This window comes from Mustela erminea, chromosome 1 (assembly GCF_009829155.1).
Source record: "Mustela erminea isolate mMusErm1 chromosome 1, mMusErm1.Pri, whole genome shotgun sequence".
NCBI lineage: Eukaryota > Metazoa > Chordata > Mammalia > Carnivora > Mustelidae > Mustela > Mustela erminea.
Window position 1 is genome coordinate 118,718,174 of NC_045614.1, and position 288,358 is coordinate 119,006,531.

General features: G+C 38.6%; 1 protein-coding gene across 2 annotated transcripts; it reads right to left on the reverse strand.

The window, feature by feature from the left end:
* Positions 1-2,098: 2,098 nt before the first annotated feature.
* KCNMB2 (potassium calcium-activated channel subfamily M regulatory beta subunit 2) lies at positions 2,099-235,497 on the reverse strand. 2 transcript variants are annotated; one of them, XM_032340410.1, is made up of 5 exons: positions 235,035-235,497; positions 36,738-36,860; positions 20,177-20,347; positions 17,568-17,763; positions 2,099-3,886 (listed from the first exon to the last, which is right to left on the reverse strand). In XM_032340410.1, the coding sequence occupies exons 2-5, from the start codon at positions 36,791-36,793 to the stop codon at positions 3,602-3,604; spliced, it is 708 nt and encodes a 235-aa protein (XP_032196301.1). In that variant the 5' UTR covers positions 36,794-36,860; positions 235,035-235,497; the 3' UTR covers positions 2,099-3,601. The 2 variants fall into 2 exon arrangements, with proteins under 2 accessions (XP_032196301.1, XP_032196307.1); XM_032340416.1 differs by lacking the exons at positions 20,177-20,347; positions 235,035-235,497 and adding an exon at positions 95,963-96,042.
* Positions 235,498-288,358: the final 52,861 nt, after the last annotated feature.

Genomic DNA, 288,358 nt, shown 5'->3' on the forward strand with positions numbered 1-288,358 from the left:
TATTTTTTTCTTCATGTGTGTTGTCTTGACCCATCTAGTGGATTGCAAACTCATTCTTAGGAGAGAAGGCAGTGTTGCATACTTCGTATTATTCCTTACAGTTGCTGCAAATATGGAAGGGCGGAACAGATGCAACTTAAAAGTTGTTTGCTCTGTTCTGCTGTGTGGGTCACCCTGACAGGTTTTTCAGAAGAGTCCTGAAAGTTTGTTTCTTGAGTCAAACTTCCCAAGTGGAACATACATTAGAATGGTTACTGTAGAACTCTGAGATTGTTCTTACTGAATGTTTTACAAAGGGAAAAGGAAAGAAGTAGAAGTTGGGAAGAGAAGGAACAGTGTCCACCCTTTAATCACCTCCTTTGCCCTACCAGGACAAAAATTCTCTTACTTTCTTGAACAGTTGTTCACTTCAGTCTTTTGTTAGGAGAGGGGAGGAAATTTAATTATGCTTGTGAATGACAAATCATTGCATTAAAATAATTGTTTTAACTCACTGGTATCAGTTGCTCATATTATTTTGCTGTCTTACACATCTCTCTGCTAATGTCAATGAAATGATTACAGTCTCGAGATGTTTTCGTCCACTGAAATTTGATAAGATGTTTATGGTTTGACATATTGAAAATAATATTTGTTATATAAATGCCATGCATAATCACTCTTTTGGTCATTTACAGCAATGAGAAAAGAGTAACATGCTGGAACCCTAAATGTCACATGGCCTACATCAGAGGTACTTTATGGTCGCCTACACCATCATTACAATCAGTCAGCTTTCTATAGAATCATATTTTTATTATGGCTATTTGCAAGCAATCATTGGTGTATTTACCATTTTCTGTGTTTTAATATAATTGTAACTCAGGGAATTTGGAATCAATAAAGTTTTAGATGGGATATGCTAATTGGATAATGAAAGTGATACTCTGTGAGGGATATCATCTTTGTTGCTTAATGTGAAGGCTCAGAGCTCTGCTTCAGGCAGGTGTAAATAAAGTTTTGGGCCCTAAAGGAGGGGCATGTGGCTTATGGGGAATATTAGCGGGGAGAGTGCTTTTTAATCCACAGACCAATACCAGTAGGTTTTATTTGAGGATCAGACCTGTGCAATGCAGGTTGGGGAATGATATTCATTCCTCCTTTCACATACCTATGATGAAATGTTAACATTCAAAGGGAACTCAGTTGTCAACTGGCCTCACAATCTAACCTTTTAGTCAAAGAAGTCAAGAGACTAATTAAGAAGCCTGAAGTTACCTAGTCACCATGTCTTGAATGACATCTTTGACTTCTAGTTCTTTCTTCTTTACCCTTCACCCCTATAATCCTTTCTAAAACTTATCATTCCTCAGTGTTCTTTAAAATACCCCAAATTTATGGAAATAGTTACTATAATGGAACAGCTACTAGATGGGTATTTTCTCAGCTCTCTGCCATCTTGGTTTCTGGGTAACTTTAGGGAAGTTACCTAACATCTCTAGGCTTCAACATTCTCTTCTATAGAATGGGAAGATAATAGTGCTCCCTCCAATAGGGTTAAAATCAAGATTAAATTAGTTAACATGTGCAATGTATTTAAAACATTATTATTAACCCACTTTATTCTCTTTTAATAATGAGCATTTAATTGTGCTCTTTTTAAATTTAAATTACTTAAAGGGGCTCTTGCTTTATTGGAATTCGGAAAGGCACTAGTTAATGTTGTTCTTGGTGTCATTATTTTGAGAGTTCTTTAATCTTATCTGAAACGTCAGTTGGGAATTTTTAATTATAAGTATGAAAAAAACCTTATCTTCAGATTACTTGCAGGGAGGCTCAAGGAACATTAAAAATGACAAATTTTCACCTCCATAATCACATTATGAAATCACATCAGAATTATGTTTTTAAATTAGAGTAGGAATCAAGTTTTCTGTCATATTTTCAAACAATATTAGAAATACTATTTGAAAGTTGTGTGTGTTTGGGTGTTAAAGGAACTTTCTTTATAATTTCTTTAAATACCTTTAAAGGTAGTGACTCAAAAGATTTTGGAATACCATGGGCTTGTCAGCTTAGACTGTAAGAGGCATTAAAACCATGCTGATGTAATGGATTTTGTTTTTTAAAATTTTAATAAAACATTTGAAGTCCCAATTACACCCTAAGATTTATGTGCTTATGGGAAGTCAAACTATGAATTACAATATTGCAGGAAACTTTCCACTTCATTGGATTAGTATCACCATGTACTCCACAAATATGTTTTGTAAAATTTCCCAATATCTAGAAAACCTTGCTGCTATGTTATAAAAGGGTACTTAAATGTAGATGAGAAAGATAGATGTTTGTCTTCTCCTTTTGATACTGATATTAATTAAAAGGTGGAGTGTTTTTGTTTAAAACCAGTCCCTGATTCTGCATCCACATCCACCACCCCCAACACCATAAGTAAAGGGAAATATGAACAAAGTCTTCCTTTACATCTGTTATTCATTTTAAGTGTGTGTTAGGAAAAAGGTCTACTCTGTATAAAATCTAGCAACAAAAAAGAGAATTGTAAATAGAAAAATAAAACATGTAGAGGAGACAAATAATTCTGTGCACACAGTTTTAAAATCCCAATGGGGAACACTTGTCAGAAAGAGAGACTACACACTTATTAATTTAAACATAAGTTCCCAAAGAGTAACATTCCAATATGTTAATTTGCCACAATAGATTTACGCATTGAAATCAGGCCACTGGTCTTGACCAGCAAGTATGATCTTCATGTTACCATCTAACAGTTCAACTGAAATAAAGATTTTCATATAAATATCTTAATAACATAGACTTTCCTGGGTGGCAATGGTACATTTACTCAACGTTCAGTCAATTCACAGGTAATGAAACTCTTTGTTAAGTGTTATCTCCTCACACAGTAGCAGGGTCTTAAATGGAAAAGGGCTCTGTTCATTTTCTATTTAAACCACAGGAAGAGATTATAGAATTGGTTAATGAAAACCTTATTTTTGGAAATCAGTTAAAAATTCTAAAGGTATGAATAGAAAATCATAAAAGAGAAATAACTGTCTGGATTTTCCTCCTTCTTTACAGTGATATGGTAGAAATATAAGGAAAATGCTTAACATCCTTTAATTATGAAATCTGGTCCCTTCACTTGCTACATGGCTCAGTTTTGAGTAAGAAAAGAAAAAATATTTTTGGCTGCAGCTTTAGTAAACAATGAATGATGAGAAATATTGCAGAAATGTCTTCAAGAAATCTGACAATTGAGAACACAAACTTTATCATGTTGATATCATCTACATTTCCTCCACAAAGCTTGGCAAATGAATAACTGAGCCCTGTTTTGGCAGAACGAGAGAAGGAAGTACTAGTTCCAGCATCAAAAGAAGATTATGAAAACAACTAACCAACACAAAACAGTTATTTCTTCTCCTGAATAATAAAGACACCATGTTTGCATATAGAACAGCTTTTGCATTATTGCTCTACGTATAAGAATATATTAAGGAACTCATAACAGGCTGCACATTACAAACTTAAGGTTCTTTGGTGAAGAATGAAAGAAAACAGTATTTGAGCTTTAAAGAAAATGATCTCATCCATTTTGCTTTTATCTATTGATCCGCTGGATCCTCTCACAGAGCAGGGAGAGGTACTGTGTGAGTTTCACCATGGCAACGATTACCACGCCCCCAGCCATCATACATGTTGGCCAGAACAGTGAATGGAACAGCACATTGGAACTGTAGAGTTTGGTTAGGATGACACTCTTCTGGTTTCCTTCTGGGTCAGAATAGCAGGAGAACTGTTGATACTTCCTGAAGTTTTCCATGACGACATTCACCAGGGACATGGATTCTTCAAAATTTTTTCCACACTTAGGTATATAGGAGCACTGTGGAAAATGAGATAAACTGTTACCAGAAGATACTTTCTCTGTGTATATCTGGTACTAGGAAAAGATGGGATATTGAGGTCAACTTAATGATCTGTAAAATAACCATGATATTTATTCTTTTCCTATTCAAACCAGTGTCTCCAGAAACCCTAAGACCTCACACAGTAAAAAAAAAAAAAAAAAACAAACAATGTTTGTAGATGTCTGACCCATATGTACCTAAACAGTTCTCCCATATATAGTTTAATTGTTGATTTGAATTTGATGACTCCAGTGGATTCTTTGGACCATAGCTAATAAGCTGGGTTTTAATTATTCCTTATTGAACATACTTTTAATTAGAGTGTCAATCTTTCAGTCTTGTCTATCCATAGTAGTCCATGTAATAGCAGAAGCTACCAGGTCTCTCAGAAAAAGTAGTTTATTCTTCTCTTTTTAGCTTGGCTTAATTTATTCAGCCAAGTCTACTTGGTCACATTGCTACTGTAGTCAAGGAAACAGCTATAATCTGTGGTGAGCTGCTGAAAAAGAATCCTGGAAATTGTACAGATATTGAATAGTTAAAGAGCTGTGATGAATTGACTGTGCCCAGTTAGCGTGACAAAATAACTTTTTCCATAAACCAAGGAAAGATGAAACAGAACCAAATAAGTTTACTCTTCAACCATCACTCATCGGAAAATTTACACTATCCTTCCTTTGATCTTTTCACCTCTCTGATCTTTCTCATTATATCTCTTCTAGATGACTCTCCTTTCTTCCTACATACTTAGGTACTTGAATTTCTTTCTTTGTATCTCTTTTCCTTCCCTGCCTTGCCCCGATTCCTCACCTCACTTTATATTTTCTCCTCTGCTCCCTCTTCCCTCTTCCTTTTCCCCTCCCCTGCCATCTCTTTTCTAGATACAAATGAAATGAAAGAACTTCGAGTTTTTATTATTTATTGCATACACTTTTGAATGCATTTTTTCCCTAATTGAAAAAGCAGTCTTTAAGGAGATGAAATCCTGTGATCCTTTTTCCTTGATCTGCAAATGGGCAGTGACAAAACTGATTTTTAAAAAAATTATTTTGGAAAAAAAAAACCCATTTCTTACTGCTGTTACCAATTTATAAATCATGCTTACAAATATTCTCATCTATGACTATTTATTTATTTATATATAATGTATTATTTGCCCCAGGGTTACAGGTCTATGAATCATCAAGCTTGCACATTTCACAGCACTCACCATAGCACATACCCTCCCCAATGTCCATCACCCAGCCACTCTTTCCCTCCCCCTCACCCCCAGCAACCCTCAGTTTGTTTTGTGGATTAAGAATCGCTTATGGTTTGTCTCCCTCCCAATCCCATCTTGTTTCATTTTTTCCCTCCCTACCCTCCATGACCCCCACCCTGCCTCTCAAATTCCTCATATCAGAGAGATAATGTGATAATTGTCTTTCTCTGATAGACTTATTTCTGTCAGCATAATACCCTCTAGTTCCATCCACGTCATTGCAAATGGCAAGATTTTTAAAATTTTTTTGGCATATCTATGACTTTTACCATGTGACTGGTACCCCAAAGGTTGTGCAGTACACAACTCTCAGAACTGTATGTGGAGACACAAATGAGGTGGGCTATTGTTGAACTTTGAGGTACATTGATGGAAGCTTTGGGGGTAGGATCCCAGAGACCTGTAGATTTCATGGGTAGAAAATATAAAAGAAATGGAATGAGTTCTGCTAATGGAGTGTGTTTGGCTTACTTTTTTCTCTGACTGTATTAGTGGGCACACAGGCACCTAGCTTTGTTTATAGTACTGTAATAATTGGATTCTTTGACTCTAAACAGCAGGAAGATTCTTACTTAGTTAAGAATGGGGATTGAGCATGCTTAAAATAATGTTCTCATAGCAGGGCTGGTTGACACCTTCAAATTTAATCAGCTAAGAATAAATGTGAGTATACTCATAAATACGAGTACAGAAGAGAGCTGGCGCTAACACAACATTAAGGGTCTGAAATTATCTCCAAAAAAAGCAGAATTTCTCAGTGAGTTACAACCTAGTATAAAATTAGCCTATGACTCCATGAAACAAATCTTCCACCAGTTGGATGTCTTTGGATCAAAAGGGTATAAGGCAGGATGGAGATATCTACCTTGATTATTTTTTTCCTTCAAACCTGCTTCATGTCTTTATAGTTTTAAAAAATGTTTTCTGAAGCAAATCATTACAAAAATCACAGACAAGCCATTTGTGGTTGAATTGAGACAGAACAAATTTAGATTACAAATGCATCAGCCTTCTGTATATTTTTGTGCCCAAACAGTTTATAGTAGTACTTTCTATGGCTAACAGTACTAAGTTATTGAAATGATCTCAATAAAAATAGAATTCCATTAAATATGGAGTTTTTTCTTTTCTTATGCTCTTGTGAATTGATCTGGCTTTTACATTTTTTTAAAGAAAGTTTATCAGTCAAATGACAATAATTCTGTCATCAGGTAAGATTCTTCCAAGTAAAATGAGATATAAAGTACTTTTGAGACTGTCTAGCAAGTCTACTATACAGGTTTAATACTGCTTATTAAAGTTTCAAGCCTTTGGGGTCTCAAATCTGGAATGACCAGATAAAGCACATTCTGTACATTATCAGACTGACTCTACCATATGTCATTCATTTACTTTTATTATTGGTTCTTCTTTTGTCATTATGGGTCCTTCTTTTGTCATTATGAATGCTTGAGGTAGTATAATAAGCCCAAGTTGTGTTCGGTAGATCTGGTTACTGTGTTTCTATAGGCAATTTACTTGGCTGCTCAGAGTCAACTTCTTTAACTATACAAACGGGTTAATAGAACCTTCCTGGCAGGGTTTGTGTGAAGATTAAATGATGAATATGCATAAAACCTATTTTCATTTACATATTTATTATTGGAGTATCACATTGTCCATATGATCTTCTTTTATTTTTATTTTTTTAAAGATTTTATTTATTCATTTGTCGTAGAGAGAGAAGCGAGAGCAAGCACAGGCAGACAGAGTGGCAGGCAGAGGGAGAAGCAGGCTCCCCGCCAAGCAAGGAGCCCGATGTGGGACTCGATCCCAGGACGCCGGGATCATGACCTGAGCCGAAGGCAGCTGCTTAACCAACTGAGCCACCCAGGCGTCCCGTCCATATGATCTTCTAAAGCCTTAACCAAGTGCCATATACTAAACTCTGAAACCTCTAAGTAGGGCAAAATTATTAGTTATGTGGTGTTCACAGTGACAGTCCTGTTCGATGACTCATGTTCCTAGCTTTTGTGTCTCAAGAGAGTTGACGTTTGACTGAATCCTACACTAGGATTGTAGGCTGCTTTTTCTATGGTTCCAACTACAGCCATGTGTATGTTCTTGAAGCTGGTATGAATTTGGGGTGAAGATTTAATGATACCATGATTTTATCACATGCTTGGTGGATGATTTTGTGATTGGTTTAGAACACACAGAATGCATTTCAACAAATGGAAACTTTACTATCAATGCTTACTTGGAAAATGTAATATAGACTGAAAAGAGAAAAGTCCCTGCATTTTAAATCGTATTTTTTTAGTGGGAGGTGTGGAATAAAAAAGATTTAACTTTTAGATTCTGTATAATAGATAACATAAGGGAACATATGAGTACTAATTTTATATATACAAGACACTTAAGTACTAATCAAAGTATATTTTATATGTAAAGTATAAATATATAATATTTTACATATATATTATATATACATATATATATATAATACGTATATATTTTACCATGACCTCGGGTCATTCTTCTCTTGGTGCTTTAACATATGGAAATAGAAACCTTGCAAACCTCTGAGGCAGCTATTCAATGAAAGATTTAGTTTCACATCTCTTTTCTTAATCTGGAGTTTTGTTAATACACCTTATTGCTCTCCCAAATCTCTTGAATTCTCCTTCATATTGAAAACCAGAGAGCTGGCCCATGGGTACGACCTTTCCTCTCCCAGCTGAAGAAACCCCACTTGTGGCAACTTTTCTTGTTCCCCTTCCATGGCAAGGACGGTGCAGCAATAGCATCTTTTCTACAATTCTTTGAAAAAGTGACTGCAACTTTTCTTAGCCTGACTTCCGGAATGTTACACGTAAATAGAGTTATTTTTATTCAAATGATGGACAAAGTTTTGAGAAACTACCTGTTGGGCTTTGCTTGGACATGCTTTGCTAGGCTTGTGTGAAGCAAATAGTGACAGGCCTTCAGCCTAAAAACAAAAGATGTGGGGAAAAGTGGAGGCAGGGGAATGGGGATGGTTTGGCTGAATAACCTCACAGGTCAGCCTCTTTTTTTAGTGATGGTAGGAAAGGAGCTATTAATTCTCAGCATCATCTCAAGGGAAGAATTTGTTCTTCATTTGTTCTTTTATAAAAAGAGAAGGGCTTTATATTCAGAGAGGGTTTAGAAATTTAATGAAATCCAATCAATGTTGAGTGTCTCTAATGTGCCAAGCAGCGCGCTAGACACAGCTATCAAAACCAGAAACAATACAAGACAGATCATTAGAAAGAGACAGGAAGGTATTACAAAACAATCATGGGGTGATACAATGGGACCAGGAGCGAAGCTAAAAAGGCTTAGAGTAAAGATATATCCTTTGCAGAGGTGGGCCACAAATTTGCTCTCAGCACTTGTTAGTAGCCTTGGGATCCTAAGCCCATCATGATCATGAGATAAAAACAAAAACATCGCTCATGTGAAACAGAGATATTCTTGTTCTAAAGTCAGATGGAACTCTTTTTAGCATCTTCAGACAATGAATGTTGTGCACATGTTTGGTAAGCCTGTCTGGTGTGTGATGTGTTAAGGTCTGTGCTCTGAGCTGGAGAAGAAGTTGGGATTCCCGTGTTCAGAGAGTGTAGAGATCAGCAGCTGGAAGCCTTGGGTGACGCTGGTTCGCAGGTGCATTTTGAACTTTCCAGTTTTTTGGGTAACCGTAATGGACAGAAGAGGTGAGAGTGCGAAATCAGATGTCCCTTTTTTTCCCTTTTGAGGCTTCTTGTTCCTCGTCATCACTTCTAAAAAAGTGAATCCCACAAAATTTGGTTTATATTTGTTAGTTTGAACTTCTAGTGTCTACTTGACTTTGGCAAGTGGGGCCTTTTGAAATGTTTAGGAGTGGAAAGGAAAACAATTTACACTCTGCTATGCACTAACATTTCTTTCAGTATGAGACACAGGTACCTCCCAAGAGACATGTTTTTTGTTTTTTTTCCCTGTATTTCCCAGAGCTTTCACCTTTGTTACAATATTTCTGCTTGATTTGGAACAGAGAAGAAGTTGAAAGGACCTAGGTAGTTTCAGCAAATGTCTAATAGATACCCTTCAACTTAGAGTGCTAATTATGGGGATTTCATATGTCACATTTCCAGGCATGTTTCCCCCCCATCCCCTTCTTTGAGGGTGTACTTCTGTCTGTTTAATATCTATTCTGTGTAAACTCATGCTTAATACACAACCCTGACTTCCTTATGGGTCACAGATAATTCTGTTCCATGTACAATGGCCTTTTGATCCTAAGCAGCTATTGGGATATGATGGAATGGGATGGATTTTTACCTGTTCACTAAAATATGCCATCTGAGGATAAATATTTCATAGAATTAGATTTTTCATCCTCTTAAGAGATGCTCTAATGTTTTTCTCTTTAAGAGATAGCAGGGTGAGCTGAAGAGACTTAGATTTTTATTCAGACCTAATTAGTTAGTGAATGTGTGACTTTGGGAAAATTATTTCATTTTCTGAGCTTAGTTACATTATTGCAAAAAGTGGAGATGATAATGATACCTAGTGTGTGGGGTTGCTGCTATAATTAAATAAGTTCATGTAAAATATTTAATACAATGCCTGGCAGGCTGTAAACTCTTGATGAAATTTGACTATAATTTTAGGAGTGTGGTTTTAGTCAGGATCAAATGAGATGATTTTTACGAAGTTCTTACCAGAGTTCTGAGGACACAGTATATAGCAGACACTTGATAAATGTTTGATCCTTTTATTTCTTATCTAGATTTTCAACTTCTCTTTCATTTCTTCCCTTTTATCCTTACCCTACCAATGCAATGCAGAGGAATTAAGTGCTTCCAAGATTTGCAGGATTTGGGAATCTCACAGCATCCAAACTCAAAGCTAAGTAAAATCTAAAGCAGTGGTTCTTTCACTGGCTACTGTCTGGAGACATTTTTAGTTGTCTCAGTTGAAGGGAGGACGATGCTGGACATTTAGTGGGTAGAGGCCAGGGATGCTGCTAGATATCCTACATTGTACAGGGCAGAACCCACCCTCATAGAACAAAGAATTATCTCACCCAAAATACTGGTAATGCTGAGGTTGAGAAAGCCTGGTCTAGGTATGTATATTTTCTGCATTTAGGCAACCCAGTAGGCTTCAGAATGGGTGATGAAAGGAATGGTGGCGAGTCTGAAGTTGCAAATAATTGGCTGGTTTATAGAACTTACTCTCTTCCAAAAATAGCTATCTTCCCCATGACAATTATCAATAAAATATAATATAATATGGCACTATCCCACATACCAAAGAATGGATGTGATATTTGTTCTTTGTGCCTATTTCTGGAACAGAGCACCTAAAACCCTTGAAATTTCCTAAGTGATAAGAGCTATAAAGATGTCTTTTGTTAGGTGAATAAGGTTACTTGGGACCACATTTAAGGATGGGGCTGGCTGCCAGGAGAACCACCCATGTGATTAGAGGGTTAGAACTTTCAGTCCTAATCCCTGACCTCCTGTTAGAAGGGCTGGAGATGGAATCAATTGCCAAAAGCTAATGGTTTAATCAATCACGCCTATATATGGTAACTTCCATAAAACCCCAAAGGACAGGGTTGGGAGAGTTGCCAGATTGGTGAATGCAGGGAAATTTGGGGAGAGTGGCATGCTTGAAGAGGGCTCTGTGCCCTTCCTTTTACTTAACCCTATACGGCTCTTCCATCTGTCTGAGTTCTGTCATTTTAAAGTAAGCTGGGACTCTAATAATCTAAACATGTCTCTGAGTTTGTGAGCTACTCTAGCAAATTAATAGAGCTTAAGTAGGGGGTTGTTGGAAGCTCTGATAAGCAGGGCTTGTGACTGGCCTCTGAACTCAGGTGGGGTAGTCTTGTGGGACAGAACTCTTAATTTATACAATCTAATGCTATCTTTGGGTAGATAGCATCAGATTTGAATAGAATTGTAGGACACCCAGCTGGTTTTGGAGAATTGCTTGATGGTGTGAGAAACACCCCCTCCTCCTGCCCCCCACACACTCTAATTGGGTTCAGAATCCCTTGAAAGGATATATTTTCTTGTTTTAGAAAACTCCATTCTCTTTTTTTTTTAACAATTAATTTAATTTTTTTCATGTTCCAAGATTCATTGTCTATGCACCACACCCAGTGCTCCATGCAATACGTGCCCTCCTTAATACCCACCACCAGGCTCACCCATCCCCCCAACTCCCTCCCCTCCATACTGGATAGTCATGTTTAGAGAATCCCTGGTAGGCAGAATAGGTTTTAAACTCCCAAAAGGAGATCAGCATTGAAGAATTTCACAACCATAGTGAATTAATAATAGCCACTGTTCATGATTCCTCTGATGGCCTTGTGGCCCTGAGAGGTAGGGGCCCTGGAGCCTACTTGCAGCTTCCTGGAACAGTCAGCCAATAGCTCTACAAGAGTATGCCAGCTAATCAGCTTAAGCAGCTCCAACTGTAATGTTGACAAGAAGGTGGGCACTGGGTTTAAAGGCTAAAAAAGAAAGTATACGAGAGAGTGTGAAAATTTAAAAATAAAATTCTTTTGGCTATTTTCTACAAAGATACATACAGCTTGACTGATATTCTTTGCATCCTGTTTTCTCAGGTCAAACAGGGTCAGTAAGCCTTATGTGTGTCAGTAAAATTCTGCCCATTTCTTGGTAACTTTGGGGAAGACTATTATTTTTAGTGAGCTAGGGAGAGGATAACAGGAAAGAAAAATCCACATAGAGATTGTTTTTATGTTTTCCCCAGGAATATTATAAATATTCCTCATATTGCATGAAAATTGTGGTTTAATAACCTTCAGATATAGAGGTAACTGAATTTTCAATATATATATTTCTTTTTTCTTTTTCTTTTTTTAAATTTAAATTCAGTTAGTCAACCTATAGCTATCACTAGTTTTAGATGTAGCGTTCAACAATCCGTTAGTTGTGAATAACACCCAATGCTCATTGCCTCTTGTGCCCTCCTTAATGGCCATCACCCAATTAGCCCACCCTCCCACCCACCTCCCCTCTGGGAACCCTCAGTTTGCTTCCTATAGTTAAGAGTCTCTCACGGTTTTTCTCCCTCTCTGATGACTTCACATTCAGTTTTTCCTCTCTTCCCCTAGGATCCTCGGCCCTGTTTCTTATGTTCTGCATATGAGTGAAACCATATGATTGTTGTCTTTCTCTGATTGACTACATATATTTCTGCTCAAAGGCAGAGGACAACTATGAGTGAAACCATATGATTGTTGTCTTTCTCTGATTGACTAATTACATATATTTCTGCTTAAAGGCAGAGGACAACTATCCAGGACAACTATGTGAAGAGCTTCAGGCCAGGAATGTGAGCCACTTTTGGTGTTACCTTTTCCTTGAGAGTATATGCTGATTCTAGAAGGGGGCTGAGAGTCTAGAATACTGAATGGCATTTTGGACAGCCTTGCAGAACTGGGTGCAGGACCCATCACTGAAGGCCTATTCGGTAGGGGGTCTGATGACCTTCCATTCACTTTGTGTTGGTACCCTAAGTACCGCATCCTAGGAAAAATGGCAACCTGAAGTAGACATATCCTCAAAGGGACTTGAGTTCAGACTTGTATATCTCAAGTTTATGAAGTGAGAATGAGGTGATCATGTATGGCCCATACACCCAGGAGCCTGGCAGAAGCAAATGGAAATATGTTTTGGAAAAGATGACATGATGATGTCACTCTAGGCTTAAAATTATTCTTATAAATGATTTTGCAAATATGATCCCTGATGAAAAATTACCAGATATTACAAGACATGAAAAAAAGCAGGAGAAGAAAATCAAATAGCATAGGCACATAGCAGCTCTGGATATTGAGGTCCTCAAGATAAACTTTAAAATAACTCTAATTTTATTTTTTATGTTGAAGGACTTAAAAGATAAAAATGAGGATATTTCAGAAAACCAGAAATGGCAAAGCAGACTGCAATGGATATTCTCAAAATGAACAACATAATAGGAGAAATTAAGACTGCAATGGGTGGGTTTAACAGTAGATTTGTCAGAGCTGAGGAATAAATTACAAATTAGAAGATAGGTCAGAATGCAGAATGAAGCACAGAGAGATTAAAAAGAGAGAAAGTAAGTACACAGGAGATACAAAGAGAAAGCTTAGCATATGGCCAGTTGGAGTGCCAAAAGGAGAAACAGAAGTGAATTGGGGCAGAGACATATTTGACGAAATATTGACTGAGAACTTTCCAAAACTGATGAAGAGTATCAAGAAACAGTGAAGGAAGCTCAGGGAATGCTAAGCAGACAAATAGGTAAAGGCATACTCTGCCATATAACAGCTAAACTGTGGAAAACCAAATCAACTCATCTTTTAAATAAACCAAGATTACCTTCAAAGAAGCAGCAATTAGACTGAGAGCCAATTTTTATTTTTCTTTAAAGATTTCATTTATCTATCTATCTATTTATTTATTTATCAGAGGGGTAGAGAACTCACAAGCAGACAGAGTGGCAGGCAGAGGTGGAGACAGAAGCAGGCTCTCTGCCAAGCAAGGAGCCCGATGCGGAACTCAATTCCAGGACCCTGGGATCATGACCTGAGCTGGATGCAGCAATTTAACTGATTGAGCCACCCAGGCATCCCCTGAGAGCCAATTTTTAAACAGTAGTAATGCTCACCAGAAAACAATGGAATATTTCTGAGGTGCAGGAACAAAATACCAGCCAAGTTAGAATTTTATGTCCAGTGGATGTATTCTTCAAGTAATAATGTCTGCATAAACTTAGCATGTCCATAGAATAAAATGGAAATATATGTAAGTTGGAACGATAATAAGTAGGAGTGAAGATGTCTTATTTAATGTCCTTAAGTAGTCAAGATTGCAAGTTGTAATATCTAGGCTAAACCCTACAAGAATAGTAACACAACTGATAACTTCCAAGAAAAAAAGGGAGATGATCGGATTATAAAAATAATCCACTGAGGAAAGTGTTGTCTTTTCATAAGTGGACTTGGGCAAATGGCTGTCCACATGAGAAAAAAAGAGAAACCCAGAAGCCAGACTCCTGTGTAAAAATCAATTCCACTCTAAATGTATTCTAAATGTGAAGAGATCGTATTCTAAATGTGGAAGGAGAAATAATAATGTTTCTAGAAGATAATTTAGGAGAGTGACTTTGTGAACTCAGGACAAGTAAAAACCTTTTAAACAGGACAACAAAATACCAGAAAACCAAACCAAACCAACCAAACAAACAAAAAGATAACCCCCCAAAAAACCAACAACAAAAACCCTTCCCAAAACCCAAACATCAAAACAACCACCACCACCTCCACAACAGCAAAAACAGATTGACAAAATTTGACGATATTGAAATTAGAAAGTTCTTTCTTTTGAAGACATCATTAAGGGAGTGAAAAGGCCATAGAATGAGAGAAAATATTTGCAACACATAAAACCAACAGAAGTTCATATCTAGATATAAAAATTCCTACAATGAATATGAAGAAGAAACAATCTGATAGAAAAATGAACAAGGGAATGGAACAGAGATTGTATAAAAGAGGATATCCAGGGGCTCCTGGGTGGCTCAGTGGGTTAAGCCTCTGCCTTCGGGCTCAAGTCATGATCTCAGGGTTCTGGGATCCAGCCCAGCATCTGGGCTCTCTGCTCAGCAGGGAGCCTGCTTCCCCCTCTCTCTGCCTACTGTTCTGCCTACTTGTGATTTTTCCCTCTGTCAAATAAATAAATAAAATCTTAAAAAAAAAAAAAAGAGGATATCCAGATGGCCAATAAATAAATGAAAAGGCAGTTGGCAACATTAGTCATCAGAATCCCAAGGAAATATCACTACATTAGCTAAAATTAAAATTACAGATGTTACCAAGTGTTGGTAAGGATCTGAAACAATAAAAACTCTCGTATCTTCAGGGTTGGTGGCAGTTTGGAGAAACATTTGGTGTTATCTGCCAAACTTTCAGATAGGTGTACCCTGTGATCTAGAGACTTCATTCCCAGGTTTTACCCAACAGAAGTGTGTGTGCTTTTGTGCCAAGAGCCTTTGTACAAGAGTATTCATGGCAGAATTATTTGAGAGTATTCATGGCAGAATTATTTGCAGAAGCCCCAAACTATACATGACTCAAAATCCATCAAAAGTAGCATGAATAAATAAACTGGCACATTCATATAATGGGATAAGATACAATAATGAAAATGAATGAGCTACTACCAAGTGGAATGGCTCTAACAACTGTGTTATGTGAAAGAAGCCAGACATGAAGGGAAATACTCTGTATAATTCTATTTACATAATGTTTAAAAACCAGGCAAAATTAAGTAATGTCTAAGGATATATGCTTAGGTGAAAACATTGCAAAGAAAAATACCAAAAAAAAAAAAAAAGTAATTGCTGTATAGTTGTTGTATTTGGCAGGATACAAAGCCTATAGTTATTTTAGGGGTAGGAGGGGTATTTTTGTGGTGCGGGAAATGTTTTATTTCTCTACTCTCATGGTGATCTCTGTAAAAAATGCTTGTACTGCACCCTCTTTCCTTTCTTGCATGTTTCTGTATGTGTGTTATAATTCACAGTAGAAACAAGATGGGATTGGGAGGGAGACAAACCATAAGTGACTCTTAATCTCACAAAACAAACTGAGGGTTGCTGGGGGGAGGGGGTTTGGGAGAAGGGGATGGGATTATGGACATTGGGGAGGGTATGTGCTTTGGTGAGTGCTGTGAAGTGTGTAAACCTGGTGATTCACAGACCTGTACCCCTGGGGATAAAAATATATGTTTATAAAAAATAAAAAATTAAAAAAAATAAAAATAAAAAAAATAATAAGGTCAGGGGGCAAATAAACCAAACAATGACCTAGTATCGTGCTGACAGCAAACAGATACTGGTCCTAAATTTTTAACTGAGCCTTTCTGTGGTAGGTTCACTCCCTGTTTATAGCCTAAATAATGCATTCACAGGGCTGTGTAATAAAATGTCAAAATGAGGAAATGGAAATTTGTTCTACTTTTGGATGCCTTTTCAACTTTGGTCAATTTCCAGTTCCAAGGAGATCTGAGAGTTTTATAGGCATTCACTATTACAGGTCAACTTTGATTTAAAGATCTGACTTGAGGGAAGATCTTGAAAAACAAACACTTGTGGGAGAGCTAAGCTTTATATATTTGCAGAACAGGGTTAGGATCGGTATTATATGTGGCTGTCACAAACGAAAGGAAATCAGAGCAGACATTTTCAAATGACAGTCTCTGAAATATTCATTAAGTTCAATCCTCAGAGATACCTTCAAGGATTCTTTTAAGTTATCGTAACCAAAAGGCAAGGTGGATTTTCTTATTTTGTGTCAATATATGACAAAGCAAATCTTATGCTCTATCATCTAATTTCCAAAGCATGGCATTTTCTCAATACATATAATATGTATCATTTAGGTGCTGATAATTGTGGTGAAAATTCATTTTTCCAAGAAAGAGTGGGGTTCATGAGAGTTGTATTTTAGTAATGAGAGCCAGTTGTCCTACTGGAGAGTAGCGTCAGGTTCTCTTGGCATATCTAAATTGCTACCATGAACTGAAAGCTCAATATATTTAACTTAAAACTGATAATGGCAGGTAGGTTCCGTTGGCACTTACTGGTGATCCCAGACCTTATAAATGCAAGTGTTATGTACAGCTTTCATACAATACACATTAGTTGAACATCTACCCAGTGGATTTGAATATATCAGTGCTGGAAAACTCAGTCTCTATGAATATAACTTATATAAAAAAAGAAACACAGACACACACACACTATGACCATAACCTGTGCCAGGCACTGTGGTCTGCTCCACACCTTACATACACAGTCCTGATCCTCAGAATGACCTTGCAAAGATGTTAGGAGAAAAGGAAGCTGAAGCTCAGAGAGATTAAGTTACATCCCCAAGACCACAGAACTAAGTGACAGTGACTATGGGAAAGGAAAATACAGTTTTACTCTGGTGCTCTCAGGTATACAATGAATATTTATTTTTTCTTTGTTTGCTTGTTTGTTTGTTTTTGGCTTATATGACTTGGGCTAAGCTGCACATTTGCTTTGAAAGACTCCGTCTATTTGTGTATGAATGATAGGGTGTTTACGCTTCTAGATGAAAGTAAAGGATAAATCTGCACTACCATGAAAGGAGGGAATGATTTGTCTGCAACAGGCACAGGAGATAAATGTCTCCCAGGCAAGAGTCAAATAGTTCTGTGAATGAGTGAAGCAGGGCCTGCTTTCTAATGGTATTTTCCTTTGAAATGCTGGCACAGGGGAAGTTCAGAGGGAGATGGGCTGAGTTTGGGTGCTCTGTGGGGGTGATTGAAATGCAGTGTGCTTATGCCACACCCTACCTTCTGATTGATTTTCATGGTCTCTTCTGTGTGGTAGAGAAGGAGTTTTTCACCAGAAGAAGTAAGGTTAACATACACCTGGAGGCAGGGGTACTGAGAGAGTTTCCAGCAGTCCGGACCACAGCTGAAGGAGCAATTAAAGGTTTCTGTGATGGACGCATTCACCAAGGTGCACTGAGACTCTTCCGTCCACACGCTGCAGAGAGAGCGGAGAGGAAACAGACCCAGTTACTAAGAACCAGGAAGGTGTCTATCAGAGGGGATCATCTGTTGGTTCCTTAACCTGAAAAATCTTTTCCAAATCTATCATACAATCTATTTGTGAGCGTTTATGCCTTAAATAGAACAGCTTTAGGCAAACTATAATATAAACATGGATAAACTTTGCCTGGTACCTGAAAAGTTTTCCAGTGACTTCTGTCAGACATACTTTAATGTCCAATGCTTGCTTTAAGGTAGATTTTTACTTCCTTCTCATATTTGCTGGTAGCATAAGGCATCTTTTATAGCACAGCCTATAGTCACCCTGAGTTCTACCTTGTCAGCAGCTTCCTGCCACATGCCAGGCCTCACTTGCAATGTCTGCCCCATTTGTAGGCAGTGAAGGTGTGAGGGAGAAGGGGAGGGAAGATGGTAGAGGGCTGGAGGGGCTTGACTTCTAACCTGATAGACAGAAGGACTGCGATTTATTTCTTCATAGTCTTTCTGATAAGGGAGAAAATATAACTCCATCCTTTTATTCTACCAAAAGCAATCACTTGTGGCATCTGTCTTTACCCTAATTGGTGCTTTATATACATTTGCAAAACTTTGTAAGTTGGTTTAATTTTTTTTTTTTTTTTTTTAAACATGAGGGTCAGAGAAATCAGGAAACATGTAAAGGCACACAGCTAGTAAGTGATGGAAATGGTGATTCTACCTACTCCTGGATGTCTCTAAGGCCTAAGCTCATTCCATGGTACTGTGTGACCTCCCTTTGCACACAGTGGCAAGGAGGCCCTTTTGTGGAGATAATGGGTTCACGTCAGTGCCCTGGGAGCCTCTATTAGAAAGATTAAAAAAAGAAAAAAAAAAAACAAACCTCCAGCTGCTCATTGGTTAGTTTTTCATTCCAAAATGCTTATAATTTTATAATCAAGGATAATATTTGTGATTAAGAAGTGACACATTATCAATCAAAGTTTTGCTTCTGGGTATAAACTGATTACTGTAATAATCAGAAAACAGCACATTTTCTTTGCAGATTAATACCCCTTCCTTTCGTGGACATGTGTTGACTTCCCTTTTCATGTCCAACTTCATGCCAGTGGCAGGATCCTAGCCCTTACCCCCTCTGGTGTAGCAAATTGTATTTTCCTAGGGCATGGATGGTCAGATTTTGCTTATACAAAGGGGAAAAAAGTCTTAGATGGTTCTTAGCAGATGTGAAGATCTGAAAGTGGTTTTGGAATCAGTGAACACTCAGGCCTGAGGCATCAGCGCTTTCATTGAGAAGGAGCACAGCTGAAGGCATCAGAGACACAGAGCGGAGCAGCCACAAATGAGAAAGATGATGCCTTAATTTTAGCAAATTACTGTATTTCTGCTAGATTTTGCTTCTAAAATGAAAGTATTAATTTAGGTGGAGAAATGAATGCTACAAAATGGTTTGATTCTCTTTGAGATCGAAATCTCAAATTTTCATTTGAAAGGGCCTCGTTTCCTTAAGCTGAACCACTGTGAGACTCTCCCCATTAGTTACAGCAATGCCAGGCTCCCCTGTGCTCAGAGTGTCCAATTTATGGGCAACAGTTAGCTAGAGAGGCTGTGGGGGATTTATCATGCGGCTTACTCAGGGGGAAATACACTTGCTCTTTCAGTATTTAATTGCCTCCCTATCTATTCAGTAAACCTAGAGCAAGTATTAAAATGAAAAGGGTTCAAACTTGTTATTGTTCAAAGTTGATGGATAGCAGTCTTTCTCAGGCTTGACAGCACATTAGGATCATGGGGTGGTGGGGGAGGGGGAACTTCGAAAGATGCTGGTAACTGGGTCCCACTACAGACCATTAAGTCTGACCTTCTGGGGTGATTGTGGCGGGTTCTGGGCATCGGTAATTTTAAAGTTTCCCAGAAAATGTAAATTTGTAGTTAAGAACCACCAATGTGTGGGGTGATGAAGAGGGGTGTGGGCTAGAAAAGGAAAACTGGTGGAGAACAAAGGTGTGAAGAGGCAAGAATAGGGACTCTGGAACGAGTGGGATGTGGGTTTCAATCTTATCTATGCCATATACTATTTTGTGTGATATCAAGCAAATTATAGCCATCTTGAGTCTCAGTTTGGCCATTTTTATAATGAGTATATTCATATCAAACTTCCATTATAAAGTATCCATGAGCATTAAGCAAGTCATGCATGGAAAGTCCCTGCACATAGTAGGCAGCCTATACACAGAACTATTTTTATCATTATTATTTGATAATGTTATTAAAAATATTATGTGCCAGGCACTGTACAACATACTTATTGGGAAAGAAGGTGAGGAAGAGGAGCTTAAGGCTGACAAGCTAGGGAGAGGAAGGAGAAGGAGAAGACCAATGACCGTGTCCCAACCACCCAAAGGCATTACCTCTGCATGTACGAGCGCAGGAGTGTGATTCCCAGCAGAAAGTACATCATGATGGAGCAGACCATCATGGCCAGTCCCAGGAGAATGGCCCGGTCCTCTCCTGCTTTCAGTGCTGTGACAGTTTTCCTTTTGTCCAGGAGGTCGTGGTCCCTGATTTTTTGGTAAATATTTCTGAGGTTGAAAATAATACAGTCTTACATGAAGTTCAATGTTAATCAGCACACCCCTAAAGAGTGGGTAAATCTCTGCTCATGCCTTCCTAAGGGCAGAGGGGCCTAGAGGAGCCCTCCAAACCTACCTGAATACAACCAGATCCCAGCATGTGACTGACAGTTGCCTCCCAACACACATGTGTACACAACAACCTTGAGCAGAAACAAGTCACTCTTTTTTACGTGGGGCCCATGTCTAATTGGAAATACTTTCTCCTTCTCTTAAATCTAAAGAAAGCACTCCCTTCGACTCTTAAAATACTGCTTTAGATTTGCCATTTAACCTCCAGCTGGTCATCATTGATCTTTTTATAATCTCTGAATACCTAATGGAGCATTAATTCAAATAAATGGCAGTAGACATCAGGAATCTATCAACTTAATACCTTATTTTCTTTCAGTAGTAATAGACAAGTTATTTTGGTTAACATTTTTCCTCAAGCTCAGGGTTGCTTAGGGCTCTGTTGACTTGAGATTTATAAGCAATGTGAAAATGCGGAGTGGTGACCCAGTCTTTTTTTTAATAGGTATAAACACTTGACTGATTTCTGAAAAATATCATTCAGGGCGAGACTCCATAACTTTGGACAGTTTTATTAGTATTTTTTTTTTTTTTCTGGAGCAGAAACATAGGGTAAGAAAAAACATGAGATTAGACCAAACTGGCTCCTGATTTTGAAACCCAATTTCCCCACTTACTACCTGTGTGACCAATGCAAACTCCTATCTTTCTGATTCCCAGTTTCCTGGGAATAATGATTAACTGAGACGTAAGTAAATTATCCAGGGGAATGACTGACATGAAGCATTTAACAAGTGCTGCCATTGGAAAATGGGGTGGGGGGCTACAGCTCTATGATAGGAACATCAAAATATCCCAAAATTGCTGCAATCTTCCAAAGAATTTCTAAACAACACAATGGCAGAAAAATGAATAGTGTAGAAAACTTGGGAGTGAAAGACTGGATCTGAAATAAGATCTGGAGAAGACAGAAAAGAAGTTGCTGGGGTCTGGATGCTTGGAGAGATAAGTGAGAACTGTTTTTTTTTTTTGTTGTTGTTTTGTTTTGTTTAAGAAGCATTGAGTATAATTAAATATAGTCCAGAGTTAGATACAATTTAATAATAGTCCAATTCCAAAACAAAAGTTGTCATAAGTGAGGCCATGAAATTTCCTAACACTTGATTTTAATACATTGCACTAAGTTTCTAAAACAACTCAGAGGAACCAATATTTACAGTAGATGGCATATTTATGAAAAATCTGGCATCAGGTATATATGTATGTGTGTGTGTGTGTGTGTGTGTGTGTATGTGTGTGTGTGTGTGTGTGTTGTGTATAGAACCCAAGATTATGTAAACTAGGAACAGATGTATATCTTAATAGCCATACTAGGTGTGCAAGGGTTAAGATCGGGATTTATAAATGCTTTTTAAAGCATGGGGTTTGGGGAAAAAAGCAGGCATCTTGTTCTCAAAACCTGAAGTTTTTCTCAGGACTGAAGTCAAAATTGTAACTGCCACAGAAATTTGGGATTTGGTAAAACAGATGACCAGGGAAGAGGCAGCTCAGAGTACTTTAGTTTCTACTTTGAGAAGGGAGCTTTGGATTACAGGGGTCCAGGAGTAGGGGAGTTGATGACCTTATTTAGGGTCTGGGAATAGAGAGGAAGATAATTAGAAAGGTGAAAATGGAGAAAGAATCTCTTGCACCCTTTTTTAAGCGTTAGGCAAGAAGCCAATATACACAAAGAATAACTTCAGATTTTCCTTTAAATTTTTATCACTAGTTATTCTTTATGCTTGGAAAAGAAACCAGAGTAAAATCCAGAATGGAAGTTTCAGGGTAAGGAAGAGATGCCTATTATTTGTACAATTGTGTGTATATTCAGGGCTTCTGTTTAGCTTTGTGCTCCGAGATGGCCTTCCTGATGCTTATGGTTTGCATGCCATTTGCATGCATGGCTAGTTCATTCTGGGCTGGTTGTTAGATATTTTGATTCCCTGTAGAAGTGTGAAACGTGTATGGATTTAATAGATTTCCAGAAGGTTTTAAGGTATTTATTAATTTAATTATTAGAGCATAAAATTAACCAATTAACTTATTATTATTTAAAGTTCTCTTCATGAGGTAGTGTATACAAATCTACTGTTTCCTTGAAGAGTGGACCCATTGTAGCAGGAGAATCATCGTGAAATAGAAGCCATCTTTCTCACTCCCTGCTGCTCATTATCTTCTTTGCCAGAAGTCCTGACAGCCCATATCTTCCATTATTCTCCAGCTGCCAAGCCCAGTTCCTCCAGACTAGCGGCTCTGCTCTGTTTTTGATTTCCATAGACTGGCCACCACCCACCCTCTAAATTTTTCTATTTGTTTCTTGAGATTTCCTTTGGAAAATGTAAGATTTATTTCAAACCCTTTTAAACTTGACTCCTTATTAGCTTCAACTAAAAAAAAAATCTGTGCCCATTAGCTACTAAAGCCAGTAGTAGGCAGGAAGAGATGGGCTCAGTCTTTTGAGTGACTTCAAAGAGCTGTTGTAAAGTGATGTTTCTAGGCTATTATTTATCAAAATGTATTTAATTGTGATGGCTGCCTCTGAGATTTGCATTTCCTGCAGATGGAAGCCAGCAAAGGAAAGCAGCAGTCTCACAGTTCCAGAGGATTAGGCTGTCACTAAACATCACTTATGTCAGTCCATACCCATGAAAGATGCAGTATAATCAGTCAGTTATGTCACCAGGACTAGAAGCATATAAAAAAGATTCAAATGAGCAATTTAAAAAATCACAATTTGAAAATGGTTAACAAATGTTCTTCCTATGCTCTGAAATTTGTAGAGAAGAAGGAGAATGATTGGTTTTCACACAGGACAAAAGGTATCTAGGAGATCAGGATACTACTCAGCAAAAAGAAAGTGGATGAGTGGGGTGGGCCGTACCCATGAAATTCATCAATAAGTTATTATTGAATTCATCGATAAATTAAGGAAGGAATGATATGGGAGAACAAAGAGCTCAGTTTAAGTCCACAAACTTATCTTGAGGGCTGACTGATAGCCTTTAATCACTGGGTTCTTGCCCAAGACACACATGAAAATAAGTATCAACATAAGGTAGTAAATTTAATGATGGAGCAATTCACAAAGTGAGTACAAAGAGGAGTGATTTTTCCCATAGCCTGAGAGAGCCGGACAGAAAGCAATAAGGCATTAAGGTTAGGGAAAGCTTCCTGGAGGTAATGCCTTAACCAGAATCTTCAAGATTACATCAGAGTTAACCAAATGGGACAGGGACTCAAGGGTATTTCACACAGAAGGAATCACATGAATGAAGGGATGAAGATCTGCAACTGTATGGTGGCTGTCAGAAACTACAAACATTTTTGCATTACTGGGATGAGTATGGGACCAGGGAAATGGGGCAGATGAGTTTGGGAAGGTGGTAGGTCATGAAAGTTTTGTAAGTCATTCTAAAGAGCTTGGCCTTTATCCTGTAGTTAAATGAAAGCTGTCAGTGACATCATCAGAACGGAGTTTCAGCATGATCACTCTGGCTGCAGTGTGGAGATTAGATGAGAAATGGAACAAGACAGATCAGAAAGAACCAGGGAATTTTTACTGTAGTGCTGGCAGAGGATGATGAGGCCTGGATGTAGGACTGAGGTGGGATAGACGGAGAGAAAGGGATGTATGGAGAAATACGTGGGGATAAAACTTTAGGGTTTGGTGATTGATAGAATGTAGAGGATGATGAGGAAGTCAGAGGGATGTAGTTTAGCTTTATGCCCAAGCACTTGGCTTGGATCACTTCAGAAATGGTAGAAAGTGTTAAAATAGGGATTCTTACGTCCTTACTCTTTCAGGGTTTCCAAGAGGGGAATTTTCTACTCTGGCCAAGAAGGGAGAGGCCTTTGGTGCCTTTATAGCTTCTCTCCCTCACAAGCATAGTGTCCTGAGCTCAGGTGGAGGAGTGACTAATTTGATTGGTGTAATGCGCTAGAACCTGACAGTCAAGGGGCCAGGTCTATCTTTTGGGTGAGTTTGAATATCATTGTTCATGTATGGCACAATTTTTAAAAAATCCTTTTGGGCTTGTCTTTGTTCAGGCCTGATATGCCTTGGCCTTCCTTTCTTCAGGTAGTAAGCCCCAGTAGGGGAAAGTGGTGTTCACAGCCTGAGACTAAGTGGTTAGTTCGCTGGGCCCTTTCATGCCAAGCTGTCTTCAGTGCTATATTTCAGGCTTTGTACTAGGAAAGCTTGTACTTTGGGAGTTACTGTGCCACTGCTAACAGAGCTTGCATTTCATCTCCCTTGGTTCTTTGCATTTATTCTCTATAAATCTACCTGAGAGGGGGTAGGGAGGAACATAAGGGAATGAAGGCCAGAATGGTTCAATGAAGTAGAGGTCTCAGGAGGAAAAGTTTGGGATATGGCTATAAATTCAGTTTTGAATAAGAGGTATGTCCAACAGTAGGTATAGAGCATGAATTTGGATTTATAAGTTTGATGCAGATCTAGCCTTGGTATGTTCCAGAAAAGCAGTATGTTTGAGCTCTGTTGAGGCAGTCTTGGTTTCATGGTGAACTATGAATCAATATGGTGGCTATAAGTCTATGTTTATAGATGGTGACAGCAACAAATAGTGGATATCTACAGTCTTTATTACATGTACAGAGAGCATTCTGTCCACATCTCATTGGTGAATGTGAGTTATTAATAAACATAGAAGCCAAATCCAAGTAAAACAAAGTTCTGATAATCTACAAGGCAAATCCAAGTATAACAAAATATCTTGCATAGAAAATGATTTTCAATTGTCCAATAAAACTTTTTTTCCCCAAGCAATAGTTGGCACAATATAATTTTATTTTGAACTCCATATTTGGATAATTTCTTCTTCTTCTTTTTTTTTTTTTTTAAAGATTTATTCATTTATTTGACAGAGATCACAAGTAGGCAGAGAGAGAGTGGGGGAAGCAGGCTCCCTGCTGAGCAGAGAGCCCAGTGCAGTGCTTGATCCCAGGACCCTGAGATCATGACCTGAGCTGAAAGCAGAGGCTTAACTCACTGAACTACCCAGGCACCCCTTGAGTATCTTGTTAAAGTTTTATATTAGGACTCAGCCTATAGTTCATAAACAAATTATTTATAAGATTATGTGATAACAAACATGACTATAAAGAGTAAAGTGTGTAAGATTTTTCTCCTTAGTCTTCCCTATTTAAATTCAGGTTCCGCTGATCATTAACCTGCTGGCGAAAAAATACTCAGGTTAAGGCAGGGTAAAGGTTATTAATTCAAGATTTCTCTGGTCGTTAGCCTGCTGGGGGAAAAAAATATTAAGTTAAGGCAGGGTAAATGTTACTTATTAATTCATTTGTTTATTTTTCAATATTTTAAAGTCCTCATAAGATGAAACACATGGTACTGAGTTCTGGGGATACAAAATGACTGAGACATCCTAAGGGGGCTGGGTGAGAAACCAATGCAACTAATTTGAGAGTAGAAAAGGGAAAGCAAGTCAGTGTTCTGGGGCCATTTGCCAAAAGATCAGTTACTAAATAGCTAATTCACTAAGAGCCAATTTGCTGAAGGATCACTTTGCTAAATGAATAGTTTGCCTACTTTATTACATTTACACACTTAACAGACATTTTTAGGAGTGTTGTCTTAAGTATAGTAAATGAATATGAATACCTTTTTATGGGTGTTGTTAGATCACATTCAAAAAATAAATTTTTCTCATGAATATATTCTCTTTAGCTGCATTGTAACATCTATTCAACTTTCTTTCCCAAAGCTAAGCTTCTTAGGGAGACTGAGTCTCTTTATAAATATATTCTTATGAATACATTCATAGATATATCTTTCTTAACTATGTCTGTGAATAGATACAGATATAATAAAATAGATATAGCTAGATATAGATAATAGATATAGCAAAAATTTAGTGTTTCATTTGGGAGAATCTCAGTTTATACTGATTTTTTTTTTTTCAAAACTTAGAGTCATTTGCTGTTTTCCTAATATTTTAACATCATCGAGATTCTTATGGCAAATTTCATACTGACTAATTTGATAGACTTGTCAACTTTATCATTTAAGCACTGTTTCTTTGAACAATTCATAAGGTTATGGTAATAAATTTGGGGCAAGAATTTTAACAGCTTTTTGAACATTCTGTGAAGTTTCATTTGAAACAGTTTTTTTATTTTTTATTTTTTTTGTCCTTGTAACATCATTTTATAAAATGTTTAATTCAGGGGTGCCTGGGTGGCTCAGTGGGTTAAGCCTCTGCCTTCAGCTCAGGTCATGATCTCAGGGTCCTGGGATCCAGCCCCGCATCAGGCTCTCTGCTCGGCAGGGAGCCAGCTTCCTCCTCTCTCTCTCTCTGTTTGCCTCTGCCTACTTCTGATCTCTCTCTGTCAAATAAATTAAAAACAAAAACAAAAACAAAAACAAAATGTTTAATTCGTCTCTGCTCCGTTTCTGCTATTGCAACAGGAGGGATCTGGGTAGGAATGGTGGGACTCTCTGGGAGAAAGCTGAAGTTGAACTATGCATAATGCACAATTTAGCAACCTGCTAACCCATAGAACTATGTAGGGTTACAATGATCATATTGAGTTTCTGGCACATAGCTAAATTTGAGAAATTCATGGAAATAATTGATGGGCAATTTCTATTTTTATTTTTTTATTTTATTTTTTGGTAGAGTAGCTTCAGGCAAATTGTCTATCACTGTATTGGGTATTCCTTGAACTGGGCATTCAGCAGACGAGTGATAGTAAACTGTCCCAGGGCTATGCTTTATAATCAGGACAGTGGTGTAGAAGTGTGCCAATGAAGGAAGGCTATAACTTGATTTCAGCAGTAATGATTAAAGGTCCTATAATAGACTGAAGTGAGGTTTTGATGAGCAAACAATTGAGAAAGAGAAGAGTATCCAGGCAGAATGTGAGAGATTAGGAGTAGTTGAGGTTGGTTGGATTCTAGGATCTGGTGGGTGGGGGAGGCAGGCCGCAAGCTGGTCAGATATGCAGGGGGCCGGAGATAAAAGGATCTTGTGTGTCTTCTAAGTTAGAAGAACCATTAAAAGAATTTAAGGAATGAAATGATATAATTACATTTGTATTTTAGAAAGATCACTCATGTTAATGTGTCTGGGAGTTTAAAATGTTTATGTCTGGAGGTAGAGGCTGATTCTGAAACTCTTCCTGTGTTTCAGGTGTTCGATAAGAGGAATGGAAAAAAAGGAGTGGCCGAGGAGATGAAAATTTAGATCTAAGCACCATTTGTGTCCAGAATAAGTAACACTGTGGGTTTTAATGAGACTCTTTCATCAGAGAGACAAAGACAGCAAAAGTGCTAGAACACAGGGAGGGAAGGAAGATAGGTCCAGAGCTGTGAGAGGGGTGAGAAGGCCTGGTGGGTGTGGAAAAGAGAAGTAGGGATGATGTGAATAAAAGTAAAGAATTCTGTATATCTGAAGTTACTTGGGGGAGACGCTTCAGAAACTCATACATAATACTTAACATATATTTCTGTCCTTTTGGCTTAATGAATACTGAGCAGATTAGGAGTTAGAGCCAGACCATATTCATCATTGTAGTCTCGTTCTCTTGCATATTTATTAGGGTCACAGACTATGTTCCTTTTATGTGGGCTAGAAATGGTTACAACATGCTTAGTTTGTGAGGTAGGAGGAGGTATAAGGAGGCTAAATGGCCGATTGAAACTAAATAAATCAGAGAGCCATGGCTAGAACAGGCTCCTGGCTTTTTTTCCTATCAGTGCTCATTGGATTCTACCACCAACAAATGTAATATTCTTTCCAGAAAAACTTCAAGCTTTCCAAGCGCTGTGAGCTCTCATTTCCAGACTTCAAGGAAAAGAATCTTCTGTTAGATCCTATGGGGGTGAGTGTGTGGGGCAGTGGATTCCTGATGCCATTTGAACTGAAATGAGCAGAGTTGCTATATATTTCTGCTCCAGGAGCACTAAACCAGCTATCTCACATGGCAGAACTGGGAGTGGCATTGATTAAAACAGCCATTGTTCTGCCTTTTGTCCACCAAAATCTTCCATGTTTTTAAGATGGCTTCTTCATATGTGTGTCTTTTTCTTTTTAATTCTAGGTTTCATGTTTTTCCCTTGAGCTAGGAGATGTATTTTTATGTAGTCCGTTTTGATTAATTGAATTATTATTCTGTTTCCAGTCTTTTAAAGTATACATTCCATTAGGGGAAATATGCTTTGAGTTTGGGAACAAATGACAGTCACACTTAATATAGTAATTAATATGATAGGTTTTGTCCATGAACCTAACGTTATTGTGAACTTACTAATCGACAGGACTTCCCAGGAAGTCTTATAAGATTATTTTATGAATAATAGACAAAAGATGAAAGCAAAATTATGGAAACAAAAGAAAGAGTTATTGCTTTTCAGTTCTGCCTCCAACTTATCAGGTCACACAATTTCCCAGTGATATCTTAATTTTTAATTCTTATTTATTTTTTACCTGATCTCTTAGCATATTTGAAGTCCTCAGTGAAAAATACAGATGGAAAGGGAAAATTGTGTGAATCATTAGGTAAGTTAGGATATCCTTATAACCTAAAGCACCTTTGAGAAGTATTGCCTTTATATTGACCACATTATTTGGCTCTAGTGCAATAATGTTATAAAAATAGGTAACAAAAGGGGTGCCTGGGTGGCTCAGTAAGTTAAAGCCTCTCTCTGCCTTCAGCTCAGGTCATGATCCCAGAGTCCTAGGATAGAGCCCCGCATCGGGCTCTTTGCTCAGCAGGGAGCCTGCTTTCTTCTCTCTCTCTCTGCCTGCCCCGCTGCCTACTTGTGATCTCTGTCTGCCAAATAAATAAATAAAAAATCTTTAAAAAAAAAATGGGTAACAAAAAATAACTAGAATAGCCTTATATATGGGAATAAAAATCAAGTTCCAAAGAACTCATGGGTCATAGACTAAAACATGATAAATTAGGATCTATTTAGAGCTAAATGATAATAAAAACACTATAGAATGACCAATGGGAGGTGACTAAATCAGTACCTAGTTAGACATGCATAATATTAAATGCTTACATTAGATAATAAAGAGGCCTGAAAGTTAATATGCTATGCATCTAACTTAGGGAGTTATAAAAAGATTCAGAGAATATATTAAAAGAAAACATAAGAGGGAAATAATAAATAATAGAAGATGAGTTATATTAAAGCAACAATGAACTCAAAATTAATTTTTTGAAATGACTAATGAAAAAATCTCTGACAAGACTGATCAAGAATATAATAGAGAAGGGCCAAACAGATATTAATAACTAAAAAAACAAATATATACAGCATGGATTAGAAAAATAATGGAAGATATTTAAAGCAACTTTATATCAAGATATTTGAAAACTCTGAAATACATAATTTATTGAAATATAGGGCAAATTCTTACAAATATATAACTTACTGAAACTGATTCAGAAATAAGTAGAAAATCTAAACAGTTCTAAAAATATTACAAAATAGAATAATAAATTTAAAATATCCTTGGTGGGAGGTTGGGGTACCAGGTGGTGGGTATTATAGAGGGCACGGATTGCATGGAGCACGGGGTGTGGTGCAAAAATAATGAATACTGTTATGCTGGAAATAAAAAAAAAAATTTAAAATATCCTTTTAATGGAAGTACCAGGTTCTGATTTTTTTTTTAAAGATTTTATTTATTTATTTGACAGAGAGAGACCACAAGCAGGCAAAGAGGCAGGCAGAGAAAGAGAGAGGAGGAACAGGCTCCCTGCCAAGCAGAGAGCCTGATGCGGGACTAGATCCCAGGACCCCAAGATCATGACCTGAGCCAAAAGCAGAGGCTTAACCCACTGAGCCATCAGCCCCAGGTTCTGATATTTTTATAGGTGAGTTCTACCCGTATTATACAAATCATTCTGGAGTATAGAAAAAGTTGGAATGCTATCCAACCTATTTATGAGGTTAGCAAATTTTGATGCCAAAAGCAAATCAGACAACACAAAAAGGAGAATTATGGACCAATTTCATTCATAAACATAAATGCAAAAATTTAAAAAACAAGTTGGCTTACTAAATCTAGCAATACATAAAAGTGAAAACACATCATGATCAATTTGGGACTATCCCAGGAATATAATTTTGGTCATCATTTGAGTATCTATTAATGTTATATATTATATAAATATATTGAAGGGTTACCATCCTATGAAGAGAAACATATTTGATAATACTTAATATCCATTCTTGATGAAAACTCTTAGTGAATTAAAAATAGATAGGAACATTCTTAATGTGATGTATATATAATATAGGGGAAATACCTACAGTAAACCTGATACTTAATGGTGAAATGTTTAAAGGACCCTCTTTATGAACAGGAACGAAGTAAAGATGTTACACTATTATCTGTTTTATTTAATATATGGCATAGCATAATATGGTAAGAAAAATAAATAAATGGTTTATTTACTGATAAAAAAGAAACAAAAATATATTATTCACTAATGATATGACTATGAAGAAAATACAAAAGAATATAGATAAATTGTTAAAATTAACTAGAAAATTAGCAGAGTTGAAATGAAAGTTGATTTATCATTTCCCTTTCCATGTGCCTATAAAAGTAGAAAATACAATTTGAACATTAACTTAGGAGTACTTAGGAATAAATCTAATGAAATATGTACAAATTCTTTTTAGAGAAATTATAAAACTTTATTGGGAGACACTGGGGAGGACAAATCAATGTAGAGATTAATTATATTCAGAGAAAGACTTGATACATAAAGATACAAATTTTCCATAAGATGATTAATAGATTTCATAAAATTCCAGTTAAATTTCAAGAAATTCAATAAAAATTTCAAGCATGGTAAGTATAACTTGACAAGGTGGCTCTAAGATTTATATGGAAGTACAAACATCTAAGGATAGCAAATACACTCCTGAATACAAATGACCAGGTGGGTGACTTATCCTATCAGGTAGCAAGGTTGTTACAATGATAAAGTTTGTAAACTCAAGTGTGGTGTCTGTCTGAGGTAGGCAAACTTGACCAGTGAAACAAAGTGGATATTCAGAAGCATATCCATGTATATGTGGAAACCTCATATATAACACCTGTGTGCTTTTGAGATGATCGGGGAAAGGATACCTCTTCTAATAAAAGGTGCTGGGCCAATTGGTTACCCACAGAGGGAAAAAAAATTGGATGCCCACTTCACAAAACTTAAAAGTCAACTTCAGGTGATTAAAGATCTAATTTTGAAAGGCAAAACTACAAAATGGTTTAAAGGGACTGTGAACTTGGAGTAGGAAGTGATTTCAAAATGTTCAAAAATTGTTAACTTAGAATACGTTAAAATAAGAACATATGTTTATGAAAAGGCGTCATAAAGAAAGTGAAAGCAAGTATCAAACCGGGAGAAGCTATTTGTGCACAATAAACAGACAAAGGTTCAATATAAATACAGTTTTACTAAGAATTCCTACAAATCAGTAAGAAAAAGCCAAAAATATCCAGTAGAAAAATTGACTACATATCTGAACAGACACTTCACAGAAAAGAAAGGAAATAGGCTGTCTTTTTAAAAAAAATAAATTAAATTAAAATTTTTTCAGTGTTCCAAAATCCATTGTTTATGCACCACACCCAGTGCTCCACACAATACGAGCCCTCCACAATACCCACCACCAGGCTCACCCAACCCCCCATCTATCTCCCCTTCAAAACCCTCAGTTTGTTTCCCAGAGTCCATAGTCTCTCATGGTTTTTCTCCTACTCTGATTTACCCCAACTCACTTCTCCTCATTTGAGAAATGGGAGTTGAAAGCACACTACCCCCTCAATGAACGAAAATTAAAAATCTGAAAAGATTATGCTGAGTGAAATAAGTCAAGCAGAGAGAGTCAATTATCATATGGTTTCACTTATTTGTGGAGCATAACAAATAGCATGGAGGACATGGGGACTTAGAGTGGAGAAGGGAGTTGGGGGAAATTGGAAGGGGAGGTGAACCATGAGAGACTATGGACTCTGAAAAACAATCTGAGGGTTTTGAAGGGACGGGGGGTGGGAGGTTGGGGTACCAGGTGGTGGGTATTATAGAGGGCACGGATTGCATGGAGCACGGGGTGTGGTGCAAAAATAATGAATACTGTTATGCTGGAAATAAAAAAAATAAATTAAAAAAAAAAATCTGAAAACCCCACGTGAGGTTGTAGAACTATGAAATCACATAACGGCTGCTTTGGGAAGCAATGGCATTAACTGGTAGAGTGGAAGCTATGCAGACTTTTGAATCAAATATTTCTAAATTATGTACATATCCTAAGAAATATTTGTACAAAGCATACAAGGAGAATCGGACAAGAGGGATTCTAGCAGCATTGTTGGTGCAAAAAGAACTAGAAATGATGCAAATGTCTATTAACAATACACTGGATGAATAAATGGCACTATAATTATATAATTGCATACTGCACAGCAGAGAAAAGGAGCTATAGCTACTCACATCAGTGCTGATAGATCATAGAAACACAATGTTTGCTGAAAAACGTCAAGAGCAGAATAATCCATAAGCCACGATTACATTTGTATAAACTGTCCAAACATTCAGAAATAAACAATATATTGCTTGAAGACTCAAATGTGATAAACACATGAAGAAAAAGCAAGAGAATGATAAATAGAGAATTCAGGAAGTTGGTTATCTCTGGATAGGGGCTGGGACAGGGAGAAGGTGCTGTTAGGGAAGTATCCTCAAGGGCTTAAAAAATTCTGATTGTTTTATTTTTTTAACTTTAATGAAGGGTACTCAGATGCTATTGTATCATCATCCTTTGTGTCTTAACATGATAAAAATTCCTTTATATCAGGTCACTATTAATAGAAACCATCCCAAGAATATTTGATAAAAACTCAGCAGTAATGTCCTTATTTTTATTTTGCCACCTGCAATTTAGGGGTTAAACTAAGCTCACCTTACCAGTTTTTTCAGAGATGAAAAAATATTCCTTCATACTGCTCATGTGTGGAATGGAGGATAAGGATAGAAATCAGTGTTTTGTGCATATACATAGCAGATGATCAGAACAAGTACTGCTGTTGAATTCAACGGATGAAAAAAATGAAAAATTGATTTCAACTTCCCTTGAGCCATAAGACATTTGGTTTCAGAATTTCTGGTGGACTTTTCCTTCCACATGTTTCTTCTGCCTGTCTGTAAGCTACTTCCTGATACTCTATCTTTCGAGAAATCCCAGGGAAGAGAATATCTTGACAAGTTTGGCTGTGGTCTCAAGAAGAGGTGGTGTGGAGGGAAGCTGGGGATTTTTGGCTGCCTGGACTCTGGGATTGCTGTAGGAGCACAGCTGAAAAAGTCAGATACACAAAAGTCAGGTTTGCAGACTAAGAAAGTGGAAAAATTACTAGCAGTTCTGGGCAGTGCTGCCAGAGAACCTAGTCAATTTATTTCCAAATAATTAACTTGAGGACCTTAATTATCTAGACTCATTATCAGGCATCATCACCTTCATTAACACCATGATTACTGCTGCTAAGAGCATCTTAATCACTTTCAAAATCCGAGTCCTGTCCTACAAGAGTCTATGAATTAGGCAGTGAAGATGAAGGTGCGGTCAAGGGAGAGGTATAGACGGATGAACCATCCAACTAAGGAACTGGCTTAGTGGCAGATTCAGTTGCTGTATTCATTGGCTGTTTTTCCATTTGTCTTGGACTTTCAAGCCTAACACCATGCAGATTGATTTCAAAGGCCTTAACATTTCTACTCTGTAAATAAAGCTTGCTGAAAATTATTTCTTATAGTCAATATTTTAATTATTTTAAGTCTCGTAGTTGTTGAAATCATATTTGAAAATAAAAAAATAGTAATTTAAGAGTTCATATAGGGGCGCCTGGGTGGCTCAGTGGGTTAAGCCGCTGCCTTTGGCTCAGGTCATGATCTCAGGGTCCTGGGATCGAGTCCCACATTGGGCTCTCTGCTCAGAGGGAGTCTGCTTCCCTCTCTCTCTCTCTCTGCCTGCCTCTCTGTTTACTTGTGATTTCTCTCTGTCAAATGGATAAATAAAATCTTAGGAAAAAAAAAGTTCATATAATATTAATGGTGTAGATTATGAAGCTAATTATTGGTTCTCTTTAACTCAACAAACATTGCCAATATATCATATCCACATGTTTACTATCTCTGTTGATATGCAATTTTCAGCTGTAATTTAACACAATCTCTCCCCTTCAGGCTTGACCCTTGACTGTTGCTCCAAGTATCTCATGTTTGAAAGAACCTATGGAAACTATAGGATGCAAGGGAGAGAATCGGATCTTGAGTTTGAATTCTGATTCCATCACTGGCTAGTTGCTGGACCCTGGAAAGTTATATAAAATCTCTGAGCCTCAGCTTCCAGATCTGTAAAATGGACACAATAATATCTACCTTATAAATTAAGAGAGTACTTTATGTAAAATATAATTGCTTCTTAGGAGTTAATCTTTTCGTAAAAGTTACATGTATCTCAAAATATACTTAATTAAATTATTCAGTGACAATAAATAGAAGGTGAAATAAATCACACTTCATCAGCTCTGATGAAGCCTTCAAAACCTCAGACAGGCTAACCATTCAAAGTCACAATATTGCTACAGGGCAGCAAAATCTCTGCCATTTTTCACTATAGCTGTCAGAGAGTTTTTTTTTTTAATTTGGGAAATGAGATTACATGCAAAATATGGAATTTTCAAATGACAATACCAAGTTTTAGTCTTATAGTAAGATCTTGCTGAAAGAGCATTCACTTACTTGGCTTGAAAGCAAATGAAAAATAACTTGATTAAGCCTTGAGTAAAACCATGTGGAAAACTTGGGATGAACAAAGATAGGGAATTTTCAGTTGATCTTCTTGTGTTGTGATGAGCATTAAGACTTTGTTCAAATGCTAATTGCTTTTTGGGCTGTAATTTTACTAAAATACCATATCATTATTTTTCCCATAATTAAGATAGTATAACACATTTACAAAGAATTTGGAAAATGGTGAAGTGATAAGCATGTTTTTCCTTCCAGGCTTTTTCATATATATCATATATATATATATATATATATTCAGATATATCATATATATACATATATGTGTGTGTATATATATGTGACTGCAATCATAGTTTGTACATAATTTTTCAACTTGATTTTTCAGTTACTTTTATGTCAAAGCATTTTTAAATGATATATTACATTCCATGATTTATTTAACAGATTTTCTATTATGAATACTAAAGTCACTTCTAAGCTTTTTGCTGTAATACATAGTTATTGTGGAGAATAATTTTGCTTTCAGAAATTTCAAAGGGCTTCCTCTATAGGGTAATATAGACTTTAAAAGGAAAAATAAAAGTACCAGTTCTGAAAACTGGTAAACCTCCCTCAGGTCCTTCCTTGTGTCCAGCACCATTTATTGAGCCTGGTTTCCATCTGATCTGCAGGCAGGGGAACCTTGCTTAAGTTGCAGTGTGCTGGTATAGACAGTGGTGTGTTAAACTTCACCAAATGCAAGTAAGAGTATAAGGACAATGAGAAAAGAGAGAAGCAGAATGAAACAAATGGAGAGGAAAATGAATATTTTAAAATGGCCAGAGAATTTTATGAATGCATTTATTCCCTCAACCCAGGTTGGGGGGGTGGGACTGTGTAATTGTCATTTTGTATTTTATGAACATTGGCCTTTGCCTTTCAATCTTTCTTCTCATTCCTCCATTCCTCCCTTACCCCAAGCTATTCTTCTAAGGACTTTGAGGGCTCCACGGACTCGTCTGTCTTCTTTTCATCCTTGCATAAGTTTGGCTTTCTTTCCCTGCTGTATGTCCTTGAAATGCAGTTTTCATCATTTTGGTTCAGTATTTACTAAGCATTTACTGTGTGCGGATACAGTGGTGGGGCTGGAAATTCAATGGAGATCTTGACCACAAAGTCTGTGCTGGTCAAGACAATGGTGGGAGGCTGTGATGGAATGGATATTTGAAAGCAGAGCTGGAGCTAGTCAAGTGATGAGTGGGTGTGGATGTGCATGAGTGAAGGGCATTTCTGACAAGGAACAGCCTTTGCAAAACTGCAGAGTGTGCTAGGTTCTGGGAAGGCCAAAGTGTCCAAAAGCCTACTCCCTCGGTGTACAGCCCACCCCACATTAACACTTGTAAAACATAAAGCTCCGTTGACTCAGGCTTTCATACTGGCATGCTGTCTGAGTAGTCAGGCTAAATGATTCTGAAAAGCCACCCAAACCCCTGTGGTTTACCTTTTCTCATCATGTCTGTAAGATGAAGAGCTCCGGCCACTGGTCCATATAAACATCTTAGAGGATGTTGGTCCAGGGGCTTCTTTCCTTATGGTGGAAGTCCTGGAGGAATGGCGGAAAGACCTAGAAAGGGAACACGCTGAGGTTAAACATATTACCTTAAGTTTGGGGACTTTCTATCAACAGCAACCAATAGCTTCAGTGGACTGACTCTTAAATCAGGTCAGGTTTCTGTTGTTCAACCCTGGGTGCACATTAAAATCAACTGGGAATCCTTTAAGAACATGGAAGCCCAGTCCCTTCCTCAGGAATGTGCATTCAATTTTTCAAAAGATTCCTCATTGTTTCTTTCTTTTTTCTTCTTCTTTTTAAATTTTTATTTATTTTTCAAATTTCTTTTCAGTGTTCCAGATGCATGGCTAGGGTTGAGACCCACCACAGTGGGGAGAAACGGCTTTCTCATTGATGTTTCGCATCGCATTCCTTCCCCACAAATCCAGTTTTGGAAGGCTTCACACTGTGGTACACAAAATTTTTCTAAAATTTTGGTTCAGATGTAGTTACTAAAATTCTAGTTCTCCTTTCCTATTCAAACTGTTTTCCTTATGCTGACAGGTCTATGCTCTGCTCTTGACAAAGCTGTGGATTTGTTCCATGGCGGCTGAGTCTCTGTGGAAGTCACAGAAGCAGAAGCAGATACTCTCTGGCTCCTGGAGCCTAGATTTTAGGGTCCAGAATCAGGCTGTTAGGGGAAAGTTGTGTTCTCTTGGTTAGGATTCAGCTTGTGGGTTAAGTTTTTTATCTCCAAGCCTGGCAGTAAAAGTAGTTAGATATTGTTATTGATTTTCAACATAATAATCATTTTCTAGAGATTTAGAAACATGAAACATAATATCATAGAAATCATACTCGCATCTGGAAGTTAAAATAGGATTGAGCTAATAGAACAAAGGAAGGAAGGAAAGTGATTTCTTCATGATGTGCAATCACTTGTGGCTTTCCTTTTGGTTGAACACTGTATTAATGGGAAGCATGAGACTGGAAATATTAACTTTTGTATTATATATTAGCTACTACATGTCAGGCATTTTGCATATATTATTTATGCATATATAATGAGATATATATGCATATATTTATGTTGTGCTTATATTATGAAAGCTGCAAGGTGGATGGTGCTATTATTTCCAGATTACAAATGATGTTTTCAGGAGATTGAGATATTTGCTCAGATTTAGAAAAATGAAGCCATGCTCCAAAACCAATGTCTGCCTGCCTCCAATTTTCATGCTCTCTGTAGGAAGACATATTATGGTCTTAGTCCAGTGATTCTCAAACTGTAATGTGCATATGAATTGCCTGGGGGAATCTTATAGCAATGTGGATTCTGATTCAGTGAGGTCTGGTACCTGAGTTTCTGCATTTCTAACAGCTCTCCGGTCATGCTGATGTTGAAGGCCTGCAGAAATCTCTGAACAGCAAGGGCTCAGGACAATGGACTTAGAGTTAGTGGTTGGCTAGAGACCTGATTTTGTCACTACCTAGCTGTGTGGCCTTAAGAAAGTCACTTAACTTTGCTAGAGCTTGGTTGCTTTTAATCGTAACACAGAAAGTTGGAAACAGGGAACCTTTATGATTGCTCTCAGCTCCAACATTTTGTGATTCAGTAATGGTAGAATGAATCTAGGCATATTCAAGGCATTGTGTACTGCCTTTCGGGACTAGATTTAGGAACAGATATCCTTCTGCAACCCTGAGGTCAGCATTGGTGATAGAAGGAACAGAGGCCATGGAGGTAGCAGGGGCTTGGTAACCCATGTATATGCAAGAATTCATCCTCCCATCTCCTGTTTCCTAGGACAAATGGTAGGAATTAAAGGATATACCTAAATGGATGCTCTTACCAGTTTTAGAAGGACTTAGAAGTCGAATCTGCTAGCTCTCTAAATGACTTGGATCTGAGATATTTTAAGTTAGTTATGTTCCTTTTTGAAGATTTTACAATGTAGCAAAGAAGATAAGAGATTAAATCCATTATTAAAGCCAGTTAGCCTTCAAGAAATAAGAATGACTTGAATCTAAGTTGAATGATCTACTTCATAAGAATGAGGATTGAACTTCCAGGAAGTCCTTTCAACACTGACACTGGTGGAATCTTCTGCTCACCTTGGTCACTCCTGAAGGACTAAGGTTGTGGAGTAGACAGAATAGTGACACACTCTTGAGTTAAAGTAAAGCAATAAATTACTGAGGTCCTGCCTTGCTACTGGTTATTAACCAGCATTTCATAGACACACCATACATATTATAAATGCTTTGAAATCATTCCAAGGGAAAGAAGCTGCAATGATTTTAATATACTTAGGATAATTTCACACAATGTGTCATTATTCTAGCATGGCACCTTTGCTCTGTTGTTTTCAGAGGATATGGAGAAGGGGAGCCGAAAGATGTATTCATTTTAATTAGCTGTCTAAAGCTTGTTGGAAAGGACTTAACGACTCTTCAGGTTGGTCCAATAAGTGGATTTGGAGTTTCCCCAGCCCAGTTTTCTTTCACAAAGATAAACTCTTATTTAAACCCTGCTAGGTTTGTTGTTAATTAAAATGAAAGGGAGTAGCTGCTTTAAGGACAACAGTATAAAGATTCTGTGGAAGTTGAAAAAATTTCTAGGCTTCAAAGAAACACCCAGGATATGTTAATGGAAGCTGTTTGGAGGTTTTCTTGGGCTCAAATGCAGTCCTCCTGAACTCTTAAATAATCACCTCAACTCCCCGCTCACTTTTTAAGACAAGAAACTTCTCATTTGAGTTGGGATTAGGAAAGTGATAAAGAGACAAAAAAAGCCCTTTCTGCTCTTTTGTAATTTGGAATGCTATCATCACCAGAGATCTGTGTCAGCCTTAGCACGGGCTGTCGGCAGCTGGAGGCAGCCTGGATCCAATCCCATCATGTAGTGACCTAGGACTCACAGGAAACCTAACAGAGCCATGACTATAAGGCTGCAGACGAATGTGTTCTGAAAACCAGCCACCCCCAAGAGACGCCATCTCAGCCTTGATGAAAGAGGTTGTCTGCGAGACTGTAACAATTTCTCTGTGTCAAGAACCTATTAAGGGCCTCTTTCCATAGCTCAAGTACACCCCTCGTGGGTCTTGACCTCCTTGACTTAGTTTTTGCTTAAATAATGGATTTAATAATGGATCTCTCTGCCTCCCTTTCGCACCTGGTGAATTAGAGCCTTTGTTTCCAGGGCCGACTCAGAGGTCACCTCTTCTATGAAGCCTTTCTTTGACTCAGGTTCTCAGCTTCCTCCTTTCTGCTCCCAGTATCCGACCAGTATCCTGCTCTTGGTATCCGACCCCTGTTAGAGCAAAGCAGGCTCCACTTTGCTTGTAGGCAAATCCACCTCCCCTGCAGGCTGTGAGCAATGCAGGGCAGGGCTGAACCTATGCACCTTGATGGCACAACGCACTTCCCACAATGCCCCCCTGGTTATGCTGGCTGACCCACCATCTAACTACCCATTTGAAATGTGATTGTTGATATGACTTTGGCCTCACTGTTGCTGGGTGCTGTTGTGGCTCCTTTCTGACACTTCCCTGAGCTCGGGATGTCCTTCCCTCTTCCCACTCCTACCTCCTCCTTCTCCTTATCCTCACTGTCCTGCTCCCTCTGTCTTTTTTCATTGACTTGGGCAGAAAGTTTCTATTGCTCTCTAAATTATCATCCAGTAAGCTTTCCTTTAGAAAGGCAGTGTGGTCCCAGGAAAGCCAGATAGGCCCATGCATTTGTTTGCATCCTGGCATCACGACCTACCAACTGTGTGACTTTGGACAATCAGTTGAACATCTCTGTGTCTTCTTTTCCTCAGCTGTAAAAATGGGAATGGTAACATTTGTTTTTCTGGGTTGCTTGGAGGACTGATGAAATAACAGATGCAAAATACCTAAAGTAGGATCAATGCACATAGTAGGAACATACTAAACATCAGTTTTTTTCTTTTTTTCCCCTTGGTTATTTTGAGAGCAAATAAACTGGATCTTATCCTTTTATTAAAAAGTCCAATTAAGTTGCTTTGTACTTGTACATCGAGACTATTGATTTCTTTTTTCCCCTGTGGGTCAGTGGCGCTCAATAGAGGAAAAATAGTTTTCTCAGATGCCGAGATAATCAAATCTGAAGTAGTTTTCTCAGATGCCGAGATAATCAAATCTGAAGTACTTCCTCATTCACATTAAGTTCTGATACCTATCCTGAGCAAGAAGAGCAGAAAGAGAGTGTCCCTGAACCTGGCCACATATTACAATCACTTGGGGGAACTTTCCAAATGTACTGGGTCTCCAGCCAAGCCAGCAGGACTTCTGGGGTGAGGCCCTGGCATTGGAATTTTGAAAAAAAGCTGTTCAGGGATTCTGCATCGCTGAGGCAGTCAAGGTGAGAAACACTTGTTACAAACTCTTAGGTTCTGATATCATTTCAGTTGAATTTGTTATGGGGACTCCTCCTGTCTCTAGAAGCTTAAGTGGGAGAGCGACAGTTCTGAGTACTACTCTGTGCAGTGGCTTCTCCACTGGTACCCGTGCTGAGGCCTTGAGGTGACAGTGCAAGGACGAGTGGCATATGAGGCAGGGAAAGAGCATGCAGATGCAGTTTTCTGGTGTCAGTGGCCTTGAGCTACGCATCTGGGATGCTCTTAATGCACTCTGCTTTATTAAACAGCAAGCAGGAGCCAGCAGAACTATTTAACACATAATTACATGCCTAATCTTGCGTAAAATTATAACACTAATGACATCACAGCAGCAACTTAAAAGGTCACTCTGAGCACAAAAATTTAGGAATGCTTCTTATTTGTGAGACTTTATCCTTGCAGAAGTCAAATTATATGTTCTCCGTAGGAACTGAGTTGTTTTGGCCTCAGGACCTTTGGAGGGAGAAGCCAAATGTATGTTAATAATTTTAGACCTAGTGATTGAATTTAGAAAACACTGGTCCATCTTAAAAGCAGTTTTAAATATCTTGCGGATGTTTCTTTTTCCCCCAAAATAAATGACTATGTCTTATTTTCATTCATTTGGGCATCCTTTTGATGGCATTTATTAAGTGTCCTGTAGGTGCCAGGCACTGTACTGGGTTCTGGTGGCACCAAACCACTGTATTTACTTCTAAGGAATGCACAGCCTATGGAGGAGTCAGAATAACAAATCAACATTTGCACTCTCAACTGCTCTTTCTAAGGGGTGCTGTGACTTCCCAGTGGGCATATCTAATAGTTACTTGTCTCTTCACATCTTATTTAAATTGCTCAGCTTACTGAATTTGATGCTAATCATTGTTTGTCATTTCCCACCTCTAAAAATGCTTTGTAACCTTGACTCACCAGAAAATGTTCTCTTGTTTCTCTTCCCCACTCTCTAAGTGCTTCTTCCATTTCATTTTTGGGTTCCTGTTTCTCTGTCTGCCCCCTAAATTTTAGTAGCATTTGGGGGACTACTGAGGACTCTTGAAAAATCTCCTGACAATGCCTTCTAACAGGAACGTGGAAGAGCTTTCTTCCCCAGTTTGAAGCCTGAAAGACTGAGGGAATGTCTCTGCTTGAGGCTCAGTGGCAGAGGTAAAGAAGTGTCCTGCCGAATGCTAATGGCCTCTGAGAAGAATCAAGTAAGAGAAAATGGGTTCTGTAAATTTTTATTGCAGACTATTTTTCAACAGCTGGGTTGACAATGTATGGACCCCTCTGGCTGCAGATGGGGGTTGGAGTTAGCTGAGACCTCGCTCACATATGCGGGCCAACTGTAATGTAATCAGGATGCGTTTGACTTCTGCTTCAGGAGGACGTAGCCCCAGTTAAATAATGGACCTGTCCTTCAGCCTGCTGCTGACTTGGCTCATTGAGCTTAGCAGTTCAGAGGCTCCAGGCTTCTAGTCTTTACTCTGTAGCTGAGTAATTGTATGAAAGAAGGCAAAAGACTCAGATTTTCCTCACTGTCGCTACCTGTGAAAGGATGACTGTGGAGATGAACTCTGTTCTTTTAGTTAATTTAGTATTCATTTCTCCATTAACAAAAACTTATTACTGGAGATGTAACATACAACAGGCACTGAGCTGGGTGTTAGGGATATGTTGGTGAACACAACATATATGCCCCTTCTTTTGTAGATGTTATGGTCAAGATGAGGGGATGGGCTGGTCAGACAGGTGTACATGGGGGCCTTTAATACAAGATTGTTGTGCATGTGTGTATTGAATTAAGTTTTGCATCACATCTACATCAGAAATGACTATCTCAGGGCTTGGTTGAAAAAGCTTTGAAATTCATTTCAGGTTGAAATCTCAGCTCTACAACGCAGTAATTATATAACCTAAATACATTGTTAGACTTCCCTGAACCTCATTTTCCTCATCAAGAAAATCAGAGTAATAACAGATATCATAAAGATTTGCCATGCAGATAATTTGAAATAATGTATGGCATTGAGTAGGCACTCGGTAAATGTTAGTGTTTTTCATTTGGAGGAAATAGTAGAAATTTTCCCCCCAAATTGCCGTACCAATACATCAAACCATTCTGCTTGAGTCATTTAAAAAGAGTCTTATGCAGAAATGGAATACACATCTCTACATGGGCTTAATTAGTCCAGTATTCCATAATTCATTTCTTAATGAGCTTTTCAAGCAGATAATCACAACTGATGTTCAGTTTGATTCCTTCTATGCTACATATTTAAAACCAGTTTAATTGTTAAACATTCACTCTGTTGGGCATCACACATACACAGCTGGTGTAAGAAAACCTGCTCATAACTCACGTGTGCCTCAGACTGGTACAAATGACATATTTATGCTGAAACCATCCATCTCTTCTTGGTGAATGTGGTTTAATTCTTCTATTTCAGTTGAAAATCAAGGATGCCAAACTGTAGTAAGAGGTTTTTTTTACAGAGACGTGCTAGAAATGCCAATAATAAACATAAAGATACGAGATTCTTCTCCAGACCTATATAAATAATGCACTTATATGCATTGTTTCACTTAATTCTGTAACCCATATGAGGGCTCTCAATATTTACCAAAAGAGGAAAGTTATATTCAGAGAAGTGAGTAAATAGGCTCAAGTCACAGAGTTATTAGTGATGTCTGATTTTCAGTCCAAGCCTGTCTAACCCCGAAACCTATGCTCTCTTAACCTCTTTTGAGGTTTTTGAGAGCCCCCTTGCCTCCCACCCTCCAATTCCTCATATATAACATGAGGGAATTGAAAGAGATGAGTCTAAGGTTCCTTTCATCTGAGAAATTTTATTTCATCTGGCTTTGGAAATGGCAGCCAAGTTCTGTTCTTATGGCTTGACTTCCAATTTGTCTTTGGTGAGACACAATTTCTTTTTATTTTACATTCTGTTAATTTCTTAAATGAAGTCTTCAGTAATACTCATGGGAAATCTAGTAAAGTGGAAGGAAGAGAGATTAAGTGCCTAGGAAGAAGACAAAAGGAAAGCCCCCCAGTGATCCTTGAAAAGGTTTTCTGTAGACCCAGGCATTTCTGTAGAGCTGGACATCTAGAGAAGAAATCTTGTTTTGATGTTAGGATTCCAACAGGCTCTTCTATATAATTTCTTCCATTTCCTAGGCTGCCTCCCTATATAGCCCTTTTCTAAACCAAGTGTTAAACCACCACTCTATCCCAAGGGGGAGCTATGATAGTTGAAATCTTAGATGCTGTAGCAGAGTGGTGAGAGAGATATTTTGGGGGGCAAAAATATGTGGTTCATAGGTCCAGCTGTGTTGGTCACTGGATGAACATAATTTGTCCATGGCCTCTCCCAGTAGGCTCTCTGAACTGACTACTGATAATACATGTAAAATTCTACTCTAGAGGAAACCAGCTGAACTTGCTGTTCTTAGCCCCAAATTGAGTAACCCAGCTCTTTCTTTTTGCCAACAGGACCATTCCTTTGATTTATCCTTGTCTTTAATTGCTAAATGGAATAGAAACCATGAGCTTTGAAAGCAGAGAAAACTTGAATTCAAGCTCCATTTCTGCCCTTTTGCTATCAGTAGTACATTGAATACAAGCTAGTTAACTTCTCTGAGCCTCAATTTCCTTATCTATGAAGCAGAAATGTGATGTAATCCTCAATTTCCTTATCTATGAAGCAGAAATGTGATGTAATCCCCACAACAGTGAGGATTAATTAAAATAATGAACCTGACATTACTGGCAGCTATTTATTTATGTGTATATAAATAAATGTTTATTTATATATCCTAATATGCCTAATATGCCAAATTAAGGCCATTATCCTAATGAAGGGATTTGAAGTAGAATTCTAAGATATCTTGAATATTAGCTGGAGGAGCTATCAGAAATATTCTAGGGCATATGCCGATACTGAGGCTTGGTCGTTTTAGGTTTACTTAGATAGTTAAACTTTTTAAGACTGTAGATAAAAGGCAAATGTGTTTAATTACAAAAGTAGTTTTTCACAATGCAAAGGCACTAAGCGGGCAAAGGAAAATATTTTTAAAATTCTAAATCCTACTTTGATCCAGTGGAAGGAACTGTACTTAAAGATACAAGGAAAAAAAAAAAACAGCAGCAGAAATAGCGAATCCTTTTTGATACCTACAAGTTGAAGAAAAACCCATTTAAAGTACTTGGATTTTATGGTGAATACTCTTGAGAAATATGAAATTAGATATAGAGTCCTTTTTAAAATCTGTGTTTTTACTATTGTCTGGAAAAATGCCATATGTGATAATTCAGTTGCTGAGGATATTATAATATAAATACCTTGGGATAGTTTGCTTAAAGAGCTCCAATCTCCTGCATTTTGTAGCCTATATAATTTTTGGGTTCCACTTTAGGGACTAAAAACCCAGGAGACTAAGAGAAACCACCTAAGAAGATGAGGGAGGGTCAGAAATTAGAATCCTGGGGCACCTGGATGGCTCAGTGGGTTAAAGCCTCTGCCTTCAGCTCAGTCATGATCCCAGAGTCCTGGGATAGAACCCCACATCAGGCTCTGCTCAGCAGGGAGCCTGCTTCCTCCTCTCTCTCTGCCTGCCTCTCTGCCTACTTCTGATCTCTGTCAAATAAATAAATAAAATCTTTAAAAAAAAAGAAAAAAGAAATTCGGATCCTAGTTATTCTTTAACCCATACATCTATCCCTTAATGACCATCCAAATTGGAAAGAGGCACATCCTTTACCTCTCACTTTCATTTCTTCCTTGCTCTGTGACATGGGATAAGTTAATTAACCTCTCTGAATCTCAATTTCCTTATCTGTAAAAATGAAGATTGTCATACCTCCAAAAATTGTTTCAGTATTAAGTGAGAAGACATGTCAAGGGTCTGGCACATGATAGGTACTAATCAGTGTAAATCTCTCCTCCAAAGGGAACTGATTTGGTTACCTTGTCCAACCAGAAGAGCTGTCTCTTCTCAAATAGAGAAAAACAGTCAATGGATATGGTTGGTTTCTTGAAAAAATCGACACCAATCCATTAAGAAGCATCGACTAAAAGTTGTTTCATATTAGAAGATGTTGAATATACAGGGATGAATGAAAGAATGATTTTCCTATCCCTCGTGCCTCATCCACTCAGTATCCAAATTTTTGTATATAATTTCTTACTATCTCTAGAGAACCACTCTCCAATGAAAGTATAATATGAACCACATATGTGATTTTAAGTTTTCTAACTATGAAAAGAATAAAAGGAAACAATAGAAATTAGGATAACAATTTTTTTAACCAAATATACCCCATATATTATCAACATGTAATAAGAATAAAAATTATTGATAGAATAATTTATACCTTTTTGAAAAAAAACGAAGACTTCAAGATTCAGTGCATATATTATACTTGTAACACATGGCAATGTAGACTAACCACATTTGAAATGCTCAATAGGTACCTGTGGCTAGTGGCTAGTGTTTTAAACTATTTTAAACCTGCCCTCTCTCACTACATCAATTTTTGCAACAATAATATATCATCAAGAACAATCATTATTTTCATTTATTGAGTACTTGCCCTGTGATAAATCCTGTGTTTTATATGCACCATATTGACAACTACCCTATTTTATGGAAGAGGAAGCTGAGGCATAGAGAGATTAAACAATCTGAAGTTCATACAACTTTTTAAATGGAAGATCTGGGATTCACATCCAGATCAATTTGATTCCAGTGTCCATCATGCTGTCTGGATTCTTCAAATAGCCTCCTACCTTGTTAGCTGCCTTACAGCAGGATATTTTGATATGGCTACTTCAAAATAGCTACTTCAGATTGTAATACCATTATTTTGTTATTATTACCATATTGTCACATATTACCAAATTACCATATTACCAAATTGTCACAGACATTTCTGACCTTCAGCCATCTTTGAGCCTAAACCTATCTGTCGTCCCCTTTATGAGGACCAGCCAGACCCTCATTTCCTTCTCAAGTCACTTAGAGCTATAGGGCTGAAGTGAGGTGCAGGGATGTAATTGGTGTTCAGAGTAGGCCAAGATTGCTGCTGAAAATGTCAGCCTTGTCCCTAAAAAAGGGATGAGGTTTCCTTAGCTAATTCCAGATCCAGGGCGGGTGCTACACAAGAGGAATCATACCAAGTAGCAACGTATCTGTCAAAGACTATCAGGACCATTTGAAAAAGATTTAGGAACTGATTTAAAGATGCAAAGAAAAACAATCTGACTATCAATCAAATAAAAATGAGATGGTTGGAAATATAACAAACATGTTTAATTTGTGATTTCACAGTATTATTAGAAAGAAACTGACTACCAAGAGAAGATGCTAGGAAACAAATTTATTAATTTGAAAATGGGTAAGTATAGGGAAAGAACCAATCATTTATCTTTCATTTTTAATATTAACTAAAGCACTGGAAAACCAAATAGTAGGTGAAGTAGTTTCCCTTTATAGAAGTATTTCACCTAATTAAAGAGGATGGGATATTAGAATTAAACTATCATACTTTCTCAACTCTTAAGAAGCGAAAGTTCCTAGACTTTGATCATCAGTGACTGTTATCATCAAAAAAGAGAGCCAGTCACAATATCAATTATGAATTAGTCTTGTCAAAAAATCCCAAACTTGAATCTGATCAAAACTTTGGAACTAATGAACAATTCGTGGAAAACAAGGAGGACAGAAGAACATGTTATAAAATATAGTGGAGATGGAATCGGTGAAATTGAGACTTTGAGGACAGTCAGCCTGGAGTCTTTAATAAATAATTGCTAAGATAGAATAGAGAAGGAACCTGTAGATTAAATGAGACTTTAAAAACATTATTTACCAATTACAACGTGTGAGTTTTATTTGGATTCTGATTTATAGATTGCGAAGGAAAAGGTCATGTTCTCTTCTTTTTTTAATCTTTATTACAGTCCAGTTCCTCTCAAAGTAGTTTTCCTAAGCATGCTTTTAGTCAGGTTACTCCCTTGCTTAACATCCCTCCATGGCTCTTTATTATCTGTAGGTAAACCCAAGGAACATTTCACAGGCTCTAAGTGCTCTCCTTTAAGGAGGGGAAGATGATACGTGTGAACTTTAGGGAAGGTTTCCTAGAAGGGGGGAATTGATAGGGTAAGAAGGGTAGAGTATTAGGCAGAATTTCTGGGAAGGGTGATCAAATAAGCTCATTGAGGTGACATAGTATGTGGGGGTTGGAACTTCTCGAAGTGGAGGGTTGATGTTGTGTAGCTGGAGAGGGGGAAGAGCTATGAAAACCAAGTCTGGGAGGAGTTGATACTTGTTGCAGTGGGATTCATCATTGCACTTTCCTTTTGCTCCCTAAGTATCACCTTTTATGACACACATTCCCATGCACTTTACTCCATGGGAGTAAACTCCAAGTTCTTCATGTCAGGCTGCAGCATAGGCCCTTAGTTATGAAACAGCTTTAATGCAGGGGACTTCATAACCAATCACAGTGCAGTGTCTCTTGGTATCCCAGTTGAATGCCAAGTGGTAGTGGTGGTAAGGTAGAGTCCAGCAACTGGTGGCAGGAGTTGGGGTCAAGAGTGCTAGAGCTACAGGGAGGAATGTTCTAACTGGCTAACAAAGTCAGCAGACAAATCCAAGTCAAAGAATGAAGTGCAAATACAAACACCAAGGATTATATTCAGATTCAAAGACTGGCCTTAATGTGTTCCCAGGAGAGAAAGGTGGTTCAGGGCCACGGAGAATGACACACTGGCCTCCAGTCCTTCCAAGAGTTGAGACAAGGTTGGCTCCAGGATGCTGGGTGTCAGCCTGGAACAAGTGGGGAGAAGGTCCTGGCACAAGTGAGACAGGTTTGGAGGCAAGTGCTTTCCATCTTTATAGGCGTGTGACTCTCTGCTTTCCGCTTTATTAACTCTGTGGCTTTGAGTTGGCAATTAAGCATACCATAGCTTGTTTCCTTATTTTTTTTTAAAGATTTTATTTATTTATTTGACAGACAGAGATCACAAGTAGGCAGAAAGGCAGGCAGAGAGAGAGCGAGGAAGCAGGCTCCCTTCTGAGCAGAGCCTGATGCGGGGTTCTGTCCCAGGACCCCGGGGTCATGACCTGAGCTGAAGGCAGAGGCTTTAACCCACTGAGCCACCCAGGCGCTCCTGTTTCCTTATTTTTAAAATGGAATTGTTACTGGCATATGGAAGGAACTCAATCAGGTAGATCTTTTTAATAGATTTATCTCAAAGCTTCAGTTATGTCAAGGTCAAAAGATGACCAGTTTCTTTTTCCCAACGATTCTCACTTTATATAAACTGATATATAAGATGAAAATAAAGCTCTTCTCAAACTCATGTTTGCCATATTGCTTTCAAAACACATCAAAGAATGAAAATAAACACTCCAAACAAATTATAGGGAAAAAGATGGTCATTGTTTCTTTCAAGGAATGGAATTCTGTAAGAAACAAAAAGAAATGCAGCTGCAGTAGCCAAGGATAGCTGCCACTTGAGTACATTTGGCTAGAATAGTCCATTATGAATTATTAGGCCAGAGAGATTGTTTCAGATGCTATGGTATATCATAGATCTAGACTTCACACGGCACTGGATAAACACGTTTGTCGAGGAAAACCAAATGACAAACCAACATAAACTAGTGTTAGTGACATAAATATTTATGCTTTATGAAATTTACCTAAAAGAATCAATTACTCTAAATACCTATTCACTGTTAACTGACATGGTAAGCCCTTCGTCATCTGAGACTCATAAGATCCTTACAGGTCATTCTTCTTCTTTGTGTGTGATGTTTCAATCCTTTGGAATGCTCTAAATGAGGAGAATGTTCTAAAAGACTCCAGTGGTGAGGAATCTTCTTTCTTTGGAGACAATCTCCCCCTCCCTCCCAACCCATTGTCAGACATTTATATTTACTGGAAAGTGTTTCTATAATTTGAGTTGGAATATGCCTTCCTAGAGTTCCACTATTGCTCTAGGTTCTACAGGCTGGATTACTTTCCAGATGTTTCATTCAACTGTAATATCCTAACAATACTTCATTATAAACTGAATGTTATACAACTGTTTTTCACATAACATGATCTCAATTTTTTTTTATTTTAGTCCCCTGCTCAGACCATACCCCACTGGTTAATGTCTTTCCTAAGTATCATGAGCAGAACGAAACTAAAATTTATTATTTAATAGTGCTATATATTTTTGAATTAATTTAGTTGCCACAGAACCTTTATAAGATAGGTACTTTTATTATTCTTCTCTTACTGATGAGGAAACAGAAGCATAGAGACTTTAAAGATTTTATTTATTTATTTGTCAGAGAGAGAGAGAGAGAGAGATCACAAGTAGGCAGAGAAATTGGCGGGGGAGGGGGCAAGCAGGCTCCCCACAGAGCAGAGAGCCCGATGCAGGGCTCCATCCCAGGACCCTGAGATCACAACCTAAGCTGAAGGCAGAGGCTTATCCCACTGAGCCACCCAGGCACCCCGAGGCACAGAGACTTTAAATAACCCGCCCAAAGTGACAGAGCTAGTAAGTAGAGGGCTATAAAATGAACTCTAGATGATTACATTCAAAATCTACACCATTAAACATGGCACAGTTGTATTTTTCTGAACATAGTACTTCTAATGTCATCTGATTACTGTTGAGAATGACAAAACTATCACCTCCTTCTATGTATGTATCTTGAGAGACCACATTCATACTTTTGGCTGCTATGATTGATTGTGATACATACAGGGGATTAAGTCCAGAATCAGATCCTGAAATTCCACACCTGCCTTGCAGAGGCCATGCAGAGGTCCTTATCTTGAAGGTGATGAAGTCCTACTTTGCATTTAAGATGATGGAATCCCATTTTGCATTTTTTATTTTGGTATCTCTCACATATATTTGAACAAAGGGGAAAGCCACATGATCATATTTACATATTTGAAACATTACTATAAAGCTAGTATTGAGGATCAATTAGAGCAGGATGAAATGATAATCAGGGAATTAGATGATAATGAGGACAATAACCCAGGCAAGATCCAGAGGAAGTGGAGATGGTAAAGGATGAAGAGATCCAGGCAGTTTTTGGAAGGTTATAAGGTGAGTGAGTGGATTAGAGGGAGACATTGTGATGGGAAGAAGATTTAAGAAGGATTTTCAGGCTTCCCTTGAGAACTGTGTAAATGGTGGCATCATTTATCACAGCGGGCAATGTAGTAAAAGGAGTGATGCTTTGGGGGCAGGGGTCAGGTGGATGGGGTTGGGTGGAGGGCAAGGGGTGATCAGGAAGGATAAAGAAAATGCCAGTCAAAACATCCAGGAGAGAGGGCTGCGGGCAGTGGATATGTGCAGGAAATCAGATGGGAGGCCCAGATGTAGTCAGTGTGCTACAGTTTGGCTTTTGTTCTTGGGAGCCCCAGAGGATGAAGTTTCATAGCTGCCCTTGATGTCTTCCTGTGTCAAAACTCAAGCAAAAGCTTTTCTTTGTTGCCTTGTCAGTTGTAAATGAATTTACTTTTACATAAAGAATGATGTTTGACAAGAGCCATATTCATCACTTCAAAATGTTCCCTGAATACTCTAGCTGGGTGACCATTTGGTATAAATGGCATGTCTGATGATTGTAAGTAGTTCTCTCTCAAGAAAATGAATTCTTATTGTCAGAATCTAATATTTTAGTATAAAAATACAGGAAATTTAGGTCTCAGGAAGATAAGAGTTAAGAGTCTGCTTTGTCTAGAATACAAATGTTAGGTCATTCTTCAATTTCCTCTAAAAAAAAGATTTTTTTTTATCTTTTAAACATTTTTTGTGAGCTTCTCATTTACTAATATATTCATTTATGAAATATTTGTTAGAAATGTTATACTAGGTCAGATACCATACAGGGTATGAGGGATTAATTCTCTGGTTTTGGCCATTATCAGAAATATGAGAATTCTTTTTTTTTTTTTAAGATTTTATTTATTTATTTGACAGAGATCACAAGTAGGCAGAGGGGCAGGCAGAGAGAGGAGGAAGCAGGCTCCCTGCTGAGCAGAGAGCCCAATGCGGGGCTCAATCCCAGGACCCTGAGATCATGACCTGAGCCGAAGGCAGCGACTTAACCCACTGAACCACCCAGGCGCCCCAGAAATATGAGAATTCTTAAAAAAAATCAAATGCTTAAGCACAACAGTGAACGTGGTAAACTCACAAAAAATATTAATTGAACTGCTAACCATTTTTAATAGCCCATTTAGAGACAAACCATAAGTGACTCTTAATCTCACAAAACAAACTGAGGGTTGCTGGGGGTGGGGGGTTGGGAGAAGGGGGGTGGGGTTATGGACATTGGGGAGGGTATGTGCTTTGGTGAGTGCTGTGAAGTGTGTAAACCTGGCAATTCACAGACCTGTACCCCTGGGGATAAAAATATATGTTTAGAAAAAATTAAAAATTAAAAAAAAATTTATTTATTTATTTGACATACAGAAATCACAAGTAGGCAGAGAGGCAGGCAGAGAGAGGGAGGGGGAAGCAGGCTCCCTGCTGAGCAGAGAGCCTGATACGGGTCTTGATCCCAGGACCTTGGGATCATGACCTGAGCCAAAGGCAGAGGCTTTAACCCACTGAGTCACCCAGGTGCCCCAGCCCATTTGTTCTTGTGGGAATCAAATATTAATTCTTGCTCCAAAGTATCGAGGATGAACTTTGATGCATTTTTTGGAATCAGGCTGCAAATATTACATGAAATAGAGAAAAGTGAGCCTGGATAAGAAAGCAATTCCATACCTGCATTTGTATGAAGATGGTTCTGGGAGGCCTATTAGCCTCTGGAAGTTGAAATCTTTTGCTACCTTACCGAAGAGCTTCTAGTCAAAATTAAGGTCAAAGAGACAAGGAGAATACTGAGGTGTTAGATAGAGAGAACACAATTTTAACCTTTAAAACTGCCCTAGGTTTTCAAATGACATCTAAAATGTTGGTAGAATTTTGAGTGGTTGTCCCTACTATCTGCTTTGAGAGTAGGGAAGAGAAAGATAGTAAAGCTGTTCTAAGTTTAAGTGGAGAAAAAGAAGTTCCTGTACTTCTATATGTAATTCTTGGCAAGTCTATTACATGTGTGTCCTTTCCAGTCCAGAGCTGGGTCCTCTCTGTGCATGCTTTCTCCAGTGTCTGTGACACAGTTCTGGCCCCATGTGCCAGCACTTATCCTTATCCATTAAGTCAGTACTTAATGATGACTCACAGAACTCCAAGTGTTTTATTGCTCAACCCCTTCAGATCTAACCAATTCCTCAAGACTGAGATGGAAGCAAAAGGATCTAGGGAACAGAGGGCCCTATGACACAGATGTTTGTAATTCCTAACCCCCAAGGTGATGATATTAGGAGGTGGGGACTTTGAAAGCTGATTAGTTCATAAGGTGGAGCCCTCATGAATGGGATTACTGCCCTTATAAAAGGGACTCCAAAGAGCTCCCTTGACCCTCTGCCCTGTGAGAATACAGTGATAAGATGACCCATCTATGAATAAGGAAGTGACTCTCCACCAGACATGGAACCTGCTGTCACCTGGTTCTTGGTCTTGCCAGGCTCCAGAACTGTGAGAAATCCATTTCTGTTGCTTATAAGCCATTCAATCTGTGGTATTCCGTTAGAGCTAGTGGGCTGCACAGACTAGAGAGAGGTAGTAAATGCTCTGTAGATCTCTTTCTTTTGTCTTGCTCATCCTTATTTCTTTTACCCTCTATCTTTCCAAGATCTAGTCTGAAGAAAGGTGAACACTGAAGACTTGGACTGTAACTGAAGCAGAAAACCCTGTCTTAAAAAACCCTGAGTTAATATTTTTGAAGAGGGGCACACCAAATATTTTCAGCTCTGTGGCTGAAATGAAATTATAATGACTTTTTGTTTATAAATGAGGACCAGCAAGTGGAGAACTCCTCACCTCATGCAATTTGGCAATCATTTCAGTAAGAGAAGATAAGGTGTCATAAACTTTCAGAGGAATGTGCCTGGTAAAGGAAGAGTCCCAAAGGGAAAAAAATTGGTCTGGAGTATGGGTTAGTGGGGAGGGTGAGGAGGAGAGGGTGATGAACACGCATATGTTGTCATTTCTAAAATGTGCACATTTTCCTCACTACATTTCAGTAAAGATAATGTTCTGAGTATAAGAGTGTCCAGTTGTGTTAAAAATACATTTGTCTGAACAAAGGGGTAAAACCTATTTGATTATTCTGGATTCGGATTTAAGAAGGGGAACAAGCTGGTTTGAGATTATTAAGCATTTACTGCTAAAAAGAAGTAATCGCTATGCAAATATATAAAGGTCATATTTTGATTAGTGAGAAAGCAGTAAAAGAGGAATAACTCGCCAGAGAATAATAAACAGAAAATAGAATGTGTTTAGCAAGGGTTAAGATTGGATACCAGGAATCTTTTAACCTTGAGCAAAGGAAGCAGAAAGGGGAGCCCTTTGGTTTTTTCTCCTTTTCCTGTTCCGAAATCGAAAGAGCAGTCATGGGGCACTTGGATGGCTCAGTGCGTTAAAGCCTCTGCCTTCGGCTCAGGTCATGATCCCAGGGTCCTGGGATCAAGACCCGCATCAGGCTCTCTGCTCAGCAGGGAGCCTGCTTCCTCCTCTCTCTCTGCCTGCCTCTCTGCCTACTTGTGATCTCTCTGTCAAATAAATAAATAAAAATCTTAAAAAAAAAAAAAAAGAGCAGTCATGACTGGATGATCTGGAAGCCTGCCTGGGCTGTGAGATGCCCTGGCCTATGCCAGGTTTCCCTTTGCAAGTACGGAAGTTGTAAGGGATATCAGCAGCAAAAGTAATGGATATTTTCTTCTTCTGAAACTGTCAACAGAGCTCAGAGCTTTCAAGTCTTGGAAGTGATGGAGGCAAGTAGTATGGTGCCACTGGCTTTGAGATCTGAAGAAACCACCAGGGGTTGTTGGGGTCAGGCTAAATATCTGAAAGGGTTCAGGAGATGGCGATGGAAGACCAAACTGAGCTAAGACAGCGAGTGATTGCTACCCGTTACGTAAGACACCCAACAGGCTCTAGTTCTTTAAAACTTGCCTCAAACAAGTCACTTTTTCAACATGTATTTATTGAGCACTGTTAGACTCAAGTCATTGTTACCTGCACAGGAAACTTAACAGAGGATAAAACCAATCCTCATAAAGCTACTAAATTAAACCATATAAAATTGTGGATATTTGGCCATTTTTGACCTGCTCAAATGGCAATTCCATATGGTTTCATCTAACATATTCAAATGGAGATAAAGAGATGAAAAATAAGGGGGACTGTACATTTATCATGTCAATTGGTGATGAGTGTCTTGGGGAATGTTACCCAGGGTAAGGAGGGTGATGCTGTGGAAGGAGGGGTTGATCATTTATATACAGCAGTCAGGGAAGCCTCACTGATAAACTCACATCTTGGTAAAGAAGTAAAGGATTGAGCCAGTGGTAGGTATGGAGGTAAGAAATTTCACATGCAAGGCAGGAAAATAGCAAGTGTAAAGATGCTGAGGTGACCATGTGCCTCTTGTTTTTGAGGAACAGCAAGAAGGCCACTGTGGTTGCAGCCGAGCAGTTGGGTGGCAATGGCCAGAGGTGACTTAGAGACTTAGGAGGAAGGTAGCCAGGTCTGCATAGGACTGGAGGCTAGGTCAGGGACTGTCTTTTGCCTAGAGAGACATGGGCAGTCCTTGCAGGACTTCGAGCATTGGAAGGGCATGATCACTGTAGATTTCCCTGAAGTCATTGTGCCTACTTGTTGAAGGCAAGGGTTGAAGCATGGAAGGAATCATTTTTTGAGGTTGTAGAACTAGTCAAGGCAGAAGAGGATGGTCTTGTGGAGTGCTGTGGTAGCAGTGGGGGTCCTGAATATATTGTGAAGGTAGAGCCTGACAGGATTTGCTAGAGTTGATGGTAGGATGTGTGAGAAAAAGGGGAGGTGAGGATGATTCTGAGATTAATATGCGATTTTGCTGTTGCCAGGTAAACACAGATAATTATCCACAAACATAATTATAATTTAATGAGCATGTATGTGTTTAAAATCTCTGACTAGATTTTGTGCAATTGTTTTTCCCAAGAGTAAATGTCTATTGGATTTACCTGATGTTTATAGGCATTTCTATTCATTCACTGGAGCAGTAATCCTGGAACCAACAATACATAAAAGCTAAGAGCCAAACAGAATTGGGTTCTGACTATGACACTTAACATAAGTATGAGGTATTTTTCCTGGAAGCCCCAGACACCTCTGTTAGATGAGGCAAATAAAACCTACCTGGAGTGGTGGTTGTGGTTAAATGAGATAATGCATGTAATTAATGTAAAAGATAATGCATGGCTTTGTAAAATAGCAATGACTATTTTATATAAGGTCAGTGATAATACAATGTGTATGGACAGTATTGGAATTCTTGGCAGGCTTCTGCATCATTTTTGCATGTTTTATCTTATTTTAACCTCTGGAGCTTTTATACCGAGAGCCATTTTTTATGACGGGTTTTGTTTTGTTTTGTTTTGTTTTTTATGTTGGTAAAAATAATGGTCATTCTATCTCAAAAACATCACTGAAATTTTGTGACACTTGTAAATTAATAAAAGTAATTAAGTGAAAACTGTGCTAGGCCCTGCCTGGCCCTGCCTGGCCTTGCCCAATGTCATACTTGGTCTCCACCTTCTGGCCATACTGACTTGAGGCAGTCCTTCTTGATCAGACTTGGGCATTCAGTGTCAAGATAATCCTGATGCTCCTGTCTCTTATATTTCTCAGTCATTAAAACTATATTCCTGCCTTGATTGCTATCCCTAAATTCCTATGGATATAACCTAAATATTATCCTCTGATTCTGTCTGAGAGTGGGGGACCTGCCTTCTTCTTGCTACCGCCTCTCTCCGAGCCTGGAGCTTGGTTCTTGAATACATATCTGCCTTGTGACCATGACCCTATTACCAGAGTCACCACAGAATTTAGTACCAAAACTGGAACACTTTGGAGAGGAAACACAGAGCTATTAACAATTATGTAAGGACAACCCTATTTATAGCTATATAACCATAGGTCTGGATTTGCATAGGACAGTCCAATTTTTGCCTGCTTTTTCAGCATCCCATTGGTACTTTTTTTACTCTTGAATTGTCTTGATTTGGACAATAAATGTATAACTCACCAACTGAGTTATAGAAACCTACTGGAACATATCTTTTTCTGTTAAAGGGTAACTTTATCAGAGACTGAATCCCTGTATAATACATTGATCTGTTTCTAAATTGTGCTCTGGTCCATTGATATAGTTTTCTTATTCTAGTTTCAATAAAATTTGATTACTATAGCTTCACAGTGCATTTTATTTAATTTTTTTTAAAGATTTTGTTTATTTATTTGACAGAGATCACAAGTACTCAGAGAGGCAGGTAGAGAGAAGTGGAGGAAGCAGGCTCCCTGCAGAGCAGAGAGCCTGATGTGGGGCTCAATCCCAGGACTCTGGGATCACGACCTGAGGTGAAGGCAGAGGCTTATCCCACTGAGCTACCCAGGTACCCCCACAGCGCATTTTAATACAGGAGAGAACTAGTCCATCATTTTTTCTTCTACCAAAAATTTCTTGGCTATTCTTTAGCATTAATTCTTCCAGATGAATTTTAGATATAGCCTGTCAAATTCTGTTTTAAAAATCTTAGGATTTGGATTGGAATTGCACTGATTTTTTGGGTGAATTTGGAAAGAATCAACATTTTTACCAAATCAAGGGTTTCTATACTTCCTGTCTTCCTGCTTGGACTTCTGAATATCATTGCTGACTGTGGATTTTCAATTCCTATCTCTGTTCACCCTTTGAGATAGCCCGCTGGTTGGATTTGTCTCTGTAGTTATTTATGCTGCATGGAGAGTCTAATGCCTTGCATTGACTGTACTATTTTTCAGGGGTCAGACTGGGTCAGACCCTATGTCTATCCCTCTCCAGCAAGAAGACACTGTTTCCCATTTCACCCTGACCTGGTGCAAGAACTGGCCATGAAAGGGCAAAACCACAAGACATGATAAAATGTACTTTCATTAAGCAATACAAGCATTCTGTACTCTTAGAGGACTTGAAAATGCATATACTTGTTATATACTGTAATGGGAATATAATGGTTAAAAAAATTGAATGGGTTCAGTGAATTCAAGGTAAATTAGAGACTGTACATATCAGGGATGAAAAGCTAAATCGAAGAGGTCAATTAAGGAAGGCGCATTTTGAAAACTGAAGGAGTCTGCATTGTGAGTGGCAGGTTACCTTTCAATATCGTCCTGCTGGGCTCTTTAATGTTCCCAGATCTGTAAACGTAATAATTTCTTCCCCGAGGAGGGGTTGGTGTTTTGGGGTTTGTTTTACTTTGAACATTAGACAGTCCCCCTGGGTAAGTTAGCAATTTGCTGTCACATTGCTGTTCAATGTTAGTACATCACTGGGCATCCTTCTCTTTCAGGCTTCACTTGTGCAAAAATAAGAGAAATGTGTGAAAATAAGAAACCCTGAATTGATGAGTCTGGTTTAGTTTTTTATTTGCTGTGTAAGCTAGAGATGGGGCTCTTTTATTATTCTCTTTGTTTATGTGAAAGGAATTACAACACAAGTCAGTGGGATAAATGAGGAGAAAATGCAGATCTGCAGTCTGAAAAGTAAATGCTCATTGACTGTCTCCCATAAAGGGAGGGCACCTTCAGAGAAGTGAAATGGCAAAGCAGGGATCCTGAGACCAATGCTTCCTGACCTTTTAAAATTCATGCCTCCCACAGTGCTTTTCATTCGGTTTTCTGACTAGTCTTGTGTGATATTGTGATTTGTAATAGGAGGTACATATTTGGTCTTCTTCCTATTTCTGGCACAGAGCTCCTAAAACCCTTGGAATTTCCCAAGGAAAGCAGCAGAGGTGTCTTTTGTTATGTTAAGGAGGTGACTTAAGGAAAGCACCTTTGGTTGGGGGCTCTTTGCCAGGAGAATAGACATGGGTTAGAGGGTTGGAACTTTTGCATCCCCAAACTCTGGGGAGGTTGGGAGAGGGTTGCAGCTTCCATCAATCACCAATGGCCAATCAACCCTGCCTATGGAATGCAGCCTTCCCCAAAGTCACACAAGGACGGGGTTAGGAGAGCTTTTGGGTTGGTGAACACACAGAGATTTGGGGAGGGTGGTATGCCTGGGGAGGGCACGGAAGCTCTGAGCATTTTTGCCCTATGCATCTCTTTCGTTTGGTGTTCCTAAGTTACATCCTTTTACAATAAATGGGTAAACTAGTGAGCAAAATGTTTCCCTGAGTTCTGTATTCTAGCCACTCTAGCAAATTAATTGAATCCAAGGGGGGCAGGCTTCAGAAACCTCTGATTTATAGCCAGTAGGCGAAAAACACAAGTAACAACCTGGAGCTTATGATTGACATGGTGGAGGCAGACAGCAATCTTGTAGGACTGAACCCTTAACCTCTGGAATCTGATGTTGTCTCCAGGTAGATAGTGTCAGAAATGAGTTGAGTTGTAGGATATCCTGCTAGTGTCTGAGAAATGATTGATATTGAGTGGGAATCATTCCATACCCTCTCCAACACACACACACACACACACACACACACACACACACACACACACACACTACACATACATGGAAATAGGGTCCAGGAAGTATAGGGTTAGGCAGAAAATCTCAAGCAAGACAGTACAGTGATTGGGAGAAACTGGCTTTTAAGAGAGAGACGGCTGCACTACTGGGGAGGAAAATGGTCCAGGCATCAAGGTCTGAGGTCCGAGGGAGAGCAGGTGCTTAATAAAGTGTTGCTGAAAGAATCTTTGAATAAACTGTTCTGGGAGGAGCTATACTTAAATTCCTATCTGCATGGAGTGGATAATGGAGGAAGATCATCTCTGGGAAAAAGAGACTTATTAGGAGCCAGTCAAATCGAACATGGACACAGCAGCCCCTAGTGGTGCAAATGATTAGATCAAAGGAGAATGGGTCTGGACAAAAGTCCTGTCTAATGGATTGGCCCAATGTAGACTCTGTGTGTGTGTGTGTAGATAAGGAGCTCTCTATCTCAGCACTAATGAGGCACAAACCTGTACACAACTTCAGGCATTGGGCTGTAGATGTCAGGTGGGTCTAGACTGAGATTTTGTGGGTTGAGGTGAGGGAGAGGGTGAATGGGGGAACAACAGTCATAACTGGCACCTCATCCTAAATCTGAAAATAAAACCTAATCCCTAGTTCTACTCACAAGGGTTATAGATGGATGAAGAGGATATCTTGAAGTACTGGTCCTACCTTTGGCATTTATTCAAGACTTATACATAAATAATTACTTTTTAAGATTTTGGTTTGTGTTTCTGTTTACAACACATGAAAAGACATGGTAGAAATAAGATAACAAAATATGAAAATAAAATAACAAAAATAAGAAAATATGAAAATAAAGCAACTCAAGATAATAGTGTAGTTGTCACAAGGTAGTGAAATTAATTACCAACTCACTTGCATAAAAGATATTTTTCATAGAAATCTGGAAGAGGGAGATACCTTTCTGGGGAGGAAAGGGAGGATTTTACATATGAGATGGGATTGGAAATGAATTTTTGTGGTTCACTGAAATTTGGAGAGGCAGAGAGGAATGGAGATGTATAGAAGTAAATGCGGAAAGGAAGAAAAACCACAGCTGTATTGCAGGGATGGTGTGTTGGAGAAAAAAGAAAGTCTTAGATCAAGAATAAAGGAGGGAGATGGGGTGCCTGGGTGGCTCAGTGGGTTAAAGCTTCTGCTTTCGGTTCAGGTCATGATCCCGGGGTCCTTGGATCGAGCCCTGCATCGGACTCTCTGCTCAGCGGGGAGCCTGCTTCCTCCCACCCGTCAGCCTGCCTCTCTGCCTACTTGTGATATCTGTCTGTCAAATAAGTAAATAAAAATCTTAAAAAAAAAAAAAAGAAGAAAGGAGGGAGAAGGTGACAGAGGAAGGCTGAGTATAGAATAGAATATTTGGAGTAGGAAAGACAGGATAGTTTTTGTTTTACAGTTGCCATCTTCTTAATAGAAGTAGGAAAAAGGGTATTTAATTAAATGTGAAGGGAGCAGAGATAAGCTCGAGGGTATGATAAATAAGGAGAAGGTCTAAAATACATTTTTTGAGGAGTTCTGGGGACTGGAGAGCAGACAAGGAGTTAATAAAAGCTTTGCTTTGTGCGAAAGCAGAAAGGATAGACTCCCCCCACCCCAAATGCACACACATACTCGCATATACACACACACACATAAACACACAGCCAAACAGATTCTAGCAGAACTGATCTAGAATCCTGACTGGCATGTGCTGAAGAGGAAGTAGGTGGGTGTTGGAAGAGGAGAATTGGTGACGGGTTGTGCAGGAGGCAAGCTAAGTCATGTTTACTAAAGAAAACGTTCTTTTCTTATCTCCTCTCATGCTCCCTTTAGAAAAATAAATAAAAGGTAGAATGAAAAGTCAACAAAAAATGGGAGGTGGTTTTATTTTATAAAACAGAAAATGAGCAAGGCTGTAACAAGTCTCCTCTCTCGTCCTCTCTTAAGGAGGGGCTAGAGTAGGTGGCAGGTGGCAGGCTTCTTTCTCTAGCACATGTGGGGTGTAGAAGCCATAACAGTGCACTTGAGGAAAGAAAGAGTGGACTCCAGGAGTCCATGTCTAGTCTCACACTCTGGGATGATTATTTCTTTGGCGCCTACTTTACAAGAAAGCATCACCACCATTTTTGTGAACAGGAGGATACAATTTTAGTTGGATGTACTCACACTGCCCGGATTGCTGTACTACATTATTCATTTCAGACATGAAGGAACAATATACTATTTCTTTTTCTTGCTCTTCTAAATTTAGTTCATTGTTCTCATTGATTGGTTTTCATAGGGTCTCACGAAGTATTATTGTTTACTTATACTGGTTCAGTTATTGCATGTCATTCTGGGTAATACAAACCCAGACAAACTCTCCTTATTCACAGCAGTCTTAGGATAGTCTGCATTGGCCATCAATGCTCAAAATAATTAGTTGTTCTGATTATCACTCTTTGACCCCAGGAGGTGATATGTTGTAATGGTAGGGTATTAAGGACGTCTGTTTTTGGGTAATAATTTATGAAAAATCAGTTTATTACTCAGTATACCACCATGCTTCTTGTTATAATGTGTTTATCTGCATAAAGATCAAAATATGCAAAAGCATTTGTTTTTAACAAATGGCAAATGGTATGACAGAAAGAACACTGGACTGTGAATCAAATCATGGGAGTTTAATTCTAGCGTCCTCATTTAATGTCTAACCTTGATCATTTGATTTCCCTGAGCCTTGGTTTCCTTTCCTATAAAATAATCCAAATCCACTTGCATTCTAAAGTGGTTTCCTAGTTTTAAATGTCACTCTGTTTAGAAGTGATAATAACTTTGTGAGTCTTGACTTAGATATTATCAGTCCCATTCTTCAGATGATGAAACTGAGGCACTAAGGTATTTTCAAAGTCATGCCACTGGAAAATGGTGGGAGTAGGACATGACCCACTGTTTTCTATTTCCAAATTTAAGATTTGTCCCACCACTCCACAGTGGCATTTTTGGCTTGATTCTTTTACAAGAAATAACACAATTCCTTTAGAAGAAAATGAGCTTTATAAGATCAAAAGATATCATCTAACCTTCTTCTCCACCTCAGACACTGATTCCCACAGTCGCACCCTAAATTTTATTGTCACCAGTAACTGTATCATCTCAGGAATCTTGATTTCAAACATCCTATTCTGTTTCAAAGTTTGTTTATTCCAAGATCCTCTCTGCTCCAAATTTTTATCTCATTGAGTCCCCCAACCCAATGCCACTGCTTCTTCTCATTATCCATTAACTTGTCACCTCCTCTTTTTACTTCTGTCATTACCTAAATTGATTTCATGGTTTTTCACTACATCCCTCCCTTGCAGACAATCTTAACTTCCTTGCCTCACTTTTCTGTCATTGTTTTTGTTGGACTAAACCTCAGCCTTGAGTAAAAACAACTATCCATCTTCACTGTTCCCATACAGTGGTAGCCACACTTTACTGAAGAAAATCACAAAGCCTGACTTACTGGTTTTACATTAAATAATGACTGTAAATTTCAAATGGCATTCAGCCATCACCTGCGGTTCCCTAGTGAGTTCTCTCTCTCTCTCTCTCTCTTTGAAACAATTAATTCATCTCTTCATCTTTCCTGTCAAATGTCCCACAGTTTCCTATTACCTAACTGATGACCTTGCCATTACCACCACAGATCTATATGATAGTCCCCCCTCTCTTCTGTGGGGGATATATCAGAGCACCCCGAGTGGATGCCTGAAACCATGGGTAGTACTGAACCCCAGATATACTAGGTTTTTTCTTATATAAGCATACTTCAGAAATATTGCAAGTCTGCTTCTAGGCCTCCACCATGAAATGAATACCACAATAAAGTGAGTCAAATGAATTTCCTGATTTCCCAGTGTACATAAAAGTTATGTTTATACTATACTGTATATAATGTCTATTAAGTGTGCAATAGTATTATGTTAAAAAAGTAAATACCTTACACTATACTGTATATTAAGTTATGTTTACACTATACAGTATATAATGTCTATTAAGTATGTAATCGTATTATGTTAAAAAAGTAAATACCTTAATTAAAAAATACTTTATTGCTGAAAAATGCTAATGATCATCCGAGCTCTCAGTGAGTCACAATCCCTGATCACAGAACACCATAAGAAATATGATAATAATGAAAAAAAATTGAAATATTGTGAGAATTACCAAAATGCAATGCAGAGAAACAAAGTGAGCAAATGCTGTTGGAAAAATGGTGCCAATACACTTGCTCAATGCAAGGTTGCCATGAACCTTCCATTTTTAAAAAGAAACAAAACAAAACAGTATTATGAAATGCAATAAAAAGAGGTATACCTGTACACTCATGCCTATGATAGAGTTTAACTTAGAAATTAGTCACAGTAAGAGATTATCAATGAAAACTAATAAAATGGAACAATTATAATAATTATAACAAAATACTGTAGTAAAAGTTATGTAAATGTGCTCTTTCTCTCTCAAAATATCTTCCTATACATCACTTTTCTTGTGATGATGTGAGATGGTAAAATGCATGTGAGTAGATGAAGGGAGGTGAATGACATTGGCATTGGGACATAGGTTTAGGCTACTGTTGACCTTCTGACAATATGTCAGGAGGAGGATCATCTACCTCTGGACTCTGGTGGACAATGAGTGACTGAAACGGCAGAAATAAAACTGTGAATGGGGAGAACTACTGCACATCTGCTAGTATCTGTTTTCACCTTTCCTGTTTTTCTTCATGGGATGCCCTCTCCATGTACCTATCCAAGATCTTTCCCATAGGATTCTCAACTTAGGATCCTGTACTCTTCTATTTCTGCACAGTTTTCTTCCCTTCAGTTGCACTCCTCTTTATTTTTCATTTTTTAAATTTTTTTAAGATTTTATTTATTTACTTGACAAAGATCACAAGTAGGCAGAGAGGCAGAGAAAGCGAGAGATAGAGAGAGAGAGGGAAGCAGGCTCACCGCCGAGCAGAGAGCCCGATGCGGGTCTCGATCCCAGGACCCTGAGATCATGACCTGAGCTGAAGGCAGAGGCTTAACCCACTGAGCCACCCAGGCGCCCCACACTCCTCTTTATTGATTTGGTGATTATGATCATCCAATTTGCAAGATTCTAGAATATTCCATATTAAAAAAATTTCCTTGATCTTACATTTCCCATTCATTACCTCCTTGTTTTTCTACTTATCTTTACAGTAAAATTTTTGAATACATTGGGTACACCTACTGTCTTCTCTTCCTCATTCTCTATTTAATCTTAATACATTCCAATAGAGTGTTAATCCCCATATCTCACTAAAACCTCTTGTCAAGGTCAATAATGATTTCTAAAGTGCCACAACCAGTGGACAGGCCTTTATTATAAATTTACCTGAACTCTTGTCAGCATTCACTATAGTCAACTACTTATTTCCTGAGCAACTCTCTCCTTTTGGGTAACATGCCAAAACATGACACTGTCTTGGTTTTTCCTTCCATCTTTCTAATTGTTTCTTCTCAGTCTCCTTGAGTGGTTTCTCGGTCTCTACCTGTTTTCCAAGTGTTGAAATTACTTTTCTTCTTTGTCTAGGCTTCCTAGATGGCTTCATCAAGTTCCATCACTTTAAATATCATCTATGGCTAAGTGACTCCCAAATTTGTACCTCCAGACTTACTTCCTGCACTCGACTCTAGTTTCTCAAGTCATCAATTTAAGAATAACTTGATTGCTTTCTCTACTTCACCATGATTTCCCACATCCAGATAATCTTCATACTTTGTTGTTTATATCTCCAATATATCTTTCAAATCAGTTTTCTTTCCTTTGTTACTACTATTACATCCCTGGTTTAAGCTCCCAACATTTCTCCTATCTGCACTTCAGTAGTAGCCTCATTTGTAATATCTCTACTTCCTTGATTTCTCCCTTATTGTTGACACCTTATAGCAGTTAGAGAGATATTTTAAAGGGGGAAATTAGAGTGAATCTTTCCTTGTTCTAAATCTGCTAATGGATTTCCTTTACTCTTGATATTTGAGCTCTTGGTGGGCCCTGTGTGCTCTCACTGACATTATTATGTCCTATTCTTCTATTAACCCACACTGGACATGGTAATTCTCCTTAGGGCCTTTGCACATACTGTTCTCTCTTCCTAGAATTCTTTGCTCCCAGCACTTGGCTTGGCCAAATCCTTCTGATCTTTTTGTGTTCAGCTCAAGATCATGTGTCTAGGGAGGTTTTGAATTATGATTCTAAGAGTCCCATCAGTTTTTCTTTTTTTTTTTTTTTCCTCCAGTTCCTTTCTACCATTCAAAGTTTTTCTTTATAATCATTCTCAGAACTGAAATTAGTTTGTGTATTTGTTTATTTGTTTACTATGTGTCTCTCTCAACCAGAAGGTCAATGCATGACATTATGAATCTTGTTTATAGTTTTTCAAATTTTCTCCAGTGTTTGGTATGTTTCCCATCACCTAGTAGGCTCTCACCAAGAATATTTGTTGAATGAATGTATATGCATAAGTGAAGTGAAACTGCTTGCTCATTGTGTTATACTGTGTAACACATTCTGTTTTTCACAAATGAGCAGGATGGCTTTAGAAGGTCACACAAGTGGTCTGTTTTGGGCACTAAAAGCTAAAAATCATAAGCTGTATTGGCTATATTTGCCATACAACAGCTCTCTTTCCCATATGAAGAGCTATCTTTTGTAGAATCAAAACTAGATTAATAGAATATGCATAGACTGTAAGGAAATGTTGACTCAGGTAAATAATACCTAGTAAGAAAAGTTTATGGGGAAATGGCATTGCACAAGATGAATATAATTTTATTTTTTCTATGTTTTGGAAAACAACATTGAGCTTCTATTGTTTATTCTGTATGAAGGTCTGAAAAGAATACACAGTAGTACTCAGGCACCACAGGAAACAGTCTTAAAACACTGACATTATAGAGGTAAGAGATGGGAATTCAAGAGTATCACTCACCATGATTCATTCCAAGCTTCTTTGTCCAAGCTTTAGGGTTTTCTTTAAAAGTAAGTTAAAGCTTATTCAGACTGAGAATTAATGCAGTCCTAGAGAAACTGCCCATATCTCAACTTTATCTCAGCTTCGTAATTAGAGGTATGCTACCTTGAAGATCTCATACCTTTCCATTTTCACTGAATTTAAGGAATCAAAGAAATTATCCAATATCTTTATGTCAAGGCTCTAAAACTCGGAATTTCAACTGGTATGCATCCTTATTAATAAGTCAAATTATTAGGTGATATGTTGATCCAAAAATGGTATAAGTAAGTAAATAAGTAAACCCTAAATATCTTTTTTATAAACATCCTTTTATTTCATGGCCCATATTTGCCTCTCATTCCAGTTGACACTTATCTCAGATGAATTGCTTGGATTATAAACATTTTTATTCAGAAATTATGTTTGTTATTTAAATCAGCATAACACAATAAGCCCATTTCAAATTCTTGCCTCCCTATAGCCAGCCTTGCTTAGTTCCTCTACACTTTTCCGCCAGTGTCTTTTTTTCTCTTTTCCCCTTAAGTTTATTTCATTCTTATAGAAGACAATTTAGCAAATGCTGATAGGTACAAAGAAAGGCAAAGGAATAAAGGAAAATTACCAGCCAGAATTAACTGCAGTTAAATTTTGAAATATGATACTTTAGGCATGAGGCTAATTTTGAGGAGTCCTTCCAGCTTTGACAATAGTGTTGGGTGAAAACTTGGAAGAAGGTTGTGTTGTAGATGTAAATTAATTGCTTTCTGAAATTGGGCAAATCCAAAAATAACACAGCAATAACATTGCCATTTTGCTTTACTTGCTTGATATAAAAAGGTGGCAGTAATCTAACTGGGGTTAAGATTTTTTATTTTTTATTTAATGACCTCAACTAAAAGACAGAATATTTCTAAGATACTGATATGCATTTTCCCCATTCCATATTAAGTTTTAAACAGAAATTCAAACACTGTAACTTTTAGAGTGTCCAAACCTGGAAAGATGATGGTATCTCCAACCCCTAATATGTAATGGAGGAGAAAAATAATGCTAAACTGCAAAATAAGTATGAGAGGGTTCACAGAATGACATTTGTCATAACGACTCTTTTGAAACTTTTTTATTATTTTAAATATCAGGTTCTTCCATGGAGCATTTATTGGTCACCCCTGCTTTGCAGGTGCCCAGGCATGCCTCTTGTCATTGCCACCCCAGATGGAGGAGTTGCTGACATTGCCTGCCATAGCAATGGTGCTCTCTGCTTCCCTTCCTTTCCTGCTGGTGTTAGCATCTCTGGGATGAAGGGGAGTCTAATGTGTGCCAGCCAGAATGGGGAAATGGTCCATCTGCTCTATACTGGGCTTTAATTTCATCACCAGTGATGACTGCAAAGCAGATGCCTGAATACAGAGTACACAATGACCATTTACTCAGAGGCCATGGTAGAGGAAGTTTAGTTAGTCTGTTTATAGCCCATAACTCAGAAAGAGAGCCAAACATGCTAAATAGGCTGTCCCTGAAGCTTGGGGGTATATGCAGTCTCAAATAGATTGAAGTGGATGGGAAGTTGGGCACGCATTATTTCTAATCTGGTGATGTTACTATGTAGTTATATGACCTTGGGCAAGTCCCTTCACTTTCATGCTTTGTCATAGCAACATGTCATCTGTAAACTACAGATTATAGAATATATTCTACATTTGCTCCCTGCCTGTTGTGAGGACGTAACATCAAATCTCTTTTATTCATCTGAGCACAGCACAAATGCCGCCTCCTTTGTAGTCACCGAAAGGATAATCATTCTTTTTGATTTCAATACACATCTTATTAGTGTCTCTCTTAAGACACATAATAAATACGTTAGGAAGCATTTATTAGATGTGCCACTTTATTCCAAGTGCTAGTCTAAATACTTCAGTGGTTATGGGTGATAGGGTAGAAGGGGGAGTAGTGGAATCAGGTACAAAGATAGCTATCTGAGTTCTTGAGGATTTATTTTCAAAACGATGCAAATTACCAATATTCCATCTGATTCTTTCCCCCCAAATTCTAAACTTTGATGATGGAACCCCTTGCCTATATAAAACCGTATCCATCAACACACCCTGTGGAAAGTAATGACCACATATTGGACACTTACTAATGCCAAATGTTTTTCCAAATGCTTTATACAAATAAACTCATTTAGTCATCACTAACATCAACACTAGTATCATACATTTTATAGATGTGTATGCATATACACATATAGATGTGCATACACATTTTATTTATAGATGAGATCAGAAAATGGCATAGAGCATATAAATAATGTAAGGTCGAATAAAGGGTATGTGGCAGAGCCTGACACAAACAGCCTAACCCCCTAGCACACACTCTTAATTATCATGGTTACTTATCATGGTAGTATGTGAATGAGTGAGGAAGGTAAGAATGTTTTAAAGACTGTAAACAGCATTTTTACTGTTATGTTTAAGTCATTAATACCGCTTTTGCTCTATATGGAACGATTACTATAGAATTATACTTGACATTGGACAGCATTTTGGGGGAAAGAAATCTCAACACTCTACTTTCGGTGTTGGAGCTCAAGTACAGATAGGGAGCACCTGACCACAGTGGGACAAACATAATATAAAAGAAATTCAGCTATAGAAGAACTAGAAAAAAATGTCCCTAATTTTTTTCCTTACCTTGAAGCCATGACATTTAGGCAATTCTGTTTGATTTCTGATTATAGGCTTAGTCCACAGTGATCTCTTCCCCAAAATACTCTACATGAGTTTATCTTTTATACCCCAAACTGATTCTTCACTGATATTATTTTTACCCCCAATATACCCTTCCTAGTACCTAAGCTAGATAATGTATCCTTATCTTCAGTTTGCCCTCTCTTTTAATTTGTGGTTATATTGTGTTTCTCAAAGATATCCCTTTCCCTTCTACTCTGACTGCTGTTAATGTCAGTATCTCAAATTATACTACTGTAAAATGTTCCCAAGTAGCAGCCCAGGATCTGATCTGTATTTTCTCTAGTATTTACTCTGGTTTATCAGTCTCTAATTTATGTTGATCAAAGTTATATCTGGTAATATCCCTCTCTGTTAAAAGGCATTGATGGCACCTGATTGTCTCTAAGATAGACTATAAGCTTCTTAGCATGATGGTCAAGGCATTCCTCAATTGGGTCCCAACCTGCTCTTTGGATATCATCTCTCACTGTGCTGCCTTATTTGTTTTTAAGTTTTTATTTATTTAAGTAATCTTCACATGCAACATGGGGCTTGAACTCATGACCTGAGTTCTAGAGTTCCATGCCCTTCAAACTGAGCCAGCTAGGTGTCCCCCCATCACACTTTCTTATTAATACAATACACTGTAGCTACACTGGACTCTTTACTGTTCTTGAAACGGATCCTATGCTCCCATGTCCCCAGGACATATATGCTACCTTCTTAAAAATTCCTTTCCTTCTCTAGCTCTTAAAATATTTGATCTTCTTCCAGGCAAGTTCAAGTGTTATTTCCTGATTACCCCAAGATAGAATTCATTGCTATTTCTAACAACTCTGTGTTTATAATTATCTTCAGACATTCTTTTTGTTACAGGTGGTTAATATGACTTTTCCATAATGGATTGGAAGATCCTTGAACTTAGAAAAAATTAAGTCATCTTTGTAGCTACACACCACTTTATAATTTTAGCTAAGCCTGTACACCTAGTCCTGTAATTTTAGCTTTCTGAGTGTATAGTGTTCTACTCCCCATATAAACTATATGCTTTTGGCAGGCAATGACCATTTACAATATGAGCCGGCTTCTGTAATTGGGGCTTTAGTTGACTTTACATTTGCTTTTATCAGTTAACATGCATGTGTAGAAGATCAAAAGGAAGCTCTTAACTCTGTTCCTACTTCCAGTGATTGCTGTGAGAGGGCTAAGAGATCTAACACCTGCAAAGCACTGGATGCATACTAGAAACTCAGTAGAAGTAGCAATCGGTCAGCTTTATGGTTGGACTCTTTGGCATGTCATTATATGTGATTGAGATCTGGCCTGAGCCCTCCATTCTCAGGACTGATTCTTTCCCATAATAAAACACATGTGCAGTTTAATTCTAGAATACTCTTCAAAAGAACATTTCTCTTCCCTTCTTCTCCATTGTACCTACAGGCACTTTTATGATGAAGCCAATTGTTCTAGAACAGATAATCTATTTAATACTACCTCATAAATGCTTTTAATTTTGAAGAGTTTTATTATCACTATTTTTTTTTTTTTGTTATCACTATTGTTACCCATTCATTTCTAAACTATTTCTTTGTATCCCCTTGCTTTGGTCTTTGTGCAATATAGAAGAAAGCCCCACTTTTGCAGATTACCATGCCTGAACATAGTAGGCAACAAATATTTGTTGACTCAATGAATGGATAATAAGTGAATGACTTTGCTGCTCCTTAGGCAAAAAGGACAAAATATTTATTTACATGAGTTATCCAGAGTAGTCATGCAAAACTCACTCAGGCTTTTAGGCAGCATATCTGGGAGCGATTTTCTACTCTGGGGCAGATGGATCTACTCTTCCTCAAATAACAAGCAGATCCATGGAAAGAGCACTGCCATGGTGGATGCAGGCAGAATTGTCAAAAACATGAGCATTAATTTGCTGGAGTTGGTGAGGAAGTTGCAATGGGGAATTAATGATTATTAATCCCTGTAGGATGTCTCCCTCTCTTGTTATCCAATGAGGCTCTATCAAGAAGGAAACCCATAAAATCTCATAGTCTGAAGAACAGTATGGAATCAGGGTTCTTACTGGAAAACCTCACTTTAAGATCTGTGTGGTTGTAGAAATCTGTCTAAGTCCTTCTGGGCAGTGTGTGCTGAATGATAAAGCAAACCTCCACAGTGATTCCTAAAATCCAAATGGGATTAGATGACTTCATGAGGACAATCTTTCATCTATCAGACCCTGGAATAAGGTGTTTGGTCTTCCTTTCAGATTGGAATGGCTGTGTGGCCACTCTATTGCCCTCATCAATTGAGAATGTTCAGAAGTTAAATTGATTGAGAAGTGGGTCTTCTGTAGATGGCTACCACAGACTGGAGTAATACCACAAGATTATAATATCAGCTACCTTATGTTCTTTTTTTTTAGAAAAAATAGTACTAAAACTTTATCTCTCCCCCCACCTCCTTTTCAAGATCCCTAAGTCTCCATGTTCTGTTTTTCCAAACCATTTTTTTGTCAAGGTCATTGACTAATAAGACCATGAGATCTTAGTGGCAGAGTGGATTATTTTAATTTTCATTTGACATCTCTTATAGGTGATTTCCTCAGCAATGAGTAAGTTCCCATATCTGTACTCTAAAAGTGGTTAATGGATGTCTCTCTCACTACCAGCTTAGTGCAGATTGTGGGTTCTTATTTTTCATAAGAAAATGTCTAATCTGTTATTTGTGTCCCCGCATCAACATTTGTTGACTGACTAATGTTTGAGAGTTTTAACAGCTAATATTTTTTTGGACACTTCTTTAAACACATGTCCTGGGCCTATCCAAGATCCATTGGCCCTCAAAGACACATATCATATTCATAGGGATCTCTGCTACAGTTCTACTGTGATTTTCACATCCATGACCTTGGGAAAGAGCCCATGTCTACAGTTCTACACAGTTACTCTGAAAGCCATCACCAGATTAAAGGCAGAACAAAATGCTGAGACAATAAATTTAATCAGCTCTCCCAGAGGTTAGAAACATTTCTCAGACACCTATGCCCTGACACATCTATATTCCAATCTGTTCAATTCGGCTGTCACAATTTCATCCCAATTTACCCATTGCAAACACTTGAAATGCTGCCTTTAATTAATTCTCTGCACTCAGAAATTTGAGCAATGCCAAGTGAGTTAATTACCCAAGTTTATGGCTTTAAGCATTTCCTAGATGCAAATGATGAGAATTCTTAGGGAGTGCCAGCACCCAATCTTCAAAGACTTCAGGCTTCTCCCTCCACAGTACTGCTCTGAGGAGTGAGAGGTGGGTGTGCTGGGTTCAAAATGACCAGATGGCACAGAACATTATCTAGATGAAATTTTCATGGTCAACTAGCAGATAGTTGTTCTTAGAAACACCCTCACTTACTTTATTGAAAAAGTGGGACATTTCAAAGGAAAGTTGTAATCTGCTTTTGAGTAAAATGGATTAGAATTGTTAAATGTATACATTTTCTTAGGATAAGTTACTTACTGCCCTGTGCTAGGTGTTACAATTTGAGGTCAGGTATTGATCATGGATGCCAAAGAGTCCTGTTTGGTGGAAATTTGTTTTATAAGGAGTTTCTCAGAAGGGAAGGAAGGAAAGAAATAATCTTAATTTTCTTCTCCTCTGCAGGCATTCTAACATATATGCATTCCTCATTAATACTTATTAAGGTATGAATAGCCCCATTGTTATAGATAAGGAAACTAAAGCTCAGAAAAAGAAACTAAATTAAAGATAGTTGAAGGATTTGAACTCAGGTTTGTCAGACTCTTGAGGCCACGATTTCTCCATTAGACCATTAGACCACACTGTCTCTGCGGGTAATCTGATAAACAGCATTCAACTGGTACGAAAGTCATTAAAAAAGTTTTTCTTGTTCCCCCTAAGATCACTGGGAACAATTTGTTTGTGAATTGAGATCCTGGTTCATTGCAATTACTACAACTTGTTAGTAAGAGATGGGCTTCTTCAGCTTCTTACATATAAGCACTTGTCTTGCCTCTCCTATTAGAGGACAAGTCTCTGTGAATATTTCCACATAATAGACATGGTATCACCAAGAGATAAGGCCTCAGGATGACTAAGAAATAGTTTTGTATTCCAAGGTAGCTTCAAAAGTAATACTCCACTCTTAATTTCCAAAGCTAGTTTCCATTTGTAGACATTAATCCAAAACTGTTAAAAGTGTAAAGCTCATAGTATTCCCTGTGGGCCTGGGAGAAGGGGCATGGATAAAAGCCCAAAGTCTTAAAGTAGAAGTAGTCAAGTAGGAATTAACTTTCTACTGAGCAGTAGAAAAAAGGATTTTATCCCATGCTGCCTAATTTTCTACACCTACTCATAAGTCATCATTTTTCTTTTCTAAACATTGAATTTTTACAGAGTATTCTGGGAGTCTTAGTTTCCCCCAAGCTCCCCTTCTCTCCCCAAAATGGCATCTGGCAACATTTGAACTGGTAAGAACTGTGCAGTGACATAACTGTGAAAGGTTTGTAACTCCTTAGTACATAAGCAAGAAATCTTGATATAGGAATCAAGAAGGAAAAAAAGTAAATGTTTGTGGAAGTGGATTTATTGTGTCAGGTGAGTAAAGTAGATTAAACTCCTTGGCATGGACATAGCTGAAATATTCCTCATTCTTTACTTTTTACTTGAAATTGTTGATTATATAGTTTTGGCAGTAGTTACTTGTGAATAGTGATGGCTTCACCTGGGCAGGATTTAGCCTTCAAATACACAGAAATATCCCAGAAGAAAAAAGAAAGTTTCTTGATCTCCAAGTCAAAAATCCCCAATGGGAGTCCTACCGCTGGCAACAATTAACAGAGTGAACTTCAGTTAGTCACCAGACTTATAAAAATTCAGTTGTTGGACATGAAGAATAAGTACATTAGGAATGTCAATCACATTTTTGCCATGCCTACAGCCCCTTTTATCTGGCCCTACTGTAAAGAAGTAAACTCTCACGGCCTACAGCTCCAGCAAACTGACCCTGGGTGGATGCTGACATAAGGAGGGCCAGCAAACTTTGAGGGGATTTGTCATGAAAAGATGAGCTGGGATTTGAAATAGAAGTGGGGACAAGGGAGGTCATGGTGAGTTGAAGTTAGTAGTACTTCAATCAAGCAACACTGAGAGCAAGACAAGATTTATAGGTTCAAGGACAAGACTAAGCCAGTTATTATGTCATCACAGTCATTAAGACCATAGGTTTTGGAGTTTGTGGACTCTTATCTGCTGTGTAATTATCAGCAATTTATTTAACTTCTCTAAGACTCTGGTTTCCTTTCAGTGAAATGAAGATAATAATAGTACTTTGATCACAGGATTGTTGTGAGTATTGCATGAATTAATACACAGAAAACCTTAGAACACTACTTGACACTTCACTAAATCCCATGTCAGTGCTGTGATAACTGTTATTGCCTGAGAGGCACCATGCCACATGCTGTGTGTTGATTCATATCAGTGAATCTTTCAACAACTTTGTGAGGTAGGTTCTATTCATAGCTCCATGTTAAAGATGTAGGAAATAAGGCACAGAGGGATTAACTGACATCTTCATGGTCACACAACTAGTAAGTAGTAGAGCTGGCATTTAAACATAAGTTCTTTGGCTCCAGGGCCTGCTTGTTGACCACGACTTTTGGGTGCTTCTCTGTAATTGATGTGTTCCCAAAAGAGGAAAGCAGAGCACAGTAGAGAGTGGCCAAGTCCTAGAGATGCCTGATAACTGGTTTAAAGAGGAGCGAAACCAGCCTGAGGAGACTTACAGCTGCCGTGGGTCCAATTACAACTCCAGGGGAGCCTGACCATGCATGTTTATGAACTTGGAGTCCCACAAGATCCTTGTATATCCTTCCAGAAGATATCCCTTTCCATGAGCGGGCTACTATGAGCCTCTAGGCATCACAACAACAACAGAGAGGAATTGATGAACTGAGCCAGTGGGTACCAACCCTTGCTCTACCTTGTTCTCTAGGTTGAATGAAAGGTATTATTGTTCTAATGAAACAGGGGTAGCTTTGTTTTGGTCTTCCCCATCTACTTGACATTTAGTGTAGCACATAGTAGCGGTTCCTGAAATACTCACTGAATGAAAGAGCAAACACCTGTGATGCATTAAACAAATGTTTCATTACTTCCATCTGATTGGTGTCACTATTCTCTTTCTTTCAAAGACTAATTCCTCATATACCAGGATACAGAGTTACAGAAAAGGACCTTCTGCTAGAAAACTGAGAATTCATATTATAGTCATAAAACTAAGCATTTCAGATTTCTTTTACTTGAAGGACTAAGAGAGCAAAAAGGCATTTCAGGTTATTATTCCATATTTATCATGTCAACAATTTATCAGGCATGCCTAACTATAAAAGGCCCATTATAGCTTCATTTAATGTGAAATACTGTGTTATTAACTTGCTATATTAAGTGTATTTCATCCTAATCATAGTAATTTCAGAGATCACAGTCTCTTTCCATCTCTGCTAGTAGTTAAAATAAGATTTAACTTCTATCACCACAGCACATCATATGCTAGTGAATATTGACCTTCCTGAGGGTCACATGTCTGTACACGCTAAATTAGAATCTGTTAATGATATCATGTCACGAATCCGCAGAAATAGATGTTTTACATTCTGACTAATGTTGCATTCTCTTCCAGCAATCCCCTTTTTTCTCTGGCTGAAAATTCACAGCAAGACCAGGGGTCAATGAATCTGAACACTTCTCCAGCTTCCCCTTGATCCTCCTGCATTAAATGCTTAAAATTTAATGCTGGAGCTTATAGCACCATGAGCTCCAGAGAGAGAAGTAAATGAAAAGCCAACCTTTGGGGCTATATGCCTGTGCAGGCTTTTGTGTTTATGTTCCCCCCTTCCTCCCATGGCTGCTGAAACAGTTTGCTGTCAGAACACTCTTCCGTCAGGACTTTGTGGCCGACAAGATGCAGAGATCGGAAAATGTCACTATTAAAGAATTACAGTAAGCGGGGCTCTTTCCGACCAAGTCCATTTGCCCCTGCAGAGTTTTGTCAACACAGGAGGGGCCTTGGGGTTTGTATCATTTGTAGTAGCACTTGAGAGTCTGTTTGCTTTTTCTCGGGAAAATTCAGAAGATGAGAAAGCTCAGCTGTTCTGAGAATTTCTCAGCCTCTGTAGCCTTTGAGGATGGAGTTATAAAGAGGAGACGGGGAGGAGGGTATTGGGATAGAGGTGAGGGGAGAATATAATCTTAATAATCTATATAATCTCTATGTCTAATAATAATCTATAATAATCTAATAATCTATATAATCTATAATGCTATCTGATGTAACTGAAACAAGTTACCACCATCACTTATCTTTTTGTTTTTGTCTTGATAAAAACTTAGAAATTAAATACATGTTTTTCATTTCTAGAGTTGATTTATTATTCTAACATTTTTATAAAGGTGTGGGTTTTTCTTTTAGATTTTAGTTATCTGAGGAAGAGAGTGAGAGAGAGAGAGAGAGAAAAGGAGGGAGACAGAGCATGAGCAGAGTGCAGAGTGAGGGGCAGAGGGAGAAGCAAACTCTTGGCTGAGCAGGAAGCTGGATGAGGGGCTTGATCCCGGGACTCTGGGCTCATGACATGAGTTGAGGGCAGTTGTTTAACTTACTGAGCTACCCAGGTGCCCCAATTCTAACATATTTAGAAACTTGTAAGTATAAATTCTTAAAAGGGGCTAAAACTTAGGGGAGGGGGTGTGTGCTGAGCAAAGAGAACATTGTGTCCAAATCCAGCCACCCCTGCCCCCAGATCCATCTCTGCCCATTGCTGTACTGCTGTGGAGAACACAGTGCTCCTATCTTAAGGCTTTTCTTCTCTTTATTCCCGCCAATCCCCCCACCCCTATCCCCCCCCCCCCCCAAGCAATCTCACTCACTTTGCAGACCAGGATTTGTCTTAATATTTCCTCAAGATCCCACACAAAAACATGTGGTTTCCTCTGCCTTGAACCCCACACAGGACCGTGAGACATGCCTGGACAGGGCTGGGTGCCTTCACCTCAACTACTCAGTCCCCATCTGGCAGGGCAGGAGGCTGGCTACTTTTTTGGCGAGCATATGCCAGAGCATAGTGATGGAAGATGGTGGTGCCCCACAGCCATATTGAAACAATACTGCAAAGTGTGTGAGGCCATCAGCTCAAAGCCCTTTCAGGGATTCCCCCATCCCCAGCCATATGCTTGGTACTGCAGGTATGTTTGTCTTCCCGTATACTTAGGGCATTTTTTTGACAGTTCCTCCATTATACTCTGATTTGCTCCCTCCACAAGGGCTTTCCATGAACGTCTTTGCTGGTCAGGGAGGCAGAGAGAAGAGCCTCAGGTTTTTACTGAGAAGATGTTAATTATGCTGGTGATTGAGTTGCCTTAATGGCGCTTTATTGGCATCTTTGTCCCAATCTCAGAAAATCTAAACCCAGCAGACATTTACAATTTTGCTTTTGTTTTTACCTTGACCTAAGAAAGACCATTATTCCTATGAGTTGAGTAATGAGGCATTGAAGCCAGACAGGAGTAAATTTTGAGGAGCATCCAATGTCATTAGAGTTATTTGCTTTGCCACAGTAGTGATTCCACAAGCATAGAATGAACATCAGATCAGAGAGATTTTACTGTAGCCTAGATCTGGGTGTGCAGGTGTAGAATCCATCTGACAAAGGCCTTATTGGAAGAGTGTGCTTTTCCATTGGAGGTTTTATGAATGTGAGTAGCATTTGAATCTTCCTAAATGAATGTACCTGATTTTCCTAATCATTTACTGCAGAGTGATTTTAATGGCTGAACCCCATGAAATATAATACTGACAGTGAAATTGCCTTTATAAGGTATTCTATGACTTTCAATGCTATGATTCCTTAGTGAAATGTATTTTTATGATGGATATTAACAGTTGGTTAGAGTCTCCTTATCAGCCCATTATACCTATAAATCAATGCATCTATAATATTTAAGGAAGATGGATTTATTAAAACTTAGGTTTATCCTTTCACATAATAATCTTTAGCACTTATTAATTACCCGGTAATGTTGAGTTCTCTATAGTCACTGGACAGCTCTAAATCTAGCCTATGAGCCTTGGTTAGATGTGGAGCTGAGATTTACAAGAGAGATATTTGAATCATTTGTAAGGCAAGTTCATTCATTCAGCAAGCATGTACTGATGGTCTGCTCTCAGCCTGACCCCAAGCTAGACTAGAGATCTGGCTAACAATAGGAGGATACAGGCTGGCTCTTGAAGGTCTTGCATTCTCTGAAATCAGAAACGGCATGCCTAGAGAATATAAACATCTTTCCTTTTCAACTCTAGCCCAGAAGCAAAGCATATAGTGAGAAGAGCCTTGATGGGAGAAACAGGAAATAAAGTCCTGCTTTTAGGGGTAAAACAAGTCAGTTAAGGAAGGAAAGGAAAGCAGGAAGAATGGATAGAGATAGATTTGATGAGGGGTAAGAGGCCTTTATAGAAAACTCATACTATCAGTGGGAAAAGAAAAATAAGGATTGTCTCCTCTTCCTCCCAAGAGGGCTGAGAAAGGAAGGAAGCATCTGTTGAGTTTTTTACTATGTGCTGTACACTGTGCTAGTTGTTGCACACATGCTGTTCCAATTATTTCTTAAAACAGCTCTCTAAGAAGATGTTATGTCCATTTTTTAGGGAAGGGCTAGAGGGTAGAAAGGTTAAATAACTAAATTCACATCCCAGTATACAGTGAAGATGATGTTCCAATATAGGTATATCTAACTCCTAATACATTCTCTTTCAGGCAACATATCCCAGAGCTTTGACGGCAAATTCACAGGCATGTTCATTCATCCATTCTGCAAATATTGAGACCTTACGATGTGTCAGAGAGTCAAGGTTATTTCTAATTCCTTTCTTTTGGGTTTTAATGCTACTCTTTCTCTTTGCCTTCTGCTTCCTACCCTTTTATGTTCCCATAAATTTATTACTTGTGAAGGATTGATGATTTTGCATCCCGGTCTACTGTTTGGGAAGTTAAATCATTTTGTTACATTGAGCCTCTGATTTTTTTCCTATAAAGTAGAGAATTGTAAGAATCCCTGCCTCATGATGGTGGGTAGTTTAAGTGAGGTAATACATCTAAGAACATCTGTTGGGCAGATGGTAGGTGCTGAGCGTATGCTCAGAAAAGATTCTTTCTGTGTAGTAGATGGTGATAGAGACATCTGTGGAGAACAACAGTCCTGCTGATGGTGATGAATAATGATGAAGAAAATCCTTAAATACAAAGGTCACAGGATGCCTGCCTAAATATGTGTTTTGTGTGGTACACTCATTGTTTAAAAAAAAGTAGTTGTCAATATTTAAAATGAGACAAGTTCATATTAAAAAATCACATTTTTTTTAAAAATTTTCTTGAAAAATGGGAAGACCTGTCAAGAGTAGATTGGAGCCAAGTAGTCACTGCATGTCCTGGTTTGCCTGGGATAGCCTGGTTTGTGCCTGTTTCCTTAGGATAATTCATGGTAGTGTAACTTTTCTTTTTGGTTTGGACAATATTTATGTGTTCTTCTCATCTCTAGTGTGCAGCGTTGACCACTCACCTTGACTGCCTATTAACACCTTTATGTGCCTGCCTACCCCTATAACTATTTGAATTTGTGACCTTTTTTGAAGGCAAGGTATTCCTCTTGACTTTGTTTCAGTAGCACACTGCTTTCCAAAGGATGCATCAGTCTGGAGGGCAGGAAGATTAAGCTTCTCCACCTTTAGAAACTATACTCACCAATCACTCTTGAATGCAAAGAAAGTGTAATGTCCTGTGAAGTGCACCCGCCCTTCACAGAGAGCTTCCACCAGACTTGGTAATTCACTGGAAAATTTGGTCAGACCTAGACTGTCCAACTAGATAATTCATTTAGCTCTGCAAGGAAAAAAATATTTAGAGTTGTCCCCCAAAGGCAAATTCACTGAAACATTTAAACAGTGGAAATAAGATATTATTTCCATGGCTATCCAATAATGGTCTATTACTTAAAAGAAAAAAAAAAGATTTTATTTATTTATTTGACACAGAGAATGGGAGAGAATGAGCAGGAGGAGGGCAGAGGGAGAGGGAGAACAGACTCCCCACCAAGCAGGGAGCCTGACATAGGGCTCAGTTGCGGGACCCCAGGATCATGACCTGAGCCAAAGGCAGATGCTTAACCAAAAGAGCTACCCAGGTGTCCCATGGCCTGCTACTTTTATAGAGCTCCTTTCCTTTGACATGAAAGTTTCTCCTGCAAGTTGTCACTTGAGATGGGCAGAAAAGTGTTCTTATTTCTTGCTTTGTAGATAAAGAAGCTGACTGAGAGGTTAAGCAACATAGCCTGAAGTCACATACCCCATAGGTTACAGAGGTGGGTCTGGCCTTCAGTTCTAATGAATCCTGTACTTCTGTATTCCGCCTGCTACAATATACATGAAAGTACATGTTCTTTTTCTGTTATCTAAGGACATTTCTCTAATCTAGAGACCTCCTTCACACACACACCATTTATCTTAAAACTTTTTCCTAATTACATATCAACTGATCACTGGAAATTGTATATTTTTATAAAAATATATGACCTTGCCATGGAGTTTCATTACCTTCTGCTTATTGAGAGATGGCATGGCTCAAGTAAATATTTATTGTAGGTACACCGTGGGCTAGATATGGTCCCTGATTTCATGACACTTATAGTCTGGCGAGGAGGGGAAACACATTAGTCAAATAATCACAAAGTATGTAAGCAGAAGTTGTAACTGGTAGAAATATGGATGGTCTCTGCCCTTAGAGGATTTTGCATCCCAGTGAAGGAAAAGGACTGGAACTGGTGAGAGGGCACAGTGGAGAAGATGGAATGAGGGGGTAGTAGGGTAGATCTACTACGGAGAGCTAGCGAAAACTTTTCTTAGTAAGTGAAATTTGACTCCAGGTCTAAAGTGGGTCTGGGGCTTGGGTAGGAGAGTGCCAGGCAGAGGAAAGAGGATGTGAAAAGGCCCTGAGGCAGGGGTAAGTTTGTCTTATTGGGTAAAAGGATGTTACAATCTGAAGCTGCCAGATCATGTGGGACTTTGGATTTATGTTGAGGATCCTGGACAGTATTTTGAAGCAATGGAGAATTAGTAATAGTTAAGCAAGGGAGCAGAAGGGTAAAATTTTTTAAAACATCAGTGTGGCTGATATTTTAAAGTAGAATAGATTGATGGAACAGGGCCAATTGTGGATGTGCACATTATAATGCTGGAGGGGCTGATGTGGGGACTAAAGAGGGAGTGAAGTTGGAGCGCAGACTTAGCATGATATTAGAGACAGAGTGTCAGGATTACTCCTAGGCTTCTGTCTTGGGTGGTGGTGGTGTCATTCTTTGAGGTAAGGGATGGAGGGAGGACCAGTTGTGGTGAAGGTGAGAGTAACACTAAAGAGTTGATATCAATGATTTGTCAATGGGCAAATATGCCCACTTTTCCTCACCAACAGACACCAATGTCTTCTGATCTCTTGGTGAATGCCACAAATGGCCAATTTGTGGCCATTCAGTAGATAAACATGTATTGGCACCTACTTGTTTTTACTAAATATCCGTATTATCAGCAAATGTGCTTACTTCATATTACACAGCTTTCTTCAAAGTGAGTATCTTGGGTTTCACTGGCAAAAGTCATGGCATTGGGGTCTACTTAAACCAGTTTTAATCTGAGTAATCTTGTCATGTCCGAGCTGTCTTTCCTGATACCATCCTCAGCTTACATTTTATGTTCAGCTCCCTTAAACCACGATGCAGAAATCTATAGTTTTTCTTTCATATTAAACTGTAATTGTTTTTTTCTTTCTATCACTACTTTGAATACTTCCTGAGGGCATGCATCATGCCATATTCACATTTGTTTTCTAGGTGTCCAGAATATGCCTGGCATATAGGATTTATGCTGCAAATGATTGAGTGAACGTTTATATCATAGACAAGTTCTAAATTTGTCATTCGTTTGTCTCCTTTTTGTCCCCACTGACAGTGTACTGCAAAGACTATAGGAAACACTTTCTAGGAAATAGTAAGGAGGAAGTTTGAGACCTAATCTGAAATCTTTCAGGCTATAGCTGATGAAGGTACAGAGAAAAGCTGTCTTAGTCCCTTGCATTTTGAAATATATATTCAGAACACTCAGCTGCCTGATTGGGGGAAAGAGATAATGCCCTGTAACAAGGTTTGGTTACAGAGCTTGGGAGGGGAATAAACTGGGCTCTGGTCTTACCTCAACTTCTACTGCTCTTTAATGAAGCTGATAGGTAGCCTTTATGTGATTATTCTACAGACTTCTTTTAAGTTACCTAGGTAGGGTCATTCATGCATCAGAGATCATTGTTTGGCGCCAGCACCTCAATTAATTATTTAAAAGATTAAACATTCTTGATTAGTTTTTTTTTTTAAATACTTTGTAAGTATTATTCCTCTCCCTGACTTTCCAACTTATTCTTTTTTTTTTTTTTTAAAGATTTTATTTATGTATTTGACAAGGAGACAGAGATACCACAAGTAGGCAGAGAAGCAGGCAGAGGGGGGTGGGGAAGCAGGCTCCCTGCTGAGCAGAGAGCCTGATGCGGGCCTCCATCCCAGGACCCTGAGATCATGACCTGAGCCGGAGGCAGAGGAAAAACCCACTAAGCCAGTCAGGTGCCCCTCCAACTTAATCTTTTTTTTTTTTTTTTTTTTTTGGAAAACAACTGGATACTTTCTTAAAAAGTTAAATTTACAGATAAAATATGACCCAGCCATTCAACCCCCTAAGTGTTTACCCAAAAAAATGAAAGTCTTGGTCCAGACAAAGACTTATATGTGTATGTTCATAGCAAGTTTTTATGTAGTAGCCAAAGCCTGGAAACAACCTGAATATCCACTACTAGGTGAATGGATAAACAAGCTGTGGCTTATTGCATGATGGAATGCTAAGATTCTCAATATAATTATTTCAAGATTCACCCATGTATTTGCACTTATCAGAGGTTCATTTCATTGCTAAGTAGTATTCCATCATGCAAGAAGCCACAGCTTGTTTATCTTCCAACTTATTCTTAATGATATTCTTGATGTAAGTCCACCAGGAACTTGCTGAGTCTGTATATCCAAGAGCCTCCTTTAGAAGCCCTTCTTCTGAAAGCTGACACATTATGAATGTCATCCAAAGACATCCATCAAACTTGTTACTGCATGGGCAGAGGTGAATGAGCCTCTGGTGCTGGGCCAGGTACTTCTATAGTTTGCGGGGCTTGGTCTTAAATATTAGTCTTTAGCTGCAGAACAGAAAGGTCCAGAAAGGAGAATACAGGCTGTTCTTTGACGAGAAAGACAAGAAAGCCTAAGTGGGCATGAACGAGGGAGTCTCAGTCTTGCAAAACCAGTGCAGAATTAGAAACAGCCCCTTTTAATATCTAAACATTTACCATGTCTCTGTGGCATTTTAAATGGTTGATTCCTTTAGATAAGTTATCTTTAAAGTAACATTGAGTTTTCTTATGTGGCATGAAATGGATATTTCTATTTAATTAAGTGTCTTTATTAATTGAAAGTTATCTTCCTTGCCGTACTTAAAAAAACGATGTTCAAGTTACTGAGCTATTCTGGAAGAGGCCTTTGTTTGGTGTCCAGAGAGATGTTGGGTTTGCAGCCAAGCTCTGTTATTCACTAGGTTTGCATCCTCAGTCAGGTACACCATGCATATTAAAAGAGGTATACGAAATGTGTCAAATATGTAGCAGATTTTATTTGTACTCATATGAGCATTTTATTGGTCATAATTGGATCATTTTTAATGGTGGATACACCAGTATTTTACATATATTTTCTTCCCCATATGAGTTATTAGAAACTCTTTCCTTACAGTTGTTGAAATCCAAAATTTTGATGTTTTCCTCCTCTCATATCCCATGCTCAATTGGTCAGGGCATCTTGAAAGCGCTACTTTCAAATATATCTAGAATCGATCACTTATCATTGCCTCTACTTCTGACCCCAGCTACCATCATTTCTTACTTGGACTACCACAGTGTTCTGGGTCTCTTTGCTTTCATTCCAGATTCCTTACATTAAAGTCTATACTCAAAAGAAGCTAGATGATCACTTAAAAATTGAAGTTGGGGGGCACCTGGGTGGCTCAGTGGGTTAAAGCCTCTGCCTTCAGCTCAGGTCATGATCCCAGGGTCCTGGGATCAAGCCCCAAATTGGGCTCTCTGCTCGGCAGGGAGCCTGCTCCCCCCTCTCTCTCTGCTGCCTCTCTGCCTACTTGTGATCTCTGTCTGTCAAATAAATAAATAAAATCTTTAAAAAAAAATTGAAGTTGGATCGTATCATCCCTCTTCTCAAAACCCTCCATTGACTCTCTATATAATCCAGAATCAAGGTCAAAGCACTTGTGAGGACTGATAAGGTCCAGTGTGGTTTGGCTTCTCATTACCTCTCTGCCATCCTCTCCTCTTGCTTATTGTACTCCAGTCAAACTGGTTTCCCTTCAAGTATCTTGAATATATAAGATATGCCTTGTCTCAGGGCCTTTGCACTGATTGTACCGTCTGCCTACATTGCTTTTGTTCCAGCTCTTTATATGACCAACTTTGTTATCTGTTTCTAAAATATCATCTTCTTGGCAAGACCTATCCTGACCATCTTAATTGAAATTGTAAATTCTGATACATACCTCCTCAAATCCTTATTTTACTCTTGTTCTATTTTTATAACTTTTTTGTTATAGAAAATTTCAAAAATACCCAAGAATAGAGTATAGTGAAGCCCCAAATATTGTCACCCAATTTCAACATTGATTAACTGTGGCCAATCTTGTTTCATCTACCCTCACCCACTATCTCTTACCCTAGATTATTTTGAAGCAAATCCCAAATCCTATAATTTCAATTTGTTATTCATTTTTTATACATTTGTTATATAAATATCATTTGTTATAGTCAATTGTAATGTTTTATTATTCAGAATTTTATTTATAAGCACCATATATATGGTGCTTAAAATATATACATATGTGTATATACATATATATATGCACATATAACATATTTTATGTACATGGATTAGGTGGATGTTTAAGGACAACATAAAGTGTCTATTAGAAAATCATTGAAGTGTAGAAATCCAAAAATCATATATTTACATTTGTTATACAGTCAGTTCTCATTAGATGTTGTAGTTACATTCCATAAAGTTGATATAAACATTGAATTAGCATGCACTGAACTATTGCTTCTAAGAGAAATATAGGATTAGGATTCTATGAGCACTTGGTCACATTTTTGTCAAGCAATCAGTGCATAACTTTGTTTATGTGTGTTTCTATTTAAAGACACCTCATTTAATTATGTTATTGATTCATTAACCTTAAACTCATAGTCTGCAGCACTATAACTCATGCCTGAATGAAACTTAATCTGGTACATGTATTTTCTCCACATGGTACATCGCACCCTTCTTGTGTTTAGGAACACTACACAGGACTTCAGCACTATGCTTGGGGGCCACTTTAAACTATAAAAATCTTTCACAAACAGTAGAAAAATGTGAAAAATGTGGCACTAAATAGATAAGGAGGAGGACACTTGTATATAATTATGAAAGCTGAAACAAGAAAGCAGATCATTGCCTTGTTTGACTTCAGCTGGCATGTCTATGAGTGATTGTGAAAACGTTATGAGTATTGATTTTGGGGTTCTAAATAAATTGTAGCAAGTAGGAGGAATTGCAAATACAGATTTGCAAATAATAAAAATTATGTTTTCATATTTACCTAACAGAAAGAGCTTCTTTTAAAACACATATCACATTATTATTTCACCAAAATTTTAATAATTAATACCACCAAATATCTAATCCTTATTACACTTCTCCAACTTTGGCTAAGTCTCTTGTAGTCTATAGATACCTTCTCTACTTCACTTTTTGCTTCTTTTTTTATCTTGCAATCTTTTGTTGAAGAACAGATTGTTTCCCATGGTCTGGATTTTGCTGATTGTCCTTCTAGTGCTGTTTAATATGGTCCTTTGTCCCCTGTACTTCCTGTGTATTGGTAGTTAGATGTATAGGCTTACATGGTTTCAGGTTTTGTTTGTTTTTCTTTTTTGGAGAGATTATTTTATGGGTTGTGCTTTGTTTCCTTCATCAGAGAGCATATAACGTCTGTTTCTCATTTTCTCATGAAAACAGCCATTGGTTCTCATTTCTTAGATCGGTGGTTCTTAAGCAGTGTTTCTTAAGTGATTTTTCCTCCCAGGGGATATTTGGCAAAGTCTAGAGACAATTACCACATCTGGTGGGTAGAGCTGGGGATGCTGCTAAATATTACATAATGTACAAGACAGACCCCCACAACAAAGAATTTTCCAGACCAAAAATTTAGGAAGTGGTGATACTCTAATTCTATCATATCTGCTTTGTTGATTAGCTGAAATACTTTTTTTTTTTTTTAGCTGAAATACTTTTAAGAGAGAAACTTATCCTCCAAGTTTAATCATGAACTTCAAATATGCTGTGATACAAATCTTATGGAAGATTTGGTAGGATTTAAACAGTGATGCTCAATATTTTCCCATTTTTGGCTATTAAGAGCTTACTCAAATAAGTTCCTGTTTTGCTCTGTTTTCTTTCTCTTTCTTCCTTCTTGCCTTCTGTTTTCTTTCTTATTAATATATTTATTACTTATTAATATATTTATTATTTATTATATATCTCCCCCTGTTGGAACAGGCATATTTATTTCTTTTGCTTGTGAGTATTTTTAAAATAGTCTCTGGTGGATAGTTGACACTTAAATATGTGTTAAATGAATAAAGAACATTGAGTGATAAGGGGGGGTACTATTTTAGATTTTGTGATCAAGGATAGTCTCTCTAGAGGGTGTGTTAATATAAGCTCTGAATGACAAGAGATGCCAGCCGTGTGAAGAATTAGGGGAGTGTTCCAGGCAAGGGAAAAGCTTAACTCAAATGTTCTGATGCATGCATTAGCTTGGCATATCTGAAGTTTGAAAAGAATACCATTATGGCTAGAACAGAGTGGGTAAGGAGAAATGGTGCCAGGCAAAGTTGAAGAGGTAGGCAGGATGAAGGTCTTTATAGGCCACGTTGAAGAGTTTGTATTTTATTGTTTGATGAGATAAAATTAGAAGATCTTAAGTAGGAGAAACCTTGATTTGATTTACCTTTTGAAAAGAAACGGTCTAGGTGCTATGCAAAGAAATGGCCTGAAGAGTGAAAACAAGACCAGTTAGGAAGCTGTTGAAGTTCTTGAGAACCAGATGAGCCGGAGTGGAGGGAGGAGTGTATATGTGTGCTGGCCAGGCGGGGGGTGGGGGGGGCAGTAGTATAGAGAGAAAGAAAGAGAGAAATGGTTCAAACATAAAAAACTGAAACATATAGATGGATTCTGACTTAATAAATGCAATTATCTAAAATGTCTAGTGGGTTGTTATAATAATAAGCAACTGCACAATGGGTAAAGTATGCAACTTGATAATTTGTGAATCAAATGACACATCAAAACACGTTTTCATAGGATCACATGATTGTCACTAGTGGTTTCAAACAATTTCAATCTCTAGTTCACTAAAAATGGTTTGATTTTACTTTCTCATTTCTTTGTGGTTGGTTTGCCAGTAAGTAGTGAATAGAAGTGATGTGTGTCACTGGGCTAGAGCATTTACGTATGTGTCAGTGTAAGACTGTCTAGAGAACTCTCTTCCACCAGGATGGCAAGATCATGGCTACTTTGTCAGCCTGTGTACCCCTCCCAGTGACTAGGGAGACCCCTCCTGCCAACAGGCAAAGAATATGTAGCATGAGTGAAGAATAAACCCCTGTTGCTTTAAACCGCTGAGATTTTATTTTGTTTTGTTTTAATTGCAGCATAAATTAGCCTCCTATGACGAATATATGGCATAAAAGGCGAAAGTCTTAAAGACAGAAAAACGAAAGCATCTTCCACGACGTGTCTGGGAAGGACCACTCTGTAAAGACAATCTCTATAGCCTGTTGAAATATATATAATAAACTGGGATAAAGAAAAGTATTAAATATATTTGGAAATGGGATCTAAAAAATGTAATATTCTGCTGAGTGGTCCTTTTACCAGTCCATTTAATAGGAAAAGAACTTTCTGAAAGAACATTTGACCTGGCTGAGTTCAGGCCAGCACTAGGCTAATTGAAAATCTTACCACATGAAATATAAAATCAGGATAACAGGAATCCGAAAGAAAATAACTTAAAGAGATAAGGGATTTCAAGATCATGGGTGGTGCTGGAGATTAAACAAACAAATACAAAGAAGAGGTGGAGAATTAATGAAATACCTGACTGGATTTTGGTCTGCTTGCAGCTACTGAATCTGACTCTGGAAGATACAATCATTTCAGCCATCTTCTGAATCAATACTGTGAGCTGGGGCCAAATTGATTGTACGGTACATGAAACACAGTCTAGGAGAAGCTGATGAGACCTAGACACCATGATATATTTGGCCTGACTCACTCACTAACTCTGTGCCACAGTTTGGTTAGTTTTGATAAAAATATAGTACTAAGGAATTTTCTTTTTTTCTCATCCTCATGTCCTAGTGTCTCCTTGGTTAACAAAGCTGACTAGAATGTGGGTTTTCTTTTTCTTTTCTTTTCTTTCTTTCTTTCTTTTTTTGCAATGCTGTTCAAGATTTGCTAGCCTAGCACCAACTAAGTAACTTCTTTGTCTATTTGTTTTTCCTACATTTCTGGGAAACAGTGTGGAAACAGAGGAACACACAAGCTGCTGTTCTAAAGAGTTAACCAGGCCTAAGTATGCACTTACATACCAACACTTGATGCCTAGATTTTCAGCCCCAAGGACAGGAGGTTAGGTAATCTTGCAGGAGATTGAGATAGGTGCAAATAATGAAATAGGAATTGCATGCCTGGGTGACTTTCCAGAAGTGGAGAAGGTCTCTGTGTAATAGAAGGTGAGATACCAAGTCTGAAGTACATTTACCATTTTTTTTTTTTTTTAAGGTAGAGTGTGTCCCTATAGAAAATGTCATTTCAAGGAGCATAATTGCAACTGGGGGTGGAGGCAGGCATCCTCTGTGGTAAAAGTACAGCAGATGCAGAGGGAGAACATGGATGAGAGAAAGCTGAACCTTCCCAGACCTGATGCTGACAGAGACGACTGGTAGATGCCTCTTGCAAAGAGCCGACAAGCACACAAATTCATCCCCAAGTTAATCTCATCTCTTTGGCTTCTTAAACAGACAGCACTAACATGATTCATAACTTGGCTTAGAAATAGTCATTCATCTGATGCTGTTGTGGGTAACATTGCTTGATGCCTTCTCCCTAACACTCTTTGTGTGAAAAATAAGCAATTGCATTTCCTTTCTGCAGTTTCTCCCCTTCTCCTTGGCCTATCACATTTCCCAAAATAACCTCACTGATTCACTGGAAAGATTTTGTGGATACAAATATGTCTTTAATGTCCTTTGACTGCCAGATCTAAAGATATGAATGCCGTTAGGGTCCACGTCCGGGTGAAGTCACCCGTCTTTATTACGCCTGGTTCTTGTTCCATTTCTTTAATGAAAAATAACAGGCAGGAGACCAATCAGAATAAAAGAGCAGTGTTAATATGCATTGTCATTATCAAAACCTGTCCCAGAGCCAGGTGTGAAGTGATGGCTCAATAATCATTTTGTGTGATGAATGAGTGAATTCACCAATAACCACATTCTCACATAAGAATCATACCTTTCAAGGCACTCACAGTCTATTGCAAGAAGCAGACAAGTAAGCAGATGGTATCATTGCTTTTGAGAAGTGTGATATACATATTGTTAGCACTATGTGTGGAATGTAACAAGAGCTTATAGAAGGGGCATTTAACACAAACCAGAGGGGGTTGTATTAGTCCCCATTGCTACTATAACATATTACCACTAACTTAGTGGCTTAAAACAATACAAATTTATTATCTTACAGGTAGGTTGGAAGTCTGACACAGGTGTCATTGAGACAAGTTTAAGGTGGGTCACTAGGGCTTTCTGGAAGCTCTAGGAGAGAACTGTTTGCCTTTTCCAGCTGTTAGAGGTTGTCCATATTTCTTGGTGCATGGTTCCCTTCTTCCATCTTCAGAGCCAGCAATAGTGCATTTCTCTGCCCCTCCTTCCTTAGTCACATGTCCCTCTGACCACAGCCAGGAAATGTTCTCTACTTTTTAAAAACTCGTGTGATTAGGTTGCGCCAACCTGAATAGATAATCTCCCCCCATCTCCCAGAGCTGCAAAGTTAGTTTTACCTTATGTAAGGTAACATATGTTCAGGTTCCAGGGATTAGAACATAGACATATTTGGAGAGCTACTATTCTTCCTATCACAGTGAAAAAAGAGAAAGTGAAAGAAAGCCTCCTAAAAGAGTTGATGTTTGATTTGGGTTCTTAAAGGCCAAACTGAAATTCTCAAGGTGAATATGATGGAGACAAGGCAGAGAAGGGAGGAGAGGAGAAGGTGGGAGAGGAAAGGAGACATGAGGAAAAGGATTCTAGGCTGGATGGGAACCTCAGCGTAGGTGAGGGAAACATGTCCTGGCCAGTACATGGATTCAAGGTATAATGAAAACTAGAATTGGTATCTCCTTGGTCTTTCAAAAAGGCATATGTCTATTTCCTATTACTTCAATAAATACCTAAACATTGAAGGATTTTGCTATTATTAGCTTACTAATTCTTGTTTAATTAGTAGACCAATGAGGGATGCAGATGCTAGATATTATTAATGAAGATTGTTTGGTTTTAACTTGTAAACCGGTGGTGTCTAGTCAGGGAAATGATGAAGGGGTCATCACAACAGGATGAGAAAATTAAACGAAAGGAGAACTTGAACTGTAATATGAGAGACTATATGCTTTTTCAGTTAATTGTGGGAGAAAGACCAATTATTAAAAATAGTGACAGGCTGTAATCTTTTGCTATGTTGGCTCAATTTCTCATATTATTTTGTCTGCCTTTTTTTAAAAGATTTTATTTATTTTTTTGACAGATAGAGAGAGTAGAGAGTAGACAGAGAGGCAGGCAGAGAGAGGAGGAAGCAGGCTCCCTGCTGAGCAGAGAGCCCGACGCGGGGCTTGATACCAGGACCCTGGGATCATGACCTGAGCTGAAGGCAGAGGCTTTAACTCACTGAGCCACCCAGGTGCCAATTTCTCATATTATTTTAAGTGTATATTTTATGTTTGCTATAGCAGTTTTTCTACCTGAGGGCAACTGTAGAAGTACAAACAAATAATATATTTCAAAGTCTGTTTCATAAGAAGACAAAATGGAACAGACTCTCATCAATTAAAATAATCTCAATATTCTTTGATTCAGTGTATATTAGAAAACATCTAAAGAAATATTTGAAGAAAAAAAATCTATGAGCCCAGAATTCTGTAGCCAGTGAAAATATACTTCAGGAATGAAGGTGAAATAAAAGAAGTTTCAGGCAAAGAAAAACCAGGAGAATAGGCCTGTTTCAAAAGAATCAGAAAAGGAAATTATTCAGAGAAAAAAGAAATTATACCAGAATGAAAGTTGGAACATCAGAAATGAGGAAAGAACAACAGAAATGGTAGAAATAGTAGACAAATGATAAAGGTAGGGTAAAAGTAAAAGAGTAGGAAATGATATACCATATAATTATTAATCAAAAGAAAACGGAGGTGGCTGTATTAATATCTGAAAATGTAGATCTTTGAGAAAAAGAAATTGCCAAGCATAAAAAGTAGCATATTACATCATAATAAGAGTCAATTCACTAAGAAGAAATAACAGTTCTAAAAGTTATATACTTAACAACAAAGTTCAAAATACATGAGGCAAAAACTGACATAATGAAAAGGAGAAATGGATAAATTCATAATTATCGTTAGATATTTCAAAATTTCTGTCTCAGTAATCCACAGAAAGAATAGACATGAAATCAATAAGGACATAAAAGATCTAAACAATATTATCAACGAACTCAATCCAATGGATGTTTATAGAACATTCCATCCAACAACAGCACATATAATGTTCTTTTTTAAGTTGATAGGGGAGATTCACCAAAATAGATCAAATTCTGTGTTAAAACAAACCTTAACAAACTGGAAGAAATTGAAATAATACAAAATATGTTATCCGACCATAATAAAATTAAACTAGGGGCTCCTGGGTGGCTCAGTTGTTAAGTATCTGTCTTCCGTTCAGGTCGAGATCTCAAGGTCTTGGGATCGAACCCCACATCCAGCTCCCTGCTCAGTGGAAAGCCTGCTTTTCCCTCTCCCACTCCCCTTGCTTGTGTTCCCTCTCTCACTGTCTCTTTCTCTCTTTCTCTGTCAAATAAATAAATAAATAAAATCTTTAAAAAAATAAAATTAAGCTAGAAATTAATATCAGAAAAATACCAGTATAATCTCCAAATACTTAGAAATTTTAATTTCTAAATTTTTAAATTCTCTAAATTTTCTCTTCTAAATAACACATACCTATTCTGTATGCTAAAAACAACAAAACACTGATGAAAGGAATCAAAGAAGATAGAAATAAATGGAGAGACATACTGAGAATATGAATTGGAAGAATCAATATAGCAAAGATATCAATTATCCCCAGATTGATCCAGAGATTTAGAGCAATTCCAGTCAAAATCTTGGCAGCGTATCTTAAAGATACAGGCAATCTGCCTCTAAGCTTACATGGAAGGGCAAAGGAATCAGAATAACCAGAACATTTTTGAAAATGAAAAACAAAGTCAGTTATCCTACTGATTTCGAGACTTACTATGAAACTATAGTAGTCAATCCAGTGTGGTATTAGCGTAGACATGTAGAAAGCATAAACACATAGATAATGGAACTAAATAGAGTCTAGAAATTGATCCACACAAATATAGTCACTGAATTTTTTTTTTTTAAACAAAAGTACAGACAACTTAATGGAGAAATTGCAGTCTTTTCAACCAAGGTGTTGAAACAATTAGAGATATATATATATGATTAAAAAAAAAAAAAACAACAACTTTGTGTGCCTGGGTGGCTCAGTGGGTTAAAGCCTCTGCCTTGGGCTCAGGTCATGATCCCATGGTCCTAGGATCAAGCCCCGCATCAGGCTCTGTGCTCAGCAGGAAGCCTGCTTACTCCTCTCTCTCTCCTTGCCTTTCTGCCTACTTGTGATCTCTGTCTGTCAAATAAATAAATAAAAAGTCTAAAAAAAAAAATTCACTTGAACCTCATACTACCTTATACAAAATTAACCAAAATGAATGATAACATGAACTCTCAGCGTTAAACTAATAAAACTTTAGGAAAACACAGGAATAAATCTTTGTTACCTAGAATTAAGCTAAAATTCATTAAAATTAATTATTTTTGCTTTTGCAAAATACTCTGTTACAAGAATGGAAAGACAAGCTATGGGGTGCCTGGGTGGTTCAATGGGTTAAAGCCTCTGCCTTCACCTCATGTCATGATCCCAGGGTCCTGGGATCGAACCCCACATCAGGCTTTCTGCTCAGCAGTGAGCCTGTTTCCCCCATCCTACCCCCGCCTGCCTTTTTGCCTACTTGTGATCTCTGTCTGTCAAATAAATTAAAAAAAAAAAAAAAAAAAAAGGAAATACAAGCTATAGACTAGGAAAAAATATTTGCAAAATATATATCTGAGGGTGCCTGGGTGGCTCCGTTGGTTGGGCAACTAACTGCCTTTGGCTCAGGTCATGATCCTGGAGTGCCAGGATCGAGTCCCACATCGGGCTCTCTGCTCGCCAGGGAGTCTGTTTCTCCCACTGACCTCTCTCCTCTCATGCTCTCTCTCTCTCTTTCTCTCTCAAATAAATAAATAAAATAAAATAAATTTATATCTGATGAAGGACTTGTATCCAGAATATATAAAGAACTTTCAAAAATTCAATAATAAGAAAATTAAAGAACTTATTTTTTTTAAATGAGCAAAAGACTTTGTATCTAACCAAAGTAGATCCAAAGAAGAAAAATTAACATGCTGCAAAGATATTCAACATCATTAGCCATTTGTGAAATTTGAGTTAACGGTAAGATAAGAGAGCATTACACATGTATAAAATGGTTAAAAGTGAAATACACTGACAATTCATACTCAGTGCTTAACAGGATCATACATTGTTGGTGGGAATGAAGAATGGTACAGCCACTCTTCCACCACATGACAGGTCCTTATTAAGTTAAATATACAAGTAGTATATGACGCAGTAATTATGTTCTAGGCCATTTATCTCGGAAAAATGAAAACTTAGGTTCCCACAAAATCCTATGCACAATGGGGCGCCTGGGTGGCTTAGTGGGTTAAAGCCTCTGTCTTCAGCTCAGGTCATGGTCTCAGGGTCCTGAGATTGAGCCCTGCATCAGGCTCTCTGCTCAGTGGGGAGCCTGCTTCCTCCTCTCTCCCGGCCTGCCTCTCTGCCTACTTGTGATCTCTGTCTGTCAAATAAATAAATAAAATCTTTAGGGAAAAAAAAAAAAACCCTATACACAAATGTGTATAGCAGATTGTGTATAAAACCCATAAATTGGAAACTACCCAAATATCTTCCAAGTGATGAATGGATGAACAACTATTATACGCCTAGACAATGGAACAGCACTCAGCAACAAAAAGGAACAGACCATGCATACAGCAACATGAACGAATCGCAAATGTATTGTGCTAATCGAAATAAGCCTGACTCAAAAGATGAGGACCACGTGGTTCCATTTATACATCATTCTGGAAAAGACAAATCTATAAAACAGTGGTTGCCAGGGGCCAGAAGTGGGGCAAGGATTTGAGACAAAGGTGCAGTAGGTTAAGGGAACACTGTTTTGATTGTGGTGGTGGTTACATGAATCTGTATGTTTGTTAAAATCCATAGAACCAAACACCAAACAGCTGTATTCACTGTATGATAATTTAAAGACATGAGAGAAAAAGAAATATTTGGACATCAAGATGGTAGAAGCTGACAAATCTGCTGCATGTCTCCAGTTTACAATTGTTTTATGATGTTGAACAGGAGAAAACATAAAAACTGTGAACTTGTTCCACTTGAAAATCATACGCATTCTCAAGCCACCAGAGGAAAACAGGCTTGGGAAGCTAAAGAAAAAAGAAAAAAGAAAAAGAAATCAAACTTTGAGAAGCAATACAATGAAGCCAAATGCTGTCAGCTGCCCTCTGAGACAGGGTTAATTGCTTCTGAAGTGGCTCAGAGGCCCAGAGCAGAGTTGCACCGGCTGTCACCTAGGAGTCATAAAGCAAGGCTTTCCCTACCTGTTCATGGGGATCAAGGTCAACGAGGCATCACCATAGCCTGTGGAGAAGATCTTGAAAGAGAGTTCACTGGAATGTTCATAGATCCTACCACTCCCCTGTGGTGAAAAGGCACCAGTAAGAGGAAAGCCCAGGACTCTGGCCTGCTCGGAGCAGTGCCAGCCTCCCTGTGCAGGATCCAGTCTGCTGAAAGGAGAGTATTGACACTCTATAATTACAAGGGAAAGAATAAAGCAAGTGCTGAAAATACAAGAAACTGGGCTAAAATGCACACACTGTGCCCCATAAACAACCCTAATGCAAAGAGCACTGATTAGGCCCTGCCTGGTACAGAATGCGCATGGGAATTTCACAAGGCTTGGCTGGAGGCTGTGAGAGCTATTAGGTGAGGGACCCATCCTACCTTTGGGGGTCCATAGCCTGAGTTGAACCCCATTTCACCACCACCTGGCTATCCCAGAAGGGACAGATCCCATACTCTCCACAGTCATCGGAAGCTGTCTTATTCATCTTTGCATAATAGTCTAAGATGGTGCCTGACATACAGTAGGTACTTAGTAAATGCTTGTTGAAGAAATGGATAATGCCAACATTGTAAACCTCAAGAGCCACATAAGTGTAAGCCTCAACTTTGTTGAGGAGATGCCTCCCTGAAGCTACCTTCTCTCCCAAGCATAGAAGCTGGTTATCAAGATTGATATGAGCAGAGGGGGATCTTACCTTCTACGATCCAATTCCCTCTAGAGGAGTTACTGGAAGCAAACCCATGGGGAGTGTAGATCCTATAGTCTGGAATTTGGGCAGGGTTCCTACACTGAGGTTGTACTAGTCTCTATTCGGAGGGTCTGGGAGTAGACTTCCTGCAGGCATAGCCAGGGCAAAAAACAATGTTAGCTTCTGAGAGAAATGATCAGGCAAAGGATGCAAAGTATGGGTTAGAAGGCCCAGGCTGGGCTAAGGAGCTTAGAAACAGGTGGAAACATGCTGTGCAAGGCAGCATGCAGGTGGATGGTTCCGGAAGACAGTGGTGTTAGAGGCCATGCTTTGGGAGCAGGGGCCTAGTCTAAAAACCCAAGCCATATTAGACACAAGAATAAAAAAGGTAATAGAAACACAGGTTTTCTTCCCTCCAGGTTTCCGTTTATATTTGGACACATCTTGCTGTTGACGTAGATATGTTTTAAGTTACACAGGTTAGAACTTGAATAGCTCATCTTTTCTCTTCATTAAATTGTTGAAATTAGCTCAAATGTAAAACCTCAACTTGAGCCTGACAAGATGATCATTTAAGTTACTCCCCAAACAGTAGTGTTTTATGTTTTGAAAAGCAATGCCTAAAGAGAAAGACTGACACTACTATTATCTCTGAGTATGAACTCCTCTTTTTTTTTTTTTTTTAAGATTTTATTTATTTATTTGTCAGAGAGAGAGCGAGCGAGAGTGAGCACAGGCAGACAGAGTGGCAGCAGAGTCAGAGGGAGAAGCAGGCTCCCTGCGGAGCAAGGAGCCCGATGTGGGACTCGATCCCAGGACGCTGGGATCATGACCTGAGCTGAAGGCGGCTGCTTAACCAACTGAGCCACCCAGGCGTCCCTGAGCTCCTCTTTTTAAGTGAGCCAGATCCTGGAGGGACAGGGGATGTGCCTGGGAGCTCTTCAGTCTCTGGCTAGGGGTCAAATATGACCTGGTCCACAGAGCACTGGGCCTCCTGTTGTAGGCAACAAGCCAGTGTTGGAGAACTCTGCCATAGGGATGAGGACCAAGGACTGGGATGAGGATTCCTAATTAAAAAATGTAAGTTCTAATTCTGGTTCTAGGTCTTACCTGCTCTGTGACCTCTAGTGAATTACCTAAGGGTAAGTTTTCTCACGATAATGTGGGGGAGTGATAGTATTTAGCTCATAGGATTATCATGAGGAAGATAAGTGAGAGAGCATATGGATGTTTAACATGTCTCTGAAATAATAAGTGCTCAATAAATATTTGATATTATTGTTATTATGTATATTACCTAGGCATTCAGAAATGCCAGAAATATCACATGCACAAGAGAAGCCAAGACTATGGCTGGAGTATAGGAGGTCAAACTGAAGAACTCTGCTCTCTCTCTTGGGGATGAGCAGTCCGAGGTTTAATTTGAGAGGACCATTGGGGGTTGGTGGAATTATAGACTTTGGTAAGAGGGAGTGTGCATTCAGTCGGGAACAAGTGATAGTAGGACAGACACCCCTCATGGGAAGAGGGCACTGACAGGGAAGGGTGGGACAGCATGGGAAAAGCTCAGGTAATTTCAACATCTCTACCCAAACCTCAAGCAGGGATGAGGGACCCCTGCAGACCTCTGGTTTGTTTCCTGAAAATTCAAGTTCTGTTCACCCAGGATCCTGGTCAGTTCTGTTTATTTTTCATCTTACTATGAAATGGAAATTCACTAAGCCAAGGGCCGTTTGCTAAATCATGTGATTAAAACTAGGGGTGGGTAGGAAACCAAACTCTATTGATTAAATACACAAGCATTTAAAAAATGTCAAGGGCACCGAGTGTCTCATAATCTCAAAATGAGTCAAAGGCAATTCCTTCTTAGGTATGGCAATAAATCCAACCACAGTAGCATGGTATGGTATCCAAACAAACTAGATTTATAGTAGGCCTCCAAAACCAGAAAGACAGTCCAGTGATATGGGTCCAGACAGGTCCAGACAGGTCACTCTTTGAAATAAATACTGCATCCTCGCTGAAAACCACATTAGCTCAGAGACACAGGCAGACCCTACATCAGATATCGGGAAGGTAGACTTCAGAGGAATAGCTCGCAGAAAACTTTCACCTGAGTCTATAGAAAGAACCTTTTGCTATTTGCCTCAAAGAACCACCAACTTTCTCAAACAAACAAGCACACAAAACTGCACCATTGCTCTTCGTCTCTCTTCTCCCCAAGTGAACTGAATATTCAGGAGTTAAATTCTCTTCTGTGGCTCTTGCAATCCCCCTAGAATAGAGCTCTAAAAGGAGATAGGCAGCAGTTTCAGAAAAGCATGAGGCAATAATCAGCCAACATTGCTTACCAAAGCACAAAGCTCTTGGGAACACAAGCCATTATTCAAATCAGCCCCAAACTCTCTTTTTAAAATCCTCCAACTGAAAAAAGTAGGCTGGAACCTTCAAAATCTCTCTGTAATTACCTCCAAAATAAACAAAGTGGTCAAATATTTTTTTTTTCTCTTTTTTCTTTTCAGTGCTATAGAAATGCCAGGGCAGACGTACGGAGTTTCAGGATCAGGGAAGAAGAACTTCAGAGAGGAGCAAATGTGTTATTTCTAGGTAGAAGTCTCTGGTTCAGCTGTGCTTTCTTTCCATGGTCAGTCTCTCCTCAGTCTCTCAGAGAGGGGCCCAGCCTCAAGTGCAAAAGCTTTATCTCATGCTGACAAACATTAGGTGTGACTAAAGGGGACCTTATCTGTTTGCTGTTGCTTCAAAGCCTCCACTGGAGCAAAACTGTCCACCTGCAGATTAATAGGCACAAACTCTTTCACCTGACCCAAAAGAACCTTCTCCATATCATTGCAAGCTACCTTGCCAAACGTGGTTCACTCACTCCTGCTCATCATTCCTCTTCGTCATTCATAAGCACCTCATGTTTTCTCCAGAGTCTCCACGCTTATGCACGCTATGCCAAGTGCCCTCCCTGTCTCCACTTGGCAAATTCCCAGTGGTCGCCCAAGACCTAGTTCAAAGTCACTTCCTCTGTGGTGCCTTCCTCGGTTCAGGAAGAGAAATCTGCACTTTTCCCTGCCCTCAGTACACTGTGGCTATCCTGTAGAGTGTAGGGGAACAGTTGTAATATACCTGTTTGAGGGTCTTTCTCTGCAGTGAACTCTTCCAGGCAACAACTGTAACTTATGTCTAGCATAGGACCAAATACTAGCAAGTCTGAAGGAACATTGTTGAATAATATTGAAATGAAATGTTTTGAGGTAAGTCTAGAAGAGCAAAGAAGGAAGGTCATATCTGATATTTTCTTGTGTGTGTTACTGAATAGAGAGTGCAATTTAACCATAATTAGGAAACTTTTCCTTGGAAAATTAATATCAAGTTTTTCTTTTTTTTAAAAATATTTTATTTATTTATTTGACAGAGAGAAATCACAAATAGATGGAGAGGCAGGCAGAGAGAGAGAGAGGGAAGCAGGCTCTCTGCTGAGGCAGAGAGCCCGATGCGGGAACTCGATCCCAGGACTCTGAGATCATGACCTGAGCCGAAGGCAGCGGCCTAACCCACTGAGCCACCCAGGCGCCCTAATATCAAGTTTTTGTTTTGTTTTGTTTTTGTTTTTTTTGGATAGTAGCTATTCTGAAGGGTTCCATTGCCTCATGGGTAATAGAAAAAAAAGTGTGGAGACCTTGAGAGCTAAACAAAATAATTATAAGACTTTCAGAGGTAAAGGGAATTTCTACATTCCTTTAAAAAAAGCAGACTAATACGACAATACAAATACTTCTACAAGGTTAGTGATCAGAGCTTTGTGCATCATGGAGGCTCTACTACTTGGGAACTTGCTCTAGGTTTGCTCTAGGGGGCTGAAATTTTTCTAATGGTGGCCAATCACAGACCATGTTGTTGGAGGAGGTCATGGAGAGGACCATGACCTCAGGTTGACCCACGGACCCCCATGGGCAGTTGGAAGCTCTTCATCTGCCCTGTTCTTGCCCACCATTTCTACAGCAGGAGCCATTTTAAGGAGGCTGCTTTGAGATAGTGATGTGTTGTTATTGAGACCAGCTGGCTGGTCTTCGTGAGTGAACTCCATTAAGACCTCTCTATAAGCTTTTAAGGGCGCTCTGGGTGGGTTGTAGAGAGCTATTTGTCTTGTGGCGGCTCAGGATGAGTCTTGACAGTTCCCTTGCTTGTGAAATCTGCCACCTACTGATCTGGAGTGGCTTTCTGCTTTCTTTGTCTCTACTTGCCCTCTATCTTTAGGGGCCAGTATGCAAACCAACACACACATTGAAAGCCTCCTTCTTTTAAACTGTACCTGGGGAGCCCACCTAAAGACAGGTTTGTATGAGGGTGGTCTCAGCATGGCTCCGCAGGCGGCTTCTAAGGGGATTCCTGAGAGCCTTAGGGAAATCATTCCCTGTGGCAGGGATCCTGTGCCTGAGGGTGGGGTGGAGAGTTGGGGGTAGGGTGAGGGGTGGGACGGTGGCACAGCAGGCGTCTGGTCCCCAGTATTTTGTTGTGAACAGGATGTGGAACTTTGCACAAGGCAACTCCTGTTTGTGGTTTGGTTTCTAGATTTGTTGCACCAGATTGCTAAAGTGATCTCTAAGGACTGTTTTTGCTCCAAGAGTAGGTGACTTCAGGAGCAGGTAAATCCTTTTCTTCATTTTTGGCCACAATATTATTTTTCTTATTTTGGATGCTTTTTAAATATTTATGTGGACTCGCTTTATAATAGGAGTTGATTTTGTATTGTAATTTTATAATTTGTAATTTTATCATCAATAGTGACTTGACTTCAGAAACTTTCTGGGAATGAGACACAGTTTTTCTTGAGTATTTGCCAATATCCAACAAGAAAGAATAATAATATAAGTTTATGACTCCAAGATGAAGAGGCTCTAACATTTGCAGAGTAATCGTTATATACTGATCACTATATATGCTTTATGTACATCTGTCCTTACAATGATCATCCTCAGGCTGTAATTTTACCCTGATTTTACAGTGAGGAGACTCGGCTTTGTCCAAGACCAATGGGCTCAATTCATATTTGAGTAACCGCTTCCTTCTTTTCCCAACAGAATGTATGTATGTATATATAGTAAAAGGAATACTAAGGACAAAAAATACAAAAAAATGAATTCTTGTGTCTACTCCGTCCTGGCTTACCTGGCTGCCTTTCTTTTCTGTTTGGTTTCAATTTCAAACATGGTGGTTTTTTTGTTTGTTTGTGTTTTTTAAAACCACCTGCTATTCCCAATTCATAGATGTGATGAAATGTGACCTTGAGTAAGTTACTTAACCTCTCTGTGCTTGAGATTCCCCTTCTGTAAAATGGAGAGAAGAGCAGCTAAGGCCTATGGAGTCTTAAGAAAATGACATATATGTAAATGCTTAACCTTGCAGCACCTCTCCTATAGTATTGCATGGTACAAAGGTCTGCTATCAGGATTTTCTCCCTAAGTCAAAATGCCATGAGAGCAATGTCTCTGCCTTTTCCATATAGCATCTTCCGCACCCAGACTAGTGGCTGGCACCTGAGAAACATTTAATAAGTATTTGTTGAGTCAATGTAACACCCACAGGCATTCACATTACCACAGCCTCCTCCTCCTAGACTGTACATGTTATTAATTAATACTCGACAATCTCTTGGGGTAGGTTTCCAAAATAACAGGTGAATTTTTAATCAGTCTCAAGTTCCATCCATTATACATAACATCTACATATTACAGCACCTGAGTGGTTAGGCCCCCTAATAAATATGCTAATCTTATTATTTCCTATTGGGGTCGAGTGGCCTGGAGCTAGCAGGTACACTATTAATCTCCTGGTTTGAAGAAGGATGCTAAGGTAGGACCACTTCCAAACTTAGCGGCACAATAAAAGAATTATGAATTATGCTCCCAACATCAAGGTGAAAAATAGATTATTTGGATACTTCCTGATCACAGTGACATCGGCAAGTGTCTTGTCTGATGGAGAGAGGGAGGAAGTGAGGGAACCACCACCTGTTGCAGGTCGCCGTAGGCCAGGAAATGCATCTTCGCTAATCCTCATAACGATACTGCATTTTACATGTTCCACTTTCCAGATGTGGAATTGGAGGTTCAGGGAAGTTACATAATTTGCCTAAGGAAATATAACGTGATTTGGAAAGAGGTCCTCTTATTCCAAAACCAGTGCTTTCTCTGTTGAATCAAGCCTGGCACATATAAAATTTTCAGTACATGGCAAATATTTAAAAAGTAACTTTATTTCTTCTGACTGGCCAGAGATGTTATTGGACATGATGCCAGGACTATTTTTAATTTTAAGTGGAACTTTCAACATTTTCTGAAGATTCAGTCTTCTCTGGCTTTTGGGGGTGAAACTGGTTTCCCTGGAAGAAAGGACTTTATAGGCTGCAAGATTTCTTGCAGCGCCCAGGGAAGCTAATTTTGTAGCTGGGCTGTATCTTTGATCTTCCCACAACTTGCACAAGGAGCCCGTGGAATGCCTGATGGAAACCTGGTATCCTGTCCCACCCCTTGCACCAGTTTACCGAAATAGAATCTTAAGGGCTTAGGTCTGGAGGTCTGCATTTAAAAAACCTGTAGGTAATTCTTTTTTTTTTTTTTTAATATTTTTATTTATTTATTTGATAGAGAGAGATCACAAGTAGGCAGAGAGGCAGGCAGAGAGAGAGGGAGAAGCAGGCTCCCCGCTGAGGGGAGAGCCCGATGTGGGGCTCGATCCCAGGACCCTGAGATCATGACCTGAGCTGAAGGCAGAGGCTTAAACCACTGAGCCACCCATGCGCCCCAAAAACCTGTAGGTAATTCTGATGCAAATTAAAGTTTTATGAATAAATTCTAGGACTTTGGATGACACTGTACCTGGTAGACCCCAGGGACTGGCCTTACACACTGAATCTAAAGAGGCTGGGGGTAGAGACGGCCTCTGGGCTTCTTAGAGTCAGCATAAGGTCTTCTAGGGTCTAGGCACCAGGCTTCTGGCTCCTATGAGGAATGACAAAGTCTGACCTCTTGGTTCTTAGAAGATAGTGGGAATCCATTTTCAAGGAAGAGGTAGGACCAGGCCAAGAAGAAGACTGTCTGGCACTTACCAAAGGAACCAGGCAATGAAAGGAATTTTGGGAATTTAGGATTAGTTAGGTTTTGTCTGTGTGAAATGAGAAAAAAATAATTGTTGCAAGCTGAATGCCAGGTTAAGGGCTGATGATGTCAAGGGCATTGTATTGTGAACTTTAATCTTCATAGTGAAAATCTACGCAAATGTGCGCAATTAAGGTAGAGGCATTATGGCATGATGGTAAAGTGTGTGTGTTCTGGAAGACCTGGGTTTGAATTTTGATTCCATAATGGCAAGTGCCATATCTTTACCCCTCAGAAACTCCCTTTTCTCTTGTGTGAGAAGAAGTTAATGATAATACCTACTTCATGTGGTGGTTGTGAGGATGAAATGCAAAGAAAATAAGCTAATGATGTAAAGGGATTAGCATAGTTCACAGGATATGGTAGGCTCTCAATTAATGTCCCCTTGATAGCAGTTTCCGTAAGGGCAGGGCTCAAGGCCACTAAGTTCCTCACTGTGTCCCCAGTTCTTTGTGCATGCTAGGCATTCGACAAACATTAAATATGGGTTGAATAAATGAGTGCATAATGGAAGTAATAGGAGGCATTTGAAGGCCTGGGTCTCATCAGAAACCTAGGGAATTATAATACTGATGCTAGAAAATGGTTTAGTATTAAAATAAAATTAACAAGATCCTCAAGGAAGACTGAAATCTTTCCTAACTTTGCTCTCTACCTACTTAATACCCAAGAAGAATTTGAGTGTTTTGAATACCTTTCTTATGAGAAATGGTTTCTCTTTGGACTCTCTCCCTCTCTCTCTACTTCTCTCTCCCCCTCCCCACGCCTTCCCTCCCTCTCTTCTAATTAGGAACCCTCGGAAGACACCTTTGTTTACAGGATTTGGGTCCAGTTATAGCCCTCTACAAGCAAGGGGGAAACACAATCTGCTTTCCTCTAGCTGGCATGCAAATCTAGAATCTAGGATTATTAAGATTTGGAAAGAGGCACCGAAGAATTGTATCCTGAGAAGTTTCTCTCCGGAGTGCCTGACTGGTGCATCTCCTCTTCCAATGGGTGTGCTTAGTTAAGAGACTATGATGGGAAAGGAAGAAATGAGAAGTTTGGAAATGATTGGAATTTGAAATCGAGGGCTCTGGGAACACGTTGGTCTGTGAAGGAGCTGGAGCCGGCACACTGTTTGATTCCTGTGGCCTGAGGGTGCCATGAAATTCAGTAGAATTGTTAACTGTGTTACTTCAGGTCCCTGGGGGCACCTGCCAGGACAGGGGAATCTAAGTGCAAGGCACAGACAGGGGCCCTAGGGGCTGGTTTAGGCAGCTTGGTGTAGGCAGGATCAGAAAGGGCCAAGATGCTGGCAGAAATCCCCCCCTACCCCAGCTCCTCTGAAAATCTTTGAAACTCACCTATGAATTCGAAAGATGTATTGTATCCATAGAAGCTGTTACAATGTCTGTAAAAATGGTGGAAATATTTTCCCCCAGATTTACAGTGAGATGAAATAAGATCCATACAGAATTTCTTAGATGAACAGTACAAACAAAATCCTGGGAAGACCAGTAAGCAAGAACCAGAACTTCCTTAAACCGATGAATTAAAAAAAAAAAAATTCTCCACCTCCCCTAAAACAGAATTTCTACTTGATAATTCTGTCAGTTCTTAGTGAAATTACTGAACTTAACTAAATGAGCAGAATTCTATTATTTAGAAATAACCCATAATTTATACTTTTTCCTACAGAAGTGCCCTTTCTGATGTTTAATTGACATAGTCCTACTGTATTAAAAAAAGAGTTTCTAAAACAAAACAAACCTACTTTGTGCTAACTTGTCTTTTGCTATTGATCTAGCACTGTGATAGCTGCTAGTGATGTCTCAGGAAACCTGTATAAAATCAAACGCCCTGTTCTGTATTTCTGTTTCAATACTTTGTGTGTCACAACCTATGGCTGGAAGTTAAATTCAAGACATCCTCAGAGCTGAAGTGCAGGTGACTTAGTTAAGATGCCTGGAAAGCAGGAAGTATGTTGCCTAGCAACCAGAAACATTTGAAAATATCCAGTACATCTTCTATTCAGTGTTCTAAGCCTTCTTGTTTTTCCAATTCATGAAGCAGATGTCAGACCTCCCATTTAAATTTTAAAGGCATGAAACTCCATAGTGAAAAGTGGGCTGCACTTTTATTTGCAAACTAACACATTGGCTTTAACTCCGAATCTTGGGGAATTTAGAGACTCCTTTCCTTCATGTTGACTTCCCCTTTCAAACAGAACTAATGTACCGCTGTGCCCCTTCCCACCTTAACCTGTAAGAAGAGCTAAGCTGCTTTTAAACCAGGGATGCTTGTTGACAAAGAAGGCAAGAATAGAAAAAGACTCCAAAAGATCATTCACTGATTCATTCATTTGCTCTTTCATCCATCCAATAGTGAATCAACGAATAAATGCAGTACTGTTTAGTAATAGTCACAAATCAGATACATCTGAGTTCAAATTCCTACTTCACTCTGAATGACCTCATCTGAAATTATTTAACCTCTTTCCAAATTTCAATTTCCTCTTCATAAAAAGGAATAATAAGACTTGCCTTATAGGTTTTTTTTTTTTTAATACAATGAAATAAAGTAGGTAGAGGGATCAACATAGTTCATGATACAGAAGGAGTGCTCAATAAATTGTAGGTGATGCTACTGCTACTTTATTATTGTTGGTAAGTTCTCTAAGTCCATGCTGTGAAACAGCGGTGTCTGTAACTTAATGGAAGCTCGTATAGGCTCTGGAGTCAGACCACCTGATCAAGCAAGGTTTTTAACCTCTCAATGCCTTGATTTTCTCAGGTCTAAAAGGGGGTTAGCAATAGCATTTTACTCCACGGTTTGTGAGAATGGAATGCAAGACTACATGCAAAGAGTGTAGCCCAATGCCAGGCACATAGCATTAGCATTCTATGAAAGTTGGCTATCATCTTTATCCTTCTATAACCTTAGCAGTGGAGTTACAAAGATGAATAAATCATGGTCCTTGGACTTGAGTAGTCTCCTGGGGGATCCAGGCATTTGCAGGAGTACACTTAAAAGTAATTACCTGGAAGGGGACAATGATAACAAAGGTATAAACAGAAAGCTATAGAAGCCCCAGTTAGGGTGTTATCCTCCTAAAACAGCTGTTGGAACTGGTTGTCACACTTGGCTACCCATTAGAATCCCCTTTAAAAATGACTGCTGTCTGTGTTCCCCTCCCAGAGATTCTGACAATTGGTATGGGGCATATAGCCTGGGCATCAGGATTTTTTGAAACTCTGGGATGATTTCAATGTACAGCCTAGGGTTGATACTGATCATATTTACTGCAAAATTGGCAAAAGTATCTGTGAGGTGTCATGAAGTTCTTACCCTTGTTATGTCAACTCTGCCTTGAGCATTTCGGGGGAGCAAGTGCAGTGGTAGCAATTCCTTTTATCTTGCAGGTGGTAGTATTAGTAGTAAAACTAATACTGACAGTAACTGCTATCATTTATTTGGAATTTACTATGTGCCAGGGGGTTCTCATGCATCTCATTTAATCATCCCAACAACCCTAAAATTTATGGGCCTGTTATCTCCTTTGCACAGATGAGAAAACTAATGATCAAAAATTTAACTCATTTACCCAGAGTCTTCAGCTAAGTAAGTGGCAGATGGCTCTGCTCGTAGCTAACATGGCCTTGCACATACAAAGGGCAGTGTATAACCACAAAAAGAACATCAGCCGTTGTTTGGGAAAGGTCTACTCTGTGCTGGACACTTTGCATACATTATCTCATTTAATTACTAAAAAAATACTATGAGATTAGAATTATTATGGTCTTGATGGGCGCCTGGGTGGCTCAGTGGGTTAAGCCGCTGCCTTCGGCTCAGGTCATGATCTCAGGGTCCTGGGATCGAGTCTCGCATCGGGTTCTCTGCTCCGCGGGGAGCCTGCTTCCTCCTCTCTCTCTCTCTCTGCCTGCCTCTCTGCCTACTTGTGATCTCTCTGTGTCAAATGAATAAATAAAATCTTTAAAAAAATAAAATAAAAAGAATTATTATGGTCTTGCTACAGATAATATTGAATCTCTAATACTGTAAGTTTTTTGCTGAAGATCAAACAGCTGGTGATTTGAGAGCTAGGCAAATGCCTCCTGTCTATAGTTTTTGACACCAAAGGCAGAGAGATGGGGGCCCATGAAAAATGAAAGTTAACCAGTATGTGTCTTAGAGTGGATGTTCACATTGATCCTTCAACAACTGGTCATGAGATCTGATGGGCTAAGGTTTTCCCCTACCCCCTAAACACTTAAGGTGTCTCCTGTGGCCTGACATAGGGGTGGTGGAAATGGAGACTTGTGAGGACTAGGGCCAAAATTGTCTTCCATGTTGGTACTTTTCTCCTTCTTCTTCTGGATTTATTTTTCTATGCAAACACTTTTTGGAAGAAGCAGATAGTTTTATTCCTCAATGTTGATTCTGGGATACTTGGCATTCTATTTCCTGGAGGAGATGGTTTTGACTCTAAGTTTGGAGTTTCCTTTTAACAATAATTATTTCAGATATGATATATTTAAATAACAGTTCAAAAGGCATAGAAATGAATAATTTTAAAAAGTTAGAAAAAAAGATTATAGACAACTATAAAAAGCATTTAAAAAAAATTTTTGGTTTTCCCCCAAATACAAATATCGCTTCTGTGGTGTGTGTGCACATTGTGTGGGTGTATTTATTCAGAACTCATTTTTAGATCTTCCTTTCTGGGTGATTAAACTTTAGTTTGAACATTTTGGTGATCATAAATTTTGTGAAAACAAGACCTCATTTATATTACTTGAAAGTAACCAAAGACATATGAATGAATCTACAATTCATAGTATCTTATATGGGTTCTTCTCTAGGTCAGTCCCACCTATGGGGAAGCTTGTGGGGCAAGTCAGGCCTGACTACTGACAGGTCTCTGCAAAGGCTGAATAATTTCTCCCACCCCCACGTGTTGTTGCACAGACAGTATGGTTGTCACAGGCTTATGACTCAGAAGTAACCACCTGGGACTGTGGCCAAGGAAACATCCCTACATGGATACCACTGAGAGGATAGGGCCAGGGACTCTGAGTAGGTCTCTGCTTTAGTCAGATCAAGTTGCTAGAGGGGTTGCACAGGGATATAGTCAGTGGACAATTTCCCCAGAAGTGGTTGGATTGGGACCCCAACTTGATGGCTAGGATTTGGAACATGGTGTTCTCTGAGACTGAGATCATGGATTCATGGGAAAGAACCTGGGTTTTGGTTTAGAGGACTTTGGAGAGGTGGCCAAAGGAGAGTCTGTGCTAACTTGGATTTGAATTTGAAGAAAGGGAAAGGGTGGAGGTGATTGGTCCTAGAGGGGAGAACAGAAATGGAAGAGGCTAGAGACTTGCAGAAGTAACATTTTTTAGAAGTCAGGAACTGATGATGGTTGGAAAATACTGCAGCCACTCAAATGTCCCCTTTATTCCTAGCCTTAAGTGAAAAGCTCCTGGGAATGGGCTGGTACTGAGTACATGGAAAGGAGGCAGAGAGCTGAGTCTTGATTCTCTCATTAACTGGTATTATGACTGAGAAAGCCAGTTACATGTTGAATCTCATGTTCTTAAATTGCAGGAGAGGAAAAGTGATTGCTCTCCTGCTCTCCCGTCTGATAAGGTATTTTTAAATAAAAGTTTTCACCTTTATGAGAGGAGAATATTTGTTTAGAACAGCTCTGTTCAGGGGAATTTTTTTTTTTTTTTAAATAATGCAGATGTTCTATAACCCTGCTCTGATAGGTATGCAGCCACCAGCCACCAAAGGCTCAAACTGAGCACTTGAGATATGGCTAGTGAGATTAGGCTAGAGAATTTAAAATGTAATTAAATTAATTTAGTCTCACCTTTGGATGATGCCTAAAACATTTTACAGACAGCAGAAAACGGGGAAGAGATGATCTCTTATTACATGAACTTCCTCCCTGGGGGCTGCCACACTATTTGGAACCATTGAAGATAATTGTCTGAGAGTGTAATTTATATAGAAAATTAAACATAGGGCATGCCATTTTTTACCATGGTACTTGAAACTTAATTGTTTTCCATGGAGGATGGATATTTTAAATAAAATTATTTAGACATAAAACCACTTCATCAACTACAAAAGCTGTATTTCTCAAATTCCAGCATTATAAATTGAAAGGTTTCTCTTCTCCAGGGCATGACATTCATTGGTCTATAAAGGAAAGCATTTCTTTTATGTTCAAGAAATATAACTTAGACTTCCCTCCTGAATATTCCTTGGGCCTTTAAAACTCTGGGAATTGTATTGATTTATGCCATCCTTTAAACCATGCAATTTCTCATTTTAACCTCTTATAATAAATGTTTGAAATTACTCACAGATTAATTCCTTTTGAATTATTCAGTATTTAGAAAGAGCTTGGGTCTATACCTAGTGGTGGCCTACATGGAAGAGCCAAGATATACACATTCATGTAATCAGATACATGCTCACAGAAAAAGGCCCATGGAGAGCATTTATACCGTTCGTGTGACTCTCAAAGCTTTCATGACTCATTTAGGCTATGTATATATTTCCCCATGACTTTTGGTCCAACATTAACTCATTATCATTAGTTAAAGTATAAGGGTATTTTTAAAAAATTTATTTTTTATTTTTACCCCCATGATTAAACCAATTGTATTCTTCATAAATTTTAACCTGAATAATGGACTTGAAAGGCTACTGTTTTTGTTTTTTTCCTGGGCATCTGAAAAGGGACTTCCTGGGGTCTGTATATGACCACCTGGCTGAAAGGACCAGCTGGAAGCCAAAGGCGCACAGATGGAGAACTAAAATATCTCTTCGTTCTCTCTCTCTCTTTTATATTTTTATTTTTGTTTTTTTTTTTTCTTCCTCCCCAGCCAATATCCTCTTGTTTTCCTGAAAGCTTTAGGATAGTGGAATGGTGGAAAGCATGTAGGCAAATCTCAACGTCAAAGACATTCCAGCTCTGTGGAGTGCTGTGCTCAATTCCACCTTCCTCTTCTACAAAACAAGAATATAACTTTCTGTTAGAAATGAAAATGTCAAGGATTTAATACCTAGCAAATGGGAGCCCCTTAATAAATGGTTATAAATATTATTGCTCAGACTTCACATTCTCTTTATTTTCTGATCCTCTGTCCACTTTTGTTTTCCTCCTTTTTTTCTCCTTATTTCTTCTCTGTTAATGTAGTCATCCTTTTCCTATTCCTCTCAGCTATCTTAAAACTTTAAAAGAATAAGGCTGTATGAATAATTAACTAAGTAACCTTCATTCCTTTCTTTGTCTAGATTTCCTTCTTTAGTCTAATAGTCCTCCCTACTAACTAACCCATCTCTATATCTTTATCTTATATATTTTAAAAGATGGTAAAGTTGACACCACTTGGATGTACTTAAGCATGAGTAAAGGAAGAAGTATATTAAGTATCTACTTTATATCCCACAATGGGAATAGACACCTGCAGTAAGGAAGGAATGTGTGGTCTGGGTACTCTAGCTCCATTGCTTCTGTGAGCAAGGATTTGACAGTGATGGGCTCAGACTAGGTTCCTATTCTTTGTTTAACAGTTTTCAGCACTGGTAGTTATGTAGAAGTGGATGCTATTAGAATTTTAAAGAAAATCACCAGACTCTATTTTTGCTTTGGGGAAAAAAAAAAAAATCCAGAGTGTGAGCAGCTTTAATTGAGTTTAGATTGACTGTTTTAGTAAAATCTTAGAAGGGGACGACCTTTGGCTCTTACACATCCGTGGGGCTCAACTTCACATTTGCCCAGCGAGACTCTCTAAGCTTTTGGACTCTATTTTAAGAGTACTTTAAAAACATGAAAAATTTCTTAGGTTCCTTTTTCAACATTACTCTTCAAGAGGATTTTGTAGTTGAGGAGGAGTTGGAAAAAGATTCACTGTTATTTCTCTTATTTAGTGCTGTTGACTGAAGCATCTCCTCCATGTCTCTTTAAATCTGCTACATTAGAATTGAAAAAATATCGAGAGTTCTTATGTTCTTGAAGGAAATAGCCATGTAATGACACAGAAGATTTCTTCACATCTTTGGATCCGTGTTTCCCCTTTAGAGAAGGAAGGGCATTGGGCTGGCTTTGTATGGTCTGAAAAGTCCTTTTAAGAAACTGGAGGGCTCACTAGCGCTCAGATGATTTAACTAACCATCCTGGTTAAGGGATAGTAAACTGGAAGAGAACTTTCCATACATTTTCCACAATATTTGTCTATTTCTTAAGAGGTTAGGTACAAAAATAGAATTTTAAAGAAATTTGATAAATGTTTTAGACAGTGAAGTGGCATTTTTTTTTTTTTAAGATTTTATTCATTTGACAGAAAAAGAGAGTACAAGCAAAGGGAGTGGGAAAGGGAGAAGAAGGCTTCCTGCTGAGCAGGGAGCCTGATGTAGGCTCAATCCCCGGGATCATGACCTGAGCAGAAGGCAGACACTTAACTGACTGAGCCATCCAGGTGCCCCTAAAGTGGGATTCCTTAGTTGATAGGAGAGAAATACTGAATTGTGTGCCAAAAGACCCAGTGATTTTCTACCCAGTTTGGCATCCATAAGCAATCAATACAAACTTCCTGGGCTTTAGTTTTCCCATTGTAAAATTAATGTAACTGCATCTGCACAGAATTATTATGAAGATTGAATGCGATTATGCACATGAAAGTACTTAGCAAACTCAAAAGCTTTAATAATGTTTAGATCTTGGATCACTTGGTCACTTTTGGTATATGTTTCAGAAATTCATATATTACCTTTAAGTTGGTTGAAACAGTGACCTTTAACTTTCATTCCAACCTTTTGTCTACCACATGAGAATATTCCTGTGGGCGAACTATCTCCAGTATTGAATATGACCACATTTTTTATAATGGGAAACCTATTTTATGTTGCTGGTATGTTCTTAAAACTTTACATAGTACATAATTTGAGTAACTGAAGGCTGATTTTCCCACATTAACAAATGTAAAAGAGACGGTATTTCTGGATCACAGAAATCTATAGCCATTATGACAATTCCTCCCTCATTTCCTCTTTCTTTCTCCTCCTCTTATTTCTCTTTTTCTCCCCATTTTCCTTTTCCTCTTTTTTTTCTTCTTTCTCTTTTCCTCCTTTTTCTCTTCTCCCCTCTTCCAGAGATGCTTTTATAGATTTACATGCAGAATTACCCATTATTTTTAGAGATTTGTCTCCTAAATCACTAGCTCATTGTTTCTTGGTACTTGTCTGACCTACTTTAAAGTATTTTAGCATATCTAATCTTTTTTCCAAAGTTATTTACTTTGGGAGTTTATTTTTTTGCACTGGCAACATGATTTGATTAATGATTAGAAACCGTTTTAGTATTTAAAAAGGAGTATATAATCACAACAGTGAGTGCTACAGGCTCCCATTTCCATTCATGGAAACTCAGTTTAGCCAAGTTTAACACTTCAAAGATGACAAGTGCAACAGCCTATAAGAACGCAACAATGAAAATCTTTGAATGTTTCCAAACTAGTTTAACATTTCAGTTTTCTTTATGAAATCCAGCCACACATAACCACTGCTGGAGTTCCTGGTGAGGTTTCTCTAGTAATATTTAGTAATATTTCATCTTTTCAGCAGACATATTATGCAGTGATGGTAAGGGTATGACTGGAGAAGACTCAAGATCAAGTCCTCATCTTACTACTCCACTAACTTTAAGACCTTGGATAGACAACTAACCATCCAGTCTATATTTCTTTAGACAAAGGAAGGGGGAAAGAGGTATTTCTCAGAGTATTTGGGTGTCCATTGAGATCATTTAGATAACTGCGTTCTGTAACTTCTAAAATATTATATAAAAGCAGTATGTTATTCCTGGTAAAACATCTCATCTTTGAACAATACTTAAAGCACAATAAAATGGGAGAAAATAATCATAAGAATCTAATGACCAAGATGCTTGCATTATCAAGTCACTCTATATTTTTTTTATTACCCTTTTAGAGGATACAGCTTCACTGTAACAACAAATTTACATGATAACATATGACACTTAGTATCTTCTTTATATTAGGATTTTCTGAATGTTACTTCATTTAAAATTTCACGACACATGCTAATGCGCTGAAGACTTTTGTTTGGTTTAAGCCAAAACTGATGATAAGCTCAAAGTTCATTTCTTTGTTTCTTGTATTTTTAATACTTAGAGTATTTTATTTTTAAACAGGTGAAAGACAGGGAAACATTTGTTCAAATATGAATATGCACTGATAACAAAGCTGATAGACCTTTGTATTCACATTTTTTGATCGGAACATGGAGGGACTTCACCATATTTATTGAAGCCTGACTCTGTTTTGTTTTTTTTTTTCTTTTTCCATATTCACCAACTTCCTTTTTTCCTTTAACAAGAATGAAAGGATATACAAGTGTAAACAAACAAAAAAATCTATGGAAACGTAAAATTTGAGCTGGAAGTTCAGTAGTTTAAAAAAAATGAACATTCCAAAATTCACACTTAGGTTTTGTTTGTTTGTTTGTTTGTTTGTTTGTTTTTTGTGGTCTTCTCCTTTTATTGTCTCTGGAATAACATTTAGGATAATTGCATTACCTCTGAGACAGATACTCTCCAAGTATAATATAGCAAGTTATGAATGAAAAAGCATTCTTAGGGAGTTTTCAGCCTCAGAGTTGTTTTTGTGCTGCATGCATTCTATTTCTATGAGTACTCATTATAAATTCATCTTTTCTGTTAAAATAATTAGTGTGTTTTCACTTGAAACCCGAGCTGACAGATCAATAAGATGTGATGACAAATCTTATAAAGTTGTCAGAAAAATATGATCATTGGATTTTAAAAATTCATGCTCTCACGGCTAGCCACCAGCTTTATTCTGGAGATGAAATAGCTAAATTTATGTCGTAAGACTAAACATCACATTATTGTCCTATAAAATGTCTTTCACCTGAGTACTAGAAATCTCATTAGTTTCTTTGATTTCAAAACTGCTAAACTTTGTCTCTCCTTTGCCAAAAGCAAAGGAGAGAGTTGTTGTAGCCCACTTGATTCTTAGTTCCCAATTTTGCTCACCCTAAACCTAATCTCTTTTCTCCCCTTCTATTTCATTAATAAGTTCAGGAATATTACCCAGACTTTAATTGATAGTTACCTTAGCAATAGTAGACCTGAGGTTTTCAGTAAGATTTCAACGTTTTCAGGCAAAGGTATTTTTCCTTCCAATTACATTCATCTGTAGTTTCACCTTTAGGAAGAAAGTCTATTTAAAAATAGACAGTTTAGGGGTACCTGAGTGACTCAGTGGGTTAAAGCCTCTGCCTTCAGCTTAGGTCATGATACCAGAGTCCTGGGATTGAGCCCTGCATTACGCTCTCTGCTCAGCTTCCCTCTCTGCTTTTCTCTCTCCCTCTCTCTCTGCCTGCCTCTGCCTACTTGTGATCTCAGTCTGTCAAATAAATAAAATCTTTAAAAAATTTTAAAAAATAGACAGTTTATTAGAAATCTGTTTCCAAGGATTTTGGGGTTTTTCTCTTTATATTATTTTTGTCTTCTCTGAAAATCTAAATGAAGATAAATACTGAGATTTTAAAAATTGTAGCATTTTCCTAATATTCTATTGGTTGCTCAGGAACAGAGATAGCAGTCATAAAAATAAAAAATAACAAACAAATTGAATAATAAAAATTGAGGTTCTGTGTCAAACTTTATATTACAAACCCATGGTCACTTCCACAGTTTTTGAAACTTCCGCCCTGACCTGCAGTGATATTATTTGTATCTCCTATAATTGTTTTACTCACATGACTCCTGGGCATTATTCTAATTTCCACAAGCAGCATTTGAGTATTCCACTGGATACATGTCTTGCCTTTTCTGTTCTCCCTGTAGAAGTCTTCCTTTAACAACAGCTACTGGATTCCCATTGCACAGCCACATAGAAACTCCATACTCACAAAATGAGGCTTATTACAAAAATATGATGAGAATCAATGAAGAAACTTTTGCATGTGAATATTAATCTTTCTTTTATCAAGCCATGAACCAAAACATCTGATCTGACTTTACAAATTATCCAATGCAATTCACTCTCAGCATGAGAGGTAAATCAAGAATCAACCCTTTTTTAGTAACACTGCCATTATTTTGGAAAAAGTCACTGTTGCAGTCAAAGATATAAAAGCCTCTTTAGTTCCTATTTCCAAGAGCATCCTCATGCAGATTCCTGGATGGAAACGCGGAACTCTTTGTGTTATGGTTAATCTCCTCCACTGGGCCATTTTGTCCTTGGATGGTATTTGTTTTCGCAAATCAAGCATGCTCAAGAGATATTCTCTGTCTATCTAAATCTGTTCACGGATTTCCTATAAGAGGCACTTGCTAATTTACTTCCGTAGTTTAAAAAAAAAAAAAAAAGTAAAAGCTATCTGTACTTTCTGCCAGTAGATATTCACGATCCAGAATAGACTGGGATGTGATTTGTTCCTCTTTTAAAGAGAAGGTTTTCTGAACTAAGCAGATAGACTGTGTTTTGCTATCATTCTGATTCATCAGGCAGTCTCCTTGGCAACTAAATTTTTCTTTTTGTGTTTTTGGGAAAGTTCTTTCAATTAGAAATGAACAAGTTTAAAATTATATAGCCTATGCAAATATGAACCTGGGGACATATATTAAAAGGTATTACTAAAAAGTGATAGTTTCTTTAGAGTAAATACCCAGTAGTGCAATTGCTGGGTCATAGGGCAGTTCTCTTTTCAACATTTTGAGGAACCTCCATGCTGTTTTCCAGAGGTGATGCAACATGGGGGCTTAAGTGGGTAGGAGAAGAATCAATGAAACAAGATGGGATTGGGAGGGAGACAAACCATAAGTGACTCTTAATCTTACAAAACAAACTGAGGGTTGCTGTGGGGAGGGGGGTTGGGAGAAGAGGGGTGGGGTTATGGACATTGGGGAGGGTACGTGCTTTGGTGAGTGCTGTGAAGTGTGTAAACCTGGCGATTCACAGACCTGTACCCCTGGGGATAAAAATACATTTTTATAAAAAAATAAAAAATTAAAAAAAAAAAGGTGATAGTTTCCTATTTGTGGAAGTGTGGGAGTAACAAGGTCTCTCTCTTTCTCTAACATAATGAAATGGAGATGGATTATAGAATACTAATTAGGGTTACAGGTTTTAAAAATGGTGTTTTAAACCATGTATCATAAATTCACAAGAACCTGTGGTTCTGGTAGTTACTGGTTTTTCACAAGGCTTGGGGGAGTTTTTGCTTTAACCAGAATTTGTAACTTGAGTGGCACTTATCTCTAAGTTAAAAGTGTAAAGGATAATTTACTCAGAAAATATTGACGGCACTATTAAATGCTTAATTAAGTTTTCTTCTTTCAGTTTTCACCTGTCATTGCTTATACATTCAGACTGATACTGTTTAAAGGAGGCAGCACTTGGCAGACTATGGGAACATTCTTGATGAACTTCATAGTAAGGAGATAAAAATTAGAGTTCGTAACTGTATGACAAAAGTCTTCTCACCTGCATGCCAATAGCTCTGCAAGTCAGTGTGAAGATGTTATGCATAAACGAGGTTACTAAAGTATTAAATATTAATTTTTTAATTTAAAAATACAGCTAATATTGATATGGCTAGCTGATTTGGCAAGGATGAGCAATAGATGCCTTGATCCCTGACTGCCTTTTGATGGTACTAAACTGACAGGCTAATACTGTGGTACTATCCCAATGCATCAATGTTACAATGTTACAATGTTAAAAGACAATAGCCACTTAGTTACAAGACAATAGACACATGGGGTATATGAAAGAGCCACTAAAACAAGCATTCTCAAGTGTGGATTTCTTGGGCTAGAGTATCATTATTGCTATTGTGGCCTATTTAATGAGCTTTTAAAATACTACCAGCTACTGATCTTAGGGCCATACACACTCCCATCTGTCAAGGTAGTTAGTGAGAGAGCCTAGGCATGGACATAAACCCAGGCCTGACTAACATCACAATCTTTGCTCTTCACCAAGATTACTCTACCTGTTACGTAACAGACCTCTCTTCGATAGTCTGTGATTCTACCGGTTGATATTAGGCAGAGGCAATGTCCTCCAGCATTCAAAGTTCTGAAGAAGTATAAGAGGAAGAAGCTAGTCTTCCAGATGGATGAAGGATTTATATATTTGTTTAAGTAAGAAAGGAAGAATATGGCAGATGAGTGTTTCTGATCAGTGTTTGATGAGAAGTAGTTGTTGGGTAAAGGTTAAACTGGGATTGAGGCTGTGCTTCTCCATATGTCACTAATCACATATGACCATTTAGTACTTGAAATATGGCTAGTCCAAATTAAGATGCTCTGTAATTATAATATACACACCTGAATTTTAATACTTAACATAAAACAGATTATAATGTATTACATTAATAGTGTTTACATGATAACATGTTAAAATGATAACATTTTAGATATATTAAAATCACCAAAATTGATTTTAGCTATTCTTTTTACTTTGCTTTTATGTGGCCATTAGAAAACTTTAAATTATATCTATAGCTCAACTTTGTGGCCTGCACTGTATTTCTACCAGACAGTGTTGATTTAGAGTTTGAACTTGAGGGGGATATTTCTTAGAGATGTTGAAGGGAAGATTTGAGTATATAAGTGATAAAATAAAAATTATACTTGAAGGTTGTATTCTTATAACTGTTGCAGAGTAGAAAAATATGCAGGGAGAAGACGAGAGTGGAGGAAGAGATGGCTGATACCATCATTGTGCATACACTATGTGCCAGTCACACTGGTCCATTATCTTTCTTAATCCTTGTAACAACCTTGGTATGTAATTGTTTGTGTTTCAAGATGAGAACATTGAAGGGTAGAACTGCTAAGTAATTTGCCCCAAATTATCTAACCCAGTGGGAGAAGATTGAGGATCCAAACTCAGACCCATTCCACGTCCTTCCACTTGACCAGGGAGATGGAAAAGAATGGCAGGGGCTGCTGGGTCATGACTATGGAGAAGGGGACCATGAAGAAAACATAGCAGCAGAAAACTTAGCAGCCTTTGAGAAGAGACCACTGTAAATGGTTAGGAAAAAGGTGATTGAAGTAAACCTTAGGATCAAGAGCCCTGGAGATGTAGAGTGAAGTGAAATAAAGTTCCAAGTCCCAAGTTGGGGGTTTTGATGATGGAAAAAGTGTCGACCTCCTCAAAATCCATTGCATGAATTAATTACAGTAACACGCATGAATTGGGGTCCCCCTGTAGTAAAACACTGTCCACCTGGATGAGGGGCAAAACAAACCACAAAATAGAGTCTCTAGTCTTGTCTACTTAGGAAAGCAAGAAATAAGCCTCTAAAACTGTCAACAAACCTCAGGGTAGTGCAAATAATGGCACCCGTCTAGGAGGTAGGAGGTATAAGTTGGTTCTCACCCAAGACTTTTGGATAACTACTAGTGTAACCTTGTATAAATTACTTAACCCTTCTAATGCTCCACTTTCTTATCTGTAAATTTGGCATACCATTATCTGTTCATAGTTGTTAAGAGGACCAAATCCAAATGAGGGAGAACCAATACCCATATGCATACATCTTATGAATTGTAAAGTGCTATAACTGACTTGAAAATTCATTCATTAGCTAGTAATGGGTTAGACAGATATAGGACCACTGTTTTTTGGGATCCCTTGGTAAATCTACAAATGTTATCAGGCTTCTGACTCATTCCTAGTAGTACCTGGTAGTAGTGAATTCCATTGACCCTGTCAATTATTTTAAGAAGTAATAGTTATAAAGCATATATAACTAATTTTTCTTTGTATAGCAACTTGGTAAAGTTGGTATTGTTAGTATCACTTTACTAATAGGAAAACCAAAGCTCTGAGTTTTAGCAACTCCCTTGGGATGTATGAGCAGGTGGCCTTAAATCTAGGTTCTCTCACACAAGTTTCTGTGCCCTTGCCTTCAGTTCCCAGAGTCTGATCCTTTTGTATTTGGAGTAGGACCCAGGTATGCATATTTTGAAAAATTTCTGGAGATGACAATAGGTATTGAGGCTTAGCAATCACCACTCTGGCAAGCTCTTTGGGACAAGTGTATTGTGAGGCACCTGGGAGCTTGGACTGTGAGAACAGTTTCAATCTTATTCCTGGAGCTTCTGTTGATTGTCCTAATCCTGTACCGCAGGAACACACAGGTAGCCTGAAAATCTTACAGTGAAACCCCTTTAGATACTTCACATATTCTTTGGTGTCCTCTGTTGAAGGCACCGGGAGCCTGAGAGCTAGTCTAATAAGTTTTTCAGACTCCAAGTCTGTTGTTTTTTATTTACTGAGACATGTTTTGCTGAGAGAATAGAGGTGGTGAGAATTAAAGGCAAGGTAGATGAGGTGAGTGTGGGTCTTTTCTGGATGCCTAGACTGGGTACATATAAATGCCAATAGAGAGCCCTAGGGGGAGATGTCAGAGACATAACTGCGATAGTTTCAGGAATCAAAAAGAAATTAGAAATTTCTGGTAGAATTGGATTCTAATATTTTTCAGCTAAATTTAATATTAAGTATTTTAGCTATGTTTCTGTTTTCCTGCCTTTTAGATTTCCCAAGTGATAAAAGCTCCTCAAAAATAAAGAAGGGGAAACAAAAAAGCTTTGGGTAAAGAACAGCCAAAGTGAGTGACAGCTAGCCTCCAGACAGCCCAGCTAGGAGGTAGAGAAGCTGTCAACACAGCTGGAGGACATGGGCAGTCCTGGAATAAGTGTGCTTCTAGCCAGACAGGCCTTAAAGAGACCTCTGGGGCCTCACTAGGCAGGCACTGGCAGAGTTGGATTAAAAAGGCACAACCCTTCTTCTATCTCCATCTCCCTCTAATCTTATCTGTCTCCCACAGGCTTTGCCTCAAGTTTATTGAGGTTAGGAGAGATGGGCAGTCTTCTTCAGAAAGAAGTGGGAGTGGGAGGCAGAAATAATCAGCTGCTAGTTTGTGCGCAGGGGGAAGCTTCCTGGCTCTTTGGGGTCTTGCAGTCTAGGGTGGATCCTAGCTATACTTCCCTGTGGTCTTGTGCCAGGGTCCGACTTTGTGCTCTCCTCCAACCACTTGGGGGGAAAAGGCCTGAAAGATGTTTCTAGATGACATTTCTAAGGACAGAGCATCTTGTGAACGGGGTCATTTTAAGTCACCCTGCCTCAGTTCCTTGTTGGAAAGAAACTGTTTGGTCATCTTTAACTGTCAACCCCCCAGAGATGAAAGGGGACAGATTAGGCATGCATGAACTTGGGTATAAACTCTCCTATTTCTAGAGAACTTGAACTGCATTGTGGTCTTGCCTGCCAATCCCTGAGGTCTCCTTGGACATCACCTTCACCACCAGCTCTTTTCCTTTTTCTCTTTTTTTTTTCTTTTTTTGGCAGGGGGAGGGGCAGGGTGGGTATCTAAATCAGCATGCTGTTCAGACTTCCTTGTATAAAATTATATTTCATGTGTGTCCTTATACTCAGACTGTAGGCTCTGAGAACAGAAGGTTGGGTTTATGGAATATCTACTGAATATCAGCTGCTATGCTGGAGATTTTAATACTTGCTCATTCATTCCAATGATAAAAATTGAACCCTTACTTAATAATGTTCTCATAGTAGTAATGAAAGTAGACCTGCTAATGTAGCTATATCTTTTGAGGGAGGCAGCCTTCAGAGAAACAAATTGAGTGAACAAAATAGTAACAGCTTATTAAGAGTTAAGACGGGCATAAACAGTGCTGGGATTGTGGAGAAATGGAAGGGTGTCAGGAAAGTTCTCTAGGTCTCATTTAAATTGAGTCCTGTAAGGTGATGAGAAAGTCACAATCAGGCTAGTGACTGAGAGAATCCTGTGGCAACAGGACATCGCATGTCCTCACATTATTTCCAGGACATGTTCATCTCTTCTTCCTCAGTCACTCAAGTGCCTGACACATAGAATATAAAAAACGTTTGCATGTGTTCCTTTTCTCCTTCTGATGCAGGCAGTCAGAGGAAACCCTGGTGGGCCAGTCTTCTGAGTCTTCATATACTTGGTGGCTCTGAATGTTTGAGTATATGTCACAAATGAGGTGATCAGCCTATATAAAACATTTCCCAAGGCAACGCTTTTTTGCTCAGCCATTCCCATTAAGATGCTACCTTCCATGAAGATAAACAAAACAAAGTCTATTTGTTTTCTTTAGTATTGTTAGGTTTTCCTCTCTCCTACCTTCTTTCTTTTGCCTTTTTGGCTAATTTCTTATAACTCTCGTTCTGTCTACATGGTGTACAGATTAAAGGCCAGGATTATCAGGAAGACGCTGGGAAGTAAAGTATGGAGCTGCTGGTGGGAAGACAAAACACATGGGGCAATGGGCAGGGGAGAAGACTTGAGGCTGTGGTGCTTCATCTGGGCCAACAAAGAGGGTGCGTATGAAGAGAGCAGGCCAAGTCATGGCCCAGCTTCCCTGCAGGGCCAGGGTTTCTGTGTGGGAGCCCTTTCCCATTCTTTGTCCCTTGTCCATCCCATTGTCCCCATTCTTCTGCTTTCTTTCATTGCTCAAAGTCTAAAGTTGTGCTTTATGTAAATGTTCTTCTTAATGTCTTCCAGTGTTTTTCATGGGAAAAGTGCTATCATTTATAAAACTACAAGTAAATAGAGGATGGAAAGAAATTTCTGCACCAAGAAGCCCTCTGTGAATTGATATCAGCATGGGAGAGTTTGGCAGACCTTGGGGTGTGGGGAATCAACGGTTTTTGTTTAATTTGGTTTTATGTATATTAATGGGAGCAAAGTTTCTATCATGAGGAAATGAAAATTAGGCTCAAGAAGCCTACTTTTCCCTAACAGGCTGGGTCATTCTCTCTTTTGGCTATAATGAAGGAGTCATTTGAGTCTAACCATTGCCTGATGCTGACCAGATCTGTGGCCCAGGGCAGGCCACTTACCTTCTCTGAATCTGACATGAGAAGAAATGCCTCTATCACTCTTGGGAGAATTCAGTGAGGTAATGCTGCTGGAAGTGTTTTGTAACATGCTAAACAAATGGAGGCATTGTCTTTCCCTGGCATTGGAACGTCAGGAATAAAAGCGTCAGGCAAACCGTGAGAATGTTAACTTGAGAATGTTGCCTAGAGTGTAAGCATATTGACTCTGCTACCTAGATCTGTGTTGGGCCTCACTGATTACCTTAAGGGCATTTGTTGTGAGAGGTTACTTTACCCTCAAGTGAGTTATGTTCTGTCTCTTTATAGGTTATTGTTACCTGGGTGTCAATAAAAGATGGGGGGCCCAGGGTAGGACATTTGATGGGATCAGGAAGCTGAAAGGTCTCAGGAGGAGTGAAGTGGTACAATCAATAATAATATGTCAGGACTTTTGTTTTGAAGAGGCAGAAAGGTGAGCTTGGAGAGAATGGTGGGAGTTGGAGAGAAAAGAATGGGAGGGTGAGGAGGATGTGAAGGCAGAATTTGGATGTTAGGAAGGAAGGAGAGCAATGAAGTAGTCCTGTTATCAGTCTTAGTCCTAAACTTATCCCTCTGTGTGTGTGTCTGTCTCCAAGGTCTGTCTACTTCTCTGTGGACAGAAAGTCCAAAATTTGGACTGCAGCCCTAAGCCTGGTGTAATCCCTTGTCCTACATTGCCCACTGGGCTGGTCTTTTCATTCATATCCGAGTATGTCTGGACTCTTGGGTTGACCTTATGCGTTGAGTGGCTTCTAGTTCCTTCCTGGAGCCTGAGCCCTGCCATGATGCCAGCCTGCTTACCTTAACCTGCTCCCTTTCTAGGCCTAAGTATGTTCTCTAAACTTTTACCTCAGCCTAGTATAGAAGCACTTGCATGAGTCTGGGATCAAAAGATATGTGCTTGAATACTGATCCTCTCACATACTAGCTGGGTGATTATCCTTTCTGAGCCTCTGTTTTCCTATCTTTAAAATGAGGATAATATGTGTGTTTTAACATTTGCAGGCTAATTCATGTAAAGAACCTAATAGACTTGACACATACTATGTGGTCAATAAATGGTCAATATTATAGTTATTCCACATAGAGAAGCCTCTGAGAGCCAGGATGCTCCTACCTGCCTGACGGGAGGCCAGAGACTCCTCCATTGACTGGATCTGAAATTTTCATATCAGTCTTCACTTTGTAATAATGCTGTAGATTCTCTAATTTATGCTCTGGTATGCCTAAAACTCTATTCATGGAATGCCTAAAACTGAGTCCATCCTCTTGTCCCAAGGAGTGGTCTAGAGCAGACAGTTCCACTTTTAGATATACTTTTCTAAGAAAATGTGTGAGTACTAATCAAAGATTACTTATATTTATCAAAGCAAACACTTCAAAAAATAAAAACCTAAGGGAAAAAATGCTCAGATGCTAACTTGCAGTTTATACTTACCCACGCTTGCCCTTACTCAGGTTTTGTCCTGAGTCTACCTGAGCAGGTGTGGCCGAAGTTCTGACATCTACAGAAATCAATCCCTGTGGGAAACTGGCAGTTCATCTTTCTAAACTTAACCTCACCTTCATCTCCTTGGAGTGCCCTCAGAAACATGGTAGTTGGTTCCTAGCTCAATTCAACTTAGAAGAATAAACTTCATTATTTTAAACTTCATCAGGTTCTAGAAGTCTGGCTGGTGTTTACTACTTAGTAATTTAATACACCAACATTTTCACCAGTGTTTATTAAAAGGTTCATTAGGCTTTTAAATAATAATAACTTTTATAATAGGACACGATGAATGAATTAAAATCTATCAATCATATTTTAAATTTCCATTATCCTTCATTCAACATTTAAGAAATATTTGCTGAATACCTACCACATGCCAGACCCATGGTGCTGAGGATTCAAAACAATAAAAATCTCTTCCCTTGTGGAGATTCTCTTCTACTGTAATAATTAGTACAATTAGAAAGGTCTTATTGGAAGATAATTGTTCAAGACACACATTAAATGGAAAAGAGGGATGGCAGTTTCAGGCAGTTTCAGGCAGTCATAATTGTGGTGGTCTCACCAAGAACAGTTGAGCCATGTGGAACTCTGAGAGAAGAGCACTCTTGGCAAGGTGAGCAGCAGGTGAGAAAGGCCTTGAGGCCAGAGCATGCCCACTTTATTCCAGGAATAGAAGGAAGCCATAGTGACTATAGTGGCCTGAGTAAGGAGAAAGCAGTAGCTGAGGTCATGCTGTGACAGAGAGATTGTGAAGGGCCTGGGAGGCCATATAGGGACTTGGGCTTCTACTCTGGTAGAGATGGGTTTTGAGAAGAGAAGAGGAGTGACATGAGCTGACTTGCCTTTAAACTGGGTCCCTCTGACTGTCTTGTTGGGAATAGACTGTAGTGGGGCAGAAGCAGGGAGCCCTGCAATAATAGAGGTGAGAGATGTGAGTGGTTTGGGTTAGTGTGATAGAAGTGGTGATGTCACATTCTGGCTCTTGTGTGAAGGTAAGATCAACCAGACTTGCTGATGGATTAGATGTAGAAACTGAGTAAAGAGTCAAGAATGTCTCCTAGATTTTGGCTTGAGCAACCAAGAAGTTATTGAGCAGAAATGAGTGAGGGTGAAATACGTTTGCAGAAGATTAGGCATTCACCTTAAAATGTCAAGTTTAAGATGCATATTAGATACCAAGTGGAGATGTTGAGTAGGCAGTAGAATCTAGGAGTCTGGAATCCAGTGTAGAAAAATAAGGAGCTATGAGTTTATGAAAGATGTGTAAAGCCACAATGTTAGGTTAAATAATCCAGGTAGTGGATGGAGAAAGGATGAAGGAGAGATAGGGGAGATGAGCAGTAAATCAAGGAGATGGGGAAAGGGTGGCCAGTGGAACAAATAAGGAGAGAATGGTATTCTTTAGTAAGAAAAGAAAGGAGGAGGGAGGGGTGAAAATAATGGTCAAATAGTTTTGACATCTAAGTAAAGCTAGGCCCAAGAATTGATATTTTAAAGATTTTGTTTATTTGACAGATACCACAAGTACGCAGAGAGGCACGCAGAGAGAGAGGAGGAAGCAAGCTCCCCACGGAGCAATGTGGGACTCGATCCCAGGGCCTTGGGATCATGACCTGAGCCAAAGGCAGAGGCTTTAACCCACTGAGCCATCCAGGTGCCCCAGGGGCCTGATATTTTTTTTTTTTAATATTTTATTTATTTATTTGACAGAGAGAGGTCACAGTAGGAGAGAGAAAGGGAAGAGATCACAGAGAGAGAGGAAGGGAAGCAGGCCCCCTGCTGAGCAGAGAGCCCGATGTGGGACTCGATCCCAGGACCCTGAGATCATGACCTGAGCCGAAGGCAGCAGCTTAACCCACTGAGCCACCCAGGCGCCCCCTGATATTTTGATCAAACAAATAGATCAAGGGTCAATTGGTGGCGTTATGTGGGCAAAGTCTAAAGTCCATTTAAGAAAGGAAAGAATTGGAGAGAGGGGATACAGATAGACTTTTAAAGGAATTTTATAGTAATGTTCTCCTATAGAGAAATGGAATGGAAGGAAGCTTCTTGAAAGACTGGAGAAGAATAAACTTTTAGGCTGATGGTAAAGATTCCATGGAGAAGAAAACTTAATGGTATAGTGGTGGAAGAGTTTTCTGGGTGGACATGGAATCTAGTGTCCAAGGTTGGGGGTTGGCCTCTCATAGAAGCCTAAACACCTCATCTGTAGCAAGAGGAGGGAAGGCAGGACTTGGGAGCATGGATGGGAAAGTATGATGGTGGGAACTTGAGGAAGTTCTCTTATGGTTGCTTCTGTTTTTTTAGTGAGTAGGGATTAAGATCAGCTGAGAGTGAAGATAACAGGCATAGGGGCTGGGGATTTGAGAAATAAGATCAGAATAGATCTTCTATTGAGGAATAGAAGAAGATCACACTTGACTATAGACTATGGAGACATAATCTGCTTCCCCTGACACCCACTTGAGGTTTATGGTCATGAATAAGTAAGACTATCTTCTGTTGTTCTATGTTTGTATTCAGCTATTTCCGACTGCATAGGTAGAAGTGCAGAGTAAGTGGAAAGCTAAATTTAACCGGGGTAAACTGGGGTTAAGGTTTTGCCAAGTGTGATGAAGATGGGCAATGGGATTGAGGAAGCATGTCAAGGAATGATTAAAAAAAAACAAAAACATAATTGGTTACGGACTTGAAACTGGGTAAGAAAGAAGGTGAAATAAGGACACGAAGGAGGCCAGAAACAACAAAATGGTGGCATGATCAGTGCCTTGTTGATCTTGGGGACATCAGTGGGTTTTGGCAAGATACGAGAGGAAATGAGCTAGGGAGAGGGGAGGTGGTGGTCAGAGAGTTGGATGCTTCAAATCTAGATGACAGGTATGTTGCAGGTTTGGGGAAGGACAAGCCTGGAGGTATGACCCTCGGCAACAGTGGCTGAGATAGGAAGATGGACCATATCGTAGTAGGGAAAGAGTTTCAGAAACTGAAAAGGAAGACTCATCGATGTGAATATCAAAACCTTACTGAGACACCACCTAACACCAGTTAGAATGGCCAAAATTAACAAGACAATAAACAACATGTGTTGGAGAGGATGTGGAGAAAGGGGAACCCTCTTACACTGTTGGGGGGAATGCAAGCTGTTGCAGCCACTTTGGAAAACAGTGTGGAGATTCCTTAAGAAATTAAATATAGAGCTACCCTATGACCCTGCAATTGCATTATTGGGTATTTATCCCAAAGACACAAATGTAGTGAAAGGAAGGGCCATCTGTACCCCAATGTTCATAGCAGCAATGGCCACAGTTGCCAAACTGTTGAAAGAACTAAGATGCCCTTCATTGGGCAAATGGATAAGGAAGATGTGGTCCATATATACTATGGAGTATTAGGCCTCCATCAGAAAGGATGAATACCCAACTTTTGCATCAACATGGACAGGACTGGAAGAGATTATGCTAAGTGAAATAAGTCAAGCAGGGAGAGTCAATTATATGCTTTCACTTACTTGTGGAGCGTAAGGAATAACACAGAGGACATGGGGAGATGGAGAGGAGAAGGGAGTTGGGGGAAATTGGAGGGGAAGGTGAACCATGAGAGACTGGACTCTGAGAAGCAAATTGAGGGTTTCAGAGGGAAGAGGGGTGAGAGGTTGGGTGAGCCTAGTGGTGGGTATTATGGAGGGCATGTATTGCATGGAACACTGGGTGTGGTGCATAAACAATGAATTCTGAAACACTGAAAAGAAATAAAAAAAAAAAGTTGCTAAGAATTTAAATAATTCCCCACATCTAGGTTAAAGATATTGAAAGCATTAATTTAAGACACATTATTATCTTCCTCAGCATGCACAAATCTTATGTTGCTCACTATGGCATTTCACTATGGGCATATGAAATCATGTAATCAACATTAGCACAGACCCTTGTGAATGTTAGGTTGCTCTCCTCTGCATTTCCCTAAGCAATCTTTATGTTCCTCTAGGCTAGCAGTTAGATTGCAATCATTCTTTTACATATCAGTTTTTCTAACCCAACCATAAGTGCTTTAAGAACAAGGATGATATTAGTTGTCATAGTAGCCTCAGGCTGGCGTAGTGGCTCAATGGGTATACAATAGGTATTTATTATATGTAGCATAGGACGGTTAATAACATGAATTCTGAAGTCCGACATGACTGAGTTCTAATCCCAGTTGCCTCTTGTTAGCCACATACACATGGAAGAGACACTTAAGCCCATTTCTTCTTCTGTGAAATGGGGGCAACAGTAACATCCTCTTATAGGGATGTGGTAAAGAGTCAGTCAATGAGGCTTTGCGTGTAAAGGGCTCAGTCGAGTCCCGGTGCTCAGAATACGCTTTGTGAACTTTCATTACCGATGCATGAAGGCAATAAAACTTCATGTTTGACTGGGTTATTTCCAGAGCAGCACACTTCCACATCAGCCAGCCTGAGCTATGGTCTTTCACAGAAAACGGGTATTGGCAGCAAGCAGGCTGACTGGTGTCCAGTGATCCGATAACAAGCCCAGTGAGAAATGATGAGAGAATAATTCTGTTTTTTTTTTCTTTTATTTTTTAACAAGTAGAGCAGACTTCATGATCTCTTGGCAAAGGTGTGCATCTCTCCATACATATAGCCCAGGAAATGCAGTGGCTCTGTTTCCATAGCCACTCAATGAACTGAGCAGTACTATGTGTCCTGCTTCTGTGTTGTCAGTGATCGTTATTTTATCACATGTTGACTGAACTACAGTGCACACATATGAGAAATGCTCATATGTAAGCATAGAAACAACTGTTTTACAAAGGCACACTCAAAGAAACATTCCTGTACACTTTGTTTTCAGGAAAACAAGGACAGACCCAGAGCAAGGTGAATGGGCTAAAATGCATGTTTTCTCATGCCACAGTAGCCTTTTTTCTGCTCCATATTAAGCCCCCCATCCTTTTGATGGACCAGAAAGCTGTGCTGTGGATCATCAATTTCACCTTCTGTCTGTGTTCTGTACTTTCTCCCTAAGCTCAGATCTTGTGGCTCTGAGACACTGGGAGCTGAGATAATGAGACTAGACTGCTCATTTTCTCTGTCTAGCAGATGGGAGCACCTGTCATGTGTGGGCAGACCGCCTCTCTAGAGGTTGGGCAGTGGTGGTGTATTTGGACCCTCTCTCTTTCTAAATGCCACAAGGTTGCAATTAAGGGAGAGTCCAAACATCTTATGTCAAACTTCAGAGCAACTGAAAAGTGTCTCTTTTTATCTCTGAAGTTAGAATTTTAGTAGATTTACCCTGAATTGGAAACTTGAATTCTAAAAAAGTTTTCATTCAGTGGGCGTAGAAGTTTTGGGGGGAAACAGTATGGGTGCTTTTACATACTCTCTAGATCTCTTTAGATCTCTCCAGGTTCAAGACAACATCAACTAACCATTCTGTTTTTTTGTAGTCTATGCATTTATGGTATGTGAGAGAGGGATGTGACAGGGAGATGACTTTCAGGAGTCCATTCTTTTAATGTAAGCATGAGATTGAGTCTGAAACAGCTTTCTATCCCAGAGGTGATTCCGTTGTCACCTGTTATTTGCTTCTGTGTGCAGTTCTTCCAGGAGAAGGAAGCTATTCCTTTGTATACATCTTTAGGCAGAAAAACATCTGAAGGGTGAGTCAGAAGACCTAAATTTTAGCCACAGAGCAGTTACCCAATGAATGGGTGACTTTGAGAAAATTACATTACCTCCTAAGCCTCAATTCCTTCTTAGCAGGATTAGCGAATCAGCTGCCTTACAGTAGAAGCAATACAGCAGAGTGGTTCTACTTTTTGGCTAAGAGTCCGATAACCTGGTTCAAATCTTTTATTCAAAACTTAAGAACCACGTGACTTTGATTCTTAATTTTCTCACCTGTAAAATGGGGATAATAGTTGTATCTAGTTTTTAAGGATTGAGGCTTTCCATTATGCAGCCTCCCATGAGTCAATCAGTGGGCCATGATCTTTAGGTAAGTTTATTCAGCTAATTTTAAATGTACCCAACATCAATATTATAAAGCCCTTAGACACCGACATGTAGCATTCAGTTGTTACTTGTTGTTATACCTCCAAGGTGGCTTCCACCTTAAAATTCTCTTTTCTTTAACATCCCTTGCTTCTTTAGTCCCCACTCCCTTTATCTAATGGGTAGAGTCCAGAGATGCTGCTAGACTTTGTATAATGCACAGGACACACATTTTTCCCATGGACAAAGAATTACCCTGCCCTTGAGGGTTGCTGGAGCAGGAAGGAGTTTAAAGGCTTCTTTGAGGATCTCTTGGAGATGCATTTTCTTTTTCTTTGCGAACTATGCATGTATTGACAGCAGTGATGCTTCTGGCTCTTTGTGAGTGGAGATGGAGTAATACCCATTTTATGCCGTTAACTTTCCAGTGGGAAAGCTCAAAATGTCTAGAAGAATCAGCAAAAATCTACTCTGGTCACCCTCAGATAAGACTCTAGGCTGTATCCACTTGTGCTCTCTTGCCCTTATCTCTATGGATTGTTGCCTCTTTATTCCCCACTTGGGAGATGGCCCCTCTACCGCACATCCCCTCATCTTTCACACCCATTAAATTCCTACTCATCCTTAAAGGAGGGAAGAACTTACAAGTGATTTTTTTTTCCATGATGGTTTTCTAAATCCTCCAAGTGTTTTCCTTTGTCCCTTTGACTCCCAGAGCCCAGTGATTTACTTCTCACGACCCATCTCCTATCCTGCCCGGTATTACAAGTGTTGCTGTTCCTGCTAGTCATATGTCTCTTACATGTTAAGTCCCTCAAAGACAAGAATTTCTTCTAATTTTTTGAATTGTATAGAATTTAGCACACTGTGTTGTACATAGCAAGGGCTTAGCCAATAGTCGTTGAATTACAGTATCGTCCTCATGACTAAGTTCCACTCCCACTGGTCACTGCAGGTGCCCGTGACATCCCCCAGCCTGCACAGGATTCCCGCTTTGTTCCTAGTTAGTACTCTCACAACCTCCACACTTACCCCTCCTTCTCTCCTCTCCTCAGTGGTGTGCAAGCTATTTTAGGCATGCGGCACACAGCGGCAGTTTCTATTTATAAAGTAGGAAGTGGTCTGTAGTCCCCTGTGGGTCAGGTGTCCATCCATCTTCATTTATATTTGAAAGAGGTGTTTCCTACAAGCTCTTGGGATTTCCTTTTTTTCCTATCATACCACCTACCCTACTCACTACTACAATCATTGAGGATTTTAATTTTATTTTTGCCTTGGCTCTAATTTTCCATTTGATTTGGATTTCTTCCCAGTTTCTTCTCTCTTCTCATAAAAAAGCAGAGGCAAGAGAGAGAAAAATCCCACTAAGCTACAGAAATGTCTTTTTATGAATTGGATCTCAAGATGAGAACTTCATTACTAAAGGAAAAAGGAACCTCTGCTCCTGTGATGTGGTAATGGAAATATGGTGTTTTATAAGTCTTAAGCATTTCTTTTTTTATCGCCGTAATATATAAACCATCTAATGTTCTAATCTCTTGCATTGACGACTGGAAGACATGGTAATAGTAGCTTTATTTTTAGCACTGATGAATTAAATTAAATTTGGTTCAGTTCATAAGTATGCAGCATTCACACACATGTGCTGGAATTGTGATTCAGACATACACATTGGAGCAATACTATGGATTGCACAGATTTATAACTTCAGGACCTTGTGAGTAGTAGGATTCACTATTTCAGGTCTTTAAAGAACTTCTGAACCCAGCGGCCTGACAATTCTCCTTCCCTACCCCCATCTAACCTTTCTTCTCCCAGGGTTATGATTTTAAAGGTAATCACATGTTTTTTTTTTTTCCTTAAAAAACACCTGTCAATTCTCCACTCCATACAGCATGGGGTCCAGAACTCCTTAGTGTGGCAGAAAGGGTCTTATACTCCACTCCTATATATCTTTTTACCTTCTTTCCCACTCCTGTATTCAATACACATTTTATTCTAGCCAAGGCAAGCTGCTGTCCTTTCTTTGAAGACACTGTGGACCCTTCGGTGCCTTTGACCTTCTCAACAACAGCTTTCCATTTCCTGGAAGGCTCTGCTTGTCCCCACCCTCCCATCTCCTCTTGATATGCCCTTATTCTTCCTTCTATGAGGTGATAAATGTGAAAAGGACTGGCAGAAGGCTGAGTCCAAGCAAGGACTTAGTAAGTAAATGTTCAGTGAATGAATAGACAACAGAGTTGGTAACTTCAAAGGAAGATCTGTGTCTTATGAATGGGTTATGTTCTGGATATTTAGAAGTCAGTTTAAGTCTGCATGACTGACCCATGTATAATACTGTCTTTATTTGAAAATACACACCCTTTCCTTCCTTAAAAGCTCTCAGTGGCAAAAGAGGACCTTCTTTCTTAATAATTTTCACAGTAATTGTTGCCCTGGAGGCTCCTGCTCTATCAGCCAGGGGGGAGCAGCAATCCTAGGGGAGCAGGAAAGGAATGGAAGTTTGGGCAGGAAGGTTGATACTCTGGAGTGGGGTCTTGGGGGCCCAAGTCCTGGGATAGTACAGGTTCTGATAGAGGTTTATATTAATTTGCTCTAGCTCTCATAACAAAGTACCACAGACTGGGCTTAAACAACAGAAATTAATTTTCTCAGCTTTTGAGGATAGAAGTCAGAAATCAAGATGCCAGCAGGGTTCATTTCTTCTAAGGCTTCTCTCCTTGGCTTGTCTATGGCTGTCTTCTCCCTGTGTCTTCGTGTGGTCTTCCCTCTGTGTGTATCAGTGTGTTAATTTCCTCTTATTATAAGGGTACCTATGAACTTGAATAAGACCCACCCTAATGGCCTATTTTAACTTAATTACCTCATTAATTATCCTGTCTCCAAATGCCATCACATTCTGAAGTACTAGAGGTTATAACTTCAGCCTATAAATTTTGGGGAGGATGTAATTCAGCCCCTGAGAGGATGGTAATGGGGTCATCAGTGACTCCTCAGAGGAACCCTTATGAGGCAGGGATGATGCCCTGCCTTGGCATTCTTCACGCTGCCTTCATTGTCATGGGGCACTCAGTACAGGTTTTGGAGGTGAGTTCTAGCTTCCACTTAGAGTGAAATGAGATTCCATTTATGTCCCTCCAATACATACATGAGCTTTTTCTCTCAACCTCTTTTTCATGTTTGAATTTTATTAACATTTTGCTGAACTTCTCAATTTTTTTAACTTCTTATTTAAATTATCATTGAAAATACTGTGATCCATGATCAAGGGGCACCTGGGAGGCTTAGTTTGCTAAGTGTCTGCATTTGGCTTAGGCCATGATCCCAGGGTTCTGAGATAGATCTCTGCATCAGGCTCCTAGCTCAGTGGAGAGTCTGCTTCTCCTTCTCCCTCTGCTTGCTTGCTCTCTCTATCAAATAAATAAATAAGTAAAAGTCTTAAAAACAAAACATGATCAAGGATTGAGACCTTCCTATGTGCAGCCTTCCTGTGACTTGAACAGTGAACCATGATTTTCAGGTAGGTTTCTTTAGCTAATTTAAAGTCCACCTAACTAGATTGCCACATTTCTCCACAAAGATAGTTTGTTTACATGTTTATTTCACTAAGGAGCTTTGTGAATTTTTTATTGATGGTTTTTGCCACCTGATTCTTAAAATAAAATAAAAAAAAAGACTCGAGGTGGCTCTTAAAATGTAGGCATAGTACGTCTCGAGCTTCATCTTCACTTCTCCCTTTCATGACCTTGTTGCAGATGCCAGTAATGTTGATCTGATATGTGTGACTTGTTCTCAGTGAACCATACTGGTGCCTAGTAATTACTGTTCTCTCGTGTCTGCAAATCACGTTTTTAAGTAAGCTTTCTGGAACACTGACCTCTACTTCTCTGGTCTGCAGTTCCCCAAAGACACATGAACATTTACACTGAGTAGAGGAAGGAGGACTAAAGTGTAGAGATCTACACAGCTGCTCCATGGGCCATTAGGATTAGCTGGAGTCATACTTGAAAGGCTTAATGGGAAATACTGTCCTAGGACAACCATTCTATAATACTTGTACTGATGGAAAGACGCTAAGAAAAGTTCAGATCCGAGACAAATGACTTGCATGGACTCCATCTCTCCATTATTCTCTTGACATTAGATTACATATTTATTTATATATTGATGTATGATCTCACTCTAGGAGACAAACTCCCTGAGGGCAAGAACTTTGCATTTTGTTTGATGTTCTGTTGCTAACAATTAGATACATTTCTGATATTAAGCAAGTCACTTAGATACTCTGAAGCTAAAATTGGTCCTATGTCTAATAAGAATACCAATATTCTACCTAACCTCAAGGTCATTGAGAACATCTTAATGGGATGTAAAGGTAATTTATAAACTATAAAGTAGCTTGTAAAGATAAGCAGCTATAAGGTATGTGGTTTTGAATAACAAGAAACAAGATAAGGAGATACTATATAATAAAGAGCTTTACTGTCACTTAAGGAGTTTAGACTTGATGAAGTACAGATCAAACCTTTAAAGGAATCTGTTCATTTGCTGGGTTGCCAACTCACAATTCAGCTTTAAAAAAAAAAAAAGTGTTGAATTTGATTAGAAAAATCGAAAATAAAATCACTATAGCTATATTTGAAGGCATAAATTGTTGACTTTGTGGGTGACCCATGAACCTCGCTTCCCTTGTTAAAAAATCTTTTTCAAAGGTATGCTTTTCCTCTTAGGTGAATCCTTCTTACAAGAAATGCCCTTTGGCAAAACCTGAAAGGTGGCTGAGAATTCCTTGAAGGAATTTGTTTAAATAATCACATGATAAGATCCCTCTTAAACTTCTCTGTAAGCAAACAAATGCCACAAAGCAGAATGAATTTTATACCTTTTGGGAGTCCATTAATTTACTTTCAGTGGCATTAAGTATTGAACACTGTTATAGCAAGGTCACAGCTCCATTTTATATCAAATAGCTATCCGTTCTATATATGATACATGAAGCACATTTCTTGCTCAGGGAAAAATGTTTTATTAAAATCATTTCCTTTGTTCTTTTGTATAGACTGTTCTTTATAACAATAAAGATTGTCTGCATGACATATCTCTTTAGGACAGCCATTGTATAATTATACTAATAGAGCTTAATCTAATGCTACATTAATTTTCTTCCATTATTTTCTCCAAGAAGGAAGCCACTATTGTTTACATGACAATGCAATTTCTTTCTTTTTGTTTTCTTTTAATTGTGGGAGATTTATATTAGGGGCAGTAGAGGAAAAAAAATCCCAGGGTATGGCAAGGCCTTTCTCAATCCTTTGGGTACAAAGGATCCCTGAGAGTTGAGCAAATAGACCAATCTTTATATCCTACATCCCTGCCCCCACTACCTATTATTCTATTATTCAGCCATTTTTAAAAAAAGATTTTATTTATTTATTTGACAGAGAGAGACACAGCAAGAGAGGAAACAAGCAGGGGGAGTGAGAGAGGGAGAAGCCAAGCAGGGATCCCCACTTGGGGCTTGACGCAGGGCTCAATCCCAGGACCCTGGGATCACGCCCTGAGCCCCTGAGCCGAAGGCAGATGTTTAAGGACTGAGCCACCCAGGGCCCCATTCAGCCATTCTTGATGAAAAGGGAAAACATCCTGTAGGAAATGGGAATGTATTGCCAGGTGGTTTCACTTTGGAACCATCCTGTCTATCACTTGGACTTGGATTTTTACAGCATTTCACCCAGACTAGTGCAAAAGCCTCTCAATTGGTCTCCCTACCTGTCTCTGTTCTTCTAATCCACCTTCCCTCTGTGCCCTGAGAGATCTTCCTAAAATGTCAATTGGATCATGTTACCTATTCTCTACCCTCACTAAAGTACCCTGACTACTTAGTATGGTATATAAAGCTCTCCATCCCGTCTCCAGAGTGGCTTTCCAGTGTTGACCCTCTTCCCCATCACTAGCATTTCCAGATGCCCGTAGTGTAAATGCTCTTCCACTTCGAAAGTCCTGCATGATACCAAGTGAAGTATAGTGTTATTATTTTTATGTATTGAAGACACTTTAGGTGTCTTCAATACATAAAAATACACTTTAGGTGTCAACTAGGTCCCTAGAGAGCAATTATGTAAAGTCCTGTCTTATAATATGAATGACTTTAAAAATGAAAAATAATGTCTTTAATTTGTATTCTGTTAACCTTCTAATGAGGTCCATGGTAGCTCTAAGTCAAAAAGGAATCATTTGGAGAAGAGATTAGCAGTGTCCTCACCGTATCAGGAGGTGGCAGTTTAAGAATTAAAAGAGAAACTGACACTACAAAGAAAATACTAAGGAAGTTTTCTTGAAGGCAAGTGTGGTAGAGTAGTTAAGACCTGAATGGAACCTGAATTCACGATGTCTTAGTTTACACCTAGAACACTCATTTATGTGCTGGGTAAGATAGCTTATCGTTGATGACTCTCAAGGATTCTTGCCTCTTATATGCAAATCCTTGAGTTCTTGCCCACATTCACCCTAAATTTGGGACATTAGTAATGTGACACAAACAATTTTGATGAGTACATCTTCACTGGGGCTTTCCCTTTGTTGCTTCTCACTGAGAACACTTTTGCCACTAAGTGAAGGCATCTGGGCTAGCCTCCTTGAAGGTGAGCGAACACACAGAGATTCCTGCTATCCCAACCCCTCCAGGTATGAAAGTGAGCTCAATCAGCACCACATGGAGCAGAGATGAACCATCCCAGTTAAAGAGCCTAAATTGCTGACCAAAAAAATTGGCAACAAATGATTGTTTCTTAAATCATTGTGTTTTGGGGTAGCGTATGTAGCAGTAGCTACTGATACACTGGAAAGTCAAGTTACATAACTTCTCTTAGACTCATTTTGTCATTTCTAAATGGGGTAATTTTAGTAACTTAGGGTTGTTGTGTGGATCAAATGAGAGGCTCCAGTCAGAGATCTTAGCATAATAAGTGATTAATAAATATTAGTTGTTATGACAATATATATATCAGTAACTATTATAGCAATTAAACTATTAAAATTTTATTTCACTGAAGTTTGGGGTGAAATACAATGTTTTCATATTTCTTATTTGATGCAATTTCTGATATATGACCTACTTTTCATAGGTGAACAAATAGAAAATAAATGACATACATGACAAGCAAGTGCTTTCCAAGTTTGGCCTCTCTTCATTATGTAACAAATGATAAATCTTTGGTTTCACTTTTTGAGTAAAATGCCACAGCAAAAGTATAAGACTTTATAATATAAATTTTGTACATGGTTGTCATCCTTGGGTATCTTTTATAGCTCTCCCTAATCTACTTCAGTGTTTATTTCATTTTTTATCTTATATTTTATGTGTTTCTGAGTTACCTCAAATTCTTTTTAAAAGTTTTGAAGAGGGGGCACCTGGATGGCACCATCAGTTATCATCTTGGTTTATATATCTGAACTTCTGTTTCCTCATCAGCAACATAGAATGATAGTAGCCATCTTGCATGTTGTAAAGATTATTGATGTGTTTTATGCCTGGAACAGGGCTTGGATTATTAGATGTGTTCACTGAATTGAAGATATAGAGAGCAGAGTTTCTCACACTTTAATGCATGCATGGATCACTTGGGGATCATCTGAAAAGTCAGATTTGAGTCAGCATATTTCGAGTGAGATCTGAAATTCTGCTGTTCAGCAAGCTCCTGATGATTCTGGTGCTTACAGTCCATGACCTCACTTTGAGTAGCAAACATAGAATGCAGGAGTTAGTAAATTATGGCCCACAGACCAAATCCAGCAGTTGCCTGTTTTTATAAATCAAGTTTTACTGGAACACAGCCATGTTCATTTGTCCATGTACTGTTGATGTCTGCTTGTACACTATGGTGGCAAAGTTGAGTGGTTACAGTAGAGGCTGTATGGCCCCCTAAGCCTAAAATATTTAGTATCTGGCTGTTTATAGAAAAAGACTGTCAATCCTTAACACAGAGTACTGTAAGTTCCTAACACCTTGAGGGCGCAATGTAATGCTGTTGAGGGAGATGGAAGGATCTGTCTGAGGAATTGGGTTATTACAATGGGTCTCACGGGGTCCTCAGATGCTGGGAATAGGTGGGACTTGATTTGTGAGTGTCAGGCCCTGTGTATAAGAAGCAACAGGGCTGGATGACAAATGAACAAGATTTGGAGTCCTGGTGCTGCCAGTTACTATCTTTGTGACCTTGAGCAAGTAATTTTAACCTCTCTTGCCTTGGTTTGCTCACTGTAAAATGAGATTCATTAAACCAATTCATATAAAAAGCATTTAACATTAACCTGCTTTACGGTAGGTAATAACTATATTATGGTCTATGTGTCCTCCTAAATTCTTACGTTGAAACCTAACCCCTAAGTGATAATAGTAGGAAGGTAGGGCCTTTGGGAGATGATTAGGGATTAGTGCCCTTATAAATGAGGCTCCAGAATGCTCCCTAGCCACTTCTACCATATTGAGAACTCAAAAAGAAGTCTGAACCCTGGAAAAGCATCCTCATCTGATCATGATATGGCACCTTGAGCTCAGACTTCCATTTTCTAGAACTGTGAGAAACAACTGTCTATTGTTGATAAGCTACCCAATCTGTAGTATTTTTAATAGCAGCATGAACAGACTAAGACACATTGTCCATATAGCACTGGCCAGAAAGAGAATCTTATCCGGTGTAAGAAGACTGGCTACCAGAATTTCAAAGCTTTTGTGATGCTCGGAGTAAAGTGAGTAGCTGTTTCTGGGTTCCACCACAGTCTTCTTTGGAAACGGCCCTGGTGAAAGCTTGGTCCCAGATATTTGGGCTGGGTTTCATGTTAGCACTCCAGTCCTGGTGGTAATAGTTTAAAACCTAAGATCGAAGTCTTATCACAAGGATTGGGGAAACAATGGTGATTTTACTGAGTACTTAACATTGTTCAGTTTGTATTTCCCAGTTTTATGAGAAATAAATGACATACTTCAACTGTATAAGTTTAAGACATGGCACTATGGTTTGATCAAACATATTGTGAAATAATTACCACAATAGGGGTTTATTGCCATTCAGGGTGTGTCTGCTGGTAATGTCTTTGGGCAGGTAGATGTACTATTTAGGCAAGGGAACTGTTCGAGCTCTAAGGATAAGGATGGGGGTGAAGAACAGTTGGATAGGACTGCTGACAGTAGGGAGTCCTTGGCTCCCTACACATATGAGGCTATAGCTTCCACAGTTGCCTGTATTCTCTGGTAGGTCTTACTAGATGGTTGGGACTTTAGTAGTAGATGGGGCTATAAATTGGCCTCCTACCCAAGCAGGCTGAAACCCAAGGCCTACACGACTTCTTGTTTGAGAGCCCAAACGAGGCCAGAGTGGGTACTAAATGTCCTGGTCAGGTGAGGCAATTGGCTTTGCTCTGTAGATGGGGGAACCATGGGGCTCTCTGTTAAGTGTCACTTTAAACAAAGCTATTGGATAGGCTATGTGATTTCTTATATGCTCTGGTTAGATGCCCTAAAGGCTGTATTCAGCAATGAGCAGGCCTATGACTTAGATTCTCTGCCTGGCCACAGTGGGAGAAGTAGCTCTAAAGCCAGGAAAGCTCTTTGTTGTCTTAACTCTAGTTCCTGTACCCCAAGGTTCTTGGCCGAACAGGGTCACTGTCTATGCTCTGCCAACTACTGGCTCTGCTGCCCTTCTCTGGGGGTTGAGCACTGCTGGGTTCCAAATCTTCTAGGAGTTGTCACCAGCCCTTCTGGTCAGATGGGGCCAGAAGCTACTAACCACAGCAGGTGGGGCTCTGCCTTAGCTCCCAGGCCTGGGCAGGAAGGGGAGGGACCACTCCAGACGACTCTCAGTTTTCCAAACTGGATCTCCAAATGCGGGAGAAAAGAGAGAGGAGATACCCTCAGCCTCGGCTATGAATTAATCCCTCTGCTTATGCCTAACACTGGAATCCTCCACATCCATAATTGGGTTTGCTCTGGGGTGATCGGCTCTGCTCACCTACTTACGGCTTCAGTGTTACTGGGTCACACAGCTTCCAGGAGTTGTTGCCAGTTCTCCTTGTCAGATGGGGCTGGAAAATACTCTCTACAACAGGTGAGGCAGTGGCTCTGCTCCTTGCCTGGGCATGGGCAAACTGGGTGTAGGGTCAGCAAAACTCCCCATTTGAAGATATGAATTAGGTAGTTCTGTACCTGGTAGGTTCCCCAGTCAGTGTGTCCCCAGCTTGGTTCTTCAAATGGGCACAGCTGCTGGCTGGGATCACTATTTGGGCTCTGCTGGTTTGTATGTGGTCTGCCAAGATCCCTGTACTAGTTGTGGCAAGCCCTTCCCATTGCCCTCAGAGTCTGATTCCCAGTAGTTGAATCTTGCAGATTCCTCTGCAATCCCAGTGGTGTGTGATCAAAATAGGGGCTCCCACAAAAAGACCCCAATGCTTGGGAACTGTTAGTCTCCCTGGGTTCTTTTTTTCTCACTAGAAGACCTGGAGGCTCAAGGGAAACATCTTTGGGTGTCATGCTGGCCTAGAGGAGGGACCATGTGGTCAACGTGTAGCTGCTTCTCTTACTCTTCTAATGCAATCTGTCTTGGTCTTTGTGATGTGTGTTTGTGTGTGGCGGGGGGTTGGGGGGCTTGTTTCAGCCTCACCCTCATGTTCTGGGATTCTCAGAGGTGTCTTGTTCTTGAATAGTTGCTGTTCTTGTGAAGGGGAGGGAAGTCAAGAATGACCTATTTTGCCATCTTGGTGCTGTCACTACATTATTTAATCTTCTCTACAAACTCTGCAGTGAAGATATTATTCTCCGAAGAAAGTAGAAAACTGAAGTAATTAAGTAATTAATCCGAGGTCAACCATGTAGTAAGTGGCAGAGCTGCATGAAGACCCAAACTGACTGATTCAATATCTCTACTCTTTCTACTTGGTCATGAAACTCCCATACTATAAGCTAGAGGGGGAGGCTGCTGCTTGGTAAAGAGATTAGTGCTCAGGGGCTCACACCGGACCTGTCAGAATTCTAGTTATTTGTGGGAACATCAGTTTCAGGCTTCATTCATTGCTCAGAAGGGGTCTGCTAAAAGCACAGTCAACCTGACTAATAAGGTGGGAAATTGTGTGAAGCTTAGAGGGCAGGAGGCATAATCATAACAGTAAGGATAATGATCCTAGCAACAGCTCCATTTATAAAGTACTATGATGGGTCATGTGCTACATACATATATATATGTCTCATTTAAATACAATAACTTGCTATGAATTAGGAATTACTCATTTAAGAGAAGTTGAGTAGCTTGTTCACAAAAACCTGTGTGGTTTCCGTTATGGATCTGAGTAGACAGATAAACTAAGCCACGGAACATAGGGGCTGACCAACTCTGGGGCCACATTTGGTTCTGATATTAGCAAATGGGGTAAGGTTAGGCAAATCATGTATCCCTCTAAGTCTCATTTCTTTACTGTAAACAGAGGGAATTTCACCAAATAATATTTTGTGGGTATCTGAGCACTAACATTTTAAGGTTCTATGAAATTTACAATAAACTTGACTAATAGTATTTGGAGATATTCGAACTTCTAAGAATTAGAGTTTTCGGGAGCTTGGTTAGAGTTTTAACTTTCGGAGCTCATAACATTTATTTAAAAACTAAAGGTGAGGCCCCATGTCTAAATGTGGGTTTGTTCTTCGCAGATGTTTTGTCTGGCTGGCAACTGAGGATTTAGAACATTCTGCCTTGAAATCAAATTGCATAATATTATGCTTCTGTGATTTTCACCTGGCAGTTGTCACATCAGATCTGGCCTCCATTCCGGAAACATGCGCAGAATTCCAGAGTGAGTGCTTCATGCATGAATGGACTTCGCTATTTGAAATGTTAAAACATCCTTCGTCCGTTGCTTTGAAGAACTCCCTTAGCAGGAGGGGCTGGAAGGAAATGTGTGTCTTTTGAATGCCTCTTCACTTCACTTCACTTCACTATGGGATTTCTGTGGAGGCCCAAGCTCAGGCATTTGCCTAGAGAAGTGTTTTGGTGTTCATGTAGGCTGGTGGGGTGGGAGCTGTCTGCCTGGCCTGTGATTCCTGTTTACTCGGTACTATGCATGCCTGGCAGACTTAGTGAGGATATCCTAATTCAGGAAGATAACATTCTGGATGTATGGTAAGCTTCGGTGTTGTTATCTGAGAGGTCCTTTAAGTTTATTGTTTTGGGCGTCATTATGGAGTAATTCACTGTGTGTGTACTCTATGGCATTCTGCAGGAGGCTGGGGGTGAAGTAACAGAAGGAGAAGAGATGGCTTCCTGGGCTTCCCGCCCCCCCCCCCCCCCCCCCACTGGTTGGCATGCATTCCATCTAGACTGGGCGGCAACTAAGCACACATCAAGCAGTCAGTGAAGAGGTTCAGCTTTTCAACTACTGCTAGAGAATGTGACACAGATGCTCAGAACAAAGAGAGAACGGCAAAAGAAAAAGATCAGCACGGAGGCTAGAAAAGTGTTCTTGGAGTATTTGAAAAGGTAGGTTATTTAGGTGGGTGCCCGAGGAAAGGAGAGAAAACTATAAAGAAGGTGACTTTACCGTGATTCAATCACGGAGGTCTGTTGGTCACTCATGAACGGATGTCTTGACTTAAATTTCTCAGTGAGGAGCAGCCTAGTGCTTACTGGACCACTGGTAGCACGAGGAAAACTTGTTTCTTAAAGCACATACTTGGGAGGTTTGAGAAATGGGCTAGGAAAATGGCATCTCTTTGACAAAATTTTAAATTTTAAATTTTGGGGTCCGTGGTGGCTATCTTTCTTCCTATGCCCTTGTTTTTCTTCCTCTCTTGTTTTCCTTAGTTCTCTTTCCTGGACTCTTTCCATGCATGCTGGGGTTCTAAAGTGCCAGTTGCAAGACGGAAGTAATGATAAAAAGGGGCTGGCCCAAGGTCAAGAACCTGGGAGAGTGTGGAGCAAAACGTTAATTATGGAGCCCCAAGTCTTGCTGATGACAGACCATGGTCCTGGCAGCAGAATCCAGTCATCGATGGGAAGCTTGCTAGGTGTTACCTCATTTTAAAATGGACTTCTGCGAAGTAGGGGTAACTGTCCCCATTTCACAGGTTAAAAACCCAAGGCTTAGAGAGGTGACAGAGCTTGATCAAAGTCACACGGAGCAGTAGGAGTGGCGTTTGTTTCCAATTGTTCCGCCTCCAAAGTCTAAGCGCTAGGCTGAAAGTGAGAGACTGGAATCAAAGCTGGAGTGACTGAGAACCTGCCTCTAAAGACAGAGCCTTACATTCTACACAGATGCCGAGCAATTCGGCGTGGACTCCATGAGCCCGAACGAATGGAGTCAGAGGCCTGTCCTCTGCGGTGGGGGCTGCCTTGGGGACAACGTAGCAGGAGGCAAAGTGTACGGGCTCTGGAATCAGTAAATGCCTCCTCCATACCCTGGCTCTGTGGTCTTGGGCAGATTGCTTCCACCCTGTGAGCCTTGTTTTTTGAACATTTTGCAGGGATGTAGTGACAGCCGAGACGCGGAGGACAGTTCGCAAGCAGAGGGCCAGCACCTGGTCGGTGGGAAACTTCACAGGCCCACTTTACATTTGGGTTTCACCAAGTACCTTTTTATTTATTTATTTATTTATTTCCCTTCAACAGAGTCTGCTGCTTGTCTCCTTCACTCCAAGAAGGAACATTTTAATCGTTTTGATATATACTATTTAAACTTCACACATGAGACTTAGAATATGGGTGGAGTCGAGTTCAGCGTTCCTTGAGATGGTTGCAAGAACACCCTGTCACCTTTTCTATCAGACCGATTAACACATTCCCGACATATGCTATAATATCATTACTCAAGATGAATTCTCAGGTGATAATTTCCCCTTTATAAGAATATCAGTTCAATGCAGCATTCAACACCATTCATGCTTATTAACCTACTAAAGAGAACTTGACTGTTCTTAGAGAATCCTTCCTGCGAGTTTCTGGCCTTTATTCCTGCTGGAGTTTAGTTGTCAGAAATAGAGTTTCATTTGCATTTAGTAGACTGCGAAGATCTCTCAGAAGAAATGAAACACAGATCCCCAATTTATATTAACGTAACAAAATTGAGGTCTTCGCTGGCAAACGCTAGGTCATGTTTATATGTAAGCCTGCTTTTATCATGTTTGCATGTCTGGATACGAGAGCATTGCTGCCGTTTTCCAAAAGGTAACTACATGCTTTTTATGGACCTCCTTTATTGAGAATGTACCAGTCCCTCTTGGTTTCATTACCATTCCATCTCCTGTTAAAGGGGCTGACAGCTGCTGGGATACAGACCTCCTGTTTTCCCTGGGGAGGAAAGTGAATTCTGATGGCAGGTTGTGAAATTCAGGAAGTCTGGGGAGCTCTCACACTTTACAGAAATAACTTTGCCATGTGGGGCTTTGGGGAAAGCCTCAGAGGACCATGGCAGCTGCTTTGGAAGTGTGGCTTCTAGAACTGAGGGCTTGGAGGGGTGTTCTGACCTGGCACCCCTGGAGGACCCTCCTGACCTCTCTGGAAACCCCATTCCTCAGATCAGTAAGCAGCAGTATCGTCCTTGCTTCTGTGGGGCTGTCTCACTCCCTGCATTTTCTCTCTGTCTTTTTTTGTGTTTTTCTGAGAATACTCGATAGAAAAGGCTGAAAAAAAGCTCCAGGGGAAATCAACAAGGTTGGGGCTTTCATGCCCTGGTTACGTGTTTGGTTCTTTCACAGTTACTCTAAAAAGCTTTCCCTTTCCAATTTCTCAGCACTCCATCTGGACTAGGGCTGTGATGTATTCTTCCCCATTCCACTTCCTACGTCATGTGGATAAAACCCAGAGATCTTTCTGCACCAGGTCTTTGTCACTTAATTTCTCATCTGCGGTCTGAAGCTGCCTTATACCACTTTCAGTCTGGGGTTGGGTATCGTCTTCTTTACACGGTGCTGTCCCATTTATGGGAGAATTAAAATTAATATTCAAGCATCCATTCTTAGTTTGTCCAAGATTTCCTCTTCCATGGAAGGGGGTAAATAGAAAATAGATTACTAAACCCCCTACACCAAGACCTAACATTTACTGAACATTATGTTAAGCACATGATAGACTTTATCTGTTTCATTCTTATGACTGCTCTCTGAGGTAGAGACCATTATGCTCCCCACGTTGCAAGTGAGAAAACCGAGGTTTAGAGAACCTGAGTGAGATTATATAGCAAAGAAGTGGCAGACCTGAACACTGAATCTGGCAGGTTGAATACAGAGCTACTCTTCTGACAAGGATCACAACATCTTTCAATCAGTACAGTAATAAAGCCCCACTTTACCTTTTGTGCATTGAAGCAGGTTGCCTCTGTGATCTTTCTCACCAGACTCTCAAAACTGTTAAAGCAACACTGAAAGCAAACAAATGCTTTTGGTCTGCAGCTTAAAGTCCTATATGTAAAAGCATTTTAGAAAAATTGTCAATTTTGGCTATTTCTCTCTCTCTCTCTCTTTGTTTTTTTATTTTTGTTTGTTTTTTTGGTTTTTTTTTTGGGGGGGGCATTATTTCCTCTTATTTTGGAGGGTTTGCTCTATTGCTCCTTTGAGTTGAATACCCAGATGAAATTTTTGGTTCTCCTTGTTTTGTGATAAATATATTCAAAACAGTATGTTTTCCTATAACTACTATTTTAGTGATGCCCTTCACATGTTGACATAAGATGCTTTTACTGCCCCTCAGCTTGAAGTATTTAAGTGTTCATAAATAAAACCAAAAACTGCTGCTTTGAAGAGACACAAAGGATAAACTAACCTATGGCAAAACTAATTAAAATAAAAGATGAGAATTCTTGAGGTCTGGAATGAAATAAGAAAATAGACACAATGAAACACACACACAAAAATAGTAAATCATTGCATGCTAGAAAATTTGAATGAGATGAAATGGATATATTTTTAGAAATGAATAAAATGTTAAAATTTGCATAAAAGGAAAGGGAGTTATTCAGCTCTATAACTTAAAGCCTCCAGGTTCAGCCCATCTCACAGATGAGAATCAACTTCCAAGAAATAGGTAGTTTTTTATCTTATGTGTTTTTAGAATACAGAAAAAGAGAGAATTGTCTAACTCATTTTGTGAGGCTATTATCACTGAGACCCAAGACAGATATGTATAGCACACAAAACTTGCCAATTTCACTGATTATTATTGATGTAAAAATGGCAGATGAAATGTTAGCCAAATCCAACATTGTGTATTAAAAAGTCATAATCAGGGGTGCTTGGTGGGTTAGTGGGTTAAGCCTCTGTCTTTGGCTTGGGTCATGATCTCAAGGTCCTGGGATCAAGCCCCATGTCGGGCTCCCGGGTCAGCGGGGACCCTACTTCTTCTTCTCTCTTGCTGCCTGCCTCTCTGCCTACCTGTGACACCCCTCTCTCTCTGTTAAAGAAAAAAAAAAGTCATAATCTTGGCTTAATTCTAGAACCATAAATATGACTTGACATGAACAATTTATAAATGTGATTCAATATGTTAATGAATGGTGAAAAATTTATGATACCTAAAAATCTTTTAGAGAATCAGACTTAATTCTATAAAAAAATCATATGCCAAAAGATTATGGCAAACATCATACTTAATGGATATGCTTCAAGACACAACGTAAGGATGACCACTATCTCTCCTTCTGTTTGATACAGCACAAAAGGATCCTGGCTATGTGATAAGAAAAGTTATAAGAGGAGGAAGGACTGAATGGGAGAAGACAGAAGTGTTATTATTTAAAAAATGACATGATCATTTATATCAAAAATGAAAATAAGAATACACACATAAACTATGAAAACTAATAATGTTTAGCAAATTTACTGGGTATAAGGATAACTTAGTATTTTTTGTATTAGCAAAAAAATCAAAAAAGCAAAGAAAATGTAATATTATCAAAGGTTATGAATGCAAATCACAAAGGACTTACTCTAAAAAAGGATGCATAGAGTCACTATGGATAAAGTGTAAAATCCTATTAAAAAATAGAAAAGAAACCTGGGCAAATGGAGTGATAGTACTATGTTGATAGATGGGATGTTGTTTTAAAGGGGTCCCTCTAATCTGTTGATGTATATTCAATGAAAATACCAGGAAACTTGACAAGTTGGCTCGAAATAGTATCTGGGGAACTAAAGGTTGAGAAATCAGATAATTTAAAAAAAATAAAGAGGGGGGTTTTCTTACCCAACATTAAACATATCATTAAATCTAAACATTTAAGACCTATTAACAAGGTTGCATTTACATGTTATAAATAGTTTCACAAACCAGTGGAGAAAAGGCTGATTATTTTATAGATGACAGTGGGAGAATTAACTCATTATATGGGGGGAGTGGAGTTGATCCCTACCAACACATCATATGTAAAATATCTGTAACTGAAATAAGGTCTGAATGAGAAGAGTCCAAATAGAAAATTGAAGGCTATGTTTGGGAATATCTGTAATTTTTAGATAGGGAAGAATTTCTTGAATAAGACCAGCTAGCTTAAAGCATTAAGAGTAAAGGTGAAAGATTTAATTACTTCAAAATACAGATTATATTCGATGAAGGAAAGTATAGGTAAAACTATTAGAAATTATAAACAGAGAAAAGTTATTTGCAGAGCATAAAAGAGAGCATATAACATCTAACCCATAGAATTACAAATCAATGAGAAATGGCAGGAAACCTAAGAGGGAAATGGACAGTATTACTTAGAAGATAAGATGCCTACATGCTATGAACTGAAATATCATTAACCTAGTAATTGTAGCAGGATATGAGCAATATCACAATATCATTTATCTAGAGAAATGCTAATTTAAATAATGAAATACCACTTTATAGCCACCAGATGGCAAATATTAGTACATCAAATAATGCCATGCCTTGGCAGAGAGAGGGGGAATTGAAAGATGGTACAGAAATAGGTCAGTGAAATTAAGTATGCATACATATTGATGTTTCAATATGTATGTATACCCAAAAAAAGCCTGTTTAAAAGATTCAGAAGGATACATGTGTGAGGTTTATATGTCAAATTGTTTATAGCAGTGGGATGTAAAGCAACTAGGTGCCTCTTGCTAGAACAGATAAAGGTGATCTGTGTATACCAAGGAATACTAAGCAGTGCTTGGAAGTAAGTTAGGTTTACATGAAAACAGGACTACCTCACTTAAGAACAGTGTTATGAGGACAAAGAAACTACTTACTGTTAACCTAATACTGTGTATGTACTATACATATATATATAGTATATATATATATGTATGTACTATATATATATTTCAAGAATAAATATATCTGTAAGTGGACATGTGGAAGCAGGTGAATGGACATCTATTCAATACTTAAGTCAGTGCCTCTGGTGAGGAAAGAAATGGGAACGTTAGCAGAGGACAGGCAAAAAAACAGAGGCTTGTATGCGTTTGTGGTGAGAGTCTGTCGTGCGCAGAGAAATAAGATTAATTCAGTTTTGTGAACCTGAAGTCAAAATGAAAAGCGGGGGAGGGAAAACTAGGTATTCTATAAATGAAATGAATGATTTTTACCTATTGGGGCATTACTAAGCTTTCTGTTTGAAAATAATAATAAATCACTATATCTTTTATCATTTGACTTAAAACAAGAACCTTATTCTTCATGAATTGTTAGTCAATGTTTATTTAATCATTATCTTCCCCATTTTAAGGCAGTCAGATAATGTCTGTATTGTTCATTTCTCATATCCCCAGAACCTAAAACATTATGACTGGCCCATAATACCTATTCAATAAAGATCTTTAAAATAAATCAATGAAACTGAGTTGCTTATCAAAAATCTGAAGTACAGGCTCCCTAACCATTTTTGACACTTAATATGTGATAGGAAGTAGTGCATATTCTTAGGCCTCTGAGCACTGGGACATAGGCTTTCTTGCTTGTGCTTTTTAGATGACAAAACTTGAGTTCAGAGTGTTTCGATAACTTCTAGGTTTACAAAGGACGGCACTAGGCTTTTAACTCAGGTTGTTTGATTGCAGAGGTCTTTTAGTTACAGGACTTGGCCAGATCCTGATAGAAAGTAGCTACACTCTTTTTCTCATTTATTTTGGTCTCCAAATTTTGCTGTGGGCGTATTTCTAGAATATTTAAAAGGAAACATGGGGAAAGCGCACAAGAAACAAACTTAGGCTGCCTACGAGCAATATTTTCCCTTTGGCATATCCGTCCACCTTCATCATTACACACGCATCCCAGAATGATTCACCAGGAGCAGGCCAACCCTTAATGTTGATCTCGCTGGATGAGAGTTTGATTCCACTGGATTACTTCATAAGCATATATTATAATTCTTTATTATATCTACTTTCAGTTACAGGAGAGCTGTAAGATCGTATTTGTTTTTCCTTAGAGTGTACTAGCATTTATCTAACAATGAGATGTATGAAGGGGTGGGATCCAGATTAATTATGTGAATATGTAATAAATTTTACTGCTGAAAATGCCTTTTTAATAAAGATAACATATCGGTGGTGCTGGCATCGTTTTAATTGAAGTCATTTTTCTCCTTCTTGAGTGGAGGATAAATGGTCTCTAATGAACTTTGTCACCGTGGCCAGACCAAGTTCATTAAGAGCATGACGCACTATTGACTCACTATCTAGAGTTGTGGTTTTGGAGACTGATTACCGAGAGCCCTCTACCATGCTCCCTTCTGTAGTCCTATCTGACCAATTCTCAGATCTGCTGGCCTAAAGGAATGACTTCAGCAGTGTTCACAGCAATAGATCCTGACTTCTTTCCAGAGGGCGTCACGTGTTTGCTGGGTTACAGCATCAACATCCACGGCCTTGCAACTCTTACTTGTATGCATCTTTAAGTCAGAAGAACAGATGTCATCTGCCCCTCAGAGATTTAGCCTACTCTTTTCTGGCCTACACGGTTAAATTTTGCTAAGTCTGGGCCAAAATGATGGCAGAGGTTAAACCAAGCTTTATAATTTGGAGGAAACAAATTAACATGCCTGATTATAATTATAACCTGTGTCACAGAGAGTGAACCATTGCCAGATTCTTGCCTGTTTCCAGAGCCTTTAATAGTCTACGGCCATGCACAGGTGGTAATGTGCCTGGGGCTCTGCCCTACAGCTGTTTCATTTCCCTGTGATCTTGAAACTGTCTCCCTAGGACGATCAATTAGGTAGGGGATGGATACCTTTAGCAAACAAATGTTCTCAGACTTACTTCTCTAGATATGGTCACCTTTTGTGATACAAATCACCTTTTCTTGTGTTCATATCAGAAACTCTCTTGAAAGTAACAATAACTTTGGGAATTCAGTGAAATGCATGCAGTTGGATGTCAGAAATGGAGAGCCTGCCTTCTGCCTGGAATAAATAAGTGTCTTCCTTCTGTGGTTTCTGGAGGACCCCCATAAAACACCTGTCTCCCCACTCAAGTGGTGCCAGAAATTCTATTAAAATTGTTCAATATCTAATACTTTTTCTTTTGTTTTAAGGTAAATATAGACACACCCACACATGGGTTTCCAGACCCTTTCATTCTTAGTGCTTTGCTTTGCCTTCACTTGTGTGCAACTCTCAAATGCCTGCCAGAAGTAACTATGCATCTTTTGACTGCAAGTTTTCTCAGATCTGCTCAGCAAGACAGAAGTTCCATTAAGAGATGAGGTTGTGCTCCACCAGGGAACACTCCTAACTAGAGACTGGATTAAAAAAAAAAAAATCCTGCTTTCTCTGATGTCCTTCTACACTGGCTTCCATGGCTTTCCTGCTGGGATTCCCTATCAGTGGCCTGAAGAAATAGCTGATTTTATGTCGTCCCTTCACTGGCTGGAGGTCTTAATTTCTGGTCTTAATTCACTTTTTCCTATAGGAGTTTCTTTCCCCTCACAAAGAAAGGACTGGCGCTAGAGTCATTGCTTCAGGGTTTGCCTTAGGAGAACTCCAAATATGAATGGCAGTGAGAGAGCACATGAGAATCCCGGATTCTGAACAAGAGATGGGAACTACCATTAGAAATAAGAAAATGACAAAACCCAAGAGCATATCTATTGGGGGCGAAGATCTGTGAAGGGCATTTTCCCATGTATTTCTCCACTTAATGAGAGCTCCATGTGGAAGATTCTTGTCTCTCTTTTATAGATGGGTAAATGAATGCTTGATAAAATGAGCTTGCTTAATGCACAACAAAATCGTTTTGAGGGAAAGATACGAAGATTTTTTATCTATCTCCTACCCCCACAAGTGCACACTTATCCCTGTTATCAACATCCCTACTGGAGAGTTTACCTTATTACAACTGATGAACTTAGATTAACACACTGTAGTTACTCCAAGTCCATAGTTCACATTATGGTTCACTTTTGGTGCTGTATATTCAAGGGGGACCTTGTCTTTTCTGAACTTTACGTTCTGAAATAATTATAGTGAGACACCTAGGAAATGGACTTAGTATAAGTCACGCCATTTTTATAAAAGGTGGGCATTTTGTAACACAGTTATGTAACTATACCTGTGTTATTGCAACCTTAACTGAAAAAATGCAAAATACTCCAGACATAACAATTTCAGGAAATATACCCTACCCTAAATGTCTGCTTAACCCAGCATTTTTGCTTCTGTACTGTGGTTGGCAATTTTAGAAACTGGCAACAGGATGGGGTTTGTGTCTTTATAAGTCTACCCCTGAGCTCATTCAGGGCTGCACAAGCTCCCTCGCAGCCGCCAGCTTTTTAATAAAGACTCCTCAGTCTGGCCTACTGAATGTGATGTCCATCTGTATAACTCGCTGCTCTAGATATAACAATAGAGTCATAGGAAGTTGCAAATAAATGTACAGGGAAATACTCTGCACCCTTCACCCAGTCTCTCCTAATGTTAACATTTATACAGCTATAGTACAATATAAAAAAACCAAGAAGTTGACATTGGTATAATCACTAGAACTTATTCAGATGTTGTCAGTGATTCATGCACTCATATGTGTGTGCTACATAGTGCTATACAACTTCATCACATGTTTAACCTTGTATAATACTCTTCCAATCAAGATATTCAACTGTACTGTTCACCATCACAAGACTCTTATATGACCTCATCATAGTCTTTTCCGTCCACTCTATTTTTATCTCTAACTCCTGCCACCCACTAATCCATTTTCCATCTCTGTAATTATTTAATTTCATGGATTTTACATAAAATAATGTCATAGATACCTTTTGGAGATTGGCTTTTTTCACTTAGCAGAATTTCCTTGAGGTTCACTAGGTTGTTTATACTAATTTTTTTTTCTTTTTAATACTGAGTTGTATGCTATGGTATTGTATGTACTACAGGGACCTTTCTTTTTTTATCTCTCTATTTCCTGCATGGCACCTGGCACATGGTTACAGCTCAGCACGAGCTATATGAAAGAATAATTAACTCTGCAGATAACTTGCTGTGTCAAATATTTTGCATAAGTGGGGAAAGCTGAACTTGGTTATTTCTATACCATTTAGAAGAGCCAAGTCTTATGACCTGCTGATTCAAATCCACTATCCTTAGTCCCTCTAGATGACCAGTCTCTTCATTTGATGGATGAAGAACTGGATTAAATAAGACAAATTGACAAAGCAACTGTATTTGCATTGGTATGCTCTGGCCAGATTTGAAACTGGTGGTATGTTTGAATTCAGCCTTTTGTGTTTTGATAATTTGATGATTTTACCCTGGCAATGAAGGTCAACTAAAACTTGAAATCCCAGAAAATGAAATTACATTGATGATGGAGTTTAATTGTAAAAATCTGATTGTTAGAACTTTTTTCCCCCTAACGTAGTAGTAATAATGCAATAGTGATAGTGTTTTCCATTTCTATTTGCTGGAAAATTATAAAAGGCAGTTTTATATCCATCATCTTGTTTATTTCTGCATTAATACTGTGAGGTATGTGGGGATGCCACAGCACTGGTGGCGCTGAGTATTACTGTAATTGCACTTGTCAAATAAGACCACAAAACTACAGAAGGGTCGGGTGATTTGCCTAAGATAAGAAAACTACTTAATGAGTGAAACTGGCTAGAACTGATTGTCATTCCACATTCATCCTATCAGACTGCTACTTCTCATGGATAAGCAAACCCTTTTTAGAAAACAAGAAATCTTTTTCTTGACTTGGACACTATTTTCATCATTTGTCTATCAAAATCTCAGTCAGAGTATCCCATGTATGTATTCCTACAATAAGCACTTGCTGAAATTCATGTTTGTAAAAAAAACCAGAAGCTCTATCTTGATTGTTTTTCCCCAAACAAATCTTAGAGATACTTAGAATAAACTACTGTATGTTATTACAGATGATTGCAGTAATTTATTTTTACCTGGGAGCAAGATCCTAGCTGTTTAGTAAATCTTATAAAATCTCCAGATGGCATAATTATACCATTTTAAAAAACCAGTGTATAAAAATAAAATGGATAAATAAGCACAATTTGGAAACACACAGTGATGAAAAGTAAAAGGGAAGTTTGAGTCTTTAAAAATGAAATCTTTTCATTCATGATAAAAATTCAAAGAACTACGAATAAAGGGGAAACTTCCTCAACTTGATTAAGAACACAGAAAACCTACAGTTTACCCCATATTTAGTGGTTAGAAATTGCATGCTTTCTCCCAAGATTAGGAACAAGGCAAGAATTTTTTCTCATTACTTCTAATCAATATCATACTGAAGGTCCTAGTTACTGTAATAAGATAAGAAAAATAAATAAAAGATAAATAAATAAATAAAAGCATACAGTTTGGGAAAGAAGAAATAAAACTGTCATTGTTTACAGATAATAGGATTGCCCATGAAGCAAATTCCAAAGAATTTACAAAAGGTGTCCTGTAACAAGTGATTATAGCAAGGTCAAAAGATACAAAATTAATATTCAAAATTCAATTGTTTTCTTATTTGTCAGCAATAAACAAATAGAATTGAAATTAAAGAAAAAAGTATTATCTAAAATTTTACCCCCAAGAAATAATTCGGTATAAATCTAACAAAATATGTCAAGTATCTGCATATAGAAAACCACAAAAGTTTGATGAAATTTTAAAAAAATAAATAGATATTCCATGTTCATGGATTAGAAGACTCAATATTGTTAAGATGTCTGTTCTTCCTAACATGATACATAGATTTAACACAATCCAGGATAAAATCCCAGAAAGCTACTTTGTAGATATTGATCAACCAATTTTGAAGTTTATCAGGAAAGGCAAAGTTCTTCCTGAAGAAGAATAGGATTCATACTACCTGGCTTTAAGACTAACTGTAAAGTTAATAAAGACAGTGTGGTATTGGTAAAATAATAGATACAAAGATTAATAGAACAGAATTGAGAGCCCAGAAATAGGCTTAAACAAATAAAGTCAACTTATCTTTGACAAAGGAGAAAAGAATATTCAATGGAGACATAGTAGTCTTTATAACAAATAGTGTTGGACCAATTGGACATTAATATGCAAACAAACCTGGACACAGATTTTATATCTCTCACAAAAATTAACTCAAAATGGATTGTAGACTTAGATGCACAAAACTATAAAACTTCTAGAAGAAAACTTAGGAGAAAACCTTAGTGACCTTGGGTTTAGCTATGACAATCAAGGCATATTGATGACAAGAAAATATGTTTGTCTTTATTAAAAATGAGAACTTTGTCTCTATGAGTTGGAAATCAATATTTTGTAATATTAAATTTTTAAACCAACTGAATTTTTGAACATGAATAAACAAAAAGAGGAAACTTTTCAAGATTTTGAGATAACAATAGAAGTTAAATCTTGTGCCCATTTTATTGGATTTGTAGTAAGTGGTGATATATAAAGTTCATAAGAGTGTGAGAGTTTATTTTTATTTTTAATATTTCAATATTACATGGCACTATTTTCTCTCTGGGACAAGGGAAGTCAACTTGTATTTACTGAACACCTATTCTGTGTCAGACACTGTACTAGTCACTTATATTACATAACTGCAAGAGGAACTCTCTCCCACTCTTAGCTGTGGAGTTCATACATCCTCAAGCTACTCACTGATTCCATCCCTCATTCCATATAGAAGTAATAGAAGAATGTTCTGTGGGACACACAAATCAAGAATTTGACCAAAAAATAGAGAAAACTTTTAATTTCAAAGGTTTTCTGATGTTCTGTAGAATGAAGTAGTAGATAGAGATGTAAATGTGCTATCATGGGTTTCTCTCTCTCTCTCTCTTTTTTTTTTTCCCCTAATGTTCCAGGAGGCCTTAGTGGACTCAGAGAAAGTGGAAATAAAGGAAGGAACGTGTAGCAGGAGAATGGACAACTAAGGATCAGGTTGAGAAGAGCCTCTTTTCCCAAAGAGGAAAGTTACTCCTGAGAGTGAGGGGTTGAGTGAGAGATATTATTTTATTTCTTTGTTATATTTTAGTTCTTATTTTTTGAGGAGAGAGAAGGGATAGAGGGAGAGAGAAGGAGAGAGAATTTTAAGCAGGCTCCATGCCCAGCATACAGCCTGTTGCAGGGCTTGATTTCATAACCTGAAATCATCACCTGAGATGAAATCAAGAGTCAGATGCCTAACCAGGTACCAAGCATGCCTACTTCACTTCTTTCCTTTTTTTTTTTTTTTTAAGATTTTATTTATTTATTTGACAGAGAGATCACAAGTAGGTAGAGAGGCAGGCAGAGAGAGAGGGGGAAGCAAGCTCCCTGCTGAGCAGAGAGCCCAATGCGGGGCTTGATCCCAGGACCCTGAGATCATGACCTGGTCCAAAGGGGGAGGCTTAACCCACTGAGCCACCCAGGCACCCAGAACTTTACTTATTTCTATTAAGAACTCTGTCATGTAGGTATTATTTTAAGCATTTTATAGATAATGAAGGGAGTCTGACAGGAAAAGTAATTTTTTTCAGGATCGCACAACTAATAGCAATAGCTGAGGCAGAGTTACATGTTTGTTTAACTGAGGTTAATATTCTTCTTTTTTAGGGGTGGTGTGGTATAATGGTTAAGTGGGTAAATTCCATTGTTAAGTTACTTTGGTTCATTTTCTGGGATTTCCATTAGCTACTTAATCCTGGATTTATTCAACATAACCGTGCCTCAATATCCCCATCTGCAAAATAGTGAAAATCCTATGCTCCTATCAGATTGCTGTGAGAATCGAGGTAATTAATGACAAGCTTCTAATGTATTACATGGTACATAATAAAGGATCAATACACGTCAGCTAGAAGTATTCCAACATGACTTTGTTTCTGTCATGAACAGCCAACAATATTTTAAGATGCTGTTTGGGTTCACAAACATCAAACAAACAAACAAAAATCTGACCAGCAACTTGAATCTTAGAAAGGACATAAATAAATGACTGTCTGATACTATTTTAGGTGGCTTATGTGGAAGGAATTTCACCATAATTTGTTAGTCTAAACCAGCATATCTAAACTGCTCCTGTAATCCATATGTTCCTTCCAGTATACTTGTGGTTGAAATGTAATTTATTCATATTTGTTTCCTCTGATGAGACATTCAATACCTTAAATCCATATTTGAATTAGGACCATAATATATACAAGCCACTACATTAGTTATACAAGGAGTTTGCAATCTTGTCAAGAGTGTTTTTTAAAAATATTTTAACCTAAGAAGTGAGAAGTGCAGTAAGAGAAGTGTACCTTAAATAATGTAGGCATTGGAGGTAGGAAAGATTTCTTCTGGCAGGGAGATGTGGAAAAGTTTTAGAGAAAGGGTAGCATTTGATTGGCGCCTTGACCCAAGAGTAGATTGACTTAAAGAGATAAAGTGAAGGGGAATTAAAGCAAGAAAATATAAAGGAAGGACGATGGAGTGCAGTGAGTAAGAAGTGCACGGAAAAGAGATTAGAAAGAAACAAAGTTTGGTTGAAATTGAGTTGTGGGAATCAAAAGCAGTCTAGAGAATTTGAATCTTATGCGCAGGCTAAAGAGTTCAATTGAATGTGTTTAAGAATAATAGGCTCTGACCTGCCCTTTGGGGAATAACTCTGGTGTCCAATTACAGGTTGGGCTGCAAGAGAGAGAGAAGAGGTGAGGAGATCAATGAGGTATTGTGGAAATCCACAAGGAGGTCTGGAATGAGGTGCCAGTGGTCAAAGGGACATATTTGCAGTAAATTGTGGGAGTAGACTTGGCAATACTAAACCTTATTTGGATGATTTTCCAAGGGACTGAGAGGAATCTGATGAATTTGAAGGCTGTGTGGCTAAGAGAATGCTGGGAAGCCTGGATAGAAACAAACAGTAGAAGTGGAATTGACAAATACTGAAATCACTGGGGACCTAATGACAATGAAATTCACCTTTAGCACCTCCAAGTGGAGGGTCCAGTAAGATGTTGGAAATGGGAGATGGGGAACAGTTGATCAGAAATGGAAAATAAACAGCATATGCAAGGGCGATTATGATCCTTGGGTTTCTTCTACCATCATTGTGACTGACTAGTTCTCCAGCTTCCCTCCATGAGGATGTTAGTGGTTTTTCTGTAAACTGCATGACCTTTATTTTACTTATGCTAGATCCTTTATATTCACTGACTCATATAATATTAAATTTAGGTGGTATGAGACTTCAGAAATATTCTTGTTCTACAATTTCACTGTAACGATGACAAGACTAAGGCTCAATATAATTAAGTAGTCTCTCAAGGTTTTTAAGTATTAGTGATGGGTCTGCTGACTTCTCTACCAGTGGAGTTCTGCTGCTTCATGAGATACCTATCTCCAAAGCTGCTCTGCATCCTAAGATAGGTCTGCTCACCCTTGAGTCACCAGAAACTCTTGACCTTAGTAGAAAAAAAAAGCAATGTTCAGAAGATATCCCACTGAAAGAGAAAGATCATTCTTGAAAAGGAGACTCCAGCTGGCTTGTTCAACTTGCTAGGCTAGTGTGCATCTATATTCCACATTAAGATAAGTAAAACCCTGGAAGCTTCAAGGAAGCAAGAGGCTAAGGGAGTGCACTTCTCTTTCTGATTAGATTTAAAAGCCCCTAACAGGGGCGCCTGGATGGCTCAGTTGGTTAAGCGTCTGCCTTTGGCTCAGGCATGATCCCAGGGTCCTGGGATTGAGCCCCACAGCCTGCCTCTCTCTCGCCCATTCCCCGTGCTTGTATTCTCTTTCTCATTATTTTCAAATAAAGGACTAAAATTTTTAAAAACAAAACAAAAAAGTCCCCAACAAGCAGTAATCTCACAATTAGGACATGGGTCCCTTTGTTTACATTTCTGGAAAACATAATTCACTGAAATCAAAGGGATGTTTTGTGTGGGAAGTAATTTGCTGTAAATCCCTGGATTGGAGTTGAAAAATTAGGAAGAAATAAGACACTTATTATCATGTTGGAGTCATAGATTCCAACCACATCTAATACTCAAACAATGAACTATATCTAATTTTAAACCTTTAAGTCCAAAATTACTTTAGTTTGATAAAAATGAACAAACAATATACTCTATGGAGTGTGCAGGTGTAATATTCTTTTTGTGCCTCATTCACAATGATGTTAGCAAAATTATAAAACTCTAGCAGTAACAATTATTTGTAGTGCTAAAGACTGTGAATTAGGTGATGAGCAATAATTAAAGTACTGAGTTTTTATAATTATAATATTTTTTTTATTTGGCATGCAGTGATCTTTACAATGATTATAAGCTGAAAAACAATTTTTGCCAAAATATAAATGGTTAAATGTGGCCATATGGACTCTGGGTGAATGGTGTGTGAAAGAGAAATGGCGTATATATCCGGATGTAAAGTTTCCCAGCTCTCTGGCTTGACCCCACAGCCTGGGTGAAGAAGGAATTTGACGTAGAATACTGGGCAGAGCTGCGTCATGAGCAGTGAGAACCTGGTGTGGAGAATATTATGGGTTGCCAAATGATACCTCTATTCATTTATGGTAATCTGCGAAAGGGAGCTCCTCAGAGCTAGTCCACTGCAGCTACGTCTAAAGCTGTCTTTTGTCTTTCCCTCTGCCTGGTATGAAAACTTAGCTCATCATGAGGAAGGGGTGTGTGTGTGTGTGTGTGTGTGTAAAGCTCCTTCTACTAAAGATGGCAGTTACATCCTGATAAACCCATAGTAAGTTGAAAGTATCTTAAGTCAACAATGTATATAATACACCCAACCTGGCTAACATTGTAGCTTTGCCTGGCCTACCTTAAACACACTCAGGACACTTACATTAGCCTACAGTTATTTAGGTAAGATCCTCTAGCCAAAAGCCAATTTTATAATAAAGTGCCAAATATCTCATGAAATGTATTGAATACAGTAACGAAAGTGAAAACTGAATGGTTGTATGGGTACAATTGGTGAGGGCACTGATTGCTTATCCACCTAATGGCTAGGCTGACTGGGAGCTGTGTCTTGCTGCATTATTGAGTATCATTGAGTATTGAGTATAGCCCAGCATTTATGAGTATCATACTACATTATTGCTAGCCTGAAAAAAGATAAAAATTCAAAGTAAAGTTTCTACTGAAAGTGTGTGGCTTTGTACCATCATAAAGTTAAAAAAAAAAAAGTTGAACTATTGTAAGTTGGGTAACATCTGTATATGTTTTTGTGTATGTACCTGTTAAGGGAGATTTTAACAATTAAAAACCAGAATACCAGGTTTGTTGGAGACTTGTCTTAGTAACCTGTTTGTCCCCAGTCCTCACCAGCCTGTCGGTAGGGAGAAGACAAATCAGTATGTTATATCCAAATAGTGCTGGCTGTTTGCTCTCCCCAGTTTGAGCACACTGGCAAAGTACCCTCTCTAAGCAGGTATTTTGGCTCATTTCCCAGGCTGGCGAGCACTTGCGCAATCAAGTCTTTGTCCAGTGGGCACTGAGGGCCTTCCTCCAGGCTTTCGACCACAGAAGAGCACTACTGTGTGTAGACTGCTGCCTCCTGCTGTATCCCAAAGCTGAATAATTACACACCAAAGATCCATTCCCTTTGATCCCCAAGTCCAAAAGCATCAATATATTTTACAGGGGGCAGGAAAGGGGAAGCTTTTCCCCTCCACTGGGCTCAGACTTGTGCCACCACATCTTCTACTGCCTCCCATCTCTGATTTCACACAGGATTGGTGAGACCAGGATCTGCCACCTCAAAGGACTATCAGACAAAGAGAGGTTTGCAGAGCCCCAGAGACTCCATAAATTGAATCTCAGTTGCTCCCTTTCTCTCTCAAATGTTCCTCAACATTTCTCCCTTGGACCTCAGATCAGAAAGATGGCAGCTGTTCATTTTGCCTCTTTAGGAGTCTAGTGTTGGGTTACACAGCTTTGGACCAAACTGTAGGTCTCTGGTGGGCTCCCAGGAGTTAAGAGCTACGCTGTGTGCTGCCTTTGCCCTCAATCTAAGCTCTTTTTGTGCAGCAAAATTCTTCTTTATTATGAAAATAAAGGCAGAGGGACACACCCAGCAGTCAGAGCAGGCCCTGTGCTTTCAGCCTCTGTTTTGAGGTGTGTACATTTCCCAAGGCATCCTGCTGCTTTGTTTCCAAAGGAAACAAAAGCTTAGAATGACAGAGTCTTGCCTCCCAGATGATGCAGAATAATTTATGATTTCAATTAAATTGCTCCCAAACCTGTTGCACTGTCAACCTGTTGTAGTGAATGCAAACTAAATAGGCCATATTTTTATTTTAAATAAAAACCTTTTCCAGGCAAAGCTGGAAACCATGCGTGACATGAAGCAGTGGCTAGAATTGCTCTTTTCTCCGTAAGAGAGTTATCAGGACCCCAAAATGGGCACAAATGTTTTTAAGAAAGAATTTGTGATATTCTAGAACCAACCAAAGCTTGATTAGGGTCTTTGCTACAAAACATGGCAAAGACTTTAGAAAGGGTTGCTATTTCTGGGACTGGAAATCAATATAGCTCAAAAATGGTCCATGCTCTTGGAATTAATAGTGGTTTTACAAGGGAGATTAGATGGGGTGGCAGTCTTTGGAGTGCTAGGATACTTCTTTTGAAACCGATTTTATGTTCACACACACATCTTAATTTAGATTGTAGGTTTAGTTGGCAGTGCGTTCTAGGAGAATTTTGCTGGAAATTTTCAGGGAGGGAGGGAACTGAAGCCCACCCGAGCCATTCTGGGACACTGCCTTTCTTGTCATGGTCTTCACATGAACACGAATGGTTCAATGGTAGTAGGTAGTCTCTTAAAAGCAACTTTAGAGAAGCAGACATTGTGGTCATTCACACATGGAAATAAGAGCAGGAGAGAAACAATATGGTGGACACTGGGATAGGATGAGATCTTTTCTTAGCATTGGAGATTCAGAATTGTACTTGGTATAAACTATAGATGGAAATCTATTAGTAATGCCTGGTAACACTGGGAGTATATTAAATGTTATCTTCTCGTTCTAGATATCTCAGAACTGGCTTATAATGCAGAACTACCCTTGTAGAGCACAGAGGTATATAGAGTATTTTGCCTTACTCTACATGGGCCCAAACTTAATGAGGAGGTTCACTTTGGAATTACATGTTGGCTATTTCCACAAGTCCAACTTCTTCTTCTTCTTCTTTTTAAAATTTAATTTCTTTTCAGTGTAACAGAATTCATTGTTTATGCACCACACCCAATGCTCCATGCAATACATGCCCTCCATAATATCCACCACCTGGCTTCCCCAAACTCCCACCCCCCACCCCTTCAGAACCCTCAGATTGTTTTTCAGAGTCCATGGTCTCTTATGGTTCATCTCCCCCTCCAATTTCCCCCAACTCCCTTCTCCTCTCCATCTCCCCATGTCCTCTGTGTTATTTCTTATGCTCCACAAATAAGTGAAACCATATGATAATTGACTCTCTCTGCTTGACTTACTTCACTCAGCATAAACATTTCCAGTCCTGTCCATGTTGCTATAAAAGTTGGGTATTCATCCTTTCTGATGGAGGCATAATACTCCATAGTGTATATGGACCACATCTTCCTTATCCATTCATCCGTTGAAGGGCATCTTGGTTCTTTCCACAGTTTGGCAACTGTGGCCATTGCTGCTATAAACACTGGGGTACAGATGGCCCTTCTTTTCACTACATCAGTATCTTTGGGGTAAATACCCAGTAGTGTAATGGCAGGGTCATAGGGAAGCTCTATTTTTAATTTCTTGCGGAATCTCCACACTGTTTTCCAAAGTGGCTGCACCAACTTGCATTCCCACCAAGAGTGTAATAGGATTCCCCTTTCTCCACATCCCCTCCAACACATGTTGTTTCCTGTCTTGCTAATTTTGGCCATTCTAACTGGTGTAAGGTGGTATCTCAATGTGGTTTTAATTTGAATCTCCCTGATGGCTAGTGATGATGAACATTTTTTCATGTTCTGATAGCCATTTGTATGTCTTCATTGGAGAAGTGTCTGTTCATGTCTTCTGCCCATTTTTTGACATAATTATCTTTTTTGTGTGTGTTGAGTTTGAGGAGTTCTTTGTAGATCCTGGATACTAGCCTAGTCATTTGCAAATATCTTCTCCCATTCTGTGGGTTGCCTCTTTGTTTTGTTGACTGTTTCCTTTGCTGCGCAGAAGCTTTTGATCTTGATGAAGTCCCAAAAGTTCATTTTTGCTTTTGTTTTCTTTGCCTTTGGAGACATATCTTGAAAGAAGTTGCTGTGGCTGATATCGAAGAAGTTACTGCCTATGTTCTTGTCTATGATTCTGATGGATTCCTGTCTCACGTTGAGGTCTTTTATCCATTTTGAGTTTATCTTTTTGTACAGTGTAAGAGAATGGTTGAGTTTCATTCTTCTACATGTAGCTGTCCAATTTTCCCAGCACCATTTATTGAAGAGACTGTCTTTTTTACACTGTATATTTTTTCCTGCTTTGTCAAAGATTATTTGACCATAGAGTTGAGGGTCCATATCTGGGCTCTCTACTCTGTTCCACTGGTCTATGTGTCTGTTTTTATGCCAGTATCATGCTGTCACAAGTCCAACTTCTTGATTATTTGTGTTCATTCCATATTTCTTTGAGGTTGAGGAGTTTCTTATTGATCTTTGTATACCTGTCAGTGTCTATCATAAAGCTGTTCATGTAGCAGGTACTCAGTAAATGTTATATAAAAATGTACAAAGATGACTGTGCTCTCAGATTATTGGTAGTCTTATTCCTCAGAGTAGGACCCTGTTTATGTGGGTCTAAACTTTTCCGATTTGTGACCGAGAGTCCCAGCGTAATTTCAATGTTTCTTATGCTTCCTGAACTCCCATACTCACTCTACCCAAATCAACCTGACAGTCAGGCCTGGCACTTTTATTGCTCTTGAATTTGATGCAGTCTGCCAGAATTTTGAGACAGTATTTGTCACTGTCTTCCTTCCCAGGAGAGATGAGCCATTCTGCCCATGGTAATTTTTCCTATAGAATTGCTTTCAGTTCACCTTTATTTGCTCTACCACAGAACCTACCAGTTATGATAAATTCAGAGGGAAAAAGTAGTGTGAACAGAAGTACAAATGTAAGAAAATTTAGGACCATCTTTAGAGAACAGTGAGTAACTCAATATGTCTGGTGCCAAAAATACAGGAAGGGAGTCAAAGAAGTTCGGAAAGCCAACTGGGGTTTGGAGTAAGGAATTTGGGGTTGTGATATAGATAACTAGAAGTCATTTAAAATAATAGAGATAAGGAGTGATCTGAGTGAAAATATTCTTTACATACATTAAATGTTACTAATTAAATTTATTCTAGTTAATAAAGTAAACACTGTTGTTGAGATAAAGATTAAAAGAAGGTGTTTAAGCTGACTGAGATCTTATGGTGGAAGTAGTTATTATTTTGGAGCCATGAGCAGTTTAAAACTGGGAATGTTTCCTTAGATATAAATATAATGGTTAAAAAATACACATAGTTGGAAGTATTCTGTCCAGGGCAACCCAACTAAAATTCTTCAAAAAACTTAAGCATTTGAGCATCTCCCTTTCCCTAGTATGATTTTCCCTTTTCCCAGATCCCAGGAGACCATATGGTGTTCCTTAATACAGAAATTAGAAAATGGCCTCCCCTGAGGGAGATCTATTATATACGCTCCTAAATGGTCTATTGCAGTTGTATCTCCTAATAATGATGCTTCAATTCATTTGAGCCATAACCTGAACTGGGCACTTAAAAAACTCCTAGTTTTTTCTATAGTTTTATATTGTAATTCCCCGAGAATATTGCTAGCTCACAATAATCAAATCTCATCCTCTAATCTTAGATTGGTGATTAATGTAATTCTCCAGCATTTAACCACATCTATTCTATGATTTATGTTCTGTTATAGAAAGTTATATGATCAATGCACTTTAAAGGACAGAAACCAGAATCATTGTTTTGTTGTTGTTGTTGCTCACAGGTTTCCCTTTCAAAAAATAGTTGTTTACGAGATGAACTGAGAATAGAGCCTGCTATTAACAGAGGAAAGCCAAATGCTCTTTACTTCTCCTATTCACTCCTGTTAGCATTATGCACTGGCATAGAATCCAAGAGAGAAGAATTAAGGAGGAAGGTCTTGAGGAAGAGTGGGGGCAGCACCAGGGGAGAGTTCCATATAAGAAACATAATAGTCTAGATCTAAAAATCACTCACATTAGAAGTATGAGTTCGAGTGTATTTTGAAAGCATTACAAATATGAAGGAAGATCTTATATAATTAATTTGGGGCTAAGCTGTCATTTTAATTAAAACTAGCTAAATGGTTAGTTTACACTCATGGCTAGAGGTTCACACTAGCTGTTTCCACACAATTATAGCTGGCCTCTTTAGCACTTTCTGAATGTTCAAGTTTCATTTTCTGCCTTTGTCAAAATTTATATTCTTGGCTTTTCTTTGGAAAATCAGTGACCGAAATATGAGCAGAATATTTGCTTGCACTGGGGTATGATTCTCATAATGTCATTCTTAGTTTTTGAGAAGCAGCAACCTATTCAAATACTATGTTATCAGGTTAGCCTAGTCAGGGTTGAAATGGCTCCTGAAATACAGGTGGAGATAGAGAAGCATAATCAGCAACTGTAGGTGTGTTCTTTTCCACCTGTGACTGTAAATCAAATGGTTACCCTGATGAAAGAAAATTAACAAATGGTTTTCAGGGGCAAAGCTGAGATATCTGAACATTTGGGGGAAAAGTTGTTACCTAGAGAATGTTATTATAAAAATGAAATAAGTCAAAATGAGATGCTCTTAGAACAAATGTGAAAGTTCCTTTAAACAGGACTAAGGGTTTTGGGTTTCTGCATCACTCTAGTGATGAAGCTACTGACCAGACATAAAATTAGCCTCCTAGGATTTTTTATTATAACTCCCTAAACAGATATTCAAAGTCACACAATCTGACTTCAATCTAGTTTCAAAGGAAAGCTTAATGAAATGATATAGCATAAATTGATTTTACTTTTTTTTTTGTGTAGTTCTACCTTTAAGGAAACCACTGCCTCATAACCAACAGATAGGGTAATAATGAACATAAATAATTTCAACTTTTCTCAGTTGAAAGAAACTTCTGTCACCTCAGAAGTTTAGGCTTTTAACAGAGAGTGAAACAAATCTCAAAGTTTGTAAGTAATCTAGCTAACTCAAGCTCTAGATCTCAGAGAGGAAATCGATAGGATGATATTATGAGTACTTAATTTAAAATGGACCCCTAAGCATTTTTAAATTGCTTTTCTAATCTTGGATTTTATCATTGGTCAGTGTAAGGTAGCATAGTGTTAGTAATAATGATCAGTTGTTGAGTATTCAGCACATGCCAGGCACTTACATTATTTAATCCTTCCCACAGCTGTTCATGGCAGACTTTATTTTAACTTTCACCTTATAAATGAAGGACAAATCTCAGAAACGTTAAGTAACTTGTTCAGGTCTGACATTTATCCAGTGGCAGAACTGGTGTTCACATTCAAGTCTCTCTGACTCTAGGTTTCCTTTGTTGTTTTTTTTCCTGTATCTTTTATTGAGCGACTATTGCCAGGAATAGACATTTACAGAAGGACTTCCCACTATTGCCCACTTTCCTTCATGGTCTCCTAAGGTCAAATCCAGTCTCACTTTGTAGGGTAGGTCATGTCAAGGTTTTACCATTGGTGGTTAATACATTTTGAGGGACATGCACAGATGATGCCTGATGTATCTGAGAGAGGTGGAAAAGTTAATAGTTGTGTATTGAGCATATACTAGGTGCCAGGTTTGTAGGCACAGTATCTCCTTTGATCCTCATGACAGGTCATTTTGCAGAGGGGAAGCAGGTTCAAAAACACTAAGTGACTTGCCCCAGTTCACCACGAAGTAGGTAAAGAGTTGGGATTTGAACCCAAGGCTGTCTGACTCTAGGTCCCCCCTTATCTCCCCTACTGCACACTGCTCTAGGCCTCCGAATGCACAACTTCCTTGTGGCAAACTCTGTTTTTTCTCCTGATAGAACCATTAGTATAGGTTAGAAGATGGGAAGCTACTCAGATTCTCCTGAGAGACCCCAAAATCAAGGTATTATGCAAGTTGCTAACATAGAGGTCAAATGGATCGCCCTGAATAAAGGATGTATTGCCTCAATGAGTATGTTTAAAACGGAGAAATTGACCTTAGGCAACATCACACGTTTTCCACAGTGGAATTCAGCTATTTTCTTTAGTCAAGACATTTTAGTGCAGGCAATTTGCAGCTGTGAAAATGAATTTATGTGTTTTTAAAAATTCAAGGCAATAATGAGAAACATTTTTTTAAAACACTGAGCTTTCATGGGTTGGGTGTCAACGAATCAAGGATAAATAGAAATAGGTACACCAGAAATAAGTTTTTTTTGTTTTGTTTTATTTTGTTTTTGTTTTCTTTGAGACTTCATTAAAGGAAAGCTGGGATCTGCCTTTACTTGAATGCTTGTGGCAGTTTAAATTTGCCCTAGCATGGTTCAAGTCTCCTATGGATGAGGGGCCTCAGGTGAGCCAACAGCTCTGGGAATTGGGCCCAGACAGAAATAACAAGTAGGTACTAACCTACCTGAAACCTGAAGCTTTAAAGTGGGCAGCTGTATCTGATGTAATTTCTCATCTCTGTGGTACTATTGTCCTGTGAGTAGTCTGTGATGTGAGATCTTGTCTCAGAAGAGCTTTTGGGCAGGTGTCGTCCCTATGAGATTAGACCTATATTTTCCCAGGACTCAAGGCAAGGGCTAGCTGGGGTTGACTCCCATGACATCATAGATGGCTCTGACATAACGTTTTAAATGGAGGCCTTGAATATAGTCTACCGTTATTGATTTATAGACATCTATAGGCCTTTTTTTTTTTGCAAAACAGGAGTTGGCACAGAGGCAAACTATGAAAGAAAAACTGAAATAAATTAAATACACTTGCTGAATCTTAAATCCATACATTATTTTTATTTTCTACTGAACTAAGAGATAAAACTTTTTCTTATTAAACCCCAGTGGACTGGTTTGAACCTGTAACTGATTCATTAAACTGGAACCAGATTAGAATATCAAAATATTTTCTAAATTACAAATGAGTCATTGAATATAATTCAGTTAGAGTTCCTGGTGCCAGGGCTTGCTCACTATTCTATGAGAACTAAAATTCAAGTTCACAGGTTTTCCTTGCCATGTGTCTGTGCGGGGACATTGTGCTACTAGACACCTTGGTAATAAAACGGGGAGAGGGGATACCTACTAAATCAGTGCTTCAAACACTTTCTTTTTGCTACAATTTTTTTTTTCTCTCTCGCTTCCTTCCCAAAATGACACTGGAAATCAATGTAAGTCAGATAAATGTGGTCCTATGCTGTTGGAAGCAGGCCCTGAGGCCCCAAGTCCTGGCAATGGATGATCTCTGATCCCCCTCTAAGGAAAACCAGCACACCATGGAAGCATGGTTTGAAAAGCTCCACACTAAATGATATTGTGCAGGATTTGGGTTATTTGGCTTCAGGCATTCCTTTGGCATAGACGATTCCTACAATTCTGTCTTGACATCTCTCCCAGATGCTAATCCCACTTCCAATTGCTAGTTATGCATTGTTCACATAGAATCCTTACTGGCATTCCAAACTTGACATGTTTATTGTTGAGCTGATTCTGTGTTCCTCTTATACTGGCTATCTGTGTTACCATGGCCACCATTCTTCCAGTTAACCAGGCTTATAACCTGTTAATTCTTTAGTTAATTCATTAATTTATTTCTTTTCTCCAACCAAGAAAGAAAAAATGCCCTACCTTGTTATGAGACAATCAAAGCACTCTTTAGTGTCAGGCTTGGTCTGTGACGCTGTGCTCAGATTTGAAGTGAGCAGTGGGGTCAGTAAGGCATGTTTGGATAAGGAGGGCCCTGCAGATACCTCAGAAGAAGATACAGAGTAAAGCTGAGGCTTTTGCAGTCAGGGCAAGACCAGGGCTCAGACCTTGGGCAACTCAGGAGAGCACCGTCAACAGTACATGGTTTAACCCTATGGGTGGTAATTTTCACCAGGGTTTTCTTTAAGGCACTCCATGGCCTCATGCAGTCAGGGCTTTACCATTTATTAGCTGTATGTCCTTGAGCAAACAACTTTCTGAACTACAACATTCTCAAAGGTAAAATGGAGATAAAAATTCCTTTCCTGCCTTTGAGTTTGTGGTTAGAATTAAACAAAATAATAATGAAATATGCATCATAAGATTTAAAGTTCTCTGTGCATGATAGTGGTGTTAGGTGGTAAGCTATCTGAAGCTAGCCTTTCATTTATTCATTCAAATATTTACCGAATGCATGCTATGTCTAGGTGCTATGCTAGGCACTAGACAATACAGTAGTAACTACAATCTCTACTTTAAAAAAAATTTTGAGGAGTGAGAAAGGGAGAGAGAAAGCAAGAGAGAGAGAGAGAGAGAGAGAGTACAGGGAGGAACAGAAGGAAAGGGAGAAGCAGACTTTGAGCTGAGCATGGAGCTGGACATGGGGGCTTAATCCTATACCCTGAGATCATGAGCTGAGCTAAAATCAAAAGTCAAATGCTTAAGTCAGACTGAGACCTTCAGGTACCCCTACAACCTCTACTTCTTATGGATGGATTTTCCCCTACAGAATAGATGGGGAGGCACGTTTTAAACAAATTGATACTCAACTAATAGTTTTGAGATATATTACACTTATTATGTGCCATTCTTATTCTAAGCCTTTAACTTATTTAATCCTCCCATCACTTTATGAACAAAGCCAATAATGTCATTCTATTTTACAGATGAGGAAACTGAGGCCAAGAGATTAAACAACATTCTAAGGGGTCTCACGGATAGTAAGTGGTAGAGACAAGAAACGAACTTATTCAGTCTGGCTCTAAATTCTGTGTTGATACTAATAATCACTATTTCAGATTATCCCTTGTACGTGTTCTGGAACATCTGGTAGTGAAAGCAGTCACTTCTAAATTCCATTGATATCTACTTCTCTGATCTTTAGTTCCTTTACCAGAAAAAAGGGGAGAATATTACTACCTTCTTCATGGGGGCATTTTGAGGAGAAGATAGTACTTGTAAAGATAAAACCAATATCACAAATGCATAATAAATGTTCATTTTTAGCTGTTGGTTATGATAAGTAGAATGGAGAAAAAGTGCAAGGTGCTACAGGAAGTAAAGCAGGAAGACCCAGTTTTGACTGGCTGAGAGGGGCAGGCCAGTACTCCTGGAAGAAACGTTGAAGCTGAGACCCAAAGGATGAAATAAGAACAAAAGTGTTGAAAGAACAGGGTGGAGTGAGCATCCTATACAAGGACCTGGGCGAGAAGGCTGTTAATTCCTTCCAGGAAAAGAGTGGAGGTCCGTGTGGCTAAAAGAGATGGAGCAAGAGAAAACAGGAGTGGAAAGTTAGGATAGAGAGGTGAGGGGGGAACTTCTTTGTTGCTCTCTTGTCATTCCCACAGCCATCAGGTTAGTTCCCCATTATCTCAGTCCTAAATTATTTGGATGATGTTCTCATTATTCTTCCCGTCTCTATTCTTGTGCGTCTTCCATTCATTGTGCCTATCCAAGGCAGCTGAAGGTCCTAAAGCATTTCTTTGATCATGGTAATACCCTATAAAGAAACCTTCAAAGGTTTGCCATTGCCTTATCAGCTCAACTCCAAACTCCTTCACCAAGCACTCAGGGGTATCTCCACTCTAGGTTCTAGTGTTTTGGGTGTTCTCTCTCACAACTACATTCACATGCCCAAACTCTTAGCAATCTTGCCCTACTCTTCCCTGCCTGGAATGCATCTCTCTCTCTCTCTCTCTTTTTATGTCAAGATTTGATTGTATTTATAAACAAAATCTAGCACATTTTCTGTATTTATGTCTTTAGGTAACAGAAAAATCTCTGCAGTATGGAATACATCCCTCTTGTCCCTTTGTTTCCCATCCTGACCTGTATAAGTTTCGGGACTATAAAAATTTATTTTTTCCATGAAACCACCCTACATCATGCCAGCCAGAAGTTATGCCTTCATCTTTGAGATGCCATAGTTTTTTGGTTGTATTTCCTGGATATATTTTTTCCTCTAAAAAATTCACAGAAATACAAATTCATTTTTTAAATGTAAACCTACGTGTAGAAAAGTACAGAAAATCATCCACAGTTCTATTATCCAGTCTGACTATTGTTGGCATTTTGCCATGTTTTTTTCTAGTTGCACATGTGGAGGTTAAGAACTTAATTCTTATGTAGTTTTCCTTATAATATCACATCCATAAAAATTCTTTCAAAATGTTATTTAAAGGGCTGCATAATATTCCAGTGTAGGATATACCATAATATAGATAACCATTCCCTGAAGGGAGCTCCAATTTCTTTATCCATAAAAAGAAGGCCTATTTCATAGCCTTGTAGTAAAGATTAACTGAGACATATATTAAAGTCCTCTCAACAATGCCTAGGACATGATGGATACTCAATAAATAATGATTGTTGTTCCTTTTATTTTGCCAGAAAATCACCCCGTGGTTCACCTGCTCTCAGTTGAGGAAAAGAGCGCATACTGGGGAGGGAGGGAATGTTCCCATAGAAGGGGCTTCTCTCTGCCCCTGAAAGAACTCACAATTTTGCCTCTGAGAACCAAAAGGCTTCCAATTCCCTCATAAGAAAAACACTCTTAGACTCAGTAAAAATTATCCAGGAAATGAACATTTGTATTTTTAGCAATTTGTTGGGTCAAGGAAGGAGGTTGGAAGTTTTACTAAAAATGTAATTTGAAGATGATAGCAAATAAGTTTGCTTATGTTTTCTGTGGCCCTTATTTCTGCATATAATTGTAGATTTTAGACTTCAGACTTTTTAGCTTCATTGTTACAAGCAGAAATACCTTTGGGCCTCGTTGTTTGATACTCTAATAAATCTTCATAATAAAATGTCTTACTTTATCCCATTACTCCCAGCTTGATTGCAAGCCCAAGCGCAATCCCACCTGCCTGGTGTTTAGAGCCTGGAAATCTTTGGTAATTTCATCTGGCAGCCATTTTTTACAAGTTACACGTTCAGGACTTGGAGTGCTTCTCTCTTCTTTCAGTGCAGCTGAGCAGGCTACTTGAGGATATTTCTGTTTTCTGCATTTCAACATCCATATGATTTCTGCCTTTTATTCTTAGAGGAGACAAGCAGTTCCAATATCTTAAGTACACCTGTAATCCCTGTAGTGGTTGGAGGATAGTGTAGGAGGCTCTTGCACCTTGCTTTCTTTCCTTCACCGGACTGTAAATTCTGAAGCCAGAGGCCATGTCATGCTCTCTCCTGTATCTTCGAACCTAAACTGTGTCCAATACATGGTAGCTGCACAATGAGTATGGGCCAAGGGAAGTAATGACTATTGCTTCCTCCTCTCAGTAGAGAAACCTTTCTAGGACATAGGCTTTAGGATCTAACAGCGCTAGGTTTTAATGCCAGCTCCAGCCATCACTGGAGGTCATTTATCTGTGTGCTCCTGGACAGGTCATTTATCTTCCCTTGTCCCAGATTCTCACCTAAATAGTGGGGAAAACAGTTCTCACGTTGCCATACAACTTAAGGAGATAATATGTGTGAGCGGGCTTACCGCTTCGTACACTCACAGTCAAAGAACTTGCTTTCCTTTAGGAGACATCCCAATTTAAATTTTAAATTCTCTTTACCTCTCTTCTCTCCAAGATGACATTCAGAAGAGAGCAAAATGTGAGGGAAAGGCTGTAAAAAGAAGTAGGAAGATTGGAAAATGGCAAGGATGCTGAGATTTTTCCAATCACTTTTCTGATTTTTATTTTAGTGACTTTAATTTTATAAAAATAGGTTCTTGTTTGTCAGAAAGATTAGCTTCTCTTAACCTTCCTAGTTCTCCCTTGTGAGCCATAAGTGAGAAGGAGGCATGAAGGGAGTGACAAAGTGTCAAAACTCTCCATGCTTGTTCCCTGAACGCGAGAATGAGGCTCCCTAGGCCTGTCCTGGTAATTACGTACTTGGTCTGTCCTTCTCCTGAAATCAGGTAAGGTTAGAGAGTGTTCGGAAGATGGTTCAGTGCACATCTATGGTCACATAATTCATGTGAAGAACACTTGAGCACAGTATCAGAAACATCATGAGCCCTAAACAAGAGCAATATTTATTATGATGATTGATAATGATGGCTGGAAGGAAAGCCCCACAAACACAGGCTAAACAAAACAAAACAAAAAACTTTTAGTTTGGCTAATTTTCTTAAACCATCTTATGAGGCATACTTGGCATGTAAAAAGTTATGGGTATTATATACAACTTGAGTTTCTGATTTCATTTTACTTTATATATCTCTTACCCTATTGCCATTTTATTTATTATTTTTATTTTTTTAGAGGGGGGTGAGGTAGGAGGAGCAGAAGGAGAGGGAGAGAGAGAATCATAAGCAGGCTCCATGTGTGGCAGGCAGATGCGGGGCTCCATCTCACAACCCCGGACTGTGATCTGAGCCAAAACCAAGAGTCAGGCGCTTAACCAGCTGAGCCACCCAGGTACCGCTGGGTTGATTTCTTTTTAAATGGAGGAAAGTTAAGAATTTGAACTTGTGGAAACATAATTTGATACTGGCTAAAGTTTTTTTTCTCATTTTTGATTACATATTAACTATCAGAAATAAAATTAAATTTACTTTTAAAAATACCATCTATAAAATAATTGTAATTTTATCAAAATGTCTCATTTTTTTTCTACTAGTATATATTTAAAAGTCCCAAGGATGGTATTTTCTTAATGTCAAGGATGCTTTCTTCTCAGTAATCTGTATTCCTTCAGGTTATTAAAAATTTCACTCTTGTATTTTCTGAAAGAATTTAACTTTTAAAAAAATGGTGATAACATTTCTTTAGGAAAACACAATGATTTTTACAAACAAACTAAAAACACAATTAGAAGCAAAAATTTTAATACCCTTGTAATAGCTAGTTGTGCATCATAGGAATTTGGATAATTGTTATATTCTAAAAGGAACATAGAAACAACACACCATAAAGATGACAAAAGAGAGCCAATATCTAAGCAAACAAAAAATAAAACATGTCTGCCTCCGGTGCTCTCTGCCACATTTCCACAGTGAGACAGATGGGTGTCTGTCTAGTACTAGAAGTTCTATAAGGAAGCAAATGGAATTATTTCTTTGGTCATTCCATTTTATCCTGATCTAAGGAGGAAGGGATAGGTTGGAAGATAAGATATCTAGATCCCATTTTCCATTTTTACAAATGGTTTGGCATGATTCTGTAGGCATATCGTGAAAGTGTACGCTCATTGATTTTCCCATCTATGAAATGGGGATGATAAAACCAACCCCACATATATTTTAGGAATGTTTTAATAATTTAGTAACTGGCAATTTGAGCATTTCAAATCGCACACCACGTCCTGACAGGTCAAATGATATTTATCAGCCTGTTGGTGAAACTGTAAATCCCTATACATCCTTATGCACTTTCCTTCTTGGGTTAAAAATGTCTTGAGAAGTTCTGCTTTCTTTTTCCAAAGCATTTATGCTGTTGTTTTCTTTTGGAAGTTTGAATTTCATTTTCCTATCTCCTCTGTTTTGCTCTTACCTCCCTCTGATCATCTATATCCCATGACTATCTATAATTTTGTGTTGCAAGTGATTCATTACATGGACCCAAATTTTTAAGCTCTCCTAACCGTTTGTGTTCCCTGGGTCTCCTACCATATCCATATTAAAATTCTATTTAAAGGAGGACCCTAGAGCTACCACAGAAATGTCATTGCTGCAAGCTGAGTAGGAAAATGGGTCCCACGCACATTGACTGACCCTTTCATTAAAGCTTTAAAAAAAAAATCTAGTCTTAAAGAATTGTGTTAACAGGGTACCAGAGCACAGAAGGAAATTTCTCATGTTAGGTATTCAGTAGTTTGGCCTCAGAAATTATGAATGATTTCTTTGTCTTCCGTATTTGCTGATAAATCAATTAACAAAGCTGAAACATGTGAACACAGACATTTTCTGCATGAACTCTGAAGGAACAATGTGAACTAAAGTGATAATGACATTTACTTTATACCCTACCTCGGTGATCGTATATGTAAATTCTCAACTATAATAAAATACCTCCATCGCTGAGAATGAGAAACACACAGCTCTAATTTTAGTCCTGAAGTTTGGACACTCCAAGAATAAGAATCTACTAGGCTGGTGTAACCAGAGGTTTGAAGAAATTCAAAGGCATTTAAACAACAAACACACTGGTTTCAAGCAGGCAGAAACATACCTAATTTCCAATCTTTCCTGTCTTTTGGTTTCACTATTTATTATCCACTTCCCCTCAGCTGACCATATGTTTCATGTTCTTTTGAGCTCAAAGATCTTTATTCTAGGAGATATATCCCATTTACCATTGTTACTGTCCCTTTTCTTACACCTGACTCGTCTTTCAGTTTCTGTGTTCAATAATGTATAAGCTGAGGGGCATATATTAGACTGTGAATAGTACTGGTCTTAAATCTGACTCTGAATCTGGTCCTAGGAAGCTACTTGACAGTAGATAAGGTATTAAATCTTGTAGGGTCTCTTTTTATAGATGCGTAAAACAAGTAGGTTGAGTTTAATCAATGTCTAAGCTTTTGTCAAGCTGTGATTCTGTTGGTCATAATCTGTTCTATTAAAGTCCTCAGTATCCCCTGTCCTGTTGACAGTATTCTTAGGCAAACCAGTATCTTAGATAGCATCTAATCATCTAATACAATTGAGTAATTTTACTTGCTAGGGAGTTGATAGATGAAGAGTTTTAGTTTTTGTCAAATAAGTTAAACAATAGGGTAGATTCTGGGCTTTTTCACATAAGCCAAATGACTGCAAAATAAATATTAATCCCTCAAGTCAAAGGAGTGATTTAGTAAAGGGAATGCTAACTGGTATTGGTTAAATGAGATTTTCTGGATTATTCTGGGTTCGAAAATTAAACCTTGTCAGCCCAAACTTGTGAATTACATTTATACTTCATTAATTTAAAAAAAAAAAATCCAGGGGCGCCTGGGTGGCTCAGTGGGTTGAGCCGCTGCCTTCGGCTCAGGTCATGATCTCAGGGTCCTGGGATCGAGCCCCACATTGGGCTCTTTGCTCGGCAGGGAGCTTGCTTCCCCCCCTCTCTCTGCCTGCTTCTCTGCCTACCTGTGATCTTCCTCTGTCAAATAAATAAATAAAATCTTAAAAAAAATCCATAAAACATTTAAAATCATACTCTAGTTTTGAACTAAAACAATAGGCGACACTTAGATTGTGAGGAGATAGTAATGGGGATTTCAAACACTTCCAAAGCCCTGGTTGGATGCTACAAAAGACTCATGGTTCCAGCTTATGTGGTTTTCCCCCAGGTTTAATGGGTTCTCAGCATGCTACTGTGTTGCATACTATTCAGTTAACTTGTTTGTGGCATAGCCTTCTTATCTGGGAATGCATTTCATAATTTCTCCTGATCATGTCTGACTTTGTAAGTCTTGTTCCCTTGCTACTCTCACACTCCATTCTAGCTGTTTGTCTATCCTGTGGTTAATTCTCACTCTTGTCCCCACACAGCAGTGATTGTGATTAAACCTTGCCTGTCAAATTCTGAAGCCTTCAGCCATTACTTCTGTGAATATTTTTGCCCTGGGATTTGGGTTTTTCTCTTCTGGTGTTGTGTCTGTTGCGGCAATGGACACACCATATCTGCTGCTGGCCCAAGGAACTTTGTTAATTTTTCTTTCCAAATTAAGCATTATATGTGCTAGTCAGTGTATAGAAGTGCTTTAGCACTTTTTTATTATTAAAAAGCTAAGCTGGCATTAGACTTACATTATAAATACCTCTCTAGAAACTTTATATTCCTTCTGTTAAAGAACAGCACTCCCGATGGGTGGCCCAGAACAGGCAAACTTGGGCAGAGATGCCAGGGAGAAGGGTGTTCTGAGGATGTGATGAGAGAAAGAGAGCAGAAGCAGGATGCCCACGAGGGAGAAAATTGAGCAGAACTGTAGCTGTTCACTTCCCTACTGGAAAAAGGCTGCCATGGTCACCGTGGGATGGCTCTGGGTCGCCTGGGTATGAGAACTCCTGTTCCTGGGCTTTGAGCTCTGTTGCAGGCATTCTTTTCCTTTCAGACCAATATATGTGCAATGTCCGTTTCATTTGCCAGCCTCCGAGTTTGTTTTGCCATAGACATGACATTTTCAAATGTCTCTGTATATAGAATTAAGGTGGTTAAGCAAGAGAACCTGCAGTAGAGTTTCTAACCCACAAGAGGATTTCCACGGTACAGAATATCATCATGCTGCTGCTGCCTCCAGTTCCTCTCTTATCATTCAACTAAAGTGCCCTCCCCAAGGTCACCACACTTTGGTGTTTCCAAAGCCAGTGGATGCGGTGACCCTCTCTTGTTTGCCCTCTCTGCGTTTGTAGATCACACCCTCCTGGAAATGCTCTCTATCTGGTGCATTTCCTGGGTAGTTCTGGTTGTCTCTCCATTTTAGTCTTGTTTTTTGGTTTTCCTCTTGTTCATTCCTGAAATTATCATTTTTTCTTTCTTTCTTTCTTTCTTTTTTTTTTTTCCCTGGGTTTTGTTCTAAGGGTTCTCTTTTTATCTACATGGTCTCTCTGGGCCATGTCTACAGCTTCAATCTCTATCTCTGTGCTTATGTTTTACCTTTCCAGGAACTCTTTTCCAGGAGCCTGTGCTCCAGCCCATTTTGCTATTTCTTTTAGCTCTCAAATAATATACATTTGACTACCTACTTTATAAAACTTTTTTAAAAATTTAATTTAATTTTTTTTATTTTCAGCATAACAGCATTCCTTGTTTTTGCACTTTACAAAACTTTGATACAACATCCATTTGCTTGCTTTCTACTTATATAACTCATAAGCAACACTCTTAAGACCCAAATGCTATTTTCTCCCCCAGACATGCTCTTCCTTTTCCCCTGTCTAAGGGAATAACATGATCCTCCAGCTCTATACTCTGGACACCCTGTTGACCTTTATATACAGTTAGTAACTGAGAACTGTGAATTCTACAGTTTCCATACCTGCCTATTATCACTTGGACTGCTGGTCCAAGCTGCTACCATTTCTTACTGTCACAGCTTCTAGGGAGATTTGCTTCCAGCCCCCTCCAACTGCCAGCTCCACTATATTTTTTATATTAGTATTCTCAAAATGTGGTCCCGAGACCACCTGGGGACTTAGTTGAACTGCAAATTCTCTAGAGCTAAAACATTAGAAACTCTGGGAGTGGACCCAGCTGTTTATGCTTTAATTAGCCCTCTTGTGGCTATGGTGCTCACTAAAGTGTGAGAACTCCATCAACCTCATTGCCTGATGGACTTCATGATCATCCTACAGAATTCCTTACCCATCACCTTGTCAGCCTCTCTCCTGCCACAGGGCCTTTGTATGTGCTGCTTCCTTTGCCTGCAACTCGCTCCTCCTGTACACCTGGCTGAGTCCTCCTCATGTCTCAGGGTCTACTTAGATGCCACTTCTCCCAGAGCTCCATTAGGAGCTTGGCTTAAGTGTCCCATAGCTGTCTATGGCAACATCTATTTTTTTAATGGCTCCATTTACTGGAATTGTTGATTTTGCCTGGCACATCCTCTAGAAACTCCCTGAGGATTTGGACCATGTTTGTTCTATTCCCTGACGCTCTCCCAGCAACCATAATTATTCCAGGCACATAGTAGGTGACCTGTAAGAAATATTTTTGGACAACTGATTTTGGTATGAGCCCAGTATCTCTGGCTTCATGCTGCCATACAGCTGTTTCAGATTGGCCATCTTTTCAGACTCCCTGGACCTGCACTTTACCCTGAATTCCAGGCCTTTGCCATATCGGCCAAGGCATCTGAGCTGGTGGCCAGGGCGTTATTTTAGGTCTATCCTTCTTAATCGTCCTACTCCCAGCCACATCAAGATCTTCAGGAAGCCTGCTGAGGAAAATTTATGCAGAACCCTATTATTAATTATAGAGACATCTAATGATTCAGTCTGGCAGAAACCCTTCAAGTCAGCTACTCTCCTCCATTCTTTGCCAAGGCTACTCAAGGTGGGTAGGCAATTACTGACCAGATATTTGCATAATGGCTTTCCTTTTGTTGCCTTTGTTCTTTTCTGGCCCCAACTAATTGCTTGAGAGCACCACTGTTAGTTCTCCACTTCTTCTGATAGGAACCTTCTCTACTGATGTGTAACATTTGGGTAACTTGCTTTTCAAAGCACAGTGCAGAATTTACTATTGGTGTTATCAATTTTGGAATATGGGAGGAGGAGAAAAGGCCTCCAGGTGAAATAGAATGAAGACTCTTTATGTATATTTTCTTTACCTTGTGACCTAAATAGGGGGGCCTCCTGAGAAGAGGCTAGGGAAATAATGCAGGTTTTCTCTTTTCTGTAATCTTTATAGCAGCTTTCCTTCTGAGTCAGCTGTAGACAGACATTCATTGACTCCAAATTTATTCAGTCCATAGAGTTTTGTGTTATTTTCATTCCCCACATGGCCACAAACATTAAAGAGGAGGGGGCACCAAAAGACCTTGACACAGTCACCTTCTTCACCTTTTATCTATTCCTGCTCCTCTATTCTTACTATCTCTGCCTTGTGGTCTGTCTCCCCCCCCCACCCCCCACCAAAGCAGCAGATTCCTCCCCAATTAACTTTTCTAAATAAATTTTTAAGCAGAATTTTGTTTTATAAAATAGACAAAGCTGCTTTTTATAAGGGTGTGTAGATTTTACTTACTAAAAGTCAATGTATTCCTCAAAACATTAAAAATAGAATTGCCATATGATCCAACAATCCTACTTCAAAACATGTATCCCAAAGAACTGAAAGCAGGGGCTTGAAGAGGTATCTGCACACCCACATTGACAGCAACACTATTCACAGTATCCAAGAGGTAGAAGCAACCCAAATGTTCATCAATAGGTGAATAGATAAACAAATGTGGAATGTACGAACAATGGAATATAATTCATCCTTAAAAAGGTAGGAAATTCTGACATATGCTACAATATGGATAAACCTTGGGGATATTATGTTAAGTGAAATAAGATAGAAGAAAAATACTATATGATACTACTTATATGAGGCATCTATAGTAGTCAAATTCATAGAAATACAGAATGGTGACTACCAGGAGCTAAGGGGTAACAGGTAATGGGGAGTAATTGTTTAATGCAAATAGAGTTTCAGTTGAAAAATGAAGAAGTTCTGAGATTGGTTATACAACAATAAGAATAGATTTAACACTACTGAACTGTACACTTAAAATGATTAAGATGGTAATTTTCATTTTATGTGTATTTTGTTATAATTTCGAAAAAAGTAAATGCACAAGAAAGTCAATGTATGAGAATGGACTGGTGACTTTCCCTATCCCCCTTTAAAACAACTTGCCTTATAATTCCAAGCGATTCACCAATTAAGGATCTCAGGGGAATACTGAATTAAATTTGAAACATATATTCAACCATTGTTGATGTGCTAAAATTTTATTTATGTCACATTGGAATTTTTGTCAATTATTGTTTTAACAATAATTAAACAAATATTTTTAAAAACAAATTGAAGGAAAATGTTTTATAGTCTTTGCAAAAATTCCATAAACCCTAGAGTTTTAGTGAACCACAATTTGAACACTCCTGCTCCAATAGACAGATAGTTTTTACCTAGCTTCCACCTCTCTCCAATTCTCCACACATCTGCTGGACTTATCTTTCTAAAACACTGAAGTGACCTTGACATTTCTTTGCTTAAACATTCTTGGCATAACTTTATCCCTGTAGTGTGGTGCTCAGCCCCAGCTGTACCTGGATAGAATTGAAAATTGCCACTTCAGGACCTTCCCCAAACCAAATTGAATCTCTTAGGATGGATCTGAGTATATTTCAAAGCTCCTCAAGTGTAATGTGCAACCAGAATTTAGAACAACTGACTTAGAAGAAAGTATATATACTCCTTAACACAACTCACAAGACTCTGAGAATCTGATCTTTCCCCAATTATGCTTAACTTCAACATAGCCCTGAGCGCCTTGGGTCACATGCAGTTCCTGGGCATGTGTACACTCTAATTCCTTCTTCCTGCTTTGGCTGCTCCCTCTGACTCTGGCCTTTTACATTCTATCCCCTGACAGATTGGCATTCCTTGAAAACAGTTCAGCTATCACCAATTTCATGTTGGTTCCTCCCTTCCATCACCCTTCCCTCCCTCTGTCTCTCAACTGATCAATGAATAAACTCCACCGCAACTATAGCTTTTTCTTTTAATCTTTCCCTCACTAACTGTCTGGCTTATTGTTTATGTGTATCCTTGGGATAATTTTCCTTACTAGAATGAATGAATGAATGAATGAATGAGTGAACAAATGAATAAATAGAATATCTTACAGATTCCCAAAAAGTCTGATCACTTTACCTTTATATACCAATTCAAATTCTATAGTGCTTTACAGACTTTTATGGTCTATAATTTGCATCTCAGAAAAGTGATGCTATGTAGTTATCACTTGACTGGACTCAAAACCAGGGTCCTCTGTAAATCCCAAGCTCATTCCACCAGACCCTTTCCTAACTGGAACTACTCCCTGGGTCCAGATGGAGATGCTGTAGCTAAAAGGTTGAGTAATCTGAGCTCATGACTGTATACTCTGTAGTGATTTTTGAACTAGTGTTAGAGTCTAATGAGAAACTTAAGGTCTGTATATCTCATCTGTTTTCCTGTATTTTTCTAGATTCCTTGTCATCAAATTACCCTACCTCCAAAAGTTTAAAAATCTAATTTCTTATTAAAGCTTCATGTTTTGCTTTCCGTGGCATTTCTTCTCTTCCCAGAATTTAATACTTGAAATATTACAGAACCAACACAAAGGAGGGAATTGCAGCCAAGGAAATTATACACAGGGTCAGTGTTTTACTCGTAGAGCTTGGTCAGGGAGGGAAAGATGAAAATGAGTGCCAAAATACCTTGCCTATAACCATGTAAGACAACTCCTGGCAGTCTGGAAAATGAAGGGTGAATGGCACATCGTTTAAATACATTAATGTGAAATTACTGACATGGTGGTACTCCAGCAACTCCAAGGTTTCTGCTTCAGGAGTCTTAATGCAATTCATGATGAATGCTGTGTTGGTTGTATGACTATGTTAGTAATGGAAATGACAATGGAGACTGTCTCCACTTTCATGCTTTGCATGGCAATTTTATCCTAATCGAAATTTTCCCTTTGATTATTCTGTGGGCCCAGCTGTGCAAACTCCATGTTGTGCACATTTCATGAGGAATAAAGCTGGGGAGAGGCCACTGGCTTTTAGATGCCGGAATACTTATATGTGAGCTTTACTTTCTCCAGTAGTATGTCCTCTGGGTCATTTTCCCTGTCATAATGATGATATTGGAAACAAACTTTAAACTAGACATTAATGGAATGGTTATTGAGCTTCACATTGTGTATCTTTGTACCTATTAACATCACAATCAACATAACATTTCAAAGTGCCCTGCAATCATAATTGATTCAGCAAGGCAATGATTTCCAACTGGCTGAGGAGCCTCCTTTATGATGTGATAAAAATTCATTATGGGCAAGAGACATAAGAATGTCAGCTTGTGACCTAAACTCCTCTCCATGATGCCTCTTTAGGGCAGGTAGCTTGAGACTGTGTGAATAACCCTGTTCCTTTATGAGTGTCAAGTGTCCACAGGATGTCTGGCACTGTGCAGAGAAGAACAGTAGGCATACCTGTGAAGCCTGAGCCTCAGGATGGAAACCCCACTGACCCTCTTCTCTTCTCTCCAGCCATAAGCCACATAGAAACCTTGATTTGAAGCAAACAGTGGAGTAGATGTGTTAACTGGAAGAGGTTCTCTTATAAATCATACCTTTTGATTTTGGTACAGATTTATGGAAGCTATTTGAGAAACAGATTTGGAGCCCGATACAAAATTGGATCTTTTGTCTTTTAGACACATGGAAGTTCTTTTCAATTTGGTTGTTGTTGAAAGTAAATGATTCATTCCTGGACTTCAGTAGTTATAACACAGTTTTGACCATCTCCAGGGTGGTGGTGATGGTCGGGGTGACGAGCAAAGTGATAGAGGATGGGAGAAGACCATGAAATATTCTAAGGGATCTTATGAAGGAGAATGAAGAAGCAGTTAACGTCACCGGGGGGAGGAGGGCAGACTATAGTTTACCTGTGTTGATGTTGTCTCATGGAGAGTGGGACAAGGACATGATGAGGGGAGGTAGTAATACAGAATTAAGGAAAGAGTTTGGACTTTGGATTAATATAGACTTGGGTTCATATCTCAGTTCTTCCAGTTACTAGCAGCTATGTGACCATAGGAATTAGGTCATGTCTTCCTGAGGATTTTTTTTTTTTTTTTTTTTTTAGAAAATCTCTTTCTGGTTAGAATTATTGTATAGTATAGATAACATGAGGGAAAGCCAAAGTATGTAGCAAGTATGAAAATCAGTGGTCTTTATTCTTAGTCTGCACTGTTGTTGCTGAGGAGAGGTTATTAAAATAGATCATCTGCATCTGGATTCAGGGGAGTGTGTGAGTAGGACTCAGACACTTAGTTCATAAAGGGAAGATATCCAAGATGGGAGGCTAATGATGGAGAGGTGTTAAATCTGAGTGGGGAGCAAATGTATGCCTTGACATCTGAAGGTCCAAGCACAGAGGTGGCAGGGTTTGACAAAAGGGTGAGGTGGTTGAGTGGAAGGTGAGTCCAGACACATTCTCAGGCACATTTTTCTCTTCCATGGCGCTGCTTTGGAAGGCCCAAGTTTGCATGCCTGAGGATGTTTCCAGAGATTTAACCCAGATTTGAGCGCTGCTGACCTGCTGGATGGTAGCCAGTAAGGACCATTTATTTCTTTCAGTATTCACTATGAAATGGAAAGGACTAATGCTTCTCATCCTGTGGAAGTTTTATTGGTCTGCAGCCAACGGTGGACCTTGGGCTCCTCAGGGAGGTGACATGTAGAAGTGGCACGAACATTTGTTTTAACTGTAAACTGATGAAGATTGTAAACTATAAACCATCGTGTGAGGATATGAGAAGTTTTGAATGTGCCCAACCACCTCTTTTGGCTGTGATATCCACCTAAAACTCAACGGCCTCATCATAATGATATGTTGATTTTTGTTTCTTCTTGCAAATCTATGACCACTGAGGTATAGAATTAGAAGATCCAGTAATTCTATGTTTAAACTTATAATTGTATTCACCATATCTGAAATGAATAGTCTAATAAATAACTTCTTTAGTTGTATGTTCTTAGAAATGAGAATTGCCAACAAGTTTTGTGTAAGAGAATGAAGAATGAGATATCTTAAATGATACTGTTATGAGACTTTTATATTATTTACTTTCCTTTGCAAGTCAGTATCTTTTTTTTTTTAAGTTTTATTTATTTATTTATTTGACAGAGAGAGAGAGAGAGAGTCACAAGTAGGCAGACAGAGACAGAGAGGGGAAGCAAGCTCCCTGCCGAGCAGAGAGCCCATCGCGGGGCTCGATCCTAGGACCCTGAGATCATGACCTGAGCCGAAGGCAGAGGCTCAACCCACTGAGCCACCCAGGTGTCCCACTGAAAGTTGGTATCTTAATCAGCATAATTGAATCATTCATTTATATCACTTTTTAAAATATTTTTATGTTAACATTCCTCTTTTATATCTGTACTCACTTATAAATAATGCCTACAGTTGACAACTTACAAATTAATTTCTCTAGATGCAATCTCTCCATTAAAGTCTAGATTTCTATATCCCAACTTCCTACAATACAATTCCACTTGAGGGTCTAATAACCATCTCAAATTCAATATCCCCAAGATTGACCTTCTACTTTGCTACCATCCCCTGCAAATGTGTTCCTTCTGCTGTATCTCAATAAATGGCTACTCAATTTTTCCAGTTGCTCTCTGACTTCCTACTTGGAGGTCATCCTTGATTTCAACTTTCTGTCATACCCTACATGAATTCATCAGCAAATCCTATTGACTTTAATTTCAAAATATATTCAGACTCTGGCTACTTTCTGCCATCTCCACTGTTTCCAAACTAATTTCTTGCTCAGACTGTTTCATCCTAATTAATTTCTCTGCTCCTGTTCTTCTCATACTTCCCTATAGCCACAGACCATTCTCACCACAATAGCCAGAGTGAGCCCTGTGTTAGGTACAAAACACATCATGCCACTCCTTTGCTATGATTCTTTCAATTATATTCCATCTAACTTGAGTATAAAGTCCTACATGATCTGTCCTATTTTCTGCCTCTCACATATCTCCTAATATTCTTCTCCTCTTCACTTTGCTCTTGCCTCAGTGGCCTCTCTGCTTCAGATCAAATGTCACAAATATTGGGTACATAAAGAGGGAGGGAGGAGGTATCCCAGAAGGAGAGAACAGCATCTTCAGGGTTTTGGTCCTCAAAGAACTTAGCATGATTGGAATTTCAGTGCCTCTGGTTGGGGGTGGTGGTGGTGAGCCCTATACAAAGATATAGGCTTAGTCAGGGAATAAGTGGTCTGGTATGTGATGTTCAAGAGTAGGGAATATGATCAATAGGATTTCAGGAAGTAAAACTCAACATACTACAGACATTAAATAAGCATTGGTCAAAAAAGTAAACCTTGTCCAAAAATCAATAAAATAAAAGTTTGTCATCAGCTGGTTTTCAGAGTAGGTCTTAATGGTAAGAATTCAGATCAATGACCCAAAATACTACTTAGAAATTAGGAACATAAACTTAATTCAACAAAAAAGCAGACTTATAAAGGACCAAGTCCTGTTTTTTGAAACCAAGTTCTCTGGCTAGATTCTGTAGTATATTTAATTGTGGATTTCAAGGCAAATCCCATTCCATTGCCCTTCTAGGAAGAACTGAGTCAGGTGATAGATGACTTCTTCCTGGTTTCTTATTTTATTAGACACTTTTTTCATTTCTGGTACTTGTTCCCAGATGTATCATTTTCCATTTCACACATCATATAATTTACATAAATATTTTAAAAGTTTCTGTTTCTCCAGTTTGAATATATGCCATTTAATAGATATTAGTAATAACTGAAAAGTACCTAAGGTAATAAATTGTTCTGACCTTTAAGCTTAAGTTAACCCAAGTAGCATCAGGAATAGCATGTTCGAATTGGCAGGGACTTTAGAGATCATCTACAACATCTCCACCCCACCCAGAGACCCCATTGTTACTACTTCATTTAAAAAGAAAAAAAAAAAATCGAGTAGCAAGAAGACTTGCCAGACCTTATAACTGGAGGTTAATTATTCAGAACATATAAATGATGTTTTCTGAGGCTTTATTACAGCAAAGAAATCGCACACACAAAAGAAAAGGAACTGATGTGCACTAGAAGCCCTGGAAAACATGCTAACAGTATTTTGTAAGATTCTGAGTCAGTAGAAATTTTCACTTTTCAAAAATACCTCTCCGCCATGATGCAAATATAGATGGCCTGTGCACTATGGTTTGAAAGTGGCTTAAATGAAACAAAATATGCAGGCACAAACAATGAGTTTACCAAAATATATAGACCTTCTAGGATCATAGTACTACCCAGATGCTAGACTGATTGATACTGCAAACACGAAAAAACCTCTTCTCTACTAACATCTCGTGTTATGGAAAATACACATAGGCCTTCACAGCGCTCTTTGTGGCTGATGCCATTGTAACATGATAATTATAAATCCAGCTGTCCCTTTCCAGAAATTTGAGTATCAAGCTCTCCTAATTTTGGTCCATTTCACATATGTGTCATTCCTCAAAAGAATGTGAGATAAACATTAAATAATGTCAGTGTCTTCAATGAACCGGTGTCTTCAGAAAACTAGATGTGGTCCCTTCTTTGGGGGAGGCAGAAGCTGATCAGTATAATCTTGTGTTCCACCTAGAACTCTCGGTTTCCCAGAGTCTCAAATAATGTGGTCAAACTATGCCTTTGGTCAAACTATGCTGTGTGACGACTAAGTGAAAGATCACACAATATGTAGCTTGAAGGTGACCTGCAGGTACTGGTGTGAGTAAGATAATTCAGATCTTTCATAAATATTGCCAGTAAAGAGAGTAAGTCCCCCTCAAAAAACCCTGAGGAAACAAATGTATACTACAGATGTGAGGAGGATGTAGTCTTTTGGCTTCACATGAAATATACAAACTTGAACTGGGTTATTATAAAAAAAAAATTGCATAGAACTGAAGCAAACTTTAGGAATCATCCAATCCAGTGATTTTTACCAAAAAAAAAAAAAAAAGGTAGCTACAGACTCTTTTTTTCTAACAAAGTTTTATATAGAACCCCCAAATATAAAAAAGATAAAGGCAGAGCTGCTCTGAATGAAGCCAGGATGCAGGGAGAGGCTGGCCTGATCTTCTCAAGCTGACTGTAGGACTGGATATCCTACCTCAGAACCCTAGGGCTTCAACAGAAGAGCACTGTTTGAGTCCATGCCTTCTTTTTTGAGAGCAATGATTGACCAAAGAAGCTAGGGATTTGCCCATAGCAGGAAAGGGTTGAGACAGATTTTAACAACTCATCCTGATAGTCTCTTTGTATTCATAAGAGGGGCTGGCTAAATGCTGCTGGATTTCCTGGGTTTCTCCAGGGAAACAGGTCTAAAGGAAGGAAGATGGGAGTGCTACCTTCCCAGCTAGGAAGGTCTAAGGCTAAGAAGCTGCAAGCTCCTCATTTGTGCGTACCTTGAAAGTCCCTGAGTGGAGTTTATGGTTCTGCAACCAGAATGAGCTCTGGAAAAGGAAAAAGCAGTGAAAACCTGGTGATATTTGCAATTTGAAGACAAGGGGTGTGAAACATCACACGCAGCCCTTCCTTTAGGCAGATTTGTATATATGTTGACCCCTCAAATGAGTTTTTATTATTTTAGCATTGTGTATTGATTGTATGTGGGAAGTGTGAGATCTTCTTCTGGCAGTTTTCAGGTATGTGGAGCTGATTGAATGGATGGAATCACTTTAAATAAAAACCCCTCAGAAGAGTATATGAGAGAGATTAGCCTCCTCTCCATTCTAGAACATACTAGAACATTCTAAACATATTTTGTAAGTTTCCTCTTCAAAATCCTGAAGCCATTTGCTTTCAGTCACTAATCTGAGGTTGTTTTTTAGTAGTTTGTGCAACATCATTCAACACATTGAAATAAAGTTAGTAAACTCGCCTTTTTTTTTTTTTTTTTTTCTTTTTGGTCCCTTCAAACAGAGACCAGGAGATCACCTTGTTTGAGGGAAAAAGAGTGTACTAGTTCTGTTCCCAAGCTATAAGTGCAGTATGATTTAACTCTACAGTGGACATTGGAACAGCATGGTTTGAACCACATAGATCCAATTCTACATAGATTTTTTTTTCAACAAATAGAGTATACTACTTCTGATTTCCTTAACAGTTTCTTTTCTTTAGCTTTATCATACGAATACAGTTTAGATACATATGACATGCAAAATATGTGTCATTGCTTATGTTATTAGGCTTCTGATCAATAGTAGTAGGCTATTAGTAATTGAGTTTTTGAGGAGTCAAAATTTATATGTGGATTTTCAACTCCATGGAGACAGGTTTTTTCAAGAGTAAACTTTATTTTTAAAAGTGATTTAAGTATTAGATGAAAGAAGGATGGTGGAGGGCAAGAGCTTTGGAGTCAGACTCAAGTACTGTTTGTTGTTGTTGCTGTTTTAAAGACTTTATTTATTTATTTGACAGAGAGAGAGAGATCACAAGTAGGCAGAGAGGCAGGCAGAGAGAGGGGGGAAGCAGGCTCCCTGCTGAGCAGAGAGCCCGATGCAGGGCTCGATCCCAGGACCCTGGGATCATGACCTGAGCCGAAGGCAGAGGCTTAACCACTGAGTCACCCAGGCGTCCCTCAAGTACTTTTTAAATTAATTATAAGCTGTGTGGCTCTGGCTACGAACTCAGCTACACTGCACCTTAATTTCAAATACAGGTAGAAGATAACAATAGTGCTTATTTTATAGTGGTGTTGTGAGGATAAAACAAGGTAATGTACAAAGCTCTTGGTGAAGTGTCTGGCACATAGAAAATTCTCAATAAGTGGTCAGCTATTCTTAGTTCTGAGTGATGGGACAATGGGTGATATTTTCCCTTAATTCTCCAAAGAATTTTTAATACAATTATGTGTTATATGATATGATAAAATCTAAAGTTATAAACATAAAACAAAACATACCTATTTTTGAAAAACTGAAAAATTTGAAAGCTCCTCCCTTTCCCAAATTCAATGTCAACTAAACTTGTATTTAATTTTTAAAAGTAATAGTGCTTATGAAGGGGAGAAAAAAAGGGAATAAAGTGAATGGACAGGTGAAACTGTCCCTCCCACTCTTCTTGAAAATATCCCTTCTCCTTTCTCTATATCCTTTTAGCTCCAAACAAGAGAGAAGTGGGGATAAGAGAAAGAATGAGAAAGGTGACATGCAATTTTTCTGGTTAAATATTCCCAAGGCTTAAATCTAAGGGGATGGCATTTTAAGCTCAGGCCTACCCTCCCCTTTGTCACAATTGTGGGCCATTTTGAGTGTATGGATATGGAAGCGGATCTGACTTGATCTCACCTCTGGATAAGTTTAGATAAAAAGATTATTGAAAAGTTTCTAGCTCATAATGAACAATTTAACATGTTAGGACTTTCTTCAGGCCTCTTATTTTAGAGAACAGCAGAAGGGAGTTCCATGACCAGGCTTTCACCTTGCCCTGCCATTTTGGTCAATTAACCAGGAAGTATCTATGGAATGGCTTCTCTGGGCCAGCGTCATAATACTGAACTAAATGGGTCTCTGCCTTTTCAGAGGACATCACATAATCCTTTTTCAGATGGGAGTAGACCCTACTTGGGCTCCCTGAATGAAGGCCCTGGTCTGAGTCCCCACATGTGATGCGGGGGCTGTTTCTGACTGGGGATTATGGACAGGAATTATCCATGGGCTGTGTAAGCGGCATCCAATTGAATCAGCACAAGCCTCAGGGTTTGAATGTTCACCCAGACAGAGCCACATGTGATGGTGAAACCAAATGCTTTTTAGGGCTTCTGTCAGAAATCTGGGGTCTAGAAACCTGCTGTTGACCTGACTGGTGGGCTTGGAAGTTGAGAGCTGAGTGGTTGGAATGTTGGAGTAAAAACCTATTACATTTGTTTATAATAAGCTTTGATTTTAAATCATTTTCTTTTTAGATAAACTTGCCTTTATTTTTATAAAGGGCCTTTTTTTAAAGGCTGTAGAAGATGGTCCATAAAAAAAAACAAATTAATAAGTATTTAGTGTTTGATTTGAGCCTGAGGTGAATCACTTTATGCACAGAGACCTATCAGGCCTCTCAGTTGTGTGACCCAAATGGTTATTAGCTGTTGAGTACTTTCCAGGAGCCAGGCCTTACGGTGCCTATTTCATAGCCATCAGGTCAGAAATTACTCATGGTAGTCCATTGCAGGACCCTCCTGTTTTCTCCATGAGGAGCCTGAGGCTGAGAGTGGTGTAATGATGCTTACAGTCCTGGAAGGAGTGCTGTGATGTTGGGGGTAGCTCAGCCTCCCTGTCTTCAAATGTGAAATGAAATCATGATAGCTCCTTCCAAGGTGCTTGTCATGAAGAAATGAAGATACACACACACATACATACATTATATTAAAATATAAATTACATGTAAACTGTATTATGTATAAATTAAAATATTAAAAGTTATATGTATACACACATACATATATGTGTGTGTCTAGTACATAATAAACATTTAATAAATATCATTATTTTAACAAAGGTCTTCTCTTTACAAAGATGTTTGCTTCCATAGAGGAATATGTGGTGAGAAGTGAACAAAGAAGCTTTCATTTTGTTTGCCAATACACTCCTAGGGGACAGTTTAGGTACCTTCTATCATCTCCCTGCTCGAAGTTTTCTGGAAATCCTTTCTCTCTCCCATTAGCAAAATGAATTATTCACTCACAGGGAACGTCTTCTGTTTTTCCTTCAGATGATAGTAGCAGGGATTTGAACCTCTCATTCAACTCCAAGTTAGAATGAGCCCCTCTTCTATCTGGGTGCCTCCCCCCTCCTCGCTAGGCTCTGACTGACTAAAAAGCAGGGACTGATTTTGATGAAGATTATATTCCTTGGCTTCTGCAGGTGTTCTGTTACTGTTATGTCCTAGTGGCAATGTCACCTGGACCCTTGGACAGAAAGATCACTGGAAAATAGAGTCAACCCATAGAATTCTGTTTGTTGAGGAAGAAATATCTAGGGTTTCTTTCTTCCATCCTGGATTTCCTGGCACTTCCCAAGCCTTAGCTCAGACTGGGATGATCTATCTCTATTGGAAAATTTGTAATGAGTTGTTTATTAAAAATGGTTAAATGAATGGGGTGCCTCCAATGGTTAAGTGTCTGCCTTCTGCTCTGCTCATGGTGTCCAGGTCCTGGGATCAAGCCCATTTTGGGCTCCCAGCTCAGTGGGGAGTCTGCATCTCCCACTACCTCTCCCCCTGCTTGTTCTCTCTCTGTCTCTCTTTCTCAAAGGAATAAATAAAATCTTCAAAACAAATAGTTAAATGAAGATTTTTCCTGGTAGAAAAATGTACAAAAACTGAAGAAGTTAACACCCATATGATATTAGTAGAGAAATAGATAAATAGACCAATGGAGCAGAATAGGGTATAAATCATGCTCTCCAACCCATCTACTATGCTTATGTGCTAAATGTGGCATTGTAAAACAGGAAAGGAAGGGGAGACTGTTAGGCCCTTTTGGAGAAAAATAAAAAAGAATATTCCTCTGGTATCATCCAAAACAAATATTGATTAATATTCTAAACACAAAGAACTATATTATCCTAGAAAAAGTATAAAAGAATGATGTTTTAATCTTGATATCAAACCTGGAAACTCTAAGGGAGGATATTGGTATATTTCCTGTAAAAAAATAAAAACTGTGACGTAAAATATATAAATGTAGAAAAATATTAAAAAACGTGTTAGCATGGTTACTTTTTGCAAAAGTAAGGCAAAAGGCATGTGGTCATAGATTACTTGGACTACTGGAGAAACATTGAAAAGAAAAATGTTTAGAGAGAATGTATTTGTATTTAGCTGTTGATCTATCTGAAAAAGTATGATAGGGTTTTTAATCACTATACAATTTTACCACACAATTGTATCAGTCCTATTTCTTTTATTAGGAGAGATTATTTTTTTCATCTCTTTTTCCCCCACGTGCTTCTAGAAAACCTCCCATCCCTTACCTCTTTCTCATCTTCTAAGAAAGATTGTAATATAAGACACTGCCTTCACAAACTGATTTCTAGAGACCCAGGATTTATTTTAACCTGAAATAAAATGTTGACTAAAATAGTCCTTCCTCAGACTCCCTGTTTAAATTGTTACCACATTTCCTGCTTTTTCCCCCCACTGTCCATTGACATATCACAAAATTCCTTTTTAATTGGAATGTCCACTGGTGTTTGCAGCTGGAAATTATTTCTACCTCTCAGGGCAGAAGAAAGTCAGGGTTGGAAGGAAACTTAGAATTCGTCTAGTCAATTCCTCCATCACAAACTTGGCTCCCCTCCCATTATTCTCTTTTGGTCCATGAAGCTGCCCTAGTCTAAAGAGGCAGAGAAGCAGAGCAGAGAAATAGTGGGAAGGAGAGCTGTGACAATCCTTACACCCTAAAATCTTACCAAGTTTTATATACCACTCTACAATATAGAGAAAAAAATCAATTAAAGATCGTTTTATAAAAGGTTTCACTTTCCGGATAGAACTTCTGTTCCACCATACATACTAAGCAATAAACTTAGACAGCAGTGTTGGAGTATTTATGAGAATGAATCATTCCCAAATTATCAGTTTGCATTATCATATAAAGGAACACTTTTGTTTTCTCTCCCAATAGTGCTATAATCTCTAACAAAGCAGTTTATACATGTTTTAAGTGAGACTACAGCACCCCAGAAAACTAGCATATTGTTTTAATAATAAAAGTGCAAAATTATTCAGGCAGTTTCCATCAGATTCCCAAGTCTCTGGATCAAGTCCCAGTCAGTCTACCCTATGTATGCAAGGAAAACAAGTCCAACTGAAGCCCAAATACGGAACTGTATGAAGTGTCCCCGGCTTGGCATATTTAAAGACCCGGATCAGACTACTGACGATAGAGTCTGGTCCTCGTCTCAGACACTTTCCTATTCCCAACCCTAAAAACTCCCCTACAAGAATTTGATTCTTTAGGAGAGAAAACAAGTGGAAAATAAAGATCCTACCTTTGATGCATGGTGGCCATGATATGGACAATTAAAAAGAAGTTCTCTAGTCTAGTGAAAAGGATGGCTAATATAATAGTTAGAACTTAAGTGATGCAGATTGGTTCTGTGGGGAAGAAAAAAAAAAAACAAAAAACAAAAAACAAACCCTGAGGGAAAAAAACAGACCTTTATAAATTTGATCATACATCATGTGGGACAAAAGAGCCATTGAATTTAGTGTTTGTACAAGTGTATTTTGATGATGCTATTTTCAACACGTTCTGCCAAAATCTTGAAACCACAAGCACTTTTAGAGTTGATAATTGCCTGGAGAGATAATCTACTCTCTGTTCACTGAAATCTAAGTGAAGGAAAGAGTATCCTGTCCAGAGAGTTTTAATTGGCCTAAAAGCCTTAATCAGATGATGAATTTTCCTCTGCAGACCCCTTTCCTAGTCTGTCAGGAAGAGCCTTGCTGCTAAATCCGAAAATGTCGGCAAACATTCCCTAATAGAAGTAAGAACATTGTAGATGGGTGAACACAAATACAATACACAAACAGTGGCTCTGGCTCAGATGGTTTCTGTTTGTGTTTTTGAGGAGGATTGGGGAGGGAGGATTGCAGTTTTCCGATGGTGGAAGAAATCAGGTGTAAAAATCAATTCGCCTTTCCGTCAGGAGAGTGCATTTGAGTGCGTCTTGTTTAATTGATATTAATATAGTAGAAATCTGACCATTTGGTTCAAAATCATGAATTAGGGATTTTTTTTTTTTTTTTTAAGGTACAGACTTTGGCTTTTGAAGGGTAAGGGAGAGAGGGAAGCTGTAAGATTGAGCAGGCTTTCTCCTGTAACATCAGAACTACTATTGCCTCAGGGTAAAGTACCCTGCAATCTCTCCCATTTATCTTGGCCCGGAAATGTAAAATCCTCTAATACTCAAACCTTGGACCAATTTCTTATTCTTGCTCAGAGATTTTTATAGTGGACAGTATGCTACTCTGGAGCCACTGAACTTATCTGTTGATTGGGACATGAGTCCCATGAGCCACACCTTTCCTCACTTTGTAGAAGCAGAGATGCCAACGCCATCAGCCAGGACAGCCTCTTAGGTAGCTGCCTTTTGTTTTCTATAATGTCCTTTGGGAGTCCCCTTGCAGAAACTGGGCATTGCCAAATATCCCAAAGATAACACTGTTTTCGGTAAAATAAGTGATTTGAACCTAGGTTTTCCTGGCTTCTGGCAGCAGATGGTTTCATCTGGAGATTCCCAGACCTCAGGTTTCTACTCCTTCTGCTACTGTATCACATTTCAGGCATGAGAACGGATAATTATAATACTGGGGAGTGCAATGAAAAGCCTGCTATGGGAACAAAAAGAAAGGAGCCACTACTCTGCCCAGTTTCTTCCATCCTGTTTCAGTGTTTGAGTTTTCTGAGTGTTTTTAATCTGCAGTATCTCATTTGTTCCTCAAAATAGCTGTGAAGAAAGTGGAGTAGACATTATTTCCAGTCTTACACATGAGAGTTCTGCTCCTCAGAAAGGTTAGGTAACTTTCAAGGATCACACAGCTAGTAAATTTTAGCCTCGAGAAGGGAATTCATCTTCTGCTTCCAAATTCTAGCCTCCTGAGCTCATCATGCTGAGAGAGCCAATCAAAGGCAAATCATTATTGTTTTAACATTTTGTGACTCTGTCATATTGGAAAATAGTTCAGATTTCTGAACTGAGTATTTTTGATCACAACACATTGTCTCTACTGCATTAAATAATGTTTTTGGTAACTTCTCAGCCAAAAAGAGACTGAAACTTTGCATTATTGAGTTTCTTCTTTATATAACTTGATTCTGGTTTCAATGAGCAAATGAAGTTTAGACAATGAGTAGTATAAAATTAGCCAAAGAAGATAATGTAATTGCTTATGTTACTTTGGTGAAATGCAAATAGCAGATGGATTATATTTAAACAGCCACGTATCCTATACATATATTATAGCAATGTTTATAGTAATTTCTATATTTCGGAAACATGCATTTTGATACATATTAATGTGTATAAGGTAGCCATTTTATCCACAAAGTAAATAATGTGCACTCTAAGACCATTCATGTTGAGTTCTAAACCATGTGTTAAACTGAACTCAAAGTACATTATTTTTCCTCCTATAATCAATTGGACATATAGAATATTATGCTGCCTCTAAAGAGGACTAACTTCACTAAGTTCTTATCTTGTGCCTCAGATTTTACATACACCATCTCTTTTCATCATGAGCTTTACCACTAAGGAGCTGAGCTTCAGAAAAGTTAAATAATTTGCTTATAGTCACTCAACTATTTATGGCAAAAATATTTAATGCAGGTCTTTTCTCTGTATCATGCTGTTTCCCAAGAGAAATTATTGCTTAATTCTTATAAATGTACATACAAACCAAATCATTTAAACAGTCTTATTTCTGGAAGGTCTAATGAATGGATGTAGAAAAAAGAGATCATTCTTCAGAGGAAAGCTCATTGTAAACTAATTGGTGAAGGGGGATTAGTGATGGATGTAGGAAAAGGTCAGTCAAAAAAAGTGGCCTATTGAACAATTTCTACTAGTATTTGTAAAATTAGACAAGCCATGGTTAGTAATTACATGATCCTGCTTATAATAAAAAACAAAGTATTTTAGTCATGCTACTTACCTGTTTTAATATGAATACAGGATGATGTATAAAGATACCAGGATCTGAAAATGTAACCTTCAAATTGAGAAAAAAACTTCTGACAAAAAAATTTATATTTTTGTGAGATATAGGTGTGGAAATTGTAGTGTACTTAGGCTAAATAAATGGTAACATGAAGGGACTTTGATATTAAATCATGTTCCTAAAAGGGATGACATAAATAGACACACATAAAGTGTTTTTCCTAGTTAAATTTAGACTTGGGAATGTTCTCTCCATTGAACACCATTGGTGCATATTGCAAGCATTTTTGGATGACTCACAATTTCCAAAAAGTGGGATTGATTGACGCCAACCTGGCTTGGGACTCAATGCCCTTCCTTCCTTTCTACTTGATAATAGTAAGATCATGATCTCTTATATCTAAAATTGCTTTTACATCTTTTATCTTTTATTGGCTTTTACCCTATCAATAATCCTATGGAGTAGGAATCCCACCTGATTTATCATAATTTCTAAAAAGGAATCTATCACTGGATGGTCACTTTATTGTACTGTATTTGTGCTTCTACCTACTTAGAAGCTGATTCTTCATAGCTCATAATAGCTAGTATATATAATTTAAACTTGATAAGTTAATTTTGAACTTGGTTGGGAGGGGGACTGGTATAGTAGCTTAGCAGTCTTGATATACTTTCCTTATAGTATTAACTACATAACTCATTACTGACTACTACTACTAGAGACTCGACTCCTTCTCACAGGGTACCCCTTCCTTCTGTAACCATCCTACCAAAGTTAGCATCTCTTCCCCCTCCCCACTCCTGATCATTTTTATTATACATTCTACTACTTATACAGTATTTATCACCTGCTGAATTGGTCTTGCTTATTTATTTTCTTAATTTTACTATTATCACTCCCAACTAGAATGAAAGTGTCATGAGGACAAAGTCTGTAACAAAAAAATCTTGTCTACTTTGTACCATCTAGTGCATAAGACAACAGGAGACTGAATGAATATAGGTGTGAATGAAAGAGGACAACTACATGGTCACCTTGGAACCATAGTCCTTTCCCCTTGATCAAAACCTACTGGACAATGAATGGTTGATACCTGCATCAAGGGGGGAAGTAGGGGTAGCAATCCTTAAGCTCCACAGGGATATCTAATATGGCCTGGTTGGGAAAAGATAAATGTATATAGTGGAGCCCTAAGGTAGAGTCCAGGGCCAAGGTAGGTAAAGACAAGTAGAATCTGAAGGAGAAATGCTCACGAAGCAGAGCAAGAAAAGATAAATGCAAGGGAGAAAGGAAACTAATGTGTTTCTGTAGCAAGAGGAGGAGAAGCCCCATGAAGAACTAAGTTAAAGTGGTGGAGACAAGGAGTGAAAAGGCACAAGCCCTGCTGATGGGGTCCTCAGAGCTACCTTGATTTCTAAATAAGCTTCAGTTTCCAGCTCTTCCTCCACGAGGACCTCCTCTGTCTGGCATCTCCTCATCTGTGTTTTAATATGCTTCCTTGGTTTCTGTGCCCTTGGTAGGCCTCTGTTTTTACATCTAAAAGTGCCTAATCCAAATATCCTTCTTGATGTCTAATTTAGAATGCAACATGTTCCGTTCTGCTCTTAGGAAAAACATCTAATGATAGAACAGGATTTTACAGTTTATGGAGCGCTTTAATGTATATTTTGCCGTTTTGCCTGACAGCAACTCTTCTCTGTGAAGTGGTTCTGGATTTCTTCTAGGTGGGAAATTTCTCTCTTCTGTACTTTGTTGTCACTTTAATCTCTTTTAGCATATATCACAGGCTTATTTGTGTAAATGCCTTCTCTTTGTTACTAAATACTAAGTGTCTAGAAGGCAGAGACTATATCCTGTTTATTTCATCCCTTACAGTATTTAGTATCATTTCCACCTATAATGTTGATGCTAAATAAAATCTTTGCTCAAATATTGAACTGGTTTTAAGACCGAATATATTTTGAGTCCATGAACTCTGATTCCATGAACTTCTCTATCCCTAATGAATTAGACCTTAACTTATACACTGTGGAGTTATTTGAAGTATTTATTTCCTCAAAGATATTTGTATATCAATATTAAAAAATTATATTTGTGATATATTATAATCCACAGAGTCCACAACAGTTTCTGGACAATGTTCCATAAATAATTGGTATAGGGATTTGTAAATAAAGGATCAAAAAGTATATTTAAAGTAGACATCCAACTATAAAATTAGTAAACTTAGTTCCAGAGCCATTTCTTTTAGTTAATTCAAGGCTTTGTTTAGATTTTTATTCTTCAAGATTATAACTTTTCATATTATGTCTCCACAAGGTTCTTCAGATTTGGTGATTGCTTTTCCTATTATGCAAGTGGCATTCAGAGGATGGAGTCTGCAGTGAATATATTATCCATGGGATCCACATTTGCCTCAAAAATCATAGAATTTCCTTTTGTTTCATTTTGCTATTTTGTTTTTAAGTATTCAGAACTGAAGAGGGAAGAATAAAAGCAAACCAACAACAGAAGTGCACAAGATTACAATTTTTCCTCAACGGCAGTAGTGATAGCACTAGAATTTTGCTTAAAATAAATAAATTCTCCCTTTCTGTTCTCACTAGATATAAGGTTCTAAGCAACTGTATTATTATATGCTAAAGTCATATGTTTCAGATCCTTGGTACTTTTACATAAATATTAGTTAGACTAGGACATAGGAAAGATCAGACAAGATGCCATTTGGTGTTTGGATGATTCTGCCCTTGAAAAAAAAGTCAGCGAATTTCTGTTTCCTTAGCTACTCTGTTAAACAGGATACTTATGCATTCACTGATCATTCAGTAAATGTTTATTGAGCACCTGCAGAATCTTGGTAGGCACTGTGCTAGGAACAGAGGCAGTGAGTTAAAACATGGAAGGAGACACACAAACAACTGACTACAAAATCTTGCGGTAGGCACCAAAGTAGAACCTGATAATTTACTATAACTGAGATGTGCACCAAAAAAAGGGTCAACAACTCTGCTTTGTAAGGGAGTAGGAGGGCTGCTCAAGGAGTTTTATGGACTAATACTTGAACTAAGTTGAAGAAAGAATGGAGTTTTCAGATAGAAAACCATATGTAGACCTTTAAGAAAGAAGGGAGATTATGGGCAAAGACATAGTAATGTAAAATGATACGGGCCTTACTGGGTAACTGCACAGTTGTTCACTTTAGCTAGAAAGAGAAGATAGCGTGTTGGGGAAAGAGTTTGGAGAGGAAAGGAAAAGTAGATAATGGATGGCTTGTAACATCATCCTAAGGAATCTGTCCTTTATTGTGGGGATAGTAGGGAGCCATAGAAGGGAGGGGTGAAGGCTAGAGTTTAACTATATGAAATAAAATTTGAGGGAAGTAAGATTAAGATAGTGAAATGATATCTCAAGACTATACATACATATTGTTATAGCATTTGAAAGCAGCAATTGAAAGTAAAATAATATTTTACTATCAATTGTTATTCCTATTCTTCACACATACAGCTGTTTTAAATTTCAGAAATTATTGGCTAAAACAAGTTTAAGCACATGGCTAAATACCCCTCCAAAAAGCACATTATGCCTAGGTGTCTACCTGCCTATTTTGTTCTTTACTTCAAAGGAAAATATAGGTGCATTGAAGAATGCATGAACACAAGTGAAAAGAGAGACAAGTGGATTATTATCCACCTTCATGGAAGTGGTGTTTCCAATATGTGTGTCCATAGGTACATGAGGAGTAGTGGTGTAGAATAGAGCTTGAATCAAAAGAATTGGGTTTGAGACTGAATTCTAACATATGTTAGTCATGTAACTTTGAAAAGTTAATTGATATCTCTGATCGTCAATTTAAGGATCATCATCCTTAAAATGGGGTAACAAATTCCTGCCTTAACTATAAGATTACTATGAGAATCTGTTGAGACAATATAAGTACAAAGTGCTTAATTTATACATATTTTCCAAACAAGGAGTCCTGGAGGAATGCCAACAGCAAGAGATCCCAAGTTGTTATTAGAGAAGCTTTCTTCAAAATGTTTACATACATCTACTCCAGAAACTTTTTATCTCCAGGCTCACCCCTCTCTGTTCTGTTTTTCGCTCTGTAATGCATACGTAAGAATTTATTTTTATGAACGGATGGTGCCTGAATTGGAAATTTTACCATTATGAGTGTTACACAATGATTATTTCTCCAAGCAAATAGGACATTTTCCAAGATTAGCCTCATGGAATATATACTAAGGAAGTGTGGTTGTGTCAGTGCACATGGTTTATTTTTAATTAAAAATTTTAAGGAATAATAATTTAGTACAGAGGAAAGAGAATTTTGAGTGGAATCATTTCACTTGTTCATTTAACTGGCTCATTTAGGCTATGAAATTATATCCATAGGGAAAATATAGATTCACATATTCCCATAGTTCACCTCACTTACAAATATTCAATTACCAAATATTTATTGAACATATTATTATAGGTTGTTTGGGAAGATAGATTAGCAATATTAGAATTGGAACTTCAAAGCATCTGAAACTCTGGAAAACTCAAAAGCTTGGCTATTTTTTATGCTCTCTTTATCCAAAAAGTAATTACTATGGCAGGATGATACAGACATGATTAGAGCCCAAGGAAAGAGCATTGTTGAGCTCTGTTAACTACTCAGGGTTGTAGGAACTGGCTGTCCTGTTTGAGAGAACTGGAATGAGTACCCATAGACCCCACTATAGTGAAAAAAATTTGTCCACAGAGAAAGGATCACAAGATAATGTCTTTTTCCTTTTTATCTTAGAATCTGAGGGCTTAAAACTCCAACTTAATATATCAAGATTGCTCAGGTTCCTGGCCAGAAGATGGCTCTCTATTTTTTTTTTTTTTTTAAAGTCAAGATGCTGTCCAATGTACTGAATTTAGTACAGGTTGAGAATAAACTTATAAAAATAATTGAAATAATGGAACTTGTGTTTTGAGGCCATTTTTTCACTAGTTACGTGAACTTGTATGGGGAGATCTATTTAGCTGAGGGTTTTAAGTGGATCTTTCTCTTCTTGTCTTTATAATTAGAATGTAAGCTCAATAAGGCTTTTCATGTACATTTACACAGATTTTTCTTTCTGCACTTATTTTTCATCCATGCTGCAAATTGTTGATAAAATTGTATTATATTGATATCACCTAGTTGTAGGCAATGCTGAAATATTTCACTGTATAGCATACTTTTAAAAATTATTATACAGTACTACTAAATAGTTCTCATAAGAAAAGATGGGTTGTTTTATTGCATAACCATAATTTATATCTAATCTAATTCTCAATATATGAATTATTAGGTATCATCTACATTTTAGACTGTTCTATTTAAAAGGGGAGGTATAGAAAAAAATGAGAAGTAAAACTATAATCTAGGCATATATATGTGAGACAACTAAGAAGTAGAAAGAATGAAACTATAATGAATTAGAGATTTTTTTCAAAGAGCATATAGGGCCTCAGTATTTATAAAGTATATGGTTAATTTATTGAACCAACAGAGGCAGATGTGGTTTTATGGAAACAGAACAAAATGTTTAAATGAGAAGATGGCTGGTTTCCTCTCTTGGGGAAAACACTTGTACTCTGAATTACAGTTTCCTAATCAGCAAAGTGATAATATAATATTTACTACAAAACTTTGTTGAATAGTTACATTCTATGAGGTGATATAGGTAAAAACTTTTGTGTAAATTATAATGTAAGATAGCCTACATTTTTAGTCAAATATCCTTTTCTTCTTGATAGAGTCCATGGATTCTATTACTCATTTTCTTCTCTTTTTGTAAAAAAAGAAAACTGATACATAGTCATTTCTTTGTGAGGAGATTTTGCTGTATTAGTTGGTGTTTTCTGTTCCTCTTTCCACATTTTGTTCAAGAATCAAGTATTCAGGCTTTTTCCCTTCCACAATAGCTAGTGACAATTAGGAACCAAGGGATAAAGCTTTTGTTATTTTGAGTTATTAAAAAAAGAAACTTTTATTTTAGCAAGAGCAAGAAGACATCATTACTACTAGTCACTGTCCAGAGAGAGCTTGGGAATATTTTAATTATAGCGAAATTCTATTAAAGCAGTGTTCATTTTAATGAGACTTGACTTTCTAGTCTTATCTTTACTGAAATATTTTCACATTTTCTCCACTCACTTTTTCTTTTTTCAGACTAAATACAAATGTACTTTTAGGACTGTGCTTTTTGGAGATGAAAAAATGATTATTAAAACATGGTCTTCCTTTACAAGTTTATAATTTTTTTTCTAACATAATTATAAATACATGAAAACCAGAAAACCTTGAGAGAAAAGCTTAGATATGTAATTTTAGAAAAATTGGTGAGAGATCCAACTTTCAAGATAGTGATGACTTGTAAAGAGCTGAAAATATATTGAGTGGCCACAAACCACTTCACTTTGAGTGTTAAGGGAAACATCATCCAAAGGAGAAAGAAGCAATGCAAACCAGCCTAGACATGATAACTAACAAAAAGGAAAACAGATGTGGCTACATTTCAGGTATCTTGTTCAATGCCAGGAACAGGGAAACAGTATTACAATGGGTACGATTACCTGGAAATATAACTTGTATAACTTCATATTTTATCTTCAGCCCCCTTATGATGTGAATGAGAAAAAATGGCATGCGATACAAAGATACAAGTTGAAGGAAGCATAGGTGCCGAAGCCATTGTCAGAAGCAGTCTTGCATCATCTCCTAAAATCACTGAATTATAAGATAGAGGTTCTGATGTATTTAACTCCATGAGAAGGTCAAAGACAAGTACATGGCTCTAAATATTTACATTTGTATAATTCTTGATCATTTATAGTTTAAATGTATACAAATATACAACTGTATAATTCTTTATAATATAAAATTTTGTGTAAGTTATCTCTTTAAATTAGTGCTCATGCTGTCTAATGAATCACATTGTGAGGAAAACACATCCTCTACCCTGAGAAAGCTTAAATCTTGGTGAGGTCTGGGGCATGTAAACCACTGACTATCAATATTACAGAGGTTAAAAGAATACAGAGGATATTAAAGAAATTTACTGTAGGGAACTCTAGTTGGCATCTACCATTTTGTCTTTAGTACATCCTTCTTTTGGAAATTGTCCCTTTCTTTCACCATATTTTTCTGGTAGGGCTATCAATCGCAGATTACTGCCTGCCCCCCTCCCATGCTCCCACCTCCTGTCTCCAACTCCAGATGTGGTCACATGAACCAAGGTGGCAAATCAGAATGCCATGATCAGTACAGGGCCAGTCAAATCCAAGCAGGTTCATATGGAGTCCCTTTCTTAGTAATTACTTCAGTGTTGGAGAGCCTTTCTGTCTTTCTGAGTGCAAAGTCGATGTAAGTCAGAAGTTGCTGGTGACTATCTACTCTTAACACATGGAGAGAAATTTCTGGAAAATGCAGCCAATCCAAAAGACAAGAAGCCAAGAAAAGAACAGAGGACATTTTTGAGCAGCAGATCTAGCAATTCTAAAAGTAGTCAACTTCTGACATTTTTACTTATATGATCCAATACATTTTATATTTGTTTGGTTGTATTTGAGCTGTGTTTTGTCATTTATATCCATAGTTCTGAAAAATAGACTCAGTTCTTTTGAACCAAGTCCTAATTTATGTATCTATCATCTTAAAGATTTCTCTGTACATTCTAGTTAGGATAGATGTATTTACTAGTTCAACAGGGATTTCTTGAGTGTCTTTCAAGTGCTAAAGAGGCACTGGTTATTCCATACTTCTCTCTCTTTCTTTTTACCATACTTAAAAGCTGTGGAATACTATGACTATTAAACTTAATGTGCCCAAGATCATAGCGTGAATGGCATCAGAATGTTTTGTACTCTTCCAAAGAGGAATACTTTCCTCTGCCATTGTAGATGCTCAAGATACCACTGGCTTATGAGTATATTTGGAGGAATTCACATTTTTAGCAATGATTTCTAATGGACAAACAGAAATGTCGTGGATGAAACACTGGAAATATACTTCCAAGATAGGATAGTTACACTTATAGTTCCAAAATTTTTCAACAGCCTTTTAAGTCTAAGACATTTGTGAACTTATTTTGACCCAGATAAAGGGGAAAAAAAAGACACTGTTCTTTCTTTCTGCCTTTTGGTTACATATCTTCTCCTTCACCTATGTTTGATTATAAAACAACTTTTTGTATTCATGGCAGCATCATGTAGGAATAGGCTTTCCATATGTTTATTTTTTAGATAACTGAAAATTATCCCCTTCCATGTCAAAATTGATTTATAGCATTAAAGTATTTGAAAGGGATCTTTAAAAGTTAATTATACATTTCCATGTTTTTTTCAAAGCAAAGTGTAATAATAATATAGGTACCATTTTAAAAAATATTTACTTAAGTAATCTTTACACCCACCATGGGGGTCAAACTCTTGACCCCGAGATGAAGCACTGCATTTTCTTCTGACTGAGACATCCAGGCACCCTTATAGCTACCATTTAATAAGCTGATTCCATGTGATGATCCCTTTGTTAGCCGTTTATACTTAATATCTCATTTAGACCTATCATGGAATAGATACAATCTTTACTTAATAGAGGAGTAAACGGAGGATCAGAATGGTTAACTAACTTAACCAAGATCACAAAACCACAGGGAGGTAGAGCTGGGACTTGAACTCAGATCTGACTCTGTGGCTACTATTCTTATCACAGTGTCATCATTAAGAACTTAAAGTGTGTGCTTTGCAAAGATTAAATGATGATATTCCTGGCTTCAGATCCTTTAAACTATATTTCCTGGTGTAAATGGCCTCACACTTTTTCCTGTTGATTTATGTCTGACATTTATAATTTTCTCTATTTTATCCCTTATTGTCAGAATGCTAACTGTAACTCTTTACTATTTTAAGTAGCTTTGGCAGAAGCAAAATGTGTCTTCAATTTCAGTTTATTGCTTCTTAGCTGCTTCGAATTTGAGTACATTTTTTTAGGATAACTGATCCCAGGTACTCTGTAGCCAGTGGAGACAATGACGATAATGTGGTAATATGGTGACCATTTATTGAATATCTTCTATAAGTCACTATATGTATTACATATGTGGTCTACTTTATCCTCACTCTTAGAGCTTTCTTTTGGCTGTACAAGACTTTTCCTGCTTATTTTCTAGGTCTTAGGTAAATTTCAAACAGACAATATTGACTAATGGGTAAATGGTGAGCTACATAGACATATATTCACATATATGCACACTCATAAGCTCTGATTATTTACATTGACCTTCTACCTCTGGTCAAATATTGGCAAGGGTAAAGATGGGATGAGAAAACCCAGATTGGTGATATGCCAAGAACACTTTTGATAACGTTATGATGTCCTGGTTGGAAAATGACTTAACTACTTCCATTAAGTGCTGAAAGGTTTGAAGGCACCTTATTAATTCATGTGATTACTTGTTATTATGCATCATCAGTACCTAGAGCTACAAGAGGTAGGAAATTTATCTTCAACTGAATGCTTCTCAATTATTCTAACACCAGTGTGTTTTGGTGTAATTTTTCCTGTGGAGCCATCAGGTGGTTAATCTGTAGAATATAGGTGCACATTTTAAAGCACAAGTCTGCTTGATAACATTTGCAGTTGGCATGGTAAATGATCTTTAGTGAAATAATTTTTGCTGAGATACCCCACCTGAGGAATATTCATACGAAATTTTCTTGATGTTTACACTCTTATCTAAATGTAAGTCAAGGGCATGGATTTTGATGTTTGTCTCTTTCTCTGTCTCTTTTTAAAAAATTATTCAATACTCTGCTCCTCTCTGACATTGGGTTAAAAATAGAAAATAGAGGTGTGCTTGGCTAGCTCAGTCGGTAGGACATGTGACTATTGATCTCAGGGTCGTGTTTGAGCCCCATGTTGGGTGAGAGATTACTTAAAAACAACAACAACAAAATAGAAAACAGAGATACAGTGGTTTTCTGGAAGGAGAAAAGATATATTAGCCAGATGGGCTGACCTGTTCATTTTCTTTTGGGTTTGGATACACATATTTTTTAGGTGACTTATATATTAGTCTCAGAGTTTTCTCTAAGCCGAAATTGCCAGGTAGGTATGTATGTGTGTACATGTGTACAGCATGCATGTGCATTTTTGTGTGATGTTGCTGCAACCTACCCGAATGTTGCAACCATTGAACTCTCCAGATGTGACTTCAGTTTATATTTGAACTGAACAGTGGTTCTCATGATGGAATGATTTTTATAATATAATCATTCTCATGATACTTCCCTGTTAATAAGAGCCTACCCTACTCTGGAGAGATTATTCGCTATCATTTTGTTTTATTTGTCCACTTGCAGTATCTTTGAAACTTCAGAAATATTTTCAAGTGTTTGAATTCATGTTCTACTCTGTCCTGGCTCTGTTGTTTCACGGATCTACACCTCATTAATATTTACAACCATCAGTGTTGTTAAATATTGTGGTGTTTCTTAAAATCCAGTCCTTTTGCCTGCCATGGAATGTATGCTATGAGGATGTGATTTACTAGAATCCTGATTTTCAGCTTGATGCTGTCCAAGAAAAGTCAGAGGAGATGATGAAGATTTACATTTGGAGATATAAATGGCTTGAATAGAGTGTGTAGAAGTGGTATAAGCAGGGAGAGCTAGTGTATCTGACCATGTCTGCTGGGGTACCTTCATAGAACAGTTGGAACTTCTGTAAAGAGCTCCTCAGAGAAACCAGCTGACGTGACACAATGCTGTCGAGTACTGACCTCCATGTCCAGAAGTGTGCATTCTTTGCCAGGGAAGTACATTTATAGTTGCTGCAATGGCTTCCATCCACGCTCAAATTGATTTTCCCTAGAAAGTTTTCATTTTTTTTTTCTCTCAGGTAGTTCTATTTTGTGCCATTTCCCACCCCCTAGGCAGAGTAAACTCATTTTAGGAAGGGAGAATTCTCAAACTGCAAACTTAGAAGTAGATTCTGGAGGAAGCATTGTGCTGAATTCTGACTGCCAGCTGCTGCATGTGTGACTTTAGGCTCATTATGACTTTTCATCTTCTTAAAAATGGAACAGCACATATTTGTTTAAAATAGTTTAAATAATACAGAAGAGCAGAAAGTAGAAAGTGGTTCTTTCTACTCTAGCTCCTCATTCTCATTCTCTAGATATAACTACTATCAATCACTCAATATGTATTATTCCAGACTTTCCACTGTGTACATACAGATGTATGTATATTTTATTAATAGAAAGTTGACTTTGCAGCATATATTTCATATCTTGATATTTACACTTAAAAATATTTCTAAGATATCCTTCTGAATGAGTTTAACTTCGTCTACTTCATTCTTTTTATTGCATTTAAAGTGTTCTAGAATATAGTGGCATTATAAATTATTTTACTGAAGAACCTTTAGGTTGTCCCCAGATTTTCAACATTACTAATAATGCTACAGTGAAGACAATTGCACATAATATCCTTGTGCACTTGTGAAAGTATTTCTGGGGAATAAATGGCTACAAATGGAATTGCTGAGGTAGTAATTTTGCTCCTTGAAATTTTTGATAGATTCTGCTGAATTACTCTTCAAAAAGTTTTTATTGATTTATAATCCCTCAAAAGTGTATATAAGAGTCGAAAGAGTTTATTAGATTGAACTCTAATTTTCTTTTGTATAAAATGGGACTGAATTACCTTTTTCTTAAGGTTAACCTGAGAATTAGATATAACACAGATAAAGCATCTTAACACTATGCCTGACCAAAACTGGATTCTTGATAAATCTTTATTTTCTTCAATTGCTCTATGTTATACAAAGCAACAATGAAACAATTATTAAATGAATCATTTTTTTCCACCTGGATTATACACAGTGTTCCCGGCACTCCGGCACTCACATCTACCTTAGTACTGAGTTTGTTAACTCAGTAAGAGGAAGTTCTGGTCACTGTTGTCTTTATATTGGTCATTATACTTCTGTAACACATGGTGCCTATTGTAATCAGAATTTCAGTATTTCAAAAGTACTTTGCAAATGTCTTCTAAGTCTTTTGTTATACCTCTTTATTTCCATGTGATTTGGAGTTTTGAGACATGGAGTTCTGTTTTGAATGATAAAACATGGAAGGCTCGCATCTGTTTGGTCTGACAAAAAGTCATAAAGGAGGGTTTGAGAGTTTTGCAGATCTTAAATTCTGCTGCTTTTTTGTTGGAGGACTCTGGGGCATTCTGGTGGTTCTTTTCCAAAGTCCCCACACTTCCACTGATAGGATTGTGATACCTCCCCTGTACTTTAGTTGATTCTTACTTCAAAGCTGGATGAATCTTGTGTAAATGAGATGATGCGAGGCATGACCATTTGGTAGAGGAGACGTATGTTTCACTTCTTGTTTTTTTTTTTTTTAAATGCACATGCAACTAAATCCAAGTTTACAAGTTGCCTTAGAGAACCATCCAGACCTGGACACCTGGTAATCTATAATCTATAAGTCTCGGTGGACTTTCTGTCAGAACACTGCTGCCGAGTTATCCCCATGAGGTACCCATTGTCCAATCACCCACCACCGAGCTCGTTTAAGCTCAAGCTTATTTAAGATGCCACTATATCAAGTCCGTCTTACTTATCTTGGCAAACACTTCTGCATTCCTTACTTTGTGCAGACACTGTTCTGTTCTGCTTTATATATAAATATTAACTTATTTAATCCTTACTGGCTGTCCCTATTTTCCTGGTTCCAACACTTAAGGAAAGATAAAACATTTCTAATACCTTCTTTGTAAAACAACCTTCAGATACTTTGAAGACAATCACCAGGTTCCCCAGGGCCTACTCTTTTTCAAATTAAAGAATTCCAGTTCACTCAGTTGTTTCACATACCACACGATTCAGAGTTATTTTATATCCTGACCGCTCTCCTCTGAATGTCCTCTGATTTGTTAATGACTCTTTCAGAGATTGCAAGCTGTCTGGTTCTGGCCCACAGATGTGTTTTGCTGGGCACGATGTCTTTTTTATTTATTTTGTTTTTAACTAAAAGGGGAAAGCAAGAGAAAATGGAATACCTTTCTTTAGGATATGCATTCTCCAGTTCCAAGTTTCTATGAGCACCTTTTGTTTTAGTCCTGGCTTCACTCAGCGTGGCCACTGAAGCTGTCTGCATTTGGGACCCTTGCTGAAATGTCCTATCCAGAACGGAACTGAGATGCGGTTTGGCCACAGCTCAGTAGAAAGAATCCTTCCTTCCATCAATATTGCAGATGCAGAGTTCTCCCTCTTGCAACATATTTCCTTGTCGTGCATCTTTAACCCATAGATCAGCCATTCCTCCACACAGCTTCTGAGGCTGGAGTTGATCATTTTCCCATCGGAATAAAGAATTTACGGGCACCAAGTCATTATGGAAGAGTATACTCTTTCTCGACAGTTGAGAGATGGAGGCAAAGGAGGGTTTAAAGCCCGGCATTTCCCTTCAGGTCTCGTCCCATGTGCTGACAGCTCTGAGGGTTTCCTATCTCCCCATTCCCTTCTTTTAGCCCCAGCACATAACTTGACTGCCATCTGCGTCCTTTCCCAGAGTCCTCTCTCAGGGGCTTCTCAATCTCTTTCCTTAATAACACAGAGCAACTTACTCCTGGGCTGTCTCTGCCAAAGCTGGTGGTCTCACTGTCATCCTCTCAGTCTCTGCTGATCAGAAACTACTTTCCAAAGAAGGCAGCGAGTGACTGCCAAAGCCAAGCGTATGTTTTCTTACTACAAGAGGATCGCTTGTGTTAGAGCTAGGCAACACGTCCAATCCAGTGCTCTCTTCCTACAGATGGAGAAACCCAGATCTGGAAAGGCAACTAAGACAGCACAAGTAACTAACAGGAAGGTAGATCTCTGACGCCAGCTGGTCTGTATAGATTAAATTGTCCTATATATGATCTTACTAGAAACTCTGAATTTATGTAGGAGTCATCAGTAATCCTAAGTGCAGAAAGTCCTGGTGATACCATTTTAGATTTGCCCTTGTCTACACCAGAGCGGATCACTGAATTTCATCTCCCCTTACACACAGACCATAGTTGCTGCATCCCAACTTGTGGCTAAAAGGCTGCTGTATTCCTTTCTCTACTGAGTTTTACCATGAAGTGTCTTTGAGTTTCCTGACAGAGCATCTTACAAAAAGTGAAAAAAATCACAAAGTAAGCATTTCCAGCTACTCTAACACTGGAATCTGATGTAACAATATTAAAGAATGACAGGATTTTAGAGCCAAAAGACCTTATCTATCATCTAATCTGATCCTTCCCTACTTTTAACCCTGAGGAGGTTTAGACGGGAAGGGATCAGCCTTTGCAGAGAGCCACGAAACCCTCTACTTTCTGAACTAATAGAACTAGGCCATTCTAACCAGTCTAGTTGTGTAAGTCCATACTGCTTTCATATAAAAACAAACAAGAAAACCTCCTTCTCAGCATTGTTTTGAGTTGATTGATAGTGAAAGGGATCATGTAGCACTTACAGTAATCTCTCCAGATTTTATAATAATCCTTACATTATCCTGTTAAACTGATTATAGCTCTATGCTTAATAGATTGAAATCTATTATTCATAATGCCATCTTGTTCTGTTCAAATAACATTATCCTTATGACTAAAATTTTATGGAAATATACTCCATTTCATAGCACAGTGAGAGGATAAAGCATTAGAACAAAGAGTTTTTATTTGTGAATTAATCAGTAGATATTTTTCAAGTGCCTACTGTGTGCCTAGCATTATATTTGGCAATATATCGCATGACTTTTAACCTCAGAGAGCTAATATTCTATACTGGGTGTTGAGTACCCAGAGATATCCAGAGAGTAGTGTACTGTTGTCTCTAAGGCAGTAGGATGGTGAACTGGTAAAAGCACAGACTAAAGATAAGGTCGGGTTGGGTTTGCACCTTGGTTCTTTTATGTATTAGCTCTGCTATCTTAGTTGAGTCTCATTGTCCTCCTCTGGGGACAAAAATAACACTTACTTCTTAGGGTTATTTCCAAGATTCTGTTAAAAGACAAGACCGAAATCACTTAGCACATGCCTGACATACATTGCTCAAAAAGCCTACTGATGGCATCACTTGCGTGGGTGGCGTCAAGTTGGAGAGCTATGGCAGGAGAGCCCTGTCCTTGGTGAATTGTGGACGATTGCTTTTGGGCCTTTATGATGGATGCCATAGGTGGTAGTATCTTTCAAGCAATTAAAGGTTTTTGCAGTTCTGTCCATTTACACTCCAATGGGAGTAAACCACAGACTATGAGAGACTTTGACAGCCATTAAAACCAGGGCTCCTCAGTCAGGAAATTTAGAAAAGAAAGAAAGAAAAATGTTAGCAGATGCTTACAATCTTTATTATTTTGTGCCAATAAAGTCACTTTCTTTAAAGCATGTTAGAAAAACCAAATCTCTCAACACATTTAGGGAAGGGAAACTTGGGCTATGGGTCTGAAATATTTAGATATGATTGGTTGATTGACTACTGGTTGATGGGTGGTTGAGGTCCGTTTGTGTGGGTCATCATAGCCCATTTGACCACAATAGCAATCTCAAGTCTTGAGGAAGGCTCCTAAGAGTAAAGTTGGGAAGAGCTATCACCTCACTGGGGCTTTATCTTCAATTTAATTTTGAATTATTTGTTTTTGTGAGACGTGTCCTCCAGAAAGACCTCAGCATTTTCTGTTCACTTCAGGTTCTCAGACAAAGGCCTCCTGATTGGTTGTCAGTTACCCGTGTTCCCACCCTTATCTTGAACACCCTCTGTTGTTGCTAATAAATCAGCCACTCAGAGGAATACATTTGAACCAAATCATACAAAGTACTTTGGAAAGACTTGAAGCATTCTGTTTGGTAATCTAAGATAGTCCAATGAACTTCCTAAATTTCCTAATTACTTGCCCTATCTTGCTTCCTTCTGAGTTTAGTTCTCATTATATACATTTTCTCCTTTATTTATTTATTTATTTTTTTAACTTTTGAGGCATTATTTATTTATTTGAGAGTGAGAGGGAGAGAGAAAGAGAACAAACAGGAGTGGGGAGAGGAGCAGAGGAAGGGGAGACAAGCTGACTCTGCTGAGTGCAGAGTCTGACGACGCTGGATCCCATGATCCTGAGATCATGACTTGAGCAGAGAACAAGAGTCATGCACTCAACCAACTGAGCCACCCAGAAGCCCCTCCCTCGTCTTTTCATTTTTTTTTTTCCCTAAACAGGGAAAATAAACCAAATACAGGAAAGGAAAATGGCTTTAAAAATGCATCTGTATAATCTGAAGGAAGAAGATTATGCCTAATTTGAAATGAGATGTTTCCTAAACAACTTTGTAGTCAGGCTATTAATAATAATTTTGCAAAGCTGGTGACAAATACCAGAGCACATTGGAATATTAGGGATCTGTGAATTGCTGTCAGTTTGAATTTATATATATTTTCTTATCACTAAAATTACTGTTATCTAGTTTGTAGAGGAAGAAAATCTCCTGTAAAGTAATACTATTGTCAAATATGTTTGTGTGAGACCATTTGTATGTATGCAGAATTAGAGATATCAACACAGACTTGGATAATTAATACTGGTAAAGATCAAAGACGTGTTGCCTTAAGCAGTCAAGTGGGATACTTTTTCTAGAGTTTCCTGAATGTTTGTGTCCATTCTCCAATTCAGTTTGCATGTCTAGACAGAGCTTCTTGCAGAAAATTGATCTAATAGAAAATTCTGGTAGTAAAAGTAATTGAGCATTTGAAAGGCTGAGAAAAATCCTACAGCTCCATTATATTAGAGTTGAAACCGGCAACTTGTGAATGAACCCCACACCGTTTTTTAAAATATGAGAAAATATACACTAGAATAAAGAATATCAGCTCCTGGGGCACCTGGGTGGCTCAGTGGGTTAGGCCTCTGCCTTAGGCTTAGTTCATGGTCTCAGGGTCCTGGGATTGAGCCCTGCATCGGGCTGTCTGCTCAGCAGGAAGCCTGCTTCCCCCTCTCTGCCTGCCTATTTGTGATCTCTCTCTTTCTTTCTGTGAAACAAATAAATATATAAATAAATCTATCTTAAAGAAAAAAAAAAAAATCAGCTTCCTACACTCCAGAATTTTTGGTCCTACAGATTGTTCCAAAGCCAGAAAGCATCGTATTTTCTAGTTTTCCATCCCCTAGCCATTCTCTGACACATCCAAACTAATACTCTTCTCTTTAATTGTAGCTTCTTTCTGCATAGTAACCATCACCAATTCCTCTCCTAACTCAGGAGGATGAATGCAAAACAAACACAGTTCTCTGGGAGATTCTAGCTTACCTACAGTGCATGTCAGTCAGTCACAGCACTCTGCTCCCTCAGTTTTTTCCAACATGCCCACAGGGCTCCTGAGATGACCCAAGAGCACACTGCACACTTGGATAGGTTAAAAGAAAAGGAGGAAAAGAGAAAGGTGCTCTGGGATGTTTGTGTTCATTGGTCAGGCCCCTCCCTGGCTGTGCAGCATGTGGGAAGAGAGCATTCAGCCGTGCAGGGTAAATAGCAACTAGCCTAGTGCCTGGCAGAGCTGAGCAAAGGTAGTGAAAAGTCTACTGATTCACAGAGCTGAGAGGGAGCCATATTTGCTCCAGTGCTTTTCTGCTTTACACAGAAAAGAACGGAAGTTGAGACTTACCTTTAACTAGATTAATTTTTTAAAAATTATATATATATATATATATAACCAGAACTATGATCCATGAGAAATTCTATGTATCTTGTTTTAAACTATTTCAGAGTTGTTTTTTTTTTTTTTTTTTCTGGAGGATGATGGTGACAATGAAAATATAGTTAGAAATGGGAGGGACTTGAGAGGTGACTGAATTCGGTCTTCTCATTTTATAGATGAAAAACCCTAGGGCTTAAGTGTTCTGGCCACTGTCCACACACTGAGGTCATGCAGTGCAGGGTACCCGCTGGCCTTTTTAGCACACATTGCCCCTTCTTAATTACATGGAATATATCTTTTTACAGTTTTGCAGGCTTTATTTTGAGACGTCTCTAGGCTTCCGAGTTTTCTTCCTCCTCTTCGATTGTATTTCAAACAAGGTACTGAATGTGGCAACTGAATTATTACAGTTATCTTTGTATTCTATGGGCAATTTAAAATTGACTTGGGTTAAAATGGGAAACTTCACACGAGTCATAAGAAACTCTTAAGACACCCAGCAATTCAATCTGGTTCACATAATAATAGCAATAAAGAAGAAATTGAACATTTTTTCCCCACTCTTGCAATGAGCTAAATACAATTTACAGATTTTCTTATTAATCCTCCCAGAAGAGCTGCAGCCATTTTCCTCACTGAGGACCTCAACCACAGAGGTCGTGAGTTAGAGTGTGTAAAGGAACAGCAAGTGCTGGTATGGAAACAGAGGACTCTGTTTCGGGGTCCCTTCATGGTACCAACCTGCTGTTTGATCTAGTTGAGTCACAGAATCTTTCTGAATCTCCAGCGACTTGTCATTTAAATGGGAGGAGTTGGGTAAGGTGATTTCCAAGATGCCTTATGGGCAGATTCTGTGATTTCCCTGACATTAGAGTCCACAGCTTTTATTTTTTCCCATTTAATACCCCTGCTTAAACAAGTCTTCCTTAAAGTTCTGGAACTTTTCTATTCTTCCAGATCTTTCCTGTTTTTGTTTTTTTCTTAAAGATTTTATTTATTCGGGCGCCTGGGTGGCTCAGTGGGTTAAGCCTCTGCCTTCGGCTCAGGTCGTGATATCGGGGTCCTGGGATCGAGTCCCACATCGGGCTCTCTGCTCAGCAAGGAGCCTGCTTCCCCTCTCTCTCTCTGCCTGCCACTCTGCCTACTTGTGATCTGTCAAATAAATAAATAAAATCTTAAAAAAAAAAGATTTTATTTATTCGACAGAGTAAGAAATCACAAGTAGGCAGAGAGAGAGGAAGGGAAGTAGATTCCCTGTTGAGCAGAGAGCTCAATGTGGAGCTCCATCCCAGGACCCTGAGACCATGACCTGAGCGGAAGGCGGAGGCTTAACCCACTGAGCCACCCAGGCGCCCCAGACCTTTCCTGTCCATGAATTTTCTTTTTTCTTCTCCTTTTCCTCAGAGGGATGGGAAAGACAGTAATGCCTTTTTTTTTTTTGTCAGGAGGTCACCAACCCAAAAAGATAGATAGAATAAGGCAGTAAGTAGATAGTTACCTCATTTTTCCCTGGTAGAATTCTATGGTTGTTTGGGATTTGAAGTTTCTTTCATGACAACATCACTCCTTCTTCCTCCAAGTGTCTTGCATTCTACTTCATCAGACTGAAACCATACATTATTTCTTTCAGTGTTCTTCTTTCAAAATGTTTCTATTCTTAATTCATCCTTTCCTTCCGCCTCTACTCCAATACAACCATAATCCATTTTGGAGGAAGAAGAACCCCTTTGACATCCCAAAGCAACCTTTATTGTGGCCTTAATCCAAAGTCCTGTTCTTCTGAGTTGGTGGTTCTTCTATATGGATACATATTAGAATCACCTGGAAGAACTAAAAAGTAATATAGGTGCCCATCCTACCCCAAAACAATTTAATCAGAATCTCTGAAGATCAGAGTTATTATTGCAAGGGTCCTAAGTGAGTTTAATGTTCAGAAAGGGTTGATAATGAGTGCTCCAGGGTCTTGCATCATTAATTAGCCTTTGTTTATTCTTCAGCTGTAATCCATTTTACTGGCTCCTTCCCGTCAGTCTGCAAATGTGCTCAGCCTTCTGTTATCTTAATAAAACACCTTCTCTTGTCCCTGAAGCTATGATTCCATGCATTACCATTCCTTCCACTTTACCCTCTCAATTGTTCTGCTCTGGGGTCATTCCTGAAATAGCTTTCTTTGAGGTCACCACAATGGCCAAAATAGTCCCTCTGTCTTCACCGTCCCCAGGCTCTCTGCAGGGCCTGACCTTCCTGATCATCATTGTCTCTGAAATTCTGTCTTCCCTTGGCTTCTATGATTCTGAATTCTCTTGGTTTCTTTCTCAGGTCCCCAAAGGTTCCTTTAAAATTGTACCTATAAAGTGGCCCTGAAGTGTAGCTGCTTCTTGGTTTTATCCTAGTTGCTTATAAATTCTTGATTTGTTCTTTCCTTAAAGTGATTGCCTAAGTTTAAATGATCACATTTGTGAAAATAGCTCTGAAATCTACATCCCTTTTCTGAGTTGCAATTTATATCTCACGAGGAGACTTTCTTATATGGATGTCTTCCCTCCATTTCAAACTCAACATGTTCCAAACTTAGCTCATCCTCTTCTATTCCTTCTCTGTGATCCCTCAACCAACACTGTCTTCCCAGTTTTCTGGGCTTAAAAATTCTGGTTATCAGTCATGTTTCTCTCTCTTACTCGCTCTGCATATTCCACGAATCCCCAAATTGAGCCTTTCTTCTCTCTGTCATTTTTAAGACATCTATTCTCCCTTCTCACTTTTTTTTTCTTTTTTTTTTTTTTTTAGATTTTATTTATTTGACAGAGAGAAACACAGTGAGAGAGGGAACACAAGCAGAGGGAATGGGAGAAGGAGAAGCAGGCCTCCCGCCCAGCAGGCAACCCAGGCTTTTTATTAATCATTATATCTTCCTAGGCTACTGACTCTGAAGTATACTTATTTCATGGCAATAGTGTGAATTTGAGTTCTTTTTTTTTTTTTTTTTGAGTTCTTTATTTTTAAGGAGAAGCAAAACTACAAGTGCTTCCTTTCGAAAAGAGCCCAATAACTGATTATGCTCAAGAACTGAATTAAATTGATTTGCAGTGGGGTCACTTCTAAATCAGAGGAAAAGGAAGGGATTGTTTTTTTCTAATAAGGTTCTATGAGGCCTGATAAGAAAAAATTGTTTTTTCTTTAAACATAAATTTTTTTTATACTCTCCAAATCTTACCAGGATTTCAAGTTCTATTTTGCAACAACAGATGAGGAAAAGGCATGGTGCTTTGGTATCAATTTAGTTTCAAGATCTGCCTCTGATAAACATTTCAGGTTTGAATTCTTATTAGAAGTTCATTTAAATTTACCTATGACCATAATGTTCTGGAAGTTGTTACTTTATTTTTTTTTTTTTAAGGATTTTATTTATTTATTTGACACAGAGAGAGAGAGATCACAAGTAGGTAGAGCACCAGGCAGAGAGAGAGGGGGAAGCAGGCTCCCCACTAAGCAGAGAGCCCAACGTGGGCCTTGATCCCAGGGATCCTGAGATCATGACCTGAGCCAAAGGCAGACACTTAACCCACTGAGCCACCCAGGAACCCCTGAAAGTTGTTATTTTTGATTAAGAGTATAGACTCTGGAATCAGGATTGAATCATCTGAGGTTGAATCAAGGTTATAATAATAATTGTGTAGCTTTGGACAAGTTGCCAGACCTCTTTGTGCCTGTTTCTTTAGCTGAAAAAGAGAGATAATAAAAACTATTCATAAGTTTGTCAACAGGATGAGATGACAGAGTATAGTGCTTGACTCATGATTAAGAAATCAAAAAATGGGGGCGCCTGGGTGGTTCAGTGGGTTAAAGCCTCTGCCTTCGGTTTGGGTCATGATCCTGGGGTCCTGGGATTGAACCCTGCATCAGGCTCTCTGCTCAGCAGGGAGCCTGCTTCCCTTCCTCTCTCTTTCTGCCTACCTCTCTGCCTACTTGTGATCTCTGTCTGTCAAATAAATGAATAAAATCTTTAAAAAAAAGGAAATAAAAAATGTTAGTCATTACTAATTGTAATAGTTTCTGATAAACCAGTTTGGCTCTGAATATTCCTTTTCAATGATTTCTTCTAATTATCTACTCTTTTTTCCCACCTACTATTACTCTGTCTCAAGTTTTCATTTTGGGGTAAACCAATTTGAACAATTCTCAGTCCCAAAAGAATCTCTGAAGCTGACCAGAGAATCCTCATTCCTATCCTCAGCCAATAAATCTTTCCCTTTCTGTCTCTGAGGCACTGTCTCATCATTACTTGCATCAGAGTAATTAATATTACTTGCCCATACCTCTGTTATTTTTATTTTGTTTTCAACAGGTCTTCCTAAAAGTCTGCACTGGACAATATCTAGTTCATCTTGTATGATTTTTTCCATCAAACCCTGTAAGTACATCTAGACCAAGACTAGCCCCAAACTGGACCTCTTGTTTTTGTTTTTTGTTTTTTTTCTCTCTCCATCTTTTTCTTTCTTTCTTTCTTTCTCTCTTTCTCCCTTTTAATAAAAGAAATCTGTTTTCTTCCTCATATCTTCTGTCTCTGTCATAAATCTTAACTGACTTTAGATGAACAGCAATTTAGAAGTTCAAGTTTCAGGTGAAGATTCAGTTTGAATTTCACTTTAAATTTTTATTAAAATGATTTGATTACCATCATGAAATGATTTTCATATTTATGAATTAATTCGATGTCATTTTAGTGGAAGCTTTTTCACAAACTGTGATAAAAATCCAGCCAAGATAACACTTTGGCATAGGGCAGTTTTGTTTTGTTTTGCTTATTTATATTAAAGAACTACCAGTAAGAAACTCCTTAGCTCTTATTATGCCTTTGAAGCATGGATAACATCCAACTGCACTACCTAGGAAAGAAGAAAGAAATCTGAACACCGTTAAAGGTGCTGTCAGAATTGACTGGTATTTATTTACAAATCTAGCGGACTACTGAGGCATAAAATGTGTAACTTATTAGGTCATTGCTTCCAAATACAAATTGTAATAATTTCAGGGTAATAGAGTATTTGAATATCTACAATTTAAGGGAAGCAAGAGCCAGGAAAATTGTTATATTTGCTAGAGTAAAAATAGTTACAGACAACAACAAAACAACAGCAGCACCAACAAAAACTTATAGAAATGGGAGGACCTGTGATCCAAATTCTACCTAGACTGAGGAAAGGTGATCTTATAGGAAAACAGCCCATGTACTACATTGATGAGATCAAGGCTGATTTGGGGAAAATGAGGTGGAAAGGAAATAAAGCTTATAATGCCACGGATCTGTATCAGCTTATGGAAGGTATTATGCAAAGAGAATTGGGACATAATTTATATTTTTTCTGAAATGGGTTGTCAGCCTGAATTATCTTAGAGATTGGTGGCAGAAGAATGGAATCACTTTTTTTGGTTTTGTTATTCAAAAGATAAGACTGTAGGAAAATAGAAAAATAATTTGATGAGATGTTAAGGAAAATATGTGAGGTCTTTACAAAACATTGTGCTCATTTGCTTAACTCTCCCTTCCCTTTTGTCCTTCTCAGTGTGGAAGCGTGTGGGGGAATACTGTCAAATCATTCTTTCATAGTCACCATTTAGAATTATATCGTAAACGTTGCTCAGCATCTGGATGAGGGCCAGCACCATGCATTTAGGGGTTTACTTAGTGGGTAAAGAGAGAGCAGAGATAGATGTTAATCCACAGGGAAGCAGATTGTTCCCGGTCAGACTTTTGCCCATGAGTCATGTGCTTCCCTCTGTTTCCTGGGGCTCTGGGCATGACCCTCTTAGGACCTCACAGTCCACACCTGTGCAGCTGGGGCCCATGCAGATAGACGCCTGAGAAGAAAGTATGTCAAATGGCCGGCAGGTGTCAAATATAGTGCTTGAAAATTTGGGAGTCAGTCTGGTGTCAGTTTGAATCCCGGCTTTGCTACCTACAAGTTGTTTTGCCTTGGGCAAACTCAGTATTCTTTCTGAGCCTCAGTTTTCTCAAGTATAAAACAGGAGTAACAGGAGCACTTGGGTCTGTTCTGAGCTGCAAATGAGAAAATGCTTAGCAAATACCTGGCATCATGCCTTAACCTTGTTAGGGGTTCACAGGCTACAGATGATATCATTATGTAAAATGCCTATCATTTACAAAGTACTGAATAAAGGTCTTGTTAGCAGAGACCATATCAAAAATAAGCATCTATTTCTCCATGGTTGTTGCTCCCAAATCCTCTCTGGCAATGTCCATGTCTAGGTGAAACAGTCTCCAGAAGCAGAGATGGTTGTGTTGTTCATAGTGAGGTGAGGCAGTGTGGCCTGGGGTCTGGAGTCAGAGGAACTGGATGGAAGCCTGGCTCTGCCATTACTTGCTGTGGGACTTGGGACAGGACTTTTAGTGTCTTTGAGCTTCAGTTTTCCAGTCTTAAATTAAATTCAATTTCCAGTCTAAAATTAAGTTAAATTTTATTTTTTATTTTATTTATTTATTTATTTTTCAGTTTTCCGGTCTTAAAAACCTCCATTTTCTGATGATGTCCCCTATACTGAGTTGTGGGACTCAGATTAATTCCATGTGAATTCTATATGTAACATACAAAATGAGGTAAGACACAAATTCACCCACAAGAGGCCCTCAGGATCCTCCTCTCAAAAGAAAGGGTATCTAGACCATTCCTGCATCCCTGTGGGCTCTTTATCAACAGCCCTCACTCTTGCTTCACTTTTTGAGGAATAATTCTTTTAAAGAATGGCCTGCTTCCTCACCATCTGCTCGCTCTTTTAATGATATTGAACTTAATTTTGATGCTTAACCTTGTTTTGGAAAGCAATCTCTCATTTCACCAATGAATCAGTAAGATCCATATCACAAACCAAAGCCCTTCCCAGTTGAACTGTCTGTAACATTTGACATGATTACCCCCTCCCTCCACCTTAATCATAACCACGGGCAACATACTTCTTGCTGCCCTGTGCTAGCCACCTACCTCTGGGTGACAGATGTGAAGGGCTTGTTTTGTTTAGGAGGCAACTGAGGAATAGAGATGGTAATTAACTTGCTCAATGTCACAGAACTGCCACATAAGTGTCAAAGAGAAGAAAAAAAGGAGGTGGATTAGAGCCCTGTTAATACTGATGCTTCTTCTTGGAACTTTATCCTTTTCTTAGCTTCAATTTGTAATCTTTTTCTATGAAAATACCCAAGCACTGTGTACCTTTCTTGTGGCATCTGTTTCACTCCTAACCCCTGGAATGTGATATAGAACCTATAGTCTCTTTGAGGACACTTTTAAGCAAAATGCTTTGTTGGGACAAATTATCTTTAAAAAAAAGGAACATTAGACAAAAATCTTTCTTTGGACTGATAAATCTGAAGAATGAACACTAAATAGGAACATGAAAACATCAATTTATTCCTGGTTCTTTTATAAACAATGTAACACTGGCTTTCTCAGGCTCAGAGTTCTCTTAGGGTGAGTTGATCAAGAGGTTTTTCTCCATACTGTTGCAAGGGTAGAGAAACACAGCAGAAGGGAAGGGTCCAGTTGTGCACACTTTGTTTAGAAGTTGCATTTGAAAGTCTCATTGCTGTTCTAATTGATGACAAAAGAGCCCAGCCAGGGGAGGTATAATGTGAGTTAGATAAACTCTAGGTAAGGTAATGCTCAGGGGAGGAATTTGAGCTAGTTTGTGTCATGCCCCGAAGGACCATAAACAAGAGACAATGAGTGTTGTTACATTTCCTGCTGACCTTTATTTAAGGGAACTTTCTTATTAGAAAAGAGCTTGCTTTAGCTTATTGTTAAAATTGTTGTTTGTTCACCTGCTTTGAAAAGGAACAGGCAAGAGTAAGCGTGGAGGTAGATAGAGTTTGTCTACTTGGTATTGGTGTAACGTTTTCTTGATCTCTTTTCTCTCTAAGATTATACTTATATGAATATAATGAATACATAATGAATATAATATGTACATAATATTATATAAATATACACATACATATTGCACAAAGGGGCTGATGTATGAAGTAGAGGAAAAACACAGCGTGGGACACAATAGTACTTTAAAGGAAAATGTACTAAAATATAGGAGGACTGTTAGATATAATGAAATTTCGATTTTTGTAGGTGAAAATAACTGAATCTAAGCAATTTCATATGGTTTAGCTTTTAATAAAACCCCTCAACTCATAGTGACCCAAAGCCTATAATGTAAGTGACACTATCCCACTTAACAGAGATGAAGCTTGGAGAAGTTAAATGATTTTCCCAAGGGCATGCATGAGATGGATTTTTGAACCTAGGTCAAGTTTCTTTCTATTCCATAAAAGCATCTTTTTATAAATGTGTCTCTTCATGAAATTTGGAAGTAGAATTTAAAAAAAAAAAAAAAGAAAGAAAAATTATGTACGTATATAACTATGTGGTAAGTAAGTAGCAAAATGTAAAACCTGCTGAAAGAGCTCAACCTCCAGAGAGGTCCCCTCTAACTTGGGGGATGATGAAGGGAAAGGAAGAGGGGAAAATGGGAAGAGTTGAGAGAAGGTTCTATCCAGAAGGAACCACTGGAGAGTTGGTAGGACTTGGACAGGTGGAAATGAAGAGTGGGAGGGAGACATTTCCTGGGTGTTTGAAGTGCATTGGGCCAAGGGACAGAGGCATGAAGATGTTGTGATAGATATGTTTGAGGGGTGGCAAGTGTACAGTTCAATTGTAATATAAGGTGAGAAAGGGGAGGTAAAGATTAGGCTGGAAATTTATCTGGACACCAAAATTTGGAGGACTGTGATGACCTATCTTGTTGGATAAGGCTTGATTTGCTTGGCTAAGCAAGAGCCACTGAAGAGTTGTGATGACAGAAGTTCCATGATCAAGGTCATGCTTTGGAGCTACTCATTGGGAAAGGCTAGAGGGAGAAAACAGGGTGGGAAGATATTAAAACAGTTTTTTTTTTTTTTCCTTCCGAATTTATATGTGAGAGATCTAGCTAGAGTGTTTATTAAAGTTGCAAGCCTTGCCCAAAAAGATTCTGATTGAATACAGGCCACATGAATTGATATTTTTAACCCCCCCCCCCCCAGGTAATTCTTATGCCAGAAATTTAAGGATAGCACTTAAAAAGAAAAAATTCAGACTAGGGGCAAGGAAGTTGGCAAGCAAACTATCATAACAACCAAGGTATGAGAACAAAGGGGGTTTATTTGTATAGAGAGGAATAAAGATGCAGACACATAAGATTTTTGAAGGAAGACTCGATAGGACTCAGGCACTTGGGTGTATAGTTGGGGAAGGATTCAAAGAATAGTTGGCTTTAGAGGCTGGGCTGTTAGTAGCCCAATGAATAAAAACCTGAGGCAGAGTAGACTTATTAGGTCTTACCATAAGTTCATTTCTGCCAAGTGAGTTTGGAAGTGAAGACAACAGCCATAGGGAAATGTCTACTAGGTGGCAGGCAGTGTGGGACTTGGGTTGGGGAGCAAGGCCACAATTGAAGAGATGGTTTGTAATGAAAGTAGAGATAGTTTTTGTTTGTTTGTTTTTGTTTTTTAAGATTTTATTTGGGAGAGAGAAGATGAGCAGGGGGAGGAGCAGAGGGAGAGAAAGGAGCAGACTCCTTGCTGAGCAGGGAACCTGATGCAGGGCTCCATTCCAGGACCCTGGTATGATAACTTCAGCTGAAGGTGGATGCTTAATGGACTGAGCCATCCAGGGCCCCTGACACAGTATTTTCAATTACTGAAAAGTATAACAAAAAATCAAGAAAGGAAAAAGAGGATCTAGCAAAGCGGAAAGATAGGAAAGAGCTGTAAAGTAGGGAGGCACCTGGGAAATGAAACACAATTAAAATCAAGGAAAGAGAGGATTTCAAGAAAAAAAATCCAATCATTCTCTGTGTGTGTATCATATATATATCGTATATGTATCATATATCATATATGTACATATATATAGAATGATTGAGGGTCATGAGGGTTGTGACAAGCCAGATTGGGTGACTTTTTCTGCAATCATAGGAAACCAGTATTGTCAGAATTCATACACCAGTGTTTTAAAAAGATGGAGAGCAAGGAATTGGAGGTGTAAATATAGACTATGATTTCAAGATGTTTTTTGATCAAAGAGAACTCTAGTCATGTTTGAGGGTTCATAACCTCACCATCTATCCAGTTACTCAAGCCAGAAATCTAAACTTGTCCTTGACACCTCCTTCTTCCTTACCCACATCCTCTCAGATTTAGCCCATCACTAACTCTCTAATAGGACTTCTTGAACATGGCTCCTCCAAATGGCCACTTGTCTGCCATTTCACTGCCACCCAGTCTAAGCTACCTTCATCTGCATTATTACAGTAGCCTTTCCATTAACCTCTCTGTATCCATTTGCTCACCTCCATTTTGATCACCACATTGCAGCAGAACAATGGCAGAGATACCTTTGCAAAGCACAGATATCTTCTCAACCTCATGCTTAATACCATGGATGACTTCCATTGCTCTTCACATAACAAGCAAACTTCTTCACAGGACCTGTAAGGGCTCACCTAGCCAGATGCTTTTTTGCCTCTTCAGCCTCATCTTTAACCACATGCTGCTTGATCCCGCTCTCTAGCCACACTGGCCCTTTCTCAGAGGATAGTTCCCATTTACTCTCTGTAACAGGCTTCCTTTTTATCTCATTCATTAATTTTATTTATTTATTTAGATTTTATTTGTTTATTTGACAGAGACAGAGAGATGGCAAGAGAGGGAACAGAAGCAGGGGGAGTGGGAGAAGAAGAAGTAGGCTTCCCGCTGAGCCGGGAGCCTGATGCTGGCTGGAGCCCAGGATCCTGGGATCATGACCTGAGCTGAAGGAGGAAACTTCATGACTGAGCTACCCAGGCACTCATCATTCATTAATTAAAAAACAAACAAACAAACAAACAAACAAACAAACAAAACCTGATGTCTTTCACTAGAGTGCAAGCCCCATCAGAGCAGGAAATTCCCACCCTCTCCCACCGCCGCCCACCCTTTCCCACTATAGGTGTGACACTTGATAAACACTGAATAAGTGACGATGCCATACTTCAGCCTTGCATGTGCTTTTTCCCTGCCCAGAAAGCTTTTCCTCTAATTCCTGCGGCTTTTACACTTGCTTTTTCTTTCTCTTTCTTTTTTTCATTTTCATGCTTCTTCCTTTAGCATCTTAGTCCTTTCTACTTCAGAGACACTTTCCCTGACATTCTTGACTACACTAATGTCTCTAATTAATCTCTTACCACTTATTACATTTGTAATTTTACATTTATTCGAGTGACCATTAGAAAAATATCTTTCTGATCCAGGACTGTAACTTCCGTGGTTGGGGATGGGGTCATTTGTGAGTTGGCTTAACATTGTAACCTCAATGCCCATCATAGTGCCTACTCCATAGTGGATACTCAGTAAATATTCATTGAATAAATGAATGAGTAATTGAATGAATGCAGACATAGAATGAGGACTGATCAATTAAAGGCTAGCAAAATGGAGAATAGATATAGATTTTTTAATGTGGACAATTGAACACATCAGTCTAGGGTAAGAATTTTCTTCCAGTAAACAAGCTAAATACCATATGAAATCAAAATTACATGCAAGGCAACTTTTCCTATAGGCATATAAATCAGAGCATATCTCCTATTTTTATACCATTTTTTTTAACAGTTTCACTTCAGCAGACACTAGATCCACTTGTCAGGGGGAAATAGGCCTAGAAGACTGAAAAGCAGGCTGTAATAGACATTCTTTGTTTACTTTTTTTTTAATGTTTTATTTATTTATTTGATAGAGAGTGAGCACAAGCAGGGGAAGTGGCAGGCAGAGAGAGAAGCAGACTCCCCACAGAGCACGGAGCTGGTCCATGGGTCTTGATCCCAGGACCCCAAGATCACAACCTGAACCAAAGACAGATGCTTAACCGACTGAGCCATCCAGGCTCCTCTGTAACAGACATTCTATTTACCATGGCTATTGTTATCTTTTATACATCCAAAGAGATCTTCTCAAATTTGGTAACATATTATCTAAGCCTTCCTTCTGCTTTAGATATGAACTTTCCCTCTCTCGACTTTTTTTTTTTATTCATTCCAACAGAGAATTGTGTCCTATACTGTTCTATTTTTATGTTTTTAAAGCAAATAGTTACCTTGAGTTGTCTACACAGAAGCCCCACATGACTGTTGCCAAGCACCACACAGGATCAAATAAAACTGCTAGGAAGTGAGGTTAAAGCAGTCATTGGTTATTCCCACAGAGAGGAAGAAACTGGATCAATCCTGTTAGAGTTTTGCCTCTAAAGTTAGGAATTATTGTCTCCCAGATGTCAGGTTGTATTTTCCCCCCTTAATTTCTTCATTTGGAATATACCAGGAAATGAAAAAAAAAAAAAAATCCAAAGACAACCAGTGGCTCCAGATTTACTACAGAAATACAATCCCTCTGAGGAAATTCCAGTTCACTTTGATGGAGCTACAAATACTTCACATGGTCAGAAGTTTTCAAATGATTGTACAAAACCAAACTCAGAACATTCAAGAATTATCTCATGGGCAAGATTTACCAAGTGTGGGGTGCCTGGGTGGCTCAGTTAGTAGATGGTTAAGTATCTGCCTTTGGTTCAGGTCATGATCTTGTGGTCCTAGGATGGACCTTCCAACATCACTGGGCTCCTGTTCAGTGGGGAGTCTTCTCCCCCTCCCCTCCCCCTGCTCATGCTCTCTCTCTCTCAAATAAATAAATTCTTAAAAAAAAAAAAAAAAAAGATTTACTAAGGCTTCTCTCAACCTCATAAAGTGCTGTATGTAGCACAGCCAGAATGAACCTCTGCATCTAGGAGAAAAAAACAAAGATTCTAGATTTGCATTTGAATTGCCTTTTTTTTTTTTTAACTTCCTAAGAGTTTCATTTTGAAAGAGAGTTTAGTTTTGTAGATAAGATTTATGGCATCAGATACTTGACCTTTGCTAGCTTTCCAGTGGAAAAATATAATAATTAAAAGACTTAAAAAAGAAAAAGTCTAACCAAACTCATTATTTTTAAAATCCTAAACTATGTCACAAAGTACAATGGAATTCCCCAGACACATGTAGTCTTCTAAGGGCTTTATTTTGACAAAGTCCAAATTGAATCCTCCTTTGGTAGAAGGCTACCTACGTGGATTGGTTTTATAAATTATTTCCAATGACAGAGATGTCTGCAAACAATAAAATTCTATGGATAAACAGGCAACATCAGAGCTCACAACCCCACTTCTCCATCCTCTTCCGTAAGAGCCCTGTCTGCACCAGAGTGCACAAAGGGGATTCAGTGCAATTAAGATTTGTGTGGTTTCTAGACCCTACATCTCCAGTCAAGCAGCCTGGTAAATAATGATAAATCATTTACCTGATTTCTGTACTATGACTCTACCTCAGGGGATAGGATGAAGAGAAGAGTGTGTATCAATCAAAAAGTTATTTTTTAAAAAAATCATATATTTTTAATACAGTTCTGTTCATGTAAGAATTATAAAAATATCTTGTCAGCTCTCAAGGAGTTTACAAACTAATTATCTGGGCTAGAAATTATACTTTAAAAATGAGTTGTATATTTTACTACTTGCCTAACTATTCTTATTTACACATCGAATGGATTTGTTGAAAACCGAAAATGAGCTTCCATGTCCAAAACATTCTGGAGGTTTAATTTCACACTCAGGAAAACACCAAAGTGACAAGGAACCTGCACGTGGGATTCATCTGACATTTTCCCTATTTAGTACAAATGCTGGCAAATGTAAAGCAAAGCCCTGCTGTCTGGTGGTATAAGCATCTTCTCTCTCTTTCCCAGGAAGTCAGCAGTCTTGACATTTTGACAGCTGATTTATTTTTCCCCTCCCCCTGAGCTGAAATTCTCACCCAGGCTCATCTGTCACCCCGGCTTTGATGAGGAGGGGGTTTAGGTGTTTGCTGTCTGAGGCTGTCAGACTTGAAGTTGGCTTCAAATGAAAGGCTCCACCACACTCTTGAGAAAGCCAGGGTAGCCGCTGTGGGCCGACAGAGGCGCGAAGGAGGGGGCGGGGAAACAAAGAAAGACAATATAAGCTGGAGAATATGAAGAGAGGAGACGAGAGGACAGGAGAATGAGAAGTTAGCAAGCACAGGGCAGGGCCAGGGCTATCTCATTAGAAAATAGTTCCATGCCCACTCCTTTCTGAGGTGCAGGATTTATCTATCCACTTGGTCATTTACCCTCCTTAGGTCAAACTAGACACTAAGAAATCTAGGATAGACCTTATTCATTCATTTATTCAAGAATACTTACAGAGCATCAGCTACTTGCGAAGGACTCTGCCAGGCCCTGGAAGTACTGAGATGACTATGACCCAGTCCTTAACCTGCAGGGACTTAAAATTTTACTGGGGAAGAGGGGAGCAAATTAGATTAGAGCATGGCACAGTGTGTTAAGGGCCATGGCAGAACCATGCGCAGAATATTCTTAGAGCAAAAAGGAGCGATAGCCTGTGAAGATTTAAAACAAAAAATCAAACCTTGAATATCTGTGACATTTTTTGACAGTGGCATACCCACGCTGTTGGAGAGAGGCACTACTCTTGGGACCAGTTGCACTTACAGAGGTGAATTTGAGAAATGACACAATATTGAAGGAAACGCAAATGCACAAATGTGTTCATTAGTGATACAAACCGACCTTCAAGAATCTGAAATTGGAGAAGTTGTTTGGTGTCAGATGACGTTCAGAACTGATAAAAGAAAATTTCGCTTATGTAGTAGGTTCGTATTTGAGAATGTCTTCCAATAGTTTAATTGGAAGTGCTAATTTTTATTAGGCAATGAAAGGAAATTGAATTCCTTTGCACTAAGAAATTGGTAATGTTAAATCTAGAATAATTGACGGTGGTAATTGCCAATTTCATGCATGTCTCACACTGAAGTCCTATTACATGATGTGTTCATCAGATCAGTTTAGAAATAATAAAGCCCAGGTAGCCACAGTTGGAGTGGAGACAGGAGATATTGAAAATGGAGCCTGACAGAGGTAAGGGGAGGCACTCAGATGAAGTTCTTTTTTTTTAAGATTTTATTAATTTGTCAGAGAGAGAGTGCGTGCAAGCAGGGGAAGCAGCAGGCAAAGTGAGAAGCAGACTCTCCACTGACCAAGAAGCCTGATGTGGGGCTAGAGTCCAGGACTCTGGGATCATGACCTGAACTGAAGACAGACACTTAATTGACTGAGCCCCCCAACTCAGGCACGCCAGATAAGGTTCTTTAAACACAAATCTGTAAAATTGGGTTTGGTATCTTAGAAAAGCTGATATTTTCTTGATGTTTCCAGGATTGCTTCTTGCATCTTGGATCTATTCAGAAATGAACAAATGTGAAACATTTCCAGAAATTCTGTTTCTGGTGCTGGCTAGGTGCTCAAACACCTTGAGTTTTATGTGATACCTTAATGCGTACGTGGTTCTTAAATATTTCTAGATGACTTTAGCAGTATGCAATGCCAAGAAATAAGACCTAAAGGACTTACTTGAAATTAAATCTCTCAGTGGTATGATATATAATATATAAATATATATATAACATCTATAATAACATATATTATATAAATTATGTTACATAAATAATATATACATATTTTTAAAAGTTTCATTTACAATAGATACTATGTGTTATGCACACACATGGTGCTAACAGCTATGCACAGACTATCCCATTTAATCCTCACAACCCCATGAAAAATGCACTATTTCTACCTATGTTTCTGCTGAAGCAGAGGAGGCTCAGGGAGGTTTTGACAACTGGCAATGGACAGAAGTGGGATTCAGTGTTCAGGGCTGTGAAGCTGGGGTTCAAGCACTCCCTTAGACTGCATGTCTAAAGACTGAGGTTTTCTTAGTAAATTAGTGTTCATGTAACTTGTTTGACAGTAGTTTAAGTCTCATTTTTGTTTGGCAGCACCCTGTATGAACAATACATTGTTCGTAAAGGAAAGAAAAATCTTTTCTTCAGATTCTGTCTTTTAAAAAAAATTCCTCTAATCACTGGCAGCATTTAGTCACTAGATACGTTAAAGAAGGTTAGTCTGTCATTCTATCTGTGAGGAGTCTCTATGGCTGAAGGGAGAGTAAATTTCGATAGTTTACTAGTTCTTTGACCTTGCGGAGTTTGAGTAACTTTTACATCTTAGTTTTCCTAGCTGTTCAATGGTTAAGTATGGTATCTAGGATTCAGGCATACTGTGAGGATAAAATGACAATAACAATAAGGACACTATTACTTTTTTTTTTTTTTTTTTTTTAAGCATCTCCTCTGTGCCAAGTACTCTAACAAGGCACTGATTCACATGATCACATTTAATCTCTAACCCAAAGAGGTACCCGTGAGGTAATTGAACTGTAAGATTTTAAAAATTTGCCCCTAGTCACATAAATATGAAGTAGAGAAGGTGAGAGTCAGATCAAGCCTATCTTTTCCTACAGCTTGTGCTTGTCTTAGACGCTGTGTCCTTTTCACATCAGACTTCCTTTCTAGACTATGGAACCTTCTAGAAATATTGGACTCTATTATTTGTAACCAATTTGGACAATAAGATCATTTAATTATACCTTAATTATTTGAAGACATGTACTTTAATGAATGTTAGAGAGTTCACGATTAACAAGACCATGAAACTAACCATCCTGATTTTGAGAGCAATAAATGGAATGTAAATGACTAGTATTATTGTTAGTTATTGTTAGTTGATTCCTATAGCCAAATAAATTACTGGGGCTTGTATGCTCAGAAGGGGGTATTCAGCCCAGTTGTATCTTCCAACCTGGTTTTGCCATCCCTTCTCTCGTCCCTAACAGAGAGAAGAAAAAATACAGAACCGGTTTATGTCCGTAGTTATTTGTACAGATCTGTGAGATGTCTTTTTGAAAAAGAAGTCATCTTTGGATAAGATCAAATTCAGGCAAATTGAATTTTTATTTGCTTTGACATAGATTGGAATCAGTGATGTGATATTTTTTTTCCCTCCTGTGTAGAGAGGAGAAAGAAAATCATCTTGATAAATCTCCTTGACTTTCCTCAAGGTGTTCAATATCTTTCTCTTTGGAAAAAGCAACAGGGCATTTTGACACAGCTTTGACCCTCAGGTTGATAAACTTATGCTTGGAGCCTAATGTTACTGATGGGTTTTGATGGGGACGAACATTCAGTTCCTATATTCATCAGTTTATTCATTTGACAACTGATGCTATAGATAAATCTGGGAACATAACAAAGTCACTGTTCTCATAGAGTTTACATTCTAGCAGGAGAGACACAGACAATTAAAAACAACATATAGTTGTTTTTATACATGGAGAAAAAGCAGTGACTTGGAATAGGAAGCATGCAAGAGGGTATGATTTAAGAGTTTTAGGGAAGTCTTCTCTGTTCAAGGGACATTTGGCAAAGAACTGAAGAAAGCAGGAGACTGAGTCATGTGGCTGTGTAAGGGAAAATTTTTCGAGATAGTGGACATAGGCGTTGAGGTTTGAGAGTACATGGAAGGTTTGAGGAAGAGTCAGAAAGCCAGTGTGGCTGAAGTTAAGGGCTGAAGGGAGAATGGAAAGCAAGGAGGTGAGGAAAGAACCCTGGACTGATCACACATAGCCTGTGGACCACTGTGGGGATCTTGCCCTTATCTGTAGTCAGATGGGAAGATGTTGGAGGCTTTCAAGCAAAAGATACTATGATTTAACTTCAACACTGAAACAGCCACTGGTGTTGGATACAGAATAGAATGTGTGTGTGTGGAAGCAGGGGAGACAGAAGCAAAAGCTCAATGAATGGTGAACATACTGCTATAATCTGAGGGTTGGTGCTGACTTGCCCAGAGTCGTAGCAGTGGGAATAATAATCAAATTCTAGGTACAGTTTGAAGGTAGAAGCAATGGAATTTTCTGTTCTGTGTGACGGAGAGAAAAGATTCAAAGAGGATTCCAGAATTTATCTTCTGAGCAAGTGGAAGAGTGACGTGTCCATTTACACATAAAGGTAAATAGGGCAGGAGGACATTTTGTGTGGGAATTCAGAAGTTCAGCTTTGAACATATTGTGTGAAGTGCGTATAAGACATTTATGTGGAAATGTTATATGGGTAGTTGAATTTATAAGTTTGGAGGATAGGGGAAAATTCCAGCTTCGGGATTAGAATTTGTGAGCTCTCTGTCTATGGATAGTTTCTAAGATCTTGAGATGAGGTTGGAGTCATTTAGGGAGTAAGTGTAGATAAAAAAGAGATTTCCAGTTGAGCCATGGAGCACTCCAACACTTGAAGATTTAGAAGACAATTAGGAGCCAGCAAAGGAGATTGAAAAATTCTCTACCTATAAAGTAGGGGAATTTTACACACACACACACGCAAACACACGTGTGCACATATTCACTCCTTTTCTGGTAAAACTGGGTTAAGAATTAGGAGGTATCAGTCTACTAGAGAGGATGATGCCAAGTTTTTTGTGATGTGCTAACCAAGAAACCCAAGGACAAAGAGGCTCTGATAGGAGAATAGCCTTTCTGCCCAATCTTGCTCAGACCAACAAATGCCTTTAGAATTTGGGGTGAATTTGAAGTAAAGATACGAAGCATGATAATGGGGAAGAGAGGGCAACCTGGTCGCAAAAGGAAATAAAACTGTTGAAGTCTCCTTGTGACTATTAATACCAGGTTTTTGAAAAAAAGTTAGTAACTATAAATGAATAAAGAGAATAAAATGCATCCATAATACACACTAAGAGAACTTCTAACATTTTGATATAGTTTTCTCTAGTTTTTTTTTGTACACACATATGTATAAAAACTAGGATTATATTTTATATACATTATTACAGTCTTTTAAAATTTGATATAATAGCAAGACTATTTTTGGAAGATTCGTTTGTTACCATCTTTTGAGAAGAGGAAAAAGCTGATCGAAGAGTAGATTGTGTTAGCTTGAGAAATGTCTGGTCCAATATCAGCCACTAAAGTAGAATGATGTGTGTGTGTGTGTGTGTGTGTGTGTGTGTGTATGAGAGAGACAGAGAATAAGGGTGATTGTGGACTTGGTAAATTGTGTCTTGGTGACTGATACGTTGGCTGTGTTCCTCGTGGGGACTGAGAAAACAAGGCTGACTAAAGCTTTGCTTATTTTTTTTTTTTTTTTTTATGCCAGGGTGATTCTGGACTTGTTTTTTGGATAGCTGGAGAATTGCTGGTTTTTCACTACTAGATGATAGCACAAACTGAAAGGGAAAAGTATGTGTAAGTGCTTTGGTTGATATCTACCAATATAAAGAAGTCATGAAATTAGTTTGTGATACCAGGTAGGTTGTTTTGACTAAATTACTTAGTTTTGTTTTCCCCACATCTTACAAAGAAAATAAATTCCATATTCCCCCTGTATTTTTCATATTGTGGGGTCCAGTCTAGACATATATACCTTGAAGATTTAATGTACAAATTTTTCCATAAATCTGTGAAAATTGTGAAAAGTTATTTTAGTTTATCAGTAAAGTGTTATGAGCATGATGATAGCAAAATAATTTCTCCTGTTGACAACTTTATGGCACAGACTGATTCTAACATAAATGGTGAGATTAGATTCAGAAGATATTGGCAAGACAAGAGCCGTGAAAATCTCTTTCAAATCAATATAATTAATGAAAACAGTAGAAATAATATTCAGCTGTAAACTTCTCACAGCAGCATGTAAAGTGTGTGTGTGTATTTCTGTTTGTGTATCACAAGCTCTCGTTATATATGGGTTCTGGACTGGTGAGCACAATTGGCTAGAGGATGGGACTTTACAAGGTCAAGGTCACACGTTGCACTGGCCACATAGAGGCAGAAAACTATGTCACAGTCATCAGTTGCATCAGAAATTTTATACAGTCGTTTCATGGACATGTACTCTTGGTCACATAAACAACTAGACAGGAGAGTTGGTCTGGTTCCATAATATTAATCATACTATTAGAAAAAATGTGACATACAACTTTAAGCGTAGATGCCATACCCTACAGGGCAATGATTTCACTTTGTGAATGGCAGTATATATACAGACGCTCACAAGTGTGCAAACTCAACTGCATTAGACAAGAGAAAAAGCCCTACTTAGCTTTAACTCCAATATTTAGCGAAAACAAGCATAACATAACTGTCTCTCACTTTTTTCCTGGTTAATACTGCATTAATATCAAAGTTTTAGAAGAATATTACATCCTTTTATAAATATACAATTATTCAATGAATCTTTATTATTTGTTATAATCAAATCAGTGCATCAGAACCTAGGGTTTTTCAAAATCTAAAGCAACATCTTTACATTTGGGAGTTTGGGAAGTCCATCGGGGGAAATAACGCAATAGCACTGAGAAATTCACTCACTACGTTTCTGGCACTTCTCGTGAGGGTCATATGCAATGACAAATGCTGAAACTTGCACCATAGGTCAAGTTGGGGAAACATTAGTTTCTGACCATTGCATTTTTGCTTTAAAAATCTCAACTTATGATTTCCTGACATTGCCTTTTCTGATCAAGCTATACCAATCCCATAATAAAGTACAAAGCAGTGTAAGTTCCTCTGCAAATCCACTCGTTAGCTGCACGACTTTGGAACCCAACTGCCCTCTCATCTTTCAAGGAGAATTGTGCTTTTATGGTATTCATTAAAAAAAGGAGAAGCAAAGAAAAAGGTACAACGTCAAGTCCATAACCTCTAACGAATCACTATTTCTATCTGCAGCCTGGCCATAGTCTAATCTAAAAGCAGGAGCAGGAACAGAGAGAAAGCCCCTTCTTTTAATCTAAAACTCCTGCTCTGCTTTAACAAAACCGTTAATACAAACAGTGTGGATCAGCCTTTCAATATGCAAAATGGACGAAGGTACCCAATTTTCTTTGATAATAAATGAAATCTGAAGTACTTCTTTATCAGGGAAATTCGTTGTAATCTTTCAATTTCCCCCTTTAAAAATTAGACTCTGGCTATCAAAGCGCGTTGACCATGAGAATAAAATATTTATCTAACAGGTTTCAAGTCTTAACGACCACTTCCTCTTCTTAAATTTTCTTAGACCTTTATGCTTCCCACCTACAAAGTCTTCACCCAACCCCACCAACAGCCCAGCTGGCACCACAGATAAGAAGCAAACTGTTTTTTCCGTGACCTCTAAGCATTCTACTCCAAGGGAAAAGCAACGTGGAATGCACACTCAGCAGGCTACGAGCCTGGAGCCAGTTTGTCCTCGAGGCATTTCTGCCATAAAATATAATACTATCCACTGTGTTTTGCTTTAAGCTGATCTGTCCCCCACTCCCCTCTCTCCCCTTCCTGCTCTCACTCCGCACCTGCCTGCAATTCACAACCCACAAGGCACACAGCAAACAAAAGCCCGAAACAGCAACAGATTCCTTTGTTTTACATGCAAATCCTACCTCCGGTAGTTGTCACATCTTCCTCAAAAGCCACGCTTAATTTTTAATGACAGCGATCCAGTGCAGTCCTCCAAGTAGCCACCGGTAATCATCATTGCCTCGCGTGCCTAAAGCCTTTCTGGACCATTAATGTCACAACCCTTGCTAACTCATAGCTTTAATACTCTCTGCTCAAAATGTCTGAAAGAGTTTGGGAGGACAATAGGAGTGACAGGCACGCTAGACAGCCATGCTTGAAATTAGTTATCAGAAGCTCCGTTAAAGCTGCTTCATACTGTTTTTAAAGCGTGCAGGAGGTAGAATTTATTAGCCTATGATAGGCATGCTGTTTCTGTTTTTATTAAATACTGTAATAGGCTGTCTGTTAGCAATGCTGTGATAGGTCCAACATCACTTCCCACTGCTTTCGAATTCTCATATTAAAAAGGGAGAGAGGGCTCAGACTTCCTTAGGAGACAGAGGCGGACACCACCCTGCCTACTGGATCGGATTTCCAGATCCTCTACAACTACAGGAGGAAGAATTCCTTGTGCAAATGGTATTTTTCCGTGGAAACTGAAGTTGGGAATAAACACTTTAGGGCTCCCCAGACAATTCTTCCCAGCAAGGGACTCCTGCTCTCCCCAGTTACAAAAATGAGTGTTCTCTGGAGTTAGACAAGAGAATCAATCCCGGTAAGAAAACGTTCCTTATGATTACTGAGGTAGGATTCAGAGTATGCCTGTATGCAAAATCTCAAATGATGTATCAAATGGGCTGAGTGGATTAATGGACACATTCATTATTTCATGCTTATAGAGCTTTGTGGTCCACTTTGTAGCAATCGTGTGTGCCCTGCTGACAAAGTGCAAAGAACTAAAGGTGGGTGGAAGGGGAGGGGGTGATCCATGCTAGGCAGTCATGACCATGGAAGATGGAAGAAGGATTTCTTACCACTGGTCAGAGATGAGGCTGGAAGTGCTACTCAGGCAAGTTGCTAAGTACTTTTCCAAATAGGGAACAGAAAAAAGTTCTTGGTAGTTCACAGTAATGTAGAGAATGTGTTCTGCTTCAAATACCCAGATTTTGTACTTTTCCCCCTACTGTTCTTTCACCCCTCCTGCTATCCCGGGAGCAATAGTTATGTAGTAGTTGCTATGGAAACTGAGTGGTCGCTCCAGCAGAGGGGCTGAGGAAGGGTGGCAGATGGAAGAGGGACTGAAATGTATAGTTTAAATTTAAATTTATGGAATTTAAACCTGGGAGTGATTAATGAACACACAAAACCTACTACAAAACAAAAGCCCAAGGGGAATGATTGTAAATCACCATTATTTAATTACCAATGGTTTTGTTATCTGGAAGTAGTATTATGGTCACAGTTTCATTATTTGATTGTATGTAAGAACTGAGTATCTGAATTGCTTACATGTCTGATAAAAGAAAGACTTTTTTTGTTTGTTTTGTTTTTTGTTTGTTTGCTTTCTTTTTTTTTTTTTTTAATTCCTGGTTGTCAGTTGAATATGCCTTGATTGTATGTGAATTTTAGTTATTACTTAACTGGTCACAATTTCTTCTCAGGAATAAAGTGTGATTTAGTGGGAAAATCTTGTATCACGAACCATAACCATGTTTCATTCTGAACGAACGTCCTTGTACTGGTTTCTCGGAGCCAAAACCAAAATCACAAAATACTGTAATTTGAATTTTAATAAAAAATTCTGTTCCCATTATGTTGGTAGGACAGAGAAGATTTTTTTTTTCCACTTTTCACATCTGTTGTTCCTCAAATGGGGGGTATTTTTAAAATTTATTTTTTATTTATTTATTTATTTTTGGTACTCCATGTCTGAAACCTTCCACTAGCCTCATGATCATTCAAAAGAAACTATTTCCTACCAGAGTAATTAAAGTTTCACAGTTGTAAGGAGTCTGGAGAATACAAAATTATTGTCTTTAGTGCCTCAGTTTTTAATTGGAGTAACTGACACCACTGAAGGGAGAACACAAAAACTCCAAAATAAAATTGTTGGGAGACAATTCTTCAGGATATTGTGAAAATCCTCTTTTTATATATGCAGGCATATCATCCAATAATTTGTAATGAAAGGATTATTCCTCAGGGAAAGGATTTATGACATGCTCTTTAACAATGATGAGAGAGTAGTAGTATAAATTGAATATCTCAAATATTTTCTTTAAATGTTAAAAAGTACTTAACATGACAAAAACAATTAGCAACACCATGTATCATTTGTGCTGAGAGAAAGGGAGAGAGGGAGATGGAGGGGGTTAGGGAGAGAGAGTGTCAAAAAACTCCCCATTTGGATATTTCCCTGCAGCCCTATGCATGGTTAGTTCAAGAAGTAGTTGCTACTCTTACAGGAGACAAATGGATGAGATTTGGATCCTAGGATGGAGGGAGAGGGCAGGTTTGGGGTGGAGATGGTTAGTGCTGCTTCAGGGAGGCTCTGTCCCTGGCAGGGAAAAGATTACATGACCTCTCTAAAGATGAGGGGGGTTACTGAAAGCACCCATCAGATGGGAGTGGCCTTGGGTGGAAGGTGGTTTGTTGGGGGTCATAGAGGAGGAGCAGAGAATAAGGAAAGGAAGTTGAAGGGATGGAAAGAAAAAGGAGAGGGAGCTATGAGGGAGGAAGGGGATTTCTTGAGGTGGGCTGGTGTCAGAAGAGGACACAGACTTTGAAATAAGGAGGCTTGATTTTGACCCTTGGTTCTGTGAGCCCATTTGGCGTCTAGTGTAAAATGAGAGGGTAAAAGTGCTATTGTAAGACTGGAGTGACCATGATGAGGAGCCTAGTTCTTTGCAAACTGATTGCTGAGATCAGTGCTAGTTCAGACCCGAGCAGTGAGAGAGGGGGCCATGAGGAGGGAGGTGGTCCAATGGGAAAGAGGAGGGCCGAAGGGAGGGCAAGGGCGAGAAGAGAAGGAGAGAAGGAGGTGCCACTAGGAAGAGAGAGGGCGGTGTAGAAGAGAAGTTCTCCTCTGCAATCACAGAAGATAGAATTTCTTGCTTGCTTTGTTTTCTGGATCACATGCCACATGCATTTTAGTTCTCCCCCTGTAAAAAAGTTTCAGATAATAAAGTGTTTGGAGCTCACACCTTTTTCAACAAGGGAAAAACTGATGCTGAATTTGTTGAAAAGCATGTTCTACCATTTTGGAAACAGCTGATCTGAGGATTGAATTTAGTCATTCTTAGCATTGCTGTTTTGGATGGTTCCCTGGAGGATGAAGTTTGGGACAACAGAAGGCAGGAACTGAAGTGATATTTCAGAGCTATATTGCCAAACACATTTAGCCGGAGTACCCTGTGCATCTGTAACTTGATAACATTTTCAACGGCATCTGCTCTCTGACTGCACATTAAAAAAAAAAAAAAAAAAAAAAAAAAAAAACTTGTCTGGAAAGAATTTGTGTATGTTAACAAATATTAGGTGGAGAACCGGAGCCTGGGTGAGTGATGTGTTCACATAGGCAGAGAATTTGCAGTTTACGTGCACAGCCTGCAAGTGAAACCATTTAATGAATGGAACGATGAATGCATAATTTCATTATGAGTCATCACTATTAAAATAAAAAAATTGATAGATACGTAACAAGAAAGTGTAGCTATCTGTTCCAGATACAAGAGCTAATTATATTTTGGAGTATATAATTCATGCTCTGAGTAACTGCTTTTCCTTTGTTGTGACTACTTTTCTAGGAACAACAGGAAAGTTACTGTAGAAACCACTTCCTTCCTGTTATATTTCTGTGAATGCTGAAGCTGACTCACACTGAAGTCCAAGTTTAGATCCTTGAAAGAGGCACTCTCTAGTATAAACATGAAATTTTGGCCCTAGAAAATCATGACAAGAAAAAAATTGAAGACAATCTGACATTTAAAGCACACGTCTGATTTCCAAGACAGTGAAATGTCTTGCCTTGGTCTACCTCACTCTTCATGAAGATTTTCCTTTTGATTAGAGGCTAAAAAAAAAAAAAATTCAGTAAGGAAATGATAGTTTCTAAAACTTTACATTTATAAATATTCACAGACCTCATATTTGATCAGTCAGAACAAAGTTAGTGAGAGGCAGGGCAAATATGAATTGTCCCATTTCCATCTGGAGCGACTGAGGGTGAGGTAGGTCAAATGATTTCCCTAAGATGACTTCGCCTGTAAGTAGGTCTTCTAATGCACAATCCAGACAATTTTTATTTCATGGAAGTTTATACCTAGCTCCGAATATTTGTCCTGAAATATTCAGAAATATAAGCACCAGAAGAATCTTTTTAACCTTTATAAAATATAAATTGGAGCTTCTGCCATATTATTTTTTTTCTTTCTGGCATATATTCATGCCGTGTTTTTCACTTTTTTGGTTTTGCTTTGTTTTGTGGCTCTTTATGATTTTAAGGTAGAGTTGGTAAACCTTTTAAAAAGATAAACTATAGATTTCTACAAGTCTGCCAACTACAGAATGGACACTGACTCTAATTACTTGTTAATGTCAGCAGCAGTCAAACAGGACTCTCTGATCTATGAGTCTAGAATCACAAATCTACCTAGTAAGGCCATGATTTGGGTTATTTTTCTGAAATTTTTAAAAAAGATTTTATTTTTATTTATTTGACAGACAGAGATCACAAGTAGGCAGAGAGGCAGGCAGAGAGAGAGAGGGGTGGGGGAAGCAGGCCCCATGCTGAGCAGAGAGCCAGATGCCCAGCTCAGCTGGATCCTAGGACCCTGAGATCATGACCTGAGCCAAAGGCAGAGGCTTAATCCACTGAGCCACCCAGGCGCCCCTATCTTTCTGAATTTTTTGACTGCATTTCTGTCTACTTAAAAATTAGAGAAAGTCCTGCAAAAACTCCTATCCCCTTTTGTCATCGCTTAGTCCTTTTTCCAGATTCCCATAAATGGCCATTCTTTATGCTTGTAGTTGAAATGGGAAGAGGAGCTAGAAGATTATATAATATATGTGCCTCAGTGAATTTGTTTGAATTTTCAGAATAGGAGAAAAAATTCTCTCTACCATGCCCCTCCTAGCAAACACAGATAGAGATGCTTGAGCCTCGCCTGGATGCCCACGAGAGAGCACTGGCACAAGCTAGTTTTGCCAACTTTCTGAAGCCATCATTCTTTGGCTGAGCTGTTGGATTTGCCAGACAGCTTACTGGGGCTGCATTTCTATCCTTCTGAAGGCTGTCAGAGTATTGGACATAAATCAGCTTAAAAATAAACCATAAAATAGAACATTGACAATTGGAGTTTTATTTCATTTGGATTTTCCTACTTCCCAGGGCCTAGCTGTAATTTTCCTGCTTACTGGAAACAGGTACCATAGCATGGTAACACTCAGGGCTTAGTGGATCTGTGTGCAACCAATGAGAAGATGATCGCTACTTGCTGTGATTATCATTATTATTATCATTACGACTTACGGCGCTGCAGTAGTATGTACACCGTATAGCATTAGGTGCAATACCTCCTGCTTTCAGTGTAAGTTAATTGGAAAACCTCTGTCTTAAAAACCAAATGAGACAAACACATCCCTTTTATGCAGAAGACTCCAAGATTCAGTACAAAGGACAAAGATTTGCATGTATGTTGATGTTTATACTCATTTGTATATTTTAACAACTCACTTCATGTGGCTAGATTCTTACCGTGGGGAAAGAAAGCCTTAAAAAAACACTTGAACATTTGACTGTAAAAGGTCCTATTTTACAGAACCACAGCAAAATCCTGATAAATCTATTACACCTTTTCTAGCTGGAAAATTTCTAAATGCTTGCTCGGTGTTAGACTAGGAAACTTCTAATAAATATTTCCACGTTCCATAATTTACTTTGACTAAGAATCAGCAAAATGGATCTCAACAAATACATTTGTATACTGAAATGTATTTGTGAAGTTACTTTTATCAAGGATGTCATAACAAGTTTAGATATGACAGTGGCTTCACTGCATGTCCCCCTCTTCTCCTTACATACAAAACACTGTTCAGTTCTGATGACTCTGATGATGATTTAAAAAAGGACATACGCTTGTGATTGCAAAATTGGAGTATATAGAAATTATAAACAAAAGTGTCCTGTGATCCTATAATCCACAGGTGATTTCTACTAATAGTTAAAAAACCAAGATTATGTTGCATATGTGCATTTGCATGTTAATTTTCTCCTTCAGTTTATAACATTTTCAATGTTATTTTTAAATCTTCAAATTTTTTTTAAGGGATGCATACTATTTTGTCATATGGATCTTCTCTTATTTTAAAAAAAACCTGTTATTGAACATACAAGTTATTTGTTTTTTCTTTAACATAATGCTTTACGGACAGCCTTTTTATGTAAGTCTTAGGCTACATCTCTGGTTATATGTATTTAGGACAGATTTCCACATCTGTATCATTGGCCTGAAATGTCTGAACATTTCAAAGGCTCTTGGTGTGTTGCTAAGCTGCTCTCTTCAAAGTTGTACCATTTTCAAGGTTCCACCACGGCACGCCCTCCCCATGGCAGGGTAGTCCTTGTGGTGCGAAGAGGGGACTTTGTTCTTCTCTTTTTCACACAGAGAAGTTTATTTCCCCTTCATTTTGCTTGTGAGACTGAAGTGGAAGTCAGGAGCCCGGTGAAAAGAGGGAAAAGGAAGGAGGCAAGGAAGAGGGTTATTAATGTGAGAATTTTTGTTTCAATTTCCTGAAGTGGAAATGTTTTTATTCTCATCATGGGGGTAGGGAGGGAAAGTGAGGAATTCTTGCGACGTCTAGGGCTTCCATTCATGTTGTTCTTACTGCTCAGAGCAGAATCTCTTCCCAGCGGTAGCCTTTAAAGCCTAGGATATTCCTACCTCCAGGAGATGCTGTTGTAGTCACAAATCCACAATTTAAATCTGGTGTGACTTTCTGAAAATCAATTTGCTTAAAGATTTTGGAGGCAGGAGTTTTGAATTTTCATGTTCTGTAAAGTTTTTAGCACAGGTATAAATAAGTAGAATTGCTTTTCCAACATCATTAAACCTGGAATTTTTTAGATAAGTTCAGCATACACAATATTTTTATGAAGTGGAAATCAGTGGAAATCTGGAACTTTCTTTGTCTTCAAGGAACTCTTGAGGCATTTGTCAAAATGAACAGAGACCATACCCTTTGTGAGAACAAGCGATGCTAATACAGAAAGATGGGAGCATATGATTTCTTGGTAAGTAAAAGGAGAATTTTGTTGCTTGTTATATGAAAATGGAGTTTGTTACCTTTCTAAGAATTCGGTAGTTCTTACGTGTCTCTCATACAAATCAGATCAACATCCTGCCAAAATTCCGTTCAATCAAATCTTAACTTATGCAGGAGTTCATATTTTAATTCCTGCCACTGAAGTAACTCAGATTGTGTGTGTATGGGGTGTGGTGGTAGATAGATTTTAATGCTATTCCTAATTTGTCTTTTAAAAAGTATACTAATTCTAAAATTGTTTTCAATTAGGATCACGGACTGGTGGTTAAACAGGGTATATATTCTTTTTAAGTGAGCCTGAAATATCAGAAAGTATACAAGATAAGGAAGGAAATTCAGAATAACCCAAAATCATTGAGACATGTGTCAGAGCCTACATCCCTAAAGCTCACCACAAAGCATTCGATAGGGACAAGGCTGATAACATTACCCAACTATGTCTGGTAAATGTATAATAAAAAGTCAGTCAGTCAGTCAAAACAAAAGTATAGAATACATAAATCCTTGTTTAAAACATTGGTTTATTACTATGGAGATGGAAAATGACCATTCTCTTGTGCAAGACAACACTGGGTAAGCATTCTATAAAGTCATCACTTTGGCAGGGAAATTTAAATACCAATCATACAAGTTTAGAAGGAAAAACTCCCCAGAAATTTGTAACCTAAAAGCGAAGTCTTGGTTAGATTTACTATAATGCATTGCATTGTAAAAATCAAGCAAGCCATTCAAAAGTGCTTGATGTTATCTTGAAGTTCAAAACATTATCTTTTCCATTTTCTTTGGAGGATGAAGCTCATGGGTTAGAAGATAATTTGGTAAAATTTTAACTATGGACACAGCCACATGGCTATTTGTGAAAATTAGAAAAAACCCTACCCCTTCATTTGTGAACAACCTACTAGAAAATTGTACTGATAAGTAGAAAAAAAAAATAACTGAGCATTTCTATGATACGAATGGTACACCCATGATCATAGAGTAGAAACCTAGCATGACCACATATGGTGGCTTTGTATATCTGAACCAAGAATATGTAGCATAGGAAATATAATGTTGCAGAATTTGTGTCTAAAAAGAATGAGATTAACCCTACTGTTTTTTTTTTAATAAAAAATCAGGTTGTAATTGACATACAATATTATATTAGTTTCAAGTGTACAATATGATTCAATATTTGTATATTGCAAAATGATTACCAAAGTAAGACTAGTTTATAACTGTCATGATACATAGTTAAAGAATTTTTTTTTAAATTTTTTTTAAGATCTACTTTCCTAGCAACTTTCAAATATGCAATACTATATTAATAAAAGTAGTTGCTATGCTGTACTTTCCATACCCATGACTTCTTTTATAACTAGAAGTTTGTACCTTTCAACTCATTTACCAATTTTTGCACATACCCCTCCCCCTACCTCTAGCAACTATCAGGGTGTTATCTATAAGCTTGACTATTTTTGTTTTTAGATTCCACATGTAAGTGAATTATATGGCATTTGTATTTCTCTGCTGGCCTATTCACTTAGCATATAATGCCCTTGAGGTTCATCCATGTTGTCACAAATGGCAAAAATTGATTCTTTTTTATGGCCAAGTAGTATTCCATTGGTACATACCACATTTTCTTCATATATTCATCCATCAGTGAACACTTAGGTTGTTTCCATATCTCGGCTATTGTAAGTATTGCTACAATGAACAGGGGGGTGTGTATATCTTTTTGAGTTAATATTTTCATTTTCTTCTGAAAAATACATAGAAGTGGAATTGCTGGATTGTATGATGGTTCTGTCTTTTGAGGAACCATCACAGTGGTTGTACCAATTTACATTCCCCAAAACAGTGCAGAATTACTCCTTTTTCTCCACATATTCACTATTTGTTATTTCTTACCTTTTAGATAGCTCTTCTAACAGTTAAAAGGTGATGGATACTTCATTGTGGTTTTGATTTGTATTTCCCTGATGATGAGTGATGTTGAACATCTTTTCATGTGCCTATTGGCCATCTCTATGTCTTTTTTTGAAAAATGTCTTTTCAAGCCCTCTGCCCATTTTTAAATTGGATTGTTTTTGTTATTGAATGGTAGGAGTTCTTTATATACTTTGGATATTAACCCCTTATCAGATACATGATTTATAAATATCTTCACCCATTAAGTAGGTTGCCTTTGCATTTTGTTGATGATTTTCTTTCTTGTGTGAAAACTTTTTAGTTTAATGGAGTCTCACTTGTTTATTTTTGCATTGGTCACCTTTGCTTTTGGTGTCAAATCCAAAAAAATCATTGCCAAGATCAATGTCAAGGAGGTTACCATCTATGTTTTCTTCTAGTTGTTTTATGGTTTTAGGTTTTACATTCAAGTCTTTAATCCATTTTGAGTTAATTTTTGTATATAGTGAGCTCTATTCTTTTCCTTATATTTTCATGATTAACTTGGATGTTAATAATTATTTGTTTTTATTTGATACTTTATTATTTGTGATAGTAATATCTGTGATATTGATTTGAAAATTACTTAATGATAAAATACATAATGAGCAAATATTTAGCTAGCAAAGTGTTTAGCAAAAACAGTAACAAGTATAAAAATGTGAGGCTGAAGAGGAGATTCTAAGACTTTATATGGGAAATGAGTGCAATTCACTTCTGCTGCATTCCTTTGTCCAGTCAACTAATTAGCTCTGTACAGGTAGGACTTTAAGCTCTGTTGGATGTCCTGTGGAGAAAACTCCAAGGAATGGAAACTGGCGTCTAGATGTCACAGGGTGGGGACAAGAAAACAGCATGTCCTGGAAGGCATGACCCATGGGACCTATGAACGCCTAAGGAAGGTCCTTGTTGGAATGTTTGTCTTTTGTATTCCAAAGGAAGGAACAACAGAACATGGGAGTTGACCCCTCTTTGGCCCTGAGTACAAAGTTATTTCAAAGCAAGGATGTCTCTTTCAGGCGCCTAAGGAGGCACTCCCTGCCCACTTCCTATACCGAAGGCCTATGGGAGTAGAGACCACCTGCCCAGGAGTGCTGTTACTTGGATTCTCAAAAGATCATGTGTAAGCCCCAGTTGGCCAGTAGAGAGAATAACAAATCCCTAAGGGAATTTAGCAGTTAGAGAGAAAGAGATAATTTCAAACAAACTGAATAATGATGAATAAAATAGAGCTTCCAGAGGAGACAAATGATAATATATTTATTCGAAGAAAGAGAGGTACATGAGCAAGAGCACACTAAATACATGATTTTCAATCTGAACTATTTTCCTGGATATTGAAGAGGCTTGGCTGGTCACTATTATAATGGAAAATCAAGTGAAAGATATATTCAAAACACAGAAAAAAAAACAGATATAAGACTTGGGTGCAAGATATATTCAAAGCACAGAAAAAAATAAACATAGATGTAAGACTTGGGAACTTAAACTAGAAAATTAAAGAGGTTTAAAAACAAGGGTTACAGGGGCAGAAAATGGAAAAGTCAAAAAAGAGACAATAATTTTTTTTAAAGTATCAAGAAATTGTTTTCCTTGAGCAGAAGAAAGATTTGAAATCTGTTGCAGGCAAAACTCACAGTATTTTCTCATGATTGTCTTAAAATAGTAGTTCCCCAGTGGATCTTCCTTTAATAAATGATATGTATTGAAAGAACCAAATGATCAATGGAGGCAGGGAAAGAAGACATGGTGCATAGTGACAGTTGATGTGCACAATCACACTTGCACAAACATACCCACACAATAGGATAGGGAAAGGCTGACTGGCAATACATTGCCAAAGAGCCCTGTGAGGACACTTGAAACAGAATGGTCATGTGGAAAGGAATTCTGAGGAAAGCCTGGAATGGAGAGGGAAAGAGAGGATAAGTAGAAGCGTTCTGGAGGACTCCTTGGGGAAAGGAGGAGAGAGTCAAGTATTTTAAATCTCCTATTGCAGAGGACAGGGAAGGAGACAAGTTGATGAGGAACATAGCATCTCTGTTGTTGAAACAGAATGTTCTGATGGGAAAATATTTAGTATTTAAAAATAGTGAGTGTGGAAAGGCAAGATAGTCATTGATGGAATGGAATAGTACAGTAAAACTCCCAAACAACAATAAAAGTCCATCACTCTAGATAACAGCATGAGTAAACTAGCAAAAATTGGAAAAAGAAAAAAAAATTAAATAAATAAGATAAAGTGGAAAGGAAGACATAAAATTTAGTGTACTGGTTATTTTATTATTTGTAAATAGAACTTTTCCTTTAAAAGACTGAAACAATCAGATTGGGTTAAAAACAAATTCAACTCATGTATATACTATTTATAGGAAAATAAAATTTAAGTGATAAAGACTGAAAATGAAGAGGTAGAAAAAGAGATATCAAGCGCATACAAGCTGAAGGAAAGTGGGGGGGGCAATATGAATGAAAGTCAATGTATTGAAACTTAAAAACATTATACAGGATAAAACAAAACATTATATCATGATAAAATGATAATTCCTGAAGGAATAATTGTCATAAACCTGCATCTACTCTCTTATCAAGTATAAAACATAAATGAGCAAATTCATAAAACAAAAATTATTAGAAATCCAGGGGAATATTTTTAAATGTTTTAACAGGGGATCTTATTTTAAGTGATTGAAAGTACTCTAAAAATTGGATAGACAGAATATACCAAAAAAAAAAAAAAAAAGTAAAGCCATGCTGTCCTTTTTGCCTTTTGTGCCTGCTCATGCCTCTTTCATTTTCACCTGAGCAAGTCCTCATGTGCAATAAAGTTAACTGAACTCCTGAATGAAGAGATGAGTCCATGAATACTGTGGATTCCATTGTTTAGCTTCCTTTGTTTTTGTTCTCCTTAGTGACAGTGATGGGGGTAACTTCTGCGAAGAGGCCCATTCACAATGATGACAAAACCTATGCCTTTGCAGATAAGATGACTTTTGTTTTATGACCCACACACGCAATTGCTGAATGATGCTGTGAATGCATTTTACTTACGTTCCACTTCCAGAACTGCCAATGGTGTCCATATCTGCAAAATTATTCATTCCTTTGGCCATTGTGTGATGACAGTGTGGGGAGTCAGAGCAGGGGCAGAAGAAATGTTTCAGAAGTTCTGTTAAGTGACCCAGAAGATGTCTTTACCTTGCAGATGGTGTTTCATATGGATTTTCTAGTGTCCTGCTGGGAAGCCTTCCTTGGCTGATGACTCCTTGAGCATATACACCTTGTGGCATATACCACCTTAGTACTTGAACTGCATTTCCTGAGATTGTCTAGGGGGATATTAATCTTGAATGGATTCAGAGAAGTTTATTTGGTGAGCTTGACTCTGCAGCTGTTAGAATTGCTGCTGCTTGTAGGATTTTTTTTTTTTTTTTTTTTTAAATTCTAACTTCTGCCATCTGCCAGCACAGCCCAGGTGTACAGGATTTTCTTGTTCTCCTGTAAACATGACTCTGCCATCCCCTTTATCTGTCTGGTCATTAGTTATATCAGACGGTTTATGGTTTGACTGACCATTCCTCAAAACATCTGCTCCAGATACTACTACTCTAAGGGGAATGGAGAATAGTTATAATGCTTGGGAATTAGTAGCTTAGGTTTAATTGCTTTCTTCTAATTTCAGTCAACTTGCACAATTTTTAATCCCTGTAATTCATTCTCAGTTGTCCAGTTTATTTGGATGTGTAAAATGTGCCACATGGAAATAAACATCATAGTCCTATATCTTCAAAACTCATGTCAAGTACCAGGTTCTCAGGGCTCTGCTGAGTCTATCCAGAATGAGTTAGAATTTCCTCTTCTTCTTCTTCTTCTTTTTTTTTTTTTTAAGATTTTATTTATTTATTTGACAGACAGAGATCCCAAGTAGGCAGAGAGGCAGGCAGAGAGAGAGAGGGAAGCAGACTCTTTGCTAAGCAGAGAGCCTGATGCAGGGCTCAATCCCAGGACTCTGGGATCATGACCTGAGCTGAAGGCAGAGGCTTAACCCACTGAGCCACCCAGGTGCCCCAGGATTTCCTCTTCTACTAATATCTGTATTTTATTATGTGCATCCTTTAATTGTAGTTGTTTCTATCTCTTTTACTGAGAGGTGGAGTTGGATTAGATACATCACTTAACTGTGCAACCTCATTTATCAATACAAGTGACAAGTTCTTAGAAATTAGCAGATGCTCAGTAGAGACATATAGCTTGACTGATCTGCTACCATAATTTGAACTTGTATCTACTCTGGTGAGTCCTCAAAGAGTACAGGAAAACAGTGGTAGAGAATACTCTAATAGGAAACTTTCAGTAATTCTTCTGTAGAAGGCTAGTTTAGATGTAAGAGCATTGGATTTATAGTTGGAAAATCTATTTTTCATTGGCATGGCTACCATTTTTTAACTATGGTTCCTTGGAAAAGTTGTGCACATTCAGCTTTCCTGTCTGTCATGTGGAAATACTAATATATCATGGCCACCTCAGAAAGTGTTGTGAGAACAAAATAAGAGGACATTTGATAAAATGTGGAACACTAGGTAGAAGAAAGCTGTTGAAGTCGTTTCTGCTCACTTTGATATATCCAATGTACCCATATAGGTCATATGATATTAAGTTTTTACATTTAAAGACCATTAGAAAAATGATTTGTCACACAAACTATATTCAGGATTCCAAAAGAGAGTATGAAAGTGATTTGCCTTCTGTGCCTAACCAAGATTTTAGGAATCTTTCAAAAGATGGAAATATGCAGGTTACCAAAAAAAAAAAAAAAAAAAGGCAAAAAAAATAATTGGAGCATTCTTATACAGAACTAGTCCCTGACTCTCTTTAGTTCTGAAACTAAATGGGAATCCTCACATTCATATATTACAGAATGCATCTGACCAAATCAGGCATCTATGTAAGAACTTTATAGAGTAATTCCAAAGGAATATCACACTCTTGCCCTCCTTGATACAAGAATTCACCTGGTTTTCAGGAGACCTATATGGCTTTTAGGAAGTTGCTTCAGCTTCCCCACTTTCTGCATATTCTTCTGGGCTTCAAAATTTGCCTGCAGGCCTTCCATTTGTGGAGGGATGGTTTATCAATTAAGCACTATCTCTCTGACAACATCTAGAAAGACTTAGAAAACTTCAAATTTTGCTTCCATTTGAGAGTCCCACATCTACTACTTGCTTTACTAATTTCCCCAAAGTCTTCAAATAGCAATTACTGCTGTACCTTTTTTTGGGATAATCAAAAGCAGCTTAGAGATTGAATTATTCACCTCTCTGCTGGAAAATTTGGCATACAGGACTTTTATTGGGACCTTATACTGCTCTCTTCATCATCTAGGACAGGCATTTTTTTGTCTAAGACCTCTAATTAATTTTATGCCAACTGATTGTAGTTCCCCCAAAGTATTAGAGGCTAATTTGTTTCTTTAATCTGAAAAAAAGATTCAAGGTCTATTAGAGTGATGGCAAGGTGGTTGGCAACATGATGTCTGGAAGCTATGGTTACAGCATCCAGTGGCATCTGGTATTTGCTAATGTCTCTGTAGAACTAAGTAAAATAGGACAAGTGGAAGTTGAACCATTAGGGAAAAATTACCCAGCAGCCATCATATAGGAACACTTGAAATTGATGTAACCATCCAGAAACTGGCTTCAGAAAAAGGTTGAAAGGATGAAATTTGAAAAAGACCTTCAGCAGGCAACTGAATTATGTTTACTATATGACTGTACCCAAAACCATAATTGATTTCAGGGGGAATACAAGAAACCATGAATTCATTTCAAAATCATCAAAATGTAGACTTAAAATCTTAATAAAATGCTTTTCGTTCTTTCCTAAAATTTTTTAAATTTAAAATTTAATTAAAAAAAATTTTTAGGGGCACCTGGGTGGCTCAGTGGGTTAAGCCGCTGCCTTCGGCTCAGGTCATGATCTCAGAGTCCTAGGATCGTGTCCCGCATCGGGCTCTCTGCTCAGCAGGGAGCCTGCTTCCCTCTATCTCTCTCTCTCTGCCTGCCTCTCTGTCTACTTGTGATCTCTCTCTGTCAAATAAATGAATTAAATATTTAAAAAAAAATTTTTTACATCTCGTTCTCATATTGTCTTTTTCAATTACAAGTACTTAGTGTACTATAACCAATACACTAAAAGCTGAAAATAATAAAAAGAAATACAGACCCGTTCTTCAGAAAAGAACAGAGAAAGCCAACTAAACGGCAGAAACCAAAATGGAGTAAAGATGGACCCAAAGAAAGATTTGAAAAATTTGACACATTTCTTGACTGACCTCTTTGAGACGTCATTGATTCAAATGTTACCCTAGTCACAAGACTTCATTCTACTGATCATTACTTGATACATTCCTAGGCTATCATTATTTTCAAAGATCATTCTCTGGTTATGTTTCTTGTCTAAAACGTTGTGCTGACTTATATTCTGGGACACTATCATAGGCACCTGTTGTAGATGAGATATTAGCCCAATTAATGGGAATTATTAAAAGTCTGGGAACATGAGTGAGAAAAAATGGGAAATTATAGGCCTGTAACTCTAACTTTAAGAGGAAATTATTATAAAATTCATTTTTCCAGAACCATAGTACTCATATAAAATTTAGCCTAGGAATATCTGCCTTCAAATCTGAGTTTTGCTGCTTACTTTTTCCCAAATTACAGCAAGCCTCTCAACTTCTGGTCTCTCCTCTATTAAATGGGATCTCACAGAGTTACCATGAAATTTCAGTTATGTGAAGGTCTTTCTAATGCTCTAAAGTACATATTCTGGTTAGCATTATGGTTACTGTTTATCAATATCAAGCTCTCATCGAAAAACTTAATCTCATTTAAGGCAAGAGAACAGTTTTATTTCTTATAGATGTCCTTTCCCTTGACCTTGGTAATGTTTTTAAATTGATCTTTGTAATGCAGTATCAACTTTTATGGAATTATGGCTAAGAACAGGCACAGTTCCCCAATATGTTTCTAACATCTGACCAGAGTCACAGTCTGAAAATGAGTCTTGAAAATAAACGGTAGTCCAGGGATGTAACAAACGATGTTCAGTAGGAAGAAGTACTGGGACCAGGGTAAGTCACACTTTAATCAATGACACAGTAAATACTCCAATGAGACTATTAAGTTATTTATGCTGATGACGAGATTGCCTAAACTGGGTTTTACTCTCTTCACAAAAGATAGGTTCAGAATTCAAAGTGACCTCGGTGATTTAGAAATGAGATCAGAAATAGACACAATATAGTTGTGTCTGCCTGAGAGCAGAGGTAGACGTAGGATAAGGAGAGGGCCCGAGTGTGCCCAGAGTTCTGGGGGAAAGCCCTGGCTGTGTGTGAGGATGCAGGAAGAGAGTGAGAGGTCCTGGGTAGTTCTCAGATGGTCTATGAGTCAGCAATGCGGCTGCAGTTAGAAAGCCAGCCGAGTGCTGCAGGGCCCGGCAGGAAGGTGGCATGGAGCGGAACCCACAGGGGCAGCTCCTCTCACAGGAATAACTGCACAGGCCACATTGGGATGCCTCGTCTTCAGAGCCCTGTGGACTACTTAGCTCAGGATTTCGTCTCTGATGGAACACCTGTATATACCTATTTCAGACACTTAACCCTCATCACCTTTGAAGAGGGTTAAGGCAGCTTTACGATTTCTGATGGGAGCCTTAGAGATGATTTACAAATGAGACAGAACAGTTATCTAAAAGGTTAATTCTATAGCCCCAACCATCTTAAAACCCTTTATTAAAAAAGTATTTGTGAGTGGTTTAGTCATATTTAAAATCTTGTAAGACCCTCTAGCTTTCAGCCCCTATCATCTCTTGTGTTAGTCTTTCTGCAAGTTAACCCCACAGAAGGGTGCTGTGCATTGCCCCACCTGTCTGGTCAAAGCTCCCTCCCTTCCCGGACCCCTGTTCCCTTTTGTCTGCCTGCCCAACTGCTCCTCATTCTTTGGCCTCAGCTGAAGCCTCACTGCTGTGGGAAGCCCTTTGTGACCTTCCTGGATAGAGGCACATCCTCTGTGCTTGCCTCTGCTGCGTCTTGCACATTTCTTTGTTAAAGGCTCATTAATCACACCAGATAGAATTAGAATGTGAGCCTCTTGAAGGTACGGATAAAATCTTATTCATCTTTGTATTTTCATTACCTAGAAGGGTCCCTGGCACATGTGTCTGCTCAATAAATATTTATTGAATGATTAAATGAAGGAAGGAATGAAGATAGTACATTAGTATAAAATCTATGGAAATAGGTTTAAATTTAAAAAAAGCCCAGTATTTAGCCTGAAGAAGGATCCTCCAAATTTGTGCATTCCATTGTGTGTACCCAACAGATTCACAGAGAATTATATTTGAAGCTGAATTTTTAGAGCTTCCAGTGAACTATAAGGAAGAAGTCTTTGCCAGTAACACCTAGGCAGAGGCTTTCCTTTAGTCACCTACAGGGGAAGAGCTGTATTAAGTCCCTTTCAACTTTAAGATGCTCAATTCCTTCATGCTCAGCTCTACCATTTTCTATTCTTTGGCTTGGACCAGTTTCCTGAGGGCCCATGATGGAGACAGAATCAGCACGAAGAGCACAGTCCCCTCTTCAGTAACCTGCTACAGGCTTCCTCTGTTGGAATGGTCCAAAAGTTTAATGAGTGAAATTTTCATATTACCCCATATTCATTTAATAATGAAGAGCCAAGCGAAGCTAGTACTTGTAGTTTTCAAGGCTGTAATACATAAATGTGTCTTCTTTGACTCTGTAACTCTCTTTTCGTAGTAAGTTTGATCCAAGGGAAACAAAAAAACTTTACTATAGCCTTGTCTCCAAATGTTTTGCTTGTGTCATTCGAGTGAAACATTTGGTGCCTGTTGAGGATTTCAGTGATCTCTTCCTGTCTCCGAAAGGGTCTCAAAGATATGATCCTCTCCATCCACCAGCATTTTTGGTTCAGAAATAAACAACAACAAAAACTGCATCATTTGTCTGTCTAATAGCATGTGTTTAAAAAAACAAAAACAAAAAACCAAAACCAAAACCAACCAACCAACCAAAGAAAGAAAAAAAACCCCCCCTCCTTTCCTCCTGCCTGTTTTTAATATTTATCTTTCCATGAGTACATTCAGCTGTCATCAGTGTTGTCAACATGTTCCTAAGCAGGCTGACTGGGGTGTTGGCAAACGTCAGCTGCAGGAAACCTCCAGCCCCTGACAGTTAGAGCAGACTCCCCTCTGAGCAGTGAGCTTAAAAAGCACAGATTGTTAATTTTTTCAAACCTTAGACTCTCAACAAGTTTATTAATGTCATGATTTAATTGTCTGTTTTAAAATGTTATGATTTCCACAGTGCCTCATGATTTTATTAGTTTTTTAAATTAATAGATGAATTATGGATATTTTAACTGATAGCTTAATTTTTGAGTCTAGACTCTATAGTCCATCAGTCAGAGACATCAAGACCTCAGTGAGGCATATGGTAAGGGTGAGAGCACGAGCTTGGGAACCACGCTCACTTGAATCTAAATTATGGCTCTGCCATGTTCTAGATTTGTGACTGGGGAATGAGCTGCTCTGTGCCTCAGTTTCCCCACTTATGACCTAGGTTGACTTTATCTCCTTTGTAGAGTTATCATTAAAATTCAACAAGTCCTGGGGTACCTGGGTGGCTCAGTCAGTTAAGCTTCTGTCTTCAGCTCAGGTCCTGACCCCAGGGTCCTGGGATTGAGCTGCACATTGGGCTCCCTGCTCAGCGGGGAGCCTGCTTCTCTCTTTTGCTCTCCCTCTGTGCGAGCTCTCTCTCTCTCAAATAAATTAAAAAATATTAAGAGAAATACATAAGTTACCACAGGTAAATCTCTAGTATGATTTGAGATAAATGATTTTTTTTATAAATGGTAATTAGCAAGTTATGATGGAGAAGCTTGAAGATGCTATTTTTCAGCAGGCGGGGTTTATCCTGTTTCGGAGAACTCAAATCCTTACTTGTAAAAGGAAATTTTCCCTCCTAGGATAGGAAAGGTTTAAAGTTTTTCACTGTGTTAATTGTCATATTTTTTCAAAAGCACAAGATAACTGAAAGCTTCACCGTTCAAACTCGGTAATAGCAGCACTGACATTTGAAAACCCATTCTATGTAAATCTAGACACTGCATTTATCATTTATTTTCTGAATCTCTAAATACATGTCTTGGGACTTTATTTATACAGTTGGGTGACAATTTAAATTGCAGGAGTACCCATGGCCATTTTTGTTTGGGTGACCTTCGCTTAGTTTCAAATACTCTGCAGACAGAGATTCTGACAAGCAGCAATATTTGGGAGAAACTTACAAAGGAGGAAAGGATCAGTGGGAAAAAAAGGTGGTCCTATTTTAAGGTAATTAATATTTTGGTTTTCTGGGCAGTAAAAATAGGACTTCACCAGACGACAGATGTCTTTTTGTTTGGTAATGTCATGCTGTATTTTGAATGAAGAGATGGCAGGGGAGGCGTTGTTAAACACAGCTTTTTTCAAATCATACCAAGGCATGCAAATCTGGGTTTTGAGGAAATGAGTGAACAAGTAAGGTATTTTTGTGTGTGTGTGTAAGCACATGAATATCTTTGTTTTCTTGTGAAAATGCGGCTTTTTCAGGTGAAATTGGGCCCGTGAGGGCTGTGGAATTCTGCACAGCATGCATGTGTTGGAGATAGAGCGCATGAGGACAGTAAAATTCCTGACCTCTCAGAGCAGGCATCTGCAGGGTAGTTAGGAGAATGCCTCCTGGAGGAGCCTTGCAGGGACAGAATGGAGGGACAGGGCAGACGGGTGTCCCTTATTCTAGACTCCTCTGTCTTGTGTTCTTTTATCCCTCATGGACTGATCTGAGGCTCCTTTAAGCCCCGAGAAAAGGCAGTGGGGAAATTAAAGTATCCGCAGAGTAGCTCACAGCCTGATGGAGACAGGAGCCAAGCCAAGAGCAAGGCCAAGGTCTCTTAAATGTGGCAGCTGGTGGTAGTTAGACCTGAGCCCAAGCCTTTTCTCAATCTTATACTCTCAGTGCTCTGCACATTGTTTTCTGGGGGCACCAGGGAACCAAACGGCTGAACCAAGAATGGGCCTCAGAGATGATAATAACTGTGACATTTATTGAATACCTACCATGTTCTAGGACCCTTACCTGTGTGACCTTTGCTCCCTCTGTTAAATCCTAAGGATAGATATTTCTCCATTGCATTGGAACCACAGGATCATAGTGGCTGAGGAACTAGCTCATAGTTACATGGAACTGTCATTGAAGCTCATTTCTTTCTGGAGCCAAAGCCCATGTTCTTCACATGCTATCACGTGGTTCTTTAGGGCATGCCTACATCTTCTGGCTTGTTCTAATTTTCTTTAGCACCAAGGTGGGGATGAAAGGAAATATATATAGTTATATGATAAGATTATATATCCACATTTTAATGTGGTCCCCAAACATGAAAAAATGTGTATAATTATTTTTTTCCTATCTTTTTTTTTTTTTTTTTTGCCATGCTGAAGCAGGGTGATATGTGAAAAGGACACTATTCTGGAAGGTAGGTCATACAGATTTTAGTCTGAGTTGCAACACTATAAAGCTGTGGCCTTGGGTAAATCATTTAATCTCCCTGATCCCACTTATTTCAATAAAAATGAGCAGTAGACTAAATTACTGTTAGTCTAAATTTTCTTCCAGATCTAATACTCATTGATATTTTATTTATTTATTTATTTATTTATTTATTTATTTATTTATTTTGAGGGAGAGACAGATAGCAACAGAGATAGTGAGAGAGAGCACAGTCAGGAAGGAGAAGCAGAGCAGGGAGCCGGATGTGGGGCTCCATCCCACGGTCCTGGGATCATGACATGAGCCGAAGGTAGACACTTAATCTACTGAGCCACCCAGGTGTCCCTACTCAATGATATTTTAAAAGGCCTCAAAATCCTTCACTAACATGAACTTGTACTCCCTACCAACCACACTTTTTTCATGTGAAAGACTAAGGTACACGTATAGCAGATAACTTGTTTCAGATCCTCTTTGAGTGCAAATAGACTTGCCCTCCTGATTGAGTCCTTGGTAATGCTATGAGTAGAATCCGAAGCACACTTTCTAAATAATTACCAATATTCATAAAGATAATTAATTTACACAGACATTTGGAGGCATAATACAATGCTTGGAAATATCATCTGATGCCAAGAATGTTTACTAAAGATTCATTTATTTTCCCAATCAGCTGAGGCATGAGGGGGGAAAGATAAGATACTTTTCATGGTTTTATGTGCTCTGTGAGTATATTCTTAGAAGTCTCCCTAGCTTTATTATTTGCTTCCTAGACTCATTAATTCTGTTGAGAAAATTAAAGAAGCAAGTGCTAGTAAAAGAATTGAAAACTCTAGAATGCTCACATCAACATATGTTCTCATGAGGAGACTATTAGTTGCTGCTGGTTTGTCGAGTACCTCTTAAATGCAAATTCTCTACACCTCTCATTACTGCTTTTCACGATGTCCTTTTTAGGTAGACATTGCCTTCTACTTTTTCTAATCAGCTTTACTGAGATATAATTCACATTTTCATCTTCCTTTTATCAGCAAGGATAAAAATAACTTATAGAATTTATCTTATATGCTCTTGAGAACCTTTTGTTTAAGGTAAAAATACTACATGAGCTCAAATCTATTTTGTTTAAAAGAACATGTTATCATTATGTTCCTTCAAAGGAGAGAACATTATTATGGGAGGTCAAGAAGGGATAATTGTTGGGGGCGCCTGGGTGGCTCGGTGGGTTAAGCCGCTGCCTTCAGCTTGGGTCATGATCTTAGGGTTCTGGGATGAAGTCCCGCATCGGGCTCTCTGCTCAGCGGGGAGCCTGCTTCCCTCTCTTTCTCTCTGCCTGCCTCTACGTCTACTTGTGATTTTTCTCTGTCAAATAAATAAATAAAATCTTAAAAAAAAAAAGAAGGGATAATTGTTGTGTGATTAGTGATCTAACTCATTCTGTACATGCTGATGGTGGTGCTCCTCAGCCAGAGCATGGGGGCTTGTGATGGGCTGCAGAGGGCCATGGTTTCCAGCTGTATGCTGCTGCTCTAAAAGCCTTTATCTTAAATCCTATACACATGTTTTTAAAGGCTTTCTTTTGCCATTGTCCAGAGTTTCAGAATCTTAGAACCACCCAAATTTAGAGTTTATCTGATTCAAGCTTCAATTTTCCAGATGAGATGAAGTACATCAGAGAGAGGAAGTAATTTACTCAAGGCCACACACTCATCTAAGGTATGGGATAGAATTTAGACAGCCGTATTTAATTTGCTGTACTCTATAGCCCACTTTTTCATCCATGTTAATACTTGATCTGAATGACCATATCGGTGAACTCAGGCATTTGAAGCCATGGTATTACCAAACTTGATCCCTGCCATGTAGCAGAAGTACATGTCATGAATAAAATTTTTGCAGACATTGTCTTGTTATAGGGAAAAAAGTTTATTACATTGGGTTTAATCTAGATATCTTTTAGAACAAAGAGGGCATCTTCCACTACTGCCCCTAGAAGAATGAACTTAGTAGGAAGTCCATGATTTCTAAACAATTTGGAATACCATGATTTCTATCTGAAGATAGACCAACACAAAATTTCTCACCTGGAACATTTATGTTCTCTTTATGTTATAGCTACTCAGTATAATCAACAATTTCATGTTACTTGATTAACCCATACTTTTGATGTTTTAGGAAATACTCTTATTATTGCTGCTAATTATCCTCCTACATTCTTGACTCTGCTTCTTTTGCTCTGGCCTCTGTTTTTGTTTTACTTGTTTTCTTTAAAACACACACACACACACACACACACACACACACCCCTTCCATAATATAAATGAAAATAGTTTGAGACTTTTTGTACTTGATATATGAAAGTAAAAGTCTATTGAAAACTTTCCTTAAGATTGTTTTTACTCTTTCTTTTAGGGCATGCCACATTCCCATTTAATATTTTCAAGTTCCTCTTGTATGAAAATACTGTCACAAGTTGGCTTCTCTGACATAAATGCTGAGATCAAGTTTGGGATATGTATCCATTTCCTAGGGCTGTCATGACAAAATACCAAAAACTGGGTGGCTAAGGCAATAGAAACGTATTGTCTCACAGTTCTGGAACCTCAGAGTCTGAGATAAAGGTGTGGCAGGGCTGGTTCCTTCGGAGGCTGAGGGAAGGATCTGTTCGAGGCTGCTCTCCCAGCTTCTGGTAGTTTTCTTGCAATGTTGGCATTCCTTGGCTATGACCCCAATTTCTGTCTTCAGGTTCACATACCATTCTCCTGATGCATGTCTCTGTGTCCACATTTTCCCTTGTATAAGTCCTCCAGTCATTTGGATTAAGGCCCACCTTACTTCAGTATGACCCCATCATATCTAGTTACATCAGCAATGATTCTGTTTCCAGATAAAGTCACATTCTGAGGTACTAAGGGTTAGGGCTTCAACATATGAACTTTGAGGGTACTCAATCCAACCCATCAAGGGTACAAAATATATACATCTAAGGGAAAGGTAGAAGAAACAGGACTGGGCACAGGAAGAGGTTAAATCACCATGCAGGTCCCACAAAACCTGAGACAATCTGGCAGCAAACTTCACAACAAATATTGCCCTTCAGCAAATCCCTCTGAAAGGACTTTTTACCCTGCCTCTCTCAGTTATCAGGTATAGGTTTCCTGGGAAGGGCTTTCTTTGGATAAACCATCTTCTGAATAAATGCAGGCTCTGCAGGAACTGACAGCTGAAGCCTGGCTGTAGATTATAACCCCCATCTGGATAGCAAATCCTTCTATGAAGGGGTGTCTGGGTGGTCCATCTCCATGTCTATCACAAATGTAGTAAGTATTACTGACCTCTCTGAGGTTAAAAAAGAAAACAAAAACTTGATCTGAAAGAAAATACTAACCTTATAAAAATATCTCTCCTGCTTAAATACCTTGAATGTTCTCCATGACCAGGTTAAGATAGAAATCCTCTACTTTTTAGACTTAAGGCACTTTGCCATTGGACCCAAATTTATGTTTCAGTCTCTGTACTCTGCAACAGAATCCTCTCTTCTAGCCAAGCTGATTTTTCTCTATGTAGGGCATAGAACTCAAGCGAAACCCTTTTTCAATATCTTTTACCTATTGAGAAGTACAGAGATATTGAAAAGGTAGATTTCAATCCAATTGGAAAGGTCTTGAAACCAGACTAAAAGGGTTGTAATTAAATCTATAGTCTAAACCAAGAATTGACTAAGTATAGCATGCAGGTCAAATCCAGCCTGCCATCTGTTACTCTAGATAAAGTTTTATTGGAATACAGCCATGCCCTTTATCTTACGTGTAGTCAGTGGCGGTTATTATGGTCAGTTCTGCAGAACTGAGTAGTTGCCAAGATACTGTGTAGCCCACAAAACCTAAAATATTGACTGTCTGGTTCTTTGCAGAAAAAGTTTGCTGGCTCTTTCATCCAACCCTTCTTTTGTAGTAGGAAACGTATGGCCTTTCTCTTGACGTTTTCTGGATGCTTCCTACTCAGACTGATCTTTACGATCTTTAAAGTCATAAGGCACATAGCAGTTTTCCTGTGCTGGAATTTGTGCTTCCAAGGTCTGTGTCCCTGTGAAATTGTGATTTATAATAAGAAATATATATATATAATATATAATACATATAAAATAAAAATATATGCATCTATTTGGTTTTTATCTATTTCTCAGAGCTTCTAAAATCTTCGAAGTCTCCAAGTGATAAAGAATCAAGATGTTTTTTGTTTTGACTTTGGAAAGCCCCTAGGTTCCCTAGGAGCTGATTGCCAGAGGATCCAACCAGATGATTAGAAAGTTGGAATTTCAGCCCTCCACCCAATCTCAGGGAAAGAGGGTTGAAGACTGAGTTAATTGCCAACAGGCAATGATTTAATTGCACAGTTTTGTCTGTGTAATGAAGCCTCTATGAAAACTCCAAAGAGTGGAGTTGGAGTGCTTCCAAAATGGTGAACATGTGGACATTTTGGAGAGCAGCATACTCAGAGAACTGGAAGCTCTGTCCCCTTTCCCCATATCTTGACCTACGTATCTCTTCCATCTGGCTGTTATATTATATATTATTATTATTATATTATATTCCTGAGTCATATCCATTTATAATAAACTGATAATGTAGTAAGTAAATGTTTCTCTGAGGGTGAGGCACTATAGCAAATTAATCAAACCCAAGGAACTGGAGGAGGGGAATTGTACCTCTAATTTATAGCCCATTATTCAGAAGTACAGTTGACAACCTGGATTTGCAACTGGTGTCTGAAGTCAAGGTTGGGGGCAATCTCCTGGGACTGACTCCCTTAACCTGTGGAGTTTGGTGCTATCTCCTGGTAGTGTCAGAATTAAGTTGTATTATAGGACACCCCCACCTATTGCTTGGTGGAAGGCAAAAAAAAGCCCAAACATCAGAAATGCTGTCAGAATCTTAGTCTCATAGCCCTAAGATTGTAAGTGTGTGAGCACAGACTCTGCCTTCATTTCATTTTGGATTTTCCACAGCGTTTTGCATGAAGTATCTGTTGATGAAATGGAGATTCGTATCACTTGCTTGAAAAGCAGTTTGTTGGAATGTGGAAAAATGCTCTTTGGAGTCCATTAGATCCAGCTCCCCTGTCTTATGTGTGTCACCTTGGGAAAGACTTAATTTCTCTCAGCCTCAGACTTTTGCTCAGCCCTGGTATGGCAATCACAATTTTGAGGCTACAAGTGTTTTACAGATGGTATTCGACATAGGGGATAGACTTTTGTTCCAGGCTAAAGCGGATGAGATATACAACAGTTCTCACACTAAAGCAGAGCTAAGGAGAGGGCATCACGTGGAAGGCATCACAGGAGTGATTCATCTACCTCAGGCAAGAACAAACAGGAACAAGAGCTCTACGCTTTTCACTGGGGTCTTAGTGGCATTTGGGGAGTGATAGTCTTCTGAGGTGAGGGAGTATCCCTCTCTTTGTAAGATGTTTGTCTTCCCTGTTCCCCTCCTATTTCTAGTAGTGTCCCTGCCCACCACTCTTTCAGCCATAATAGCCCACGTGTAGTTCCAAAGGTCCCTTGAAGGTCATCACCAACTTAGCTGAGAACCACAGCATACTTCAAATAGTGCTAGGGGTTTGGCGTGTGTTTTAGCGAACACTGCGGAAAGCGAGTTGGGGCTGTGGAGACACCCACAGAACAGCTGTGCTCTGCTCTGCTTTACATTACTGAGATTTTGTTTGAGACTATACCTATAGCTAAAAGTTTTTGAAAATAGAAATGCAGTTTTACATTTGAAGTCAAACATTGCTTAACTCTAAAGGCTGAACTACGAACTATATGAGATCAAAGCTGAGAAAGAGTCCATTCAACTCAAGGAGGAACGGAGCTGAAACAGAAAAGAATAAAGTGGTCTTTCCCTATCCAGGCCAATACAGACCCTCCCCTCTCTCCTAGGAGTGGACCCAAATGCTGGCATCCCACTGTGATCATAATGACAATACTGTCTGTTCATTTAGTACCTGCTGTGAGCTACACATTATATATATACTATTTCTACACTTAAAACTACTTCATGTGGTAGGTATCCAGCAAAAATAGTCTCATGGAAGTTGAGCCATGTCTCTATACTCACACAGCTAGTTAGTGACTGAACCTGGGTTCAAATCCATGTTTTACTATAAAAGCTTACCATGCTATGATATTATCTTATTTGTAATTTATTCTTCACCTAACATTTCAAATTAACAAATATTTGTGTTGGGCTCTTGTTGTTTGCTGTGCTTATGCTTAAATGCTAAATGATTGTATGTGACATTGCATATGATAATTTATTTTCTTCCAGTTAATCCAATGTTTGCCCTTTTAAAGGCTGCCTTCATGTAGTTAAGTGAGGCAGTTAACTTTAGGTGACTTAGACATGCCGAGCACAGGGCATCTCCTCTATAAGGGCATTCAAAGGGCCCCTCTTCCTGTGCCACTTATTACTCTTGGTTGATATAATATCTGAGTCAAACATCTCCCCAGGGGACAGTTTTTCTTGCTAGCAGGTCTTAGGAATGGTTCTGGGAGGCAAATAAAACACTGTTTGAAAACTGGGGACTTTTGATTTTCATAGGCAGAATAAATGTGTGTCACTTACAAGAGCTCTGCATCACACCTGTAGGTGATTAAGTGGACTGCTATTGTTAAATAACTAGGACCAGCAAACTGATTCCCATCAATGAGATACAGGAGTCTAGCTTACAAAATCAGCTAATGTACCTAATCATGCACAGAAGTTAGATATGAAATCTTTATGTGTACATCAATAATAAGTCATTTTTATGAGACACAGATATCAGGGTTCCTCTTCTTTTGCTCATAACACATTCCACCATTGACAACATACAACACAGCCAGAGGTCTGCACTCTTTCTCACTTATTTTCTGGCTTATCACATAGATCAGTTGCCTGGGAAATGCCATAAGGATGTTTCTCTGTATTTACTTAAATTGCTTCAACAAATTGCTCCATTGTTTCATGATATGAAGTTCTTTCTATAGGAATCCGTAGTTTTTATATGGCTGTCTTAGGGTGTGGTATTTTGGAGTTTCATTGTCTCTTTTTTTAAAGGAAAGTATGTGATAACTAATTGGTTCAACTATCCTAGACAAAATCACTTTGGTGAAAATATCACCGGTTTTACATCCCCTCTCCCCCCCACTTTCACATGGTTACAGCTAAAAGTGGTCTGATAAAATGAAATCACAAATTGTGATGTGGATGAAAACATTAGGGGGAGAGAAGAACGTGCTTGCAGCCTAGAAAACTGGATATTCTTTGCTTCTCATGCCATTGCCCAACTTCTAGACTGGTTGAGTGGCATTGGGCAAACCACTGTTAGTCTGAGCTGAGGGGTTCTCACCTGCCAGATGAGTGGTTGGAACAGGGGCAGCAGCACTCAGCAAGTGCATTGCTACCCTTGTCCAGCATCCATGCTAGATGGTGTGGATTGGGCATGGCTATAGTGCTCACGGGACCACAGTCCAGTTTCCTTGTCCTTTTTAATATGGGGCTCTAGGCAGTATTTCCAAATGATAAATTAAATGCAGGTTTTCATCCCTGTGGAAGGATCGGTTGGCTCTTTCCAGCTCCCCTTACTGAACTATCATGTGAGGCCCTTCTAGAGATTTTTACCTATGCAAAAGACTATGGGGGAGTATAATATTCAGTGAAAAATAATGACTTTCTGACAGTAAAAAGTTAGCAGAAGAGAAAATTTGGATGAGGATAGATGGATGGTTGAGACTTTATTTATAACCTTCAAATTCTATGCCTTAAATATCACCCTAGACTATCTCCCTTTCAAAGCTCATTCCATTTAGACATTTAAAAAACTAAAGGAATTCAGTTGCTAACCTATAGTTAAAAGTTTTCCTATTAAAGAAATTGAATGAAAATTCAAATTTTTTTTGTATTTAAATCAAAATTCTGACCACTACTTGATAAGTATCTTAAGAGTTCCATTAGAAATAACTATAACCTACCCTACTTTTTCAGGGATCGTGGGTGAGAGAAGAATTTCTAAAATATAATGTGCCAGTAAACTAGACATGCTTTTATACTGCCTTTTTGGCTAATGTTCTAATGATATGGAAAACCCAGTTGAAATTCTCATGAATGATTTATAGCATTATTTAAATCCTTTTATTGAATGAGAGATATTTCCAAATGGGCATGATTACAATCTTCCATATTAAACAGTAAATTTTTAAAAAGTCCCATAATGTTGTTTAGTAGTTTATAATAGAAAAATGTGGACTAATAGGTTTGCTTTATTTGATTATCTTTTCATTTATTTAATCAACTAGGAGCCTATCACACTCTACAAAAGACTTATTTTAGAAAGGAAGAAAATTATGGGTACAGGGGTTAAGTTAACTGCCCAAAAGCCCATCTCTACCATGTTTTGGAGAAGAACTTGGATCTAAATTTCTTGACCTTCTGTTCTAAGCTCTTTAGTCTACATTCAGTGCTTTTTTTTTTCCCCAAAAATTATATTTTTGGGTTAAATTACTCAGAAACAATTTACTTTTTATTTTTTTAAAAGATTTTATTTATTAGAGTGAGCATGTGCATAAGCAGAGGGGAGGCTCAGAAGGAGAGGAAGAAGCAGGGAGCCCGAGGTAGACAGGGCTTGATCCCAGGACCCCAAGATCAGGCTCTGTGCTGAAGGCAGAGGTTTAACCAACTGAACCACTCAGGAATCCCTACAAATATTTAAATATGAATACGAGCCAATGGGTTCTAATGGCAAGAAAATTGAAGGAATACTAAAAAAAAGCAACATTTTGGAGAAACATAAGGTTTTATTGTGGGTGAGCTTCTTAATTTACAAAGATCTGGTGCTTGCCTGAAACCCTCCACTGATAGGATTTTCATAGATGACATGCTCTTTGTACTTATTGTTCATGGGGACAAACACATACACAGAACCCTCTTCCCCATTCATACTCATTCTCTCACTCATGCACCCCTTTCCTCCTGTCCTGTATCCAGCTCCTATTCTCTCTCCTTTGGGGGTGGTATATTAGAACTGGTCACAAGAAACACATATTCTCAGGTTGCCATTTATCTTGTACCTACTGGCAGACTTGTTTATTTTTCCTTTTGATGAGATTGTAATCTTTTGTAAATGGTAAGCAGGAGAGAAGAAAGCACCTGTTCTGTTTCCATGTGTTTGTTTTTCTCAAACTACAGCTCTCCTTTAAACTTAATTTAGCCAAATGACTCATGTAACGTTATAATGATATCACCCCAAACAAGCTCACTGTCACAGTCATACTAAAATCTTTGCTACCAGGAGCCTGTGAACTTCCCTGTATCCTAAATGGGATTTGATCCATAATAAATACTGGCCACATTCGTTGACTTGAATAGATTCCATTGTTAGAAAAGACTTAAAGTATATAAAAAAGGAAGTGCCATAAAGAAGAATTCAAGCCGTAGAACTAGACAGATCAAGGGATTTACATTTGGCTCTATCATTTACTAGCTTGTCTTACACAAATACTCTAAATTTTTTGAGACTCAGCTTTCCCATATGGAAAATAGGAATAATATTCTTACTCAACAGCACCTAGCAAAATTTCTACTACATAACAGATGCTCATAAGTGGTGGTGATTTTTATTATATTATTGTTGTTATGATTATTAATTGTTATTAGATAACAAAAATCCCAAATAAGGGAAAATCATAGTACTTGGCTATTTCTGTTTTGGCTGGGTTGGAAATGAAACATTTCCTGTAGAGAGAGAGTCTATAGATTTGCTTTTATTTCCTAAGGTAGAAGAGAATCCTGTATCAGTATATAGAGTAAAATTTGATTTAAAATATTATATGGGTTAAATTTATACTGACCCATAGGATTAATCAACCTCATTAATACTCTCCCCAGAGCCAGTCCGTACAAGCAGCACAGCAAAATCCATTAACTCCCATTTTAATCTAATTGTAATGTAACAGTCGATGAGCAAATGCTGTTAACTATATGGAATTTTGCTGTACATCCTATGTGACTGAAGCAAACTACTTATGGTGACAGAGGTCAGTGACATTTCCCTTTCTGGTTTACTCTTACAGATTGATGTACAGTGCTATGAGAAACACTTAAATCTGTCCCACCCCATGAGATAATCAGACTCTTCATTCATTCACTGTAGCTTCTATTCAGAAACTACCATTGTTTTGAGTCTTGACAGTAATGATTACCAGCTAGTATTTGTGAAATGGTTACCTTGCTCACTTCATTAGCACAGGAGAACAAAAGATGGCTTGGGCATAGGCTCTGCTTTCCTATTGCTTACTGCCTAGTAGGAAAGACAAATGAGTAATGAAAGTGTTGCAGATACTCTGATGGCATTGTCTAAGGAAAGGGACAGTTTGAAGGCAGGGGTAGTTCATCCCAAATTTTGTATGGGACATTTGTGATCTTTGTCCTTGTGATCTTGTACCAGCCGAATCCTTCTGCCTCATCCTTCACCATTGTCCCCACCCCACCCCATAATACATACACATCTGTACTCCATGGCATAATAAACTGTACTCAGTGCTACCCTGTATTACTTACATTTTTCTGGATGCCCCTTCACAGTTGCATTATTTGAATTCTACGATGACCTGAGAGTGTCTCTATCTTCGTAGCAAGCCTAGATCTTGGCTGAGACTTAAATCAAGGCATCTGTAGAAAAAAGGTTAACATCTTCCAGGCAAGGGAGTTCTTCCTCATTGAAAATTTTGGGGAGTCACATTTCTAAAAAAACTCTCTAAGCAGTCCCTGGTTTCTTGAGCATAGTGTTTGAGGGAAAAGACTAAAGAACTCCATTTTATTAACCAATCCGAATTGCTGGCAAATGTTTTTCTTGGAGGATTTTCTAAAAAGTTGGGATTGAAGTCTCAGTGGTGAAGAACATGAACAAATGGACCCTCAGGAAAACATTTTCTCCTGTAGGGCCACTGGAGGCAGTAGGCCTGAAAACAACATCTATGTAATTTCCATCACAGATTTTTGACTCTTGCATCTGATGGGAATATAGCTAAGAAGTCCAGAGCAACAATTTTATACCCTGATCTCAAGAGACATGTTTTGCAGAACTATAGTCTCCGAGGAACACATTTGTAATGCTAGGCTTATAAGTATACCTCCGTGCCAGGAGAATGCAAGCTTGGCAAGTCTCCTTTTTACTCTTCATTTACTCTACAAACAATCTTTGATTACTCGCTGTGTGTGAGATAACACCTGACGAAACAACCCAACTGGCCGCATGGACCGGGATGACTGTTAAACCTGCTCGGTCCTTCACTCACTGGGATACGGAGGAGGCAGTGCTCAGGTTTTGGTGGTCAAGTCCACAGCTGCTGTCTTACGAGTGAGCACATACTACAGTTCTGCTGATTTTTCTCGAGGGCAACAAGGACACTTTCCCATCAGCCCAGGAGGAGGGCTTCTGCTAGGCTCTATTCCTGAACATGGTTCTGATATGAGATTTGTCAAAGGAAGCCAGCCTGGCTAAAGCTCTCCATTATCTGACTCACTTACTTAAAATATAGTTTACAAAATTGAAAAAACAATATTTTGACATCCTCTTAATGAAGACCATGGTAGAATGCCAAATTTTACAAGGTAGAGTAAGGCTGTCCCCAAAGTGGTAAAATGAAGAGAGCCAGATCAAGAAATACGGGCAAGCTTTGCTACACTGAATTCCTAGATTGAGAGAAGGGAGAGCTGCAGGAGCTACAGAGAAGGGTGAAGGCTGAGATCTCTGGCTGGTACTGGGGATGGTTCAGAGATCTTCTGGAGTCTGTTAATCACATATTTCCAGGGAATGTTTAAGTCAGAGACAATTACCTAAATATTAAAAAACAAAACAAAAGCTCAGCAAAATGCTTTAATAAGGACTGAGCACACATAGCCATAACATTCCTACATCTTTGCAGACTGCGACTTTGAGCCATGCCTGGATGGGCAAGGATTTGTTTCTAGGCTTTGCATATGCCAAAGGGGTCCAGTGGGGTGGGGTGGGAGTAGGAAGTATGTGTTTCAGGGCCAATAAAAGGTCTATAACTCTGGAATATGGAGAAGTGGTTAGGAAGCATGGCTCTGAAAGTGAAAGCTAATAAATTGAGATTTGATGGGAAAGGTTAGGTTTCCGAGAAGTAATGCATGTAGAGAGAGCCAAGTTGGTTCCTAAATTTCTCTCACATCCTCAGAGGACTTGGAATTAAAGAGAAGTTTCCATTGCTTTCATTATTTAACGTGACCTTGAGCAAGTCATTTAGCCTTTGTAGAGATCAGTTTCCTCATCTGTAAAATAAAGGGATTGAATTAAATAATCTTTAAGGTCTCTTGCAGCTCTGCTATCTATGAGATTAGAATCACTGATACTTAAAGGGACTGAAAGTGTTATCTATCCACCTCCCTTATCCCCAGTAAAGACAAACAAAAATAAGACTATAACCCAGATACAAATTCTACATTCAGATGGTTAGATTGTTAATGAGTTATTAACAAATACATTAAGCTCGTATTTTGTCCTTAAGTATGAAAGAAATCTTAACAGGACCCCTTAAGGTCTGCCCTGAGCTGGGTTATTGAGCCAACTCACCATCTCTGTCTCACCATCCCCCAGTGCCTCTGTTGCTCCCGCATCCTTTGTGAAGAGCGGTGGCTCCTGCAGCAGCATGACCTTCTGTTTTACCTTCATGCCTTCGTACCCCAACCAGTAGCTGGCCAACTCTTAGGATTCACAGTAACAACAGATTCCACCAGAAAACCTGCCAGGCTCCTTATTTCCCACTCCCAAAGAAAATGAAGTCTTATTTAGCTGGCCCTATTTTTTTTTCCCTCTCTGGCATCTGAGCATGTCTTCATTACTGTAATTTTAATTGTTTGTTTACCCTTCTCCCTGCTAGTATATAAACTCCTTGAGGGTAAGTGTCTTCTTACTTATATTTGAATTGCAAGGCCGAGCACTTTGCTTGGCACAAGGAGATGCTCGATCTATGTTGCTGAATCAATGAGTGCGTAAATAATTTAACAGTATTCAGGGAAAGATGCAGAGACAAAGCAACATCTTTAAAAGACAACCCAGACACATGTCTGCTTTTTCTAATAGTCAGTTGCAAATGAGTGCTCTGTCACCTTCCCATTGGGAAGAGTCTAACAGCAGAGGTAATACTAATCACTTCCCATTTGCATGCAATTGCCAATTTTCCCGAGTCGTGTTTAGCTGGTAGCAACGCAGTCTAATCTGGTGCCATCCATTGGAGAGCATTCCATTCTAATAGCTGCCTTGCCATAAGTTGGAAATGCATCACGCACAAGCTACTTGTTTCTGCATCATAAACTCCTAATGTTTCTTTAGGCTGATAGAGTTTTGTATGTCTTGAAGTCGGGAGATGAGCCAAATATTCTTCTTTGTTAGATGATGTCTCAGATTTCCCCCTCCTCTTGTGCCACCCTCCTGTCCCAGTGCTCAGTGGAAGCCTGAATTTTTGGAGTTAGCAGATACCTTCTCCAAGATGTGGTTTTCTTCTTAAAATCAAATAGAAGCTTCCAGATGCTGGCTATAGTTAAGAGGACCTCTGTCCTTGGAGTTTATACCTCAGGGGTGTGCCCAGGTCTCCTTTCTGAGGGCTTTTGACATTTTAGTCAATCCCTATTACCCCTCTCTACCTCAAAACCTCCCAATCCTTCTCCTTCTATTTCCCTGGGTATGTGGGAGTAAGGGCGTGATGGTGGCAGGAGGTGGAGAATGGCCCTCCACACAGAGCCCCTGATGGCTCAGGACCCATCCTGAGGTGAGGTATTGAGTTGGGCCTGGGAGCACAGAAATGAATAGGACACGGTTCTGAACCCCAGGAAGATTACAATTTAACATGACAGATAATTAAATTATCATTCAGTGTGATAAATGTAAACCTAGAAGCAAGCATAGACTGTTTCATGCCATTTCTTATCTCCTGGACACTGGAGTGGAGCAGAGCACAGTGTGTAAAATGGGTCCCCTACTGCCCTATAAAGTCTCTTCTCATTGGTTCCTTTGGAAGCATTTGTCCTTTACATGTGTGAGGTACCAACACCACAGGGAGGAGACTCCCATGCCCTTGCCTTCTCAGGGCTCATGGTTTGGTGCGGGGAAATACACATTTAATATGCTTGCCATCCAACCTTTCTTGACATGGTGGTGATATTTACAGGGTATATGTATACAGCCCCATGCCCTGGCTTCTTCATTATTTATGGAATAGACATTCATCATGAAAGATCCAGTTGGGTCCATTTCTTGCCCACTTTTACCTCTGCTTCTTTTCTCTCAACATTTCCAGTGTACTCCAGCCCAAACTGACTACACACACAGACTTCTTCCACTAAGGCATTTACAGTCAGGATTATCCCTGTGTGTATTTATTCTGATGGTTTCGTAGATGTTGGCTTTATCTCTTCAGGTAGATAATAAGTTGTTATGGGAAGTTTCCTGGTACCTAGCATCATACTGGGGCACAATGTGGAGTTAAATATAGGCATGCAAATTGTGCAGGTGCTTCAAATAGTTTACAGAGGTGGATTTGAGTTCCACTGGATAACTAATACCTTTTATTGAGTTTTAAAAGTGGTAGGGCCTGATTTGCATTCTAGCCAGTCATATCAGTTTTCATGGTTTATCATGATTTTTCTTTTAAAACCAACCACAATCATTTTTTTGGTATTTCTTAGTATAGTTTATGTGGGTTTGGAGCTTTCATCTTACTTTAAAAATATTGTCAGCAGCAAAAAGTATGGAGTAAAGTAGGAACTGTTGACAGGTAACAAGCATAAAGTTTATTTCTCCCTTCTTGTTTGAAGCATTTTCTCCATCAGTATGCAACTCAGACCTCAAAAGCCATTTGGTAGCCTAAGAATTTAAAATCATTCTCATTCTTGGTATAGTAGCTGAAGGTTGTTTTAAATAGGTAAGAGGAAAAGGTTTTTTTAAATGATAATTCCAGTTGAAAATAAAGGTCTACCCATGACAGTGATGGTTTTTAGGAGCCTTGGGTTGTAAATGTCATGGTCATTGGTCAATCTGTTCAGCTCTTTTATTTCAGCACCTCTTGATTACATGTGTTATTAACTTCCTCAGTCTTGTAAGCATCTAAAATCCATCAAAATGGACTGTGACATGGAAAACAAAAACCAAAAGGTGACACTTTGGGAGAGACATCAACTCTGGCATCTTAGTCACATTTACCAAATGTCATCCCATTTTGTTGCTGTCCATTTACAAGGCTGAGCAAGGCAACTTGGGAAGAGGCATCTGGGATGGGCAGGCCTGATGTGAACCCCATCCCATCACTTCCTGCTTTCTGACTGAGAGCTAATCATTTAATCTTTCTGATCTTCAGTTTAGGGATCAGCACTGTGCAAGACAGGAATAGCACACACTCTGCAAAATGATTATGTGTGTTTCTGCATGGTCTAGCACAACATCTGGTATTACTAGACACTCTGCAGCTAATAATTACAGGGCTACGTTCAGAGGCGGCATGATACTGGGGATAGAACAGAGGCTTTGGAGCACCAGCATCCAGTTTTCAGTTCTGGTTCTTCCACTTATTATCAGCAAAAATGGGTAAATTACATACCAACTCTGGGCTTTAGATTACTTCCTTATAAAATGGGATAATAAGCATACATACCTTAAAGAGCTGTTACCCAGACTTACAGAGTAGTAAGGCATGTGAAGAGTAAAGCCCTGAGTCTAATAGTGTTTGGCACATGGTGAGCATATGACCATGTTATTCTATTTCCTATCCAAGCTGTAGAGAATGAAAAATAATGTTTTAGGTTTGTTCCTTTCTGCTCTGTCTGGGAAATAGAAGGTGAACATTGTTCTTACTGAGGAGGGAGGGGGAGGGTTTCACCAGTGGCACACTGGTGAATGTTTAACAACGGACTGTCCTTACTGCTGCCCTCTCCCTTCCACCCCATGCCCTGGAAGGCCCTAATCTGTAGCATTTGCTCACGTCCATGGTATAAATTCTCCCAGCCTGGCCACTGCAACTATCAGCTGACAGCAGAGAGCACATTGCTGAGAAGAGGTAGTCATAAAGGGCTTTGCTGGCTGTAACTGCTGCCTCCAGCCCACCACTGGGGCTTGCTTCTTCCTGAGCCCAGGTGAAACCCTAGACCAGAGGTTCTTGCCACCTGCCACCTGGGCTGCTCTGCACCCTCTAGCTATGTACCTCAACATCCCTGACTATCATCATGTCTTCACAGGACTGAGAAACAGGAGACCAGGGTCCTCATTCTGTCTTTCCAGGAACCCCGCGACTTTGGAAAAGTCCCACTTAACCTCTCTGAGACTCAACTAAATCCAACCCCTGCCGGGTTTCTAAGACTTTCCAATTCTAAAGTCATTATTCAGTTATTTCAAAGATAGGTTTTTTTCCATGGCTTTTTTTCTATCTAGGTCACATGTCTTTTTATCTTGAGGCAGAATGGAGAGAACTTGGATGTTAATAAGCTCTGTAGGAAAAAAAATAAAACAAAACCCTCTTTATCTTTATTGGTCCTGATGAATATTTGTTCTTCGTGAAAGGGATTTTATTGATCATTGCAAGAACACGTTCTGAAAAGAACCCTGTCAGGGATTAGATATTTGAATAAAGTAGGTTTTACTTTCTTTCCAGAGTTATTATGTGGTTTAATGAGATAATGCAGCATGAGAATACAGTTTGGAGTATAAAGGGCTGACCACTCTTAAGGTATTATTTAAACAGGCCTTTCCTATTTGCAAAGGTGTACTTATGCAAAAATAAAAGTAGTATTTGAAAAAAGTTTTTTAAAAAATACCTACTATAAGTTGCAATATATGCTATTTACAACCTCTGCCTACAAAATAAATGATTTCATGCCAAATGGTGGTATATTTTATTCCTTTTTATTTTTTAATTTAAAATTTAATTTTTTTTTGAAGTATGTAGTTGACACACAACGTTGCATTAGTTCCAGGTGAACATCATAGTGATTCCACATCTCTATAGATTACACTGTGCTCAGTGGCAAGCGTACCTCCCATCTGTCACCATACAATGCTATTACAGTATCACTGACTCTATTCCCTATGCTGTACTTTCCATCCCCATGATTTACTCATTCCATAACTGGACACCTATACTCCTACTCTTCTTCAACCATTTTGCTCATTTCCCAGTGATACATTAAATAATGATCTACAATTTATTATCAGAAATACACAGATCTGTTGCTTTGCAAGAGATTCTCACAAGCCTATAGAATTAAAACTTAATATGAGCCCACTTGATTTTATTTTGTATAAGACTAATGCTATGAGGCGCTCCAGCATTCCTGGCTTTGCAGGATTTAGAACACTGAAACTGGGAGAAGAACCTTCATGGAAACATACAAAAACTTCTCTTCGATTGAAAAGCAGAAAGTGTCTAAATAAAGAGTTTAAAAGGATGTGAGAAGTATCAACTCAGTTTATCTGGTTTAGAGGTTTATATCAGAAATCCACCAGTTGTTTCCTTTGCCTTTTTGCATCAGCAATGCTTAAGGGCTTTATCTTGGCAACACCGAACCATCCACTGACTGTGTTATTTCAGACTAACAGTCTTTTCATTCAGTGAATAATCTGTGAATGGTTAGGGTCAAATGAACATTACTGGTTATTCATCCCTTCCACAACTTTGTCACACACCCACTATGTAAGATGTGGCAAGCATATAGAGAGAGCTCAGACTTGAGAATTCTGTAGTAGGTTGAACAGTGCCCCCCGCTTCCCAAGAAATGTCTATATCCTAACTCCCAAAACCTGTGATATTAATTGTATTTGCCAAAATATTTTTTCCAAATAAAGGAAGAATCTGAAGATGAGGAAATAACCCCAGGTTATTCAGGTGGGCTCTGAATCCAGTACGTGTCTTGACATGAGAAAGGCAGAGAAGGATTTGACTCAGAAGTAGAGGCAGTGTGACCATAGAGGAAGCAGAGATTGGCGTGATGTGGCCGCAAGTCAAGGAATGTTGACAGCTACCAGATGTTAAAAGAGGAAAGAAATAAATTCTACCCTGGAACCTCAAGAGGGAGTGTGGCCCTGCCAACACCTTGATCTCCAGAGCTCTGACAGAATGAATTTATGTTGCTTATGTTATCACATTTGTAGTAATTTGTTACAGTAGCCTCAGGAAACTAATATAGATCCTCTCTCCAAGCAGAACATGTTTCTTTCTACATGATATTGTTGCCTTAAGTTAGATTAGGAGTTTGGAAGAAGAAGAGATTGCATTCTGCTAGAGATAGTGGGTCTATTTACTAGAGGAAGAAGGACTTGAGAATTCTCTTAAAAATGAAGAGGATTCAGATTTATAAAGAAAGAACTGATGGCTATGGTGCTGGAGAGTGGTGGTGGGTGGGGAGTGGTGGAGGTAGATGTCTCTGGGAGGGAGGTGGAGATGGGTCATGGGCTCCAGGCAGAAGGAAGCTTGTGGTCTAATGCTTGCAGTCTGGAAAGTGAGAAACCTCTACAGAAGGAGGGGTTCAATTAATTGGGAAATGGGGAGAGACACATAATCCTGGAAGTGGAGAGCTTTGTGTGGCCAACTAGAATGTGGACTTCATTCTATAATCTACAGGCCACTGAAAGTTTGTTTTTAAGTGGAAGGATGCCAGGGTCAGAACTGTGTTTAGGAAGGCTGTCTTACCATGGCATGATTCAGATGGAAAAAGTACTGGAATGTGGAAAGACTGGTTAGGTAGAGAATGTGTTAGTCCAGGAACAGGGGTGTTTTGGGCTGAACTCCATGTCTCCCAAACTCATTTGTTGAAGTTTGAACCCCTAGGGCCTCAGAATATGACTCTTTGGAGACCAGACCTTTAAAAATGGTAATAAAGTAAAATGAGGTCATATGGGTGAGCCCTAATCCAATATGAATGGTGTCTTTAAAGAAGAGACTCAATACTGACAACACATAGAGTGAGGGATGACCACGTCCTCACATCATGTCATCATCAGCTCTAGAAGAGAGGCCTCACCAAGCCAAATCTGTGGACACCTTGATCTTGGACTTCTAGCTTTAGTTTCTCTAGACCTTTGAGAAAATACATTTCTTTTGTAAAAATCACCCAATAGCTTTTGTAAAAATCACCCAGTAACATAAGTAGTTATGTTAGCCCCAGCAAACTCAGACAAGGCATTTACAGTAGGGCAGCTTTTGACAATGCACACTGTTCTACCTGGAGATTCTTTTTTTTTTTTTTAAAGATTTTTATTTATTTATTTGATAGAGAGAGATCACAAGTAGGCAGAGAGGCAGACAGAGAGAGAGGGAGAAGCAGGCTCCCCGCTGAGCAGAGAGCCCGATATGGGACTCGATCCCAGGACCCTGAGATCATGACCCGAGCCGAAGGCAGTGGCTTAACCCACTGAGCCACCCAGGCACCCCATACCTGGAGATTCTTGATGTGTGCTGTTATTTGCTCTTCTAGATACAGTTGTGGCTTACCTTAGTATAAAGATACGCAACTTAATTTCATGACCTCCCCAAAGGAGTTGTACCATTGCCATGAAAGCATGGTGCATCCTAAGGCACAAGAGCAATACCAGTTTTATTGTTGCTATAACATTGCTTCTTTCCAGGATATTAAACAGGATCTCTTCTGGTTCATAAGTTCCATGCATTTTGCTCCTTCATTCTTGATCATAAATAATGATACACGGCAAATGTTGCCTTCAGGTTTTTGTTGATTGAGTTATGAAATATGCCCATTGCCTCAGCTTCTGGGCACCCTGACACAGTCATCCATCTTGATCCTCCTCTTCCTACCCTGTCCAAAATTTACCCATCAGTCAGGTTAATGCCTGATTAAGCATATGGGCTTGTGCTGAAGGTGAATAGCTGTTGGGAAGTAAATGAAACAGATATGGAACAATCTTGTAGTTAATATTGCAGGTTTCTAACTGAGAAGAAAATGTTTCTGGGACATCAGGATGAAGTGATATAAAGTGACTCATCAAAATATGGCTGTAAGAGTAGGGATAGGAGCCCTAATGGATGCCCACTTAGATTGTCTGGGGTGGTAAGTTTGATGTTCTTAGTCCTCTATGGTGGGGAATTTACAACTTATGGAAAGCAAAGGAGATAAGAAAACTCAGACAGTCATAACATTTTCCCATTTATACATTTATTTTTTTCAAGTCTCAAGGGAGACTGAGCTATATTACTTAACTCTGAGCTGCATGTTATGGTCAGCTATAAAGCTAACTGAATCTGCCAACCATCCAGCACCTCCCTGTTTATTCTGGGGGAGAAGGAAAATCCAGGCTTTCATGGAGCTGATGATTAATTTGGGAGGCAGGTCACATACTTAATACCTTATCAATTATTGTAAATTAGTATGGAACAGACCAAGCTAAAGTTGGCTGATGCATTTCAGGGTATTAGATGGCACTGATTATTTTATAATATTTACTTGAGAATGAACCAAGTGAGATGGGAGCCATCCCTAAAACAAAGATCTCTTTAGTCAGTTGAATACACAAGAATTGCTTAAGTGAAATAGTCAGGTAATAAGAAACAGTGCCCAAATGAGTGGCGGTATTCTGTATATGCTTGAAAATTACGAATTTTAGAAAATTAAGATAACTATATAAGCCAGTTTAGTTGTAGGAGGCTTCATGAAAAGTAGTTTTTGTGAAACAAAATAATTCACTTATTATTCATTCACTTTCTAGCCACACAGCAAATATAATAACTTGTATACAATGTTTCAGGTTCTGAAAGACAGACATGGTTTGTATCCTAATGGAGCTTACAATCTAATGTGAAATAAAATATCATAATTGCATGATATTAATTATAAATGATTATGAGTGCCTTGAAAAGAAATTTTTAGAGGGAGCAGTCTGGAGGAGTGCATAGTTAGAGTGATACTGAATCCAACATCCAAAGGAAGAGTAAGGCAGTGGAGGTGGGGAGTACTCTGGGTAGAGGACATAAAACGTGCAGAGACTTGAGGTGGAGAGGCACTGCCCTGCTGCAGAAAGGCAAGAAAGGTGGTGTACCTGGAGCATAGTTACCAGGGAGAATGAAATCCAGTGGGATGAAAAGATAATACTTGATGCTGATGTTTTGGGGATCATGGACGTCTTTAAAGATCTGTTGAAAGCTATGCGTCTTCTCTCCAGAAACATGCACATAGGTTTCCAGTTCAGGAAGTTCACAGATTTCCAGAAGCCTCTTTGAGAATTTCAGAGTAAGAAATCCTACTTTAGGGACAGTTGTGATTGGAACTGGCTCTCAGGAACAGGAAGGGTTTTGCAGCAAGGGAAAGGTTGAGAATGAGCGGTGTTTGCAGGATTGTGGGAGGCTGGGAGTTTTCACGAGGCAAGGTTATCAGTCTTCCCCCAGCTCCATTGCATGCTCTCAATTCACAAAAGTCAAAATGAATAATAGGGGATGGGACATTGCATCTTGAATTTGCTTGCAATGCTAATAGTGGCATTTGGCCTTTAGATAATAACTCTCTCCTTCTCCTGGCAACTCTCTCCTCCCAGTGTGGTTCCCATCTACACCAGTGTGTCTGTACAATGTCTGACGCTATGGCAGAGAAGTAGACTCCATGGCACTGACTTTCTGGCTCAATGGGCTTCAAAAACATCAACATGAATATTAGTGAAGCTATTGAATACAAACCACCTCCTAATGCATTTTTAATTAGTATTTGGCCAGTTAAGTTAATCAATTTGTAAAATATGTGAAAGGAAAAGCCTATTAAAATAGAATCCGTGTTTGGTGCGGTAAACCTTTCCATAAACTACAAACCAGATACTTCCTCCAAATGGAAAATGTGGGCAGGCAGGTATACAGATCCCCTGCGGCGACTATTTTCAATATTAATTATCTTGCTGTGCCTTAAATGGTTTTGTTTGGGTGCTAAAAGGTTTGTGAGGATTAGATTATTTAAATGGCAGAAATCAATTTTCCTGAACCTGGACAGTCTTTTGCAGTCAACTGTAAAAAAGCCAAAGGGGTGGAGAGAGAGGGGGGTTTTATGCATCTCATTTGTTCTTTTTAAATGTGAAAACAAAATGAATTGTTAGTACAAAGAAAATCAGGGTGCACATGAGAGAAGAGGAGTGGGTATCCAGCACAGTTGCCTTTCTTAGGCAGATGCTGGTCTGGATGGTGGGGGCACCCAGTTGCTGAGGGCATGGTCAGAAGCCTCATAATGAACTGTACTCCCTGACACTGGAAGCTGCTTAGTTCAGGTGTTGTCAGGAGGGTGCAGGCAGGAAATGAGAGGGAAAAGTGTGCAGCGTCACTGCTCAGAGGAGGAGCTGTAATATGCCCTGAGAAGAGGGAATGCCATCTGTCAAACTGCTAATGCCTTCCCCTTCCCCAGGGTGAAGGCATAGCTTGAACACAGTTTGATTTTAGTTCAGCAGATGAGTACGATTATCGTCTGCTGAAGTCCTATGCTCAGCCCTGAGCTGGATCTGTCCACAAAGAGCTTCCCTTTGGTTGGAGGAGCGAAGCCTCCTGCATCAGTATAATGGCTGCAGAGCAGGCTTTGCCATATAGGGGCCATGATCAAGATGCTCACTGTATAGTAAGCTTGCAGTGCAAGTTTGTTAAGTGTATTAGTCAACTAGGACTGCCATAACAGGATGCCACACACTAGATGGCTTAGACAACACAATTTATTTTCTCCACGATCAAAGTGTCAGCAGGTTTGGTTTCTCTGGAAGCCTCTCTCCTTGGCTTGTCAATAGATACCTTCTTGCTAGGTGCTCGCATGGCCTTTTCTCTGTGTGCACATACCTCGGGTGTCTCCTCTTCTTTTTACGAGGACACCTGACCTATTGGATTGGGGTCCTATCCTTATACCTCATTACGTGATGAGTCTTTATAGTCTTTTCTTAGGAATCCCTTTATCTCTTCATCTCCTCTTTCTCTTCCTTCTTTCTGCCTCTTCATCCACTTTAGTAATAACCATTTGAATATTAAAATGATAAATGAAATTTCTCTTTATGTGAAACTCTCATGTGAAAATATCATTCAAATTGACCTAACTCAAACTTACCCTAATCCTGTACCTCATGGCCTTAATTACCTCCTTAAAGACCTTATCTCCAAATACAGTCATATTGAGAGTTAAGTCCTCCACATATGAATCTGAAGATGTGGCAGGGGACTCAGTTCAGTCCATGACAGTGAGCAAGTGGATGACTGATTGAATGAAAGAGGGAATAAAAAATATGAGTCTGAAGTGCTATGCAAATTATGAGAAGAAAAGATTAATTTTGACTTAAAGAATTAGAGATACTTCTTCAAAGATTTGTAATTTGAACTAGGTCTTAAATAACGGTGGACACATTGATAGGACAGCGTGGTAATAGGGAAAGGAAGCTATGTTGTGCAGAGGACACTGGAGACTTTTATAAAAGTCCAAATCAAAAAAAAGAAAAAATCATCCCTTGTAACTCTTATTTACTGGAGAAAGATTGCAAATTGAATATAAAACCTCATCATTTATTGAAATTGCTGAAATACATAGTTTTAATTTCATATTTTGGTAAACTGAAAAACAAAAGGGGGATAGGAAATTTTAAAAGATGGTAAAATATACATCTAGGTGCACAGAGAAGAGAGAAGAAAAAAATGTGGTTAGGAAGAAAACTGTCTGGCAGGCTTAGTCGGCAGAGCATGCAACTCTTGATCTGGGGGTTGTGAGTTTGAGCCCCAAGTCAGATATAGAGATTTCTTACAAATAAAAAAATCTTAAAGAAAAAGAAAGTTTCTTTAGGGAAAAAAAGGGAGAATGGATTCTTCCATCTCCTCAGATTCTGTCATCTGGAATCATGAAGAGAGGCAAGTATTAAGCTCATTTCTTTATCATTCATTCCTCATGACACTATGAAAACATCCGGTTTATTTCTAGGGCAAACAGAGTGATGTGCAGTAAGTTTGGATGATATTTTCAAATCACAAGGGTGTACCTTTTGCCACTTTTTTTCTTCTTTTAATGAAAACCAGGTAAAAAGCAGCCCCCAGACAAACAAACAAAAAAGGTAGTTTTGAAGGAAAGGTTATCTTCCAGCAGAGGCTGTAGAAGCAGGGAGGGTCTTTCCTGACTTCATTTTGGATATGGTGAGAGCTCAGGGGCAGATTGAACATTTTTAAGCCTCATGTAACATTTGGCTGCACCTGGTGAGCCATCCCTTTCTGCCTCGGCAGTCTTCTCTGCCCATTTCTTGACTACAGGCTTCTCATATCATGGCCATATTGATCATAGTCACCAAATCCAAGAATATTCCTTAAAACAGTACAGATACAGCTGACTGATTCACCCACTCAAGGGAAAGTTAGAAGATTGGAATCTAGGTAGAAGAAGCATTAAAAGCAAGCACTTCCAGGAGAAATTTCCCAACTGATTTAAAAAGGCGTTATTTGTTGAAACAATAGATTTTTAGGTGGATTGAGAATGCTTCTCTGTTTCTCTCCATTTTCCTATAATACAGATGTCAGCTTTTCCCAAAGGGGCTATTTCCATTAGTGTTGCATTTTATTGAGATCACCGCTTCTCACCAGTGGGTTAGAGCCATTAGTGCTCCGATTTTTAGCCATCATGACCTCTCATTACCCAAGCTGTTTTGCCTCATGATCACATAAAGCACATAATAATAGAACCACTGGCATTTTAGATTTCATTACAATTCATATTTTGTTTAGCACTGCCCCCCCCACCATACATTTTGATTTCTGTACATGACTGAACTGCCTCATTTCCACAGAAATGAAGTTAGACCCAAAGGCTGCCAGTACTTTGGTTCTGTAGGTGATGATTCATTTCTGAGCTTCTGTGTCTGCTACCCCCATCGGGACAAGCACACACACATAGTACAAAGAGTATTTTATCTTTTTCAGACCGTGTTGTTTTCACTGATCGTTCCAAAAAGTAGATATGGAAATAAATCTTTGCTTAATTGTTTTTAAGGCCAAGGTTCATTAGAAGTCATAGAGCTCAGGGCACCTGGGTGGCTTAGTCAGTTAAGCATCTGCATTTGGCTCAGGTTATGATCCTAGTGTCCTGGGATCAAGTCCCACATCAGGCTCCCTGCTCACTGGGGCGTCTCCTCCTCCTTCTGCCCCCACCCCCCGGCACATACTCTCTCTCTTCCCCCTCCAAAATAAATAAATAAAATCTTAAAAAAAAAAAAGTCATAGAGCATGAATATCTAAGTGTATTCTGGTAGGCCATGATAACCAAGGACTCATTCTTTTATTGATATCTGCTGTTTTTGGTTGAGTACATACATGTACACACATAGACATAATTTCAACTTTTTTTTTTTTTTCTTATACTGACTTGACCATTGATTATTTCTTAATGAGTCACTAAACTGATCAGTTTGTGCTTGCTAAGTGAAATGATCATTCCCCAGCCCTTATTCCAGCTTCGTTTGATTTATCACTAGAATACTGGCTTGGAGAATATGGACAAAACTTAAGTTGCATGTTAAAAATACTTTTGTCTTTCTCATTGTTTTCATGTATAAAGAGTATCAATAGGGGCACCTGGGTGGCTCAGTGGTTTAAAGCCTCTGCCTTTGGCTCGGGTCATGATCTCAGGGTCCTGGGATCGAGCCCTGCATCAGGCTCTCTGCTCAGCAGGGAGCCTGCTTCCTCCTCTCTCTCTGCCTACTTCTCTGCCTACTTGTGATCTCTGTCTGTCAAATAAATAAATAAAATCTTTAAAAAAAAAAGAGTATCAATAGAATCTAAACACAATCCTTCTGAATGAAGTAAGTTAGTGACCTCATATACTGCCTCTATGGGAATTTTTTTTTTTTTTTTTCTATTTAGTGTGAAAACTGTAGATCTTCCTTCTGCTACATTTTGGGTCACTCCACAGGTGAAGGCTCTGACATTCCTTTTAACTTGTGTTTGTAAGGACTGCTAATCCCCAGAGAAACAATAAGAAAGAGTGAGCCTAGGCTGCCTCTAATTTAACAGCAAGGACAGATCTTTGTGTCATTCCTAATTCATGCTACTGTTTCAGCTGCCAGAATGTCTGCATTTGAGGCCTTTTACTTGCTTTTTCTTCAGTTTTGTCCAACACTTTAAATTTGACTTATTTCCTCTTAGTCCTTTATTGAGTTTCCTGCTCAATCCTTTTCATCTTGTTGAACTTCCTTAACTTTTGGCCAGTTGGGACTTCATATATCTTCTCTAATCCAAACAATGCCTAGGTCGTTGAACTTACTCCACCACAAATATGAATTCGGTTACATGTGAGTTCAAGACACTGAGAGGAAGGGTTTAGTAAATTTCTGGAAGATAAAAGGTAGGTGAAAAAGATTGAAGGGTAAGAGCAGAGGGAGCCAAAGTTAAGAACACCCACAGGGAAAGTGTGTAATGGAGGCAAGAATCACTTTTAAGGGAGATCTTCCCAAAGGGGTGATGGGGGTATAAGGAGCTGAAGCAGGGTGAGGAATAGAAATCAAGGTGATTGCTTGCAAATCTGTCTCTCTCTCTTTTTTTAATTAATTAATTAATTATTATTATCATTATTATTATTATTTTATAAACATATAATGTATTTTTATCCCCAGGGGTACAGGTCTGTGAATCGCCAGGTTTACACACTTCAGAGCACTCACCATAGCACATAACTCTCTCCAACGCCCATAACCCCACCCCCCTCTCTTACCCCCCTCCCTCCAGCAACCCTCAGTTTGTTTTGTGAGATTAAGAGTCACTTATGGTTTTTGGTGTTGGGAAAATTGGACGGCCACATGCAGAAAAATGAAATTGGACCATTTCCTTACACCACACACAAAAATAGATTCAAAACGGTTGAAGGACCTCAATGTGAGAAAGGAATCCATCAAAATCCTTGAGGAGAACACAGGCAGCAACCTCTTCAACCTCAGCCACAGCAACATCTTCCTAGAAACATCGCCAAAGGCAAGGGAAGCAAGGGCAAAAATGAACTGTTGGTATTTCATCAAGATCAAAAGCTTTTGCACAGCAAAAAGACAACTGACAGAATGGGAGAAAATATTTGCAAACGACATATCAGATAAAGGGCTAGTGTCCAAAATCTATAAAGAACTTAGCAAACTCAACACCCAAAGAACAAATAATCCAATCAAGAAATGGGCAGAGGACACGAACAGACATTTCTGCAAAGAAGATATACAGATGGCCAACAGACACATGAAAAAGTGCTCCAAATCACTTGGCATCAGGGAAATACAAATCAAAACCACAATGAGATACCACCTCACACCAGTCAGAATGGCTAAAATTAACAAGTCAGGAAATGACAGATGCTGGCGAGGATGCGGAGAAAGGGGAAGCCTCCTACACTCTTGGTGGGAATGCAAGCTGGTGCAACCAGTCTGGAAAACAGCATGGAGGTTCCTCAAAATGTTGAAAATAGAACTGCCCTATGACCCAGCAATTGCACTACTGGGTATTTACCCTAAAGATACAAACGTAGTGATCTGAAGGAGCACGTGCACCCGAATGTTTATAGCAGCAATGTCTACAATAGCCAAGCTATGGAAAGAACCTAGATGTCCATCAACAGATGAATGGATCAAGAAGATGTGGTATATATACACAATGGAATACTATGCAGCCGTCAAAAGAAATGAAATCTTGCCATTTGCGACGACGTGGCTGAAACTAGAGGGTGTCGTGCTTAGTGAAATAAGTTAATCAGAGAAAGACAACTATCACATGATCTCCCTGATATGAGGAAGTGGAGATGTAGCATGGGGGGTTTGGGGGTAGGAGAAGAATAGGAAATCTGTTTCTTAAATGGCTACATAAGTGACCTTATCACTGTAGTTTCTTGATTTGCCTCTTGGCAAGCGTAAACATTTCCTTTGAATGAGGTAGGAAAGCCTAAATGAGAAGCAGATGGCCTCAAAGAGGTCCTTACTTTTTAATTAATTCATTTTTGTCACTTTGGGGGTTCTCCCACCTGCTTGCCCTGATCCACATGTGCAACACAATGGAAACCTGCTAGTCAAAATGCTCTGCCAACTACAGATCTTTCCATCAGGGTGGAGCCAAAGAGGGGCTCTCTGAGATTAGTGATGGGATATGTCTCTCTCTGTCTCAATCTCTCTCTCTCTCTTTTTTTTTTTTTTAGTTTGAGGTAGAATTTAGTGATTCATCATTTGCATATAATACCCAGTGCTCATTATATTAAGTTCCCTCCTTAATGCCCATCACTCAGTTACTCCATCCTCCCATCAGCTCCCCTCTAGCAACCCTCAGTTCATTTCCTATAGTTAAGAATCTTATGGTTTGTCTCCCTGGCCTCCCTCCGTTTTCATCCTATTTTATTTTTCCTCCCCTTCCCCTATGTTTATCTGTTTTGTTTCTTCAACTCCCCATATGAGTGAAATCATATGGTATTTGTCTTTTTTGGACTGACTTCATTTAGCATAATACCCTCTAGCTCCATCCACAACATTGATTTAACACCCCTCTCACAGCAATGGACAGATTGTCTCAGCAGAAGATTGACAAGGAAATAAGGGCTTTGGATGACACATTGGGCCAGATAGACTTAAGAGATATATTCAGAGCTTTTTATCCTAAAGCAACAGAACACACACATTCTTCTTAAGTGTGGGACATCCTCCAGAATAGATCACATACTGAGTCACAAATCAGGTGTCGACTGGTACAAAAAAACCAAGATTATACCATATGTATTTGAAGACCACAATGCTTTAAAACACGAATTCAATCACAAGAAAAATTTGGAAGGACCACAAATACATGGAGGTTAAAGAACATCCTACTAAAGGATGAATGGGTTAACCAGGAAATTAAAGAAGAGTTAGAAAAACACATGGAAGCAAATGAAAATGAAAATATGACAGTTCAGAACCTTTGGGATACAGCAAAAGTGGTCCTAAGAGGGAAGTCTATAGCAACAAAGGCCTTTCTCAAGAAGCAAAAAAAGTCTCAAATATACAACCTAACCTTACATCTAAAGGTGCTGGAAAAAGAACAGCAAGTAAAGCCCAAATCCAGCAGGAGAAAAGAAATGATAAAATTTAGAGTAGAAATCAATGATATTGAAATAAAAAAAATAAAAAAACAGGAGAACAGATCAACAGAACTATTTCTGTGAAAGAATTAATAAGATCAATAAATCCTTAGCCAGACTTATCAAAATGAGAAAGGACCCACATAAATAAAATCGTGAATGAAAGAGGAGCAACACCAAAGGATAAGGTGGTTTCAAAAGAGATGCTGCATCTGAAAATGTGGAAATGGGTGGGAAGAAAGAAGGAATAGTTCAGTGCATTGGAGAACACAGTAGCAGAAGATAGGGATATGAGATCAATGTTCAGAGCTCAGAAGAGCTTTCAGTTACAAGGAGACAGAGGACTTAAAACCCACTGCTATTTTTTAAACAGTGGAACTTTAGTACAAAAGATCAAAATATAGTAAATTTATACGTTAAATATATAAATATTCACTGTAAATTTAAATAAAATAAATAAAATTAGGAACAGAGGCTTACTTGTTCAGCATCTCCTTCTCTACCATTAGTCCCTGACATGGATTCTATAGCATTTCCAACACTGGGGCTCCCGAAAGTACAATTTGAGATCTACTGGACCAGAATGTAAAGTACTGATGAGGAGGAGTGGAAGAATGTTGGAAGGATAGTTGTGGAGTTTACACAGAAGGCTTTGAATGCCCATCTAAAAAGTTTGCGTTTTTATTCTGGAGACATTGGGCCACCTTGGACATTTAAAAATATAAGAACTTGGAAATAAAAGCCATACATATATTATGTATATGTATTTATGCTTGAGTAAGTTGACCTTTCAGTGCAATATGGGACACATCAGAATAGCAACACAGGAAATGAGCAGTCTAAGCAAGGGATCTGAGCCAAGATGGCAGAAGTGGGAAAGTAAAATGTAGGGTGGTGTGAGAGATGAAAGTGACAGAACTTCAATAGAGTACGTGGGGGTGGGTGAGGGCAGGAGCAGAAGTCAAAGGTGCTCTCAAGTTTCTGAAATCATGACTGATAGTCTCAATGATGTTATTAGTAGAGCTAAGAAATGCAGCCCTAAGGAGAAATAGTAGGTCTGAGAAAGGGAATGCTTCACTTAGGGAATTAAAGTACAGATTTCAGAATCCAAATTACTTAGGAATCAGAAGGGAGGCTAAAAACACTGTTGAACAGAGATTTGAAAAAGGAAATTAACAACAAAAAAAGGCGGGGAGGAAGAGAGAGAGCTTTCTTGCATCAAGAAAAGAACACCCTCCAGTTCCGTAAGATGGCCTGGTAAAGAAAGACCTCTTATAAAATTTGCAATTCCAATTCTAATCCACTAGGCATTGAGACCTTCCAAAGAATCCCACCCTGCAGGACGCTTAACTTCAGAGAACAACTCAGGATTGTGCTTGTGTGGGTGGTAAAGAGAGCTGCCCTAGCAGGACTTGCTTTCAAGGTACAGGTAGGGGTTGGTGCTAAATGGATGGGGGTGGGGGCTGCTTCTCTCTGGATTGAGAGCCTAGGCTATAACCCAAGGACATACAACTTTCCTGACTTGCCACAGACCGGGCTGTCAGAAATGGTGCTCTGAATTGCATGGCCTGTCAACTTTCTGAAACCTGCCTTAAAACACCATATACCTGGATAAGGGCTTTAATGAAGGTGACAGTACCAAGGTTGTCAAGGATGTGGAGTAACTGGAACTTCTTAGACTGCTGGTGGGGATGTGCATTGCAACAGGTCCTACAGAAATGTTTAGCATGTGCACTAAAGTTGAACATCAGCTTACCCTTCGATGCAACAAATCCACTTCCACTATATGCAACAAAACTGAATACACATACTCACCAAAAGACTTGTATGGGACATTCATAACAATATCGTGTGTTAACAACCCAAATCTGGAAATAGCCCAAATATCCACATCCATCACAGAACTGATGAAGTGTGGTATATTCATACAATGGGATACTATTTAGCAACAGGAATGAAAGAAATGTAACTCTACCACAATATGTTTTAATCTCACAAACATGGTAATGAACAAAAGAAACCAAACACCAACACAGATAGCATTGTGTTCCATTCATAGGAAGTTCAAAACCAGATAAAATTATTCAATAGCATTGGAAGTCAGGATAATGGTTACCTTTACTGGCAAGGGTGGAGAGCTGTCAATGACAGGAAAGGAGCATGAGGAGTCTCCTGGGGAGCTGGTAATGTTGTTTCTTGACCTGGTCCTTGTTTGGATGGTTAGTGGTTACTGATATGGTATTACATGGCTGTGTTGACTTTGTGAAATTCAATAAGTTATACATGACTTCTATCTTCTGTTTATATTATAATCCAACAAAATCTGTAAAACCAACAAAGTAGAACTCCTACTGTTTTGATCATTTTATTCTCCTTCCTAGAATCTCCAGATCTCCACAGCTTTAAAGTTCAAATTCCTTAGTTTTCAATATGAGTTTTGCAATCTGTCCCCATATATTTTTCCAGACCCATCTCCTACCCATCTCTGCTAAGTTCCAGCTATACTGGAGTGTTTTAACCATGACTTTAGTCTTCCATGTACTTGTGTATCTTCAATACTTTGCTTGTATTGTCCCCTTTGTTTAGAATATGTATCCACATTCATTAACTTGATGGCCCGGCTGAAATGAAATACCACTTCCTTCAAAAAACCTTTCCTAATTTACCTAGACAGATGCATGTACTTTCTCTGTGTTCATATTGCTATAAAGACACACTTGCCTAGTTCCCAGTAAAGACTCCCATGTGTTTGCTCAATTAATCATTTCTTTGTGAATGGGGTGACCTGAAAAATGAGATTTATATTTCAAAGAATCTTGTGATGGGCAAAGACTGTCAGTAGGAATCATGGGCTTTACTGTTTGTCTTTGTTTACTTAGTACTATTGCCCCACCCCTAGCAAAGAAAGAATATCTTTGTGGGCTTCAAAGCTTTTTGTGTCGCTACATTATTTCCCAGGGCTAACTCTTGATGTTTCCCGTAGCAGCTGCAAACTAAAGATAACTTTATTTTGCTCTTATCTTTTGGGGGATGGGGAGAAATAATAAAGATAAATGTATTTGTTTATTTCAAGTGAAAATAATATTTTAATCTACGAAGTGTGAGCAAAAATAAAATAAGGTCAAATTCTGCCATATTCTTAGGACTGTATGCTTCTTGAGCCACATTTCAATCTTACAGCTTCATCTCCAGAGAAGTTTCTGATGTTAAGATTCCATTTCTGCATGATTTAGGTCTTTGCATATTAACTTGATCTCACTGTATGACTCAAAAATAATCTTCTAGTGTTCCAGCCAGTTACTACATTAGAAATAGACATATATTAGGAGATTAACTTGATTTGTGGGAATTTACCCTTATGTCAAAATGTACTAATATGTGTATGGAGAGAAAGGGAAAAAATAAACTACCTGAAAATTTGTTTATGAGCCCCCAGAGCTATAATAGAGAACCAGAA

Bases quoted from the DNA above. Each gene is read 5' to 3' on its own strand.
- KCNMB2 (XM_032340410.1), bottom strand. From the start codon at position 36,793: ATGTTTATATGGACCAGTGGCCGGAGCTCTTCATCTTACAGACATGAT. The intron at 20,348-36,737 runs GTAAACCACAGG...TTTCAACCTCAG, and splicing joins TACAGACATGATGAGAAAAG to AAATATTTACCAAAAAATCA. The intron at 17,764-20,176 runs GTAATGCCTTTG...CTCTCTCTGCAG, and splicing joins CTGCGCTCGTACATGCAGAG to CGTGTGGACGGAAGAGTCTC.